The sequence below is a fragment of the Salvelinus namaycush genome, chromosome 1 (assembly GCF_016432855.1).
Source record: "Salvelinus namaycush isolate Seneca chromosome 1, SaNama_1.0, whole genome shotgun sequence".
In the NCBI taxonomy this organism is placed as follows: Eukaryota; Metazoa; Chordata; class Actinopteri; order Salmoniformes; family Salmonidae; genus Salvelinus; species Salvelinus namaycush.
In genome coordinates this window covers 14,608,758-14,840,262 of record NC_052307.1, presented here as the reverse complement: position 1 = coordinate 14,840,262, position 231,505 = coordinate 14,608,758, and the positions used below count along the sequence as shown (strand labels likewise).

The 231,505-nt window shown below is 42.8% G+C and overlaps 3 protein-coding genes across 3 annotated transcripts; all 3 read right to left on the bottom strand.

The window, feature by feature from the left end:
• Positions 1-32,993: 32,993 nt before the first annotated feature.
• LOC120048969 (PHD finger protein 19-like) lies at positions 32,994-47,690 on the bottom strand. Its single transcript, XM_038995265.1, has 15 exons — positions 47,561-47,690; positions 46,306-46,529; positions 45,714-45,795; positions 45,006-45,101; positions 44,093-44,187; positions 43,682-43,830; positions 43,446-43,541; positions 43,148-43,216; positions 42,540-42,660; positions 42,335-42,402; positions 41,817-41,963; positions 41,391-41,457; positions 40,702-40,787; positions 36,852-36,947; positions 32,994-34,669 (listed from the first exon to the last, which is right to left on the bottom strand). The coding sequence occupies exons 2-15, from the start codon at positions 46,492-46,494 to the stop codon at positions 34,327-34,329; spliced, it is 1,704 nt and encodes a 567-aa protein (XP_038851193.1). The 5' UTR covers positions 46,495-46,529; positions 47,561-47,690; the 3' UTR covers positions 32,994-34,326.
• Positions 47,691-49,177: 1,487 nt separating this feature from the next.
• On the bottom strand, positions 49,178-59,875 carry traf1 (TNF receptor-associated factor 1). The gene is made up of 10 exons (XM_038995194.1): positions 59,578-59,875; positions 59,263-59,347; positions 56,362-56,460; positions 54,313-54,474; positions 53,392-53,451; positions 53,149-53,217; positions 52,550-53,023; positions 50,435-50,618; positions 50,015-50,163; positions 49,178-49,756 (listed from the first exon to the last, which is right to left on the bottom strand). Exons 1-10 carry the CDS (start codon positions 59,787-59,789, stop codon positions 49,538-49,540), a joined length of 1,713 nt encoding a protein of 570 aa, XP_038851122.1. The 5' UTR covers positions 59,790-59,875; the 3' UTR covers positions 49,178-49,537.
• Positions 59,876-70,620: 10,745 nt separating this feature from the next.
• On the bottom strand, positions 70,621-189,314 carry fibcd1a (fibrinogen C domain containing 1a). Its single transcript, XM_039001270.1, has 7 exons — positions 189,243-189,314; positions 159,830-160,315; positions 148,394-148,553; positions 147,820-147,956; positions 108,582-108,678; positions 80,142-80,321; positions 70,621-70,883 (listed from the first exon to the last, which is right to left on the bottom strand). Exons 1-7 carry the CDS (start codon positions 189,312-189,314, stop codon positions 70,621-70,623), a joined length of 1,395 nt encoding a protein of 464 aa, XP_038857198.1.
• Positions 189,315-231,505: the final 42,191 nt, after the last annotated feature.

The window sequence follows — 231,505 nt, the reverse complement described above, 5'->3', positions numbered from 1 at the left end:
GCTGAGAGTTCGTCATTGAAGAGCAGTATAGAGGTACAGCCCTGGTGATAGGCTATATTATGATGCAATGTTATTTTTTAGACGTTGACAGCATGTGACCCTACACCCCCAAAGCCTTGACGGGGGAGCATGTGCCGTCAGCCCAGCAACAGTGCTGCTACTGTTACACTCCCAGTCACGTACCCCTCTGAGCCCCTCACATGTCACCCTTGGAACAACAGCCTGTCACACACCCCTCTGAGTTCTCACACGTCACCCTGGAAACAACAGCCAGTCGCACACCCGGGAGTTTGTCCTGGCAACCTGAACATACTAGGAAAAACAAAACCCTACTTATACTAGTCCGGGGATGTCAAACATACGGCCCGCCGGCCCAATCTGGCCCAAACTACTAAAATGACTCAGTGTCTTTCACAAAACATGCTAAGAGCAAGCTGGTAGAAGACCAGAGGCTGGGGAATGAGTTAGGGCTGTGTCAACACCAGTAGCACAATTTTGTGGCAAAAGATTTAAACATGAAGCGGACTAAACTCTTTGGTTCTTTGAAAACCTGCTGTATGTAAAATATTGTGTGCTATAGCTTGGAAAATAAATAAACGTGACTCTGGATGACAACATAAGGATGTTTGTTTAGAACATTAGGGCTGTTTTCCTAAAGAAGTTAAATCCACTTTCTGTTTTGTTTCCTTGCCATGATACTAACGAGTATCACGATAATGGTATCGTCCCAGCCCAAGCATGTGTCCCATCAGAATTCCCAGATGGAGATAAAAGTGTAGTCTTATGGTATGTTACAGTATGATCTACCTGAGACTGGTGCTTGATCAAGCCGAGTGGAACGGTCTGGAACAGACATGATAACATTACTGCAGGAATGCTAAGGTATGACTGCGTGGCGTTGTGGGGATCCCTCACTGCACAACTGTACATGGACTAGGTTCAAAAACAAGAACTCAAGTTGAATCACCCTTCGAGGAAGCAGTAGGATTAAAAGCAACAGAGGGAGTGCAGTCACTGCGGTGTGATTAAATAAGCCTACATCTATCATCGGGACAGAGGCTTTAGCATTATGTTACTGTTACAGCAGGAGATGGACAGACTCAGAGGAGTTGAGTGACTCTTCCTCATTTTTTGTCTCTCTCGCTTTCACTTTGTTTCTTGATCCCTCTCTTTAAAATGCCAAAAGTACAGTACAGATAGACTGCCGATCTCTCTTTGAACTAGAGGTCGACCGATTATGATTTTTCAACGCCGATACCGATTATTGGAGGACCAAAAAAGCAGATACTGATTAATCGGACAATATATATATATATATTTGTAATAATGACAATTACAACAATACTGAATGAACACTTATTTTAATATAATACATAAATAAAATCAATTTAGTCTCAAATAAATAATGAAACATGTTTAATTTGGTTTAAATAATGCAAAAACACAGTGTTGGAGAAGAAAGTAAAAGTGCAATATGTGCCATGTATAAAAGCTAACGTTTAAGTTCCTTGCTCAGATCATGAGAACATATGAAAGCTCGTGGTTCCTTTTAACATGAGTCTTATACTTCTTAACTGGGAATTTTGAAGGTTGTAGTTATTATAGGAATTATAGGACTATTTCTCTCTATACCACTTGTATTTCATATACCTTTGACTAAACAGCGCAATGCTCGAAGCACAGCGAAGAGCTGCTGGCAAACGCAATAAAGTGCTGTTTGAATGAATGCTTACGAGCCTGCTGCTGCCTACCACCGCTCATTCAGACTGTTCTATCAAATCATAGACTTAATTATAATATAATAAACACACAGCAATACGAGCCTTAGGTCATTAATAAGGTCAAATCCGGAAACTATAATTTCAAAAACATAACGTTTATTCTTTCAGTGAAAAACGGAACCGTTACGTATTTTATCTAACGGGTGGCATCCCTAAGTCTAAATATTGCTGTTACATTGCAGAATGTTCAATGTTATGTCATAATTATGTAAAATTCTGGCAAATGAATTAGTCTTTGTTAGGAAGAAATGGTCTTCACACAGTTCTAAACGAACCAGGCGGCTCAAACTGCTGCATATACCCTGACTATGCTTGGACAGAATGCAAGAGAAGTAACACAATTTCAATAGTTAAAATAAATTCATGTTAGCAGGCAATATTGACTAAATATGCAGGTTTAACAAAATATACTTGTGTATTGATATTAAGAAAGGCATTGATGTTTATGGTTAGGTACATTGGTGCAACGACAGGGCTTTTTTCGCGAATGCACTTGTTAAATCATCACCTGTTTGGCGAAGTAGGCTGTGATTTGATGATAAATTAACAGGCACCGCATTGATTATATGCAACGCAGGACAAGCTAGATAAACTAGTAATATCCTCAACCATGTGTAGTTAACTAGTGATTATGTTAAGATTTATTGTTTCTTATAAGTTTAATGCTAGCTAGCAACTTACCTTGGCTCCTTGCTGCACACGCGTAACAGTTGGTCAGCCTGCCACGCAGTCTCCTCGTGGAGTGCAATGTAATCGGCCATAATCGGTGTCCAAAAATGCCGATTACCGGTTGTTATGAAAACTTGAAATCGGCCCTAATTAATCGGCCATGCCGATTAATCGGTCGACCTCTACTTTGAACCATGCTCTGCCCAGGAGTAGCTAGACATTGTCTGCTCCCACACAGAGCTGGCTATCATCAACGACTGATGATACTATTACTGCCCCTGCAGCATTATGCTATGCCCTGGGCCCATATTCATAAAGCATCTCAGTAGGAGTGCTGATCTAGGATCAGTTCCCCCACAGTTCATATAATCCTATTCATTATGATCCAATCTGATCCTAGATAAGCACTGCTTCTCTGAGATGCTTTGTGAATACTGGCCATGATCTCCTCCCAGGGGCCCATCCACACAAGTAATCCTGTCCTGTCCAAAACAGCCCCAGAGCATTACTGTGTCGGTCTTATTGTCCACCATCTTTCCTTCCCCTGCCCGGGCCACATGGATTTGGTTAGATTTCATTCCATTACCCAAATTAAACTAAGCCTGTGTGTTGATGAACAAATATATGCTCCATCTTTGGCAGGGAGGCAATATGTTTGGAGAAGCCTTTTGGGGGGGTGTGTGTGTGTCTGTGTGTGTGTGTGTGTGTGGGGCTTAAAGATAGAGCTGGGACCCACTTCCTCCCCATAAAGGCATTATTTCGCCCACACAAAACTGTGCAGATTAAAAGCTCCCACATACCACTCCAGAATGAGGAATTTCGACAACTAAATAGGCTACACTCTTCATTCAGAAGATAAACTGATATAAATCATATAGTCTTCTTTGGACACAGTGATTACATAATGTATATAAGGAAAGAAACAGCTGATCAACATGTATAGTCTCTAGAAAAATGTCATTCATTTGTTAAAAGAGACAACTGGACAGAATCGACAGAAGAGAGAAAAAAAAAGCGACAGGATACCATACTGCAGGGATCAACTAGATCCAGCTGTGGGATGATTTGTTCTTGAGTGGATGGTCAGGGGCCCGGAACATAACTACAATTATAAACTGGGTGGTTCAATCCCTGAATTCTGATGGGCTGAAAGCCATGGTATATCACACCGTATACCACGGGTATGACAAAACATTTCGTTTTACTGCTCTAATTACAATGGTAACCAGTTTATAATAGCAATAAGGCCCTTCAGGGGTTTGTGATATATCACCAATATACCACGGCTAAGGGCTGTGTCCAGGCACACCACATTGCGCCTAAGAACTGCCCTTAGCTGTGGTATATTGGCCATATAACCACATCTCCTCGGGGCTTCATCAAAATTTGACCAAAACATAATTACAACTTGGGGGGGGGGGGGGGGGCAAATAAAAGTAGCAGTATCATATAATTTCAGTTATTCAAAGCAATATTCCCTGTGTTGGTTATGCAGTCTGGCTCCATCAATAGATACAAGACATTTCCTTTCCTCCTACTGCAAATGGCCCTGAGGGTCACACATTCTCATCCCCCACAACCGCTTTTCTACTGTGGTGAATATTCTATTAGTCCTATCGCAATAGGAGACAGTAAGCTAAGCATAGTAAAGGGATGGACACCATTTGTGTGGCTGTTAACCTGTATATCACCTCAGTATGTGTAAGCATTGAAAATGGATCCACAGGATTTTGGATGTCTCAGCAGGTTTCCAACCTTTTAATGCGAGTAAAGTACGTCAGATAAAATAATGTAATGACGGGCCTGATGGAAACAGCAAATTTGTCTGTAAACTTTCCAAACGTCTACAAAATAAATACGCTAGACAAGGTGGGATATTTTTGTGTCGGTAAAATGTATTAGACAGTGGTGGGTGATAGGAATCAAATTAAGCTGGTAATGTTTCGGTATATCTATTCTGTGGTGCCTCTAGTCATGGCCCCAAATGTTTCCATGCAGCGCCCTCCTTTGGAGAAGGGTAGAAGTGCTAGGGTGGATTATCAAAGGCTCATCCGGGCTCTGAAGTGTGCACTCCCTCAGTCTGCGCTTACTTACACCAATCCAATGTTATTCAATCCATGAGTGGAGTGTACAAGTATACACTTTGGGTAGGGATTTGGAACACAGCCCATGTATCTCTTTCCCTACTACTGATGAGGTAGTGTTTCATGATGTTATTAGTAAATTGCTTTCAATTTGCTAACAACTTCATTCACGGAAAACCGTCAAAAACATCCCTCAAGAGACTAGGCTATCACAGGAGGTTGGTGGCACCTTAATTGGGGAGGACAGGCTCGTGGTAATGGCTGGGGTGGAATAAGTGGAACGGTATCAAATACATGAAACACATGGGTTGATGCCATTCCATTTGCTCCGTTCCAGCCATTATTATGAACCGTCCTCCCCTCAGCAGCTTCCACTGTAGGCGATATAAGACAAAATGACTAAAAACATCTCTTTCCGTATTTTTCCATCAATGACAAAACACAAGGTTTCAATTAATTAAAAGGCTGTAACACAGCCTACAGTAGTATCTTTGAACAGTCGCAGTCTTCAGCACAGTGGTAACTACACAGGACATCAGCTTGCTTCATTACACATGCAGAGAACAGAGGAGAAACCGCCTGTGTGTTGAGAGCGGCAGAAGCTATTGTGTACATTTGACAGATCCTAATGAATTATAGGATGACGTTGAAGACACTGTCTGTTTTATCTCTGGACCACAGTGGCCTGGAGATGAATACATTTAGAGACAGGGGAGAAAATTGGCACCACCGTACAAGCATGTATGTGCCAGCCTAACAAAAACAGATTCATTATCTATGCATGAACTTGCATTTTGTGAATGTAAATAATGAGTTGATTTGTGATGTGAATCATAACGGCATTGTCATTGCTAATGTTCTCTGCATCTGCCTTTTAACATGATAAACCTACAAAAAGACCTTCATCAGCTCAGTTTGATTTGAATGGTTTCAATAGGCTTCATTAATCTGAGACAAGATGACAGAATTATCACACACACACCAAAAGCCATACATCTCCGTGTGAGCACAACAGGATTATAAACTCAGCAAAAAAAAAGAAACGTCCCTTTTTTAGGACCCTGTCTTTCAAAGATAATTCGTAAAAATCCAAATAACTTCACAGATCTTCATTGTAAAGGGTTTAAACACTGTTTCCCATGCTTGTTCAATGAACCATAAACAATTAATGAACATGCACCTCTGGAACGGTTGTTAAGACACTAACAGCTTACAGACGGTAGGCAATTAAGGTCACAGTTATGAAAACTTAGGACACTAAAAAGAGGCCTTTCTACTGACTCTGAAAAACACCAAAAGAAAGATGCCCAAGGTCCCTGCTCATCTGCGTAAACATGCCTTAGGCATGCTGCAAGGAGGCATGAGGACTGCAGATGTGGCCATGGCAATAAATTACAAGGTCCGTACTGTGAGACGTCTAAGACAGCGCTACAGGGAGACAGGACGGACAGCTGATCGTCCTCGCAGTGGCAGACCACGTGTAACAACACCTGCACAGGATCGGTACATCCGAACATCACACCTGCGGGACAGGTACAGGATGGCAACAACTGCCCGAGTTACACCAGGAACGCACAATCCCTCCATCAGTGCTCAGACTGACCGCAATAGGCTGAGAGAGGCTGTGCTGAGGGCTTGTAGGCCTGTTGTAAGGCAGGTCCTCACCAGACGTCACCGGCAACAACGTCGCCTATGGGCACAAACCCACCGTCGCTGGACCAGACAGGACTGGCAAAAAGTGCTCTTCACTGACGAGTCTCGGTTTTGTCTCACCAGGGGTGATGGTCGGATTCGCGTTTATTGTCGAAGGAATGAGCGTTACACCAAGGCCTGTACTCTGGAGCGGGATCGATTTGGAGGTGGAGGGTCCGTCATGGTCTGGGGCGGTGTGTCACAGCATCATTGGACTGAGCTTGTTGTCATTGCAGGCAATCTCAACGCTGTGCGTTAAAGGGAAGACAACCTCCTCCCTCATGTGGTACCCTTCCTGCAAGCTCATCCTGACATGACCCTCCAGCATGACAATACCACCAGCCATACTGCTCGTTCTGTGCGTGATGTCCTACAAGACAGGAATGTCAGTGTTCTGCCATGGCCAGCGAAGAGCCCGAATCTCAATCCCATTGAGCACGTCTGGGACCTGTTGGATCGGAGGGTGAGGGCTAGGGCCATTCCCCCCAGAAATGTCCGGGAACTTGCAGGTGCCTTGGTGGAAGAGTGGGGTAACATCTCACAGCAAGAACTGGCAAATCTGGTGCAGTCCATGAGGAGGAGATGCACTGCAGTGCTTAATGCAGCTGGTGGCCACACCAGATACTGACTGTTACTTTTGATTTTGACCCCACCTTTGTTCACAAACACATTATTCCATTTCTGTTAGTCACATGTCTGTGGAACTTGTTCAGTTTATGTCTCAGTTGTTGAATCTTATTATGTTCATACAAATATTTACACGTTAAGTTTGCTGAAAATAAACGCAGTTGACAGTGAGAGGACGTTTCTTTTTTTGCTGAGTTTACAAACCAAGGAATGTAGTCTAATTAAAAAATGACATTTAAAAAGTAGCTTATTATTGAAGTAAAACATAACAAATAGGATGACTGATTAATTCTTCACTCAACACTTATCCTAATGAATGTGAGGCTTCAAACTACTGCTAAGAGTATCATGACAGAAAAGGGTTCTAAAGAAATAATCTAAAAAGAGAAACCCCTCTTTCTCCAATCTGACAAAGTCATTCAACAACCCGCAGCAATGATACATTTGATCAAAAATAAACATACTTAGAACACACATGTAATACATTTAAGTGGTAACTGAAATATGCCAGCTATGCAGTCAGACATTACGTACAGCAATCCTTTCATTATTCGTCCAACAGTCCCACCAGCCAGCAAGCAGAGATCTCTGTGCAATATTCATGTACACTGACAGTTTAGTCCCTTGAGCCTGCAACCTCAGGGCACAGTGTGGATTGGGGATTAAGCTAAGCATAGTAAAGGGATGGACACCATTTGTGTGGCTGTTAACCTGTATATCACCTCAGTATGTGTAAGCATTGAAAATGGATCCACAGAATTGTGGATGTCTCTAAGCAGGTTTCCATCCAAACTTTTTATGCGAGTAAAGTACATGTCGGATAAAAGAATGTAACGACGGGCCTGATGGAAACAGCAAATTTGTCAGTAAACTTTCCAAACGTCTACAAGATAAATAAGATAGACAAGGTGGGATCTTTTTGTGTCGGGAAAATGTATTATGCAAGAAAGTGCGGTGGAAACGGCTTTATGCACAAATATTGATATAATAACCATCATATCAAAGTAAACTTGGAGTCACGTGATGACATGTTGTGTGGTCCTCCCACTAGACTCTTTGGTAAAACATGCACTTTATTAGGCTACAGATTAAATAAATGATGAACTTCACAGGGTGGTGAAAGTGCACGGTGATGAGCTTGATGCTCCTTTCCAATAAATATCGAGGGTCTTATTCTGGTGACATGATAATCAATGATTGGCTGCTGTTTGACAAATCAAAATAATCTCGCTCATTTTGTCCATAATAATCTCATCATGTAGGTAGTCTACTCGCACTTTATCTGTTGGCTAGAGGGCACGTTTCAAAACCAGAGTGAGCACATTCACTATATAAATGCACATTTCTTCCTGACAAAACCATCAGTAGAGTTGAAAATGCGATGGAAACCCATTTAACGTAACTTTAAAAAAAAAAATCCCATCTACTGAATTTAGTTAACCGCAAAAGTTATTTTGATGTTCACCATGTCAGCACGCACAGCCTTTTATCTGTAACAAGTCAATTTAATGGAAAGCGGTGGGAAAATGCACAATTGTTTTTAAGCAGATTTTAGAATATTCACATGAAAACCTGTCGCCAATTAGCTAATATGCTAGATTTAGAGATGAAGTCAATAATCTCAGTGGGTCACGGTATTGTGATTACCAGACGAGTGACGTGGCCGACTGATCCCGATTCAGGGCTTTCACACAACAGGAGGCCAACATACAAAGCCTTGCCAGCGGTATTCTAAAGGTTTTATGAACACCTCTGCACAGGATGTCTACTGAGTCATGCAAGGGCAGAGATTATTGTGATTATGAAGACTCCCTCAGGGCACAGTGTGCAATGGGGATTAAGCTAAACATAGTAAAGGGATGGACACAATTTGTGCGGCTGGTATCCTGTATATCACCTCAGTATGTGTAAGCATTGAAAATGTATCCACAGGATTTGAGGCCAACATACAATGCCCTGCCAGCGGTATTCTAAAAGGTGTTCTGTACAGTGCTTCACTTGTATTAATTATATCATGCAGATTTTATGAACACCTCTGCACAGGACATCTACTGAGTCATGCAAGGGCAGAGATCACTGTTATTATCTTCATGTCATGAGAGAGGAGAGCATGTATCTTGAACATCCTCTTAGGCCCTGTGACAATCACTAAGAGCAGGTCAGAACTTGCCCAAGAAAAAACACTTTAATTTCCTGTTTCCAGCATAATCTGATGATGAACACAACCCATGTTTCCAATCCACGGGACAAGCTATGTTCATGCAGCCTCCAATCAATACAGTCGTAAAATAGATTTAACTCTCTCTTATAGCAACATTGAGACAGACAGTGGTTTTCCGGATTGGAAACACTGAATAACCTCGAGACAATTTTCTCTGAATTAGTCCAACTGTCTCAAAGTAGAATTGCATTGTGCCAAGTATGTTGATGGTTTTGTTGTTGCTACAAAGTGCCTCATTCTAATTAGGCTGCAGACTTCATCAAAACAGAGGAGAAACAATAACAATCATGTCTGTGCATTTTCTTTACATCAATCAACGTTTAATAAAAACATAAATTTTTTAATCTGAACAAAATGTTTGAGTGCCTAAGAGTATTTCCCCCTCAATCCCTCCCCCTTAACAATGTCAGTTGCCAAAACAACTCATAGTAAAAACATAATTTCAATCAAGATAACTTGGTTTACTTTCCCCAAGTGATTTAAAACACATCCAATGTGTTTGTGTCTGCAAAAGAACAGGGTCCAGAAAACACACTGGTGTGCTGTTTTGTCAGCGCTCAAATCCACTTCCCACAACAGTCTGAGCGAACAGATCTTTAAAAAAAACATCTGGAGAAGTTTGGGCTGACCCAATTCCACCCCAGACACAACTTTGACTAAAAACTCTATAAAAAGTAATGCGTTCATATAGGCCTATATACACAAAAGTATGTGGACACCCACTCAAATTAGTGGATTCTGCTATTTCAGCCACATCCTTTGCTGACAGGTGTATAAAATCGAGCACACAGTCATGGAATTCCCATAGACAAAGATTGGCAGTCGAATGGCCTTACTGAAGAGCTCAGTGACTTTCAACATGGCACCGTCATAGGTCGTCACATTTCTGCCCTGCTAGTAGAGGTCGACCGATTATGATTTTTCCATGCCGATACCGATTATTGGAGGACCAAAAAAAGCAGATAACGATTAAATCAGCCACTTTTTATTTATTTATATATATTTGTAATAAATGACAATTACAACAATACTGAATGAACAATTATTTTAACTTAATATAATACATAAATAAAAATCTATTTGGAACGCCGACTGTGAGCCAGGCCTAATCGCCCAACATCAGTGCCCAACCTCACTAATGCTCATGGCTGAATGGAAGCAAGTCCCCACAGCAATGTTCCAAAATCTAGTGGAATGCCTCCCAGAAGAGTGGAGGCTATTATAGCAGCAAAAGGGGGGACCAACTCCATATTAATGCCCATGATTTTGGAATGAGATGTTCGACGAGCAGGTGCCCACATACTTTTGGTCATGTAGTGTATATGTGCAATTATGCATCTAGGTCTACTGTCTATACATAAGTGCTGCAAAAATACATGTTTATTTTTTGCATGCCTACAGCATTGCATAGATCATTGAGAGACAATTGCTGTCATCGTTCAAACCCGGGACTGCAAAGCGAGGCTCCAGTGATCACAGTCTAGGGTTTCTCTTTGCCTTAATTTTTATTTAATTTCTTAGACTAGTGCAACCCACATTCTGCAGCTTTGTAATCTCACAAATATGCATCGCTGAAAGAATGTTCCAACAACCTCCAGCCCCTGAAAAATCTCTGCCATGCTGCAAGCAGTTTAGAGGACACATGAAACCTTGACAGGGGCAGGTTTCAGTTAGTTGTTTTCCCCCCTTCATAAATGCAATTCATGCCTCTGGAGAGGGTGGTAATGCAGCTGTGATAGGATCTAACCCTTTTGGAATCCTAGCCCTCTTAGGCATGTCACATACGCTCAGTCACCCACCCCTCAGTCTGGTCTGCTCCTTCATACAGTACCTAGTGCTGCTCCCTCCCACCTGCGCCCACCCCCTGGGGGCTGTGAATTCTCCAATTCTCCACAGCTCTGCTCTTCCAAAAACAAGAGTAATCTCTGGAGCTCTCTCAAATCAGCAGTGTTCCAAAACCTGTCGTTGTTTAAAGCCAAGGCCAGGCCAGAAATACAGGCAGAGGTGTTTCACGCCAGGCTGCGGAAAATGTCTCATGAGCAGGAAACAGAGGTCTGGGTGACCTACTTGAGTCTGCATGCTGTTCCCATCTTTTTGTAGTCGTCCATATGACCAATGTGAGATATTGGGCTAAGTCATACAAAAATATATACACAGGCCAGTTTATTAGGTACACCCATCTAGTAGTGGGTCGGACCACCCTTTGCCTCCAGAACAGCGGTACATTCATGCTGCGAACAGCCTGTTCCATCTCATCCCACAGATGCTCTATTGGGTTGAGGTCTTGGGACTGTGCAGACTGTGCTTGCCACTCAAGTAAACTGAACTCGCGGTCATATTCCAGGCAATGTTTTTCCACTCCTCAATTGTCCTCAAATGTTGGTGATCGCGTGCCCACTGGAGCCGCTTCTTCTTGTTTTTAGCTGATAGGTGTGGAACCCGGTGTGGTCGTCTGATGCAATAACCCATCCGTGACAAGGATCAACGAGTTGTGCGTTCCAAGATGCCGTTCTGCACACAACTGTTGTACCGCCATTATTTGTTGGTTGGTTGCCCGCCTGTTAGCTTACACAATTCTTGCCATTGTCCTTTCGACCGCTCTCGTCAAAGAGCTGTTTTCACCCACAGGACTGCCGCTGACCGGATGTTTTTTGTTTGACACACCATTCTCGGTAAACCCTAGATACTGGTGCGTGAAAAGCCCAGGGGGGCATCCGTTTCTGAGATACTGGATCCGGCTCACTTGGCACCGACGATTATACCAAGCTCAAAGTCGCTTAGGTCACTTGTTTTGCCCATTCTAACGTTCAATCAAACAGTAACTGAATGCCTCACTGACTGTCTGCCGGCGTTATATAAAAAGCCATGGCCATGTGACTCTCTGTCTGTAGGAGCGATCAATTTCTGTGACCGGGGTGGTGTACCTAACTGTCCGATGAGTGTATATACATACACACAATACATGCAGTAGAAATTAACTCTTAGAACGCCAAACATAGCATTGGCCTACCCTCAAAACCTTCACTGTTAGCTTTCAAATCCCAGTTTTGGTTGTGGAGAAGGTTCTACTTGAGACTGGTCCTCACCACTACAGTGAAGGATATCTTTATACTCAAAGATAACTAGTGATACCAGATAAAGGATTGTTCTAAACACCCTAAATCAGCGTATTACTCCACCCAGCTCTGGCCAACAAAAACTTTGCCAAAACTTCAGTGCTAATTCCAGGTCTTGTGCTCTGCATTGGCTTTCATCTAGAGCTGGGCGATATAGGGAAAACATCCATATCACCATAAATGGACTCAATTATCACAATAACGATCAATCTAAGGATAAAAAAATTACATTAATGTGCACCAGTTACTTAAAAAAATATATACAGTACAAGTCAAAAGTTTGACTGGTACTTTATATATATGAAGCTGACTGAGAGAATGCCACGAGTGTGCAAAGCTGTCATCAAGGAAAAGGGTGGCTACTTTGAAGAATCTCAAATATAAAATATATTTTCTTGGTTACTAAATGATTCCATATGTGTTTCATAGTTTTGATGTCTTCACTATTATTCGACAAATGTAGAAAAACAGTAAAAATAAAGAAAAACCCTTGAATGTGTAGGTGGGTCCAAACTTTTGACTAGTACTTTTTTATTTTGTTTATATATATTTCACCTTTATTTAACCAGGTAGGCTAGTTGAGAACAAGTTCTCATTTACAATCGCGACCTGGCCAAGATAAAGCAAAGCAGTGCGACACAAACAACAACACAGTTACACATAGAATAAACAAACATACAGTCAATAACACAATATACTTGTTTTCTATGTACAGTGTGTGCAAATGAGGTATGATAAGGGAGGTGAGGCAATAAATAGGCCATAGTGGCGAAATAATTACAATTTAAACACTGGAGTGATAGATGTGCAGAAGATGAATGTGCAAGTAGAGATACTGGGGTGCAAAGGAGCAAAAAATAAAAATAACAGTATGGGGATGAGGTAGTTAGATGGGCTATTTACAGATGGGCTATGTACAGGTGCAGGGATCTGTGAGCTGCTCGGACAGCTGGTGCTTAAAGTTAGTGAGGGAGATATGAGTCTCCAGCTTCAGTGATTTTTGCAGTTCGTTCCAGTCATTGGCAGCAGAGAACTGGAAGGAAAGGCGGCCAAAGGAGGAATTGGCTATGGGGCTGACCAGTGAAATATTCCGTGCTGGAGCCCGTGCTACGGGTGGGTGCTGCTATGGTGACCAGTGAGCTGAGATAAGACGGGGCTTTACCTAGCAAAGAATTATAGATGACCTGGAGCCAGTGGGTTTGGCGACGAATATGAAGCGAGGGCCAACCAACGAGAGCATACAGGTCGCAGTGGTGGGTAGTATATGGGGCTTTGGTGACAAAACGGATGGCACTGTGATAGCAAATTGGATGCAGTCTGAGTAGAGTGTTGGAGGCTATTTTGTAAATGACATCGCCGAAGTCAAGGATCGGCAGGATAGTCAGTTTTACGAGGGTATGTTTGGCAGCATGAGTGAAGGATGCTTTGTTACAAAATAGGAAGCCGAGTCTAGATTTAATTTTGGATTGGAGATGCTTAATGTGAGTCTGGAAGGAGAGTTTACAGTCTAACCAGATACCTAGGTATTTGTAGTTGTCCACATATTCTAAGTCAGAACCGTCCAGAGTAGTGATGCTGGATGGGCGGGAAGGTGCGGGCAGCAATCGGTTGAAGAGCATGCATTTAATTTTACTTGCATTTAAGAGCAGTTGGATGCCACGGAAGGAGAGTTGTATGGCATTGAAGCTCGTCTGGAGGTTAGTTAACACAGTGTCCAAAGAAGGGCCAGAGGTATACAGAACGGTGTCGTCTGCGTAGAGGTGGATCAGAGAATCACCAGCCGCAAGAGCGACATCATTGATGTATACAGAGAAAAGAGTCGGCCCGAGAATTGAACATTGTGGCACCCCCATAGAGACTGCCAGAGGTCCGGACAACAGGCTCTCCGACTTGACACACTGAACTCTGTCTGAGAATTAGTTGGTGAATCAGGCGAGGCAGTCACTTGAGAAACCAAGGCTGTCGAATCTGCCGATAAGAATGTGGTGATTGAAAGAGTCGAAAGCCTTGGCCAGGTCGATGAATACAGCTGCACAGTACTGTCTCTTATCAATGGCGGTTATGATATCGTTTAGGACCATGAGAGTGGCTGAGGTGCACCCATGACCAGCTCGGAAACCAGATTGCATAGTGGAGAAGGTACGGTGGGTTTCGAAATGGTCGGTGATCTGTTTGTTAACTTGGCTTTCGAAGACCTTAGAAAGGCAGGGTAGGATGGATATAGGTCTGTAGCAGTTTGGCTCTAGAGTGTCTCCCCTTTGAAGAGGGGGATGACCGCGGCAGCTTTCCAATCTTTGGGGATCTCAGACGATACGAAAGAGAGGTTGAACAGGCTAGTAATAGGGGTTGCAACAATTTCGGGTGATAATTTTACAAAGAGAGGGTCCAGATTGTCTAGCCCTGCTGATTTGTAGGGGTCCAGATTTTGCAGCTCTTTCAGAACATCAGTTATCTGGATTTGGGTGAAGGAGAAATGGGGAAGGATTGGGCAAGTTGCTGTGGGGGGGGGGTGCAGGGTAGCCGTAGAAAAATGCTTATTGAAATTCTCAATTATTGTGGATTTATCGGTGGTGACAGTGTTTCCTAGCCTTAGTGGAGTGGGCAGCTGGGAGGAGGTGCTCTTATTCTCCATGGACTTTAGTGTCCCAGAACTTTTTGGAGGTTGTGCTGCAGGATGCAAATTTCTGTTTGAAAAAGCTAGCCTTTGCTTTCCTAACTGCCTGTGTATATTGGTTCCTAACTTCCCTGAAAAGTTGCATATCGCGGGGGCTATTCGATGCTAATGCCGTACGCCACAGGATGTTTTTGTGCTGGTCAAGGGCAGTCAGGTCTGGAGTGAACCACGGGCTATATCTGTTGCTGGTTCAACATTTTTTGAATGGGGCAAGCTTATTTATGATTGTGAGATAATCACTATTAAATGAATAACAAGGCATCTTCTACTGACGGAATGAGGTCAAAATCCTTCCAGGATACCTGGGCCAGGTCGATTAGAAAGGCCTGCTCGCTGAAGTGTTTTAGGGAGCGTTTGACAGTGATGAGTGGTGGTCGTTTGACCGCAGACCCATTACGGACGCAAGCAATGAGGCAGTGATCGCTGAGATCCTGGTTGAAGACAGCAGAGGTGTATTTGGAGGGCAGGTTGGTTAGGATGATATCTATGAGGGTGCCTGTGTTTACGGATTTGGGGTTGTACCTGGTAGGTTCATTGATCATTTGTGTGAGACTGAGGGCATCAAGCTTAGATTGTAGGATGGCCGGGGTGTTAAGCATGTACCAGTTTAGGTCACCTAACAGCACGAGCTCTGAAGATAGATGGGGGGCAATCAATTCACATATGGTGTCCAGGGCACAGCTGGGGGCAGAAGGTGGTCTATAGCAAGCAGCAACAGTAAGAGACTTGTTTCTGGAAAGGTGGATTTTTAAAAGTAGAAGCTCAAATTGTTTGGGCACAGACCTGGATAGTAAGACGGAACTCTGTAGGCTATCTCTGCAGTAGAGTGCAACTCCGCCCCCTTTGGCAGTTCTATCTTGTCGGAAAATGTTATAGTTAGGGGTGGAAATGTCAAGGTTTTTGGTGGCCTTCCTAAACCAGGATTAAGACACAGCTAGGACATCTGGGTTGGCAGAGTTTGCTAAAGCAGTGAATAAAACAAACTTTGGGCAGAGGCTTCTAATGTTAACATGCATGAAACCAAGGCTTTTACGGTTACTGTAGCCAAAGATTATGCTTCCTACCCTTGTCACAATAACTCCTCCCTGGCATTTTAATTCGTTGTCATGTCAAACACTGCATTAAAAGTGCCCACTATTTTATTATAACTATATTAGAATGATTATTCTATTTCCAAGATTCCAAAAGTTCATCCAAGTATTTTACTCTAAAATCACAAGTCAAATTGCAAAATTAGGTTAAAAATAAGGCTTAGATTGTTTGCCCATATCATGCAGCCCTACGTGGCAGTGTGGAAATGATCTCAAGAGTGCACAAAAGCAGAAATGGATGGAAATGCAGGAAATTATTTTAGGTTGAAATTGAATTGAACAGTATAAAACAATCAGAATGGAGAAAGACCCATTGAAATCACTTAGAATGTATGTGTTGCCACCCTAGGGTCATGCACTACTCATAAAGCACATTGTAAATTTGTATTATTCAAAAACATAAAAAGGCCGTCATACCGTCCATTTTTTAATGTAATATGACATTTTGCCCATATCGCCCAGCCCTAAGAATTAGGCTACAACATTTCAAACTTCACATTCCTTTAGTAAAGGCTACTTATCGTTATTATCCATATCAGTAGAATGTCCTCGATAAATGATTGGTTCGGTCAGTATCGATCATTTTCTGTTTATTGTCCCAGCTCTACTTTCATCAGGATTAGCAATCCTATCAATAGCATGCTGACTGTGTGTCTATATGTAAAGATTAGGATTGCAACGTTTCAGAAAGATCCAGAGAACTGGGAATTTTTTCCGGAATTTTACAACTCTAGTAAAGATTGAGATTGTCATAATTTATCATCCAAGCGACATTGTTTGAGCACATAGAGGAATCTAGGAGTGAGTGAACGTGGCAAATGAATGGAAAGATGGGTTTCCCTCTGGAGAACGGGGTGGGAAAAGGAGTGGATAATAAGCAGTGTTGTGTACGTTCTCTCTAGATGGACCTTCTCAATCCAGTTGGTGGTAAACTGGTAAGGAACTGTTGTTTCTGCAGGCAGTGTGACTCTGAGCCATTGTACATTGACGAGAGAAGTCTAGAGACACAAAATGCAATCACTAGACAAGGTGTACAGCATCCAACCAGGTCTGAAATACTTTTAAGCCAAACATTCTTCACAACACAGCACGATGCAAACAGTAAAAACACAACACAAAAACCATCCTCATGCTGCATGTTTTCACTCAAGTTTACGGGCTATTACAGCCCTGCCACATTTCTGTGTCTGTTTTAGTGTATTGGAATGTGACTCCTGATGGAGAATTATACAATTCAAATTCACACTGACTGCTTGCTGACTTAGACCTATACAGTACAACACATTCTGCCAAAAAGAACTTCACTTTGGTGACTTATGGGTGGTGAAGTCACAACTTGGCATGATTGAAGAGCTACCGGCTGGCATTTCTATATTGGCGTTACCATGGCAGCAAACTATATTTTTACATCTAGATTGAAAACATACAAATCAACTCAAAATGGTATTGGTCACATGCGCAAAATACAACAGGGTGTAGACTACAGTGAAATGCTTACTTACAAGCCCATTCCCAACAATGCAGAGTTAAAAAGACAAATATTTGCTAAATGAAAAATAAAATAGTAACACAAAAACAATAATGAGGCTATATACAAGGAGTACCAGTACCGAGTCAATGTGGAGGGCTACATTCAAAAGCATTGTTGACTCTCTGGAGTTTTGTGATTGGAATGTACAGTACCTGTGGATTGCACTGCAATGCGCGTCCGTCTTCCACAAAGAGCACAAAGCAATGAAGGGACTCCCTGGAGAGATACAGTCTTTTTTTCTCTCTCTCTCAGCAAAAGATCACAGCTGGGAAAGGTGTAAGGATAAGGGAAAACTTCAGACATACTTTTTCTCACTCCAAAGAAAGAGTGACTTTGATCCTTTCCTCTGAAAACTAAACAGTAAGTTAGAGACATCCACAATGGCCCGGCCGTTTCCCCCTTCTCTCAACTCAGAGAGGCCGTCACAAAGTCAAGATTGCCTCTCCGAGGTGTCTCTTCCAAGAGTAAAGAAAACAATAGAAATGAGGCATTCTTTTGTTCAGAAGCTTTTTGGGTACTGGGTTACAACAATACTCTCTCTCCCTTTTTCTCTCTGTGGCATTCAGGGGAACAAGCACTGCAGAGAGCTACATTGTTGGCTTAGAGTAGCCAATCAGAGGGCACGGTATATAGGGAGTGAGGCTACAGTAGGTAGCTGGAGTCAGAACTGAGAAGGCAGGCTTCACAAGCCTTGTGAAATGTGCTTCAAAAGAGGCATAGTGAAATGTATCATATTATCACTCACGTACGGGAAAAATAATATGGCTTTGAAAGTATGGCCTTGTTATGAGGTTGTTGTTTTTTTCATCTGTGATTTATCTCTGCCATAGCCGGCCGCTGTTTCTTGAACAACGGTGTCCTTGGCCTACAAAGAGGGGTAATACTGTTCTGAATTTATGCAAAATACTTTCTCTCTCTCTATGCTATATGCTGTTCCACTGTATGTTCTCAACTCATCGCTATGAGTCTATCATTGTGTGGTGCACTCCAGCCCATTGGCCTGACTAGCTGTGCAAGACAGAACTTCCTGAGTGGAGAGGACTATAGAAACAACAGTGAGGACTGGGCAGGGGATTAACGCAGCTGGTTTTTCACAGACAAAGACACTTGTGTGCAGCATGTGAGGTCAGCAAATTGCCCTGGCGTATGACAGCCAGCTGAGCCAAGTTCCTCTCCGAAGGAATTCGGACTTCAAATGTCACAAGCCCACACACTTTAACATGTTTATGTGTATATGTCAAAGATGGAGCACGAGATCTACAGTGAAGGGACATTTGCTTATTGTCTTCTCCTTGGCAGCTCAACATTTAACCACAGTGGCTCAACAGGTGGAGTTTAAAGAATAGAAAAAGAGAACTAGTGTGTCAAATACTTCACACCATTTAGTCAAACCATGTAGCCTAATTTAGTCAACATTTTATCTTTATTTTTATATATCTGACAACTAAATCAGTTACTCCGCTCTAATACAACTGAGCTGAATAAAAGGGACCCGTATCATTAAACCGCAAACATTTCATAGAAATGTAAAATCCCTCAAATCAGTACCTTGCTCTCAAGGTGAATTAAAGTGCAAAAGGCAACTGTCATCATGCCGATCAGTAAAACCACTGAAGCACATAGCAGGAGCATTGACAACTGAGCCTTGTTACTAGATTCAAAGACAATTTGATGAGTGACAGCCTCATGTTTCCACCTAAATGACATGGGAAGAGCTGGTGTCAGCTAGCCAACATACTTTCACCACTGTACAGGATAAAGTAGATTTAGAAACAAAAACTACCATTGCATAGACTAAAAAAGTTACAAATGAATCTTCAACATTTCTCAGTTTAAAGCTAGATTTAATGCACCTACGCAGTTCAACTCCGCAAAAAGTTGAGTCAAAAAGAAGTGCACCATTGTTCTGTCAATCCTCCCAATAAATTCAGAGGCAAGCACTTTGCCTTTCAAGAGGGCCAAAATGGACCCATTAAAATGTCATCCACAATCCTCAGCTTTAACTCAAAATGCATGAGCAAGCCGTACCACTTTTTTAAGGGGCACTGTAAATAATCCAATGCAAATAGACTTTCGAGATATTATTCTCTAACCTATATTAGAGTTCTTTGGTCACGGAAATAAGGCGGACACTTAATTGCCAAGATGGCACCGACAGACATGGCAGTTCTGCTTCTAGCTCCTAATTCCACTTATGTACACTGGAGGCATTTTTCAATCTGGAGGGGGTACTCATCCCAAGCAGACAAGTTCTCCCATGCTAGAGGGGATAAAAACAAAACTGTTTAGCCTACTTGGTAAAATTAAAATAAAAAAACATGGGAGATTTTTAGTAAGCCGCCTTACAACACATTTTACAGTTTATAATTGTTTCATTGACATTTCAAAATCAGGCAACAGTGGTTAGATTATTTGGTTTTAAAGACATACTGTATCTAAATGTTGGCAGTGAATAGGACCATTTTTGTAACTAGGGAGACATCTAAATTGATGAACAAAAGGATGGGACCCAAGTATAATGCCACTGTGGGATGTTGGGTCTTTCTCCCCAACAGTAGAGTTAAGATCATCCCTCAAACTGCAATAACATGTCCACTATAGGCTATTGCCAATCCATCATTGCAACACAGTAAGAAAATGTTGACTATTTTCATGCTAAAGGAGATTATGTCTAATTTAATAATTATGTCATCAAGATTATGCTAACACCTTGTGTTAGATTTAGGCCTACTGCAGGTTGTCTGGAGCATGTCATCCCTTACTGTCAGAAAAACGAATGGTTCTGGATACTTAAGAGAATGATGAGTAAACACTATGTAAAATTAACTGTTGATATTTCAGCTCATTATTGATGAATATTTGAGGAGGAATTTCTGATTGTGTTTTTCAGCTGTTAGAGTAGAGGTAAAAAAGGTCTCTTCCAGACCAGTATCTTTAGTACTGACAGTGAATCCTGCAAATGCTAATATCCTTCAATATCCTTTAATTATTCATCACACCAAAACATTGAATGCTCATAAAGCTAGAAATTCAAAAATATGTATTCAAATTAACCATAGGTCATGTTAAATAGAAAAATAGGCTGATGTCTTCATTCAAACTCTTACGAACTAAAGAATAGTATAAGTAAATGTGTTGATCATATCAGAGCACTGACATGAAGATACTGGCAGTTATGAACAAAGAAGTGTCTAGGTTACTGACTGGTGCATCAGGGGGAGTATAGGGCCAGCACAACCCAGACAAGAGGCTAGAGGAAGACTGTCTGAGCACCAACACCAGGATGGGTGACTACTCTAATCCATGCTCGACTGTGTAGATACTAGATATTGGTTCAGCTCATTGAAGTACACTTAGTTGTAGGATTTAATAAGAGAACAGACTATATTTCCAAGGAAATGAAAGTTAGTGTGGTATTCTCATGACAAATTTGAAAATGGCACAGAGCCCGGCTAATAAAACGGAATAAATCCAAGTCAGCCAAGTGTGGCTGTGGAAATATTCAAAGTATTCCAAGTGGATTGCCATTTGAAACAAAGGAGAATCTCTCATCAACAGTACACTGAAAAGTTGTTCTCCTGAAATGTTAAAATAATGTACAAGCTTTTAAGTGAAACAATCTCTGTTGTTTTCTCAAACATCTTAGTGATTCCTACACGTCCTCACACTTGAGCCGATGTGCTGCGCAGTTGTTATTCCTCAGAAGACCCAACACAGGATTTTTATGAGTCATTCAGCCCACAGATTACAGAGTGGAAATCCAGTTGCTGCACAGATTGTTCGAATTTATTCTGAGACAGAAAAATACCCCAGACATCACATTCTAAGCAAAAACAGTAAACAGTCCAATCACTTTTTCAACTAACGCAACTAACAATCTCTATGAACTAAAACATTCTTCCTAGTGGCTTTCAAATGGACTAAAAGTTCTTCCTAGTAAACAGTATTTTGAATACAGTATTAGAACCCCCAGGCTTCTGCTCTATCTACTCGAACAAAACATCTGATTCATAGGAATTCCACAAGCAATCTGTCTCCACAGCAAACAACCCCACTTCACCAGAACTCAAATCTGGAACTGAGTGAGAGAGAAGCACAAAGTGAACAACTACCAATCTTTCTAACCTTAAAGCTCCCTTTGCCACGGGGACAGAAGCAGGCTTCAACAGTTTGTCTGCTTTATTAAAACGTTCTCCTTACCATTGTAGGTCTCCGGTTTGGCCGCGTTGTCCAACTCCATAACTTCACAGCACCGAATGAGGCATAGTCCTTTCTGCCAGCCCTGTGCGTGTGTGTGCGTGAGGATGTAGAATCGAGTGAGGCACAGAAAGGTATCCTTGTCTCCCGCCTGCCCCAGTGAGTAGCGCTGCCTAGTTTTGCAGGGGCAGCTCTGCTGTGTTCTGGCTGCTGCTACGCTACATCTGGCAGCCATTCCAGGACTATGATTGGGTTGAGCTCAACTCAGGGCCTGGCTGCCAGCTCTCGCTACTCAGCTCTTAAAGACACAGCAGGTTTTTTCTTCTTCTCTCCCTTTTCATCATATGGTCACTAAACAAAACATAGCTCAGAATCCCTCTCACTTCAGTTCTCTGAGATCCTGACCAACGGCCGGCCACCTTCTCCTCTACACAACCAGGTTGCGATGCAGGGGCAACAGCAGCTAGGGGCACATCAGCTAAGGGGCACAGCAGCTAAGGGGCACAGCAGCTAAGGGGCACAGCAGCTAAGGGGCACAGCAGCTAAGGGGCACAGCAGCTAAGGAGCACAGCAGCTAAGGGCACAGCAGCTAAGGGGCACAGCAGCTAAGGGGCACAGCAGCTAGGGGGCACAGCAGCTATGGGGCACAGCAGCTATGGGGCACATCAGCTATGGGGGCACAGCAGCTAGGGGCTGGAGTCCTGCATCGGATCGGATACCCATGGTTCCTGGTGGAATGAAAACATTATTTAAATCCGTGGGTTGGCTCATGGTTCAGAACCATTACATTGCAGGTCGGAAACATTTTAAATCAAGATAATACACTTTTTAAAAACCCAGAAGCTTCATGTGTTGCATTGTGTTTTGCGAATTCCATTCTGTGAGCAGCGAGGCAGACTTAAGACATCAGCCGCGCTCGCATTGAGAGTGTTTGGAGCTGGGAACTACAGTATCCCTTATTTGTGTGATGCTAAAACATTATAATTTGTCCACGCGCAGAGCTTATGTTCCCTCTCCCCACATGAGTATATGACACATTGCCAAGCTTACTTTCCCTGGATACATTTTTTGTTGACATTTTACATTTTTGCTCTACCAACTAAGCTACACGGGACTAGCCTAGCTCACGCAAAAATGTCTAGCATAGGCCTAACCGGAGAAATAAAAAGAAAGGTTATGATAAGGGTATAGACTACAACATTATAGGGGAAACAGGTGCTGCACGAGTGAAATCGCCAGTTTGGAAGGACAATGACAAGGTAGATGGATACACAGCTTGCACAAAGTGCAAGCAGGTAGGCCTATTTGTTTTCGATAATTCAGTTAATTATCAATTAATTATTACATTAATTCAGACTTTTGTTCATTAGACTACACGTAGGCCATATAAAAAGTGTAAACCGGAGCAGCTGGTAAAAGTTTGAGGAACCTACTAAATAAATATAGTTCTTAATGCATGGCATGGTTTCCTTTTATCCAAATGGTGAATAGATATGTAGACAAATTAATTCATGCAGGGAAGGGGAATAGTAATAATAGCCTAATAATAATCATAATAAAGCCTACTACTCTGGAGTCATAAAAAAAATCACATAAATTAATGTTATATGACTGGTTTACGGATCAGCTCTTTGAACAATTCTATGCTAGTGGGTCGGGTTGCGGAGAAAAATCTGTCCTGATGGGGCTCTGAATTGATGTGGCCGGCGTGGCTCCAAAAAACTGACCTGTGAAGGACTCTACTTGGGGCACACCTAGGGGCACACCTAGGGACACTACTGGGCAAAAACAAGCAATAATAGGCAAATGTATGGATTATATTAGCTCACCAAGGAATTTCGATTTTGAGTCCTGTGGTCACAGTTTGCCATTATTGCAGAGTACTGGGAAAGGAATGACTAGAAAATGTTTGAGGATGTTCAGAGTCATTGACTGCTGAGACCTCCAGTGGTAAGGAAAGGAAATAGGCTAGGCTAGGTTCACCCGTGTCTCAGTAAGAGGTGCTGTCGGCTCAAAAAAGCACATGTTTGTTTTCATAAATGTTTAGAATATAGCCAAATTTGACTTTGCAGCTGGCCCATCTAGAGTAAATCACTCAGTTCTGTCTCCAGGACAAGACTAAACATAAACCTGATAATTTTGCAAAACATTAGTTTCAGTAATTTTTCATAATGTCTAAGAACACTCTTCCACCGTTAGGCCTAATCCACAAGAAGTTTATCCCCATTCTGAAAAAAATGCCTTGATTTCACCATCACAAGCAATTTTCTCATCAAAGTTTCATTTACCTACATCTAGGCTCAATTCATTTGTAGCATTATGACTCAAACAAAGCCGAAAATCAGTTACTCCAGACTCCATCCTTAGACAAATGTCTAAACCAATATTTACAACGAGTAGCCTAGTTTGCTCTGCTTCCGATTGTTGACTACTCTCGATTGTTGACCACTACAGACTACTCTGTCTTCAAAGACAGAGTGAACGAACAAGATCACATATTTTACTTGTACTCTACTGTGTTGATTGACAAGTAAGTGTTTCATCCCATAGTATATTGGAGTGATGTGTACTCAGTCTGGTAGGGTAGGAGTGGGTAGACTGTACTTACTGTTGTCTGTGGCCAGGGCTGTTTTGTCTCCAAGGGTGTGGCAGTCTCTGGGCACAGTGAGGGTATGACGTAGTAGCCACACCGTGCACGACTCGGCCCGGCGCTCCTGCAGCAGCAGCGGGTGGATCTGAGTAACAGCCAGGACAGCAGGCAATGACAACAACTTACGCTACAGTTGCTACTGGTAATAAACAATGGGACAGTTCACTCCAGGCTCCAGAAGGGTGGAATTCCACTCTCCTTAAAAAAAACCTAATACAAATGTAGGCCTACATGATTTCCCATCTCTTCAATCCTCACACCACATATTATTCATTATTTGGTAGGAGTTAAATACCTCTTGTTTGTCCAATAGGAGTAGCTGACAGTCGGTAACTATGCAGAACTTGGGCTTCCATATGGCAGGCTCAGTGAAAGGCTGGCCACAGGATATCCAGTTAGTTGATGAGCTCTTCATATCTGCAAAACACGCATATTAACAAGCTATGACAGACAATGCATGTGGATTCCTCTTAATAGTGTATTTTAGTGTATTTATTCCAATATTAATTACAGTACCTGTAAGTACATAGATGCAAGTCCCTTCTATTGGAATGGATGACAAACGTGCACACAAAAAAACATGCCAGCTTCCCAGATTGTACAGTGGAGATGGGACTCATGTAAGCTCTGATAAAGAGCAAACAATCAATGCATTTTTCAGATCCCTTCTTCCCCCACATCACACAGAGGGCATCAAGCCTTATCAAATCAAGGGAATCATTCAATAACCTTCACGGTAGTATGGTGGTCTCGTACAGGCAGCACAGATCATGTCATTGCAGGCGAACGCTGTGCTTTCAGTAATCCCCACTTTCTGGGAGATTAAGGTTACTACCAGGGGTCAAATGTCCCATGCGTGTTACGTCCTCTAATGTTCACAAGTTCAAGTAGTATACTGCTTGAGGAAGAAGGATTTTGTCTCATTTGATGTTAACCTTATGATAGGCTACATCAGCATTGTCAGTAAGTGTGTGCCCATATCAGATTGAAGACATAGCAAGGCTGAGTGATTGTTCCCTCTTCTGAAGAATGGATAAGTATCCCGTGTGTCCAGTTAAGCTTACAGCTTAGTCCTGCTTACTTTTTCTTTGTAATGGTTGCATCACTCCTGTCAACTGTGTTACTGTTTTTTACACAACCAAGCTTGTATCCTGCATTTTAATATTGGTATTATGGTTGCATAACTTGTCAACAAGAAAAGGAAAGACACATGAATTAGATTCTCACCTGTCATGACTCATGTGTAGCTAGCTAGCTAGAATTACTACAGCAGGAATTTTGATTTAGAGCTGGCCAAAACATTAAAAACACCTTCCTAATATTGAGTTGCACCCTCAGAACAGCTTCAATTCGTCGGGGCATGGGCTCTACAAGGTGCCGAAAGCGTTCGACAGGGATGCTGGCACATGTTGATTCCAGTGCTTCCCACAGTTGTATTAAGTTGGCTGTATGTCCTTTGGGTGGTGGACCATTATTGATACACACGGGAAACTGCTGAGCGTGAAAAACCCAGCAGCGTTGCAGTTCTTGACACAAACAGGTGCGCCTGGTACATACTACCATACCCCGTTCAAAGGCACTTTAGTCTTGCCCATTCACCCTCAATGTCACACACAATCCATGTCTCAATTATCCCAAGGCTTAAAAATCCTTCTTTAACATGTCTCAACCCCTTCATCTACACACTGATTGAAGTGGATTTAACAAGTGACATCAATAAGGGATCATAGCTTTCACCTGGATACACCTGGTAAGTCTGTCATGGAAACAGCAGGTGTTCGTAATGTTTTGTACACTGAGTGTTTACTTCACGTGCATGGAATAACATTTTCTCACGCATATCAACCTAGTTAGCTAGGAGCCCATTGCTTTGAGGCAAAGCGACTTCCTCCCCCTTTCATCCGTACTTGATGTTTCATTAGCTAGCTAGTTAGCTAAACACGTTTGCTGTGTTTAATTGCTACTTACCGATAACCCTCATCCAGCCTTGAAATTGACATCGTGAAAGATGGGTCACCAAATTCTGCATATTATTTCGAAGTAGAGCGCACTTTTCCCGGGGATAACGATTCAAAAATAAAGTGACGTCTCCCTCAGCTATTAATGATTGAGGCATGTAATCTACTTTAAGCATTTTTTCGCATATCACACCATGATGAATACAAATGGAAATTCATCGTAAGGGAATAATCCGTGCGAATGTTCACTCTCACTTTTCAGGACCATCCACATGTCTTCCACAACTTCTTGGCCTCGCGCTGTGCATTTCACACTTCAAAGACAAAATAAAACTTGCTGACAGAAAATAGGGCCGTGTTTTGACACAGCTACAACGTCCTTAAACACCTTAATTAAATTAAAGGATTAACTGTCTGGCATAGACCTAGGCTGTGATCAATTGTTTCGGGTTTGTTTCTCTTATTTACTTTTAAATACATTACTTTTTGGAAACGTTTATGGGACGTAGAAGCTAGGCGTATTTAGCCCAGCAGTAGATACACTACATGGTCAAAAGTATATGGACACGCCTTCAAAATGAGTGGATTCGGCTATTTCAGATACAATGGTTGCTGACAGGTGTATAACACCCACACTTCACATTGTTGCGAACGACATTATACCATAGAAGAAGACAAATGTATAAAATTGAGCACACAGCCATGCAATCTCCATAGAGATCGCAACTGTAAGTGCTGTTATTGTGAAGTGGAAATACCTAGGAGCAACAACGGCTCAGCCGCTAAGTGGTAGGCCACACAAGTTCAGAATGGGACCGCGGAGTGCTGAAGCGCATAATAATCGTGTACCCTCAGTTGCAACACTCACTACCGAGTTCCAAACTGCCTCTGGAAGCAAGGTCAGCACAAAAACTGTTTAGATGGGAGTGTCAAGAAATGGGTTTCCATGGCCGAGCAGCTGCACACAAGCCTAAGTTTACCATTCCCACAATGCCAAGCGTTGGCTGGAGTGGTGTAAAGCTCACCACAATTGGAAGGGGGGACCAACTCCATATTAATGCCCATGATTTTGGAATGAGATGTTCGACGAGCACATACTTTTGGCCGTGTAGTGTAAGTATTCATAGTGTATGTCTTCAGACCTCTAATTTGATTGTCATTGTGACTTACAATCAGGGGTGTAAAGTACTTAAGTAAACATTTTTTTATAAAAATGTTATTTCACCTTTATTTAACCAGGTAGGCCAGTTGAGAACAAGTTGGCATTTACAACTGCGACCTGGCCAAGATAAAGCAAAGCAGTGTGACAAAAAACAACAACACAGAGTTATATAAAATCTATATACAGTGTGTGCATATGGCATAAGGAGGTAAGGCAATAAATAGGCCATAGTAGCGAAGTAATTACAATTGAGCAAATTAACACTGGAGTGATAGATGTGCAGATGATGATGTGCAAGTAGAAATACTGATGTGCAAAAGGGCAAAACAAACTAAATAAAAACAATATGGGGATGAGGTAGGTAGTTGGATGGGCTATTTACAGATGGGACATTTACAGATGGGCTGTGTACAGCTGCAGCGATCGGTAAGCTGCTCAGATACCTGATGGTTAAAGTTAGTGAGGGAGATATAAGTCTCCAACTTCAGCGATTTTTGCAATTCGTTCCAGTCATTGGCAGCAGAGAACTGGAAGGAAAGGCGGCCAAAGTAGGTGTTGGCTTTGGGGATGACCAGTGAGATATACCTGCTGGAGCGCGTGCTACGGGTGGGTGTTGTTATGGTGACCAGTGAGCTGAGATAAGGCAGAGCTTAACCTAGCAAAGACTTAGAGATGACCTGGAGCCAGTGCTCTGGCGACGAATATGTAGCAAGGGCCAGCCGACGAGAGCATACAGGCCGCAGTGGTGGGTAGTATATGGTGCTTTGGTGACAAAACGGATGGCACTGTGATAGACTGCATCCAGTTTGCTGAGTAGAGTGTTGGAGGCTATTTTGTAAATGACATCACCAAAGTCGAGGATCGGTAGGATAGTCAGTTTTACAAGGGTATGTTTGGCAGCGTGAGTGAAGGATGCGTTGTTGCGAAATAGGAAACCGATTCTAGATTTAATTTTGGATTGAAGATGCTTAATATGAGTCTGGAAGGGGAGTTTACAGTCTAGCCAGACACCTAGGTATTTGTAGTTGTCCACATATTCAGAACCGTCCAGAGTAGTGATGCTAGTCGGGCGGACGGGTGCGGGCAGCGATCGGTTGAAGAACATGCATTTAGTTTTACTAGCGTTTAAGAGCATCTTGAGGCCACAGAAGGAGTGTTGCATGGCATTGAAGCTTGTTTGGAGGTTTGTTAACACAGTGGCCAAAGAAGGGCCAGATGTATGCAGAATGATGTCGTCTGCGTAGAGGTGGATCAAGGAATCACCTGCAGCAAGAGCGACATCGTTGATATACAGTGGGGAGAACAAGTATTTGATACACTGCCGATTTTGCAGGTTTTCCTACTTACAAAGCATGTAGAGGTCTGTAATTTTTTATCATAGGTACACTTCAACTGTGAGAGACGGAATCTGAAACAAAAATCCAGAAAATCACATTGTATGATTTTTAAGTAATTAATTTGCATTTTATTGCATGACATAAGTATTTGATACATCAGAAAAGCAGAACTTAATATTTGGTACAGAAACCTTTGTTTGCAATTACAGAGATCATACGTTTCCTGTATTTCTTGACCAGGTTTGCACACACTGCTACATGCTTTGTAAGTTGGAAAACCTGCAAAATCGGCAGTGTATCAAATACTTGTTCTCCCCACTGTATACAGAGAAAAGAGTCGGCCCGAGAATTGAACCCTGTGGTACCCCCATAGAGACTGCCAGAGGTTCGGACAACAGGCCCTCCGACTTGACACACTGAACTCTGTCTGAGAAGTAGTTGGTGAACCAGGCGAGGCAGTCATTTGAGAAACCAAGGCTGTTGAGTCTACCGATAAGAATACGGTGATTGACAGAGTCGAAAGCCTTGGCCAGGTCGATGAAGACGGCTACACAGTACTGTCTTTTATCGACAGCGGTTATGATATCGTTTAGTACCTTGAGAGTTGCTGAGGTGCACCCGTGACCAGCTCGGAAACCAGATTGCACAGCGGAGAAGGTATCAAATCAAATGTTATTGGTCACATACACATGGTTAGATGTTATTCGCGAGTGTATTGAAATGCTTGTGCTTCTAGTTCTGACAGCGCAGCAATATAACAAGTAATATCTAACAATTCCACAACAAATACCTAATACACACAAATCTAAGTAAAGGAATGGAATAAGAATATATGGATGAGCAATGTCAGAGCGGCATAGGCTAAGATGCAATAGATGGTATAGAATACAGTATATTCATATGAGATGAGTAATGAAAGATATGAAAACATTATTAAAGTGGCATTATTAAAGTGACAAGTGTTCTATTTATTAAAGTAGCCAATGATTTCAAGTCTGTATGTAGGCGGCCGCCTCTCTGTGTTAGTGATGGCTGTTTAACAGTCTGATGGCCTTGAGATAGAAACTGTTTTTCAGTCTCTCGGTCCCAGCTTTAACGCACCTGTACTGACCTCGCCTTCTGGATGGTAGCGGTGTGAACAGGCAGTGACTCGGGTGGTTGTTGTTCCTGATGATCTTTTTGGCCTTCCTGTGACATCGGAGGGTGTAGGTGTCCTGGAGGGCAGGTAGTTTGCCCCCGGTGATGCGTTGTGCAGACCGCACTACCCTCTGGAGAGCCCTGCGGTTGTGGGCGGTGCAGTTTCCGTACCAGGCGGTGATACAGCCAGACAGGATGCTTTCAATTGTGCATCTGTAAAAGCTTGAGGGTTTAAGGTGACAAGACAAATTTATTCAGCCTCCTGAGGTTGAAGAGGCGCTGTTGCGTCTTCTTTACCACACTGTCTGTGTGGATGGACCATTTCAGTTTATCAGTGATATGTACGCCGAGGAACTTAAAACTTTCCACCTTCTCCACTGCTGTCCCATCGATGTAGATAGGGGGTGCTTAAGTATATACTTAAGTATATTTAAAACCAAATACTTTTACTCAAGTAGTATTTTACTTGGTGACTTTCACCCTTTACTTGAGTAATTTTCTATTAAGGTATCTTTACTTTTACTCAAGAATGACAATTGGGTACTTTTTCCACCACTGCTTACAATCACGACAGAACTGATCATACAGTCACTGGATCTAATCAGGCGTCAAGTCTCCATCGGTTTCATGCTATTATGCTGCCCTCTAGTGCCAAGGCTAGAGGTTGAAAAATAATTGGCTGTTTCAAGAAAATGCACTAATAATTTTCACTAGTCACCAGTTTAATGTTTAAGGCAGTGGGGCAACTTTTACTGGGGACGGGGGGGATATGTCCCCCCCACATTCGGGAAATTGCATTTTTGTCCCCCCCAGTTTTATCATTGGAATGTGAAACAAAACAAGGCAACGATGTACTTTAGGACCTTGCGGACACCTCTGAGGGGTTGGGTAGGCTGTTTGGAGTGTTTATCAGACTGGATTAAAAAATAATAATTATGTCCCACCCCACTTCTAAAACCACAGTTGTGCCCCTGATTAGAGGTCACATGTTTTAGGTATACCAGAATGCATAAACAATTTACCAGAGATTTACACTACATAGTATAAACAGTAAGCTGATGGGAATGTTGATAAAAATTTCATAGCCTACTCTTCATGTAATATAAGCAGATAAACATCTAGTTATCTTTATAGCTGTGTCATTAATATGGTAAGGTGACACTGGTGAGGGTCATGCATGTTCCTCCAAGGTTGTTTGCTGTGTAATCGTGTGTAAAGTTGATAGTGTCAGTGTCATAACAGTTAATTGTATCTCTTTCTGTACATTCCTTACGGGCTCCTCTAACACTTCTCTACACATGCTGCTCTGGAAAACCACCAGGCTTGGTTTAAGTAATGCTAAAGACTTTTGTGAATACTGAACAGATGTGGATATGGTTTTAAGATGATGTACCATTTTACATTTGTATTTCTGTGTGAATTCGTTTTTTGGGCTCTTCTATTGCAATAAGGTAAACTGGTATGGCATCTATATCTAAGGAGGAGCAAAAGAACATGGGGTGGTGAAGACAGCCCAATACATCACCGGGACCGTGCTCCCACCCATCCAGGACATCTACTCGAAACGGTGCCTGAGGGTGTCCCGCAGCATCATCAAGGACACTACACACCCCAGCCAAGAGCCGTTCACTCCCTTCCCGTCTGGCAGACAGTTTTAATCTACAGCACAAGCCATCAGCGTGCTGAACACTTGAACTGGCCACCTAAACTGACTCCGCACCTTAACACACAGGCTGCATTTACACAGTCTGCCCAATTCTGATATTTTTTCCACGAATTGGTATTTTGACCAATCAGATCTTTTTCAGAGCTGATCTGATTAGTCAAAATACCAATTAGTGACATTTTTTTAAATCAGAATTGGGTTGCTTGTCTAAACACAATCTATACATTCATGCTTCACACATCACAACTGCTGCTACCAGACTCGTTTATTGCTAAATACTGGACAATGTAAACACTTGTCCCCCAATCCCTTTCCCCAAAATAATGGCCTTCCTATATCATACGTTGACGCTAAAATGTTTATTCTATTCTACTGAGCCATTTACTTGGTTGTATTATTTCTTATTATTGTTGCATTGTCAAAAAGGAACCTGCAAGTAAGCATTTTGTTGGATGTTGTATACCATGTATACATACAGTAAGACATCTCAAAATGATTTTTATTACAATTCGAAAGACCAAATAAAGTTTAATGAATGACAAATAAGGATGCATAATGCCTGCTGAGAGATGTAACAGTTAACATTTCTAACAAGCATAGGAAATAGGGGTAAATGTACAGTACACAGGAAGTTCTCTATATACACAGCTCTGGGCATGTAACATGGCAAAACAACTATAATACAGTCATTCATGTTTAAACATGCATTTTATTTGATTTAAAATACAACTAAAGTTAAACTTTTATGCTGCACACAGTTTACCATTGATGTGTCACTATTCAAGAATCATCCATGAAATATATTAAATGGAAACTCCATAGGATAGATATGAATCTACTCATAATATAAACTGTTTTAGAGTGAATACAGTCATACTGTAATTTGAAGGAAAGTAAGTGCATAAACGGTTGCAAAATGCTAAAAGGGGAAACATATTACAAGTAGCTTAAAACTTTGCTTATTAATAATATAACGCATATATAGCATGTGACTTCTGATCACAAATTTACATAATAATCAATTAAAACTATATTGTAAATAATATTTGGTTATTTAGTAACATCAATTAAAAAAACATACTTGCATAGTTTAAGATGTGTCAATAGTGCAATGACATAAAGGGGGTGATGTACATTAACAGAAATGTTAATAGGAAAGCGTCATTTATCTTTCATGATGTACTGACGTATTGATATCGAATCATATTTATCAAGGTCGAAAGATTCTGTATCCTGTTCATTAAGCACAATCAGAAGAAAACAAAATGAAACGGAGGGATTACCTGGACGTGTCGAATAAATAGGCCTAAATGCTCATTTTTGTTTTCCGCTAAATGATTTTATTTCCCCCCTTTCATTTTATTTCCCCCCCCCCCCCCCCCCCCCCCCCCAGAGTGCCCTAATGTACACAGCCCCAGGTTTCACTGTCAGCGAAAAGATATCTAACAGTCTGGCACAAAACAAATACATATCTTGAGGAAACATAGAGATATCTATAGGTGGGAGAGTAATATATAAAGTCATCTTTGGATATTGTAAGAGCATAGATCAAGACTCCCCCTTAAAGTCCATGACTAAAGGAATATTCTCATTCTAACTTTCTATATTTCAAATGTCAAAAAAGATCTTACAGTGTCTAAAAGTACTATGTTAAAATAAGTTCTCCATCTCCTACCTTGAATTTCCATTAAATACAACAGTTTTGCATCTACGTAAGCCAAATGACCTATGTCAGCATAAACCACTAGAGATATAAGGAAAACCAGGAACACTATCAGATATGCTTGTAGTATTTGCTTTGGTCTCTTGTTCCCCTAACCATCCGGTAAAACTGTCTCTAAACACATTTGAAAATGAAAGGACCAAGTATAAACCGACTGTTAAGTGATAACATTCATAAAAACATGTGTTTGTTACTCAGCTTTTAAACTTGGCATGACATTACTGCGTAGATAAAGCTGTTAAACTGCGGTTTCATTGATCAGTGGAGAGGCACAACAATGACAAAGATATAACTTGCTACAAGTTAAATGTTGCTTGGATATGGCATATTGCTGTTAAAAGAGAAACAATTCAAAACATAAGGTAAAAAAAAAAAACACTGAAAAACTATTAATAGAGCAGAATATTATTGGAAGTTGTCTGAATTGAATTTAGGGACACTGACAGTCCATTTTAGCAGTGCTCTTTCAACAGTTTTGCTGCCATCCTTTAGAACCAGTGGTATTGTTATTTCTTGGACCCCTGAGCCATATCTCACGTTACCTTTACAGTACCATCACAAATCTTCTACTCAAACTATCATCCGGTTAAGACCAAGGCAAACCCCAATAGGCACACATTGGTTGAATCAACGAAATAACTTGGAATAGCCATTGAATTTACATCTGTGCCCCATGGGACTATTTTTCAGGCTGTGTTACTGTTGAAAATGCTTGAGAGGACGCTACCAAACAGACAATGTATCTATATAAAAAAAACACTCAATCTTTACGTTTCTGTTCAATACATTCCGGTTGAACTACAAATTAAATAATAAAAACCTTAGCTATGGTGGAAGAGAACAACCATTTTTACTTGTCATATATACTGAAATAGTACTGTAGCGCAAGAGAAAGCAACATGAAACAATTAAATGAGTACAACTAGGTAGGCCTTGCTAGGCTGATCTTGCCTTTTACTCCCCCCTTCTCTGCAACACCTAACTGAAGACAGCCTGTCTGGTCGGCCAGGTCAGTAGGGCGTGGTGCCCTCCCACTCCACCAGATACTGCACCTTCCCCTCCAGAGTGACCCGGCGGGCCAGCACCTGGTACTTCTCTCCACAGGTGAGCCGCCCCGCCGCCCCAAAGTAGTTGGTGATGGAGGACTTGAGGTGGGAGAGGGATGAGTCGTCCTCGCTGATGCTGTCGAAGGTGTGGCTGTCGATGGCGTTGTCCAGCATCACGGAGGCTGTCTCCTCTCCCGGCAGGCTCTGCTCCATAGGGCTCAGCTCGTTCTCCACCACCTCCTTCTTAGTGGCCAGCACCGTGTAGTTTGAGGTGGGCAGCTTCCTCTTACGGCTGCCAACATTCTTCCTGCAACAGGTTAGAAAAACATTAATTAGGGCATGCAGCAAAGCATTTTTGGAAATGTTTTGCAAAATGAGCATTTCCTATTGGACAAGTCCAGTTAGTCCCTTCCTCTTTCAGTCTGTTTGGTGCCAAATGAACATGACCATAATATCAGCAACCTATTGAAACAAAAGCAACAACGGTTTCCTGAATTGACTGCTTTGCTGTGCCACCAGACATACCTTTGTGGAGTCAACAACAAAAAAATGGCAACTGGACATTGCACACCCAGTCCGATTACAAACATGACTTCGATCAGCCACCAGGGGTAGCTGTGGTCCACTATTTACCCTTTCCATCTGTCTGTGGTTTTCATGCCCTATGACTGTTGGTGCTGCTTTTATACTTCCACCTTAAAAACAGTCTGAAGAAGACTAAACAGATGGAAACTTTTCTAGGCTATTAAAAAATACACTAGGCTTAGAGAGGTGGATTCCCAAATCAGATGACGTCCTCTTTTCCGATACCAAGTTGACTGTCAGTTAACTCAACATCTCATTAAATTGACACATCCTAGCCAACGGGAGCCAGCAAGAGAGGGAGTGGAGGAGAGGCAGATACTAAACTGGCATGTTTGATCTGAACCACAGTGAGAGGAGGGCACAGCGGGGGCACAAGCTCTGTCGCCTCACGGAATCACTGTCTCCACAAACACACCACACGCCTCTTATTTCCCCCACATGGCCTCTCTAGAGTATCAGACAGGGATGTTAATGAGCAGAAGCCACATTTAAAAATAAACAGAGACTAAAGCAGAGTGATGAAATATCTGAGGTAGCTGGGAATAGGGACATGAAATGATGAGGCCCGTCTCTAGCCACACACACACACACACCTCTGGGCACTGCTCTCATCTCTTAGGACAGTGTGTGTGTGTGTGTCAGTCAAGGCAGAGCACCAGCGTGGAGACGGGCAGGGCAGTTACATCAGCGTAAACATCATCATAACAATCAATCCCCTCTCTCAGAGCCACAGGAGACGTCGGAAGCACCACGGTCACCCCATTAGTAGGAGTTTCAGCCATGGAACTAAAACACAGTAAAGGCAAAGAGCGGAAAAAAAAAAAAATCCAAAAGAAAACCACCATAAAATGTCAACAGACTCTGAATGTCAAACTTCAGAACCCCCCTTCTTGTGAGAGGAGGAGCCAGAACTGAGAATGTCGCAGAATAAAGCCAGTCAGTTAGAGAGCCCAGGGGTGTTCCCAAAAAGGGGGGGATTCACAATGTTCAAACAATGGTGGGTTTGTCAATGTGGCTATATTGAGTTGCTTAATTCCAAACAAGACGACTATAAGCAAATATTGGAAGATGTACAGGAGCCAACTGCATTAATTGTCCAAGACCTCACATCATACTTCTTGTGTGATGTCAAACATGCTTGTCTCTCCTCAACTTCTCACATAGGAACATGTTCAAGAGCTTGGAAAGGCAGAGAGAAAAGCTCATCTGACAGTCTGGGCTGCAGCGTTTAGAGTCAGGGGTCTTATCGATCGGTTTGCACCACACTACACACGGTGGAGCCCAAAAAACAAAAATAACAAATGAGTGAGAGACAGCTGGGGAAGAGGGAGGGAGACTGATCATCACATTGATCATGCAACCTGCTCGTTCACCTGGAAGTCCCCTTTGACGCCAACACCTGGGTCCGTATTCACTACAATCAGTTTTGCCTTTTAAATCAGAATCAATACGATTACGTACAGTAGACAGTGAGGACCTGATCCTAGATCAGCATTCCTATTCTGAGACACTTTGTGGATAAGGGCCCTGGACTAAGGTCAAGCAGGGTCTTGAATGGTGTTGAGGTCAGAGACCTCTTCCTCTAAAGAGCACCAAAGAGGATAAGGTGCACAGATAATGTATGTGAGAGAGTTACCTTTTCTAACAACAAAAGTCTTGGCGACCACAGTGCTGTACCCGAGGCCATGGCGACCACAGTGCTGTACCCGAGGCCAATGCGACCATAGTGCTGTACCTGAGGCCATGGCGACCACAGTGCTGTACCCGAGGCCAATGCGACCACAGTGCTGTACCCGAGGCCATGGCGACCACAGTGCTGTACCCGAGGCCATGGCGACCACAGTGCTGTACCCAATGCCATTGCGACCACAATGCTGTACCTGAGGTCATACACAATGCTGTACCTGAGGTCATAGGAGACACTGGTGGTGGCCGATCCTGTGGTACTAGCCGCGTCTGTGGAGTCCAGGTCCAGACTGAAGGTCCGTCCTGAGCTGGTGCTGAGGAGTAAACAACAACAGATCCATTCAAACGCTGGAATTACGGCGCTAATCAGAAAATTATGGGACCTCTAGATGGGGCAGAATAATCAGAGAATGATGGGGCCCCTGGATGGAACAGAATAATCAGAGAATGATGGGGCCCCTGGATGGAACAGAATAATCAGAGAATGATGGGGCCCCTGGATGGGGCAGAATAATCAGAGAATGATGGGGCCCCTGGATGGAACAGAATAATCAGAGAATGATGGGGCCCATGGATGGGGCAGAATAATCAGAGAATGATGGGGCCCCTGAATGGGGCAGAATAATCAGAGAATGATGGGGCCCCTGGATGGGGCAGAATAATCAGAGAATGATGGGGCCCCTGGATGGAACAGAATAATCAGAGAATGATGGGGCCCCTGAATGGGGCAGAATAATCAGAGAATGATGGGGCCCCTGGATGGGGCAGAATAATCAGAGAATGATGGGGCCCCTGGATGGAACAGAATAATCAGAGAATGAAGGGGCCCCTGGATGGGGCAGAATAATCAGAGAATGATGGGGCCCTGGATGGAACAGAATAGCTCAAGCATTGACAGTCCTATTTTCTTTGTTTTTATTCCAAACCTCACTAAGGAAAATCAACGATCACCATGGCTGCTCACCCTCACGATGTGACTGCAAATTCCAAGTACTACATCTAGCTAATGGAAGGATGTTAATGTAATGCTTTGAAGTCTACTCTCACAGAATCATCATTAGCTGTTTTCATCCTCCAGCTCAGTTCAGGTGCTACACAGCTATGAGCCTATTCCACTTCTCACATTCCAATAGAGTTAGTCCCCTTTTTGGAGTTGCACCAGCTAGTCCCCATCTATTGATTCTCCTCTAAGAAAGCTCTGTTGATTGTCAACATTCCCCAAAGTGTTTGCCTTTCTTTCTTGTATTGTTCAGCGCTGTTCGAGAGCTGATACCATGGCCGAATACAAACAGTGTAGTTATTCCCTCCGTAAGACAATCAAACAGGAGAACCGTCAGTATAGAGACAAAGTGGAGTCACAATTCAACTGCTCAGACACAAGACGTATGTGGCAGGATCTACAGACAATCACGGACTAAACAGGGGAAACCAGCCACCTCGCGGACACCGACGTCTTGCTCCCGGACAAGCGAAACACCTTCACCCGTTTTGGGGATAACACAGTGCCACCGACGCAGCCCTCTACCAAGAACTGTGGGCTCTCCATCTCCGTGGCTGACGTGAGTAAAACATTTAAAACGTGTTAACCCTCGCAAGGCTGCCGGCCCAGACGGCATCTCTAGCCGCGTCCTCAGAGCATGCGCAGACCATCTGGCTGGAGTGTTTACGGACATATTCTATCTCTCCCTATCCCAGTCTGCTGTCCCCACTTGCTTCAAGATGGCCATTATTGTTCCTGTACCCAAAGAAGCAAAGGTAACTGAACTAAATGACTATTGCCCCGCAGAACTCACTTCTGTCATCATGAAGTGCTTTGAGAGACTAGTCAAGGATCATGTCACCTCTACCTTACCTGACACCCTAGACCCACTTCAATTTGCTTACCGCCCCAATAGATCCACAGATGATGCAATCGCCGTCACACTGCGCTCTCTCATCTGGACAAGAGGAATACCTATGTAAGAATGCTGTTCATTGACTATAGCTCAGCATTCAACACCATAGTACCCTCCAAGCTCATCATTAAGCTCGGGGCCTTAGGTCTGAACGCCACCCTGTGCAGCTGGGTCCTGGACTTCCTGACGGGACACCCCAAGGTGGTGAAGGTAGGAAACAACACCTCCACTTCACTGATCCTCAACACAGGGGCCCCACAAGGGTGCGTGCTCAGCCCCCTCCTGTACTCGCTGTTCACCCATGACTGTGGGGTCACGCACGCCTCCAACTCAATCATCAAGTTTGCAGACGACACAACAATGACGAGACAACCTACAGAGAGGAGGTGAGGAAAATAACATCTCACTCAAAGTCAACAAAACAAAGGAGCTGATCGTGGACTTCAGGAAACATCAAAGGGAGTATGCCCCATCCACATCGATGGGACAGCAGTGGAAAAGATGGAAAGCTTCAAGTTCCTCGGCGTACACATCACTGACGATCTAAAATGGTCCACCCACACAGACAGTGTCGAGAAGAAGACGCAACAGCGCTTCCTCAACCTCAGGCTGAATAAATTTGGGTGGCCCCTAAAACCCTCACAAACTTTTACAGATGCACAATTGAGAGCATCCTGTCGGGCTGTATCACCGCCTGTTACGGCAACTGCACCGTCCGCAACCACAGGGCTCTCCAGACGGTGGTGCGGTCTGCCCAACGCATCACCAGGGGCAAACTACCTGCCCTCCAGAACACCTACAGCACCCGATGTCACAGGAAGGCCAAAAAGATCATCAAGGACATCAACCACCCGAGCCACGGCCTGTTCACCCTGCTATCATCCAGAAGTCAAGGTCGGTACAGGAGCATCAAAGCTGGGACTGAAAAACAGCCTCTATCTCAAGGCCATCAGACTTAAATAGCCATCACTAGCCGGCTTCCACCCGGTTACTCAACTCTGCACCTTAGAGGCTGCTGCCATATATTCATATACTTGGAATCATTGGTCACTTTAATAATGGAACCCTAGTCACTTTAATAATGTTTACATACTGCTTTACTTATCTCATATGTATATACTGTATTTTATTCTACTACATTTTTGTCAATGCTACTCCGACATTGCTCAATCTAATATTTATATATTTCTTAATTCCTTTCTTTTACATGTGTGTATTGTTGTGAATTGTTAGATACTACTGCACTGTTGGAACTAGGAACACAAGCATTTCACTACACCTGCAATAACATCTGCTAAATGTGTATGTGACCAATAAAATTTGATTTGATAATGTATTTATTTTTACCCCGTTTTCTCCCCAATTGGTAGTTAGTCTTGTCCCATCGCTGCAACTCCCGTACGGACCTCAGGAGAGGCGAAGGTCGAGAGCTGTGCGTCCCCTAAAGCACAACCCAACCAAGCCGCACTGCTTCTTGGCACAATGACCACTTAACCCGTAAGCCAGCACCAATGTGTCAGAGGAAACACAGTGCATCTGGCCATTGTGTCAGCATGCACTGCGCCCGGCCCGCCACAGGAGTCGCTAGCGCGCAATGGGACAAGGACATCCCTGCCGGCCAAACCCTCCCCTAACCCGGACAACGCTGGGCCAATTGTGAGCCACCTCATGGGTCTCCCTGTCGCGGCCAGCTGCAACACAGCCTGGACTCGAACCCAGAATCTCTAGTGGCACGGCTAGCACTGCGCCACTCGGGAGACCGAGATTTGATAACCTTTACAGGAAAATGTAATTAAATCACATCATTCGGCACATTGATGAAAATCACAGTGGTGACCAAAGACTGACAGAAAAAGTGTGTCTTTCAAAGGGAAATACATGTAAATGGGGGTAGATTGTTAGGGCCCAGAAAATAACTGCACTCAATCGATGGCAATGAAGTCAATGTCAAATGTTTGCAGGTTCATTGGAAATTAGCATCATCGTGTACTGTAGGTCAATGTCCAGACAAAAGTCTTCAAACTTACACTCTTAGAGCTGGTTTTCCAGACACAGACTAAACCTTGATTCAAAATACATTTTAATGGAGAGAAATGCCATTGAACATGCTTCTTAATCCAGGACTAGGCTTAATCTGTCTGGGAAACTGGCCCTTAAAATCCACAACATTTACCTTTTGAGACTTTGTAACTCGTCCAAGGTGAAGTCAAAGATGTTGGCCATGTGATGGTTGGTGCTCCAGGTGGAGGTCAGGTCATTCTACACAACACATCATCACACAACACACACCACAACACACAGTTGGTATTATAGTACTGAACCATTGTCATAAACAGTCATAACCAACATTGTTCCCATCATCATCATCATCATCCTTGTTCTCATCAGTTCTGTCTATACATGCTGTCTATATGCCATTGCTCTGTCTATATTTTCATCTGAGCACCTTCCTCCCTGGCAGCATTAGCTTTATTACTAGGAAATGTCAGAGGTTTGTTGTTAGAGCACATTGTGCCTGGGGACCAGACAGACACGGCACTGCTCAGAGGGATTTGTCAGTAAAATGCCTCAGAGGCCAAATTCCCTTTGAGTAGAACCGTGAAGAGAGAGGGATGAGGGCAATGACACACAGGGACTTCATGGTACATGGTGGACAGGAGATAGACTTTTAGAAGAGGAACAGTGGTCTGAGATGGAGGGGAAAAAAGAGAACAGAGAAATGGAGGAGGAAGAAGAGATAATCATCAGAGGTAGGAAAGAACAAAAGCAGCGCAGATTTATTCAAAGTTCAGGCTCAGTGAAACAGTAGAAAAGGTGGTTGGCACGACCGGAGTTAGATGTTGAGACAATCAGAGAACTCACATTGGGGATGGCGTCCTCCAGCAGCCATTTTGATCTTCTCTTCCTCCTCTTCTCTGCAGGGAGAGAGCTGAGGAAGAGACAACTTTCACTTTCTAATCACACAATTTGATTACCGGGTGAAAATTTGACAGCCTAATATCATTCAGTAATTCCCTGATAAAATGATAGTGTTTTCAGCACACAGTATTTAGTTCTTCGAGTAGAACTGTTACATAGCCATTACCACTAAATGAGAACTTTCATCTTGAAATGTTTGTTCTCTGTTAGGAGTAAATTAATGGTGGGAGGTCCTAGGAAACATTACAATTACATGATCACTTAACATTGATCAACACTTTCTGACTGAGCCAAGAGATGTCTTGTAGAAAGTTAGCAGAAACCTAATTGAAATACAGTGTATCCAGCTTTCACTACGGCGTGAAATACCTGTTCCTGCCTGCGCCTTTCTTTCGTCCTCTCCATCCCTCGTTCTGAGCCCTCTCAGGAAACAGTTTGGAGGGAGGGTTGGGGGGAACGCGGGTCCTCAGGCGGAAGATGCATTTCCTCTTCTTGATCTCCTTCCCACAGAGAAACCTGGAGAAATAACGAGGGCGGTGACACGGTCATGGTCTGGCAGAGGGGGTGTGATGTCAACAAATACACCTTCAGCCAAGTAACATGTTTGTTGTAACAAATACTCTATGACCAGAACAAACATTTAACAACTTACTGAATGTTGGGGGCCATACTATACTATTGTTAATAGCAAATGAAAAAGACATTGGCTGATACAGTATATAGTGTTGCAGTACATGTATGCAGTTGTAGTACATCTGTGGAGTTGTTAAACCGAACACTTACAGTTTTACACTTTATCTACTGTGTGTGTGTGTGTGTGTGTGTGTGTGTGTGTGTGTGTGTGTGTGTATGTATATATATATAAATAACAGAGAGAGATGTCTTACTTGCTCTTGTAGTTGTTCAGAGCATCAAGGAGATATTGGCCTCTTTCTGTTGGAGGAGTATTGGAGAGCTGTGGGGAATATTAAAATGTCAGTCCGATGCAATTAGCTTTAAAAATATCTGTTTTTCACGAGACAGCATTAATCTGAATTTCCTATCCGGATTCCTATTCAGAATTCAGACAGGATTTCATTTGGCGTTTCTAACCTTGCCCAACTGGAAATGGTCCCAGTTGTTGCTGACAAAGTTGAGGATCTCCTCCAGCTCAAAGTACTTCTTCTTACTCTGGACTCCCAGGTTGTAAAGTGCCAAGTGCACCACGTCCACCCTGGATAAGAAACCAGGGACAATCGATGGGAATCCCATGAAATTAGATGAGAACTGAATGTATCTAGAGTGAATGTATCTAGAGTGGTAGAGTGCAGAACCGATTTTCCTCACCAGCAGCATTCACATATCACATATCAGATGATAATGATGATCGATTTTATTGCCTTCATAAATACAATTCTCAATTATACATCCATATGAGTTAGCAGATAGGGAGTTGGGTTTAGCGAGATGTGTAAATGTAGTCCTCTTAATCAAATATTGTGCTGCCTAGCACCCCAGTGTGTATTAACAGCAATACAATGCTGTTAGGAGCAGTTTACACTAGCACATTGTCATAAGCACAAGAGCATAATAATGCCACACATCCTCTACCTACTGTACTATAGGACACCAATGCCCTTTGTATTCTTAATTAAAGTACCCCATCTGGAGTCTCAGAGTGAGCCTCAGAAGTAGATAGGAAGAGTATAGTAGTCATTTACCATCGGAGGGCCAGGCGCTTGATGTACTCCACTCCTTTATTACACATGGAACAGATGAACAAGTAAAACCTGAAAGAGAAAGGCAGAGAGGTCAGAGGAGGAGAAAGCACACATCACGTGCCTCTAGGGGAAATTAAAAATCCATAATGGTCCTCAGTCATATGGGTATACCATCGACTTCCATGACATGTCTATCACTTTCCAGACTATAAATATTTCCTCTGACATCCCAGGATTTGTCATAACCGTGGGAACCCCCAGAATAAAACCTCTTCTGTTTGATAACAATTCCACACACCTATCTCCAAACATCATGGACTCCTGTAGGCACTGGATACAGGCCTCATGGAACCACTGTTCACACCGAAAACACTGCAGCATCTTCAAGTACCACCTGGGAGGAGAGCAGACATTAGTGAAAAGTAAGTTACTAAATGAGCAACAGAGTGCTGTATCTGAATCAAATCCAGTTGCTTTCTAAAAGAGTGGATATGTAAAATGCTATGCTGCAGTGTGTCTAGCCAGCACACTCACTCTCCAGGTCCTCCACAGTAGCAATAACACTGTTGGTGATTTGTGTGGTGCTGGGAATCCCATTCCAGCTCTTCTGGGTTGTAGGTAAGCACCTGCTTCATGGCCTGCAGTGCTTTTGCTATGGGCCCCTTTTTGAGAGCTCCCCCTTTCTGTGATGAGGAGAAACAGCCACGTCAACATGGTTAGGCATTATTGGACAGCGTTCAAATCGGACACATCGTAGCAAAACGTTTGGTAACAGAAAACAAAAATCTGTGTTCTTATTGGACGTGTTCAGGTAGTGCCTCCCCATTTCAAAACGTGTTCTTCTGTTGAACACTACCCTAGACAAACAGTCATTAAATATTATATTACAGTTATTTTTGTTTCTTGCTCAATTGAAGAGCAGCTTGTTCTATCAATAATGCTCACCCGCACAGCTAAAACAAAGATGCACCTCCTGCAAAACCATGGTGACAAAACCATTGAGCTCTCCACCTGTGGCATGTGACACTGCTGGTGGTAACCTGGCGGAAACAGAGATAAGAGGACAATGAAAACATAATGCTTGCCCAATAAAAATAAACAAATGGTTAAATACATGAATAAATGGATGGATCCATGAAAAAGTGCTATTGCCGGCCATACTTTGAGCCACAGCAATGTGTTATGTTGATCTGAAGGGGGCATCCAACCAACTCTAGAAGCTTTTAATCCTGTCCAGCAAATGATGGGAAGCCAGAGGGAGTGGACTCCCAAAGCAATCAATGACTTTAATTAAGAGCCAAGTAGAAACAAAACCAACGAGACACTACAGCCTGGGGACAGGACCCTGCACAACTGTTACATGGCCACACCCTAATACATGTCCTTGTTATGGACAAAATTGTAGATGTCAGATGGGACCTGTCTCTTTAAGACAAACACCCATGGAAAGTACTTAGTTTAACGTACACCGGGTTTAAAAGATGTTATGAGTCACAGAGGCTTTCTGTGCACTTTGTCCAACTGAAAATGTTCACCGTTTCACTTTCAGAGATTCAATGACCTTTAGCAGATGACATGTAGTTATGCCACAGATGTACCCTTCTTCAGTTCTGTATGTTGTTCCAGTCAATTTAATACAGTTCAAAGATACAGTTTATGCTTTTAGAGATAGTGTCAAAGCATTAAAATACATAAAGTTGTGGAAGTAAATATAGAAGCAAATAGAGCCCTGTATACAATGAACAATGAGATCCCCTCCCACTTAATCACAATCTGTAAAGAACTCGCATCCACGTGCAAGAAAGAGGAGTGTAGCCACATCCTCCTTTAAGGGTCGTCAGACTCTACAGCGACTCACCTATTCCACATTTTCCACATATCAGGATCTCATTGTCGGATACCAGCACCATTTCGGAACAGACTGAGCATTTGGGCTCCTCCCCCGGAACTCCAGCTGCATGTTTTGGGAGAGAAGAATAGCATTAGTGTACATTCAATGATGATTATACTTCAGCTACATCCTACATGATGTCAGCATGTCAACAGCACATGCAAGATATTCAATTAAGAGCAATCTGCCAGGCATTACTGACATAAATTGGCCCTTTCAGAGAAAAGTGTCATTTAGACAGTTGAAGAGTTTAAAGGACAGTCAAGTCCATTAGGGAATAGGGAAGTGTCTAAATATACCTTTAAGTGGCCTACTGTATAGTACAAGTGTTGGCTAAGTAATGGGAAGCCAATTGAAAGTGTTAAGGAATATGTAGCCCAGAATAAAGGAGCTTCATCAGGGTCGAGGGAGCTACTGTAAGAAACTGTAATGATTTCCAGTTAGGATGTTGTGTAATTCTGTTCAAAGTGGATAACACATTAATCATGGCTTTTGGAGAGAGCTTTTGAGATGTTGAACCGGTCTGGTGTAGATCCATATTATCAGCAGACATAAATTCCTTGAGGATGTAAGTTTGACAGTTAAACCAATTCACATTTTTTTTTTTTTTTTTTTTTTTTTTTTTACACAGAGACAACAACAAAAACATGAATATCCCAGTTTCTCTTCACTCACCATGTTGGATGTCTTTCCAGAGAACCCAGAATTTTGAATTATCTTCAAAAGTGACAAAGCAGCTCTGCTTGGAGGTACTCACCTTGAATGAAGTGAAAACAGATAGTATGAGGTGGGAGGCAAATTGTGTATGACAGGTTTATTACAGTTCTATTCCAATAATAGTGTGTTACATTAGATTTGTCATAAAACACAAATTACTGCTGTAGAGCCTAAAATCTACAGAGGAACCACCATATTTGTGTGAATACTCCAGAGCAGTATTTGGACAGTACACTCTTAGGAAAAAAGGGTTCTAAAGGGGTTCTTTGGCTGTCCCCATAGGGAGAACCCTTTTGGGTTCCATGTAGAACCCTCTGTGGAAAGAGTTCTACATAGAATCCAAAAAGGTCCTCACTGGAACCAAAAGGGGTTCTTCAAAAGGTTCTCCTATAGGCACAGCCGAAGAACCCTTTTAGGTTCTAGATAGCACTTTTTTTTCTCCTAAGAGTGTACTTATTGTTATGTAAATAAAATTAGTCCAAACCATTGTGTGGAAGTATACTACAGTATTTAACTGATAAAACAATGTCCTGTTGTGCTGGACACTTACTCTCTGGATCTTCCCCAGGTAGTATAGGCCATCAGACCAGCGGCACAGTACATACTGGCCCACGGTCACGCTGCTTTCCATGTCTGTGAAGCTCCGCCCCCTCTCCCTCTTCTGGGGTAAATGCTTGGCCTCCAGCACCTCATCTGGCTCCACACTGCAGAAGTTATCTCTGTAGGCTGACTGCAACATGCTGCAGCTGGGCTGTCCACACACTACTACTCTTCCTAGGAGAATCAGGGCTTTACATTGTCATTGAGGTAGCAACTGTATGTCCTCATGATCACAACATTATGGAGGTAGTGGTTGAAAATTGTTGTGTCAGTGTTCTTTTTTTAAAATCAAATGTATTGACATGCACCTACTGTAGACAAAAACTATTGTTAAGGTGTCATAAAATGCATTTCCTGAAGAATAAAAAAATAAAAAATGACATGCCTATGTATGCATCATGAAATCCGGCCCTCAACACATTTGTTTTAACACCCCACCCCTGTTCTGATGTAGGCTGATGTCTGATGACTCAATCTGGATGTTCTACTGCGTGTAGTTCACAGCACAGCCTACAGGTCTGACCAAGGTATTTTATACCTCAGCGGACTGACTCATCAGCCAACTGCAGCCAGCCATCACATTTGAATTTGACTTATCAACGCTGTCGCAAATTGCAGCACTTGCGCGAGTCAAAACTGGTCGTGTACAAGTATTACAAAGTGGCATGGCACGTTTGTAACAGCTAGTAGTCTATCAAACTGTAACGACTGTCGAATGTAATTTATCAAACTGATTACAGACTAGTTGATTGGCTAAATTATGTCCCGTCAATAAGATGGGCATATCGCCAACCTAACTTCTAACTTAGTATTTTATTTTGCTAACCTGATCACACTTTTGCATCTCCTCGACTGCATGTCTTCTCACAGAACTCTTAATTGCTAACTAGTCTGCTGTCTAAACATGTTATAGTTGTTATATCAGCCATATATAGCTTGGTAGCTAGCTAGCTATAGCTGCTAGTTAGCCAGCTAAACTGCAACTGTCAAACCAATGAAACGAATGTTACTTGCCCCTGGGTAGTGTATCGCATATGCATTTATGCAAGGGACGTCTAGTTTAGCTTGCTAACTGTAATCTATGAATACCCGAATGATGAGATTGAGCACTTTATAACAATAGTTTGCGACATTAAAAGTAGGACGAGATGCAAAAATTAAATCCAATTCAGTGAGCTGTAATAATGTATATGGACTTCTCTTACCGCCTTGGTTAACTTCCAATCCAGGGTCAATGCTCGAAATAATGTCGCTGCTGTTGAGTAACGTTCCATTCGCTAGGAGTTGTCGATTCTTGCAATATGTGTACAGGCGCTAAAGTTCAAACTATACAAGTCGCCATTTTTCATTTTTTCCCGCGAATCAATTTACGTTTCCCTTATGTAATTAGCATAATCACATCATCATCTTCATACAGGAAGTTCAACATTTCGCTCTCTAGCTGCGTATGAACATTTATTTTTCTTCTTTTAGTGAGCCTTAAACGTTTTCCAAAAAAACAAAAATCGTTATTTAGCATTTTCAAGCACTTTTAGTTATTATGATAATATCCATATCATTGTCAATGATAGTAGTATCTTTGATAATACCGCCTACCACTACTGCTGATTATTACACAAAACTATATATATATATGTGTATATATGTATTACTAGCTATACTACCCTATTCACCATCATCATATGTCATAATCGTCTTCATCGTCGTCTTCATCATCATCATTATATGTCATCGTCATCATAAGACTCGTAATATATTTGTACATTTTTATAAAAAAAATAATTGTCAACAATATATACAAAATACTCTAATATCAAAGTGGAAGAAAAAAGCTTTTTTTACGTATAAAAATGCAATAATTAAAATAGTCTTTGCATAAGTATTCAGCCCCTTTGTTTAGGAAAGCCTAAATTAGTTCAGGAGAAAAATGAGGCTTAACAAATCACAAGAAGTAACATTCATGTAACATATGTAACATTCATGTTGCATGACTGAATGCATTAATGTTTTTGTATGTAATGAATAACACACACATTACATGAATATGTTCTAGTAATCTAATTCCTTGAGAATCTACGATTTGATATACTAGCACTGACGTCAGATTGCGGATTCTGCCATGTTTATTTGAGCTTACTCTTAAGCAAATAAAAAATAATGAAATCTATAGAGATCCATTTATGGGAAGGCTCTCTGTTTACTTCCACAGCGCTGCTGTCTGTTCATGAGGATTTTGCTTAAGGAACTATGCTGAGAGGAAATCTCTGGGATCAGCTGAGATGTCATTTAGCAGATGAGTTGAGGGGACAATTATTTGGTCAATTCTATTTTTAAAATCTTTTCTGCCATAATGTCACTGGTATATATTACTTGTAAGTACTGCTATACACTTTTACAGTTATCTTAAATGTTAAATGTTTGAGGCACTCTAAATGCAACTAATCAAACACATTGTGATGTTGTTATAATTAGCCTACATGCACCTGCATGGACAGTTTTGAGAATGGTAACCAAGTAGCTTATAGAGGCATCCAATTTTATTCAATGTGTAACATCAAAATCTCCAAAATGTCACCTGAGAGTGTTTGGTGCCATGGCTTACCGAACCAACATTTGTCAAAAACACTTTAAAGCATATATAACGTGGTGGTCCTTTGTAGCTCAGTTGGTAGAGCATGGCACGTGTAATGCTAGGGTAGTAGATTCAATTCCTAGCACCAGCCATACGTAAAATGTATGCATGCATGACTGTAAATTGGTTTGGATAAAAGCATCTGTTAAATGGCATATATTAACATAATTGGTGGTTGATGCAATTCAGTGTTTATATTTTATTTTTATTCATCTCATGAATTCACAGTTGTTGTTTTTTACAAAATAATAATATCTAATTAGCAATAACAAAACCCCATTGATTGTCTTTAAATTATTTCTGAAAATGATACACCCTCATAAATACAAGTACAACCATACAATGATGTTTCAGATTTTTCTCTTCTTCTAAAGAATAGATTAAATATATATTTATATGTAAAGCCAAAAAATATCTATCTCTCAGAACCCTTAAAGTGTCCTCAACATAACCTAATCCAAGGTTGGTGTGAAAACCAACCCATTCCCTAATCCTTATTCTAACCCCCCCCCCTCCCCCTCCTCCTTTGATAGATCATTTGAAGCATGGCTCAGGATGAAGTGTCAACAACACACTTGATGAAGATTGTGTCGTCTTTCAAGTAGGCATGCTTAGGCGAGTGAAGTTTACCAAGAGGGAAGAAAAGCGGGCAACCACTGGCCACATTCATATCCGAGACAGGCCTTTGGAAGGATGAGGACGTTAGATCGGGCCGGAAGGCGTCAATCACGTGTTCTCTGTGATTCTGATCAAGCAGGAAGAAGGTGACCTGGCGAGGAGATATGCTGATTAGACATTAACATGTCTGACAGACACTCACAAGATGGCTGATCATTCTTCATAATGTTAATGATGCAGAGGGAAAGAGATGAGAACTACATCCACAAAGAGGCATGCAGAGTTTTTGTTGGGTTTTATTTACTGTAGAGACACATCTCAAATAACATTTCAGTTGAAAACCTCAACCCTTTAAATAAACCATTTATGACGTATGTTACACAGATATAACACAGAGAGTCTTCCTTACCTTGTGCTTGAATGGCCATGAGAGGAGTAGGTCATACTCCCCCTTCATGATCACAAAGAAAAGAGAGATATGAGTGCCTTTTCCCACCCCGTCACCATTCAGGTACAGCCTCATGCACACCTTGAATCCATACCTGGCTGTGTAGAATGCTAGAAAAAGGAGAGAGGACACAAACACATTGATATAAACTTGTTTCAGTGGATACAAATAATATTGGAGGGAACTTGGTTCCTCTGACCCAGTGCTGTCTGTATAATGTTTCAACAAAGCATCTACATAAGAACAATTTAGTTCAAATGAAGCACTTTCTAATGAAGGCCTATTTAATGCTGTATGCATAGAAGACTGTCCCTCCGTGTAAATAGACTACCCTTCACCACTGGTTCCTCTGTTTTAGATAAAGTTGAAAGAGTACTGTACCTGGAGAGTACAGGTTTGGTCTATTCCCATGGCTAGAGACGGCCTCCTTCATTTTGGTGCTGAGGTCAGACAGCCTCCAGATGAATGTGCCGTCATAAGAGACCTCCTGGTGGGCGCTGAGACTTTGTTTCATGGAGCTGATGACCAGATCTTTCCTGGCCATTCTATGCTCCTGCTCTGTCACCTACAGGGCAATATTCAATTAAATTCAAAACAACTTTATTAATCTCCTCAGGGTCAATTAAGAAGGCATAGTCAGGTTACTGTATCAACATCCTCCACATACAAATGTAGTATGTTAATTTGATCACCATGTTGCAGGACACCTTTCCTGCAATGCAGAACATTTCAAACTAGTAGTGTATTTGACGTTTTAAAAGGCATCTGGAGTTTGTAATTTCCACTTTGAAAGTTATGTTTTTGATTTGAGAGAAATATTGGAGCGTATGGTTACAGTGAATACAACAGATACAAACTTCTTGACAATGTAAAATTACCTTATATTCTTCTGTTAATTAAGCTGACACATTTTAGTGTCCCGTGCAACAAGCACAGAGACCATTGTAATGTGTTCAACTGATAAACAGGGCCTGCTCCAGGCATAAGTGACATAATCAGTCGGTTAGGGCCCCCCGGCCGCTAGGGGGTCCTTGACCCAAAAAATTTAATAATAACTTTTTTAATGTTTTATTAGGAACTCAGTCAGGGTCTCAACTTACTGTTGAGGGTTACAATATTAGAATACACAAGGTACAAGTTCAACATTTGGTTGTGTCTCAATTAGCCATGTCAGTTTACAATATTTAGATTGGTAAATTAGTCTAACCAGTTATCTATACTTGTAGTAATCATGGCCGAATAGCAACCGGGCACAGAGGGCACGTGCTCAGGGGCCCTGACCTCCAGGGATCCCACATTAATTTTCTTAGTCACTCTCACTCAGATCATTAACATCTCATAAGTCATGGCAAAATGTGTAGTATTGCAGGAAATTTACTTCAAAACATACATTTCTCTCTCCAGGGGCGGGATTCTTAAGAACAGATTTATCAAATATTTACTCAGAGTTACAGTAGGAAATCCCCCAAAAGCTGAAATCCCCACAGCTGTCACTGAATAATGACATCTCTTTTCCCATTCATTATGAGTAAGGGGGTTGTTGAATTGTGATTTTCATCAACTGACTCCCATCAACAGTAGCTTGTGCATTCTTAAGCCATTTATGGCATGTTTATGGCACTTTTTACGGCTCCTGATTTTGTATTCCGCTTTTTTGTCTCGTACAGTGTGTCTTTTTTGTCTGCTGCTGTTTGACATTAAATGTCCCCTTGGGATAAATAAAGTACCTATTGTATTCTACAGATGTAGGATCTTCATTTGATCACTCTGTTGCAGGAGAACTTTCCTGTAATTCAGGAAATGTTTAACTCGTAGTGTATTTTCAGGTTTAAAAGGCTTCTAAAGTTGGTCATTTGCACTTTGAAATTTCAGACTTGATTTTTCCTTACGAAAAATGTATCAACCACTACAAAATGTCTGTTAAAACCCACATAATGATTCACATTTCCTGTTGCTGCAGGATTATTTTCCTGCTGTAGCAAACTGGCTCAAATCAAGATCCTACATCAGTATGTACTGCTACATGAGAAGAGGCTGTCTACTCTAAGAGTAAGGGAGGAATGCTTGCAGAAGCGGCATATAAATTGATATTTTTCAGGAAGGCCAAATTCATTCTTGACAACAGTCCATTTTTCCGACCAATATGTGATATTTGAGGATTTCCTTTCCCCGTCACTGTTCAGCCAGCCAGACCAGCATTTTATTATGCTATTTTACTTCAAGAATAGTGGGTGTATGCAGCAATACTTAGTCTACAATTCCACCGCTGCAAATTAGGAGCATCAGAAAAGTTACTTTCTTGAACGTATTAGCCTACTTTTCTACAATTTGGGAGGATAGTAGACGCATACACTTATTAATAGTTGTTTTAAGAAGTATAATTCAACTGAACTTATTGGAGTGTGATTCAACTTTTTGGAAGTTCACGGCATGCTCTGGAATGAATCAGCTGGTCCACAAAGATGAGTTTATGCTCTGACTCAAGATATACTGTACCTTTATTTCTAAGTGATAAATCATTTCCTGGTTGCTCTGGTTCTCCCTCTCCACAGCCTTCATGCTCAGCTGAGTCTTCTCCACCTCCCTGTTCAGGACGGAGATGATGTTCTCAGATATCTGGACCCTCTGCTGCAGTGTGTCTATCTGCCGCCCTAGGTCCAAGAGTATGGTCACCTGGTCATCATCTCGCAGGCTGTGAGCTGCCGAGCTATTCCTTCCGTCCCCTCCTTCCGTCTCCAGCTCCCCCTCCCCCTTTGATAGTCCCATGTCCCAATGGAGTCTCAGGCCAGACAGAGTGTCTCTGAGATGGGGCAGCTGCTCATCCATAGCCCTGTTCTCCTTGCCTTGGGCAGGGGCTGTTAGTGGGGTGGCCTGCAGGTCACTGCTGGTGGTGGTGGCGGCACGCAGCAGGAGCTGAAGGTGGCCAACATGGCTGCTGTTCTCATGCACTCTCAGCTTCTCTGTGGTCCCCTAAAATACATGGGATTAGAAGGCAAAAATGTCAATAACTGTACTGCAAAAGCTTTCTAATTTGCCACATTATTTGTATTTGATGCCCCATTTATTATAATGCAGTAATGGCATTAATAGAATACCTTAAATGTGCAACCAACTTCAGAGAAAACACAATACTCTTTCTCCTTGGAACCTGGAAGAGTATTACTCTGTAGAATCAAGACAATTTTGACAATTAACATGTGGCAACAAAAAAGTGTTTCACAACAACTATACAACAAATAACTATACACATCTATACACAACTATACACATCAGCTATACAACAAATAACATCATTGGATTTGAGACGCTACATTAAGAACAAACATATTTTCTCTTACCTTTCCTTTCCTTTGTTTTTTATCCGTTTTTTCCTCTCCAAGACTGTTACATGAGTGTGTCTGTAAAATAACACACAAAAATGCTGAAGATATTGAGAGAAACAGTCATCTGTAGGCCTACAGTTTCTTTTATAGAATCGATAGCTACACGAGATATCTAGAAATACCATTGATTAAGTACAGCCTTACTTAAGTAGTACAGTACAGTAGAACAGGAAAGTAGTACACTATTACTTAAGTAGTACAGTACAGTATTACTGTTTCAGTGTAGTGAGTAGTATGCACTTAAAGCTTTTGCAGTCGGTTCTTACAATCACTTGTATACATTTTATCCCGAATCATGATGCCCTACCCCCTAATGGTTAACCTAACTTTACTTGAGTCTAAAGTGTTCTGTGGCTTTCTGCTCCCCTTTGCTGCAGTCCAAAGCTCTCGGCAGCCTCCCGCCCTACTCAGATCACTGGCGAAAGGGAATATGGGGCAGCAGTAAACACTAGAGACCCTGCGGCTTCAGCTGCGCTGCAGGGACCCCTCCAATGTCACACTGACCCCATCTCCAAGACCCCAACCAAGGTTTTTTTACTAGAGACCAATTCCAACATATTTTTTTTTCAAATTCCCTACACTGTAACTCCTGCAGTTTAGAGCCACAGGAAACAGTACACTGGCTATTTATTTCCATAACTCCATTAGTCAGCAAGCACTACATTTCTATTGGGTGTGTTCCAAACTTTCAAAACTCATGGAACTCTTTACCTCTTATCTAACCATTTTGTAGGAGGAAAAACACTTCATACCAGGGCTGAACATCTCAGAATGTCAGCGAGACCTGTCAGTGTCAGTATTTGCAACTCAGGTGAGGTGGTTAGTTTGACAGCTACTGAATGCACGGCTGGAACTGGATTCTTTGGCCAGTCTCACCTGTAGCTCTATGGGGCGCATAGAGTGGCAGCATGCGGGGCACACTGACATGTTGTTTGGACAGGCCTTCTCCAGGTGACAGGCCAAGGCCTTTCGCAGCACCATGTGACCACAGCCTATGTTGCAGGGGATTAGGGCATACTCACACTGCCCCTGGTGCTCCTGAACAAGGATTCAAGACAATTCAGAAAGGACAACAAAGCAATCTATAACCAAACCGAGCTCAGCACAACATTTCAGTGAATCAATCAATTTCAACCTCAACATCTCGATCTCAGTGCAAAATCAATATCAGCCATCAGGGGCCATTTTTTCGGAACTAGATCATTCAAAATAGGCCTCTGTTCTTTCTATTAGATTCTGTTTCCCCTTATTTTTCAAATAAACTTTCAATGGCAACATTTCAACTAAACTTTATGAGATGATATACTTGTAATAAACAACCTAATTATCTTAGCAACATTGGATGATGTATAATCACTAAGCATTGTCCTTATTAGAATTGTAGCATTGTGATCGAAATAACTTAGCTCTAAAAATATTTGAATTATTTTGGTACCAATTTAAAATATCTGGTCTACAAGAGAACTTGGCATTTTAATTTAGTTTAGATGACAAATTGGTCCCTGATCCTGATCTAATTATGCAACTACTGTAAAGAACATTTACCTACAAATTACAGTGCATTTTTTTTAAATAAAAAATAAAGCTACAGCACCAGTCAAAGGCTTGGACACACCTACTCATTCAAGGGTCTTTCTTAATTTGTACTATTTTCTACATTGTAGAATAATAGTGAAGACATCAAAACTATGAAATAACACATAAGCAATCATGTGGTGTCCAAAAAAGTGTTAAACAAATCAAAATATATTTTATATTTGAGATTCTTTAAAGTCCCACCCTTTGCCTTGATGACAGTTTTGCACACTTCTGGCATTCTCTCAACCAGCTTCATGAGGTAGTCACCTGGAATGCATTTCAATTAACAGATATGCCTTGATAAAAGTTAATTTGTGGAATTTGTTTCCTTCTTAATGCATTTGAGCCAATCAGTTGTGTTGTGACAAGGTAGGGGTGGTATACAGAAGATAGCCCTATTTGGTAAATAAGCAAAGAGAAACGACAGTCCATCATTACTTTAAGAAATGAAGGTCAGTCAATCCGGAACATTCCAAGAACTTTTAAAGTTTCTTCAAGTGCAGTTGCAAAAACCATCAAGCGCTATGATGAAACTGGCTCTCATGAGGACCGGTACAGGAAAGGAACACCCAGAGTTACCTCTGCAGCAGAGGATAAATGCTTCACAGAGTTCAAGTAAGAGACACATCTCAACATCAATTGTTCAGAGGAGACTGCGTGAATCAGGCCTTCATGGTCGAATTGCTGCAAAGAAACCACTAGTAAAGGACACCAATAAGAAGAAGAGACTTGCTTGGGCAAAGAAACACGAGCAATGGACATTAGACTGGTGGAAATCTGTCCTTTGGTCTGATGACCTCCGTGTCTTTGTGAGATGTAGAGTAGGCAAACGGATGATCTCTGGATGTGTGGTTCCCACCGTGAAGCATGGAGGAGGAGGTGTGATGGTGTGGGGGTGCTTTGCTGGTGACACTGTCAGTGATTTATTTAGAATTCAAGGCACACTTAACCAGCATGGATACCACAGCATTCTGCAGCAATACACACTGCATATGTGAGACCTCCTTCAAGACAGTTGGAAAAGCATTCCTCATGAAGCTGGTTTTGAGAATGCCAAGAGTGTGCAAAGCTGTCATCAAGGCAAAGGGTGGCTACTTTGAAGAATCTCAAATATAAAATATATTTAGATTTGTTTAACACTTTTTTGGTTACTACATGACTACATATGTGTTATTTCATCATTTTGATGTCTTCACTATTATTCTACAATGTAGAAAATAGTGAAAGAAAGAAAAACCCTGAGTAGGTGTGTCCAAACTTTTGACTGATACTGTATATCAGTGTCACTGTCACACAAAAAACAAATTCTTAAATGTATCCTTCAAATGTATAAAAAAGTGTCAATACCTCAAAGTCCTTGAGAATACTCCTCCAGGAGCAACCCTGGTTAGCACAATGCACTTTCAACTCCAAGATCTCCTTATTAATGGCTGCATCACTGAATAACTGAAGTAACACATAGGAGAAAGATGATCAACTTTCAGTACTTCAATTACTAATTCAGTACTTCCACTTTAAATCACTTTATTCCTCAGAGGGAAAACGTTTATGCATAAAAAAGAATGGCCGGATTTCTATATATCACTCTGGCGATTTCTTCAGTGCTAAACTGGTTTGAATGACAACGTTTTCCAGCTGTCATTGTTCTGAGTTGATACAGTTTGAAGTGGATCTTTGAAGTGCTGCTGTCTGTGTCTCTACACTGTTGGATTTCAGAAGCAATAAACACACAAAGCCATTCTATCTCTTTAATCATCATCATAATAATCATTCAATATAACAGTAGCTACTGAAAACTGACGACCAACAATGCCCGCACTGTGGAAGGAACAGTTGGAGGCAGTCAAGCCTTTGCTTTGTCACCATAGAAAAGGGAAGATGAATGCTAAATGTAAGGTAAAAAATGTGAGTTAATGTTATAAGCTTCAGCAATTAGTTTCCATTCCACCGTGATGCTCACTAAGTATTCAATGTGGCTCATTAACCCGATTGAATCAAAATATAGGAGTCATCCGCCATGAAAATAGATTTTCCCAAATGTTCCGTCATATTGATATGAATATACTACGGGCCTATTATTTTAGCACGACAGACCAAAATCCTAATTAAACAAGTGAGCTGATTATGAGGCGTCTGCTGTTCTGCCTAGGATGATTGGAGGAGCTCATGCTGAAGCACATTCCTCTGGGCTTAGACTTGGATCAGAAGCATTCGGTTACAGCGATGACCAACATGGGCTCATTAATATGAGTAAAAAATAATACCTTTTAACCATTGTAGTTATATGTCACGCATGCTGAAGTATTAGTTTTATGTTACCTGCTGACTTAAAATATTACTTATCACTGTAATTTTTGGTGAGACATATGTCTCAGACATAGAAAAATAACACTGCATTTTGACATGAATGGGAATGTCCTTTTTAGTCATTATTTTTCTATGGACTCAGAACCTCAGCAGTGGACTAATTCACATCAGACACATTTCAACTTGTTCAACGCTGTGAACTCTACAGTCATTCTAATTACACCACTCCACTCCACTCCAGCAATCTCTTCACATTGATTGTCTTTCTCAATTCTTACATTCTTCTGAGAAGACTTAGACCAGAACAGTGAAATAGTTTAAGTCAATGCAATTCTCTGGTGAGAATTCAGCTAAAATCAGAATATAAACTCTGATTAGAGGGGGTAGATTATGTCACTGTCAATGTCAGACCTATGAGTCTCCTGTTTTGGGGAGCTGAAGAGTATAACTCAATTGTCAGTGTTTTAAACAATATCTAGGGCACTACTCAATCCGTAGCGCTGAAGAGCTGCGCTACAGTGCAGTAGAAATATAATTAAAGCTAATGTTCCCGCTTTAGCAGAGACTGCATTCATAGTAAACGTTGCATAATAATACAAGGGATTAAATGCCAGAGGTAGATGGAAGGTAGATGGATGGTAGATGGAATGTAGATGGAAGGTTTAGGAAGGTAGATGGAAGGTTGAGGAAGGTAGATGGATGGTAGATGGAAGGTAGATTAAAGGTAAATCCCAGAGAATATTTGAAAGGTAAGGGAAGGTAGATGGAAGGTAGACTGGATGGTAGATGGAAGGTTGAGGAAGGTAGATGGAAGGTTGAGGAGGTAGATGGATGGTAGACGGAAGGTACTGTAGATGGATGGTAGATGGAAGGCAGATGGATGGTAGATGGAAGGTAGATTAAAGGTAAATGCCAGAGATAGATGAAAGGTAAGGGAAGGTAGATGGAAGGTAGATTGGATGGTAAATGGAAGGTTGAGGAAGGTAGATGGATGGTACATGGAAGGTAGCTGGAAGGTTGAGGAAGGTAGATGGATGGTAGATGGAAGTATGAAGAAGGTAGATGGAAGGAGAGTGCTTGGGATAACACTAGAAGCACCAATATTATACTGTTGTAGAGCCTCTATTTTAATGTGTATTTAGGAATAAATGTAATCTTGCTTTCCTATATTAGAGCAGTATCCTACCCACATCAAGTCCATTCACACAGCACCTTGGCGTCTGTACCATGCATAATAGTCAAATAATGAAAAAGGGAAATGATCACCACACCTCTATGTAAAGATACAGGGACATGGGGGACTCTCCAACAACTGTTTCCCTTTGGATTCAACTCATCCCACCTAGTTTTTTTTACAGGAAAGTTCACTTGTTGAGGCTGTGGTGTTATAGTGAGTCTGAAAAGATAACTGTAGCCTACATTTAGAATGGTATTTTTAAAGGATATCCTAAAAAGGGGCAATCTGGGATTAGAAAAATAACAAAGTAGCCACCCTGCCACTTGTGTTGGTAAACAGCTGAGGGATGGGGCTGGAGAAAGGTAAACACTAGATGGAGCTATGGATACTAGGCTTGACCATCCATGAGATAAAAAAAACATGTTTTGAATCATACCTGAGTTTATTAACAATTACATTGTTTTATAAACAATGGAGTACAACAGGCTTTTAATTTGGGTTCTGATGGGTTACGACAGTTGAGCTAAGCTCATGAGGAATTTATAAGTTATATTCCCCAACAATCCATGGCTATATATCATAAATGTAAAAGTTAAAAAAGAATGTACCAATCCTAGACTGCCTCTTTAATGTGTTGTTAAAGCATTTTTTTTGCAAAGTTTTTGTTGCCCATACTCAAGGTCATATAGGCCTGCTGTATCATTCCATTCTATCCACTTGTGCTATGACAGCATTTAAACAAAGTTCAGTAATACTATACATACATTGTCTGATGTCAGTATGCTTGTTTCACTCTCTGAGCTCGGATCTTCTTCTTTGCACATCTTGCAAACAAGGTTGTTGTTATTACTAAATAACAACAATGAACATATGGGATTAGATTTACAATACAATATACAAAGATATGTTAACAGAATTGTAATATCTTAACTTAATTTAAGGGAATGGCAAAAAAGGGAACTTGTAGGCTGTGTTACATACTGGCAAGAGAGTGGATGATAAATGAGGAAATTGTTAACTTTGGTTATTGTTGAAGATGTTTCACAAAACTTTGAATATAAGTAATTTAAATGCCTTACCTCACTAACCAACTGACACAAGCGAGGCAGTAGCGGTGGCCGCACAAAGTCTGACGTGCCTCATTCAGTACGTTATTACAGTTGCTGCACAGGTACTTCTGCTGGGGTACATCATCGCAAATACTTTGAGGAAATCCAGAAGGATACTCATTTTCACCTGGTGCAGATGGATCATTGTGTAAGTTGCCAGCCGGTTTTAAACTAGAATCCATTTATAATTCACCAAGTTATGTTTAAGATGGTAATTGTCACTATTCTCTCCTACTATATGATGCGTCCATTAAATAGTGTCAACCTTTGTAACCTTTTTGAAGCGAGAAAACTACCGTGGATTTCCCCCCTGTGGTAACCTGGAAACGTGTTAAAACCCCATGTGTGGTGCCGAGCAATGTTGTACTTTACGGTGAGTAAGGCATCAACTCCAAGCACGGTGTGCAAATGAGGGGTAAATATTTCCAGGAGCCAGCTTACGTAATGCTATTACCCCCTACCCTACGCTTTCTCTCTCTCTCTCTCTCTCTCTCTCTCTCTCTCTCTCTCTCTCTCTCTCTCTCTCTCTCTCTCTCTCTCTCTCTCTCTCTCTCTCTCTCTCTCTCTCTCTCTCTCTCTCTCTCTCTCTCTCTCTCTCTCTCTCTCTCTCTCTCTCTCTCTCTCTCTCTCTCTCTCTCTCTCTCTCCCCCCTTCTCTCTCTCTCCCTCCCCCTCTTTCTCCCCCTCTCTCTCTCTCCCTCCCTCCCTCCCCCTCTCTCCCTCCCCCCTCTCTCTCCCTCCCCCTCTCTCTATCTCTCTCTCTCTCTCTCTCTCTCCCGCCCCCTCCTCTCTCTCTCCCTCCCCCTCTCTCTCCCTCAAACACACACACACAGTTATTGTAACCTATTTCTCAGAAATCGCGAGGGGGTTCAGTTGCCTCCACGACCGTCACATCCGCCAAGTAGGAAAGTCCCTGTTCTATCATTTCCACACATCCTGTCACTCAACTGAACACAACCTTGTGGTAGAGGCCCCTGAGAAGTTTGCCTATTGTTGCTGTTACTGTCAGTAAAAAAAAATGGTTTTGTCATTATACAGAATAACTCAGTTAGGTAACTGAAGATGATTACAGTAATGAGCACATTACTAAAACATGACGGTTGTAACAAAAAACACACACAACACATAATATGACATAAACATTGACTCCTCAAAAGGTCCCAGAAAAATTAACCATAACTATCTGCTTTGTTGTTGCATGGCAACAGGCTGTCATGGCAAAACTAACAGTGATGCAAGTGATATGCAAGGATGTTTTAAAAGTGCAGTTTACAGGAGCATTCACAATAGCCAATATCCATTTTTTTGGCAAAACAGCATATTTTCTATTCACATTGGTATTATTCTAAAATAATCAGTTCAAAGTTGAAGCACTGTACAGTACAACCAAAGATACTAGTAACTAACCTGAGATACACCACCGATGTTGTTACAAATGGGAGAAAATGAAACATAGTGGGCAGAACAAGTAAGGAAGTGGTCAGAGCCAAGCATAAGCTAGCGAGATCCTATTGGCGCTTTCTAGCATGTATTTGCATAATTCCATTAGGGAACGCCTACTCTGTGAAGTGTGTGTGTGTGTGTGCAATAACTCATTTTGCCTTTGCACTCCTAATGATGCAATTTTAAGTTTACAAAACTCATTGCACTCTGTTCGTAACAGACTCTAGTTTTGGGAACAAAAAACTGTATATTGGGATTTAATGTTTCATCGATGAGAACATCCGCAGAATGTCGGCCAAATTTCATCTAGCTCCATCTTCTCTCACTTTCTGCCACTGGACTTCCTCTCATCACCATATTTGGTGGTGAGTGGAAGTTCTAAACGGATGCTTCAGATTTATACATCTGGTGAGACAACGGGCTCCTTCTTCCATCTGTGCTACAACCACATGAGAACACAAATGATATAAAACCTATTGGACTGCTCTTGCTTAAACATTTGCTCCTTCAAATAAAGTTATAATAGCTCTAAAGCATATTCAAGTAAAATCCTAATAAAGAGAAAACAATACCTTAACAAATGCATAAATGTATAATTGTTGTGCAGTTTATATCTATAGGCTACATTTAGGTTTTCCTTTCATTATTTTTCGGCATTAGTGAGTAAGCCTAAGCTTTAGGGCCTAACTTTATGTGCGTCAAATAGGAACAGGCAGGTAAAGTTCTGGTGAAGTGGTAAAAGAGGATGATAGCATCCTCACACGTAACATAGCACTGCTATCACCCTCTTTTACCACTTCACCAAAACTTCACCAAACATTACTTTAATGTCCCTCCGTTGTCTTTATTTTCAACTCTCCATTTCACAGCTTTTCTCTTATTGAATTAAACTCAGGCATTGTCCTTTTTGCCTCTGTGGATCAAAGTTTTTCTGCCATTTGGCTTTTGGGGTGTAGGCTACTTGGCGCGCATATAGTTTGGCCCTAAAGCTTAGGCTTATGCACTAATGCCAAATAGCCTAAAATAATGACAAAAAAACTAAATGTAGCCTCTAGATATAAATTGCACAACAATTAAACATTTATGGATTTTTAAGGTATTGTTTTCTCTTTACTCAACACACCCGCTCTTCATCCAACCAATATATCATGACCCTAAATCCACCGGTATTGTAACGGCTTTCTTCCTGGGATGAAGGAGAGGACCAAAACGCAGCGCGGCTAGTGTTCAACATGTTTAATAAAGAATAATAACGTGAACACTACAAGCTACAAAACAATAAATGTGAAAACCGAAAACAGTCCTATCTGGTGCAGAACACAAAGACAGAAAACAATCACCCACAAACCAACAGTGCAAACAGGCTACCTTAATATGGTTCCCAATCAGAGACAACGTAAAACACCTGCCTCTGATTGAGAACCATATCAGGCCAATTAGACAAACCTAAACAACGAAACACATAACATAGACTACACCCACCCAGCTCACGTCCTGACCAACTAAACAAAGAATAAACAAAGGAAATAAGGTCAGGAACGTGACAGTACCCCCCCCCCCCCCCAAGGTGCGGACTCCGGCCGCAAAACCTGAACCTATAGGGGAGGGTCTGGGTGGGCATCTGTCCACGGTGGCGGCTCTGGCGCTGGACGTGGCCCCCACCCCACCATAGTTAATCCCCGCTTCCGTGGCCTCCTCAGAATGGCGACCCTCCAAAATAACCCCACTGTACTGATGGGCACCTCTGGACAGAGGGGCACCTCTGGACAGAGGGGCAGCTCTGGACTGAGGGGCAGCTCCGGACTGAGGGGAAGCTCCGGACTGAGGGGCAGCTCCGGACTGAGGGGCAGCTCCGGACTGAGGGGCAGCTCCGGACTGAGGAGCAATTCCGGCATCGCCGGCGTGACAGGCAGCTCTGGCAGCTCCTGGCTGACTGACGACTCTGGCAGGTCCTGGCTGACTGATGGCTCTGGCAGGTCCTGGCTGGCTGGCGACTCTGGCCGGTCCTGGCTGGCTGGCGACTCTGGCCGGTCCTGGCTGGCTGGCGGCTCTGGCAGGTCCTGGCTGGCTGGCGGCTCTGGCAGCTCCTGGCTGGCGGCTCTGGCAGCAACTGGCTGGCTGGCGGCTCTGGCAGCTCCTGGCTGGCTGGCGGCTCTGGCAGCTCCTGGCTAACTGACGGCTCTGGCAGGTCCTAGCTGACTGACGGCTCTGGCCGGTCCTGGCTGACTGACGGCTCTGGTCGGTCCTGGCTGGCGGGCGGCTCTGGCAGCTCCTGACTGGCGGACGGCTCTAGCGGCTCCTGACTGACGGACGGCTCTAGCAGCTCCTGACTGACGGACGGCTCTGAAGGATCAGGACAGACGGGCGGCTTTGAAGGCTCAGGACAGACGGGCGGCTTTGAAGGCTCAGGACAGACGGGCGGCTCAGACGGCGCTGGGCAGACGGGCAGCGCAGGCCGCGCTGGGCAGACGAGCGGCGCAGGCGGCGCTGGGCAGGCGGCGCTGGGCAGACGGGCACACCTGTAGGGAGGAGACGGAGAGACAGCCTGGTGCGTGGGGCTGCCACAGGACCCACCAGGCTGGGGAGACCTACAGGAGGCTTGGTGTTAGGAGGCACCTGAAGGACCGGGCTGTGGGGGAGCACTGGAGCTCTGGTGCGCAGTCTTGGCACCACTCCCCCAGGCTGGATAACTACTCTAGCCCGGACCCTCCAGAGTGCAGGCACAGGTTGAACCGGGCTGTGGGTGAGCACTGGAGATCTAGTGCCTACTACGCGCACCTCTCCCTTAGGCTCCACTCCCACATTTGCCCGGTACGAGCGGAGCGCAGGCATAGGACGCACTGCACCCTCCCAGCGCCCCGGAGACACAGTACGCAGAGCCGGCGCAGGATACCCTGGACCGAAACGGCGGTACCGGAGACCAGACACGCTGAGCAGGCACAATACGCCCTGGCTGGATGCCCACACTCGCATGACACTTTCGGTGGGCTGCCCTATAGCGCACCGGGCTATGGGCACGTACTGGCGACACCGTGCGCTTAACCGCATAACACGGTGCCTGACCAGTAACGCGCTGCTTATAATAAGCATGAGAAGTGAGCTCAGGTCTGCTACCTGGCTTAGCCACACCCCCCGTGTGCCCCCACCCAAATTTTTTGGGGGGCTGCCTCTCGTACCTGTCGCGCTGCCATGCTGCCTCCTCATATCGCTGGCTCCTCTCTCCGGCTGCCTCTGCTCTCCTAGCTGCCTCCACCTGTTCCCATGGGAGGCGATCCCTTCCAGCCAGGATCTCCTCCCATGTGTAGCAGCCCTTGCCTTCCAAAACGTCTTCCCATGTCCATTCCTCCCTCTTGCGCTGCTCTTGCTGCCGCTGCCTGTTACCACGCTGCTTGGTCCTTTTGTGGTGGGTGATTGTGTAACGGCTTTCTTCCTGGGATGAAGGAGAGGACCAAAACGCAGCGCGGCTAGTGTTCAACATGTTTAATAAAGAATAATAACGTGAACACTACAAGCTACAAAACAATAAATGTGAAAACCAAAAACAGTCCTATCTGGTGCAGAACACAAAGACAGAAAACAATCACTCACAAACCAACAGTGCAAACAGGCTACCTTAATATGGTTCCCAATCAGAGACAACGTAAAACACCTGCCTCTGATTGAGAACCATATCAGGCCAATTAGACAAACCTAAACAACGAAACACATAACATAGACTACACCCACCCAGCTCACGTCCTGACCAACTAAACAAAGACTAAACAAAGGAAATAAGGTCAGGAACGTGACAGGTATAACATGGGGACTGCGGTTATGAGTCAACCCATGCATCACTAACTCTCCACCCCTTTTGTTTTACACATTACTTGGACACCTCCCTAAATAGGATAGATTTTCTACAACTGACCATTTGTGTCAGTAACTTGTGGTGTTTGCGGTTCAGTCTGAACACAAAGAACTGAGAGTTGCTGTAAACATCAAACTGTACTGTCTGTGTACTTCACTGACTCTGATAGCCCTGGTAAGGAACAGACCTGGGTTCCAATCAAATACTATTATAAAATTATTTCAAAAACTTTATCTGGGTTTAATTTGAGTTTGCCTGGCACAATGGAACCAATAGAACAAGAGTGCAAACCCCTCCCATTTGGTACTCCAGGCAGAGTAGAGCAAACTAGAGCTAAAGTATTTTAAATATTTCCAATAGTATTTGAACCCACGTCTGCTGAGAAACAGAACAGCAGGAACACAGGCTTCTTATAGGGTGATGATGTCATGCCCTGGCCTTAGTATTCTTTGTTTCCTTTATTATTTTAGTTAGGTCAGTGTGTGACATGGGGAAGGTATGTGTTTTTGTATTGTCGAGGGTGGTTGTATGGTTTAGGGGGTTAAGTAGAGTAGATGGGTTTGTGTTTAGTGTAGGTGTCTAGCTGTGTCTATGGTTGCCTGAATGGTTCTCAATCAGAGACAGATGTCATTAATTGTCTCTGATTGGGAGCCATATTTAAGACAGCCATAGGCACTAGGTTAATGTGGGTAATTGTCTATGTTGTACGTTTGTAGCTTGTGTGTGCACTTACGTCTATAGCTTCACGATCGTTTGTTGTTTTGTTCGTTGCATGTTTTTTCCTTTCTCTAAAATAAAAGAGAATGTATTTTGCACACGCTGCGCCTTGGTCCACTCTCTCTCAGCAAGACGGTCGTGACAGATGATGACAGTGAATCAACACACCATATCGCTCCCCATTTTCTCTTGTACACCTCACACAACAGCCCTGTGCTGTCAGAATGTCATTTTCAAATACTTCACCCAATGAGTCTATTGCTGCAACATGGTGGGATAATTAGAATGTTTGGCTGGATGGGGCACACACAGTTTATGAATCAACTACTTGTTTCCTGGTGCCATAATGGCATGTTGTGAATTGCATAATGATGCTTGGATGTCGTAGGTTATTCCATCCATCCATTGAATTCTTAATGCTTAGCTTCCTCATTGACAAAGGTTTGTTGCGCCTCGAGCCATAATTAATGTGCTTGCTTCAAGACTACTCTAGACATTCAACATACTTCTTCTCCCTACTTTTCTTTAGACCACAATTTATCTTAAACCTTTTAAGCTAGACACCCCATTCCATTTCTAAAACGTGTAGACATACCACACATAGATCGCAGCTGTTTGATACCATTTGTAGTTTTTAAACTATAAAGTATTTTGAAGTATTTTGTCCTCTTAAAAATATTGCAGAACAGAAATAACTTCTACCAATCAGGAGATTAAACTATTTAAGTAACCGCATCACCTTCTCTCCTTCCTTGTTTCTAAACTAGGCTAACTTCCCACTGACATTTCTAAAGGCACCGTCTCACCATTCCTGGTCTGTAACACTTGATTGCAACATTTAAAGATGCCTTCAAGAGAGAGCTCATGTTATATCAAGTGGTCAAAGTGTCCAGAAAGTAGGCTTTGAGAGAGAGGGAGAGAGAGAGAAAGAAAGAGAGGGAAAGAGAAAGAGAGAGAGAAAGAGAGAGAGAAAGAGAGGGAGAGAGAGAAAAAGAGAGAAAGAGAGGGAGAGAGAGGGAGAGAGACACACACACACAAACACACGCACAATCTATTCTAGGCTCATCTTTTCAATTACCTGCTTATGAGCCCCCCTCCAGAAAGCCTTGTTCTAGCCTCCCTGACTTGTGAAGAGTAATTACCAGGCATAAATATGTCGACTGGAGGCAGATAATACAAAATAGGGATGACACAGAAATAGTTCCAATGCACCAAGCATACATACACCAAGAAAATGAATATTTCATAAATGCTGTTGAGAACATTCAAACACAGTAGAAGTATTCAAGAAAAAGCAATGGACATCACCATATCCAGGGAAATAGCCCGGTCAGGAGAGTTGGTTTAGATTGAAAACATCCTGAGCTAATAGTCATTGTAGTATATGATAGACTGTTTACAAATGTCTACCTGGTCTCATTCCGTTCCACTCAACAAACCATTTCTGCCTATTTTTTGGTTCATAAACAAAAAGAAAAATGAACCGAAAGGGAACGGTGATGGACATTGTGCATTTAGGGGAAATACGATGAGAACAGCAGAAGTCAGTCATCTTCATAAGGGGGAGTTATATTGAAGGACATGCACAATTTCACGCCTTAGTAACTTCCACGGATGGTGGGTTATGGCTATTAGGGTCTTGGATAAGGATGCAGTTCAACAGATCACCACTAGAGGTTCCAGAGGTCATTAAAGTCACAGACGTACTAATTTTCATGGAGGATATTGTATTTCTAATATATTATAGCAGCCTATTTATGTAGAAAAAACATATTTTTGTCCCTCCCCAAAATTACAAACTGACAGTAGTCTCTTATTGAGAATGTTTTGTTCACCGCGCAGCGGTCTAAGGCACTGCTTCTAAGTGCAAGAGGTGTCACTACAGTCCTGGTTTGAATCCAGGTTGTATCAGATCTGGATGTGATTGGGAGTCCCATAGGGTGTTGCACAATTGGCCCAGCGTCGTCCAGGTTTGGCCGGGGTAGGCCGTCATTGTAAATAAGAATTTGTTCTTAACTGACTTGCCTAGTTTAATAAAGGTAAAAAAAGGAATCATGGATTATCATCTAATTTAGTAGCCTTAATATAATGAGCTATACCATAAGGTTACAATCATAACAAAGAAAGAACTAAGCTTGTAAAATGATAAATGTTAGTACATGTAAGATACCTTTATTAAACTTCTAAACAGACATTACCACCCAGACCCTTCAAACCTTTATTTTCAAATGCTGTGAAGAGACAACTATACACATCTAAACAATGGTTTATTTTTTTATTCCTTTTGAGACAAAAACATACAAATTATACTGTGTGTCAATCGCAACGTATCTGCTTTTAAAGTGCTCATATTGGACTGAGGGATCTTTTATAACAACAGCAGACCATTATAAACAGATTCAAAATAATATCAACATTAAAATCTCACCTTCAAGCTGGAATCCTTATTGGTTAAACTGCCACGTTAGATTGCGATATTACAACAACAAAGAAGTTACTGTAAACAACAAACACTGTTTTTTTTCCCCACGGACATCTCTGCCCTGCTTCATGAACAAAACAATAACAACGGCCGTTGGGCAGACAGTTGCGCAGTTTCCCTTACTGCGGATTCCATCTTTTGAGCTTCAGCCAAACTTAGACAGATCTCTCTACCTATCACATATTGGTGAGGTTAATAAGATATGTTTTCACTCAACCTTTAAATGGAAACATTAGCCACATCATGACAAAACAAACAGAGGTTAAATAAGGAAATAAATAAATACATGATTACAGTAAATAAACAATGGCTGCAACATAATTCAGAATTCATAGAAGACCACCACATTCCCAGTAAACACATACTGTAACTACCACATAATGTCATCTCAAGACTCCAAGTTGTGAGCCTCAATGTGCCACTACAACTTTGTAACAACACATTTTTACATTTTAGTAATTTAGCAGACACTTTTATCCAGAGCAACTTACAGAAGCAATTAGGGTTAAGTGCCTTGCTCAAGATCACAACAACTTATCTTTCAACTAGGCTTCGGTTACCTTCGGTAACTTGCTCAACAGTCTTATAGGCTACCTACCTGCCGCTAGCCTACCTGACATGTTGTCATTCTGACTTTTACAGCTGAGGAGGCACCACACAGATGTACAATTGTCTGCTGCCACAAAGGCATCGAAAGCAATGTCAAGTCACTGTAAAGAAGGAGAAAGACACACTGTACAGTCCTACTGTACCAGTGACACAATGCCATTCAATGCCTGGCCAAATGGCTGCTTTTTGTGGGGAATGAGTTGCCAGAAGTCATTGTATTATGACACAAATAATGCGTTTTGGATATGTTTTTTTTCTACTGTGGGTGCCCGTAAGGGAATCTCAATATTTGGTACTGAGTAAAGAACACGGTTTGCCTTACTTATTAACCACCTCCTGTACAGACGCATCACTGAAGAGGACTGAGACTAGAAGGCTGTGTTTACACAGATAGCCACATTCTGATCTTTTTTTACACTCCTTGGTCTTTTGACCAATCACATCAGATCTTTTCACATCAAATCTTTTTCAGAGCTGATCTGATTAATGAATTGAGCTGCCTGTGTAAATGCAGCCAAAAACCAGTATACTGAAACAACTGATTTGAGTTGAGTCAAGACAGCATATCAGTGAACAGACTTGTCTCTCAGTGATTGTAAAGTAAGGGAGAGAAAGTGAGAGACAGGGAAGCCTCCACATGACAAGGAGCTGAACTTATAGGCTAGTAGCTACTGTCTGGGAAGGTTTCCACCACCAACTGGAAGTCTACACAGATACAGGCCTCTGATCATAATTGGCCCAGCCCGCTGGCCGAGCCCCCTCACCTATGTTCTTCATTCTCTCTACTACCTCTGTCACAGGTCACACACGCATGCCACTCAAAGCCAGTCTTGTGTGGTCAATGTCTTTTGAAAATGTTACATAAAAAACGAGGCTGCCATTTATGAAGTGATTGGCTTGAAAACCACTGTCTGACTGATATAATGTCTTTGTCATGAATGTGTCTTACTGGGCACAGGACTAACACATGATCACAAGGTATATCTAGGGTTTAACCGGGAGCTAGGGGTCAACCATTAGCTAGCGGTTAACCAGGAGCTAGGGGTCAACCATTAGCTAGAGGTTAACCAGGAGCTAGGGGTCAACCATTAGCTAGAGGTTAACCAGGAGCTAGGGGTCAATCAGAAGCTAGGGGTCAACCAGGAGCTAGGGGTTAACCAGGAGCTATGGGTCAACCTGGAGTTAGGGGTCAACCAGGAGCTAGGGGTCAACCAGGAGCTAGAGGTCAACCAGGAGCTAGTGGTCAACCAGGAGCTAGGGGTCAACCAGGAGCTAGGGGTCAACCAGGAGCTAGGGATTAACCAGGAGCTAGTGGTCAACCAGGAGCTAGGGGTCAACCAGGAGCTCGGGGTTAACCAGGAGCTAGGGGTCAACAAGGAGTTAGGGGTCAACCAGGAGCTCATGTAACTGACCGGGTTCAAACCCACGTTTCCTGTGCGCCACAATATGGTCATAGCCCACTGAGCTAAAGCCTAAGCATTACTCATCAAGCAAACTTGGTTCACCGAAACCAGTGCGTAACACTTAGGAGAACTCAGGATGCTGTCAGATGCAAAGATAACTGTATATACAAGTAACAGGGACAGCCAAAATAAACTGTAAGAAATTCTATTAATTTAAGGGAATGAGAGAAATCCTAACATTTCATATTTCAAAATTCCACAATGATACTGTAGTTCTGACATTACCTGCATTATTTTGACATAATTATTACAAACATGATCAGATCAGCGAGAGATTGCAAAAGGTTACAAAACCTTGGAGGCTTCAACACAACACCACAAGAGGGGATGAGAATGTTTTTGGACAGGGGTTACAGTACGAGCATAGTCCTCATTCTGATTCTCGGCAGGCTGAGTGTCTTTAAAAACACCTAAGTCCATTAGTCTATGGTTTCTCGTAGTATTGTTTCCATCTCATTTGTTCTCCTCTCTCGTGGCCCTAATCTTCATCTCTGCGAATTTGAGGGAGTACTGCCAACCCGTCCAGGAGGACCACTCGATGCCGTCGGCGTAGGAAGTGTGCTGCCCACGCAGGTACTGTCCGTTCAGGTTGGACGTGTGGCAGTTGCGGTACCACCAGGCGCCGTGGTAGAAGGAGGCACAGTTGTTCTCTGAGTGATCGTTATCTTGGTCCTTGGTGGTGAATTTCATCCCATTGTGTTTGAGCATTGAGTCACCTTACAAAGACAGACAGACAGACAGACAGACAGACAGACAGACAGACAGACAGACAGACAGACAGACAGACAGACAGAACAAAAAGAGGGGTGGGTGCAGCAGCAGGGAGTACAGAGAGACAGAGACAGAGAGGGAGGGTGGGTAATGAGAGAGGTACAGTGTTAGCTCTCACCTCCTTCACATCCAGCATGTTAGCACTTTGACATTTTGTCAGGATCATAATGACAGGTGTGGTGGTACTGTACTGTACTGTATATGTGTGAGATGTTTAACAACAAGGACCATTACAGCTGGGTGAAATATAATAGTAAACTGCTAATTAAATAAATGAACACCACAGGGACAGGGAAGTCAGTTACTTCCCTTTAGACAGGTTCTGTGTGTGTGTGTGTGTGTGTGTGTGTGTGTGTGTGTGTGTGTGTGTGTGTGTGTGTGTGTGTGTGTGTGTGTGTGTGTGTGTGTGTGTGTGTGTGTGTGAGAGAGAGAGAGAGAGATATGTGTGGGTTGAGTGTGTGTGTGTGAGCGTGCGCGCGCGCGTGCGTGCATGCATGCGTGTGTGCGTGAGAGAAAGAGAGAGATATGTGTGGGTTGAATGTGTGTATGTGTGCGTGTGCGTGTGCGTGTACGTGTGCGTGTGTGTGTGTGTGAGCAGATTAGAGGGAGGCATGTAGAGAGGCTGTAGGCTTTATGTACTGCTGTAGTGGTGGCCTTATCAAACCCTATGGTGTACTGTATGTCTCAGGGATGTAACGTAGCAGCCAGTGGCATGTTAATCTAATCCCCTCTCAGTGCAGCACCAAGCTACTCTGCAGGTGCTGATTCTGCTGTGACTGGACAGCTGCTTCTTTCCCACATAGCACCGTGGTTTCTTGTACTAATATCCTCTCAGATGCTTATTTTGCTTCCATACAGTATGTTATGTCTTCATTGTCTTGTAATTTTGGGCTGATGGTAACGAGGAAAATCTCTCCCCATCTATCCCACTATGCAGAGCACAGATCATGTTGTATATTTCAATTTTCCACCAGGAACCTCAGTATAGACTTATTTAACTCTTGTTCAACCAGGTGAGTTGGCTGAGAACAAGTTACACTGTAGTATGTGAGGTCAGATTGTGAATTTAGCCAGAACACCGTGGTTAACTCCCTTACTCCTACGACAATGCCATCGGATTCTTACAGACCGCATCATTTGTTATGTTCTTGAAGACTGTGAAGAGACATACACTCACACACACACCTCGTGGGGACCTAAAATGTATTTCCATTCAAAATCCTATTTTCCCTAACCCTTAACCTCTAATTCCTCCCAAACCCGGATCCGGGAGCACCCCCATCAGTAAAAAAGCTGACTAGCATAGCCTAGCATAGCGTCACAAGTAAATACTAGCATCTAAATATCATTAAATCACAAGTCCAAGACACCAGATGAAAGATACACATCTTGTGAATCCAGCCATCATTTCTGATTTTTAAAATGTTTTACAGGGAAGACACAATATGTAAATCTATTAGCTAACCACGTTAGCAAAAGACACCACTTTTTTACTCCACCATTTTTTTACTCCATCAGTAGCTATCACAAATTCGACCAAATAAAGATATAAATAGCCACTAACCAAGAAACAACTTCATCAGATGACAGTCTGATAACATATTTATTGTATAGCATATGTTTTGTTAGAAAAATGTGCATATTTCAGGTATAAATCATAGTTTACCATTGCAGCCACCATCACAACTCTCACCAAAGCGACTAGAATAACTACAGAGAGCAACGTGAATTACCTAAATACTCATCATAAAACATTTCTGAAAAATACACAGCGTACAGCAAATGAAAGACACAGATCTTGTGAATCCAGCCAATATTTCAGATCTTTTAAGTGTTTTACAGCGAAAACACAATATAGCATTATATTAGCTTACCACAATAGCCAGAAACACAACAGCATTGATTCAAGCCAAAAATAGCGATAACGTATAACCCAGCAAAAGATATTAATTTTTTCACTGACCTGCTCAGAATTCTTCAGATGACAGTCCTATAACATCATATTACACAATGCATATAGAGTTTGTTCGAAAATGTGCATATTTAGCGGCACAAATCCTGGTTATACAATGAGAAAAGTAGCCAAGCTGCAAAGAAAATGGCAGGAGAAATCTTGGGAAAGGCACCTATTCTAATCGATAAGTAATCATAAACTTGACTAAAAAATACAGATTGGACAGCAAATGAAAGATAAATTAGTTCTTAATGCAATCGCTGTGTTATATTTTTAAAATGAACGTTACTGCGCAATACAGCGTGCGCTAAAGCGAGACCGCACCGAAATTCATGGCGGAATTATTATTTGACATTTGTCAACATAAATACGAATTAACAGCATAAAGACTGCTTACTATTTGCTGAGCTTCCATCAGAATCTTGGGCAAGGTGTCCTTTCTCCAGAACAATCGTCTTTTGGTTGAAAGATGTCCTCTTCTCCTGTAGAAATAGCAGCTAACGATAGCCACCCACTGGAGAGGTGTCCAACTCGTGAAAGCGCGTCACAAAGAAATCCCAGAAAATCGCAATAAACTGATATAAACTGCTATAAGTCGGTTTAAATTAACTACCTTATGAAGTTTTTAAGACAAAAATCTAATTAAATCAGAGCCGGAGATACAGAACTGCTAAAACGAAAGCTTTTCAGGACGCCATTGTGATGTCCCTCTTGCGCCAGGCGCCCCGTTGAAAAGAACGGTACTTCCGTTCCATGAGCCTTTATAGTGTCCCAGATGGTGCAATCCACTCCATTCAAATTCTCACCGCTTACTGACATCTAGAGGAAGGCGTATGCAGTGCATGTAGCCCGATAGCTTACATGGGGACTTATAAACTGACCCTAGAACAGGGACCTCGATTTCAGAAATCTCACTTCCTGACAGGAAATGTGCTGCAGAATGAGTTCTGTTTCACTCAGAGAAATAATTCAAACGGTTTTAGAAACTAGAGAGTGTTTTCTATCCAATAGTAATAATAATATGCATATTGTACGAGCAAGAATTGAGTACGAGGCAGTTTAATTTGGGAACGAAATTATTACAAAGTGCAAATAGCACCCCCTATTGCCAAGAGGTTTTAACCCTAATCCTAACTCTAACGCCTAACCCTAACCCTAATTCTAACACTAACCCTAACCCCTCCTCATTGGGATTTGGGAAATGTCCCCATGAGGGAGAATTTCCCTTGTTTTACTATTCTGTGGGGACAATTGGGGATTTTAAGTCCCCATGAGGATAGAAGAAGAAGACCACACACACACACGAAAAACACACACACGCACACATTCCCACACATTATTCTTAGTATTATTAATTTTATTTATTTTCTCTTTCTTCTTATTATAATTTTTTAAATAGTAGTATTTTCCTTTAGTCATAGTGTTCTTAGTTTAAATGTGGGTTGCTGTTCCTGTCCATTACTGTTCTGTATTTTGTCATGCTATATGTTGTGTGTGGATCCCAGGAAGGATAGCTGCTACTGCTTCAACAGCTAATGAGGATCTGAATAAAAATCATGAAGATGAAAGAGAGTGGTGATGAGAATAGTAAAATCATGAAGATGAAAGAGAGTGGTGATGATAATAGTAAAATCATGAAGATGAAAGAGAGTGGTGATGAGAATAGTAAAATCATGAAGATGAAAGAGAGTGGTGATGCGAATAGTAAAATCATGAAGATGAAAGGGAGTGGTGATGAGAATAGTAAAATCATGAAGATGAAAGGGAGTGGTGATGAGAATAGTAAAATCATGAAGATGAAAGAGAATGGTGATGATAATAGTAAAATCATGCAATTGCACAAATCGCAGTGTCAGTTTATTAGGGAAAACTGTAGTCCTATGTCAGTCTGCCTCTCTTCCTATGGAAGAAGTACCCCGGAGCATTGTTGGCTTACCTACAGCACCTCTTATCAACAAGCTTGTGGATTACTGAGAAAAAGGTTGGCAACCTTTATAATATTGAATTACTGTAAACATAGTGGCAGGATATGATAATGAAACACTGTATTAATGATTAACATCTTAAATTCTGTAAGAAGCCTCCGAAAAAGGATGCCTACTGTACCATTATAAAAATGTAATGCAATGTAATGTAGGACACATTTGAATAAAAAATCATCAGAGAAACCTACAACGAGAGCAGCGAAAGTATTTAAACATGCAACAGAACTCATAATCATAATGAATACATTAAAACATCAGAGAGAACTTATGCGCTTCTCCACGAGCATTGTAGCAAAAATTATTCAACACTCCTGGGTAATCGTATTCCTTTTTGGCCCTCCTAATGAAACGGTTAAAACATTTCAGCTAGGTAACAAACTGTCATTAAAGCGTTTATTTTAAGTTCTGAGAGTAAGCACTCAAGGTGTTTACCAATTCTCTCTCTTTCTCTCTCTCTCTACTAGGGCTGTTGCGGTCTCTCTCGCTCTCTCTCAACTAGGGCTGTTGCGGTCTCTCTCTCTCTCTCTCTCTCAACTAGGGCTGTTGCGGTCTCTCTCTCTCTCTCTCTCTCAACTAGGGCTGTTGCGGTCTCTCTCTCTCTCTCTCAACTAGGGCTGTTGCGGTCTCTCTCTCGCTCTCTCTCAACTAGGGCTGTTGCGGTCTCTCTCTCTCTCTCTCAACTAGGGCTGTTGCGGTCTCTCTCTCTCTCTCTCTCAACTAGGGCTGTTGCGGTCTCTCTCTCTCTCTCTCTCTCAACTAGGGCTGTTGCGGTCTCTCTCTCTCTCTCTCAACTAGGGCTGTTGCGGTCTCTCTCTCTCTCTCTCAACTAGGGCTGTTGCGGTCTCTCTCTCTCTCTCTCAACTAGGGCTGTTGCGGTCTCTCTCTCTCTCTCAACTAGGGCTGTTGCGGTCTCTCTCTCTCTCTCAACTAGGGCTGTTGCGGTCTCTCTCTCTCTCTCAACTAGGGCTGTTGCGGTCTCTCTCTCTCTCTCTCTATCTCTCTCTCAACTAGGGCTGTTGTGGTCTCTCTCCCTCTCAACTAGGGCTGTTGCGGTCTCTCTCAACCAGGGCTGTTGTGGTGACCGTATTACCACTATTGTCCCTGATACTCAGGGCTCTATTGTCCCTCCATCAGGTCCTAATGGCTTGGTACTCAGGGCTCTATTGTCCCTCTAACCACTCTGACAATCCAAATACAATCGAAAATGACATCAAACACTTATCATATTCTAAACAGTATCTGCTTTTAAAACTCACCTCACTGTGATAACCAATTTGAAGAAAGAGGTTCAATAGCAGGTTGAAACTGAGTGTAAATCATGGTCATTGTGGATGTCGTTTCAAGGCCTAACACAATGAAATGGACAGAGCTTTCTAAGGTGATGATTCATTCAAAACACCCATACGCATATTACAGATTATGCATATGCATAGGCTTATGAGCCCAAGCCCGGGAAAAAAACACAATTAAAATGATGATTGTGCCGTTATACAATACATAGTCTACCGCATATTACAGATGGCAGAAAAACATAACACAAAACTGATGATTTAAGAAGTCTTTGGTACATAATTGGTCTAGTGGCTGCCTATACTCCAAAATTAAACAAATTTGAGTGATCGCCTTTGAGTGTGGACTGTATTATGATGCATACTGGATGGGCTCCAACATTTCTATCCATGAGTCTGGGAGCGAACATATAGCCCTGGGCAATGCAGTTGGTTCATTGATTGTGCAGGGCGATTTTGAATAGCCTAGTAATAGGGAATGTTTAATATTTTCATAATTAATTGAGTGACAGATTACCTTTAGCTATCCAGAATATCTCACCAGCGTACGTTTCCATTTCCTCCCCTCTCTCCTTCAGGAGAGAGGGGCTGTCAACAGTTTAGTGAAATATGTTTCGTTGTGAAAACATGTTACTATCGATGTTTCCAAACAGGTTTCCCAAGTGAAGCACTGAGTAGCTGCAGGAACAGGTTTGGAGAGCCCATGGCACACAGAGTTTGGGCAGAATATCACCTGTCGCGCAGTGAGAGCACGCTCCTCAAACAGTGGTTGATGTGTGGAGTGAAATAAGTGTTTTAATATTTACTTCTCAGCTGTTCATATTAAGCACAGCTCAGCTATAAAACCGAAGTAGCCTACCAGGCATCTTTGAAAAACGGACCGGCTGGAAAGCGTGCGGCCTCCATTCGCTTTTTCCCCCTGTCCCTGCCCATTTGATAATGGGCCATTCTAAACTCATTTTACATATTAGTAAAGACAAGATTAAATTGAGAATAGTATGATGGGTGAAAATATGATCACTTGATGAGAGAACAGCGTGTGCAGCCTGAGGCAAGGAACAGAGCAACAAGCTTTTTCTGCTTCTTTCTCAAATCATAAAAAGGCTATAGTCGCATCTGTCATGCTCGTGAAAATGGACGGACCAAGGCGCAGCGGGATTTGAGTTCCACATCCTTTTTATTAAGTGAAACTTCTCAACAAAACAATAAACAAGCAACGAAACGTGAAAGTAGTGGTGCTACATGCACATACACAAACAATATCCCACAACCCAGGTGGGAACAATGGAGAACTTAAGTATGATCCCCAATTAGAGACAACGACAATCAGCTGCCTCTAATTGGGAACCATACAACAAAACAAACATAGATATAGGAAAACTAGAACACCCCCCTAGTCACGCCCTGACCTACAACACCATAGAGAACCCCGAGGGCTCTCTATGTTCAGGGCGTGACAGCATCATGCAGTCCATTCTGTATATGTTTTGATTTCTAAGACATTCTAAGGTTTGTATCATTCACAACTAGAGTTGCCAAATAACTCTAAATCTGGCATATACGGCCTGTTTCAAATGATCACTTTTACACTCAACACAACCTCTTCATATGCACACTCGCTCCGAAATGGGGAAAATATCCTTTATATTTTAAGTTCAATTATATTTTTCTTTCTATAAAATCATATGTCATGAATCGCCACAGCCCTATGTACATCTTTGTAGGACAGAAGCATTATGTTTGTTGTTATTGATAATAGTTAAATAATCTATGCAGGGGTTGAAGATGAAGTATCAAAGAATAGAAGGGCAGAGACAGTTTTGTGGGTGAACGGATAGAGTGCAAACAGTGAAATAATGTACAAGCGCTGTCTTAGTCTGAGTCAATTTTTGAACAGATACTTTGTCATTAGTTTCAACAGTCAAATCTCAACCTGTTACTCCTAAATGTTATTCAATTGAAACCAAATATGAAGAACAAATCATGTAAATGCAGGTATTGAAAGAAAACTCGGGACTGTGCAAAAGCCAACACAGTGCCGCTGCAGTATCAACCTTAATTAAATAAACGTGTTATTTTTTTAATACTAGAGAATCAATTAATCTGATGAAAAAACAGCTTTAATTGATAAGATTGGGAATCAATGTTCCCTGAATCCCAAGCAGCAGCCCTTTAAAGACTACCTCACTAATTAAACACGAGTGGAAGCAGTATTCTCCTCCTGATTTATGATAATCCGAATGTTTGTTTATGTCGGGCCGTAATAACCTAACGACCTGCTTTATTGGCCGTGGCCACGGAGGCATCCTACAACTTCATTATTCCTGCCCTTTCCAGCAGCTCCAGAAGGTCAACAGTCTGTCTGGCTGGGCCCAACCATGAGTGAGGGGCTGAGGAGGGGAACCTGGGACTAACTGAGTAGAGGGATCCAATTAACATCCAAAAGAGCCCCCTGCGACAAAGCTGAATCGAGGAGAATCACACACACAAACACACACACTGCCTGGATGCTGCTACTCATGATCTACAGCTGAAAAGATCTCTCGTATTGGTTGACAGATGCCTGAATCCAATTTTCCAGATATTTGGATGTTTCAAAACTGTATATCTTCCCAGAGAGGGGTGAATTGACCAATAGGAAGATCAATAGGACCAATATGAAGATCAGCAGGACCAATAGGAAGATCAGTAGGACCAATAAGAAGATCAGTAGGACCAATATGAAGATCAGTAGGAAGATCAGTAGGACCAATATGAAGATCAGTAGGACCAATATGAAGATCAGTATGACCAATAAGAAGATCAGTAGGACCAATATGATGCTCAGTAGGACCAATAGGAAGATCAGTAGGACCAATATGAAGATCAGTAGGACCAATATGAAGATCAGTATGACCAATAGGAAGATCAGTAGGACCAATATGAAGATCAGTAGGACCAATATGAAGATCAGTAGTACCAATATGAAGATCAGTAGGACCAAAATGAAAATCAGTAGGACCAATATGAAGATCAGTAGGACCAATATGAAGATCAGTAGGACCAATATGAAGATCAGTAGGACCAATATGAAGATCAGTAGGACCAATATGATGCTCAGTAGGACCAATATGAAGATCAGTAGGACCAATATGAAGATCAGTAGGACCAATATGAAGATCAGTAGGACCAATATGAAAATCAGTAGGAACATCAGTAGGACCAATATGAAGATCAGTAGGACCAATATGAAATTCAATAGACCAATAGGAAGATCAGTAGGACCAATATGAAGATCAGTAGGACCAATATGAATATCAGTAGGACCAATATGAAATTCAATAGACCAATAGGAAGATCAGTAGGACCAATATGAAGATCAGTAGGACCAATAGGAAGATCAGTATGACCAATAGGAAGATCAGTAGGACCAATATGAAGATCAATAGGAAGATCAGTAGGACCAATATGAAGATCAGTAGGACCAATATGAAGATCAGTAGGACCAATATGAAGATCAGTAGGACCAATATGAAGATCAGTAGGATCAATATGAAGATCAGTAGGACCAATAGGAAGTTCAATAGACCAATATGAAGATCAGTAGGACCAATAGGATGACCAGTAGGATCAATATAAAGATCAGTAGTACCAATAGGAAGTTCAATGGACCAATAGGAAGATCAATAGGACCAATAGGATGACCAGTAGGATCAATATAACGATCAGTCGGACCAATATGAAAATCAGTAGGACCAATAGGATGCCCAGTAGGACCAATATGAAGATCAGTCGGACCAATATGAAGATCAGTCGGACCAATATGAAGATCAGTAGGACCAATAGAAAGATCAGTAGAACCAATATAAATTAAAAGTTTTAAAGAAGTTTAAACAAACTAGAATTTATAGGATTTATAGGGGATTTATAAAGTCTACTAAACCGACAGGTATGAGCCATAATAAATGGCTACAGTACAGTAGGGTATTGCAGTACCTGCAGTGCCTGAGTAGTCAGCAATAGTCAGCGGGTAGCCATCCTCATTCGGGTCAACAGAGAACAGTCCCACTCCAAAGGCTCCGTACTGGGCGAAAGCTGTGCTGTTCTCAAAGTCCTCCAGGTCAATTCGCAGCTCGTAGTTGGCTTGGATGGTCAAGGCATGCATCCTCTTCAAACCTGAGACGAAACAGAGGAGAGGCCCGTCATGATCTGACATGAACAGCTGTGATTAAAGATGGAGAAATAGGAATGGCACAATGGAGCACTTTCCATCACTGAACGATAACAGTATCCAAGGCACAGTAACTAACTTTTCAGGTCTTTCGGACCCAGTGGGGTGCACCTCTCTCTCTGCAAGTATATGGGTGCTTGGTAAGGAACTACTGTGCTCTCCCTCATATTAATTCTCTTTGTAGGTCGTAGACTGGTCTATGTGCTGTACCTCCAGGACAGAAAAAGAATAGGCCAGGAGATTTTGCCGGTACTAAGCCAATCATGCTGCGTCTCTACAGCTGTTGTCGACAGTTGTGGAACACCTCGTATGGTTCCTACAAGTGAACCCCCACTGGGCACAGACGTCAATTCAACATCTATTTCAAGTTGGTTCAACCAGTGTGTGCCCAGTGGGCCTCCATTGCAGGTGGCCACATTAGTTTTCACTAACTGCTTCTTGCTGTCTGAAATGCATTGTAGATGCTATAGGACAATTAAACAGATAGCCAGTGAGTATAAAATTAAGGAAAATGTCACAATGAACATTATTACCCATAATGCTCTGTATGCACATTGTATGTGCTGTGCTATGGTGCGGTGGTCTCAAATACCAGAAAGAGTTAATGTTCTCATATAGAAATCTTGGAACGCATCGCTAGCACGCTGATTGACCAATTCACTACATGGCTGCTGGAGGAGCGTCTAAATCAATTTTAGATTAAGTTTAACTCCAAAAGGTTCAGCACTCGAGAATGACCTTAAAATTACAGTGGAAAGCCACACCAAGTAGCCTAATCTCTCTCCCCCCTAATCCGTCCTCTGCCCAGTGCAGACACATTGTTCAAACAGCAGAATCCATTGGATAGGCTTCTCCCAGCAGCAGAGCACATCGCTAGAGTTCATCATCAGGCATAAACAGTGTTGTTTAATGGGTTCATTCCACAGCAAATACATAGATGGGCTATTTACACTGGAAGGTTATCATCAGTCTCCACAATTGCACCCACAGGTGCAACGGTGTGCCCACTCGTGCATCGGTGTCGATAGAATACACGGGGCACCATTCCTTTTTGTAAGGGTGTGTTAGGATCATATAAGAAATTCAACAATTATTATTTATGAGATACTATTATGACATCCACAGATCAGCTGGAACTCTGCGTGCACTTAGGTGTGTTCGCAAAACAAGCTATAAGATGGCATCATAGCATCATCCCTAATATGAAATAATATGTACTAGTTTTGCCCCTGAAGAAATAAGGACTACATAATTTGAGATTAAAGACACCCACAGATAACTCAGTAACTACAGTAAATAAACCACCACAGCCTTCAGTGTCTCAGGGTAAACTTGTGTGGTTGTCAGTGTTGTCGACACAAACCCCCTTTGATAACCATGCCTTTTCGGGCATTGATTTGACAGTGTCTCCTGACCCCTCCTGTCTCAGCCTCCAGTATTTATGCTGCAGTAGTTTATGTGTCGGGAGGCTAGGGTCAGTTTGTTATATCTGGAGTACTTCTCCTGTCTTATCCGGTGTCCTGTGTGAATTTAAGTATGCTCTCTCTAATTCTCTCTTTCTCTCTTTCTTTCTCTCCCTCGGAGGACCTGAGCCCTAGGACCATGCCTCAGGACTACCTGGCATGATGACTCCTTGCTGTCCCCAGTCCACCTGGCCGTGCTGCTGCTCCAGTTTCATCTGTTCTGCCTGCGGCTATGGAACCCTGACCTGTTCACCGGACGTGCTACCTGTCCCAGACCTGCTGTTTTCAACTCTCTAGAGACCGCAGGAGCGGTAGAGATGCTCTTAATGAGTCTATGAAAAGCCAACTGACATTTACTCCTGAGGTGCTGACTTGCTGCACCCTCGACAACTACTGTGATTATTATTATTTGACCATGCTGGTCATTTATGAACATTTGAACATCTTGGCCATGTTCTGTTATAATCTCCAGAAGATTATAACAGAGCCAGAAGAGCCAGAAGAGCCAGAAGAGGGCTGGCCACCCCTCATAGCCTGGTTCCTCTCTAGGTTTCTTCCTAGGTTTTGGCCTTTCTAGGGAGTTTTTCCTAGCCACCGTGCTTCTACACCTGCATTGCTTGCTGTTTGGGGTTTTAGGCTGGGTTTCTGTACAGCACTTTGAGATATCAGATAATGGAAGAAGAGCTATATAAATACATTTGATTTGATTGATCGCTGCTACTGCCTGCTAATCCCTCTGCAAGGAGCGGTCTACAGAGATTGTCTGACATTCTCCCCAGCCTGCAGATCACAGGAAACAGAGGGCAGGAGAATAACACTGAAGGCAAACAGCTTCATATTCTGGACTACGTTGTCTTAATATCGGGCAGCTACACTGTGTTTTGTGTGCCCTTCAACTTGTTCTGTATTCACTGTTTATTTCATCAGACACACACAAGGTTGGAATACTTATTGAATGAGCAGCTAAGGGCTAACTTAAGGGGGTGTTGTGGACTTGTGAAACTGTGGAGCTCAAGGATATCTTAGACGATGTGCATGATGCACAAATGCACTGAGTGACGTGGCACTGTCTGCATGCGTCTCCATAACAGTTCACCACCATCTAGACTAGAGCAACGTGTACCATTCAGATAGATCGGATAGTTATTTCATAATTTGGGAAAAAGTTTGAGACATTAATTGGTACACGCAGAGCCTCAGGCCATAGAGACTTCCAGTATGTCGAAACAGATAGATATGTACACTGAAAAAGCACAAATAAAAAAATGCATTTACTTGCCAGTTTGCATGTTCTCTTTTGAATTATTGATGAGATGAACAACTCTCCATGCTGGTTTCCAATTTGAACCTCTTTTTGTCTGACCTTCACTCATTCATCCCAGTTGAGCCGTCTGGCACATACTGGTAGGTCTGTCCTTATCAACGCAAAATGGTAAATCTATCAATTCTCATGCCTGTAAATGTGAGTTTTTCAGTGTTGTCTTAACCCTACATCCCTGTACTCACAGTATGTATATTTTTACCCCAGCTCCTTTTGGCTTTTAGACTGACAGTTTACATATCTCAAGCCAAATCATTTAACATTTTCCAGCATCAAAGCTTTGGAAATTTCTTTGGAAATTAAGCACACTACTTATATTTAAACTGCACTTTCCTGTGAATTTACATAATTGTGCTTAGGGTTTTAATTAGACCCCTTGAGAATCTCTCATCCAATAAAATAGCGCTCATTGCAGTGGAGACGTTTAACAGCATATTCATTATCTCAAATTAAATCTTAATAATCAGGTGTTGAAGTGATACTCCAGAACCTTTGTATAATTCCAACCAATAGTTTTGAAAGTGGTGCTGCAGTGCCAAAACGGATCCCTGTTTTTGGTGTACTACATTATCGAAGTGTGTACTATGTCGTCCATTTCGTATGATGTTACGTCCTGGATTATATTATTACACTTTATGTTACGAATCCGATTCGTACAATATGTTACGAATTTGTTGCGCTTAAGAACCCGGACTGCATCTTTAATCAGTAATTGGTAATGCCTTAAATAGTTTTTGTTAATGGCTTTGACACATACAGTTGAAGTCGGAAGTTTACATACACCTTGGCCAAATACATTTAAACTCAGTTTTTCACAATTCCTGACATTTAATCCTAGTAAAAATTCCCTGTCTTAGGTCAGTTAAGATCACCACTTTATTTTAAGAATGTGAAATTGCAGAATAATAGTAGAGAGAATGATTTATTTCAGCTTTTATTTCTTTCATCACATTCCCAGTGGTTCAGAAGTTTACATAAACTCAATTCGTATTTGGTAGCATTGCCTTTAAATTGTTTAATTTGGGTCAAACGTTTCGGGTGGCCTTCCACAAGCTTCCCACAATAAGTTGGGTGAATTTTGTCCAATTCCTCCTGACAGAGCTGGTGTAACTGAGTCAGGTTTGTAGGCCTCCTTGCTCGCACACGCTTTTTCAGTTCTGCCCATAAATTTTCTATAGGATTGAGGTCAGGGCTTTGTGATGGCCACTCCAATACCTTGACTTTGTTGTCCTTAAGCCATTTTGCCACAACTTTGGAAGTATGCTTGGGGTCGTTGTCCATTTGGAAGACCCATTTGCGACCAAGCTTTAACTTCCTAACTGATGTCTTGAGATGTTGCTTCAATATATCCACATAATTTTCCTGCCTCATGATGCCATCTATTTTCTGAAGTGCACCAGTCCGTCCTGCAGCAAAGCACCCCCACAACATGATGCTGCCACCCCCGTGTTTCACGGTTGGGATGGTGTTCTTCGGCTTGCGACTCCCCCTTTTTCCTCCAAACATAACGATGGTCATTTTGGCCAAACATTATGGTCTATTTTTGTTTCATCAGACCAGAGGACATTTCTCCAAAAAGTACGATCTTTGTCCCCATGTGCAGTTGCAAACCGTAGTCTGGCTTTTCACGGCGGTTTTGGAGCAGTGGCTTCTTCCTTGCTGAGCAGCCTTTCAGGTTATGTCGATATAGGACTCGTTTTACTGTGGATATAGATACTTTTGTACCTGTTCCCTCCAGCATCTTCACAAGGTCCTTTGCTGTTGTTCCGGGATTGATTTGCACTTTTCGCACCAAAGTACGTTCATCTCTAGGAGACAGAACGAGTCTCCTTCCTGAGCGGTATAATGGCTGCGTGGTCCTATGGTGTTTATACTTGCATACTATTGTTTGTACAGATGAACGTGGTACGTTCAGGCGTTTGGAAATTGCTCCCAAGGATGAACCAGACTTGTAGAGGTCTACAATTTCTTTCCTGAGGTCTTGGCTGATTTCTTTGGATTTTCCCATGATGTCAAGCAAAGAGGCACTGAGTTTGAAGGTAGGCCTTGAAATACGTCCACAGGTACACCTCCAATTGACTCAAAGGATGTCAATTATCAAGTATATAATCAAGTATATGTAAACTTCCGACTTCAACTGTAAATTAAGACTTTCATTAAAGATTATTAGTTACTCTTTGCACCCGTAAGATGCTGATGGGAATTATCACTTTAGTGACAGATACACCAAGTAAAGTTTATGAGGTAGTTGTTTACATTTCAAAGTAAGTTTAAATTGTGTTGCTTACATGTAACTATGTAGAAACTGTAAAATTGGTCTAATATTTTCAATACTTATTTATTCAAACATGTATTTTTTGGCAAAAAAAAAAAAATTTGCGTAACTATTTAAGGTGAGTAATTATTGTATGTATAGGAGATTGGCCACAGTTGATGCATTTATTAACCAGCTCTTTTTTTTATTGTGCCAGGAGGAAACATGAATCTCGCCACCTGGTCATGATCATGACTACACTACCTTTCCCTCAGGAAGCAACATTCCTGGCCACCAATTATTAAGAATACACTCTTCCATCTGTGCAGCAGCAGCAGAAGGATTTAACTTTTCAGTAGTGCTTGTTCTTGGTAACACATCTAGCTCGGGTGTTCTCCCTCCCCTGTCAGATAAAGGCATAGAGAGAGGTGAGAGGTAGAGAGGACTTCATAGAGTACATCACACAGCCTTATGCGCCGACCCTGAGAGTTGCAGGTCTAGGTTAGGGGTTCTTTGAACACCTGTCAGAAAGGGTGACATGGAGCCTCTTAGTTCTGCTCTAAATTAATCATCCCACCATGACACCTGGGGCCCTCCCTACGTCCCCCTACTTTAAATATCTGGTTTCGCCTGTGGCTTCGGCACCGTAGACAGGCACACCACTGCATCAGTATTGATTTCACTCATTTCCAGCACGTCTGCATTGAGGAGGCTCAGGCCTCTGTGCAGAGTTGATTTGGCAAAGCCGTTCTCCGCCTTTAGCGCAGTTCTATGCAAATAAGGGTGAAGATTTAATTAGGCTTGATGCAGCTTTTGTTTTGTATTTGACATTATTCTCCATGAGAAGCGTCCTTCTGGATTCTGCGATTCTGAGGGGAACACTCCCGGGGGAGACCGTCCAATATCCAGCTAACCTCTGTCATTGTTTAACCTACAGGCTTATAAAATAGCAATTATTCAATTAAAAATAAAATGTCGTTCTCTGCGAAAGCTGAGCTAATGAAGCTTGTACAATTACGATGGGGAGAGACTCTAAGGCTGTGTCTAGACTTGACAGTTAATGCAGTTTTTGTATTCTGATCATGGAGTTCCGATTTGGAATTCTGAACACATCATGCATCTATACTGACATTTAAATGTGTCCACCATGTCCACATTGTGTCCGGATTAATTTTCCCTGCACTATATTCAAATGCCAGTATGCACTCTGCAAACGGTGGAATAGGCTAAATATGATAACAACACAACAACAACTTGATGGCAGTAGTTAACTACTGTAGCTAACAGCCAGCTAGCTAGCATGCAAAGCGAAATGGACTGCTAACGGGTTAGCATAATTCTAGCCAAACAAAACATTGTTGAGTCTTGTGGGCGGAGTGCTGACCACATCTCCCACTGTATGCGCTTTCGGTAACCTGATTACGTACAGACTGAGGATAAATCTACACACAATGCGTCCCTGACCACCTCCTCACAATGCGACTTTTACGTGTCTAGACCTGTCTTTTCAATGCGATCTTCGTATTCTGATAGCAAAAGTCGCATGTAAGTGTCAAGTGTAGACACGGCCTAAGAGACAGTATAATTAATTCAAAGACGATAAGTTCTCCATCAGTATATTTACATGTCTCTAGATTAACACGATTGGATGCTCAAATCTGTTTGCTTTAACACACAGCTATAGGCTCTTCTGAACAATCAGAACATCTATTAGCTATGAAATCCTGGGGTCTTATTTATCAATATTGAGTAGAAACCATTCAAAAATAATACTTACGAACGGAATGTTCAGAAGTATATAAAAAGTGTGATTTATCAAACAATCCTACAAGCGTCATACACACACAGTTTGTTTTGCTGATGATTGCATCCAAAACATTGGCTCATCGAGGGCTGTGAGATGGCGATCGGCATGTTGTATGAATTCACAAAAATTATTGAATTATTACTCTCACAATTTCAGACATTTTCAACATATACACTGAATATACCAAAAATTAGGAACAGCTTCCTAATATTGAGTTGCACCCCTCTCCCCTTTTGCCCCCAGAACGACATGGACTGTATGAGGTGTTGAAAGCGTTCCACAGGGATGCTGGCCCATGTTGACTCCAGTGCTTCCCACAGTTGGGTCAAGTTGGCTGGATGTCCTTTGGGTGGGGGACCATTGTTGATACACACGGGAAACTGTTGAGCATGAAAAACCCAGTAGCTTTGCAGTTCTTGACACAAACTTCTACTGCAGTGGGCTAAATCAGGGTCACACAGATAGTGTCTCTTGGTAGTCTTAAACAAATCTACTTTGAAACAAAAGTATACACCTCACAAACATGGTTATGGTCTTAAAAAAAGAAGACACCTGTACCATGTCAGATATACAGTTGAAATGTATTACATTTTGCGTTTACATCCCAATAATACACTTTATATACATAACAGAAGGCTGGTGGTGGGGTTATGGTATGGGTAGGCATAAACTATGGAGAATGAACACAATTGCATTTTACTGATGGCAATTTGAATGCACAGAAATACCATAATGAGGTCCTGAGGCCCATTGTGAGGCCCATTTTTTTTATGTATCTGTGACCAACAGTATTCTGTTGTATCTGTATTCTTAGGGCCTAATGAATTTATTTAAATTAACTGATTTCCTCATATGAACTGTAACTCAGTAAAATCGTTGAAATTGTTGAATTTTGCGTTTTGTCACGAATCCCGCTTCCTGAGTCTGGGTTTGCCTGTGTGTCTGTCCTGGAGTGTGTTTCAGGTGTCCTGGAACGCACCCTGTCTGGTTGCCGGGCGAATTAGCTTGTTGGGAGATTGATGTTCACCCGCACCTGTGTCCCATCAGTAATCTGCACACCTGTCCTGATCATCATCTCTCCCCTTCAAAAACTCTGACCTGACTTCCATTCCCTGCCGGATCGTTAGCCATGAACAGTATGTTGTGCCATAGTATCAGACTCCAGTTGGATAGTATTTGTTTTGTTATTTTTGTTTACGTATTGCTTGCCTTGAACTTACCTCCGTTTGTTTTGCCTTCAGTTACTCACCCGGATCATTCACCCCATTCACGCCTGGTCGACGGAGGATTCCGCTACTCCATTGGATTCACCTATTTACTCCCATCAATTCACCACCGCTGCCCGCTACGCCACCTGGATATATCTACCCATTCACATTTACTTGTAAATAAATACTCACCTTCTTCCTACGCTCCTTGTCCTGGTCTGCTTCTGGGTTCAATTTTGAAAGAACGTGACAGAACGATCCGGCCAAGGATGAACCCAGCGGACCTGGACTCCGTTTGCCATGCCATTACCCAGCAGGGGAAGACATTGGGACAACACAATACGGCGCTACAGGAGATAGCGAGTTCAATCCAGAACTTATCTGCTAGCTTGACACAAATCCAGGATCAGCTCAGTTTGCCGGCGATTCATTCACCACCTGTTTCACCCATCTCACCTGCCGGGTCTGGAGCGGTTTCCTTCCGTGAACCCAAGGTACCGACGCCTGATAAATATGAAGGGGATTTGGGAAGATGCCGTTCGTTTCTTATGCAGTGTGGGTTAGTGTTTGATCTGCAGCCCCATTCTTACGCCACGGACAAGGCTAGGATAGCCTTTGTTATTGAACTGCTGCGTGGAAGAGCTCTGGAATGGGCTTCAGCCATTTGGGAACGACAGGGAACCTGCACGGCTTCATATCAGGAGTTCACGGGAGAGATGAGAAAGCTTTTTGATCATCCAGTCCGAGGTAAGGACGCAGCTAAACGTTTGTTCTCTCTTCGCCAAGGAGCTCGCAGTGTGGCAGATTTTATGATCGAGTTCAGGACATTGGCGGTGGAGAGTGGTTGGAATGAGGAGTCACTACAAGCGGTTTTTTACAAGGGGTTGTCGGAGGAACTTAAGGACGAGCTGATATCTTATCCAGAGCCTAGTGACCTAGACAGCTTGGTCACTTTATCTATTCGGGTAGATAATAGAGTCCGAGAGAGGAGGGAGAAGCAGTGGGGCCCATCCAATCAATCAGCCACTCGGTTACCATTCGGTTCAGGAAGTGAACCAGAAAGTATTGATCGTTATTCCCCACACGGTATTAGTGGAGGGGTCTTGCCACCAGATTCTGAACCAATGCAAGTGGGGCGACACGGGCTAACTAAGGAGGAGCGCCAACGTAGACGTAAGACCAACAGCTGTTTCTACTGTGGTAGCTCGGGACATTACATCTCCGCTTGTCCACAGCGCCCGTTAAACTGCCCGGCTCGCTAGTTTTGGGAGGAATTTTAGCGAGCCAGTTTCAATCTCTCAAGGATCCTGTCAGACCCCGTTTTCCTGCGACCCTTATGAATAAGGATCAGAGATTAGAGATGAACGCTCTTATCGATTCAGGTGCCGATGGCAGCTTTATTGATGCCGACTTGGTGGAACAGCTGGGGCTTTCCAAGGAGCAATTGCCGGAAGCCATTGAAGCAACCACTCTGAACGGGAGTAGTCTGGCACGGATCACTATGAGGACTGAACCGGTTAAGATGTTGGTGTCGGGGAATCATTCAGAGTTGATCTCCTTCCTCATTCTGTCCTCGCCCCATGTTCCTCTGGTTCTTGGTTACCCCTGGCTGAAGGAACACAATCCCTCGTTTGATTGGGTGACGGGTAAGGTAACTAGTTGGAGCATTGAGTGTCATGCTAACTGCCTTAGGACTGCCTGTTCTCCTGCTGTTTCCAGTCAGGTCAGTGACTCTGCTCCTCCTGATTTGTCTCTGGTTCCAGAAACATATCACGAGTTGGGTGAAGTATTCAGTAAACAGAAGGCTCTGTCCCTTCCTCCCCACCGACCTTATGACTGTGCGATTAATCTGTTTCCTGGAGCTGCCTTTCCCAAGGGACGGTTATACAGTATCTCTCGACCTGAACGTGAGGCCTTGGAGACCTACATCAAGGAGTCTCTAGCTGCAGGTCTCATTCGGCCCTCGTCATCACCTCTGGGAGCAGGATTTTTTTTTGTGAGCAAGAAGGATGGCTCTCTTCGACCGTGTATTGATTATCGGGGGTTGAATGATATTACGGTCAAGAACAAGTATCCCCTTCCCTTGATGAGCTCGGCTTTCGATTCCTTACAGGGTGCTACGGTTTTTACGAAGCTTGATTTACGTAATGCGTATCATTTGGTTCGGATCAAAGAGGGGGACGAGTGGTTGACTGGGTTCAATACTCCGATGGGACATTTTGAGTACCAAGTGATGCCGTTTGGACTGACCAACGCTCCGGCTGTGTTCCAAAGTATGGTAAATGACGTTCTGAGAGATATGATTGGAATTTTTGTGTTCGTTTACCTGGATGATATCCTCATCTTCTCGAAGGAGCTTTCTAGCCACGTTCTGCATGTCAAGCAGGTCCTGCAGCGGTTATTGGAGAACCGTCTGTTCGTGAAGGCTGAGAAGTGTGATTTTCACGCCCACACGACGTCATTTCTCGGGTACATCATATCCAGGGGAGAGATCAAGATGGACCAAGAGAAGGTTCGGGCGGTTCGGGATTGGGTCCAGCCCGGTACGAGATTGCAGCTCCAGAGATTTCTGGGGTTTGCGAACTTCTATCGGAGGTTTATCCGTGATTACAGCCGGGTGGCCGCCCCTTTAACTGCCCTGACGTCTTGCACCAGAAATTTCTGTTGGACTCCTGAGGCAGACCGAGCATTTCTGGACTTGAAGAGCCGATTCACCAACGCCCCGATTCTCTCTCAACCTGACACTTCCCGTCAGTTTGTTGTTGAAGTGGACGCGTCTGATGTGGGGGTGGGCGCCATCCTGTCCCAGCGTAGCTCCACTGACGGTAAACTCCATCCCTGCGCTTTCTACTCTTGTCGTCTTTCTCCAGCTGAAAGAAACTACGATGTGGGTAACCGGGAGCTTCTCGCTGTGAAGCTTGCCTTGGAGGAGTGGCGTCACTGGTTGGAGGGAGCGGAGCAACCGTTTGTGGTCTGGACTGACCACAAGAATCTGGCTTACGTGCAATCGGCTAAACGTCTCAACGCCCGTCAGGCCAGGTGGGCGTTGTTTTTTGGACGCTTCAATTTTTCCCTGACGTTCCGACCTGGGTCGAAGAACGGGAAGGCGGACGCCCTGTCCCGGATGTTCTCTAAGACGGAGGAGAGTGGGGCCAAGACTGAGACGATTCTTCCCCAGAATGTTGTCGTGGGAACCGTTACATGGAGGATTGAGGAGGATGTGATGGCGGCCCTTCGGACGCAGCCCGGCCCTGGTAACGGTCCACCCGGTCGGTTGTTCGTGCCTGAGTCGGTCCGTTCTGCTGTTCTTCAGTGGTCCCACGCCAGCAAGATAGCTTGTCACCCTGGCGTTGCTCGGACTATGTCGCTACTGCGCAGACGATTTTGGTGGCCTGCCATGGGAGAAGATACCCGGAGGTTTGTTGCCGCATGTCCTGTTTGTGCTCAGAACAAAAGTACCAATCGGCCCAGCTCTGGGCTTCTTCACCCCCTACCTATTCCTCGGCGACCTTGGTCGCATCTGGCCCTGGATTTTGTCACAGGATTGCCCCCTTCTGTTGGGAACACGGTCATTCTGACCATTGTGGACAGATTCAGCAAGTTTGCTCATTTTGTCCCTCTCTCCAAGCTTCCATCGGCTACGGAGACGTCTGAGATCTTGGTTAGGGAGGTTTTCAGGGTCCACGGATTGCCCAGTGACATTGTTTCTGACCGTGGTCCTCAGTTTACCTCTGCTGTCTGGAGATCTTTCTGTTTGGCCATTGGAGCTACAGTCAGTCTCACTTCTGGATTTCATCCACAATCTAATGGTCAGGCGGAGAGAGCCAACCAGAAGATGGAGTCCACGCTGCGTTGTCTTGTCTCCTCTGATCCTACCTCTTGGTCATCTCAATTACCCTGGGTCGAGTATGCCCATAATACCCTTCCGTCATCTGCCACTGGGATGTCCCCCTTCCAATGCCTGTACGGTTACCAACCTCCTTTGTTTCCTTCTCAGGAAAGGGATCTCTCGGTTCCCTCTGTCCAGACCCACATTCGTCGTTGCCACCGGACCTGGCATCGGGCCAGGAAGGCTCTCCTTAGAGTGTCTGACCGGTATCAGATCCAGGCGAATCGTCGCCGTATTCCTGCCCCAGCTTATACGGTCGGAGATAAGGTTTGGTTGGCTACACGGGATCTTCCTCTACGGACTGAGTCGAGAAAGTTGTCACCGAAGTTCATTGGTCCGTTTGTAGTGGAGAGAATCATTAATCCTGTTGTGGTTCGACTCAAGTTGCCTGCAACTCTTAGAGTACATCCCACCTTTCATGTCTCCTGCCTCAAGCCGGTTCACCTCAGTCCTCTGTTGCCCCCTCCTCCTCGTCCTCCTCCTCCTCGGATGATCGGAGGTGGTCCTGTCTACACGGTGCGCCGCATCATGGACTCCAGACGGCGGGGTCGAGGGTACCAGTATTTAGTGGATTGGGAAGGATATGGTCCAGAGGAGAGGAGTTGGATTCCTCGGCGTCAGATCCTGGATGACGACCTGCTTCGTGACTTCTACCGCCTCCACCCTGGCGCTCCAGGTAGTCCGCCCGGTGGCGTTCGTCGGAGGGGGGGTACTGTCACGAATCCCGCTTCCTGAGTCTGGGTTTGCCTGTGTGTCTGTCCTGGAGTGTGTTTCAGGTGTCCTGGAACGCACCCTGTCTGGTTGCCGGGCGAATTAGCTTGTTGGGAGATTGATGTTCACCCGCACCTGTGTCCCATCAGTAATCTGCACACCTGTCCTGATCATCATCTCTCCCCTTCAAAAACTCTGACCTGACTTCCATTCCCTGCCGGATCGTTAGCCATGAACAGTATGTTGTGCCATAGTATCAGACTCCAGTTGGATAGTATTTGTTTTGTTATTTTTGTTTACGTATTGCTTGCCTTGAACTTACCTCCGTTTGTTTTGCCTTCAGTTACTCACCCGGATCATTCACCCCATTCACGCCTGGTCGACGGAGGATTCCGCTACTCCATTGGATTCACCTATTTACTCCCATCAATTCACCACCGCTGCCCGCTACGCCACCTGGATATATCTACCCATTCACATTTACTTGTAAATAAATACTCACCTTCTTCCTACGCTCCTTGTCCTGGTCTGCTTCTGGGTTCAATTTTGAAAGAACGTGACACGTTTATATTTTTGTTCGGTGTAACACGTGACATCAATAAGGGATCATAGCTTTCACCTGGATTTACTTGGTCAGTCTATGTCATGGAAAGAGCAGGTGTTCTTCATGTTTTGTGTTTCCCCCATTCTACGCTGACAAGCTGTTCCCTTATTCCACCACTTGGCACTGTGTATACGCATGGTCATGGCTGTGGGTACATTTACACACTCTCAAGCAAACACTCATACAGTGGTGGAAAAAGTACCCAACTGTCATACTTGAGTAAAAGTAAAGATACCTTAATAGAAAATGACTCAAGTAAAAGTAAAAGTCACCCAGTAAAATTTTACTTGAGTAAAAGTTTAAAAGTAATTGGTTTAAAATATACTTAAGTATCAAAAGTAAAAGAATAAATCATTTCAAATTCCTTATATTAGGCAAACCAGATGGCACCATTTTCTTGTTTGTTATTTATTTACGGAAGGCCACGAGCACACTCCAACATTCAGACATCATTTACAAAAGAAGCATGTGTGTTAAATGAGTCCAACAGATCAGAGGCAGTAGAGATGACAAGGGATGTTCGGTTGATAAGTGCGTGAATTTGACTATTTTCCTGTCCTGCTAAGCATTCAAAATGTAACGAGTACTTTTGGGTGTCAAGGAAAATGTATGGAGTAAAAAGTACACATTTCTTAAGGAATGTAGTGAAGTAAAAGTAGTCAAAAATATAAATAGTAAAGTACAGATATCCCCCCCAAAAAACTTTAGTACTTTAAAATATATTTACTTAAGTACTTTACACCACTGCGCTCGTATTGATAAATCTCACACTTTAAATGGAAATGATCCCACGCATGGTTTACCCACATATCTATGCTTATGTGTGAAGGAAAAATGACGCACCTAAAATTCTGTACTGGCTATATGATACTGTAGCATCAAGAGAAATTCAGAAATACAATCAAGCTAAATTCACTCTCAGGAGCGTCAACATCTTATCTTCCAGGGCATTAGCTTGATTTTGCCTCCTCTATCACATTTGAAGGTAAGACCCAGGTGCAGACAATGTCGAAGAAACACGGGCAGGCAAAGGTACCGGACAGGCAGGCAGGCAGAAAGGACAAAACCGGGAAAACTAGAAAATAGACAAGGCAAGGGGAAACCCGCTGGTAGGTCTGAGAAACAAAACAAACTCGCACAGACAGACAGAAAACACAGGTATAAGTACCCAGGGGATAATGGGGAAGATGGGCAACACCTGGAGGGGGGTGAAGACAAGCACAAGGACATGTGAAACAGATCAGGGCGTGACATCCTCGGCTAGTCAGGCATCATCTCCCTCTTAGCGCTTCGCAAAGTACACAAGATTAGTCATTACACCTCTCAGATGAAAATAAAAGGAAAAATTAGTGTTGGCGAGTTCTCAACCGCATCAACAAGCTCACACAGACGGAGCGTCAAAAAAATCTACCTTTGAAAGTACAAAATGCATTTAATTCAAAACAATCCAAACAATGAATATTCAAGTTGAGATACAGAGGAAACATTGTATGGTATGTGATCAAGATTAGTCAAGGGAAAATAGTTAGGGTATCTGCTTGTATCTCTGTTCATCTCATTTCCCCGACTTGGAATTCACCTCGGTTGAACACAAGTTGGCTGCAAATTGCAGAAGCATGGATTGGATTGATAAAAAGGCTTAATGGTGTGATAGCATATACATTATATGCAAAATGGGATGGCCAAAATAACACTGGAGGTTCGAATTTATTTCAGTCCATTTCTGGACAGTGGAACAAGCAGAGAGTTACTCGCAGAGTAAGATAAGTAGTTAGTCTAAGACAACCACAAAAGCGATTAACGAAACACATTATTAACAATGCTGAGCCAAACAATGTTTTATTGAACATTGCGGGAGAACGGTCCACACGACTTTGTGATTATGTTGGCAAACGACACAACAGGGAATAGCTGATGTCATGGTGGCTCATCTCTATGAAATTCAGTACAATTTGAGGACTTATTCCATCCAACGTAGAAGACACTGGGAGTGGGTACTTGTACATTGTGGGGAAAAAGGCCAATTGGAACCGTATTAGAGACCATTCATCAATTCACAGGCCTTCTCTCTATGATGTTATTTGATAAGTAGTCAGAGATGAAGGAGCGCTACAGGAGAGGGATTTAGAGAGATCTATGATTAGAATAGTCTAGAGGCGAAGATCAAAACTAGTTGTGTGATCAGGAATCACACTAGTATTGTGCTGACAGATATACCAGTATGAGAATGTCTCAGAACATTTACACTATCTTTTGACATGGAGCTCAATACAATTTTTTATTTTATTTATTTCACCTTTATTTAACCAGGTCGGCCAGTTGAGAACAAGTTCTCATTTACAACTGCGACCTGGCCAAGATAAAGCAAAGCAGTGTGACAAAAACAACAACACAGAGTTACACATAAACAAACGTACCATCAATAACACAATAGAAAAATCAATGTACAGTGTGTGCAAATGTAGAAGAGTAGGGGGGTAAGGCAATAAATAGGCCATAGAGGTGAAATAATTACAATTTAGCATTAACACTGGAGTGATAGATGTGCAGATGATGATGTGCAAGTAGTGACACTGGGGTGCAAAAGAGCAAGAGGATAAATAACAATATGGGAATGAGGTAGTTGGGTGTGCTATTTACAGATTGGCTGTGTACAGGTACAGTGATCGGTAAGCTGCTCTGACAGCTGATGCTTAAAGTTAGAGAGATATAAGACTCCAGCTTCAGTGATTTTTCAATTCGTTCCAGTCATTGGCAGCAGAGAACTGGAAGGAAAGGCGGCCAAAGGAAGTGTTGGCTTTAGGGATGACCAGTGAAACATACCTGCTGGAGCACGTGCTACGGGTGGATGTTGCTATGGTGATCAGTGAGTTGAGATAAGGCGAGGCTTTACCTAGCAAAGACTTATAGATGACCTGGAGCCAGTGGGTTTGGCAATGAATATGTAGTGAGGGACAGCCAACGAGAGCATACAGGTCACAGTGGTGGGTTGTATATGAGGCTTTGGTGACAAAACGGATGGCACTGTGATAGACTACATCCAGTTTGCTGAGTAGAAGTCAAGGATCGCTGCCCTGCCGAAGTCAAGGATCGGTAGGATAGTCCGTTTTACGAGGGTATGTTTGGCAGCATGAGTGAAGGAGGCTTTGTTGCGAAATAGGAAGCTGATTCTAGATTTAATTTTGGATTGGAGATGCTTAATGTGAGTCTGGAAGGAGAGTTTACAGACACCTAGTTTAACAGACACCTAGGTATTTGTAGGCACATACATTATGGTCAAGATAATTTAGCAATTACAACAATACATTCACTGTTGGTGACCCCTGCTCTTAGCTTCTATGCTATTGTGAGATATTATTCTAGAACAATGTGTCACGTTCTGACCTTTATTTCCTTTGTTTAGTCTTTATTTAGTATGGTCAGGGCGTGAGTTGGGGTGGGCAGTCTATGTTTGTATTTCTATGTTTTGCTATTTCTGTGTTTGGCCTGATATGGTTCTCAATCAGAGGCAGCTGTCAATCGTTGTCCCTGATTGGGAACCATATTTAGGTAGCCTGTTTTGTGTTGGGTTTGGTGGGTGGTTGTCTTCAGTCTTCGTGTGTCTGCACCAGACAGAACTGTTTCGGTTTTTCACATTTGTTGTTTTTGTATTTTGAGTGTTCACTTTTATTAAACAAGATGAACAATTACCACGCTGCACATTGGTCCTCCGATCCTTCTAACTTCTCCTCCTCAGACGAGGAGGAAGACGAAAGCCGTTACACAATGAAATACAATGTGTTACATTCTCTTTATCTTTCTCCTTCTCCGCCATCCAGAGTTGTTTATAGCGATTTACTTTATGACTATATAAGATTAGGGACTCAGGGAGGGTCTGCAATACAGGGCATACACATATCAGACTTAAAACAGAACTGTAGCTTACATTATTCAATACATTGAGGATAACTTTGCAGTGGCTGTGAGCGCCTTATCATTTACCTGCAAGAGCTGTATGTACTTTGAAGGGACTAAATATCAATTTACAACGGACACATCAAGAGGAAAACTTCACCAGTGAATACCTGGCTGAATCTGGTTCCTGACCAATGGATACAACTCATCTGTCAGATCCAAAGGGAGCGGCGGTTTAGGCATTTGCCATGTCTGCACAAACAACGCTATAAAAACACAGGACATCAAACGTGATTGATCCAGCCCATCTCATCACTTTAAGTAAACAATAGTAATCCAACTACACACATACTGCATAACACTCAGACGCACTCACACACAGAATAAAACAGACATACTGTGACCATTAGTTTGTCAGCAGTATTTCAATTAACATCAACTGAATGGAAAGACTGTAACGGAAGGGCTGGTGTGTCAAATAAAACAATATCAAAATGTATTTGTCACATTCTTCGTAAAGATTAGGTGTAGACTAACAGTGAAATGTTTACTTACGGGTCCTTCACCAACAATGCAGAATTAAAGATTAAAAAAATATATATAAAAAATAAAATTGTGACAAAAGGAATAAATACACAGTGAATAAAAAATTACAATACCGAGTAAAAATAACATGGCTAAATACAGGAAATACCAGTACCGAGTCGATGTGCAGGGGTACAAAGTAATTAAGGTAGCTATGTACATATAGGTAGGGGTAAAGTGACTAGGCAACAGGATAGATAATCAGCAGTAGCAGCATATGTGGTGAGTGTGAAAGTGTGTGTGTGAGTCACAGGAGGTTGGTGGCTCCTTAATTGGGGAGAACGGGCTCGTGGTAATGTATTTGTCACATTCGTCGTAAAGATTAGGTGTAGACTAACAGTGAAATGTTTACTTACGGGTCCTTCACCAACAATGCAGAGTTAAAGCATATGTGGTGAGTGTGAAAGTGTGTGTGTGTGTGTGAGTCACAGGAGGTTGGTGGCTCCTTAATTGGGGAGAACGGGCTCATGGTAATGACTGGAGCAGAATCAGTGGATTGTTATCAAATACATCAAACACATGGTTTCCAGGTGTTTCATTCCATTCCATTAGCTTCGTTCCGGACATTATTATGAGCCGTTCTCCCCTCAGCAGCCTCCACTGGTGTGAGTGTGTGTGTGTAGTCAGTATACATGTGTGCGCATGTTATGGTTATGTGTGTGTGGGAGTATCTAGTGTGTGTGTGTGTGTGTGTGTGTGTGTGTGTGTGTGTGTGTGTGTGTGTGTGTGTGTGTGTGTGTGTGTGTGTGTGTGTGTGTGTGTGTGTGTTGGGGTGTCAGTGTAAGTATGTGTGAGTGTGTGGGTAGAGTCCAGTGTGCGTGCATAGAGTCAGTGCAGTGTGTATGTGTGTGTTTTGAGGGGTCAATGTGTTTAAACCCAGAGAGAGTAGGAAGAGTGGAGCTGTGAGAGAGATTATGCCTGCAGCTCGCTGAGCAATAGCACTCCATAATGACCACTGTGAGGCCTGGAGCGGGACAAGGCTACAGTATACACACTAACATAACAAATATCTCCACTAGTTTGGTAAATCTTCAACTGCAATTTAATTTTACAATACAATGTTCAATAAATATGTTGATAGTCTTGTCAATATACTGTAGATGTGTTTCTTATCTATTTGTATTTTCATTTATTATGGATCCCCATTAGTTCCTGCCAAGACAGCAGCTGCTCCTGGGGTTCAGCAAAATGATTGGTTTTAAAAACGTTACAATACCTTCACAACAGATTTCACAACACATTAAGTGTGTGCGTTCAGTTATTGTGTGTGTGTGTATGCATGTGTCTGTGCCTGTGTTTGTGTGTCATCACAGCCTCCGCTGTTCCATAAGGTGTATTTTTATCTGTTTTTAAAATCTAATTTTACTGCTTGCATGAGTTACTTGATGTGGAATAGAGTTCCATGTAGTCATGAGAGAGGAGAGATTGACTTCATGCCACCAGAGAACTCTTCACAGTCCCCTTCACAGCCCCCAAGTCAAGAACAGACTATGGGGGGCGTGCCTCCCATAGTCTGTTCTTGACTTGGGGACTGTGAAGAGACCTCTGGTGGCATGTATTGTGGGGTATGCATGGGTGTCTGAGCTGTGTGTCAGTAGTTCAAACAGACAGGTCGGTGCATTCAACATGTCAATACCTCTCGAAAATACAAGTAGTGATGAAGTCAATCTCTCCTCCACTTTGAGCCAGGAGAGATTGACATGCATATTATTAATGTTAGCTCTCCGTGTACATTTAAGGACCAGCCGTGCTGCCCTATTCTGAGTCAATTGCAATTTTCCTGAGTCCCTCTTTGTGGCACCTGACCACACGACTGAACAGTAGTCCAGGTGTGACAAAACTAGGGCCTGTAGGACCTGCCTTGTTGATAATGCTGTTAAGAAGGCAGAGCAGCGCTTTATTATGGACAGAATTCTCCCCATCTTAGCTACTGTTGTATCAATCTGACAGTTTACAATCCAGGGTTACTCCAAGCAGTTTAGTCACCTCAACTTGCTCAATTGCCACATTATTCATTACAAGATTTAGTTGAGGTTTAGGGAATGACTGGTCCCAAATACAATGTTTTTAGTTTTTGAAATATTTAGGAGTAACTTATGCCTTGCCAACCATTCTGAAACAAACTGCAGCTCTTTGTTAAGTGTTGCAGTCATAGTAGTTGTTGTGTATAGTGTTGAGTCATCCGCATACATAGACACACTGGCTTTACTCATGAAGATTGAAAAAAGTAAGGGGCCTAGACAGCTGCCCTGGGGAATTCCTGATTCTACCTGGATAATGTTGGAGAGGCTTTCATTAAAGAACACTCTCTGTGCAAAGAACTATAGATCATGCATAAAATAATGTTCCAAAGCTAATTCCTCCATTAACCTCTTGAGCCTATGGGGGGTGCTATTTCGATCTTGGAAAAATTGGTCTCCAAATTAAACTGCCTCGTACTCAATTCTTGCTCGTACAATATGCATATTATTATTACTATTGGATAGAAAACAATCTCTAGTTTCTAAAACCGTTTGAATTATGTCTGTGGGTGAACCAGAACTCTTTCTGCAGCGAAATCCATGACAGGAACTGCGAAGGTCTGAAAACGAGGCTCTGTTCTCAGATCAGTTTAAAGCTCTGTATGTATCCTATGGGTCGACATGAACTGCACCCGCCTTCCCCTGGATGTCAGTAACCAATGAGAAGTGGAATGGAGTTTCTACGTAGTTCTCAGAGCTTATAAAAGGCCAAGGAACGAGGGGAGCTCTCTTTTCGACGTTCATCATTGCGCAAAGCAGGACCTCAGGATGGCATTTTGAAACGCTCAGTTATCGACCTTAGATATATCCGTCTGTAATTTAATTCGATATAGGTGTTAGAAACATCATAACGAAGTTATTTTAAACCGAGTTATATCAGTTTATGCGAGTATATTGCTATTTTCGGAATTTCCTTAGTATTGCGTTTTGAGGATTTGGGCATGTTGTGGCCACATAGCTATTGTTAGCTGCTAATTCCGAAGTTGAAGACGACGTTTTACAACCAAGCAACGATTCTTTTGGACAAAGGACCACTTGCCCAAGATTCTGATGGAAGCTCGTCCAAAAGTAAGAGCTATTTATGATGTTATTCCGTATTTATGTGGAAAAATGTAAACGGATTTGTCCGCCATTATTGCGGCACTAGTCTGGCTGTAACGCACACTGTATGTCTAGTAACGTTAATTTTAAAAATCTGTGCATCTTTCATTTGCATCTTTCATTTGATGTCCAACCTGTATTTTTTAGTCAAGTTTACGATTATTTATTGATTAGATTAGGTGCCTTTCCAAGATGGCGCCGGCCAGAATGCATGACCTGTTGCCACTGATCACATTGTATAACCACGATTTGTGCTGCTAAATATGCACATTTTCGAACAAAACCTATATGCATTGTGTAATATGATGTTACAGGACTGTCATCTGAAGAATTCTGAGAAGGTTAGTGAAAAATTAATTTATTTTGGTGGTGAATACGTTATCGCTATGTTTGGCTGGAATCAATGCTGTTGTCTGGTTTGCTATTGTGGTAAGCTAATATAATGCTATATTGTGTTTTCGCTGTAAAACACTTAGAAAATCTGAAATATTGTCTGGATTCACAAGATCTGTGTCTTTCAATTGCTGTACGCTGTGTATTTTTAAGAAATGTTTTATGATGAGTAATTAGGTAATACACGTTGCTCTCTGTAGTTATTCTAGTCGCTTTGGGGAGATTTGTGATGGTGGCTGCAATGGTAAACTATGATTTATACCTGAAATATGCACATTTTTCTAACAAAACATATGCTATACAATAAATATGTTATCAGACTGTCATCTGATGAAGTTTTTTCTTGGTTAGTGGCTATTTATATCTTTATTTGGTCGAATTGGTGATAGCTACTGATGGAGTGAAAAAATGGTGGAGTAAGAAAAATTGTGTCTTTTGCTAACGTGGTTAGCTAATAGATTTACATATTGTGTCTTCCCTGTAAAACATTTTAAAAATCAGAAATGGTGGCTGGATTCACAAGAAGTGTATCTTTCATCTGGTGTCTTGGACTTGTGATTTAATGATATTTAGATGCTAGTATTTACTTGTGACGCTATGCTAGGCTATGCTAGTCAGCTTTTTTACTGGTGGGGGTGCTCCCGGATCCGGGTTTGGGAGGAACTAGAAGTTAACCCCACAGTCGATTGATACACCTGTGCGTCACATGTTGATGTAATTTTGAATATTGAATAGGTCCCTGTGTGTTTTTGCTAGTACTTGCCCTTTCTTGTAGTGGCTGCAGCTCAATACCCTCTTTCCGTCCAAATATAAAGTTTGTGAAAGCAGTCTTTTGCTACATATGAAAAGACGCAGACAAGAAAATAGTCACGAAATCGTCTGTAAAACCTGAACCATTTAAGCTACAAACCAATAAGTGTTGATTGTTTCGCTCTACGACATCCACAAGCTTTACGGCAGTCAACTGAACTTGCTGGCGCAGACGTCCTAATTTTGAAGAGGTCATCTCACAAAACCAACTATTCAGACCGAAACGTTTGAGCTACAAACTACTATGTTGCCAATATCGAATGGGGAGACTCATGAATACGAGTGTCGGTTGTTTTGTGCTACAAAGCACACAGTCATCTGAAGGTAACCCAATAGCGGGCTGTAAAAATGGCGCAACTGTCACGCCTGCTCCAGCTCCCGCTCTCTGGCGCTCAAGGGCGCCAGGCGGACCATCATTACGCACACCTGTCACCATCATTGCGCACATCTCTGCTTAATGGGACTCACCTGGACTCTATTACCTTATTGATTGCCTCCCCTATATCTGTCACTTCCTCAGTTTCTTCCCCGTGTCTGCATTAATGTCGTTTTGTTCCCCTTGTCCAGACACTGCCCTTGTTTTGTTTCATGTCGGTTATTTATTAAATATTCACTCCCTGTACTTGCTTCTCATCTCCCAGCGTCTGTCCTCACAACAACGTGCATAGGGGGTAAAAAGAGCCATGAATAACGTGACCAAACATGGGTCATTTTTTTTTAGATATATACAGTATCTCTTAGATATAGGACAGACACTTCAAAACCTTAGTCCTTAGGATTTATTTTTTGACTGTTTTGCCACAATTTTTATTCAATGTGTTTCTATGGGTTATAGCAGTAAAGACCAAATTCAATATTTCATCAAATCATTTTGTTATAAATTATTTTTAGACCAAACGGTTGCATGATAAATTGTATGACTATCTTAAAACAATTCCATATGTTCGCTTAGGAGATATTCCGATCTAAGGGCTTAGACCTACATGAATGGTAGAATGCTTAGCTGTGAAATAAAGTATATTTATACTATATGTGTTTTCATATTTAGAAAAGGCACTCTTTGAAATGTGCGTATTTAAGTTGGCAACAAATCATCTTGGCAATTTTAAAAACCTAGCTACAGTACAACAGCTAGCTTAAACAAAGAACAATCACTACCACAATAGCAGTTAGTCCGGAGAGAAAGGAATTATGTAAGTAATGATCAACAGCAGAAAGTCTTGTTACCACATCTCCCATCAGAGTTCAGTGGTTTATAATGGACCCATTAGTAAAAAAGTGGGCTGCATAGTGAGGTATGAGAAGAGCTATTTTGCAAAGACTCCATATCCTACTCTCTCTGCAGTTGTTCAAATTCTAATGGGCAGAGATGCAAGGTGACTGAATCATGCACCAAGGCTGAAATTGCTTATCTAAGCTTATTGAAATCAATGGAACTCTAAATTTGAATATGAAAACAAAGAGTACAAGTGAGCGAGGGAGAAAGAAACCAGGGAGTTTGCAGAAGGATTGGTAAGTTACAGAGTCAGCATTCCATTCAGTGAAACAGGGGCAACGGCCTGACAAGACAAAATGTCATGGCCACATCCCACTAGCCTGTTTTCCCTAGCCTGGGTCGTGTTCATTACGGCACGCAACGGAAAACGTTTTAAAACGTTTTGCAACAGAAAACGAAAATGAGTGTGTCTTACTGAACGTAAGTCCCTCCCTTTTTTGTTAGTTCCTCAGGCTATCAAAGCTTTCTTTTCACATTGTCCTTTCCAGCAACTGTGGTGGCTGTGCAGCCAGTTCCAGCAACTATGGTGGCTACCTGTCCAGCACAGCACAGCTCGGCTAGGCTTAGCTCAGTAGTGTGAAAACGTTATTTGAATTCCAGTCCAAAACAGACCTTATGCTCCACATCATGGCAATTCAAATTGGTGGAAGAAAACCCCAGGCAGATGTGAACACTTAACCGGCTATCCTTAACTCACCTCTTCTTAAGTTAATGCAAAAAGTATGCAGTCAAATGAATTATGCATTCATCTCATCGGTGCAAGGCACTTGTTAGACCAAAATCTCACCTCACAGTTTCTCATTTTAATCAGTTGCTGCAGCTGAAATAGAGTATTATGGCCAAAAAAACATATCCCCAAAAGACATTTGGGTCAAGAACAGTAGCCTACCCAGTTCATCGAAATATGTAACTTCATACATTAACAATAGAGGTGCTTAAAACACCTTCTAATGGACTGTTATTTTTCAGGATGAAGACATTCGCGGAAATTTGGTCCCTGCCTGTCCCTGGGATGTGTGTTCTTCTAAACGAGCAGAGTGATGAGATTGTATCACTAGCAGCACACTCTCTGGCCCTCATTCTCCAGCATGCAGTGCTTAATGAGCAATAAGGCATTACTATGCAGACTGTGATCAATACGCCAGGAGGCATTGGCAGGCATGGCCCATGTCATTAATTAATTACTGGGAGAGAAGAATGTAATATGTGCTGACAGGCCAGGCAGGTAAAATGATTGCAGTTATGCCAGGTGTCGTGTTGTTATGTTATGACTGTCATAATCACGTCATGGCAGTTGTGTCAGGTCCCCCCCACTTGATCTTCAATAATCCCTCCTACCCCTGCAGACCACTGGAGCTGGAGCTTAAAATTTGTGTCTACATGCTTGTGTCTCTATGTGTTGGCACTGGTCATATATTGGCATGCTGAGTAAAGGTTCTGAGTTTTATAGGAGAATATTGGTGTTAAGTTTTTGATCACCAATTTAAATTCATTATTTTAAATGACTGATAAAAGAGATTGCTTATCTGAAGTCCTCTGCTAGGTTGGTTTTGAATGAATATGCTAATGCTTTACAAAATAAAAAATATGGAATTGCAATTTCAAACATACCCTTTGATGACTTAAAAATACAAATATTCATATTCATATCTCCCCAATATCAAAATAACACATAGTTTCATATTTCAGGCAAATTCTTATGCTGCAAGACAAATTTGTACTTTCCTGAAATTAATCTGCAGGATCATATTGCTACGACCATAAACAGTTATTTGGATAACATCAGTAATAAGTCAGCTAACTTAAACATATAATATTTTTGATTTAGCAGCAGAATGTGTTAAGTGTGTGTGAGTGTGAGTGTGAGTGTGAGTGTGAGTGTGTGTGTGTGTGTGTGTGTGTGTGTGTGTGTGTGTAGTAGGTGGGATCATCTTCCAAGTGGAGGTGACAACAGTCTATTCTCAGGCATTTGGACAAGGGACAAGCTTTATCCAGGGGATGGGATCTATGTACAGCTTACTGACAGGTCCCATACTAAAACCCTGGATCAAAACAGATGGTACCCATAAAGTGAATGCTCTCAAAAGTTACGATAAAGTTTTACATTTGTCATGTCTATTGAACCCCTCCTCCTCGATGCTTCCCACAGTACATAAAGAGTGCTCTGCTGTGCCTGTAGGTAAAATAACTTTCAGAACATGTGGTGAGCAGCAGTTTTCCTCTTTCCTGCTCCTCTCTTGGAGACCTCAATCTTGACATGCTGATGCTTTGTGGCAGGCCTGTCATTTCCAATCCTCCAACCCTGAGTTAGGGCTCCGGTTCACTCACTGAGGGCAAACAAAAAACACGCAAGCACCCATGCAAGCACACACTACACTCCATCTACATAATCTTGTATTCACATACTTCAGGCCACAAAGAAGAGAGACAGTGAGGATGAGCTGGGGGCCAAATGGGGGGCCTCACCCTGTCCACTCCCCAAATGGCACCTTTATTCCCTATATGGTGCACTACTTTTGACCAGAGCCTGACAGGTGGAATGTACAAGAGGAAACAAACTCAATTATGCCCCTGAAGCGTCAGTGTCCCAAAGAGGCAACTTGAGAAATGAAACATACAGTGGGGCAAAAAAGTATTTAGTCAGCCACCAATTGTGCAAGTTCTCCCACTTAAAAAAATGAGAGAGGCCTGTAATTTTCATCATAGGTACACTTCAATTATGACAGGCAAAATGAGAAATAAAAATCCAGAAAATCACATTGTACGATTTTTAATGAATTTATTTGCAAATTATGGTGGAAAATAAGTATTTGGTCACCTACAAACAAGCAAGATTTCTGGCTCTCACAGACCTGAAACTTATTCTTTAAGAGGCTCCTCTGTCCTCCACTCGTTACCTGTATTAATGGCACCTGTTTGAACTTGTTATCAGTATAAAAGACACCTGTCCACAACCTCAAACAGTCACACTCCAAACTCCACTATGGCCAAGACCAAAGAGCTGTCAAAGGACACCAGAAACAAAATTGTAGACCTGCACCAGGCTGGGAAGACTGAATCTGCAATAGGTAAGCAGCTTGGTTTGAAGAAATCAACTGTGGGAGCAATTATTAGGAAATGGAAGACATACAAGACCACTGATAATCTCCCTCGATCTGGGGCTCCACGCAAGATCTCACCCCGTGGGGTCAAAATTATCACAAGAACGGTGAGCAAAAATCCCAGAACCACACGGGGGGACCTAGTGAATGACCTGCAGAGAGCTGGGACCAAAGTAACAAAGCCTACCATCAGTAACACACTACGCCGCCAGGGACTCAAATCCTGCAGTGCCAGACGTGTCCCCCTGCTTAAGCCAGTACATGTCCAGGCCCGTCTGAAGTTTGCTAGAGAGCATTTGGATGATCCAGAAGAAGATTGGGAGAATGTCATATGGTCAGATGAAACCAAAATAGAACTTTTTGGTAAAAACTCAACTCGTCGTGTTTGGGGGACAAAGAATGCTGAGTTGCATCCAAAGAACACCATACCTACTGTGAAGCATGGGGGTGGAAACATCATGCTTTGGGGCTGTTTTTCTGCAAAGGGACCAGGACGACTGATCCGTGTAAAGGAAAGAATGAATGGGGCCATGCATCGTGAGATTTTGAGTGAAAACCTCCTTCCATCAGCAAGGGCATTGAAGATGAAACGTGGCTGGGTCTTTCAGCATGACAATGATCCCAAACACACCACCCAGGCAACGAAGGAGTGGCTTCGTAAGAAGCATTTCAAGGTCCTGGAGTGGCCTAGCCAGTCTCCAGATCTCAACCCCATAGAAAATCTTTGGAGGGAGTTGAAAGTCCGTGTTGCCCAGCAACAGCCCCAAAACATCACTGCTCTAGAGGAGATCTGCATGGAGGAATGGGCCAAAATACCAGCAACAGTGTGTGAAAACCTTGTGAAGACTTACAGAAAACATTTGACCTCTGTCATTGCCAACAAAGGGTATATAACAAAGTATTGAGATAAACTTTTGTTATTGACCAAATACTTATTTTCCACCATAATTTGCAAATAAATTCATTAAAAATCCTACAATGTGATTTTCTGGATTTCTTTTATTCTCATTTTGTCTGTCATAGTTGAAGTGTACCTATGATGAAAATTACAGGCCTCTCTCATCTTTTTAAGTGGGAGAACTTGCACAATTGGTGGCTGACTAAATACTTTTTTGCCCCACTGTATAAACACTGTATGCAGATTTCTTCTTTTGATGAGGTAGCAACACCCAATATTAAATGCCATGAGGAAAAGAGCTATTCAACTTCTTTATATCTTCACACACGCACACGCACACACACACACACACACACACACACACACACACACACACACACACACACACACACACACACACACACACACACACACACACACACACACACAAACAAACATGCAATTGCTCTCAGCTGGTTCCTTTGGGCTTCCCTGTAGACCCTCAGCTAAAGCAAAAGACCAAGTTGTTTGCTACACCAGATGCGTAACTTTTACAGAGCGTGAGACACTCCTACTCATGAATGAAACCTGAGAGGATGGAGCTGCTTAGTGTAACTCTATGCTTCTACACTTCTGGTGTTGCAGGTAAAATACCTACTGTTTTCACAACAACCCAGTGTAGCTTCTGTGTAAGCGTTAATTTGATTCAGCTGTCTTGTCTGCTTGAAATTATTGTTCTAGTGTGTGGAACAAGTTTTGGTATTACACACCTAAATACAATGTTCTCCTTTCTTCATGGGCGGGCTTTGGAAATGTGACAAGAACATGAAGCATTATCGAACCAATGGAGGGAGGCATACATGGTACTGGTCCTGTTTATCAGTGCTCACCAAGCCAGTGCTCCCCTGTGATCTTGCCGAAGCCGTCGCGGTATGCGTCCCATGCTCGGAAGAAGTTCACTGCGCCGTCCTCTCTGCGCTGAATGACCTGGGAGGAAGAACACAAGAAACACCCCATATTATTACCATGGCAACAGTTCAGTATACTGTTGTGTGAACACGAATGCCCAAATGCAACCTAATCCAGGGCTGTATTAATTAGTGTACACCATATGAAAAAAAATTGCAACATAAAATGATCTTATTGGACGAGCTCAAGTAGTCCCTACCTGTTTCAGTCTGTTTTCTTCTGTTTGGTGCCTAGGGAATATGAACTTGAATGGTTGGTTTGCCAGACCCATTTAGTGAAAATACCATCGGAAATTCCATATCATGTCAACATATCTTTCTCCTAAATGTCTCAGACACTGTGCTCGATTGGCATTAGAAACAAGACCAAAACACCATCTGTCACAAGTTTCCGATCATCCTTTAATTCATTTTGCTTTCTTAAAAATGCTGAAAGCTACGAAAACCCATAGCTAACATAAAACAATGCTTTTTCCCCTGAGAGGTTGGTCTTTGTCTTTGGTATGCAACGGTCCTTTTGAAATCAAGAGAAAACAAACATTTTAACATTCAAACGGCACTATTGGGATGCCTGACAATGTGAATAGCTCCAGAAAGTCTGTGTAAACTGTGTGGTCCCTGGTAGGTTGCTAGGATGCTGATGCATGGCTGGAATTAGAAGTGAGCTTCAGACACTAATTGACTCCTGATCCCTTTATAGACGATTAATCAGTCAGGCACTGGATCAATGGCCGATGAAAATGCCAGCGGAGGCAAGGGTCGCCATCAATGTAAATGAGCCCCCCCCCCCCCCCTCTCTCTCTCTCACACACATGTTCCACACCACCAACCCAAGGAGCCACAGCCAGGAGAGAGGCCACACACACGTTGACTGAAAAACAAATACGTTGTGACAGAGGAACCGTCCATGTGAAATGTAATTATGATAGTGATACAGTCGGGGCGTTATTCCTCCGAGTGTTTTGCTAAAAATGCCTCATAGCATTCCCATCTCTAGCCCAGTCATCAGTGATCCATTGGAGAAGCTCAAGTAATCAATGTTACTAAAGGTAAGGCTCTTTTAAAGCATGTGGACCCTAATGACTAACTGTACTATCTATTCCTCTTAATATATATATATATATATATATATATTCATATGTTTTACTGTCACATATCGTACACAGGATAGGTGCAGTGAAATGTGTTGTTTTACAGGGTCAGCCATAGCAGTATGATAGGTGCAGTGAAATGTGTTGTTTTACAGGGTCAGCCATAGTAGTACAGTGCCCCTGGAGCAAATTAGGGTTAAGTGCCTTGCTCAAGGGCACATCGACAGGTTCTTCACCTTGTCGGCTCTTTGAACCAGCAACCTTTTCGCTAATGGCTAGGTCAATGTCATTTGATGTGTTTAGTCATGTAGCAGCATGCATACTTTGAAGAGCGCTGACCTTGGTCATGAGATCTGTGAAAACACCCTAATTCTCTCAATAAAGGATGCCAACATTCTGGGCAGGTGCTTCGGGCTACATTCAAAATGAATATGTAGAGGCCTCACTGAGAATAAATCTGTTCTCTCCTCCTACCCCCGCTCCAGCCCACCACGAAACCCAATACATTTTATTTATTCACTCTAATCTGTGGAAATGCTCAAATAGCCACCTCTCGACGCTTAATCTGCCCCAATCACCACAGCACCTTGTGTAAACCAGGTGATTAAAATAAAGGCAAATTCTCATGTTTTAATAAATATTTGATGAGCTGGGCTATGAATATTCCCATCAGAGGGCCTGATGCTGGCTTCAATTTAAGGGGTGTTCAGACGGCATAAAGAAACTGGGCTGGCATATCAGGCTGGCTGACACAGTCCTGGGCGTTGGGAGAGATAGAGAGATGGGAAATTGGGGGATGATTGATGGGTATAGCTACAGGGCACTTGTAATAACGTTGCTGAGAAAAGCGCTGACTCGAAAGCCCCATATGCTGGGTAAACACTAAAAAGAAATATGTTATTGTGTCATAAAATCCAAAGGGGCGGGTGTACTGCTCGCTCCCTCCCCTGTCTCTGATGTGTCTGTTTGTTGTGCCTCGCCGTAAAGAGTGAGTCCCGAAAGCAATTTCACCTGTTCCAATGAATCTCTTTGCCAGCCCCCAATACAGAGCAGTCATTCAGTCATTCACAGTGAAGCGCCATGCTAGATGACAGCATCTTGGAGAAAAAGAGATGACACACTTTGTCTGACAGGCACAGCATCGGAAGAGGCATGGTCTTCTTACACATTCCACAATATGGTATTAGTCCACATAATCACTTGAATAATGTGTCCTGTGTATGTGAGAAGAGCTTAACCTTTTACTGCAGAGGGCTGAATCAGGGTAACACGGAGTGTTTCTTTGTAGTCAAACAAATCTAATTTGAAACAAATGTATACACCTCACACACATTGTTATGGGCTTTAAAAAAGAAGACACCTGTACCATGTCAGATATTGTCACGCCCTGACCTTAGAGATCCTTTTTATGTCTCTATTTTGGTTTGGTCAGGGCGTGAGTTGGGGTGGGCATTCTATGTTTTGTGTTCTATGTTTTCTATTTCTGTGTGTTTGGCCAGGTGTGGTTCTCAATCAGAGGCAGCTGTCTATCGTTGTCTCTGATTGAGAACCATACTTAGGTAGCCTTTTCCCACCTGTGTTTTGTAGGTAGTTGTTTTCTGTCTTTGTGTCTGTACCAGACAGAACTGTTTCGTGTTGTTCTATTTTCGTTTATCTCTTTGTTATTTTTGTCATAGTGTTCACTTTTCTAATAAAGGCATGAACACTTACCACGCTGCGTTCTGCTCTCCTCCCTTAGACAATCGTTACAGATACAGTATAGAGTTGAAATGTATTACATTTTGAGTTGCATCCCAATATTACACTTGCTATACATTACGGAAGACTGAAATATGACTAAAACGTTTGCCATAGAAAGGGCTACTGATTCCATCGCCGGTCGTCGCTCTCAATCTGTCTGGTGTGTTTGTGTGGTCTGCTCTGCTCAGAATGTGTTGAGAACTCCAGACTCCCATAGTTTAGCTCTTCATTAACAGCATGTTGAGATGGTACAGCTGCCATGGACATGAGGCAGTGGTGGATAAACTTTCCTATGGCCTAGTAGGCCCATCATCCCAGCAAACAGAGAGCATTCCAACAAAGTTATACAGCATTGCATTGGGTGCTCAATTGGGTTTCCAGCTAATGACAACATCCCATTAATGTTTTTAAAATGAAAACTTAATTGAATAAACATTAGTAGAAGGACATGCGACAATGGTTTCTGGAATGTGTTATCCTAATGTTCATAGAGAAAACGTTATAGTCATGTCATGGGAACATCCATGGAAACCTCAAAAGTTCTGGGAAAGCTTGCCATTTTAACGTTCTCAAAACATCCCTACTAATGTTCTGGGTATACATAGGTAAATATAAATTATGTTGGGATGGCGCATGACAACGATGGAAGAGCTGGCTACAGTACATACAGTATAGGACTAGGCTACTCCTAATCACTTACAAAACGTTTGTATTTGGAAGAAGACGAGAGATACAGTATACTGTAGGAGAGATTAAAGGGGACCTGAGAATGATGGTGAATATTTAAGTCATGATGGAATGTCACTTTGTTGATTTTCATAACATAAGAAGTTCCAGATGAATCACTTTAGGAATATGTTTCATTCAACTCGGGGAAAATACTGCATAAATGTTTATAAAACAAAAAAATTACAATCGCATCTGATAGATATTGTTTTGTTCTGTCATCCTTTTATTATGTCTCAAAACATAACATTTCTCCTTGGCACAAATCGTATCTCGGCACTCAGAATGATTATCAAAAGCTAGTTTCATTTTACCCTAATGCACCAGCATGAGACATTAGAAAGTCTGTGGCTTGTGTTTCTGTGGTGTGTACTTGGTGTGTTGTAGGGCTCAGCTGGCTCAGCTGTTGAAAGCCTGCATTCATACTTCTCAAACAAAACCACACAAGAATCAAATCATGTCATTGGAATATTCCCAGGAAGACTCTTGGAGCAGCCAATACTGGCAGAGTAGAAAAGCATGCCAATCTTCTGGTTTGTAAAAGGAGAGGCCCTTCCAGTGCCAACAAACATGCCCTCTTCTTGTCAATCTGGCAGGGAATATTAGACGCCACATGGCGCCGTGGAGAGGATTTGATAAGGTACTGTACTCCCCCAGAGCTGCCAATCAACTGACACAGTGGACTTAGCCGTTCTCCTGAAGCTGCTGCACTGACCTAGAAGACTGCTAATACTACTACGACTGCTAATACTACAACTACTGTTACTAAGACTACTACTATTATCGTCGTAGTCGTAGTAGCCTTTTACTAATAAACTACTATTACTAAGACTACTGCTACTATCCCTACTACTAATACAACTACTGTTACTAAGACTACTGCTACGCTACTAATACAACTACTGTTACTAAGACTACTGCTACTATGTCTATTACTAACACAACTACTGTTACTAAGACTACTACTACAACGCCTACTACTAACACAACTACTGTTACTAAGACTACTGCTACTATGCCTATTACTAACACAACTACTGTTACTAAGACTACTACTACAACGCCTACTACTAACACAACTACTGTTACTAAGACTACTACTACTACTATTAATACAACTACTGTTACAAAGAATACTGCTACTATCCCTACTACTAATACAACTACTGTTACTAAGACTACTGCTACTACTACTAATACAACTACTGTTACTAAGACTACTGCTACTATGTCTATTACTAACACAACTACTGTTACTAAGACTACTGCTACTATGCCCATTACTAACACAACTACTGTTACTAAGACTACTACTACAACGCCTACTACTAACACAACTACTGTTACTAAGACTACTGCTACTATGCCTATTACTAACACAACTACTGTTACTAAGACTACTGCTACTATGCCCATTACTAACACAACTACTGTTACTAAGACTACTACTACAACGCCTACTACTAACACAACTACTGTTACTAAGACTACTGCTACTATGCCTATTACTAACACAACTACTGTTACTAAGACTACTACTACAACGCCTACTACTAACACAACTACTGTTACTAAGACTACTACTACTACTATTAATACAACTACTGTTACAAAGAATACTGCTACTATCCCTACTACTAATACAACTAATGTTACTAAGACTACTGCTACTACTACTAATACAACTACTGTTACTAAGACTACTGCTACTATGTCTATTACTAACACAACTACTGTTACTAAGGTTACTGCTACTACGACTACTACTACAACGCCTACTACTAACACAACTACTGTTACTAAGACTACTGCTACTATGCCCATTACTAACACAACTACTGTTACTAAGACTACTACTACTACTATTAATACAACTACTGTTACAAAGAATACTGCTACTATCCCTACTACTAATACAACTACTGTTACTAAGACTACTGCTACTACTACTAATACAACTACTGTTACTAAGACTACTGCTACTATGTCTATTACTAACACAACTACTGTTACTAAGATTACTGCTACTACGACTACTACTACAACGCTTACTACTAACACAACTACTGTTACTAAGACTACTGCTACTATGCCTATTACTAACACAACTACTGTTACTAAGACTACTGCTACTACAATTAATACAACTACTGTTACAAAGAATACTGCTACTCTGCCTATTACTAACACAACTACTGTTACTTAGACTACTGCTACTACTACTAATACAACTACTGTTACCAGTGGCAACCCGTCATTCAGGGCGGTTTTGAGCCCCACATGTTATTTTGGCATTAATACGTGTCACATATCAGTTTTAAACAACGTAAAAAACAATATATATCATTGAGTTAATAATGCCGCATACAAACCTGAGCTGTGTTCGAATACCCATACTAACATAGTGTAATGAAACAGGCAGGGAGCAGGTCTCGAACCCTCAACCTTCTAGCCCGAATTCCAGCACGCTATCGACTGTGCCGCAAAAGTATGCTCGAGTGGCAGAGTCGATATCCTTGCTTATAAACCCAGGGCCGTTACACTACTCCCTCCTTTCAAAGAGCGCGTCCTCGCGCTAGCTTGCGACTCTACATCTTACAGGAACGTTGCTCACCGGCCAAGCACACGCACTGCCGTGGATGCAAGGTCCGATCACTTCTGACACCAATGTAATGAAACAGCAGGGAGCAGGTCTCGAACCCTCGACCTTCTAGCCCGAGGTCCGGCGCACTATCGACTGTGCCGCAAAAGCATGCTCGTGTGGCAGAGTTGATATCCGCGCTTATAAACCCAGGGTTGTTACAATACTGTATACTACACACTTAATGAGTATATACTACATACAACAGTATATACTATTAGTTCATTTTAGTAAACTGTAAACGAACTGTATCGTTTCAGTTCAGCGTACTAGAGCTTCACCTGTCTCCCGGAAGTTGATGCTGTTGCTATGCAACCTCTTGCTAGCTTGTTAGCATAAAAAATGACTAGCTAAACATTTTACGATTTTGGTTGTGTTCGTAAATTCAATCTGGAGTGCCAGAGTGCGCTTTGGCCGTTCGTAAATCTAGAGCATTGTCAGATTGTCCGTTCATAAATTCGGAGCGTTCAGAGCTCACACTGGACGCTCTGGCCAAGGAGTAGAATGGCAGTCAAGCACCAAAGCTAACTGGCTAATGTTGGCTAGCTACTTCCAGACACAAATGAGACTGAGAGAACACCTCACTCTGACCATTTTACTCACCCTAGCAGAGCTGGTTAGGCTGTTTTCATGTTATCTAGAGTGTTGGTGACTGTAACTGCGCTGCTGGCAACAATTTAAGTAGGCTTTTATTCGCCAATGTTTACTGACACCGGCCATATTCAACAGGTGTTGAGCATTCGTAAATGAATCAGTTATTCTGTGCGAGTGTGCTCTGATATCGGAGTAGATAGCCAGAATGAACAATGTCGATTGAAACACACAATGAATATATCACTTAGCTAAGAATGATGTGAATAATCAGGTCAATAAACATTGGTTAGTTAGTTAGATAGCAGATAGTTTATAATACTGCCTGGCAAGTTTGATGTATTAGTAGCCAACTAACGTTAGGTAGCAACAGTGGCTAATCCACTAAAAGTTTTGCGATTAAGCTGTGGTACTTAGAGGTCATTTGTGGTTTAGTACGATATCCTGCGTCATATCTTTCATTGCTCCAGACCAGCGCAAGGGGGAGTAAGAGCACTGATTATGCTTTTGGGTCCTACTATGTCTCTAACTGACAATGAATGGGCGACATAAACCTAAATAGAAACTGATAATTGTGGACGACTTCAGTATTACTTACTAAAACTGTTACACTAAGATTTTAATTATTTTGTTTAGTTCAGATTATTTTGCTCTTTCTGTAGTAGTGTAGGCCACTCCTGACCGGTCATGTTGTACAGTGCCTGAGTGGCGCAATGGTCTAAGACACTGCATAGCAGTGCAAGCTGTGTTGCTACAGATGCTGGTTCAATACCTGTGCTGGCCTCAACTGGGAGACCCATGAGATGACTGTAGGTTACTGGTTTCTCTCCTTCTAAACAGAAATAAATAATTATAAATAACAGACTGGCTTTATTTACAAATTAGTAACAATGTCTCACCCCATGTTCAAGAATGTAAATTTTTTCGCTCATTTTAGGTTATATAATCTCCAAAATATTGTTATTTTTTTAAACAAAGCGATTATTATTATTATTACTATTGATTTAGAATTATATAAAAGCCCCTTGGATATTCTCACATATATATTATTAACCCTGTTAATAGCAGGACAATATATATTGGTCACGGCTCCCGAGTTGCACACAATGGTATTGCCTGGCAGTTCTCCAGCTGTATCCACAGAAAGTGCGCAAGGTTCAAGGCACGAGGGCAGGGGGCACGGGATGGGCCCGCAGTGCCGAGCACAGAAGACGGACCTAGCCCATGGGGAAGGGAGGAGGAGCTGCCACACTGGGTAGCACAGAGCAGCACTTTAAGGGGTATTGCACTAATAATGGCACTGACTAGGGAATCGTTCCAGCTGTTCTTAGTGCCAGTCTGCAAGTTTAAACTAAAACAATGTGTTATGCTTTCGTTAATAAAATAATGATAAAAATACTCTTTCAAAATGCAGATGTTTATTTAGTTCTGGATCCATAATGAATTACTTTGGGAATAAATATCAATGAATTACAAAAATATTGGAACAAAGTTGTCTAATGAAGGTAAACAAAATGTTGTTTACTGGAAAATACTATTTTAAACACACACGGTTACGTTGTACAGCACCATTACGGCTGTTAGCAGGTAGCTGGACAATAGACTTGTCTAGAAGGAGGGTAGGTGGAGAATTCTATCGTCAAATGTATTTCTTCAGTTAGGTTGGCTGTATCACAACCGGCCGTGATTGGTTGCAATTTCAGTTTAATCCACCAGAAAAGACAAAACAAATAATACAACAAAAAGTATCATTATAATTATTATGTATCACATCCGACCGTGATTGGGAGTCCCATAGGGCGGTGCACAATTGGTCCTGCGTTTCTCTCCCTCTAAAAACAGAAATAAATGTTTTGGCCTTTACAAATATTATTTTGGCCTTTATTCAGATTACAATCACTCACTTTCATTTTTTTTAAAACAAAATAACCTCCAAAATATCCCAATTGGTAGTAGTTACTGTCTTGTCTCATCACTGCAACTCCCGTACGGACTCGGGAGAGGTGAAGTTCGAGAGCCATGCGTCCTCCGAAACACAACCCAACCAAGCCGCACTGCTTCTTGACACAATACACATCCAACCCGGAAGCCAGCCACACCAAAGTGTCGCAGGAAACACCGTAAACCTAGCGACCTGGTCAGCGTGCACTGTGCCTGGCCCGCCACAGGAGTCGCTAGTGCGCGATGAGACAAGGATATCCATGCTGGCCAAACCCTCCCTAACCCGGACGACGCTGGGTCAATTGTGCGCCGCACCATGGGCCTCCCGGTCGCGGCCGGCTGCGGCAGAGCCTGGGCTCGAACCCAGAATCTCTGGTGGCCTTAGACCACTGCGCCACCCTGCAACTATTTCACGCTGCTCTGAGACAAGCATGGGGACTGGTCTTGATAAATCAGTTAGATTTTTATTTTCACTGAATCTCCATTTGGGTATTGGTTAGACTACAATTATGGTGTAGAACATGTTATGCTCTTAGTGTAACCTTTATTTAACTATGCAAGTTAGTTAAGAACAATTTCTTATTTACAAGGACAGCCTACTCCTTCCTCCCTGTCAAGGAATTGAACCCAGGTCTCCCGTGTGCCCGCACGACACCGAGATTCTTTAATTAAATAGCCCAGTACTGTAGCCTACTCCCGACCGTCACGTTGCACAGCACCACATGTTCTGTTCCATCCTTACGGAATCACAGAGGATTTTTTTCATTTTTCTTGGAATAGAAACACAATAATCTTAATCAAATTAATCCCAAACTCTAAAAGTAATTGGAAGGGTAGATACAAATTATTTGTGACGTTGTGGTTACAATAAAGAATGTAAACAAGATGTAAACAAGATGCTGTGTTTTTATTTACAGTAGTGATGGACAGCTGGTGGCATTTTGAAAACAGGTTTTCAAACACTTGTAGCCCGATTAGCAGGACAATAGACTTTTTATAGCCCGGCTACTGTAGGTGTGAACATCCCCCTACCTGCAATGTATTCGATGCTTAAGTACTCTGAAGTGTTACATTTGTAACTCAAAACAGCAATACAGTATTTCTTCATCAATATCTTTATACTTTCATTAATAAAATTATTACAAAAATACTCTTCCAAAATGCAGATGTTTATTTAGTCATGGATCCATAACGAATGACTATGGAAATAAATATCACTGAATTACAAAGATATTGGAACAAAGTTGCCTAATGAAGGTAAACAACATGTTGCTTACTGGAAAATACTCTTTCAAACACGCAAGGTCACGTTGTACAGCACCATTATGGCTATTAGCAGGTAGCTGGACAATAGACTTGCCTAGAAGGAGGGCAGGGGGAGAATTCTATCGTCAAATGTATTTCTTCAGTTAGGTTGGCTGTATCACAACCGGCCGTGATGTGTTGCAATTTCAGTTTAATCCACCAGAAAAAACAAAACAAATAATACAACAAAAAGTATTATTATGTATCACATCCGACCGTGATTGGGAGTCCCATAGGGCGGTGCACAATTGGTCCTGCGTTTCTCTCCCTCTAAAAACAGAAAGAAATGTTTTGGTCTTTACAAATATTATTTTGGCCTTTATTCAGATTACAATCGCTCACTTTCGTTTTTTAAAAACAAAATAACCTCCAAAATATCGTTATATATTATCAAGTTTATGGCACAGTCATATAGCCCGGCACGTACATAAAGCTGAGTGACTCACTAATTCATGGCTTTGGATCAAAATAAATAAGTACCAACATTCTTCCTGATAGTCTTTAATAAAGAAATGTTTTGGTTATCCTGGACCTGGACACCATATACAGTATTATAATAGCCCATATTATAATAGCCCATTAAGTGGTGTAGGTCTTATTTAGTTAAAGAGCATATTGAAGTTAGAAGCAATAGGATTTGAAGCAATAGCCTACAACTATTTTGGCACCGTTTTGTGCTGCTCTGAGACAAGCATGGGGACTGGTCTTCATAAATCAATTAGAATCTCTGTTTGGGTATTGGTTAGACTACAATTACACAATTAGGGTGTAGAAATGTTTTGCTCTTGGTGTAACCTTTATTTAACTAGGCAAGTCAGTTAAGAACAAATTCTTATTTACAAGGACAGCCTACTCCTTCCTCCCCATCAGGGAATTGAACCCAGGTCTCCCATGTGCCCGCATGACACGGGGATTCTTTAGCTAAATAGCCAAGTACTGTAGCCTACTCCCGACCGTCATGTTGTAAGGCACCATATTTTCTGTTCCATCCTAACGGAATCCCAGAGGGTTTTTAATTTTTCTTGGAATAGAAACATCATAATATTAAGCAGATTAATTAAGCAAAATTCCGTAAAATCAGTCCCATATACTATGTTCTTACAAAAAAGGTTTTAAATTCTGTAGTACAGCCACTATTGAAGGCTATCAAATGCTTCTCAAAGATGCCCCCAATGGTATCAGTGGTTGGCACTTATACAGTTGAAGTCGGAAGTTTACATACACATTACATACACATTAGCCAAATACATTTAAACTCAGTTTTTCACAATTCCTGACATTTAATCCTTGTAGAAATTCCCTGTTTTAGGATCACCACTTTATTTTTTTATTTTTTTATTGTTTATTGTTTAAATTGTTTAAATTGTTTAAATTGTTTAACTTGGGTCAAATGTTTCGGGTAGCCTTCCACAAGCTTCCCACAATAAGTTGGGTGAATTTTGGCCCATTCCTCCTGACAGAGCTGGTGTAACTGAGTCAGGTTTGTAGGCCTCCTTGCTCGCACATGCGTTTCAGTTCTGTCCACACATTTTCTATGGGATTGAGGTCAGGGCTTTGTGATGGCCACTCCAATATCTTGACTTTGTTGTCCTTAACCAATTTTGCCACAACTTTGGAAATATACTTGGGGTCGTTGTCCATTTGGAAGACCCATTTGCGACCAAGCTTTAACTTCCTGACTGATGTCTTGAGATGTTGCTTCAATATATCCACATCATTTTCCTGTCTCATGATGCCATCTATTTTGTGAAGTGCACCAGTCCGTCCTGCAGCAAAGCACCCCCACAACATGATGCTGCCACCCCTGTGCTTCACGGTTGGGATGGTCTTCTTTGGCTTGCAAGCCTCCCCCTTTTTCCTCCAAACATAACGATGGTCATAAACAGTTCTATTTCTGTTCATCAGACCAATATTGGACTGGTTTTACTGTGGATATAGATACTTTTGTACCTGTTTCCTCCAGCATCTTCACAAGGTCTTTTGTTGTTGTTCCTGGATTGATTTGCACTTTTCGCACCAAAGTACGTTCATCTATAGGAGACAGAACGCGTCTCCTTCCTGAGCGGTATGACGGCTGCGTGGTCCCATGGTGTTTATACTTGCGTACTATTGTTTGTTCAAATGGACGTGGTACCTTCAGGCATTTGGAAATTGCTCCCAAGGATGAACCAGACTTGTAGAGGTCTACAATTATTTCCCCATGATATCAAGTAAAGAGGCAGTGAGGCCTTGAAATACACCCACAGGTACACCTCCAATTGACTCAAAGGATGTCAATTAGCCTATCAGAAGCTTCTAAAGCCATGACATAATTTTCTGGAATATCCAAGCTGTTTAAAGGCACAGACAACTTAGTGTATGTAAACTTCTGACCCACTGGAATTGTGATACAGTGAATTATAAGTGAAATAATCTGTCTGTAAACAATTGTTGGGAAAATGACTTGTGTCATGCACAAAGTAGATGTCCTAACCGACTTGCCAAAACTATAGTTTGTTAATTAGGGCTAGGCGTCCCGCTAGCGGGACAACTTCCGGTGAAACTGGAGGGTGCGCAATTTAACTGTTTTGCTGCCAGACAAGACTCCGCTGATAGTCAAGTGTAGCAGTGATAAGATGTTGGGACTGCTGTTGAGACAGCTTTATGTAGGCGCTAACAGTTTGTGGGCACCATTTGTCACCATTATAGTGAAATTAATGTATTGTTTAGTGTTGTGTTGTGGCTGTGCTGGCATGCAATCCACTTTCTTTTTTTTTGACCCACCAATATTTACACGCTAAAATCGCCGCTGACTGTTACTAAGACTACTGCTACTATGTCTACTACTAATACAACTACTGTTACTAAGACTATTGCTACTACTACTAATACAACGACTCTTACTAAGACTACTGCTACTACGACTACTCCTTATAATTTGGTGGGTGCTTATATTTGTCCTATTTCACACTGCCAATGTCAGCCATTAACAAAGGTGACCCTAGAACAGTGGTTCCCAAACTTTTTATAGTCCTGTACCCCTTCAAACATTCAACTTCCAGCTGCATACCCCCTCTAGCACCAGGTTCAGCGCACTCTCAAATGTTGTTGTTTGCCATCATTGTAAGCCTGCCACACACAACACTATACGATACATTTATTAAACATAGGAATTAGTTTTTTGTCACAACCCGGCTCGTGGGAAGTGACAAAGAGCTCTTATAGGACCAGGATAATAATATAATAATAATCAATAATTTTGCTCTTTATTTAGTCATCTTACATATAAAACCTTATTTGTTCATCAAAAATTGTGAATAACTCACCACAGGTTAATGAGAAGGGTGTGCTTGAAAGGATGCACATAACTCTGCAATGTTGGGTTGTATTCGAGAGAGTTTCAGTCTTAAATCATTTTCCACACACAGTCTGTGCCTGTATTTAGTTTTCATGCTAGTGAGGGCTGAGAATCCACTCTCACATAGGTACGTGGTTGCAAAGGGCATCAGTGTCTTAACAGTGCGATTTGCCAAGGCAAGAAACTCTGAGCGCAGCCCTATCCAGAAATCTGGCAGTGGCTTCTGATTTAAATTCAACTTTCACAGAACAGCTTGTTGCAATTTTGATGAGGCTCTCTTGTTCAGATATCGGTAAGTGGGCTGGAGGCAGGGCATGAAAGGGATAACGAATCCAGTTGTTTGTGTCATCTGTTTCAGGAAAGTACCTGCGTAATTGCGCACCCAGCTCACTCAGGTGACTCGCTATATCACATTTGACATTGTCCGTAAGCTTGAGTACATTTGCACACAAAAAATCATACAATGATGGAAAGACCTGTGTGTTGTCCTTGTTAATGCAGACAGAGAAGAGCTCCAACTTTTGTAATCCTAGATTCAGATCATTCAGGCGAGAAAAAACATCACCCAGATAGGCCAGTCTTGTGAGAAACTCGTCATCATGCAAGCGATCAGACAAGTGAAAATGATGGTCAGTAAAGAAAACTTTAAGCTTGTCTCTCAATTTAAAAAAAATTGTAAATAATTTGCCCCTTGATAACCAGCTTACTGTATGTTGTAAAAGCGTTACATGGTCGCTGCCCATATCATTGCATAATGCAGAAAATACACAAGAGTTCAGAGGCCTTGCTTTAGCAAAGTTAACCAAATCAAATCAAATCAAATCAAAATGTAATTGTCACATACACATGGTTAGCAGATGTTAATGCCAGTGTAGTGAAATGCTTGTGCTTCTAGTTCCGACCATGCAGTAATATCTAACAAGTAATCTAACCAAACAATTTCACAACAACCACCTTATACACAGAAGTGTAAAGGAATGAATAAGAATATGTACATAAAAATATATGAATGAGTGATGGCTGAACCGCATAGGCAAGATGCAGTAGATGGTATAGAGTACAGTATATACATATGAAATTAGTAATGTAGGGTATGTAAACATTATATAAAGTGGCTAGTGATACATTTATTACATCAATTTTTCCATTATTAAAGTGGCTAGAGTTGAGTCAGTATGTTGGCAGCAGCCCCTCAAAGTTAGTGATGGCTGTTTAACAGTCTGATGGCCTTGAGATAGAAGCTGTTTTTCAGTCTCTCGGTCCCAGCTTTGATGCACCTGTACTGACCTCACCTTCTGGATGATAGCGGGGTGAACAGGCAGTGGCTCAGGTGGTTGTTGTCCTTGATGATCTTTTTGGCCTTCCTGTGACATCGGGTGGTGTAGGTGTCCTGGATGGCAGCTAGTTTGCCCCCGGTGATGCGTTGTGCAGACCTCACTACCCTCTGGAGAGCCTTGCGGTTGTGGGCGGAACAGTTGCCGTACCAGGCGGTGATACAGCCCAACAGGATGCTCTCGTTTGTGCATCTGTGTTTTTGGTGACAGGCAGAATTTCTTCAGCCTTCTGAGGTTGAAGAGGCGCTGCTGCACCTTCTTCACCACGCTGTCTGTGTGGGTGGACCATTTCAGTTGGTCTGTGATGTGTACGCCGAGGAACTTAAAACTTCCCACCTTCTCCACTACTGTCCCGTCAATGTGGATAGGGGGCTGCTCCCTCTGTTGTTTCCTGAAGTCCACGATCATCTCCTTTGTTTTGTTGACATTGAGTGTGAGGTTATTTTCCTGACATCACACTCCGAGGGCCCTCACCTCCTCCCTGTAGGCCGTCTCGTCGTTGTTGGTAATCAAGCCTACCACTGTAGTGTCGTCTGCAAACTTGATGATTGAGTTGGAAGCGTGCATGGCCACGCAGTCATGGGTGAACAGGGAGTACAGGAGAGGGCTGAGAACACACCCTTGTGGGGCCCCAGTGTTGAGGATCAGCGGGGTGGAGATGTTGTTACCTACCATCACCACCTGGGGGCGGCCCATCAGGAAGTCCAGGACCCAGTTGCACAGGGCGGGGTCGAGACCCAGGGTCTCGAGCTCAATGACAAGCTTGGAGGGTACTATGGTGTTAATGCTGAGCTGTAGTCGATGAACAGCATTCTTACATAGGTATTCCTCTTGTCCAGATGGGTTAGGGCAGTGTGCAGTGGGATTGCGATTGCGTTGTCTGTGGACCTATTGGGGCGGTAAGCAAATTGTATTGGGTCCAGGGTGTCAGGTAGGGTGGAGGTGATATGGTCCTTGACTATTCTCTCAAAGCACTTCATGATGACGGAAGTGAGTGCTACGGGGCGGTAGTCGTTTAGCTCAGTTCCCTTAGCTTTCTTGGGAACAGGAACAATGGTGGCCCTCTTGAAGCATGTGGGAACAGCAGACTGGGATAAGGATTGATTGAATATGTCCGTAAACACACCAGACAGCTGGTCTGCGCATGCTCTGAGGACGCGGCTGGGGATGCCGTCTGGGCCTGCAGCCTTGCGAGGGTTAACACGTTTAAATGTTTTACTCATTTTGGCTGCAGTGAAGAAGAGCCCGCAGGTTTTGGTAGCGGGCCGTGTCAGTGGCACTGTATTGTCCTCAAAGCGAGCAAAGAAGTTGTTTAATTTGTCTGGGAGCAAGAAATCGTGGTCCGCGACGGGGCTGGTTTTTCTTTTGTAGTCCTTGATTGACTGTAGACCCTGCCACATACCTCTCGTGTCTGAGCCGTTGAATTGCGACTCTACTTTGTCTCTATACTGACGCTTAGCTTGTTTGATTGCCTTGCGGAAGGAATAGCTACACTGTTTGTATTCGGTTATGTTTCCGGTCACCTTGCCCTGATTAAAAGCAGTGGTTCGCGCTTTCAGTTTTGCGCGAATGCTGCCATCAATCCACAGTTTCTGGTTGGGGAATGTTTTAATAGTTGGTTGGGGAATGTTTTAATAGATGTTGTACCCACGCTGTGGGTACAACATCACCGATGCACTTGCTAATAACCTTGCTCACCGAATCAGCGTATTCATCAATGTTGTGGTTCGACGCTATGCGGAACATATCCCAGTCCACGTGATCGAAGCAATCTTGAAGCGTGGAATCCGATTGGTCGGACCAGCGTTGAACAGACCTGAGCACAGGTGCTTCCTGTTTAGTTTCTGTCTATAGGCTGGGAGCAACAAAATGGAGTCGTGGTCAGCTTTTCCGAAAGGGGGGCGGGGGAGGGCTTTATATGCTACAATAAATGCAGCCTCAGGATATGTGGTTTCCAGTTTACATAGAGTCAAATAAAGTTATTTCAAGGCCGTCGATGTGTCTGCTTGGGGGGGAATATACACGACTGTGATTATGATCGAAGAGAATTCTTTTGGTAGATAATGCGGTCGGCATTTGATTGTAAGGAATTCTCGGGCAGGTGAACAAAAGGACTTGAGTTCCTGTATGTTGTTATGATCACACCACGTCTCGTTAATCATAAGGCATACACCCCCGCCCTTCTTCTTACCAGAGAGATGCTTGTTTCTGTCGGCGTGATGCATGAAGAAACCAGGTGGCTGTACCGACTCCGATAGCGTGTCTCGAGTGAGCCATGTTTCCGTGAAACAAAGAACGTTACAGTCTCTGATGTCTCTCTGGAAGGCAACCTTTACTCAGATTTCGTCTACCTTGTTGTCAAGAGACTGGACATTGGCAAGTAGTATGCTCGGGAGCGGTGCGCGATGTGCCCGTCTACGGAACCTGACCAGAAGACCGCTCCGTCTGCCCCTTCTGCGGCGCCGTTGTTTTGGATCGCCGGTTGGGATCCAATCCATTGTCCTGGGTGGTGGACCAAACAGAGGATCTGCTTCGAGAAAGTCGTATTCCTGATCATAATGTTGGTGAGTTGACGTTGCACTTATATACAATAGTTTCTCCCGACTGTATGCAATAAAACCTGAGATTTCCTGGGGTAACAATGTAAGAAATAACACATAAAAAAACAAAATACTGCATAGTTTCCTAGGAACGCGAAGCGAGGCGGCCATCTCTGTCGGCGCCGGAAGTGTTTTCACTGTAGTGTTCAAAACGTCTTTCAAGCTGTCAGGCATTCCTTTGGCAGCAAGAGCCTCTCGGTGGATGCTGCAGTGTACCCAAGTGGCGTCGGGAGCAACTGCTTGCACACGCGTTACCACTCCACTATGTCTCCCTGTCATGGCTTTTGCACCATCAGTACAGATACCAACACATCTTGACCACCAAAGTCCATTTGATGTCACAAAGCTGTCCAGTACTTAAAAAATATCCTCTCATGTTGTCCTGGTTTCCAGTAGTTTGCAGAAGAGGATGTCTTCCTTAATAACTTCTTGCCACTAGGGGGGTGCCATTTCGACATAGCACAAAAGCGTACCCAATTTAAACGGCCTCGTACTCAATTCTTGCTCGTACAATATGCATATTATTCTTACTATTGGATAGAAAACACTCTCTAGTTTCTAAAACCGTTCGAATTATGTCTGTGGGTGAAACAGAACTCTTTCTACAGCGAAATCCATGACAGGAACTGCGAAGGTCTGAAAACTAGGCTCTGCTCTCAGATCAGTTTAAAGCTCTGTTTGTATCCTATGGGTCGACATGAACTGCACCCGCCTTCCCCTGGATGTCAGTAACCAATGAGAAGTGCAATGGACTTTCTACGTAGTACTCAGAGGTTATAAAAGGCCAAGGAGCGAGGGGTCCTCTCTTTTCAACGCTCGCCATTACGCAAAGCAAGACCTCAGGATGGCGTTTTGAAACGCTCAGTTATCGACCTTAGATATATCCGTCTGTAATTTAATTCGTTATAGGTGTTAGAAACATCATAACGAAGTTATTTTAAACCGAGTTATATCAGTTTATGCGAGTATATTGCTATTTTCGGAATTTCCTTAGTATTGAGTTTGAAGATTTGGGCATGCTGTGGCCTCATAGCTACTTGTTAGCTGCTATTTCCGAAGTTGAACACAACGTTTTACAACCAAGCAACAATTCTTTTGGACAAAGGACCACTTCGCCAAGATTCTGATGGAAGCTCGTCCAAAAGTAAGAGCTATTTATGATGTTATTCCGTATTTATGTGGAAAAATGTAAACGTATTTGTCCGCCATTATTGCGGCACTAGTCTGGCTGTAACGCACACTGTATGTCTATTAACGTTAATTTTAAAAATCTAACTCAGCGATTGCATTAAGAACTAATTTGTCTTTCAATTGCTGTCCAACCTGTATTTTTTTAGTCAAGTTTATGAATAGCTTTCGATAAGAATAGGTGCCTTTCCAAGATGGCGCAGGACAGATTGCTTGATTTTTTGCCCACAAATCACGTTGTGTAACCACGAATTGTGCGGCTAAATATGCACATTTTCGAACCAACTCTATATGAATTGTGTAATATGATGTTACAGGACTGTCATCTGAAGAATTCTGAGAAGGTTAGTGAAAAAATTAATAGCGTTTGGTGGTTTATAACGTTATTGCTATTTTTGCCTTGAATCAATGCTGCTGTGTGACTGACTATTGTAGTAAGCTAAGATAACGCTATATTGTGTTTTCGCTGTAAAACACTTAGAAAATCTGAAATATTGGCTATATTCACAAGATCTGTGTCTTTCATCTGCTGTACGCTGTGTATTTTTAAGAAATGTTTTATGATGAGTAATTAGCTAATACACGATGGTCTCTGTAGTTATTCTAGTCGCTTTGGGGAGAGTTGTGATGGGGGCTGCAATTGTAAACTATGATTTATACCTGAAATATGCACATTTTTCTAACAAAACCTATGCTATACAATAAATATGTTATCAGACTGTCATCTGATGAGGTTGTTTCTTGGTTAGTGGCTATTTATATCTTTATTTGGTCGAATTTGTGATAGCTACTGATGCAGTAAGAAAATGGTGAAGTAAGAAAAGTGTTGTCTTTTGCTATCGTGGTTAGCTAATAGATTTACATATTGTGTCTTCCCTGTAAAACATTTTAAAAATCCGAGATGATGGCTTGAATCACAAGATCTGTATCTTTCATTTGGTGTCTTGGACTTGTGATTTCATGAACATTTTATTTTATGATATCCCTGTAACTTTAGGCTAGGCTATGCTAGTCAGCTTTTGTGATGGGGGGGATCCCGGATCCGGGTTTGGGAGGTGTTAGAGGTTAATTGACCTCCCACAAATGTAACGGACAAATACCAGGAGCTGTGCCAGGCCCGCCATGTCTGTTGACTCATCCAGATGTAACGCATATAATTCACTGGCTTGTATAAGAAGCAGTAATTGTTTCAAAACATCTCCTGCCATATCACTGATGCGTCGTGAAACAGTGATGTTTGATGAAGGCATTGTCGGCATAGTCTTTTTGGCCTTTTCCCCCAGCATTGTCCCAGCCATATCCGCGGCAGCAGGAATAATTAAGTCCTCCACAATAGTATGGGCCTTGCCTATCCTAGCCACTCGGTAGCTCACCATATAAGACGCTTCTAGCCCCTTCTTATTAACGGTATCTGTTGCTTTTATACATGTCTTACTACTCGAAAGTCATCTTTATTCTCGCTCAAAAAACTCCCATGGCTTATTTTTCAAATTGTCATGTTTCGTTTCTAAATGTCTGCGCAAGAGTGAAGGTTTTCCACGAGAGAGTAATGGTTAATGTGATTGGATGTTAATTATTTGACTAGGCTTCCTGTATTTGACATTGTGTTGTTATTTCGCTGAACATTCGATGGTTTATTTTATTTTTGGCAAGCACACATTGACAGATTTTTTCACCTTGTCAGCTCAGGTATTCAAACCAGCAACCTTTCAGTTATTGGCCCAGCTTTAACCGCTAGGCTACCACAACTACTACTACTACCAGCAACAATAGTCAACATTTTGACAGTTCCACAAGTGAACTATGCTGGCATATTTTCAGAGCTCCTGTTGTCGTTACAGAAGTAGGATATTAATTTTATCTTAATTTATTGCTGAGTGTCACACCCTGGCCTTAGTTATCTTTGTTTTCATTTATTATTTTAGTTAGGTCAGGGTGTGACATGGTGTATGTATGTGTTTTTGTAGTGTCTAGGGTGGTTGTAAGGTTAGGGGGTTTATTAGAGTAGTTGGGTTTATGTTTAGTATAGAAGTCTAGCTGTGTCTATGGTTGCCTGAAGGGTTCTCAATCAGAGACAGATGTCATTAATTGTCTCTGATTGGGAGCCATATTTAAGGCAGCCATAGGCACTAGGTTTTTGTGGGTAATTGTCTGTGTCTATGTGTAGTGTTTGTGTCAGCACTATCTAGATTTATAGCTTCACGGTCGTCTGTTTGTTGTTTTGTTTCATTTTTCTTCTTAAAATAAAGAGAAGATGTATTTTTCACGCGCTGCGCCTTGGTCCAATCTCTCTCCCTTCGACGATTCGTGACAGAATTACCCACCAATCCAGGATCAAGCAGCGTGATAAGCGGCAACAGGAGCAGCGCAAGGAGGAATGGCAATGGGAGCGTAATCTGGACTACACAACGTGGGAGGAGATCGACAGGTGGGCGATTGACCCAGGGCGAGTGCCGGAGCCATCATGGGATTCTCTGGCGCAGTGCGAGGAGGGATACCGGCGAATGGAGGCAGCACGACGACGCGGTAGGAAGCATGTGAGTCAGCCCAAAAAAATTTCTTGGGGGGGGGCTTAGAGGTAGTGGGCCGAGGGCAGGTAGGAGACCTGCGCCCACTTCACAGGCTAACCGTGGAGAGCGGGAGTACGGGCGAACACCGTGTTACGCAGTAGAGCGCACGGTGTCTCCTGTACGTGTTCATAGCCCGGTGCGGGTTATTCCACCTCCCCGCACTGGTAGGGCTAGATTGGGCATTGAGCCAGGTGCCATGATGCCGGCTCAACGCGTCTGGTCTCCAGTGCGTCTCCTCGGGCCGGCATACATGGCACCAGCCTTACGCATGGTGTCCCCGGTTCGCCTACATAGCCCGGTGCGGGTTATTCCACCTCCCCGCACTGGTCGGGCGACGGGGAGCATTCAACCAGGTAAGGTTGGGCAGGCTCGGTGTTCAAGGGAACCAGTACGCCTGCACGGTCCGGTATTTCCGGCGCCACCTCCCCGCCCCAGTCCAGTTCCACCAGTGCCTACACCACGTAACAGGCTTCCAGTGTGTCTCCAGAGCCCTGTTCCTCCTCCACGCACTCGTCCTATGGTGCGTGTCTCCAGCCCGGTACCACCAATTCCGGCACCACGCACTAAGCCTCCTGTGCGTCTCCAGAGTCCTGTGCATCCTGTTGCTGCTCCCCGCACTAGCCCTGAGATGCGTGTCCCCAGCCCGGTACCACCAGTTCCGGCACCACGCACTAGGCCTAATGTGCGTCCCCAGGGTCCAGTATGCCCTGTTCCTTCTCCCCGCACTAGCCTGAAGGTGCGTGTCCTTAGCCCGGTGCCTCCAGTTCCGGCACCACGCACCAGGCCTACAGTGCGCCTCATCCGGCCAGAGCCATCCGTCTGCCCAGCGCCATCTGAGCCATCCGTCTCCCCAGCGCCATCTGAGCCATCCGTCTCCCCAGCGCCATCTGAGCCATCCGTCTCCCCAGCGCCATCTGAGCCATCCGTCTCCCCAGCGCCATCTGAGCCATCCGTCTCCCCAGCGCCGTCTGAGCCATCCGTCTGCCCCGAGCCATTAGAGCCGCCCATCTGTCCCGAGCCGTCAGAGCCGTTAGTCAGTCAGGAGCCGCTAGAGCCATTCGTCAGTCAGGATCTGCCAGAGCCGCCAACCAGACAGGATCTGCCAGAGCCGCCAACCAGACAGGATCTGCCAGAGCCGCCAACCAGACAGGATCTGCCAGAGCCGCCAACCAGCTAGGATCTGCCAGAGCCGTTAGCCAGCCATGAGCAGCCAGATCCGTCAGCCAGCCATGAGCAGCCAGATCCGTCAGCCAGCCATGAGCAGCCAGATCCGTCAGCCAGCCATGAGCAGCCAGATCCGTCAGCCAGCCATGAGCAGCCAGATCCGTCAGCCAGCCATGAGCAGCCAGATCCGTCAGCCAGCCATGAGCAGCCAGATCCGTCAGCCAGCCATGAGCCGTACAGCCAGGATCCGCCAGAGCCGTCCAGCCAGGATCCGCCAGAGCCGTCATCCAGCCAGGATCCGTTCCTCAGTCCGGAGCTGCCGTCCCTCAGTCCGGAGCTGCCCCTTATCCTGGTGCTGTCCCTTATCCTGGTGCTGTCCCTTATCCTGGTGCTGCCCCTTATCCTGGTGCTGCCCCTTATCCTGGTGCTGCCCCTTATCCTGGTGCTGCCCCTTAGTCCGGTGCTGCCCCTTAGTCCGGTGCTGCCCCTTAGTCCGGTGCTGCCCCTTAGTCCGGTGCTGCCCCTTAGTCCGGTGCTGCCCCTTAGTCCGGTGCTGCCCCTTAATCCAGTGGGGTTAAGTTGGCGGGTGGTCAGTTGGAGGAGGCTACGAAAGCGGGTAGTGACTATGGTGGGGTGGGGACCACGACCAGTACCAGAGCCGCCACCGTGGACAGACGCCCACCCAGACCCTCCCCTAGACTTTATGCTGGTGCGCCCGGAGTTCGCACCTTAAGGGGGGGGTTATGTCACACCCTGGCCTTAGTTATCTTTGTTTTCATTTATTATTTTAGTTAGGTCAGGGTGTGACATGGTGTATGTATGTGTTTTTGTAGTGTCTAGGGTGGTTGTAAGGTTAGGGGGTTTATTAGAGTAGTTGGGTTTATGTTTAGTATAGAAGTCTAGCTGTGTCTATGGTTGCCTGAAGGGTTCTCAATCAGAGACAGATGTCATTAATTGTCTCTGATTGGGAGCCATATTTAAGGCAGCCATAGGCACTAGGTTTTTGTGGGTAATTGTCTGTGTCTATGTGTAGTGTTTGTGTCAGCACTATCTAGATTTATAGCTTCACGGTCGTCTGTTTGTTGTTTTGTTTCATTTTTCTTCTTAAAATAAAGAGAAGATGTATTTTTCACGCGCTGCGCCTTGGTCCAATCTCTCTCCCTTCGACGATCGTGACACTGAGAATTTTCCTGCACAGCAGGAAATGCAAACTTGTAGTGTATTCAAGGTTTAAAACAGTTTCTAAAGTTTGTAATTTCCACTTTAAAATGTCAGACTTGATTTGCCTTAGCGAAAAATATATCAACCCCTACAAAGAATGTCCATTAATTATAATCCACACAATAATACATTTCCTGTTGCCGCAGGATTATTTTCATGCTGTAGCAAATTGGTTCAAATTAATCTGTACATCACGTTGGCAGTACAAATTGCTCTTCCCTACAGTCCTCTGCTCAACAGAACTTAGATGGGCTACAGTGTCCCCGTAAACCACCTTCCAATAGCACAGCACCATTCTAGCCCAAAGTCATTCCCATTGACGTCATTCTGTTGTGCAAGATTGCTGCACCCCCTTGTGTGTCATGACCCCTACTTTTTCTCTGGCTGACCAACGCCAGCTTTCAAAGCCTCAGAGAGAAAGTGCATCACTCCACCACAACAAAGGCTTTTTATTCCAACTGTACATTTTCTCAAATAGATCACACAGCAAAAGCTACTTCATGATTCTCTATACAGATTTGATCAATAAAAGTATTAGGTTCATCTGATCGGTTATGACCACATATGAATGCACATCTTAGAGTACACAGTGTCCCAAACACCAGAAATACAATGGGGAACTAAGAATATCTGTGTCATAACTGCATAGGTAATTCCATGACCAAAAGCGACAGTATATGATGTCACTTGCTGTTTCTTTAAACATGAGAAAGGCAATCTACTATTGTCTGAAGATCCAAATAGCAGACTATTATCTGTCACTTTGATCTGCCTGTGGTCTCCCTGGGCCTCTCCAAAGCAATTTAAAGCAATTTAAAAAAAAACTTTTCCTGTTGAAAAACAACATCCCACGTATGAATAGAGTAATGCACACACATGTATGGGGTAGAAAAAATATGTTTTGAGCAAAATAGTGTTTTCTAGACACAAGTGAAAACTTCATTGAGTAGGCAATTCAAGGAGTTAGTCTGATGGTGCTCTCTGATGATCGGCCTCCCCACTCGGCCTCCCCACCACTTGTGCCATGTCATGAGGATGCCTGGATCACGTACTGAGTTGTGCCTTTTGTTAAGTAAATCAGGTGATAAATGAGCTGAAAAATAGACTGGAGTAGGACTTAAAGTAAGGTCTTTAATGTCTGGCACTGTTAACTGAACCTGTTTAGAATTATGGAGCCACACCGTAAATGCAGTGCTAACAAGCCAAATGCAATAAAGGCCACCTGTAAAGCACTGCTCTACTTACCTTTGCAAATGAAGCCCTTGTAATCCTTTTCTATTACTGATAAACTACTTAGCGAGCTCCAATAAGCTGTACGTTTTTCTATTTGGACACAGAGGGAGCAAGGCTGAGGTGCTGTCTCAAGCCGATTGGGGTAGACTTAGACCTTCAGCTTTTGATTTGCTGTTGGGTGGTACTGTAATCAACGGAGATCAAGTCTGACTTGTGTTGACAGAATCACAGATGTTCAAGAGCTTTGAACCTCAACTCAAATTATGTGACTTGCCAACATCCATTTGGAGAATGTATCAGACTTACTGTAGGTGGCAAAAGCTTTAGATGAAACATGGAATAAGTGGAGGAGAGACACTGAACGCGTGACAGTGAAACAGGCTAAAACAGGGAGGGATTATTTGAAATTTCCCAATAAGAAATGCTCATTTTCGTTTCAAAATGATTTAAAATGTTTTCCATTGTATGCTCTAATGAACATGACCCTATTCTGTCTTCCATTGTACCCAACAACATCATGGATATACTTATATACCAGTGGAGGCTGCTAAGGGGAGGATAGCTCATAATAGTAGCTGGAACGGAGCGAATGGAATGGCATTAAACACATGGAAACGATGTGTTTGATGTTGTTGATACCTTTCCACCTATTTCGCTCCAGCCATTACCACGTGCCTGTCCTCCCCAATTAAGGTGCCACCAACCTCCTGTGTTATATACACTGACCCAACAATATTCTCCAGACTATACTGTCACTTCAACGCATAGCCCGTCCAATATCTGCAAAGCCATTCACTCAGAATGAGAGAACATTATGTAGATTCAACTAATGTCACTCTTTAGAGAACATACTAGAGATAATACACTTTGAAGTGCAGAAGCACACTAGAAGAATTCACTCTTATCTGGATCACACTTGCACTTGAATTGACATTGTCTTGTGGAAACTGTGCGTAGATCCACTGCCACTCCATTTCCCCCAATGCTCTCCTACTCTTATCCTGCGTCTCTGTTTGTGGAGTAAACAGAGTTTTCCCCCCCTGTGCTTGCACATGTGACGTGCTGGTAGATATGAGGTAATGCAGGCAAACTTAAATCTGTTATACCTCATTTCTGCCAGCATATCACATGTGCAAGCAGAGGAAAAAAACTCGAGAACACCTTTACTCCACACACAGAGAAGCATACAAAGCTCTCCCTCTCTCTTCATTTGACAAATCTGACCATAATTCTATCCTCCTGATTCCTGCTTAAGAGCAAAAACTATAGCAGGAAGTACCAGTGACACGCTCAATACAGAAATGGTCAGATGGTGCAGATGCTACGCTACAGGATTGTTTTGGTAGCACAGACTGGAATATGTTCCGGGATTCATCCAATCGCATTGAGGAGTATACCACCTCAGTCACCGGCTTCATCAATAAGTGCATCGACGACATCGTCCCCACAGTAATCGTACGTACATTTCTGAACTAGAAGCCATGGATTACAGGCAACATCCGCACCGAGCTAAAAGCTAGAGCTGCCGCTTTCAAGGAGCAGGACACTAATACGGACACTTCAAAGATATCCCGCTATGCCCTCAGATGAACAATCAAACAGGCAAAGCGTCAGGACTAAGATTGAATCCTATTATACCGGATCTGTGAGAATGCTGTTCATTGACTACAGCTCAGTGTTCACCACTAAGCTAAGGACCCTGGGACTAAACACCTCCCTCTGCAAATGGATCCTGAACTTCCTGATGGGTTACCCCTGGGTGGTAAAGGTAGGCAACAACACATCTGCCACGCTGATCCTCAACACTGGGGCCCCTCAGGGGTGCTGGCTTAGTCCCCTCCTGTACTCCCTGTTCACCCATGACTGCGTGGCCAAGCACGACTCCATCACCATCATTAAGTTTGCTGATGACACAACAGTGGTAGGCCTGATCACCGACAACATACACATAAACAAACGTACAGTAAATACAGTTGAAGTTGGAAGTTTACATACACTTAGGTTGGAGTCATTAAAACTCGTTTTTCAACCACTCCACAAATTTCTTGTTAATAAACTATAGTTTTGGCAAGTCGGTTAGGACATCTACTTTGTGCATGACACAAGTCATTTTTCCAACAATTAATTACAGACAGATTATTTCACTTATAATTCACTGTATCACAATTCCAGTGGGTCAGAAGTTTACATACACTAAGTTGACTGTGCCTTTAAACAGCTTGGAAAAATCCAGAAAATGATGTCATGGCTTTAGAAGCTTCTGATAGGCTAATTGACATAATTTGAGTCAATTGGAGGTGTACCTGTGGATGTATTTCAAGGCCTACCTTCAAACTCACTGCCTCTTTGCTTGACATCATGGGAAAATCAAAAGAAATCAGCCAAGACCTCAGGAAAACAATTTTAGACCTCCACAAGTCTGGTTCATCCTTGGGAGCAATTTCCAAATGCCTGAAGGTACAACGTTCATCTGTATAGACAATAGTACGCAAGTATAAACACCGTGGGACCACGCAGCCGTCATACCACTCAGGAAGGAGATGCGTTCTGTCTCCTAGAGATGAATGTACTTTGGTGCGAAATGTACAAATCAATCCCAGAACATCAGCAAAGGACCTTGTGAAGACGCTGGAGGAAACAGTTACAAAAGTATCTATATCCACAGTAAAACCAGTCCTATATTGACATAACAGGAAAGGCTGCTCAGCAAGTAAGAAGCCACTGCTCCAAAACCGCCATATAAAAGCCAGACTATGGTTTGCAACTGCACATGGGGACAAAGATTGTACTTTTTGGAGAAATGTCCTCTCTTCTGATCAAACAAAAATTGAGCTGTTTGGCCAAAATGACCATCGTTATGTTTGGAGGAAAAAGGGGGAGGCTTGCAAGCCGAAGAACACCATCCCAACCGTGAAGCACGGGGGTGGCAGCATCATGTTGTGGGGGTGCTTTGCTGCAGGACGGACTGGTGCACTTCACAAAATAGATGGCATCATGAGACAGGAAAATGATGTGGATATATTGAAGCAACATCTCAAGACATCAGTCAGGAAGTTAAAGCTTGGTCGCAAATGGTTCTTCCAAATGGACAACGACCCCAAGCATACTTCCAAAGTTGTGGCAAAATGGCTTAAGGACAACAAAGTCAAGGTATTGGAGTGGCCATCACAAAGCCTTGACCTCAATCCCATAGAAAATGTGTGGACAGAACTGAAACGCATGTGCGAGCAAGGAGGCCTACAAACCTGACTCAGTTACACCAGCTCTGTCAGGAGGAAAGGGCCAAAATTCACCCAACTTATTGTGGGAAGCTTGTGGAAGGCTACCCGAAACATTTGACCCAAGTTAAACAATTTAAAGGCAATGCTACCAAATACGAATTGAGTGTATGTAAACTTCTGACTCACTGGGAATGTGATGAAAAAAGGCATTGTGAAAAACTGAGTTTAAATGTATTTGGCTAAGGTGTATGCAAACTTCCGACTTCAACTGTATATACTCGGGGGTGTCAGAGGAAGGCCTAAAAAATTGTCAAAGACTCCAGCGTTACCTGAGCACCAAGTCTAGGACCAAAAGGCTCCTTAACAGCTTCTACCCCCAAGCCATAAGACTGCTGAACACTTCATCAAACGCCCACCCGGACTATTTGCATTGAACCCCCCCCTTGTTTTTTACAATGCTGCTACTCGCTGTTTATTATCTATGCATAGTCACTTTACAAATGACCAAGACTAACCTGTACCCCTGCACATTGACTCAGCACCGGTACCCCCTGTATATAGCCTCGTTATTGTTATGTAATCTTCTTGTGTTACTTTTAGATAAATATATTTTTTTATTTAGTAAATATTTTCTTAACTCTATTTCTTGAACTGCAATGTTGGTTAAGGGCTTGTAAGTAAGGATTTCACGGTAAGGTAACCTACACCTGTTGTATTTGTCCAATGTGACAAATACATTTTGATTTGATGTCAGCAACGGAAGTTCAATCGCCTGCCAAGATCATATTTAACCAATTCAGACAGGAACTGTGGAAAATCTACTGCTGAAATATTGTGGATGAAAATTACATTGGATTTCCAATTCCAGGCATGCCTAATGATGAATTCAAACCCATTAAGAATGAAAAATCTACAGTATATGAAGGAGGCATCATAATATTTTTTACCCATTTGATATTTCAAACCATAGGAAAGTAGACACGTTGATAGACGAGATATTTACAAGGACAAACTAGACATTCTCTGTGACTTCTGTACTGCTGCTGAATCCATACAGAACATACTGTACGTTTGAATGTCAAGATACAGTATCACCACAAATGACCTGCTTCTTCACAATGGAATTATTGCATAGAATCTGAGAGTAGGATTTGAGGTTTTATACAGAAATACTGGTCAAACCTTATCCAACAGAGAAAACATACAGTGCACAATGTTGAAATAATTTTTTTTAAAGACACTTCAGGAACTAATGAATTACAGATTACTGTAAAAAGTGGTATACACATCAAAAATACATTGAACATAGTTGTTTTTTACAAAACACCTGCAATAGTACATCCAACTGAAAATGTTTAACATTTGCTGTGCTGTATATCAAAGATAAATATTTCAGGAAACCTTCTTGAGCCATAATGAATAAAGCATTAATTTTAACTCTCTTCCTTTTAGCAAATAAAATAAAATGCAAAGAATTGTGCATTCAGTCTGATTGCATGTCTAGTTCTGCTAGTAACAGGGACATTTGAGTCCTATATGGATTAAATGTGCTTTTTATTAATAACTCTCCGCACTGAGAACTGCATTACAATTCCAACCCATCTGTAACGATAGTAAATCATGACTCTTTGCAGGATCAATGGTCGAGCCACTTCCTTTAAGTTTGTAGGGTTCAGTGGTTTTAAAACAACCTTTGGACAGCATCATCTTTCAGAGTATAAAAAGAGTCAGTCCAAGAATCTTCAGAGCTTCTGTAACGAGTGCGGTGAGAGTCGGGAAGCAAGTTCAGGGAGTGAGTGTTTTACTAAATAAACACAACTAAATACAAGACAAGTAACACGAACAACGCACAGACATGACACGGAAACAGAAACAATAACGCCTGGGGAAGGAACCAAAGGGAGTGACACATATAGGGAATGTAGTCAGGGAAGTGATGGAGTCCAGGTGAGTCTGACGACACGCAGGTGCGCGTAACAATGGTGACAGGTGTGTGCCATAATGAGCAGCCTGGTGACCTAGAGGCCGGAGAGGGAGCACACGTGACAGCTTCTCTAGACCTTCAGTGGTAATGTAAAATTCAAACTGCCGCAATGGAAAAGGGGAAGATATGCCTATCTGGTATTTATGTCACTTTTATCTTTCTTTACTTTTTAAGGTTTGCCATCAGAAATAAGCCTGCAAGCTGACTTCGGTCATCAGTCGAACTGTGTTTCCGCCGACACATTGGTGCGGCTGACTTCTGGGTTAAGCACGCAGTGTGTTAAGAAGTAAGAGGCTAGGGGGGGTCATGTTTCGGAGGATGCATGTCTTGACCTTCGCCCCTCCTGAGCCCTTTGAGGAGTTGCAGCGATGAGACAAGGTCATAACCAGCTATTTGGGAGAAAATGGGGTAAAAACTACAAATAATAAAAAATAATAATAAAAAATAAGCCCACATTCACTCCAATGTCGTTTCTCAAGTTATGAGAGGCAGAAAAATAAAGCAACTACTGAAAAAACAGAATGAGCGGAGAGGACTGCCGAGCTACGGGTGCTTCGCTTGGAGCGAAGCTTTAAGAGAAAAGGACGTGTCAAACTTTACAGGCTCAAATTGAAACTGGATTGCTATATTTTATCGACCCACTGTTCACCCGTCTTGGAGTATCTGATGGTCAAATGCCGACCCTTCTACCTCCTGAGGGAGTTTTCAGCTGTTATTGTGACTGCTGTATACATTCCACCTCAGGATAGCAAGGTGCCGCTTAACAAACTGTACAAGACTATAAACAAGCAGGAAGACCTACACCCAAAGGCTGCCTTTCTGGTTGCTGCCGATTTTAATTCGGCGTCACTAAGACACGTGATGCCCAACTTCCATTAACCCGTCTCTAACGCCACTAGGGGCGATAAAGTCTTAGACCACTTCTACTTTACACACAATCAAGCGTACAATGCCCTCCCTCGTCCGCCATTCGGGAAATCAGATAATGACTCTGTACTCCTGCTTCCTGTTTACAAGCAGAAGTTGAAACAGGAAATACCCGCGATTCGCTCCGTTGAGAAATTGTAACCAGAATCAGAGGCTATGCTACAGGACTGCTTTGCTAGCGCTGATTGAAATATGTTTCGAGACTCAGCCGATAACATTGACGAGCTAACCACCTCCGTCACCGGCTTCATTATAAAATACATCAGCGATGTTGAACCCAAGTGAGGGTTCGCTGCTTCCCAATCAAAAGCCCTGGATTAACAACGAGTTTAGCGCTAAACTAAAGAACAGGGCTACCACACACAGAGCTATCGTAGACAACACTGATGCTGCGGCCGAAGACAAGAATAAGTACAAGAAGGCCCGTTATGACCTCCGCAGAGTCATCAAACAAGCAAAAGGACTATATAGGAATAAGGTACAATCATATTACATAGGCTCCGCCGCCCGCCGTATGTGGCAGGGGCATCAGTCCATTTTGGATTACAAAGGAAGAACCAACCGTGAGCTGCCCAATGATGCCTCTCTTCCAGACGAACTCAATGCACGCTTTGACAACAACATCGAGACGGGTGTGAGGGCCATCACCAACCCAGAGGATTGGGTGATCTCGCTCTCTGAGGCCGACGTGAGAAGGGTCTTTAATTAGGTCAACACCCGCAAGGCCACAGGGCCTGACAGTATTCCAGGGCGCGCACTCAGAGCATGCGCAGAACAGCTGGCAGGCATATTCACAGTCATTTTCAACCTCTCCTTGTCCCAGTCTGTTATCCCCACATGTTTTAATATTACCACAATCATTCCTGTTCCTAAAGACTCTAAGGCTTCATGCTACAATGACTACGGCCCTGTAGCACTCACTTCTGTAATCATTGGGTGCTTTGAGAGGCTGGTTATGGCACACATTAACTCCACCATCCCAGACACCCTAGACCCACTCCAATTTGCATACCGCCCTAACAGATCCATAGACGACGCAATATCAATTGCTCTCCACACTGCCCTCACCCACCTAGATAAGAGGAATACCTACAGTATGTGAGAATTGCTGTTCATTGACTACAGCTCAGAGTTCAACACCATTGTCCCCTCCAAGCTCATCACTCGTCACCAAGCTTAGGACTCTGGGTCTGAACACCTCCCTCTGCAACTGGATCCTGGACTTCCTGAAGGCCGAACCCAGGTGGTGAGGGAAGGCAACATCACCTCCGCCATGCTGACCCTTAACACAGGGGCCCCACATGGGTGTGTGCTTAGTCCCCTCCTGTACCCCCTGTTCACCCACGACTGTGTGGTCACTCACGACTCCAGCACCATTATCAAGTTCACTGACGACACGACGGTGGTAGGCCGTCTCCCTCAAAGTCAGCAAGACCAAGGAGCTGATCGTGGACTACAGGAAATTGGGGGGCGAGCATGCCCCCATCCACATCAACGGGGCGGCAATGGAGCAGGTAGACAGCTTCTAGTTCCTCAGTTTCCAAATCACTAAAGACTTAAAACACACACGCACAGTCGTGAAGAAGGTGTGAGTGTGCCTCTTCCCTCTCAGGATATTTAAAAAGTTTGGCATGGGTCCTCAAATCCTCAAAAGGTTCTACAGCTGTACCATTGAGAGCATATTGACTGGCTGCATCACTGCTTGGAATGGAAATAGCACCGCTCTCAATCGCATGGCGCTACAGAGAGTTGTGTGGACAGCCCAGTACATCACTGGGGCCGAGCTCCATGCCATCCTGTCATGGTTCCACCTGTCACCAGAGGGCGGCAGAGACCGTCCTAGAGACATTAACGACACTCAGGTGTGTCCAATTTAACTCATTATGATTTCCCTGTTAAAAGAGGTGTGTTTTCTGTTGTCCTTTGCGGAAGCTTGAATTGTTTACAGTGTGCGTTCGTTTCCTGAGCAAGTTTTCAAGACTTAGTGTTTGTTGTTTTTCAAGTGTACTGTGATCCTGTGGCTACCGTTTCTCAGAAAAGTATTACGTTTGTCCTTAACCACTGATTCCTCATCTGGTCTCTTCTCTGCACCTGGGTCCAACCTCACCACGTCCCACATCCAGGAACTCTATATCAGGCAGTGTGAAAAGAATCTTCAAAGACTCCAACCACCCAAGCCATGGACTATTTTCTCTGCCGGTGCATCAAGTCTGACACCAACATGCTCTTGAACAGCTTCTATCCCCAAGCAATACGACTGATAAATAGCTAACAAAATAGGTTCATGGACTATCTGAGTTAAACTTGTATCTTTATTGAGCTTTTATTTAAATCTTTGCACTGTCTCTATGCACACTCACAGTCACAGGGCCCTACACACTCACACACACTGTTACTCTCATACACACACACACACACACACACACAAACACTCACTCCATCATTAAGTCACTCACACATAATATGCACATACTGTACATTTACACACCAGCACACCCACTCACATAAAAGCTGCTGCTACTCTGTTTATCTTATATCCTGTTGCATTGTCCCCTCACCCCTATACATAAACTATCTACCTCCATCCCTTCAGTATCCCTGCACATGTAAAAACACTTTTTAAATATTTCCTGTATATAGTATGCTTACTTACTTACTTAATTGTGTATTTCATATATCCTATTATTTTTCTCATGTTTTTTTCTACTAATACATTGATATTGCATTGTTGGTTTTTGAGTTTGCAAGAAAGGCATTTCACTGTACTTGTGCATGTGACATTAAAACTTGAAACTTATTCCCATGCTCTGTCATGCCAGACACAGTGAGGACCTGTGTGCTGGAGCAATCCCACCAGTTGGTTAGACAGAGAATGATTTCTGGATGACTGGTTCCCAGTAAGATCATCTCCCTGAGAGGCTGTTTTACTGTCTGGTTTATTTTACTTTCTCTTTAAAACAAGACAAAATAAATAAAACATATCAACAGCATTTTTGGAAGTTAAAGTACTGGCAATACTACAACTCTGCCATAACTATAGATAGGCATTTCTGAAATGTTATAAAAGCAGAGGGCATACTGTCATTATCGTCGATCACTACAGTAACTAGTTGTCACTAGTTACCACAGCTACAAAGTCAAAATTGGCCATATCGTAAAAATATTTTTGTAGAAATAGGCAGGGTTTAGCCATAATTATGACTTTGTGGCTGTGGTAGCTAGTGACGACCCCTTCAGATGATGGTTATAATGTGATCATAATGTATGGATGCTGGGCCTCCGAGGTCTTGATCTTTGACCACTCTCCTGTAGAGCATGACGTGTCCTGATGGAGACACTCCCTCTTAGGCATATTTGCACACCAGAGTGTCATAACCAACCTGCTGGGGGCCAGTTGGGAGAGGCAACACCCTACACATTGAGGCTGACCCAAGAGTGAAATGGTTGTCAAAACACACTAACTACATTCCCGGTGTAAACAGGGCAGACCTGGGATGGTTAACCTCTCTCCTGCCTCTGGACTTCAAGCAACCTTCAAAGACAAGATGCTACAGTATCCTGACCTGACATCATAGTGGGAGTGGCCAAACATGGCCAAACTGAGTTGCCTAGATATTTAACTAGGCAAGTCAGTTAAGACCAAATTCTTATATACAATCATGGCCTACCCTGGCCAGACCCTAACCCGGACGACGCTGGGCCAATTGTGCGCCGCCTCATGGGTCTCCTGGTCGCAGCCGGTTGTGATACAGCCTGGAATCGAACCAGGGTCTGTAGTGACTCCTCTAGCACTGAGATGCAGTGCCTTAGATCGCTGCGCCACTCGGGAGCTCATCTAGAAGAAGGCCTGGTTATGGGGCTTCCACCAGGGGGTCGGTTAACTGTCAAAAAGTTTATTAGCAGGGGGCCTCCCGAGCGGCGCAGTGGTCTAAGGCACTGCATCGCAGACCTGGGTTCGATCCCAGGCTGTGTCACAGACGGCAGTGACCGAGATACCCATGAGGCGGCGCACAATTGGCCCAGCATCGTCCGGGTTAGGGGAGGGTTTGGCCGGCCAGGATTTCCTTGTCCCATTGCGCTCTAGCGACTCCTTGTGGCGGGCCAGGCGCCTGCAAGCTGACCTCGGTCGCCAGCTGGACGGTGTTTCCACCGACACATTGGTGCGGCTGGCTTAAGCGAGCAGTGTGTCAAGAAGCAGTGCGGCTTGGCAGGGTCATGTTTCGGAGAATGCATGGCACTCAATCTTCGCCTCTCCCGAGTCCGTAGGGGAGTTGCAGCGATGGGACAACATTGTAACTACCAATTGGTGAGAAAATGGGGTAAAAGTACAAAAATATATATATATTGAATGTTTATTAGCAGGTAACCCTTTCTTTCACCACCACAGCTGATGCTAAGCCACAACATGTAACTGAAATCAGAGTGATCTGAGTGACATCTGCCAACTCACTCTGGCTTGTAATAATAATAATATATGCCATTTAGCAGAAGCTTTTATCCAAAGCCACTTACAGTTATGTGTGCATACATTTTACGGATGGGTGGTCCCGGGAATCTAACTCACTATCTTGGTGTTACAAGCACCATTTTCTACCAATTATACTACAAAGAACCACTAAGTGCTGGTTCTGTTCACTCTGTCATTTTGTCAACATCAGGGGTGCCTCAGAGAAAATACACTATATGGCCAAAAGTATGTGGATAACCCTTCAAATTAGTGGATTCTGCTATTTCAGCCACACCCGTTGCTGACAGGTGTATAAAATTGAGCACACAGCCAAGCAATCGCCATAGACAAACATTGGCAGTAGAATGGCCCGTACTGAAGAGCTCAGTGACTTTCAATGTGGCACTGTCATAGGATGCCACCTTTCCAACAAGTCAGTTCGTCAAATGTCTGCCCTGCTAGAGCTGCCCCAGTCAACTAAGTGCTGTTATTGTGGAAATGTCTAGGAGCAACAACAGCTCAGCCGTGAAGTGGTAGGCCACACAAGCTCACAGAACTGGACCGCCGAGTGCTGAAGCGTGTAGCGCTTAAAAAATTGTCTGTCCTCGGTTGCAACAATCACTACCGAGTTCCAAACTGCCTCTGGAAGCAACGTCAGCACAAGAACTGTTCGTCGGGAGCTTCGTGAAATGGGTTTCCATGGTCGAGCAGCCGCACATACTGTAAGCCTAAGATTACCATGCGCAATGCCATGCTGGAGTGGTGAATCACGCTTCACCATCTGGCAGTCCAACGGACTAATCTGTGTTTGGCAGATGCCAAGAGAACGCTACCTGCCCGAATGCATAGTGCCAACTGTAAACTTTGGTGGAGGAGGATTAATGTTCTGTGGCTGTTTTTCATGGTTTGGGCTAGTACCCTTAGTTCCAGTGAAGGGAAATCTTAACGTTACAGCATAGAATGACATTCTAGACGATTCTGTGCTTCCAACTTTGTGGCAACAGTTTAGGGAAGGACATTTTCTGTTTCAGCATGACAATGCCCCCGTGCAGAAAGCGAGGTCCATACAGAAATGGTTTGTTGAGATCGGTGTTGAAGAACTTGACTGGCCTGCACAGAGCCCTGACCTCAATCCCATCGAACACCTTTGGGATGAATTGGAATGCCGACTGCGAGCCAGGCCTAATTGCCCAACATCAGTGCCCAAACTCACTAATGCTCTTGTGGCTGAATGGAAGCAAGTGCCAACAGCAATGTTCCAACATCTAGTGGAAAGCCTCCCAGAAGAGTGGAGGCTGTTATAGCAGCAAAGGGGGGACGAATTCCATATTAATGCCCATGATTTTGGAATGAGATGTTCGATGAGCAGGTGTCCACATATGTTTGGCCATGTTGTGTACCTTTATCCATGCTTTCCATTAGGATTGTATGATATGATCTGGCTTTCTCACGAGGCTAACACTACGGTAATACTGGATTCCAACACTATGACCTTGGAGGAAGCACTTGGCTAAGGCTCGTACCACACATCATAAATTGGCTTCCTCATTCATATTCTATTCATGTGTTTATATGGCAAACAAATGGAGGAAAAAGAAGAGAGAGAGAGAGCGGAGAGAGAGAGAGCAGGAGAGAGAGGGGAGGGTGGGGTGGGGTATGTCTGAGAGTGTACCAGCAGCCCTCCTGTACCTCAGGAAAGCAGAGCTCCCAGCTCTTCAGCGGTGCAGAGAGAGATGAGACTGCATCCTCATCAGGAAACTGCTGGAAGCCAGCGATGATGAATAGGGTCGCTGTGACTATTAATTCCCTGTAAATGCGCCATTCTTCGCCTTCCATCTCCCACTGCTGAGATGTGCTCAGAAGGAAGAAAATATATCTGAAATATAGGAAATTAACGCTCTCGTCGGTGGGAAGCAGCTTGGTCTGTAATATTCTCCTTATGAATTGCCTTACTATGGCTAATTAGTTTATCAGAGCCATTGGTCCTAATGAGCGGTGGTTGCCCACAGTTGGTTTAATGGAGAGCTAACAAAGGGCTCTCCTTGAATGATTCATTGGACTCTTTGGTCTGGGAATGTGTCTCCTGGTACTACTCTGCTAAACCAACCTGAGCCAGTCTCTTGACATCAAGCTAAGGGGAGATGACTCTAGAGCCCTGGAGACCTCAACAAGTCATAGAGGCAATGCTGCAAGGTCACTATTTCAGCTATTGCCATCCCGCAGGGGGGAATGTATGAATATCACACTCTTTTCAGTTTAAAAGGCCATTTCACCACAGCTCCTCTCAGCACAAGCCATCTGGGGGTTTCTGCAGACCTTGACTGTGACTGTAGTCGGGGAAATAAATGGAACTTATTCAAACTGCACCAGCGGGATAGGGCGTCCACTTGCTGACATATGGGTGACCAACGACAAATAAAGCAAACCCCATGCAGGATTTTTGTTGACCTCATGTCATGTTGTCATATGTAAAGTTTGATGCTCTGTACTACACTACAGTCTAGAACAACATAAAATGCAAGAGAGGTAGGAAAGCCAAGGAGCCCCTGGATATTATCTTCAAGACACTTGAACAGTTAATTGGGCATTGTATTTGAAACACATTGTGATGCATTTGAAAATTGAGAAAGAGGCACTTTTAAGTGATCCCTCATAGAACCAGAATTCAGAATAATTGGCTTTTGAGCAATAAAGTGATAGAGGTCACTTTAATAATACTGATGAGAAAAGTAACACTAATTAATTTGTCCAAACATACCCTGAAAGTTAGACTTAATTAGAACTTTTCTAATAGTTTGTGGACCACTATTAAAGCTCCTATGTGTTTGATGAATTAGTGAGTAATACTTTTAGAAAAGGCCATACTTTTAACTGCTCTGTGACGCAATTAAAAAGAAACAAATACAGTTGGTTTGGTGCTTGCATCTCTCTGCCTGCCTGTCTGTCTGTCTGTTTGTCTGTTTCTTTTAAATGTGTGTTGTGCGCTACTGTAACGGAATTCCTCCTCCTCTTCATCCGAAGAGGAGGAGCAGGGATTCGACCAAAATGCAGCGTTGTCATAGGACATAATGAATTTATTGAACAAGACAAAAACGAACTATACTTGAATAACTAACAAAATAACAAACGACGTAGACAGATCTGGACATGCGAACTTACATACAACGAAGAACTCACGAACAGGAAAATGACTACACAAAAGAACGAACGTACAAACAAACCGAGACAGTCCCGTGTGGCGCGACAAACACAGACACAGGAGACAACCACCCACAACAATCAATGTGAAAACACCTACCTTAATATGGCTCTCAATCAGAGGAAATGAAAACCACCTGCCTCTAATTGAGAACCATATCAGGTCACCCTTTAACAAACATAGAAACACATAACATAGACTACCCACCCAAACTCACGCCCTGACCGTCAAACACATACAAAATAACAGAAAACCGGTCAGGAACGTGACAGCTACTTTTATAAAAATTGTATTATTATCCTTTTTAGATTAAACTATACTAAATATATTCACGTCACCAAATAGTTGATTAAAACACACTGTTTTGCAATGAAGGTCTATAGTAGCCTCAACAGCACTCTGTAGGGTAGCACCATGGTGTACCCAGAAGACAGCTAGCTTCCATTCTCCTCTAGGAACATTAACTTCAAAACAACACTATAATTTCTTGTTTTGTCACATAAACTGAAAACAGTGGAACTATTAGAATTTTAGCAACCAGGAAATGGCAGAGCCATTTTTGCATCGTGCGTCTTTATGGGGAATCTTAGCTAATGTTCTGGGAATGTTCCCGGTTTGTTGGGACCATACATAAACATCGTCGTTTCTCCTATGCAACAGCTGGGCGTGACACAGGTTGATACAGGGATCAGACACTCACCGTCCATCCTCCTCCGTCCGTTGTCATGTCACAGAAGACCTGGAAGCCAGCAGGGTAGTGCATGGGAAAGACAGAGTAGATCCCATCCTCCCGCTGACCACTTGCGTAGATATCGCTGCAGTCCCGAGGTCTGGAGCCTAGCGAGATCAGATAGACACTAGATTAACGTTTAAATCCTGGATTTTATCATAGAAATTATTAAATGAAACCAGTGAGCTCCAACATTTTCTTCTCTTAATAGTCAGCCGTCTGAATCTGTCCAGACAGCTTCACTTCATCATGTCCAAATCCTGTACTTAATAGAAATGCAATTTTTTTACAAAAATCATTTGGGGTATCAGAGGTGTAGTATGCGAACATATTTCAGTATGAAGCTGTGCTTTTTTCCTTCTAGTGAAATTGTGAACAATAGCCTTGTCAGGCATATACATCTAGTTGGCCAAACATATGGTTTACTTCAGCTCAAAGGATAAACCATTTCTACAGCTGACATGGTGTAGTTAGGAGATGTCCATGCACTCATTGCCTTTTTCTCCTTCCACCAGCCACCACTGGTGTCCATCCATAGGCCTACCATTGGAGCAGCCTTTGGGCCGGGCACTGCGAACAGGTGCTCTCTGGAGGTCTGCCTTGAACTTGCTCTTCAGGTTCCCTGTCTCCTTCTGCATGGAGTTGAGAGCATCGTTCACTGAGTTCATCACCTTCACCATGTTGATCTGGCTCTCAGACAGCAGCTGGAAACAAACACACAAACATCCCATTGAACACCCACTCGGTAGTTGGAAAAACAACTTAACAACACACACACACACACACACACACACACACACACACACACACACACACACACACACACACACACACACACACACACACACACACACACACACACACACACACACACACAAATTAGATTACATTTCCCTTGACAGACATAGGACTAACAGCAAACCCCACACAATTGGGAGTAAATGTAATTAGAAAAGGGATCTCCCTGAGTGTGAGTGTTCATTCATCAGAATGAGGATGTTTTAGGAAGTCCACAGTAGCCTCGAAATTACTAGACTGGAATCTGAGTAGCGAAACAGAATGTAGGCTTGCAAGACATTCCGGATGGTTGTATGAGGTTAAGTCTACAGTAAGGAGAGGTGACATAGGAACTCTTTGGAGACCCACAATGCCCCGGGGTTGACATTGATGACAGCCGACGGGAGCGCACTTCCTGTGCACATGGTGAAAACATGATCACTCTCTGCACATATTCCCTCCCACATGTCCGTCCCCCCCGTCCCCTCCCTAACACGCTTCTGTAGCAACGACACTTGCCTGTCAATCACGAGTTGGCCTCAAACGACAATGCTGGTATGAAAAATGCATGCTAACCACAAGAGGTGTACACTCCACTCCTCTCTTCTCTGATCTGCTAAAGCCCTCTCTCTTCTCACACAGTAGCAACTCCTACAGCAGTTTGATACTGTACTTTGATACACTGTACTTTGTGAATATAAAACTATGAGCAGAGGTTCCACAGTATGTGTACTTCCGGCAATATGCTGTCTTGTAAAATTGTGGCATGATATATTTTGCTCTAGGATATAATTTGCTCGAACTCTCGGCTTGGAAAACGTGATGTAGGCCTACAATCATCATTTTAAATCATGTGTGCCCTACAACAAAAATAACTATAAATATGACAAGGGGGTGCCAAATATAAAAATTACACTGTGCTTTGAGATTCAGTTATTACCCCTTAATAACTGAAAACACATCCAGAGGTCTCTCCATTGAAATCAATAACTAAATTCCCCCACCTCTCTCTCCTTTCCTCCAAAACGTGTTTCTTATCTCCCTCTGGCTACTATTCTCAACACTGTCAAATGGCTTCCCAGAAAGCGCTGCCTGGAAAGCACAACGACACTCCTCGCATTTACCTGCTACCTTGTATGAGGGAGAAGGCCTCGGCTCTACTCTTTAAATGTCAATTTCGTCTGAGAGTGTTTCTACAGCTTAGGCTTTGGGTCTCCGATACTCGGTGTGTGAATGTAAATGTGACTGTGCAGCAGAGTCGGGCTGGCTGTCAGTGAGCGGATGCCACTTGAAAAGAGGGCAGGGACAAGGGAGGGGGAGAAGTGCCAGCCAGTATTAATTTAACGGCTCGGGTGACAGATGAATCGAGGTGAGTCATGCCTCCTTGATTCCTATGACTTTGCGAGGGTAGAGACGGCAAAGGGCAGAGACGGTTGTTTCTGTAACAGAGGCTATAATCACCCCGGCCCTGATGGAATGTAGCACTGTAGCGACGGACTGGGTATCTATCGCCTGTAGTGGTCGTTCTAATGAGGTTACTTTGATAATAAAGTGACGATATGCAGCAGAGCTCTTGCAGGGCTGTGAATTCCCAGCAGGTAGTCAACTACTACAGCACCACCTCTAGTCCTTTTTTTAAGGAGATCGAAATTCCAATTCCCTTTGGTATTCCATTATTTAGGACAGCGTGGTAGAAAGGAGATAAGGAGACAGATGCAGAGGGGGTAGTTAGATAGGAAGGGCTCAAATAGGTTTATAATTCCTGGGGGATATGGTCTAAAGTCAGCAGCACTACTGTACCACTAGACCAGACTCTGGAACCATCCACTTCTACCACAACTGTTTACAAATGATGCCCTGCTAATAATATATGCGACTTTTATTGAAAAGCGACTTAAAGTCATGCGTGCATACATTTTACATATGGATGGAATCAAACCCACTACCCTGGTGTTATAAGTGCCATGCTCTATCAACTGAGCTAGAAAGGACCGCAAAGCTAGTTTCACAGCCCCTATACCTCACACTCCTTATGATACCATTTTTGCTTGCCATAGCAACCTACAAAGTTCGACTAAGCTAACATATGGAATTGTTTTGAGATGTTCATACCAAGGAACATTTAGATATTTGATTTGGAATTTTAGGACCCCTTTAGTTATAATATATATATATATAACATTTATTTGATGAAACATAGAATTTGTCCTTAGTGCTAATAGCCCATAGAAACACATTGAATAACAGATTCATACATGGAGAAACAGATAAAACAGTCATAAAATAAATCAAAAGGTAGTTTGTTTTGAAGTGTTTGTCCTATATCTGAAGATCAGGAAATTATATATATATTTTTAAATGTAACCCCTTTTTTTAGGCACTAAACTATAGTACTTCCATAAACAAAATACTTCCCTTAATTTTTTTTTACTGGTACTTGGCTACCTTCAGACGTGTCTTGTGAGGCTAGTGGGCGTCTTAGAACAAAACAACCAACATGTAAGAGTCTCATATTTCCATAGACGGGTCATAATAGATTGGTTTAATCTCATGGTTATGACCACGTCACAGCCATGATAAAAATGTCTCAACACATGGTCTCTAACATATTATTGCTTAATTATGACCTACGTAGCTGTTTTGATTCCCCCTGATAAAGGGTAGAAAAGACAGTAGGTTAGAAAAGTCTCTTTTTCCATTTTGTAGTTGTATCCAATATTACAGAAGTAGAGTGAGTAGAGAGGTATGAGGTATGAGAGGAGATACAGACAAAGACTTTCCAAAAATATTTGTTCTCTCTGGCAGACCTTAAAGGCCCAATGCAGCCGTTTTATATCATTAACCATGTTTCCAAAAAATCACAACAGCTATGATGGAAACAAGTAGTTTTGGTACAATTTTGTAAATGCCCACAGATAATTTGTTCGTTTGACATGGTGGGATCTTTTTGTGTCTGTAAAGTTAATTATGTGAGAACTGGTGGTGGAAACGCCTTTATGCGCAAAAATTGATATAATAACCATCATATCGAAGTAAACTTGGAGTCACATGATAATATGGTGTGTGGTTCTCCCACTATGACTTGGGAAACCATGCAGTTTATTAGGCTACAGATTAAATAAGTTATGACGAACTTCACATGGTGGTGAGTGTGCCCGGTGATGAGCTTGATGCTCCTTTCCAATACATTTTGAGGATCTTCTTCTGGTGACATTATGATTGAAGCTTGACTGCCGTTCGACAAATAAAAATTCTCGATCTTACCCATTATAATCTCATAATGTACAGTAGCCTACCTGCACTGTATCTGTGAGCTGTTGGCTAGAGTGCAAGTGCCAAGACCAGTGTAGGCACATTTGCTATTTAATGCAACCGTTTTTGTGACAAAACTATCGGCAGAGCTGAAAATGCGATGGAAACACATTGAACTTTAGATTTTTATTCTGGAAATGAAAACATAAGCGAAAAAGTTTATTTTGTGTGTAATACATTATCACGCACAGACTTTTATCCACAACAAGTCCGTTTGGTGGAAACACACCACTGCTGTGAAAATGGCATATTTTCTTTATGCGAATTCTAGAATATTCACATGAAAATCTGTCACCGATTGAATGGTAACCAATCGGTTACTACTGTAATAGATTTCCATTCAAAATGGCTCTTTTTTTTGGGGGGGGGGGCCTTTTAGCCAACAAATATTTCTCAAGCAAGAATTTTGCTAGGACTGCGTGTGGTCTGAGTGGGGAGGGAACATTTGAAAACAGCTGTTTGGAACTCGCTTTGTTATTGGTCTATTAACCATGGAAAAGCCCAAACTCCTGCCCATGAAAACCTGCTGATTAGAAGGTCCTGTGTAGATTGTATTTTCAACCAGCAACTATCAGGAAATAACACTGATCAAATGTTTTCACACTTCTACAGTGTTGGTTTCATCAGCTGTCGTACAATATGATATTAAACACAGGAACAACATCATTTTGACCACAATAGGCCTTTAAAAGGTTTGACAACTGGGCTATGGAAGACTGTTATTGTCTGCATCCCGACATACAGTACTCTGGTGCAATTTAGGCTCTAGTTACTGTTGAATGGATCTTGACGATTTGTTGCTTTGTATTTTGCATTTCTCCTTCTGCTACTACAGTATCATATGAACAGTATCCTACAATATGTAGCCTATAGTATAAAGCATTTTGTATTTTCCACGCAGGTGGTGTGTGTATTGAGATAATGAGGGGGCTATAGGGTGTCTTCAGGCCTCATTAGTGACAGGGCTCCTGTGCAGAGTCAGGCTCCCAGGGTTACATTGCCATCCGGGTTTCAAAGGCACTCAGAGGACACATACTTAGCATATCACCATTACCATTCAGTAGGAGATGAAAGCTCCTCTATTGATTAGAGAGGGAAACAACAGCATTGAAAATGCATGATAAATGCCAATAGTGCAGCAGCTTCACCTGACTCATTCACCATGAATAATCCCCTTTTTGATAGGTGTGTGAGGGATCATTGATATCCTGTTCTGTATACGTGTTGGGTCCTCAGTTAAGATTCTTCCAAATCACTCTCGAATCAATAGTGACAAAAACAAAATATGTAGTGTGTGAGACTCACTCAACCAATGAAAAGACAATTTGGTAATCGCAAGTGAAAATGTCCCTGTGCTATGAATACAATTTATGGTGTGTTTATTCTTTACCCCATGAAAAGAACCACTATGAAACACGTTTATGACAAGATAAAAGTACCTAACCTTGAGCCTTCTTCAGCAAATAAATATTCACATTCTATACCGTGAGTGTATGTATCCGTCCCCTGGTCGATCTAAAGCCTGCTGGAGGCAGAGCAGCCCCTGGGATGTGACTATAGCTTCTTCTCTAGGTTATCACCTCCCTAATGGGACTCAAGTGTAATTTTTTTTCTTGTGAGAAAATATAATAAAAATTGACTGATCTGAACGGTGCTAAGAAAAGTCCACTGCGCATTAACTCATACAGTAGGTCGTGTTCATTAGAGGAAAATGGACTGTGTTGTAAAGAGTTTTGAAACGTTTTCAATTGAATGCCCTAATAAACACACCCACGTTGATGCAGAGTTTAAAATGACACTGGTTACACCTCTATCCACAGAGTTGACAAGCAAGTCTTACAATGGCCGAGCAACAGCAGTCGGACTTAACAACAGGCCACAAAAAAACGATATACACTATGTTACGGTAAATGTGTACAGACAGTGTTATTGTCTTCCTGATCCAGGACAAATCGGATTACAATGGTGTATTTTGTATTAGTGAGAAACTCACAGTGATAATGGTGTGTGTGTGTGTTTAAATGTGTGTGTGTGCTTTCAACAAATGTTAACACGGGTACTTGAGAATGAACTCCTCCTGCTGTCAGGCTGCCAGTGGGATATTGCAGATTTCATTTAAAACAAATGTCATTCTTATCACGCTGAGGATTGATCAAATGCGTGAGTTTGAAATAAGTGCTGATGGGAATAAACTATCTGTTCATATCAAAATAGCAGAACGGACAAGTTGTCCTCTATTACTAACAGTATACAGTACTAGTCAAAAGCTTGGACACACCTACTCATTCAAGTTTTTTTTATTTTTTTTATACTATTTTCTACACTGTAGAATAATAGTGAAGACATCAAAACTATGAACGAAAAAAGTGTTAAACAAATCAAAATATATTTTAAGTAGTTAACCTTTTGCCTTGATGACAGCTTTGTACACTCTTGGCATTCTCTGAACCAGATTCATCTGGAATGCTTTCCCAAAAGTCTTGAAGGAATTCCCACATATACTGAGCACTTGTTGGCTGCTTTTCCTTCACTCTGCGGTCCAACTCATCCCAAACCATCTCAATTGGGTTGAGGTAGGGTGATTGTGGAGGCCAGGTCATCTGATGCAGCACTCCATCACTCTCCTTCTTGGTCAAAAAGCCTTTACACAGCCTGGAGGTGTGTTGGGTCATTGTCCTGTTGAAAAACAAATGATAGTCCCACTAAGCGCAAACCAGATGGGATGGCGTATCGCTGCAGAATGCTGTGGTAGCCATGCTGGGGGCAGGTGGGACGGTTGTGTCCCACCTGGCCAACATCCGGTGAAATTGCAGAGCGCGAAATTCAAACTACAGAATTATAAATATTTAACTTTCATAAAATCACAAGTGTAATACATCAAAATATAGCTTAACTTCTTGTTAATCTAGCCGCTGTGTCAGATTTCAAAAAGGCTTTACGGCGAAAGCACACCATGCGATTATCTGAGGACAGCGCCCCTCATACAAAACCATGAAAAACATATTTCAACCAGGCAGGTGCGACACGAAAGTCAGAAATAGCGATATAATAAATGCCTTACCTTTGACGATCTTCTTCTGTTGGCACTCCAAAAGGTCCCAGTTACATCAACAATGGTCCTTTTGTTCGATAATGTCCTTCTTTATATCCATAAAAACTCTGTTTCGCTGACGCGCTTCAGTCAATAATCCACCCAGTTTCCCTCCATCAAAATGCATACAAAATGAATCCCAAACGTTACTAATAAACTTTTCCAAACAATTCAAACAACGTTTATAATCAAACCTTAGGTACCCTAATACGTAAATAAACGATAAAATTTAAGACGGAGAATCGTTATTGTCTTTACCGGAGAAAAATACCAAAGAACAAGCTCTCATTCACGCGCGTGGAAACACTACAGCCAAAATGGGAGCCACCTCGAAAAACTACAATTTCTGGCTCATTATTCCAAAAACCAGCCTGAAACTCTTTCTAAAGACTGTTGACATCTAGTGGAAGCCCTAGGAACTGCAATCCGGGAGGACTTCTCCTTTATAATAAAAGTGACAGCCATTGAAAATAGTGGTAGGCTGAAGAACAAAAGAAAATTGGGATGGTTTGTCCTCAGGGTTTTACCTGCCATATCAGTTCTGTTATACTCACATACATTATTTTAACAGTTTTAGAAACGTTAGAGTGTTTTCTATCCAAATCTGCTAATCATATGCATATCCTAGCTTCTGGGCCTGAGTAACAGGCAGTTTACTTTGGGCACACTTTTCATTTGGATGTGAAAATACTGCGCCCTACCCAAGAGAGATTAAGTGTGCCTTGAATTTGAAATACATCACTGACAGTGTCACCAGCTTAGCACCCCCACACCATCACACCTCCTCCTCCATGCTTCACGGTGGGAACCACACATGCAGAGATCATCCGTTCAACTACTCTGCGTCTCACAAAGACAAGGCGGTTGAAACCAAAAATCTCAAATTTGGACTCATCAGACCAAAGGACATATTTCCACCCGTCTAATGTCCACTGCTCGTGTTTATTAGCCCAAGCAAAGCAAATCTCTTCTTATTGGTGTCCTTTAGTAGTGGTTTCTTTGCAGCAATTCAACCATGAAGGTCTGATTCAAGCAGTCTCCTCTGAACAGTTGATGCTGAGATGTGTCTGTTACTTGAACTCTGTTAAGCATTTATTTGGGCTACAATTTATGAGTCTGGTAATGCTAATGAACTTAACCTCTGCAGCAGAGGTAACTCTGGGTCTTCCTTTCCTGTGGCAATCCTCATGAGAGCCAGTTTCATCATAGCGCTTGATGGTTTTTGTGACTGCACTTGAAGAAACTTTCAAAGTTCTTGATGTTTCCCTATTGACTGACCTTCATGTCTTAAAGTAATGGTGGACTGTCGTTTCTCTTTGCTTATTTGAGCTGTTCTTGACATAATATGGACTTGGTATTTTACCAAATAGGGCTATCTTCTGTATACCACCCTTACCTTGTCACAACACAACTGACTGGCTCAAATGCATTCAGAAGGAAAGAAATTCCACAAATTAACTTCTAACAAGGCACGCCTGCTAATTGAAATGCATTCCAGGTGAATACCTCATGAAGCTGGTTGAGAGAATACCAAGAGTGTGCAAAGCTTTCATCAAGGCAAAGGGTGGCTACTTTGAAGAATCACAAATATAAAATATATGTTTAACACCTTTTTGGTTACTACAAGTGTTATTTCATAGTTATTTCATAGTTTTGATGTCTTCACTATTATTTTACAATGTAGAAAACAGTAAAAATAAAGAAAACCCTTGAATAAGTAGGTGTCCAAACTTTTGACTAGTACTGTATATACAAAAGTATGTGGACACCCCTTCGAATGAGTTGATTCGGCTATTTCAGCCACACCCATTGCTGACAGGTGTATGAAATCGAGCACACAGCCATGCAATCTCCATAGACAAACAATGGCAGTAGAATGACCTTACTGAAGAGCTCAGTGACTTTCAATTTGGCACCATCATAGGATGCCACCTTTCCAACAAGTCAGTTCGTCAAATTTCTGCCCTGCTAGAGCTGCCCCGATCAACTGTAAGTGCTTTTATTCTGAAGAGGAAATGTCTGGGAGCAACAACGGCTCAGCCGTAAAGTGGTATGAATCATGTTTCATCATCTGGCAGTCAACGGACAAATCTGGGTTTGGCGGATGCCAGTAGAACGCTACCTGCCCCAATGCATAGTGCCAACTGTAAAGTTTGGTGGAGGAAGAATAATGGTCTGGGGCTGTTTTTCATGGTTTTTAAACTTTTAGGCTATTATTCAAACCAAAAACCTGTAAAGAGTAAATACAGTGCATTCGGAAAGTATTCAGAACTCTTGACTTTTTCCACATTTTGTTATGTTACAGCTGTAACGTCTGCTTCCAACTCACACTCTCAAACACGTAGATCCCCTGAACACAGCTCACTTTCCAGCCCACTTTCCAACTCACACTCTCAAACACATAGATCCCCTGAATGCAGCTCACTCTCCAGATCCCAATCACCTGATTTCTGATCACCTGTTCACACACCTGTATGTCATTATCACACACTATTTAGTTCACTTTGCACCCCATCATTGTGAGGTATTGTTTGTATTGTGACACACTTCTATTCGGAGCGCTGTTTTTCACGTGATTTAAATCCTCCCGTGTATGATAGTTTTTGCCTGCCTTACTAACGACGCCTTTTGCCTATTCCCTGCCTGTACTTTAGCCTATCGGATTTCCTGTTACCTACCTATTGCCTGATCTCCCGGACTACGTTACTAGCCTTTTCCCTACGTGTACTGTTGCCTTTTTGGACCCCCTGTGTATGACCTTTTGCCTGCCCCTGGAACCAGCTACCTGCCTACTCCAGTGGTCCTTTACAAATGCGCCCTGCGCTTGAAACCAGCTCTCTGTCTCCCATCGTGTTCATTACAACAGCCTTATTCTAAAATGGATTTTAAAAATAAATGTGTCATCAATCTACACACAATACCCCACAATGACAAAGCAAAAACTGAAATATCACATTTACATAAGTATTCAGACCCTTTACTCAGTACTTTGTTGAAGCACCTTTGGCAGCGATCACAGCCTAAAGTCTTCTTGGGTATGACGCTACAAGCTTGGCAGACCTGTGTTTGCGGAGTTTCTCCCATTCTTCTCTGCAGATCCTCGATCGGGTTCAAGTCCGGGCTCTGGCTGGGCCGCTGAAGGCCATTCAGAGACTTGTCCCGAAGCCACTCCTGCATTGTCTTGGCTGTGTGCTTTGGGTTGTTGTCCTGTTGGAAGGTGAAGCTTCGCCCCAGTCTGAGGTTCTGAGCGCTTTGGAGCAGGTTTTCATCAAGAATATCTCTGTTCTTTGCTCCATTCATCTTTTCCTTGATCCTGACTAATCTCCCAGTCCCTGCCGCTGAAAAACATCCCCACAGCATGATGCTGCCACCACCATGCTTCACCGTAGGGATGGTATTGACCAAGTGATGCTTGGGATTCAGGCCAAAGAGTTCAATCTTAGTTTCATCAGACCAGAGAATCTTGTTTATCGTGGTCAGAGTCCTTCAGGTGCCTTTTGGCAAACTCCAAGCAGACTGTCATGTGCCTTTTACTGAGGAGTGGCTTCTGTCTGGCCACTCTACTATAAAGGCCTGATTGGTGAAGTGCTGCACAGATGGTTGTCCTTCTGGAAGGTTCCCCCATCTCCACAGAGGAACTCTGGAGCTCTGTCAGAGTGACCGTCAGGTTCTTGGTCACCTCCCTGACCAAGGCCTTTCTCAGTTTAGCTGGGCGGCCAGCTCTAAGAAGAGTCTTGGTGGTTCCAAACTTCTTCCATTTATGAATGATGGAGGCCACTGTGTTCTTGGGAACCTTCAATGCTGCAGACATTTTTTGGTACTTTTCCCCAGATTTGTGCCTCGACACAATCCTGTCTCGGAGCTCTACGGACAATTCCTTTGACCTTATATAGACAGGTGTGTGCCTTTCCAAATAATATTCATCCAATTGAATTTACCACAGGTGGACTCCAATCAAGTTCTGGAAACATCTCAAGGATAATCAATGGAAACAAGATGCACCTGAGCTCAATGTCTAGTCTCAGCAAAGGATCTGGATGCTTATGTAAATAAGGTATTTATGTTTTTTATTGGTAATACATTTGCAAAAGTTTCTACTGTAAAAAACTGTTTTTGCTCTGTCATTATGGAGTTTTGTGTGTAGATTGATGAGGAATTGTTTTCATTCAATACATTTTAAAATAAGGCTGTAACCTAACAAAATGTGGCAAAAGTGAAGAGGTCCGAATGCACTGTATCTATCTAGAACCTAAATGGTTCTTCGGCTGTCCCCATAGGAGAACCCTTTGAAAACCCTTTTTTTGGTTGCAGGAAGAACCCTTTTGGTTCCAGGAAGAGCCCTTTTGGGTTCCATGTAGGACGCTTTCTACAGAGGGATCTACATGGAACCCAAAAGGGTTGTACAAAAGGGTGCTCCCTGGAACCAAAAAGCATTCTCCTATGAGGACAGAGGAAGAACCCTTTTGGAACCCTTTTTTCCAAGAGTGTATGAGTTTCATGAGCATATGCAGCAGTAGAGAAAAGCAGTGAATGGTAACTAGCAGAAGGTTGACCAGAAGGTTGGTGGCCTAAATGTCAGGTGGAGAATAGTGCAGTTATGCCTTTGAGCACAATACTTAACCTGGATTACTTGAGTACAGAACATACTCTGCTAGAAAAATCTAAAATGGGACAGTTGTGGAAGTGACTTTGGATGAAAGACACCACTAAGCAAAGTAACCATTAAACTCCCACTTTCCCGGGGTCAGATGAGGAATGGGGCTTTGGGGCCTATGGGGCGTTGAGGGAAGGTGGGAGTACCTGGATAAGTCGACCTTGCTCCGTTTGCAGAGTGTTGAGCTCTTGTCCCAGGTTCCCCTGGCCTCGCCTCAGAGATTCGTACTCCAACCTGAGCTGGCTGGCGTGGGCCGAGAGCTTGGCCACCTCCTCAGCCAACTTCACCAGCAAGGCTCGGTCCTGGCCCTTCACTGACTTTAGGCTTGTGTCATGGTCGGTCAGCGAGTGGAGCAGCGAAGTCTGCACACCCTCCAGCCGCAGGAAGTTGTTGTTGTAGTCGGGGCAGTTGGGGTCGATGAAAATGTTGATGCGTGAGCCGTCGCCCCGCTCGACCGTCACCAGGGCGTTGCCCTCATCCTGGTTGGTGGAGATGAGTGGGGGGCCGTTGTTAGTGCCGGGGGGCGGGGCTTGGTAGTGGTTCATGAAGAGGATGGTACCCGTTGCCGTGACGGCCAGGAGGACGGCCACGAAGAGCATGATGGTGCACAGGAAGTAGCTACAGCCCATCCTCTGGGGAGAAAGGAGAGAGACCCAGAGAGGAGAGAATAGCATTAGATTAGGTCCCACTTTAAATAAACAATTTATACTGGCTTTATAGAGCATTCATCAAGGCTTCATAAGAACTACATAGATTCTTCACAAATAATTTATACATTTATAAGTACGATTTTTTAAATAAAAATGTAATTGTCTGACTTATTTTTATTTTGCATAGCACAGCTCTTAAATTAGAATAAATTGGTGTGGCAGCATATGTATTGGTCATGTGTAAATGTTGCTGTTTATATGTTTCTTTATCTTATTCTACTTGCCACAACACAAGTTCATTCTGGAAAAATAAAGTAATTCTATTCTATTAACCTTTTGTAGTTGGTTGGCTAAATACTGATATCTATACACGCCTTATAAAGGGTTTATATGAGCATCCAGAATAGAACACACCAGTGAAGGAACAGTACCTAGATAGATTCTTAGGCTGAATATTAGTATGAGATAAGTGTGTGTAACATACTCAAACTTTCGTGCATACACTACATAGACATCAATATGTGATTTATAAATTACAAATAACATATCTCAGGTATGGCCTTCAAAAAGTGAGAAATAGTAAAACCACTGCTTATAGAATGCACATATTGTGCATATTGCGTAGGTTGTGACAAAATGTGCTGTATAATGTCATTTTGATAGATTGTCTGAAATACTGTACATGATTTCCCTTTCGACTTGTGAATAAATGTTGATTGAGATGTGCAAACATTCTTTAGGATCCAACCTTGTCTCAACGAATCAGATTGTTACCCACATACTCATAGAAAAGCACTCTAACCACTAGACACATAACAATCCTTACACACAGACAATTCTGACATTTTTAAATTTACTAAACATACCATTGACATCCATTGTCATAGAATATGAAAATAAATAAGAACTACAATAGGGTTTCCGTGATCATGACATAAGTGAAATTAAAAATGAAGATATACGAGGGGCAAAGACTACAGCTCAGGAACCCCTGTCACTGCCATGTTGAATGCCTTGTTTTATAGTTTATTTTTCAAGGAAAAAGCGTTCCCCTCCTGCTGTTTTTCAAATCCCATTTAAATTTGCTTCTACTTGATAGGAGAGACTGCTCCCTCATGTGATCCCAGAGCGATGTTTTCATGCGTTTTCCTTGTGCATTCTCTTACAAACACTACATACTGACAGCTACAGCACTACTGCAGTGAGTGGACATACAGTAGCATTGTATTTGTGAGTGGGGCCTACAGATGTAGGATCTTAATTTGAGCAATTTTTTTACAGCAGGAAAATAATCTTGCAGCAAAAGGAAATATGAATGAATATGTGGATTATAATTAATGGACATTTTAATAGGGGTTGATACCTTTTTATAAGGGCAGATCAAGCCTGAAATGCCAAAATAGAAATTAGAAACTTGACAAGCCTTTTTAAAACTCAACTACACCACAAGTTTGCATTTCCTGTAGTGCAGGAAAATTCTCATCAACAAAAAGGTGATCAAATTAAGATCCTACATCTGTACATGCTCTGTCACTACTGCATTACCAAGAGCATGGCATTAATGTCTGCTCCCTCCTACAGTATATACTGCCTCCTAGTAATGCATGTACTATATAAAGTTACCCAGCTCACAACATTTGGCATGGGATGTCATAATGACGTCATTTTGTGGTTGTAAATTGGTTTTCTGGTTGCAGAGCCGTAAAATGACGGGATTAAAACCAGGTAACGATGTCAATCATGAAAAAAATAAGACGATCTGGGAAGGATGTCGGTTGTTATCTGATAACCAGATTGCTACCAGTTAAGAATGTGTTTTTCATTTCATCAGTTTACATTCAACCTGACCATGACGTCATAAAAGACGTCAGAATTACATCATTGCTGCCGGTTTTGCCCGCTGGGCACGGCATCAGAGAGGAAATGGGAAATACAGCCAGTCATTGAATTAGTGCCACTGCTGCAGTGGAGCAACAAGGCCTGGCCCCTCCACAGAGTGTGGAGCTACTTACTATCCTCCACAGCATCCTCTGCAGGCATTGTCATATTTATTTTAAAGACAATTAATGTTCACAAAGGATCCCAGCTTACTGCGCCATGCTGCACAAGAGGAAGAGTCCCCGATCAATTTGTTACACCAAAGCAACAATGCCGCCTGTCTGCAAGAATTATCAGCCTTTCACACAACACCAAAGCAGCCACATAAGAGGTGTGTGAGTGTGTGTGTGTGTCTCATCAATCTCTTTGTGTGCACTCTTCTCCACAGGCATTTGAAAGCGAGGCAAGTAGTCACCTCTCATATCCGATTCTGCCGTGGTGCCCTTGAATCGTCAAAGCAAGACAAGTCTGCCCAGCATTCAGAGAGAGTGAGAGGGTCCTGATGCTGTACCACTGCTAGTCTCCACGGCACACGACAACGTCAAAGCTGCCGCTCATATCTTGGCATCTCTGCCACCTCTGGCCCTGTTTGGCACCGAGGTTGGGATTGAAAAAGCACACTCTGCCGAGCACAGACAATATTTGAGAACAGCTTTTATATGTCCATGCAGCAGAGAGAAAAGCTCACTGGGAGAACAGGCATGGGCTGCACCAGCAGTGAGCTGTCGAACACAATGAGCCCCCCTTATTCCTCTCCTCCATCCCTCCACCTACCCTTTCTTCTATCTCTACTCTGCCTCACCTCTCCTTTTCATTCCTCTCCTCTCTCCTGTTTCACCTAGTGTAGCCAGACAGGGCCCAGACAGGCAGTGACACTGAACACCTCAGGACTAGGGGAGGTCACTGCTACTGACTCACACAGGAGACAGGGGGTGACAGCACTACTGATCACTTCTTTGGACTGTGAAAGGCGAAGCGTCAGGTACTCACAATGGAATTGAGCCTAACCTCAAAGGAAGGGACATTTTGAGGAGGACCTGTGTTTTTTGTGTGTAAATATTGTGGTGGGTTTTACTGTCATTTTTTTACACCTCAAATAAGTCTTAGAATTAAGGACAGATGAGAAAACAGAGACTGGCAAAAATATTAGAACTCTGTCATGTCATAAGATTATTGTCATATACAGTACCAGTCAAAAGTTTGGACACACCTACTCATTCAAGGGTTTTTCTTTATTTTTACTATTTTCTATATTGTAGAATAATTAGTGAACACATCACAACTATGACATAACACACATGGAATCATGTAGTAACCAAAAAAGTGTTAAACAAATCTAAATATATTTTACATTTGAGATTCTTCAAAGTAGCCACCCTTTGTCTTGATGACAGCTTTGCACACTCTTGGGAATCTCTCAACCAGCTTTACCTGGAATGATTTTCCAACAGTCTTGAAGGAGTTCCCACATATGCTAAGCATTTGTTGGCTGCTTTTCCTTCACTCTGCAGTCCAACTCATCCCAAACCATCTCAATTGGGTTGAGGTAAAATGACTGTGGAGGCCAGGTCATCTGATGCAGCATTCCATCCCTCTCCTTTTTGGTCAAATATCCCTTACACAGCCTGCAATCCAGATGGGATGGCATGTCGCTGCAAAATACAGCAGCATAGCACCTTGCATCCCACTGCTGGCTTGCTTCTGAAGCTAAGCGGGTTGGTCCTGGTCAGTCCCTGGATGGGAGACCAGATGCTGCTGGAAGTGGTGTTGCAACAGCGGTTGGAACCAAAAATTGGTTCTTTGCAGCAATTTGATCATGAAGGCCTGATTCACACAGTTGCCTCTGAACAGTTCATGTTGAGATGTGTCTGTTCCTTGAACACTGTGATGCATTTATTTGGGCTGCAATTTCTGATGCTGGTAACGCTAATGAACTTATCCTCTGCAGCAGAGGTAACTCTGGGTCATGGTGGTCATCATAAGAGCCAGTTTCATCATAGCGCTTGATGGTTTTTGCAACTGTACTTGAAGAAACTTTCAAAGTTATTGAAATTTTCCAGATTGACTGACCTTCATGTCTTAAAGTAATGATGGACTGTAGTTTTTCTTTGTTTATTTGAGCTGTTCTTGACATAATATGGACTTGGTCTTTTACCAAATAGGGCTGTCTTCTGTTTACCACCCCTACCTTGTCACAACACAACTGATTAGCTCAAACGCATTAAGAAGGAAAGAAATTCCACAAATGAACTTTTAACAAGGTACACCTGTTAATTTAAACGATGTCCAGGTGACTACCTCATGAAGCTGGTTGAGAGAATGCCAAGAGTGTACAAAACTGTTATCAAGTCAAAGGTTGGCTACTTTGAAGAATCTAAAATCTAGATTTGTTTAACACTTTTTTGGTTATTACATGATTCCATATGTGTTATTTCATAGTTTTGATGTCTTCACTTTTATTCTACAATGTAGAAAAACCCTGAAATGAGTAGGTGTTTCCAAACGTTTGACTGGTACTGTATGTATGGTATCAATACTATGGGAGATGATATCGTCCACCTTCCCAAGTGGTAGTGCTGAGCGATTAAACTACATTTAGTTTTTTGGTGGGTTGTTAAACAACTAATTGACCGATGTCGATTCAATTACTAAAATTCCATTTAGTAATTTTTTGGGATGAGCTCAACATGCCGTTTCTCTGGAAATTAAGTCAAAAACTATGTGGCACGCTTGGCTGAGTGGAAGTTGTAATTTTCATTAGGCATATATTCAACCTAGTTCAGTGCATAAATGTGGTAATTAACTACAATGACCATAATACATTGCACCTGTTCTTTCGGGCCACGGGCAGAGACGGATAAACACACAGACCATATGAGACCGTAATAATAATAATAATAATCAAATAATACCGTAATAATAAATTAATAATCAAACCAAAACTGAACCGACCTCTAATATCCCATTCGCTAGAGATGATCATTAAGAATGAAGTCAGATGCTTTTGGTAGCTGCAGTGTAAAGTGCATTCAGAAAGTTTTCACACCCCTTGACTTATTCCACATTTTGGTGTGTTACAGTCTGAATTTCAAATGGATTAAATTGAGATTCTGTGTCACTGGCCTAAACACAACACCAGATAATGTCAAAGTGGAATTATGTTTTTAGAATTTTTTACAAATTCATAAAAAATGAAAAGCTGAAATGTCTTGAGTCAATAAGTATTCAACCCCTTTGTTATGGCAAGCCTAAATAAGTGCTGGAGGAAAATGTTCTGAACAAGTCACATAATAAGTTGCATGGACTTACTCTGTGTGCAATAATAGTGTTTAAGATGACTTTTTAACGACTACTTCATCTCTGTACCCCACACATACAATTATCTGTAAGGTCCCTCAGTCGAGCAGTGAATTTCAAACACAGATTCAACCACAAAGAGCAACTATTGGTAGATGGGAAAAAATAAAAGCAGATATTGAATATCCCTTTGAGCATGAAGTTAGTAATTGCACCTTCCTAACTCAGTTTCCGGAGAGGAAAGAAGCCGTTCAGGGATTTCACCAAGAGGCCAATGGTGACTTTAAAACAGTTACAGAGTCTAATGCCCGTGACAGGAGAAAACTGAGGATGGATCAACAACATTGTAGTTACTCCACAATACTAACCTACAGTTGAAGTCGGAAGTTTACATACACCTTAGCCAAATACATTTAAACTCAGTTTTTCACAATTCCTGACATTTAATCAGAGTAAAAATTCCCTGTCTTAGGTCAGTTAAGATCACCACTTTATTTTAATAATATGAAATGTCAGAATAATAGAGAGAATTATTTATGTCAGCTTTTATTTCTTTCATCACATTTCCAGTGGGTCAGAAGTTTACATACACTCAATTCGTATTTGGTAGCATTGCCTTGAAATTGTTTAACTTGGGTCAAACGTTACGGGTAGCCTTCCACAAGCTTCCCACAATAAGTTGGGTGAATTTTGGCCCCTTCCTCCTGACAGAGCTGGTGTAACTGAATCAGGTTTGTAGGCCTCCTTGCTCGCACACGCTTTTTCAGTTCTGCCCACAAATGTTCTATAGGATTGAGATCAGGGCTTTGTGATGGCCACTCCAATACCTTGACTTTGTTGTCCTTATTAAGCCATTTTGCCACAACTTTGGAAGTATGCTTGGGGTCATTGTCAATTTGGAAGATCCATTTGCGACCAAGCTTTCGCTTCCTGACTGATGTCTTGAGATGTTGCTTCAATATATCCACATAATTTTCCTCCCTCATGATGTCATCTATTTTGTGAAGTGCACCAGTCCCTCTTGCAGCAAAGCACCCCGACAACATGATGCTGCCACTCCTGTGCTTCATGGTTTGGATGGTGTTCTTCGGCTTGCAAGCCTCCCCCTTTTTCCTCCAAAAATAACAATGATCATTATGGCCAAACAGTTCTATTTTTGTTTGATCAGACCAGAGGACATTTCTCCAAAAAGTACGATCTTTGTCCCCATGTGCAGTTGCAAATCGTAGTCTGGCTTTCTTTATGGCGGGTTTGGAGCAGTGGCTTCTTCCTTGCTGAGCGGCCTTTCAGATTGTGTCGATATAGGACTCGTTTTACTGTGGATATAGATACTTTTGTATCTGTTTCCTCCAGCATCTTCACAAGGTCCTGTTATTCTGGGATTGATTTGCACTTTTCGCACCAAAGTACGTTTATCTCTAGGAGACAAAACGCGTCTCCTTCCTGAGCGGTATGATGGCTGCGTGGTCCCATGGTGTTTATACTTGCGTACTATTGTTTGCACAGATGAACGTGGTACCTTCAGGCGTTTGGAAATTGCTCCCAAGGATGAACCAGACTTGTGGAGGTCTACAATAATTTTCTGAGGTCTTGGCTGATTTCTTTTTGATTTTCCCATGATGTCAAGCAAAGAGGCACTGAGTTTGAAGGTAGGCCTTGAAATACATCCGTTCATCTCCGTACACCTTATATTGACACAAATGATGTCAATTAGCCTATCAGAAAAAAAGCCCTTACATCATTTTCTGGAATTTTTCAAGCTGTTTAAAGGCACAGTCAACTTAGTGCATGCAAACTTCTGACCCACTGGAATTGTGATACAGTGAATTATAAGTGAAATAATCTGTCTTTAAACAATTGTTGGAAAAATTACTTGTGTCATGCACAAAGTAGATGTCCTAACCGACTTGCCAAAACTATAGTGTGTTAACAAGAAATTTGTGGAGTGTATGTAAACTTCCGACTTCAACTGTAAATGACAGAGTGAAAAGTAGGAAGCCTGTACTGAACATTTTTTCCAAAACATGCATCCTGTTTTCACTAAAGTAAAACTGCAAACAATTGGCAAAGAACTTAACTTTATGTCCTGAATACAAAGCGTTATGCTTAGGGCAAATCCAACACAACACATCACTGAGTACAACTCTTTATATTTTCAAGCTTAACGGTGGCTACATCATGTTATGGGTATGCTTGTCATCGGCAAGGACTTGGGAGGTTTTTTTTTGAATAAAAAGAAACAGAATAGAGCTAAGCACAGGCAAAATCCTATGAGGAAAACCTGGTTCAGGCTGCTTTTCACCAGACACTGTGTCACGTTCGTCATATGCATTGGACCAAGGTGTAGCGTGGTATGCGTACATTCTTCTTAAATAAAGAAAGAACACTGAACAAACTAACAAAACAACAAAACGAACGAAACGTGAAACTATATGACATAGTGCAGACAGGCAACTAAACATAGAATAAGAACCCACAAACACCAAAGGGGAAATGGCTACCTAAATATGATCCCCAATCAGAGACAACAATAAACAGCTGCCTCTGATTGGGAACCATATCAGGCCACCATAAACATACAAATACCTAGACCTACAAAACTCCAGACATACAAAAACCCTAGACAATACAAAAACTAGCGTAATCCACCCTAGTCACACCCTGACCTAACCAAAATATAAAGAAAACAGAGATATCTCAGGTCAGGGCGTGACACACTGGAAGACAATTTCACCTTCTGTAGGAAAATAACCTAAAACAAACAGACAAATATACACTGGAGTTACTTACCAAGATGACATTAATGTCCATGATTGGCCTTTTTAACATTTTGACTTAAATTGGATTTAAAAAATCAATGACAAGACTTTAAAATGGCTGTCCAGCAATGATCAACAACCAACTTGACAGAGCTTAAAGATTTTTTTAAAGAATAATGCAAATATTGTACAATCCAGGTGTGCAAAGCTCTTAAAGACTTTCCCAGAAAGACACATAGCTGTAATCGTTGCCAAATGTGATTCTAACATGTATTGACTCAGGGTGTGACTACTTATGTAAATTAGATATCTATGTATTTCATTTTCAATTAATTTGCACACATTTCTAAAAACATGTTTTCTGTTTTTCATAATTAAATCCATTTTGAATTTAGGCTGTATCACAACAAAATGTGGAATAAGTAAAGGGGTATGAACACTTTCTGAAGGCACTGTATTCGCCTGCACAAGGCCAGTATATATGCTTGTACTACATAATGCTGATCCATGCTATTTGGGAGGCTATCAGGCTATTCATTGTCAAGCGATGGTTTAATAGCTCCCAGATCACAACTCAGCCTGAAACACTACACACAATAATCCACTTGAGCAGATAACCTTGGATCTGAGCAATTCTGAGCTGTGGCCCTCACTTAAACAGAAAATGCTTGTACTCAGGATGTCTTCAAGTGCATTACGGTTTTCTATGTGGAGGGTGTCAGAGCGGAAGCTAGGGTACGTATACTGTGAATAGAGTGGCATTTCAGACACAGCCTATGTGGAGGGAGGCAGAGGGGAAGCTAGCTCAGATCTCTGCACCATTAAAAAGAGGCAGGGAAAATAAAGGTCATGACCCTCTGGTGTGACATGAGCAGGGGTGCTGGCCTTAATGGTGTACCCATGCTATGGGTACAGGGAGGGCGCACAGGGTCCAGGATACGTGTCTCATGCTAAAAGCCTGGCACCAAATCAAAAACCTTGCCGGCTGGGAATTACGAGGCTGAAGCAGCAGCAATTTAATTTCAGTACTGTACATGCCAAAAAGGCCTGGTTCGAGCACACACACACACACACACACACACACACACACACACACACACACACACACACACACACACACACACACACACACACACACACACACACACACACACACACACACACACACACACACACACACACTCGCAGGTTGATATTTATTGGGAGACCTCGTACTGGAGGCAGCTCTAAAGGCTATCATTAGCTGGCACAGCCACAAGGTCGTACAATCTGATTTTAAACCTAACCCTAACCCTAACCTTAACCTTAATCATACTGCTAACCTTATGCCTAACCCTAACCTTAAATTAAGACCAAAAATCTATTATTTTCATGCATTTTTATGATATATAGTACATTTTTGACTTTGCAGCTGGGCCATCTAGTGGAAGTTTCCCAACTTTGCCTCCAGGACAAGATTCATCCCAATAAATGTCAACCTGGCCACACACCAACACAAAGAGATGCAGTTAGTTTCAGAATGTGTGGCAAGGAATAAGTTAGTCCAAAATATTTCAAAACTACAAACACTGTTTTTGGGTCAAATCATTCACTAAACCCTAAACCTCAACTAAATCTTGTAATGAGTAACATGGAAATTGAGCAAGTTGAGGTGACTAAACTGCTTGGAGTAGCCCTGGATTTTAAACTGTCATGGTCAAAACATGTTGATACAACAGTAGCTAAGATGGGGAGAAGTCTGTCCAAAATAAAGTGCTGCTCTGCCTTCTTAACAACAATGTCAACAAGGAAGGTCCTACAGGCCTTCGTTTTGTCGCAACTGTTCAGTTGTGTGGTCAGCTGCCACAAAGAGAAACCTTGGAAAATTACAATTGGCTCGGAACTGGGCAGCACGACTGGCCCATAAATGTACACATAGAGCTAACATTAATAAAATGTACAAATTTCTCATGGCTCAAAGTGGAGGATGGATTGACTTCGTCACTACTTGTTTTTATAAGAAGTGTTGACATGCTGAATGCACCGAGGTGTCTGTTTAAACTACTAGCACACAGCTCAGACACCCATGCATACCCCACAAGACATGCCACCAGAGGTCTCTTCACAGTCCCCAAGTCCAGAACAGACTATGGGAGGCACACAGTACTACATAGAGCCATGGCTACATGGAACTCAATTCCACATCATGTAACTGAAGCAAGCAGTAGAATTAGATTTAAAAACCAGATAAAAGTACACCTTATGGAACAGCGGGGACTGTGAAGACACACACACACACACACACACACACACACACACACACACACACACACACACACACACACACACACACACACACACAGGAACAGAAAAACACATACGCACACACGAGCTAGCACACGCACTCTACACACAGACAGTACATTATAATATTGTTGTATGGTGGTATAATACATTTTGTATTGTAGATACCGTGCATTAGGAAAGTATTCATACCCCTTCAATTTTGCCACATTTTGTTACATTACAGCCTTATTATAAAACGGATTACATATGTTTTTTTCCTCATCAATCTACACACAATAACCCATAATAACACAGCGAAAAACAGGTTGTCACGCCCTGACCATAGATTGCTTTGTATGTTTCTATGTTTTGTTTGGTCAGGGTGTGATGTGGGTGGGCATTCTATGTTGTTTTGTCTAGGTTGTCTATTTCTGTGTTTGGCCTAGTATGGTTCCCAATCAGAGGCAGGTGTCAGTCGTTGTCTCTGATTGGGAGCCATATTTAGGTAGCCTGTTTTCCTTTGTGTTTTGTGGGTGGTTGTATCCTGTGTTAGTGTTTTCACCATACGGGACTGTTTCGGGTTGTTTGTACTTTTGTTATTTTCGTTCAGTGTTCGTTTTTGATTTATTAAATATATCATTATGGACACTTACCACGCTGCGTATTGGTCCTCCTCTTCTTCCAACCACGACGAGCATTACACAGGTTTAGAAATTTCTGCAACTGTATAAAAAAAACTGAAATACCTTCCTTACATAAGTATTCAGACCCTTTGCTTTGAGACTCCAAATTGAGCTCAGTGTAACGATGTGCGCTGAGAGTCGGGAAGCAAGTTCAGGGAGTGAGTGTTTTAATAAATAAACACAACATAATACAAAATAAGAAACACGAACAACGCACAGACATGACACGAAAACAGAAACAATAACGCCTGGGGAAGGAACCAAAGGGAATGACATATATCAGGGAAGTGATGGAGTCCAGGTGAGTCTGATGACGCGCAGGTGCGTAACGATGGTGACAGATGTAAGCCATAACGAGCAGCCTGGTGACCTAGAGGCCGGAGAGGGAGCACACATGACACTCAGGTTCATCCTGTTTCCATTGATCATCCTTGAGATGTTTCTACAACTTGATTGGAGTCCACCTGTGGTAAAATGTATTGATTGGAAAATGACTTGGAAAGGCACACACATGTCTATATAAGGCCCCCCAGTTGACAGTGCATGTCAGAGCAAAAACCAAGCCATGAGGTCAGAGGATATGTCCGTAGAGCTCCGAGACAGGATTGTGTCGAGGCACAGATCTGGGGAACGGTACCAAAAAATGTCTGCAGCATTGAAGGTCCCCAAGAACACATTGGCCTCCATCATTCTTAAATGGAAGAAGTTTGGGACCACCAAGACTCTTCATAGAGCTGGCCGCCGGGCCAAACTGAGCAATCGGATGAGAAGGGTCTTGGTCAGGGAGGTGACCAAGAACCCAATAGTCACTCTGACAGAGCTCCAGAGCTCCTCTATGAAGATGGGAGAACCTTCCAGAAGGAGAACCATCTCTGCAGCACTCCACCAATCAGGCCTTTATGGTAGATTCTCTGGTCTGATGAAACCAAGATTGAACTCTTTGGCCTGAATGCCAAGCGTCACGTCTGGAGGAAACCTGGCACCATCCCTACAGTGAAGACAAGTACAGAGAGATCCTTGATGAAAACCTGCTCCAGAGCGCTCAGGACCTCAGACTGGGGTAAAGGTTAATCTTCTAACAGGACAATGACCCTAAGCACACAGCCAAGGCAAAGCAGGAGTGGCTTCGGGACAAGTCTCTGAATGTCCTTGAGTGGCCCAGCCAGAGCCCGGACTTGAAACCGATCAAACATCTCTGGAGAAACTTGAAAATAGCTGTGCAGCGACGCTCCGCATCCAACCTGACAGAGGTTGAGAGGATCTGCAGAGAAGAATGGGAGAAACTCCCCAAATACAGGTGTGCCAAGCTTGTAGTGTCATACCCAAGAAGACGCTGTAATCGCTGCCAAAGGTGCTTCACCAAAGTACTAAGTAAAGGGTCTGAATACTTATGTAAATGTGATAGTTCAGTTTTTTTAATATATATATACTGTATTTGCAAATTTAAAAAAAAGAAAACGTTTTTGCTTTGTCATTATGGGGTATTGTGTGTAGATTGATGAGGGGGGAAAAAACGATTTAATACATTTTAAAATAAGGCTGTAATGTGGAAAAAGTCAAGGGGTCTGAATACTGTCCGAGTGCACTGTATGTAGTGGTGTAATAATGATATATGATGTACTGTTTATCTTTGATTTATGTGAGATGTAAGTGCCTTAACTTCTTCTGGCTGCAAGCCCGAGGCCGGCCACAATATGACAACAGCCACTTCAAGTGCAGGGCGCGAAAGTGGCTGTTGTTCACACATTAACAAGTCCAATACAGCAAATGAAAGGTACACATCTTGTGAATCCAGCCAACATGTCCGATTTTTAAAATGTTTTACAGCGAAAACAGCACGTATATTTATGTTAGCTCACCACCAAATACAAAAAAGGACAGACATTTTTCACAGCACAGGTAGCATGCACAAAGCCAACCTAACTAACCAAGAACCAACCAAACTAACCAACAAACAACTTCATCAGATGACAGTCTTAGAACATGTTATTCAATAAATCTATGTTTTGTTCGAAAAATGTGCATATTTCAGGTATAAATCATAGTTTACATTGCAGCTACAATCAGAAATTGCACCGATAATTACAGACACCAACGTCAAATACCTAAATACTCATCATAAAACATTTCTGAAAAATACATAGTGTACAGCAAATGAAAGACAGGCATCTTGTGATTCCAGCCAATATTTCCGATTTCTTAAGTGTTTTACAGCGAAAACACAATATAGCGTTATATTAGCTTACCACAATAGCCAGAAACACAAGCCATTCCCCAGTAGCAAAAGTTAGCGATCGTAACAAACCAGCAAAAGATATATAATTTTTGACTAACCTTGATAAGCTTCATCAGATGACAGTCCTATAACATCAGGTTATACATACACTTATGTTTTGTTCGAAAATGTGCATATTTAGAGCTGAAATCAGTGGTTATACATTGTGCTAACGTAGCATCTTTTTCCCACAACGTCCGGATATTTTTCTGACACTTTTTCTGACACACATATTCTGACCAAATAGCTATTCATAAACATAACTAAAAAATACATGTTGTATAGGAAATGATAGATACACTAGTTCTTAATGCAATCGCCGTGTTAGAATTCTAAAAATAACTTCATTACGACATCCAGCTTAGGTATAGCAAGAGAGTACCCAAAAGCTGGGCGCAAACGACTAGCACAACATGTTCGACAGATATATGAAATAGCATCATAAAATGGGTCCTACTTTTGCTGATCTTTCATCAGAATGTTGTACAAGGGGTCCTTTGTCGGGAACAATCGTTGTTTGGATTTAGAACGGCCTTTTTCCCTCTCGATTTAGCAAGCACACTTGCCAAGTGGTGCGAATCTCTCCATGTCAACAAACGGAAGAGAACGGAACACGGCAAAACTCCCGAAAAAAATTCAATAATCTGATTAAACTATATTGAAAAAACATACTTTACGATGATATTGTCACATGTATCAAATAAAATCAAAGCCGGAGATATTAGTCGTCCATAACGACAGCTTATCAGAAGGCAAATCCAGGTCCCTTGACGCGCTCTCCAGAAAAAGAGGAAACTGGTGACACGTCATACAAAGAGCTATTATACGAGCCCAGATCAAGTTACACACTCCATTTCTTCTCTCACTCCTTGTCGACATCTAATGGAAGACGTATGAAGTGCATCTAAACGAATAAATATCAAGGACTTTAATAGACAGGCCCTAGAAGAGAGCATCGATTTCAGATTTTCCACTTCCTGTCAGGAAGTTTGCTGCAAAAGGAGTTCTGTTTTACTCACAGATATAATTCAAATGGTTTTAGAAACTAGAGAGTGTTTTCTATCCAATAGTAATAATAATATGCATATTGTACGAGCAAGAATTGAGTACGAGGCCGTTTGAAATGGGCACCTTTTATCCGGCTACTCAATACTGCCCCTGCAGCCCAAACAGGTTAATGTGTTTGGACCCCTGCCTTGGCAGCAGCTAATGGGAATTTCTAATAAATACAAATAAAATTACCAGAAGAGCTGCATTTATTATAATTTTTTATGGGAAGCATTTACCAAATATTTAAAAAAATCATACAGGAAATGTAACTGCCTCTCCTGAAACAGTTACAACCCTTAACTGACCTGCTGTCGTGAGGTTTGACTGCTCTCAGTGTTCTAGAATGTCAGTGCAGATGTCGAGGGTGGTTTGTCTTCCACTTGGGAATGGGGAAAGACCATGGGGTCTAGATCAGTCTTTGGGCACATGCAGACACAGTCAATGTCACAGAATGTGTACCACTACCTGTGTACAGTAGGGTGCAAAAAAGCAACCAGGACAGCAGCCAAACATATGTTGTTGTTTTTGCCTCAGATTTTGATATCCTGTGTTCTGTTTGGGACGGTAATTCATGTTAAAGCACACTTCCTGTCAGTCTTGGTGAGCCGTTCTAATGTTCTTACCACACATACAGTGGACTCAATCTGACAGTAATCTATCTGGAAACAGCAGCTGGCAGAAAGTGCCAGAGATAAGAGGGGTGAATTAGCTCACCTTCAAGACAAACACTGAACATCCTCAAGCATACTCAAGAGGGAGCTGGTTGCCTCCCTGTGACCGTGCTGGCACTGACATGCTATGATTCTCATCCATGCATACACAGTGAACGGTTCACTCGACGGCACAGTTCATGTTTGTCTGTTTAACATCTAACAAATGGTAAATATTGCCCCCGGAATGGTCTATTCTGGTTGCTTTGCCTGCCAGAGTACACTGCTGAGGGCCCATTTAGCGCATGGTCATCCGAACCCCTAAGCCAGACTTATTAAGTCAATATAAAACTTTCATAGTAGGGGAGGGCTGCAGGACACGGGGGAAAAATTAAGAAAACAGTTTGATCTTTGGACACCAGAGCCATGGGAGAATAATCCCAGAAAGCTATCAGAGTTTGCCCGAATCAAGAGGAGGATGTCTCATACTGTATCCTAACATATAATTCTTTGGAAGAGCACCAATCCCTACAAATAGGTCTGTAATATAAGGAGACCAGATGCTGAGGCTTACCCTTGATCTTTAAAATGGCTTTAGGCATATTTCCTACTGGGTTTACTTCGAAGTGACAAAGCTGCAGAGATAAAGTGAAAAGCTGGGCTATACTGATGTAGGATTGTAATTTGAGCCAGTTTGCGACAGCAGAAAAAAGAATCCTGCAGCAATAGTAAATGTTAACTATAATTAATGGACATTTTTGTATGGGTTGATACATTTTTCGTAACTTCAGAAGCCTTTTTAAACCTCAATACACTACAATTTTAAATATCCTATATCCTATATATATCCTATATATATAAAGTTCTCAAGCAACAGGGTGATCAAATTAAGATCCTACATCTGCACTGTATATTGATAGCTGGCTACCAAGCTTTCTTCATTCTCATGTTGACTAGTTTCACCAGTAACCAACAAACTCTCAAACCTAATGAAGATATCGTACAAAAATACCCAATATGTCGTGGAGCTGTGACATGGTCTCCTTTGTCTTTTTAAACGGTCTAGCACAGCTAATGAAATGGCCAGAGGGGACTCTTTGTGCTCCGGGCTCAGTAGTCGACGTATTCCTCCGCAGCTGGGTGATTAAGACTCCCTCTTGCGTGTGTGTTAGTCTGATCCTCTAGCCAAGAGGGGAAAACACACAAGCCACACCGCTGTTCTGTTTCAGCATTCATTGGATTTCATCACTGATATTTGCACCTTGTCATCACACCACAGCGAGAGCTTATTTAGGACAATACTGAGCGATACATCCAAGTGGTAGTGGTAGGGAGATTGTGTCTAATCGAGAAACTGATAGTGAGTGCAACGGGAATGGCTGTATATCAGCAATTATTAGGAAAGAGCCTGATTCCAATTGTGGTTAAGCTAAACTGTACTGCTATTGTATAATGTTAAAGGAATGGATTGCTGGATGAATATTTATCAGGTGAGTAGAGGAACTAGGGGGTAATATACAGTAAGCAGTAAGTATGATGCATCGCCATTCAAATGCAAATATGAAGATGTCACGATCGTCAAAGGGACTGAGAGAGGACCAAGGCGCAGCGCGTGGAAAGTACATCTTCTTTTTATTTAAAGAAGGAAAAAACAAAACAAACCAACAAAACAGACGACCGTGAAGCTATACAAACATAAGTGCTGACACAAAACACTTCGACATAGACAATTCCCCACAAACAGCTAAAGCCTATGGTTGCCTTAAATATGGCTCCCAATCAGAGACAACAATAACCAGCTGTCTCTAATTGAGACCCAATTCAGGCAACCATAGACTTTCCTAGATACCTACACTCAACCATAGACACAGCTAGACTTCTATACTAAACATAAACCCAACTACTCTAATAAACCCCCTAAACCTTACAACCACCCTAGACACTACAAAAACACATACATTCCCCATGTCACACCCTGACCTAACTAAAATAATAAAGAAAACAAAGAATACTAAGGCCAGGGCGTGACATAACCCCCCCCTTAAGGTGCGAACTCCGGGCGCACCAGCACACAGTCTAGGGGAGGGTCTGGGTGGGCGTCCGTCCACGGCGGCGGCTCCGGCACTGGTCGTGGTCCCCACCCCACCACAGTCACTACCCGCCTCCGTAGCCTCCTCCAAATGGCCACCCTCCACATTAACCCCACTGGATTAAGGGGCAGCACCGGACTAAGGGGCAGCACCGGACTAAGGGGCAGCACCGGACTAAGGGGCAGCACCGGACTAAGGGGCAGCACCGGACTAAGGGGCAGCACCGGACTAAGGGGCAGCACCGGACTAAGGGGCAGCACCGGACTAAGGGGCAGCACCGGGATAAGGGGCAGCACCGGGATAAGGGGCAGCACCGGGATAAGGGGCAGCACCAGGATAAGGGGCAGCTCCGGACTGAGGGACGGCAGCTCCGGACTGAGGGACGGATCCTGGCTGGATGGCGGATCCTGGCTGGCTGGCTCTGGCGGATCCTGGCTGGCTGGCGGATCCTGGCTGGATGACTCATGGCTGGCTGACGGATCTGGCTGCTCATGGCTGGCTGACGGATCTGGCTGCTCATGGCTGGCTGACGGATCTGGCTGCTCATGGCTGGCTGACGGATCTGGCTGCTCATGGCTGGCTGACGGATCTGGCTGCTCATGGCTGGCTGACGGATCTGGCTGCTCATGGCTGGCTGACGGATCTGGCTGCTCATGGCTGGCTGACGGATCTGGCTGCTCATGGCTGGCTGACGGATCTGGCTGCTCATGGCTGGCTGACGGATCTGGCTGCTCATGGCTGGCTGACGGATCTGGCTGCTCATGGCTGGCTGACGGATCTGGCTGCTCATGGCTGGCTGGCGGCTCTGGCTGCTCATGGCTGGCTGGCGGCTCTGGCTGCTCATGGCTGGCTGGCGGCTCTGGCTGATCCTGTCTGGTTGGCGGCTCTGGCAGATCCTGTCTGGTTGGCGGCTCTGGCAGATCCTGTCTGGTTGGCGGCTCTGGCCGATCCTGTCTGGTTGGCGGCTCTGGCCGATCCTGTCTGGTTGGCGGCTCTGGCAGATCCTGTCTGGTTGGCGGCTCTGGCAGATCCTGTCTGGTTGGCGGCTCTGGCAGATCCTGTCTGGTTGGCGGCTCTGGCAGATCCTGACTGACGAATGGCTCTAGCGGCTCCTGACTGACGAACGGCTCTGACGGCTCGGGACAGACGGGCGGCTCTAATGGCTCGGGGCAGACGGATGGCTCAGATGGCGCTGGGTAGACGGATGGCTCAGATGGCGCTGGGCAGACGGATGGCTCAGATGGCGCTGGGCAGACGGATGGCTCAGATGGCGCTGGGCAGACTGATGGCTCAGATGGCGCTTGGCAGACGGGCAGTTCAGGCACCGCTGTGCAGACGGCAGACTCTGGCCGGCTGAGGCGCACTGTAGGCCTGGTGCGTGGTGCCGGAACTGGTGTTACCGGGCTGGGGACACGCACCTTCAGGCTAGTGCGGGGAGAAGGAACAGGGCATACTGGACCCTGGAGACGCACCTTAGGCCTAGTGCGTGGTGCCGGAACTGGTGGTACCAGGCTGGGGACACGCATCTCAGGGCTAGTGCGGGGAGCAGCAACAGGACGCACAGGACTCTGGGGACACACAGGAGGCTTGGTGCGTGGTGTAGGCACTGGTGGTAATGGGCTGGAGACACGCACCACAGGGTTAGTGCGTGGAGGAGGAACAGGGCTCTGTTGACACACAGGAAGCTTGGTGCGTGGTACCGGACTGGAGACACGCACCATAGGGCTAGTACGTGGAGGAGGAACAGGGCACACTGGACTCTCGAGGCGCACTATAGGCCTGGTGCGTGGTACCGGTACTGGTGGTACCGGGCTGAGGGCACGCACCTCAGGATGAGTGCGGGGAGAAGGAACAGTGCGTACAGGGCTCAGGAGACGCACAGGAGGCTTCCCAACCTTACCTGGTTGTATGCTCCCCCATATCAACATCTCTCTCTCTTCACTCTCCTCCAATAACACCAACAACTCCTCAAATGTCTCATAATCTCCCATCCTTTCACTTTCCTCCAATCTGTCCAATAACTCCTCCACATTCTCCGACTCATACCTTAGTTTAGCCAACTGCTCCTGATGGTAAGCACGGGGAACTGGCTCAATTCTCCCACTTGACCCAGCCACACTCCCCGTGTGCCCTCCCCCAAGAAATTTTTGGGGGAGCCTCTCGGGCTTCCAGCCACTCTGCCTTGATTTACGCTGCTTGGTCCGATGTTGGTGGGGAATTCTGTCACGATCGTCAAAGGGACTGAGAGAGGACCAAGGCGCAGCGCGTGGAAAGTACATCTTCTTTTTATTTAAAGAAGGAAAAAACAAAACAAACCAACAAAACAGACGACCGTGACGCTATACAAACATAAGTGCTGACACAAAACACTTCGACATAGACAATTCCCCACAAACAGCTAAAGCCTCTGGTTGCCTTAAATATGGCTCCCAATCAGAGACAACAATAACCAGCTGTCTCTAATTGAGACCCAATTCAGGCAACCATAGACTTTCCTAGATACCTACACTCAACCATAGACACAGCTAGACTTCTATACTAAACATAAACCCAACTACTCTAATAAACCCCCTAAACCTTACAACCACCCTAGACACTACAAAAACACATACATTCCCCATGTCACACCCTGACCTAACTAAAATAATAAAGAAAACAAAGAATACTAAGGCCAGGGCGTGACAGAAGAGGGTACCTCAAAATGTTCACCTCATTAAAGGAAGAATATGAGCCACTATGGGAATAACTTATTTTATTTTAACAAAAGTGCAATTCCTCTAGAGCCTGACCGATATATCATTTCACAATATTATCGGACGATATTGGCCTTTTAACGCTACATCGGTATCGGACAATAATTCCACCGATAACCTTTATTCAGTCATTAGGATGAAAAAAGGGAATCTCATGCTTATCGAAAAACTTGTGGCCATCCTCATGATGTGTCATTAATTTCACAATATAAGAAATCAATTGAAGCATATTTTTTTAACAATTGCTGTTTTTGATGGCAATTTTTGAGAATTCAGTGTGGAAAAATTACACCTTTTCATTTCCCCAGCGTAAAACAGTATATCGGCCCAAAAAAATGGTCGGGCTCTAAATTCCACTACTCTGCAACCACTCACTGTTCTGTTCATCAATTTAGCAGAGCATTCTGGTATAAACATCATGACTCTGTTCTTTAAGGACATACTGCATTTTTACAATGGGAAAAAAATATTTTTGTGATAGTCCAAAAGGACAATATAGTACACACCCCTCACCCATCTGATGCAGAAAAACAGACATATCTCATATTAACCAGAGACCGCAACTGCTAAAATCTTTAGATCCCAACAGCTGGAAGCATTCGTTACACTTTACTTTACATTGTGCTATTTTTTAAAGTAGTATTAACAGAAAATGCTAAATGATAAACATACTTAAGAATTATGGTTTTGTTTATTTGTGGTAGCAACATGTGCAAATCGTTGTGAAAATCTGTCGAAGTCGACTCCAAAACCAAAAATGCAATGCTCCTTTTCTTGGCTGGCTGGCTAGCTAGCAAACGTAGCTACACACAATAATACCAAAGTCAATATCAGCATGTGAAGTACTTAGCTAGCTGTAAAATCGCCTAAACAAACTTCACTATCAATTTAGGTGTCTATCTCACTGAGTTCAACTTGCAGTTCCTCTCTGACCAGGATGAGTGCGGAGTACGTTGTTATGGCAACAACAGCCCATTCCCATGTTTCCCACAGACACACAGGGTGCATTGCGAGTTGGTACTTGAAGGGTAACTGAGTTTAATAATTTTGTACACTGTTTAGATTGAGCACATCTAAGCGAAATATATACTTTGTCATGAGGACACCACCACGCAGACGACACCATTCTGTATACTTCTGGCCCTTCTTCAGGTTAACTAACCTCCAGATGAGCTTCAATGCCAGTAAAACTAAATGCATGCTCTTCAACCGATCGCTGCCCGCACCTGCCCGCCCGTCCAGCATCACTACTCTGGACGGTTCTGACCTAAAATATGTGGACAACTACAAATACCTAGGTGTCTGGTTAGATTGTAAACTCCCCTTCCAGACTCACATTAAGCATCTCCAATCCAAAAATAAATATATAATCGACTTCCTATTTCACAACAAACATCCTTCACTCATGTTGCCAAACATACCCTTGTAAAACTGACCATCCTACCGATCCTTGACTTCGGCGATGTAATTTACAAAATAGCCTCCCAACACTCTACTCAGCAAATTGGATGCAGTCTATCACAGTGCCATCCGTTTTGTCACCAAAGCCACCACTGCGACCTGTATGCTCTCGTTGGCTGGCCCTCACTTCATATTCGTCGCCCACTGGCTCCAGGTCATCTATAAGTCTTTGCAAGGTACATCTAGCACATCTATCACTCCAGTGTTAAATTGCTAAATTGTAATTATTTCACCACTATGGCCTATTTATTGCCTTACCTCCCTTATCTTATTTCATTTGCACATGTAACAGTATAGCTTCCGTCCCTCTCCTCGCACCTACCTGGGCTCGAACCAGGGTCCCTCTGCACACAGACAACAGTCTCCCACGAAGCATCATTACACATCGTGCCACAAAAGCCACGGCCATTGGAGAGCAAGGGGAACTACTTCAGGTCTCAGAGCGAGTGACATCACCCGATTGAAACGCTATTAGCGCGCACCACCGCTAACTAGCTAGCCATGTCACATCAGTTACACTCACCCCCCTTTTGACCTCCTCCTCTTCCGCAGCAACCAGTGATCTGGGTCAACAGCATCAATGTAACAGTATAGCTTCCGTCCCTCTCCTCGCACCTACCTGGGCTCGAACCAGGGACCCTCTGCACACAGACAACAGTCACCCACGAAGCATCGTTACCCATCGCGCCACAAAAGCCAAGGCCCTTGTAGAGCAAGGGGAACAACTACTTCAGGTCTCAGAGCGAGTGACGTCACCGACTGAAACGCTATTAGCGCGTACCACCACTAACTAGCTAGCCATTTCACATCGGTTACACACACACTGTATATAGACTTTTCTATTGTGTTATTGACTGTATGTTTGTTTATTCCATGTGTAACTCTGTGTTGGTGTTTGTGTCGCACTGATTTGCTTTATCTTGGCCAGGTCGCAGTTGTAAATGAGAACTTGTTCTCAACTGGCCTACCTGGTTAAATAAAGGTGAAATAACATATATATTTTGAAATGATGATATAAAGGGATGGATGTGTTCTAGACAAGTATGCCCATACTATCTATGGGCTGATTTGGCGATCTGGAGTGCAGGTCATGTTTTTAAGCGTTATGAAATGTGATGGTGTGTTACCCCTATCTCCAGTGACGAGAACCATGTAGCTATGATGCGTTCCTAGTTGGAACTCCTACACGGTTTCGTGATTTCACAGACGGACCACTTAGAAGTTAAATCATGGGGAACATTTATATTTTACCCACTGATAGAAAATAGGCTCTCACCAAATTGACAGGAGTTTCATGATTTTTATTTCTGGGGATGGATTAGACCTTCAATGAATACCAGGTAAACACCTGCAGAAATAGGACTGTATCAGTACTTTGTATACAAGTCTGTGTGTTTTTGGCTGTCTGTGTGTGTGTGTGTGTGTGTGTGTGTGTGTGTGTGTGTGTGTGTGTGTGTGTGTGTGTGTGTGTGTGTGTGTGTGTGTGTGTGTGTGTGTGTGTGTGTGTGTGTGTGTGTAGTGTTTCCCCTATATGCATTTACAGGACACACTGGTGTGTATGTGTGCAATGTGCCTAAATGTAGGTGTTCCTACTCTGCAATGTAGTTATGTTTTTGCCTCTGTTCCTTTGCCCTCCTCTGCGTGTAGCCTAAAGACAGTTCCTGTTCAGACAGACCGGGTCTCCAGCTCCAGTAGCCCCCAGTGTGCAGGCAGGTTCCTCTGTCAGAGGACTCCAAGGACAGGCAGCCAAGTGTGGAGAAAGCGATTTGTCTTGCAGGCTGGAGCCGGGCTCCCGAGACCACTTCCACAGGTCTGATACTCAACATATCCTCCCTGTGCTTTAGAGAGCTCTTATAGGGGAAGGTTTGCTGCTCAACCCTGCCTTGTACTACCACACTCCAACGCATCCGAGGTACAAGTCTGACATCAAACACCCTCCCTCCCACTTCAACTGCTTTGTGATGAGCTACATCCACCCCGGCTGTTACTCAGGAGTGTTGTGGCAGCAGGTATACTTTCACAGCCTCCACGGTGTTGAAGATAACAAGAGGATGTGGAGAATTGTACACTGGCGTGCATGAAGGAGTGAAACACTAATAATAGTCACTGAGTGGGGGGTGGGTGTGCGCTTTTCAAAGTTATTACATTAAGCAGAATGAAAGTTGCTATTAATCGGTTTCTTTCACATACTGGGTGGCTTGGGGGAGAATTTTGTTCTAAATCCTTGGAGTTTTAGATGGATGAATGGTCTAAACCGTTGTTCATTACATTTCACTGTCTACAACATGCTTAACACATAACCTCCTACTGTAATATAGAATTATGCTGCGGTTAGATGGCACGAGGCAGACGCTAGATGCCAAACGTGATGTCATTGTTTTCAATGAGAGAACGATGGTAAATACCGTTGAGTCTGGCGGTGAATGCCTTCAGCCACTACGGTAGACGGGACTTGCCGCCAGAGTTCAAATATTTCAACTTTTGTCTTCTGCTGTAGTGTTGTTTTCTACCGGATGTTGATTTGCACGGTTTGTTTCCTGAAATCACCATAGGAACACATCCCGTCATGCTGGCTTGCTTTTGTCATCACCGTCTTTCTTGCTTTCTTGTCCCGCTATGCCGATTGGTATGGCGGTTTTTGCGTCCCTCATCTAAATGCAGCATTAGGTCTTTCCGTTAAAATAGAATATTCATTAATACATCGGCAGGAGGTAATAGAGTTTGTAATAGTTATATTCTAGTTCAAAGGTCACATTGAAATCAGTGGTGGAGAGCAGACAGGAGAGGACTATTCATTAGGAGCCATGAATAGTAGATCAAATGAATACCAACCACTCTGTAAAAAATATATATCTTCTTATCCCTCGCCTTGACCCAGCGCTGCCTGCAACTACAAAGATAAATGAACAGTAAGCGCTCATTTAAGTAGAAAGCAAATGGAAACATTTTATCATTGGAAGGGAGGAAAGGAAGGCAGTTTCAGCCACTGGAGGTAATCACAGTAATCCATTCTTTTCAGTTAGTGGCTCACAGCATGTTTATAGGTCGGCATTAATCAGAGCAGAATGCATTAGCCGGGCATCACAGAGACATTGCATAGCAATGTGTTGTTTAGAAATGTATATGATGTCGGCCATACCAATGCAGAGGAGTGAAGTCTAGAATCCAGAGACCGCTGGAAATAAATATTTGGAGTTTTCAGATACACATTATCGACTACAGTCTGTTGGAATGTACTGTATCTTTGGTGTTAGAGGCAACAACAAGTGATTTCTCTATCATATTCATCATCTTTAATCAATGTATATTGAAGCCAAAAATCTCTGCTCTGCTTAGATGTCAGGTTGGCACATTGAAACTGTGATGACTTGAAGCCGGTCTGACAGACTGACATGGCTAGTAAGAGTTTTAGAATGTACTGTAAAGCCTGATTCGATTGTCCATAATAGATTATGGGGCTTGGCAGTCTATCAGTCTATGATCTGATAGGACAGATGCCAAGTCCACTCAAAAGTCATCAACAGAATTAATGTTTCTCTACTACACCGTAATTTCTTCTTATTTTAACAGCTTGTGTGTGTGTGTTTGTGTGTGTGTGGGCATGTGTCTGTGTGCGTGTGTGTATGTGTTGATGCTCCTTTCACTGATTGCTGACCGGCTAGTGGAGTAGGTCAAAGCCATTTGCACCTCCTCTGGGTGGCTTCACACCAGGGTGATCCCTGGCGTCTGTGATAACAGCGCTTTAAGAGCCCTCAGGGTTCCCTTAGGCTTGGTAGAAACAGCAGGTTGTTACTAAAGCAGTATATAAAAAAAGGTCAAATTGAATATGAAAAAAACAAAAACACATTGAACAAAGAATGGTTGGACATCAGAATGAGGGAAGAAGACAGAAAAGGGTGGAAAATGTGTGCATTGGCAGTAGAGGTAGCTCAAATTATAACCCTCTTGACATTTTAGCCTGAGTATTTTTCGCTTTCATTGGTTGAAGATGCGATTGTCTGCGGCTTCGACGACTAAATGTTAAATTGCTTTTCACTGCTCTAGAAAATAACCCCATAACTTGTACCAATTTAGTCAAGGAGGCCTGAGCCTGTAGATGTATATTCTAGCGACAATTTACTCTAAAAATGGATTCCTCATGGTAAATGGTGAATGACTGATCCTATATCCACATCTAATCAATTGATCCTATATCCACATTATGGATCAATTGGCTTATACAATAAGAAGCTAATGCAACAGACGCAAACACAACAACCCAGCATTTCCATAATGTCATGTGCAGACTGACGACAGTAACGTGGGCGTACTGGGACATCTTAATAGGTCCGACCGTGCAGCAAATGGGAGCTGGCAGATTGTGGGCTAGTCAGTGGATGGGCCAGTGGCAGGACAGGATGCTCTAATGAGCCATCTCCCAGAGATAACTGTCTAAGAGACATTAGGAGAGGAGGGGGCCCTATTAATATCTCCGCTTCATGTTTCCCTGGAAGCAGACTTCCTCAGCGTCTGCTTTCACAGTCCAGTCCCCAGCTGAAACACATACACACGAGTGCGCGCACACACACGCCGAAGCCATCGTCATCTGCCATCAAGTTACATTAGTTTGGTGTAAAAGTAACCCCGTGGCGTTCTTATTGAAGCAGAGAAATAAAAACATCCCTTTAAGGTGGAAATAAAAGTTCCCATTTCCAGGTACTGTTACTACTCATTAACCTTGAGCTGTCTGACTTCATTGAAGTGCAATTATTATTATTATTCAACATTTTTTAGGGGTGTGTAATTATGTTTTCTGCAGATATCAAACTTCGTCAACATTGTGCTGCTCACTGAAGTTTGCTGTGTTCACTCATGTCATTATCGTGTCATTAAAAACCACAGGCTAAATGCTACATATAAAATTCTAAATTCTGAAACACTGTTATACATTTTCTTAGCAGAAGGTCATGTGATGATGAACAAATTCAATACAGGTCAAATGGCTGCTGTCATGAAACATAATATATTGGTCAAGGTAGACTCAGTAATATGACATTATAAACAACCGGGCAACTTCCTGCTTACAGCCGCTGTTCGATCTCCCCAAAGTGGGCATGCCCCAAGGGAGGGAGCAAATTGGAAGAGCAAATGCTGTCTTGGTAGATTTGAAGTCTGTTGTTATTGATGTCTGTAAGCAGGAAACCACCCTGTTGTGTGTATGATGATGTTATATGGCTGAGTATACCTTTAAGACATATCAAACTAGGAAAGGAGACAATAGCTAGGATTGACTGACATGTGACAGAGAGCACATGAGAACAATATGTAGGCTACCTGTGAAACTACAGCATATAATACAGTACTAATTCATGTGGAGTACTTATTATAGGCCTAACTACTGCACTCAGAGAGAGAGAGCGAGAGAGAGCGAGAGAGAGCGAGAGAGAGCGAGAGAGAGCGAGAGAGAGAGAGCGAGAGAGAGCGAGAGAGATGGATGGATTGATTCCCTTTCTTCTCTCATTACGCCAAAGGAAGGACAGGCAGTTATCAGGTGTATGTGTGTGTGTGGAGTGTCTGTCTGTCCGTCTGTCTGTCTGTGTGAGTCCGTGCTCCTTGGTCTGCGGTCAGTGTGTTACCGTACCATCAAGGCCACTTATGGTGTTAAATTCAATCTTACTGGGCCTCATAAGGCTGATAACTTCCATCCAAGAATCTACTCTCATGTCTGCCTCTCGACTGCTATACTTAATTTAGTCCAACGCAGTGATGTAATGGAGGGTAAATGCAAGTAAACACAGTTTACCCACAATTATTTTTGCTTGACAGTTTACCAACTTTTGCAGAAAGTGTAGGGAGTGTTACTTTTTTCACTGCGACCGGCAATAAGAGTTTACCCATCTATTTTGTTTTATCACTACATCACTGGTCCAACGTACAGACAGTCCACGTGGAACTATCCACAGCCATAAGTCCAAAAGCTTCACTAACCTTCCCCATCAACTCAGCATGCCCTAAATGCATGGTCATTAACTTTACTGATTCATTTTCTGTATCACTCACAGAATATACTGTAAAGGTGTTGAAGAAGATCTGTCCACAAAATAAATAAATTGCTGGCTAACAATATGTGCCAACTGCTGCAGCATTCCAGAAATGCTCATATTGTAGATAGGCTTACAACACTTGGTCACAGCAAACAGTGAGGAATGGAGGCAGACTCTATAAGACAGACCGGTAATCTTATCTCCTTTGTCTCAACCAAAGCCAGAGTTTCCAGTCAGTTGTAGACGAGCATTCTTTACAACGATTTCAGTTTTACATAAAGCCTTGTAGCAGTCAACCACACAGTGATAATAAACATAGTTATAAAATGGGTGGTTCAAACCCTGAATGCTGATTGGCTGACATATCAGACTATATACCATGAATATGACAAAACATGTATTTTAACTGCTCTAATTACTGGTAACCAGTTAATAATAGCTTATAATAGCAATAATAGTTTATAATAGCAATTAGGCACCTCGGGGGTTAGTGGTATATGGCCAATATACCACAGCTAAGGGCTGTATTCAGGCACTCCGCGTTGCGTTGTGCATAATAACAGCCCTTAGCCGTGGTATATTGGCCATATACAACACCCCGTGCCTTATTGCGTAATTATAATTAGGCTTAATTATAACATAATTATGGGCTCTATTTGTACTGCCAGAAGAGAAGAGAGTATCATGCCAACATGTATCATCTCAGACACTAAACTACATTTAAATAATACTACTTGACAACCCTAGCCCAACCTATGCACGCCATTCCACAATGCCAAATACTCCACTGAGATGGTTAACTAACAGAAAGAAGTGCTTTCACTCATTCACAGTGACTTTTATAAATCAATTTAAATACAATTGTATTTGTCACATCATTCGTAAACGTCAGGTGTAGACTTACAGTGAAATGCTTACTTCCCAACAATGCAGATAGATAAAATGATAAATAATAGAAAACTAGAAAAATAATAACACGAGGAATAGATCCACAATGAGTAACGGTAACTTGGCTATATACAGTACCAGTACCGAGTATACAGCTAATAGGTGACATAAGGAACTGTTCAATGAGGATCACATCACACAGGCATTTATAAAAATATAAAAATATGCAGATTTGCAGCTGGCTCATGTTACAATAGATGCACAAATCGTAGAGTAAGTGGACCGACAATGAATGGTCAACATATTTTAATTTCTAAATATGACAAGCTAAGGGGGGAAAAAAGCCCAATGGTAGAGAGGGCTTCAATTTCTGTTTCTCCATGGATCATTTGGACATCTTGCCATTTGTCAATTAGAAATCATCATCAATTCAAGCGCTCCAATAACAATTGATGAATAGACTACAATAAATGAATGTAGGCAATTAAATAAATAGGCCTACACCATTATGGATCTACCAGCAAATCATATATTATTGGAATTTAACACTCAATTCACATCATATTACCATAACTTTAAAGTCGGACCATTAGATATACCGTATGTGATAGGTAGGCTATGGCTTTCCCTAAAAAGGCACATTTAGTTCCCACGAAATAAATGGTCATTCGTTTTCTATGTGTAACTATGTGCAATAGTTATGCAATACTATGAGCCACTATAATATTAATGCTATTTTATGAAATACTTTCTGGTACCTGCAGGCTTTTCACCTGCTTTTTTGTTTTTGTTTTTGAGCAGAGCAATGAATGAATACTTGCAGCATGCAATGCCTACCTGAGATTTATGCTGATGTCCATCTTCGAGTTCTGAAACACTGTTCATGATTTTCCATCGATCATTTACCATTCTCTGAAATTCTTAAAATCCGAGATTTGACATCATTGGTAAAGGGAAAGTGTCAACCAGAGGGTCTATGTTGTTTGAACTATTCCAATAAGAAGGGGAAAAGGTTTACACATAAAAACTACTTCAATCACTGCACAGATCTCTACAATTCTAAAGGAGGTCCAGATGGGAATCTAGTAGTACAAACATGTTGATATCATACATACTTGTAGAACCCCTTGCAAAGAATAGTTGCTTTGAATTTTCGCAGTTAGGAAATGCTATAACGTTCCTTCTTGTTACTAAAAAACACACATGCACTTTGACAGTAAGCGTTCGATGCGTTGCAGATTCTAATGAATCAAAACTTCACCCGCGTTATTCAGAACCTAGAAGAAAACCTGCTTCTATTTCCTCCGTTCTGACTCAAAATTACACGTGTCCTGTCGAGGTTTTACGCGTGGGCTATGTACGTCCTTGTTAAAAAGTGAGAGAGCTCGGGCAAGAGATAAAACCGCCTCTGGTTTCCCTGGTTGACGTTGATAAACATGAAGCGGCTCTCTGATATGATTCAACGCGCAGTCAGATTAGCAACATATTGCATTGGGCAAGAGCGTCTCGACGTGAAATCCAAGCTTCAGTGATTCCCCTTCGCAGTGCGAGTCCGCGCGCGTGTATGCGTGTATTTTTTATATTTTTTATTTAACCTTTATTTAACTACGCAACTGTGAGAGAGGCTGTGTGTGTGTGTGTGTGTGAGCGCGCGCGAGTGTGCATGCGTGCATGTGTATGTGTGCATGTGTATGTGTGTGTGTGTTACATTAATGCCTGTCTATAGTCTACCTGCATGGGCTTTATGCACCGTTACCCCTCCCTCTGAGATGATGCAGGTAATTAATTGCATCTCAACATTTCCACAGGAGAATAAGGAGGACGATAGCTTGGAAATGCCGTTCACTAGTAAAGGTCTTTGCATCAATATAGAAGACAAGGAGGCAGGAAAATAGATAAGAGACAAACTATTACTCTTGGATATTTATTTGATATGATGAATAATATTCATAAATATAATATTTATTGTCTGATTCCTTCTTAGGACCTGCTTAGAGTGCTGGAGGTGTGTGTGTGTTAAGAGTTCTTATCAGGCCTGAAAAATAGAGCCGGTATTACCCAAGGCCTATGAGCTGAAGCCCGAGCCCTGGTCCGACACATCACAGAAATGTAAGCCAAACCCAAATAAAAGCCAGATTTCCAGAAAACTGCCTTTCCTGCAGTCAAATGTCCATACCTTTCCTGCAGTCAAATGACCATACGTTTCCTGCAGTCAAATGTCCATACCTTTCCTGCAGTCAAATGACCATATGTTTCCTGCAGTCAAATGTCCATACCTTTCCTGCAGTCAAATGACCATACGTTTCCTGCAGTCAAATGTCCATACCTTTCCTGCAGTCAAATGACCATATGTTTCCTGCAGTCAAATGTCCATACGTTTCCTGCAGTCAAATGTCCATACCTTTCCTGCAGTCAAATGACCATATGTTTCCTGCAGTCAAATGTCCATACGTTTCCTGCAGTCAAATGTCCATACCTTTCCTGCAGTCAAATGACCATACCTTTCCTGCAGTCAAATGACCATACGTTTCCTCCAGTCAAATGACCATACGTTTCCTCCAGTCAAATGACCATACGTTTCCTCCAGTCAAATGACCATACCTTTCCTCCAGTCAAATGTCCATACGTTTCCTGCAGTCAAATGTCCATACCTTTCCTCCAGTCAAATGTCCATACCTTTCCTCCAGTCAAATGACAAAATCGCCCTCTAGAGGCCTCCTGGGTGGCATGTTATTAATAGTTTTCATAATTTCATAATTAATAAACATTATTTCACAAAACCTGCTGAAATTCCGGTGTTTCTAGGTCAAATGTTATTGTTATATTATAAAAGTTTGGACACACCTACTCATTCAAGGGTTTTTCTTTATTTTTACTGTTTTCTAGTGAAGACATCAGAACTACAGTGGGGCAAAAAAGTATTTAGTCAGCCACCAATTGTGCAAGTTCTCCCACTTAAAAAGATGAGAGAGGCCTGTAATTTTCATCATAGGTACACTTCAACTATGACAGACAAAATGAGGAAAAAAATCCAGAAAATCACATTGTAGGATTTTATATGAATTTATTTGCAAATTATGGTGGAAAATAAGTATTTGGTCAATAACAAAAGTTTATCTCAATACTTTGTTATATACCCTTTGTTGCCAATGACAGAGGTCAAACGTTTTCTGTAAGTCTTCACAAGGTTCACACACACTGTTGCTGCTATTTTGGCCCATTACTCCATGCAGATCTCCTCTAGAGCAGTGATGTTTTGGGGCTGTTGCTGGGCAACACGGACTTTCAACTCCCTCCAAAGATTTTCTATGGGGTTGAGATCTGGAGACTGGCTAGGCCACTCCAGGACCTTGAAATGCTTCTTACGAAGCCACTCCTTCGTTGCCCGGGCGGTGTGTTTGGGATCATTGTCATGCTGAAAGACCCAGCCACGTTTCATCTTCAATGCCCTTGCTGATGGAAGGAGGTTTTCACTCAAAATCTCACGATACATGGCCCCACAGTTGATTTCTTCAAACCAAGCTGCTTACCTATTGCAGATTCAGTCTTCCCAGCCTGGTGCAGGTCTACAATTTTGTTTCTGGTGTCCTTTGACAGCTCTTTGGTCTTGGCCATAGTGGAGTTTGGAGTGTGACTGTTTGAGGTTGTGGACAGGTGTCTTTTATACTGATAACAAGTTCAAACAGGTGCCATTAATACAGGTAACGAGTGGAGGACAGAGGAGCCTCTTAAAGAATAAGTTTCAGGTCTGTGAGAGCCAGAAATCTTGCTTGTTTGTAGGTGACCAAATACTTATTTTCCACCATAATTTGCAAATAAATTCATTAAAAATCCTACAATGTGATTTTCTGGATTTTTTTTCTCATTTTGTCTGTCATATTTGAAGTGTACCTATGATGAAAATTACAGGCCTCTCTCATCTTTTTAAGTGGGAGAACTTGCACAATTGGTGGCTGACTAAATACTTTTTTGCCCCACTGGATATGCAGAAAAATAAACATATTTTTTACATAGATTTTAATCATTATAATTATGGCTCTAGATTGCAGGTAAAAGCTGTTTCACGTGTTCGAAAAATGCAAAATTCTCCAACTCCTCAGATTTTTGGTCCTGCTCACTCCAGCAGAGGATTACTGTAGGTGTATACCAGTTATTCAGTTAAATGTTATATAAAGGTTTTGTCGCAAGTCTGAAACAGAAACTTTCACGAACATGTGATGTAAGACCTCGCACAGTCTCACAAACACCATAACTCCATCATGCATTTTTTTTTCAAGTCCTCCTCAACACAACCAATCAATTGATCATTCTATGTGAGGAGCCTTCATGCTCGGAGAGGCAGAGGCCTGTAATCATCTGGCAGAATGAGCAGGGCTGTCAATGAAGCAGTCGTCTGATTTTTAAAGTGGCCCTTAAAATGGAGGGAAAAGACTCTCTAAAGTTAAAGCACCATTAAAAAACTGCATGGAGAATAAGAGAATATGATACACATCCCCGAAAGGAGAATTTGTCGATAGAATTTTCTTTTAAATTGTTCTATTGTTTGAACTAGATGCTAAAGGAATAGTTTTCAGATTCTTAAATGGAAAGTAACTACTTATTTGGTACCCCATTTCTTTGTGTAGTGTGAAGGAATTAAGTTCTAAAGTCTGAAAAATGTAAAGAAAATTAATTGAATTGGTCAACTAATCAAGAATATATATTTTTGTACCTGCTGTAGGCTGGGCCTATTATTTACATGGATGGTGAAACAATAGGTGTTTTATTCTTGTTCTTGTGATAGGATGCCACTGCATTGAACTAAGACATTGGTAGTATCTATTATTGATGTCCCTTGTCTTTACTCACACATCAACTGAAAACTTTTATAAGATTATCCGAGGCTGTGCGACCGGATCGGCAAGAACCTCTATACAACACCGGTGACCGGCTTGTTGTTGTGCTTCCCGAGGGCAGTAGCTTTAGTTAATTGCCATGTCACTGTGACATCCAGATGGTGACAAATATTACAGGTTATTTCTCCCTCACCCATCGAAATAAACAAAATGTATTTTTACAGTTTCAACTAGCGGCCTGCTGTTGTTTTCAGCACTTTGACATTAGCTACATCCCTTCTAGCCAAGGGAGCAGCAGCTATGTAAAGAAATTGTCTATAAAGTAGCACTTTGTTTTGTGGAGCCAGGTTCTTTATGGGGGTGTTGGTCTGGAGATTAACGAGACAGACTAATAAGTGGAGGGTAGGTGCCACCTACTGCCGTTGTGTCCTTGAGCAAGGCTCTTCAACCTCTCAAATTTCAGTGATGATGGACAATAAAGTTGTATTCTAGATAAAGTATTACAAACTATCTCTGGATATCCTTATAGCATTGTTATACTGTAGCATTGTAAAGTAGCTTCATTTTGCTCAAACCCTCTTGGAGTGTGGTGCTTGATCTATCGACAAGATATTCCTATTTCATGACTTGGAAGGACTTTGCTGCTCCAACTTAAAGCATATTCAGAAACCCCACAGAGATAACACTGAAACACCAAGGCACTCTTACCAGACTTGACTAAATTGGCATATCTACATTAGAAAGCAGTCAAAAAGAGTGAAGATGAGAGAGATGGACACTTTCAACATGAACTGCACTGATCGATTGCCAAAGTGTACTTATGTCAGAGGTAATAAGACGTCCTTGCATCACGGAGATAAGACAGGGGATCATGGTCCTCTTAGAGTTCTCTCAGATAGCAACTGGTAGACTAAACGATGTATCAGCAATCGTTAGCGGCCCATCATCCATTCAGCAGACAAGATATCCTCTCTATACTCTATTCTCTTTGATCAGATCAGAGTGATTCGATCAATCCGCAGTATATTGCTGATAAGGGGCACAATTAACGGATGAAAGAGCAGAAATGAAAATAGGGCGAGCCTTTGTTTTGCACAATGTATAATGAGAGCCCACAGGAGGTCCTTGATATGAACGACCAAACAAAAGAGCAACCTGCCAGTGCATTGGGTTGAAGTGGTGGTAAAAAATAAATTCTGATACTATTCTAAGAAACTAATGGATAGATTTACACAAGTTAGGAAAATGGCCACGTGGTGAGTTGTATGTAATACCCCCAACATATCAACTATTTTCCCATACAATACCTTGAATGACTGCCTAAGAGGGATATATTCCTTTTTTTTTCTCTCGTTAATAATATAATTATGAATTCCTCCGTGCATTTTTTTATCATATGACCAAATATCACCCCAGCATTTACAGAGGCAGTTAAGAAGGAGGGTCTACAGTGAGTAGAAAGACAGAACTATAGAGAGGGCAGATACTGTAGGTAAGGGGAACACCAGGAGGCACTCTTCAGCCTTGACAGCACCGAGGCAGCCTCATTGAGCCGCATTTCATCCTCTACACCTCAGTGGCTCCGTAAATAGGCAATTATTTCAGAAGCAGATACTGCCAAGGATTTGCCTTGACAGCTGCATTGCGTTTAGCCGGCGTACTAATAACAAAATAGTGTCCATCTCCAAAATCAGTGGGATAATTTGATAAATTGGAATGACCCGAGACTCACAACCGCCTCCTCACTATAAAGGCTTCTGTCTGGGGTTTTAATAAGACACAAAATGCATTGAGAACATAAAGGCAGTTTCACATCCATTTTTCATTAATCCACCATCACACACCACCATCAGATGAACACGAAGAGAAAAGAGGACAAGAACAGTTAAATTCTGACTAAGTAAAAGGGACGCTCCCAAACTTTTGTATAATTTCAGTCAGTAGTTTTGAAAGTGATGCTGACAGGCCCAAACGGGTCACAGTTTTTTGTATACTACGTCATCCCATTGTGTACTGTATTATCCATTTCATATGATATGTTACGTCTTGTGATTCATTTTTTTTGGGGTGGGGGTGCTTAAAGTGAACTGACAGCATTTTAGCAATATGAAATATGATTTAAAAAATCGGTTCATATACAGTACAGTCGTGGCCACAAGTTGAGAATGACACAAATATTAATTTCCACAAAGTCTGCTGCTTCAGTGTCTTTAGATATTTTTGTCAGATGTTACTATGGAATACTGAAGTATAATTACCAGCATTTCATAAGTGTCAAAGGCTTTTATTGACAATTACATGAAGTTGATGCAAAGAGTCAATATTTGCAGTGTTGACCCTTCTTTTTCAAGACCTCTGAAATCCGTCCTGGCATGCTGTCAATTAACTTCTGGGCCACATCCTGACTGATGGCAGCCCATTCTTGCATAATCAATGCTTGGAGTTTGTCAGATTTTTTTTTTTTTTTTTGTCCACCCGCCTCCTGAGGATTGACCACATGTTCTCAGTGGGATTAAGATCTGGGGAGTTTCCTGGCCATGGAGCCAAAATATCAATGTTTTGTTCCCCGAGCCACTTAGTTATCACTTTTGCCTTATGGCAAGGTGCTCCATCATGCTGTAAAAGGCATTGTTCGTCACCAAACTGTTCCTGGATGGGCGGGAGAAGTTGCTCTCGGAGGATGTGTTGGTACCATTCTTTATTCATGTTTGTCGGACAGATCCCCTGGCAAAGGGGCAGACCACTTTACCCCAGTCCTCAGCAGTCCAATACCTGTACCTTTTGCAGAATATCAGTCTGTCCCTGATGTTTTTCCTGGAGAGAAGTGGCTTCTTTGCTACCCTTCTTCACACCAGGCCATCCTCCAAAAGTCTTCGCCTCACTGTGCGTGCAGATGCACTCACACTTGCCTGCTGCCATTCCTGAGCAAGCTCTGTATTGGTCGTGCCCCGATCCCGCAGCTGAATCAACTTTAGGAGACGGTCCTGGCGCTTGCTGGACTTTCTTGGGCGCCCTGTAGCCTTCTTCACAACAATTGAACCGCTCTCCTTGAAGTTCTTGATGATCCGATAAATGGTTGATTTAGGTGCAATCTTACTGGCAGCAATATCCTTGCCTGTGAAGCCCTTTTTGTGCAAAGCAATGATGACGTCACGCATTTCCTTGCAGGTAACCATGTTTGACAGAGGAAAAACAATGATTCCAAGAACCACCCTCCTTTTGAAGCTTCCAGTCTGTTATTTGAACTCAATCAGCATGACAGAGTGATCTCCAGCCTTGTCCTCGTCAACACTCACACCTGTGTTAACGAGAGAATCACTGACATGATGTCAGCTGGTCCTTTTGTGGCAGGGCTGAAATGCAGTGGAAATGTTTTGGGGGGATTCAGTTCATTTCCATGGCAAAGAGGGACTTTGCAATTCATTGCAATTCATCTGATCACTCTTCATAACATTTGGAGTATATGCAAATTGCCATCATACAAACTGAGGCAGCAGACTTTGTGAAAATGTATATTTGTGTCATTCTCAATACTTTTGGCCACGACTGTACACCCCCAGGAAGAACATGCCACTTTTTAAAAAACATTTTCGGACAAGTGAGCACTTACTGTAGATATGATCGTTTTCATGTTTTCATAAAATCTTAAATGTTTGGGAATTAAGTATACTAAGGCATTTGTGAAAATTCTAAGATCAGTAACTAATACTAGCCAGAGCAAGATGAGCTAAAATCTAACGAACGAACATTAGATAAAAATTCTCTAACTTTTTCAGCTAGTTGGCCGTAAAAATTGCACTGATAAACGATGGGGAAAATCCTGCTTGTCCTTCTGCAGCTTGCCTGCCAATGCATGTGTTGTCCCAACCAAGCATAAAAGCTAACTGGCTAAAGTTAGCTAGCTTGCTAGCTAGTTACTTCCATACACAAATGAGAGAACACCTCACGGACCATTTTACTCACCCTAGCAGAGCTGGTTAGGCTGTTTACATGTTATATTGAGCACTAGTGACTAACTATTACTTTTTTTGACTACGTTTTCTGACACCGGTCATATTCAGCGTGTCTTGGACGTTCGTAAATGTATCAGTTATTCTGTGCTCTTGCACAGTCAAGCTCTGAAATTGGAGTAGATAGCTAGCCATAGTGAATCTGCGACCGCAAGAGATATGCTAACTGGATAACAGTTGTTCAGCATAGCTAGCTAGCTAGCAAAGCAATTCACATGTCTTGCTGGCTAACCAAATGACAAGTGCATCTCTAGCTGTGTAGCCAACGAAAAACAATAGGAGGGGAAAAAGTCAGTCACTCACCCACTCCTCCAATGACATGACGTCCTCCATACGCAAGCAATTTAGCCATGTTATGACTGACTTGTGATCATTGCCCTTGCTAGTTTGTTTGTATTGACATTCCCAGCCTTAGTTACATTTGTTCATTTTTGTCCAAAATATTGAGTCATTGAAACTGAAACAGTGCATCCCAAATGGAGGCAGCAAATAATGTACCAGGCCAGCTGGGATTTACAACCTGATAGCAATATTTTTTGGACTACCAAGAATGTATTGGTGAATTATATTAATCATGCATTGAACTGTATCCATTTATTCTTCCAACAATGCCTTACTTTACATCATGAAATGTTGAGTCAAATATAACCTATTTTTAAAACCTCTTATAAAGTTGGTTTTGTAGCATAAACTGGACATTTTATATTTTTCACTGATAGTTTGATTGTCTTTGTTTCATACCTGCAAAATAGTTAAAACGCTGTCAGTTCCACTTTAAGATCCTGGGCTGCATCTTTAGTACAGACTGTGTGTCCTGGTTGCCTTCTAGCCCTGTCTTCATAATGTCAGCAAACCAATCACACTGTCCAGTAAAATGGTTTTATCAGAGAGAGAGGATGTCACTGTTACTTTTGGAGGTAAGTGTAGACTACAATTCAGACAACAGTATTATTGGTGTGTAGGATCATTAGGTGTGTGTCTTGTGCTGAGGACTAGGTCAAATCAAATCAAAGTTTATTTGTCACATGCGCTGAATACAGCAGGTGTAGACCTTACAGTGAAATGCTTACTTACAGGCTCTAACCAATAGTGCAAAAAAGGTATTTGGTGAACAATAGGTAAGTAAAGAAATAAAAACAGTAAAAAGACAACGAAAAACAGTAGCGAGGCTATATTAAGTAGCAAGGCTACATACAGACACCGGTTAGTCAGGCTGATTGAGGTAGTATGTACATGTAGATATGGTTAAAGTGACTGTGCATATATGATGAACAAAGAGTAGCAGTAGCGTAAAGAGGGGTTGGTGGTTGGTGGGTGGCGGGACACAATGCAGATAGCCCGGTTAGCCAATGTGCGGGAGCACTGGTTGGTCGTGCCAATTGAGTTAGTATGTACATATGTACATGAATATATAGTTAAAGTGAGTATGCATATATGATAAACAGAGAGTAGCAGGTGCAATGAACATTTGGTGAAGAGGAAAAACCGAGCAAAAATGCTTCCAGTTGCAAAAACACCGCTGGAAATGTGGTCACGGGAATGCACATTAAAACAGTTATATTTTATGCTTTAAAGCTTTGAATGTGGTTTATAACATTTGACATGTTTTAATAATGTGTCAAGATTTATAGCCTTGTGTTGATCACACAAGCTACATAATATGTGCAATGTACTGTATGTGGAATGTGAACAATAAACTTGGATTGGAATTGGTTTGACCCACCCACAACTTTCACATAAAAGACAGAGCAAGTAACTACAGTACAACCAAGACGATTAAGGAGATGCATTTGCTAACAGGTCTCTTGATGATTATTTTTAGTTTCATTGCTGATATTATGTTCTATTTCCATCTGCGGTGAGTGGACACAGAAGTCTCAGCTTGGCATAAATTTATGAACTCGCATCAGGCTCATTATATGGTGAATAAGGCCTTTCATGTCCGTTCCAGTTTCATTCATTGGAACAGGGACATTTTACTACTCCATGTGGGTCATCTCACTGCTAAACACTCACAAATGCTCATGTATGAATAACAACAGCCTGAGAAACGCTCTCATTTTCCAAATCTCAAAACGACCGACATTTATGTCATACATTATTGGCAGGTTAGGTTTAGGCATGCTAGTGAGTGATTAGGGTTAAAGAGATGCTCCAGAGATTTTGTATAATTTCAGCCAGTAGTTTTGAAAGTAGTACTCACGAGCCAAAATCAGTCCCCCAAAATTGTGCACAATTGTGTGGTACGTCATCCATACTTTAGAAATTCAAATTCTTAATGTGTACGTGTTAAGATCCCGGACTGCATCTTTAACTAAACTCTATAGTATCTACAGTGATTTGGCAGTAGATTGGGGGGGGGGGGGTTGACAGGTTTGTGAAATGAGGAATATGAATGTTTGTTTCTGAGGAGACTGTACAGTACCAGTCTCTTCGGTATCATCATAGACATGTACCTTTCCTTATGCATACATTTTAGCTCATAATAGAAGGAAGATGAGTGTTTGTCTTTTTTTGATAATTATTAACATACAGATGGGGTTAGCACATGATCTATCTCCCGCAGATGGAGATGAAGACAATGTATTAAAAGAAAAAGAGTGACAATCAGACAAAGAAGGTAGAGAGAAGAAAACAAACAGAAGGGGCTGCTTCGGAGCCAGTGAATGTTGATAGAGGATTAATAGTAGAAATGTAGTGATTTTGATTTTGTTTCGATTGCTTTGGTGATTTCGTATTGTTTACATTGCTTTGTGGAGGCCCAAAAACGGCAGTAGCATCTATTGCATTGTCACTGTGTTGATACATGAAAATGAGAAAAGGCCCAAGACAGTGGATGTTCAGTCAAGTAGAACACCATTACGGCTGAACGTTTCCTCGAAGCCTCATTATACGATATGGAATGCATAAACAGCACTGATTATGATTGGCAACGGTGAACAGTAGCGTTGCGTGGGAAGCCAAGACAGTAAAAAGCCATATTACAACCTATGTGTTGTGATAATTGTGTTGTTTGCTCTATAACCTGTTAGTTCATATGAATTGCCACAGTGATATATAGTCCTAAGGCCGATATATAGTCCTAAGCAATAAGAAGACACAGTGGCAGAATAAATTAAACCACACCTTTGTTTCATCACAAAATCGGAGATAAACCTCTGTCCAGTGAAGTCCACAAAGCATATTGCATGTAACAAACAGTTACATGACCTACAGCATGGTCAAGCAAGTTAATGTTACCGCAAGTCCCAAAGAAAACAGGAGCTGCCTCTACTATTCCAGCACCATTTCAACTTCAACATTTCAACATCATCAAATCACCTCTGCTTAGTCTAATACAGTGACAACTAAAAGATACCAAAAACAATTTAGTCCAATCAACGTAAGCTAAATATGATGTGGCTGTCCATGGTTCTGATTTCTGTGTGTATGAGTGTTCGTGCAAGTAGAAAAGACATGTTGACTCACCCTACTTATAGAGAAATGTCAATGCCAGCCTACTCTTCTTCATGTTGATGAAAAGGTATATGACTCTGTCATACAGTACAAGCTTTCATTTTTTGTTGTCCTAGGCTACCTGGCTAAAATGCTTTCACGCTAGCCTAACTTCCATTCATGGGCAAAGTTAGCTAGTTAACATTAGCCTTCTACATCTAGCTACATATTGAACTTCCATCCTCTCAGGCCAGGGGTACAACAATGTATGAATTTATGTTTGGGTCAGAATCGCTGTTATAATCATTGTCCAGTACGAAGAATGTTTATTGGCTATTCTTTTATATTTGTATCACATACAGAGACAGAGGGGTGCTGTTTCTCTCGCTCGGATGCTTATGAAACACAGAGAGACAAAAGATTTATTATTTTATATGTTTTTTTCATTTTTTGTTGGTACATTTTTGGGGGAATCCTGGCTTCTCTTGGCATCCATGAATACACACCACTGATGGTGAATGAAACCAATCATAACCTCAGAGGGGCTTACAACTTTGACCCAAGAAGGACAAACATTTATACAAAAAAAAATGTAAGCAAGGGCTTGGCAGATACTGTTTGGAGTGTGTGTACTTGAATCTGCTGCACATTGACAAAATACCATTCCAGTTGACTAGTTGGCTCAGGACCCACTGGGCACACACTGGTTGAATCAACATTGTTTCCACATCATTTCAATAAAATGACATTGAACCAACATGGAATAGAATTTGAGTTAATGTCTGTGCCCAGTGGGGAGACTGCTGCCAATGAGAGAGTGGGAGTGTTCCAAATGCACACATACTGCAAACGCTGGCAAAGCATGACCATATTTTCAGTTACATTGAGTGAATAAAGAGCAATCTTGGACTGGAAAAGGCATAAAATGAAATGCATGTCTTATGTTTCCCGAATATACATTTTGTCACTGTCTGATAAATACCTTGTTACTAAATTTCTGCCGATGTATTATTCTTTTTTTTACATTTGTTGAAAGCAGTAACTCCCCTCAATGTACTCTGAACATTTCATGACTCTAGGAACAAGAAAATACAGTGAGTCCCGAAATTATTGACACTCTTGATAAAGATTAGCAATAATGCCTGTATAAAATAATACATATAAATACTGAGCTATATTGTATGCTCCCAAAAAATGGTGGAATTACATAATTTTATACCAATACAATTGCTCACACTTTTACATTGATGTGGATGCTACCATGCTTATGGAATAAATTGTGAAAAATTATGAGTGAAAAAGTTTCAGGTGGTCAAAGATCATACCCCCAAGACATGCTAACCTCTCACCATTAACAATAACAGGGGAGGTTATGTCTTGGGGGTATGATTTTTGAACCTCTGTAACTTTCTCACTAATCATTTTTCACGATTCATTCAAAATGATCCATTATCATGGTAGCATCCACATTAATGTAGAAGTGTTTAGAAACAAATTATATTATTATTCACAATAAAAGTGACTCCAAAATGCATCCAACAAGTTTGTAGAGTTACAATCTTGATGTTGTCATTGCGTGCTAGGAATATTGGACTAAATGCTAAACTTTTGTCTACTTTATTTATAAGTATCTTTCGGGGTGTTAATCAATTTGACCCTAAGTTTTTGAGACAAAAATTATTACTTGTAAAACTAAATCTCTTTCTCTGAGCAATTGTATTAATATAAAATAAGTGTGCCAATATTTTAGACCCAGTATATTCAAAATAGCTTCTGAAGTTTCATAATTGTATGCTCGTTAATGGGAAAATATGTTAAAAAAAATCAATTTCCCGAAAAGTTTCTGTTTTGGAGATTAAAGGTTTTCATCAGACACCAACGATATGTTAATGAAAATAGCCAAGTAAAAAAACAATGGGGATGGATTTCCATTGGTTGGTCTCGACTAGAGCACCTGGCTGGAGTCCACAGGGAGTGGTCTAGTGGAATGGACTGAGTCACTGAGAGACAGATGGAGGCCCCAGATGGAATCCTTGTATTGACTGGACATTCAGCGGGAGGGTCAACTATTGGTAATACTGCTGAACCTGATGGTGATCACTTGCGGTGATGCCAGAGGAGAGAGAGAATCAGAGAGTATCACAACAGTGGAAGCAGCAGCTCAATAATGTGAAAGGTTTTGTCATCTCAAAATAACCCACAGACGTTACCTTAATGGATTCCCAGGCTGACTATACCTCTCCAAAAGCTATGGGGTGCAGACAGAAAAGGTTCATGCCTTCAGGAGCTGGATCAGAAAAATAGACACTTGCTGCTTTGCTAATTTGAGTTGACATTTGCTCCCTCGCCTCTCTTATACAGTAGTGTGAAGTCAACCATCCCTATCAGTTGTGAAGACATGTCAAAGAATCAAATCCAATTGTATTTGTCACATGCACCGAATACAACCTTACATTGAAATGCTTACTTACAAGCCCTTAACCAACAATGCAGTTTTAAGAAAATAGAGTTTAGAAAATATTTACTAAACTAAAGTTGAAATAAAATAAATAAAAAAAACAGTAAAATAACAGTAATGAGGCTATATTCAGGGGGTACCGGTACTGAATCAATGTTAGTCGAGGTAATTTGTACATGTAGGTAGAGGTAAAGTGACTATGCATAGATAATAAACAGATAGCAGCAGCAGTGTTAAAAGAAAGGGGGTTGTCAATGCAAATAGTCAAATCAAATCAAAGTTTATTTGTCACGTGCGCCGAATACAACAGGTGTAGACCTTACAGTGAAATGCTTACTTACAGGCTCTAACCAATAGTGCAAAAAAGGTGTTAGGTGAACAATAGGTAAGTAAATCAATAAAACAACAGTAAAAAGACAGGCTATATACAGTAGCGAGGCTATAAAAGTAGCGAAGCTACATACAGACAACGGTTAGTCAGGCTGATTGAGGTAGTATGTACATGTAGATATGGTTAAAGTGACTATGAATATATGATGAACAGAGAGTAGCAGTAGCGTAAAAGAAGGGTTGGTGGGTGGCGGGACACAATGCAGATAGCCCGGTTAGCCAATGTGCGGGAGCACTGGTTGTTCGGCCCAATTGAGGTAGTATGTACATGAATGTATAGTTAAAGTGACTATGCATATAGTCCGGGTGGCCATTTGATTAATTGTTCAGCAGTCTTATGGCTTGGGGGTAGAAGCTGTTAAGGAGACTTTTGGACCTAGACTTGGCACTCCGGTACCGTTTGCCGTGCGTTAACAAAGAGAACAGTCTATGACTTGGGTGAATAGAGTCTTTGACAATTTTTGGGGACTTCCTCTGACACCCCCTATGTCCTGGAAGGCAGGAAGCTTGGCCCCAGTGATGTACTGGGCCGTACGTACTACCGTCTGTATTGCCTGACGGTCGGATGCCGAGCAGTTTCCATACCAGGCGGTGATGAACCGGTCAGGATGCTCTCGATGGTGCAGCTGTATAACTTTTTGAGGATCTGAGGACCCATGCCAAATATTTTCAGTCTCCTGAGGGGGAATAGGTGTTGTCGTGCCCTCTTCATGACTTGCTTGGTGTGTTTGGACCATGATAGTTTGTTGGTGATGTGGACACCAAGGAACTTGAAACTCTCGACCCGCTCCACTAAAGCCCCGTCGATGTGAATGGGGGCATGTTCGGCCCTCCTTTTCCTGTAGTCCACGATTATCTTCTTTGTCTTGCTCACGTTGTTGTCCTTGCACCACACTGCCAGGTCTTAAACCTCTTCCCTCATCATTGTCGGTGATCAGGCCTACCACCGTTGTGTCGTCAGCAAACTTAATGATTGTGTCCTTTGAATAAAAGGTAATCATACAATGAACTCGAAATAGGAAGCGAGAGCATGGACATTAACATGCAAAATGCAGATTTGGTTAAGAGGGGAATACTTGAAAGTAAATAAGCGGCTAAATTGAGTGGGAGTTGATTAATCCACAAGAGATGGCATGCCACTCAATCACACAGGCTCACTGTGTTGCTCCTGCTGCTCTTGTTCGTGGAGCAAGGCAATTTCCATGGTGAGATTTCAGTGGGCACAGAGCCCTGTGTAATGGCATGTTAATGATAAAGGCTGGGAGGTGACACGTTTGGTCCCACCATTTATGTACAATGTATGAAGCAATTGATTTCTCCCTCAAAATAACTGGTTTCATGAAATGCTATATTTTATGTATATATATTTTACAGTGCATTTGGAAAGTATTCCTGCGTTGTCTTGGCTGTGTGCTTAGGGTCGTTGTCCTGTTGGAAGGTGAACCTTCGCCCCAGTCAGAGGTCCTGAGTGCTCTCGAGCAGATTTTCGTCAGGGATCTCTCTGTACTTTGCTCCATTCATCTTCCCCTCGGTCCTGACTAGTCTCCCAGTCCCTGCCACTGAAAAACATCCCCACAGCATGATGCTGCCACCACCATGCTTCACCGTAGGGTGGCAGGCCGTGGCTCCGTTGGCTGAGGTCCTTGATGATACGTTGGCCTTTCTGTGACACCGGGTGCTGTAGATGTCCTGAAGGGCAGGCAGTGTGCTCACAGTGATGTGTTGGGCTGACCGCACCACCCTCTGGAGAGCCCTGCAGTTGTGGATGGTGCAGTTGCCGTACCAGGCGGTGATACAGCCCGACAGGATGCTCTCAATGATGCACCTGTAAAAGTTTGTCTTAGGGGTCAAGCCGAATTTCTTCAGCCTCCTGAGTTGGAGGTGTGCGTGGCCACGCAGTCATGGGTGAACAGGGAGTACAGGAGGGGGCTGAGCACACACCCTTGTGTAGGCCCCTGTGTTGAGGATCAGCGTAGTGGAGGTGTTGTTGCCTACCTTCACCACCTGGGGACTGCCCATCAGGAAGTCCAGGACCCAGTTGCACAGGGCGGGGTTTAGACCCAGGGCCCCGAGATTAATGATGGTACTAGTGTTGAAGGCTGAGCTGTAGTCAATGAACAGCATTCTTACATAGGTATTCCTCTTGTCAAATGGGATAGAGTATTGTGCAGTGCGATGGCGATAGCATCATCTGTCAATCTATTGGGGAGGTATGCAAATTGCAGTGGCTCTAGGGTGTCGGGTAAGGTGGAGGTGATATGATCCTTAACTAGCCTCTCAAAGCACTTCATGATGACAGAAGTGAGTGCTACGGGGCAATAGTAATTTAGTTCAGTTACCTTCGCTTTCTTGGGTACAGGAACAATGGTGGACATCTTGAAGCAAGTGGGGACAGCAGACTGGGATAGGGAGAGATTGAATATGTCCTTAAACACTCTAGCCAGCTGGTCTGCGCATGCTCTGAGGATGCGTCTAGGGATGCCATCTGGGCCAGCAGCCTTGCGACGGTTAACACACTTAAATGTCTAACTCAGGTCGGCCACGGAGAATGAAAGCTCACAGTCCTCAAGAGCGGCCCATGTTGGCAGCACTGTGTTATCCTCAAAATGGGCAGAGAAGGTGTTTAGCTTGTCAGGCAGCAAGACGACGTGCCTGGTTTTCCCTTTATAATCTGTGATTGTCTGTAGTCCCTGCTACATACGTCTTTTGTCTGAGCTGTTGAATTGCGCCTGTTTGATTGCCTTATGGAGGGCATAACTGGACTGTTTGTATTCAATCATTATCCCTGTCATCTTGCCCTGATTAAATGCGGTGGTTCGCGCTTTCCGTTTTGCACAAATGCTGTCACCTATCCACGTTTTTTTGTTTGGATAGGTTTTAATCATCACAGTGGGAACAACATCCCTATACACTTCCTGATAAACTCAGTCACTGTGTCAGTGTATACGTCAATGTTATTCTCAGAAGCAACCCCGGAACATGTCCCAGTCCGGGTGATCAAAACAGTCTTGAAGCATGGATTCCGATTGGTCAGACCAGCGTTGAATAGTCCTTAGCATGGGTACTTCCTATTTGAGTTTCTGCCATAGGAAGGGAGGAGCAAAATGGAGTTGTGATCAGATTTGCCAAATGGAGGGCCTTGTAGGCATTTCGAAAAGTTGAGTAGAAGTGGTCCAATGTTTTCCTACAGTCTACAGTCCTACACATACTACAGTCAATGTGTTGGTAGAACTTCGGTAGCGTTTTCCACAGATTTGCTTTATTAAAGTCCCCAGCTATAATAAATGCGGCCTCGGTATTTGCAGTTTCCAGTTTGCACAAGGTCCAGTGTAGTTCCTTGAGAGCTGTCGGGGTATTGGCTTGAGGGGGGATATACACGGCTGTGATGATAACCAAAGAAAATGATCTAGGGAGGTAATGCGGTCGTCATTTGATTGTGAGGTATTCTAGGTCGGGTGAACAAAAGAACTTAAGTTCCTGTACATTACCACAATCACATGAGTAGTTAATCATGAAACATACACCTCCGCCTTTTGTCTTCCTGAAGAGTTGTTTATTTCTATCCTCACGATGTATTGAAAACACAGTTGGCTGTATGGACGGGGACAGTATATCTGGAGAGAGCCATGATTCCGTGAAACAGAGTATGTTACATTCCCTAATGTCTCTCTGGAAGGAGATCTTCACCCTGAGTTTGTATCCTTTATTGTCCAGGGACTGAACATTAGCAAGAAAAATACTCCGAAGCGGTGGATGGTCTGCACGCCTCCTGAGTCGGACTAAAAGTCCATTCCGAAGAACTCTTTTCCGCAAGCGACGTCTTGTAGCAGCCTCTCGGATAAGTTCAATTGCCTTGGAAGGTACGAACAAAGGATCATAGAAAGTGAATGTCATTCTAGTTCTGTGAGAGATACAGGTGCGATTCTCTCTCTCACCAAAGAAAATAAAATACTGAGCAGCATGATTCTGGTCAGCACAATAGTGTGAAAAATGTTTCATGGTAATCTCAATTACAAAGGTATACTGTAGTAGCTGTCAAGTGTGATGAACAAATGTGTTCCAAAAACATCAATATAATACAATAAGTATAGCTGTATGAAGAGGAGATGGTGGGTACCGAACTTGATTAAACTCGTCTTCTGGTAGTAAAACCACCTTGTGTAGGTCGAAGCCCTTAGATCGCATTATCTTCTAAGCTAACATATGGATGTTTTAATTTAATTTAAAACCCTAAATCTATTTTGCATAAGGAAACAACCTGTCATTCATCACAAACTTTGTGAATATCTGGGTTTTTCACAATGCAGAAAGACTGCATTTAATCAGTGGACACCACTCGTTTTTATTACAACACATCTGTCATAATTGTTTTCTTTACTAAAGTAGAGGTTTATTATTTATATTGCTAAAGGTACTGCATAGGTGTAAACATATTTTTTTTTAGCAAGAGATAGCACTTGTATAGCCTAAGAAAGTAGCAGAAATGCGCAGAAAGTAAATTTCAATGCATTTTATTGAAGGGAAACAATAACAATCTTGAACTTTTTTGGCAACATAGTGATATATTCGTATATACTGTACAATGAGGAATTCAACTACAAAATACTAGTCTTCTCCCATTTTTTAACAATTGCCATCACCCACGAGGTGTATAAACAACAACAATAAATAAGAATAAAATAAGATAATAGATACAATACAAAAACATGAAGAACATAAATCAATCAACTCTAGTTAACACATGTAGGACATTATGCAAGTGTCTGTGCATGGACTTTGCAGATGTATTTCTCACATGTGCAGCACATAGTATTTGTTTTACAGTCCTTCTTTGGGGGGGGAATTGGCATCTGCTCCTCTTGCAGCTTCAGCCTCAGGTGGATCAGGACAAGATTCAGCCTCCTGAACAGCTTTCACAAGCGCTGCAGAGGCTGTGTGGGGTTACAATTGCCTTTCCCAGCTGCTCCAGGAACACCCTCCTCTTGTTCCGCTTATCAGGCATCCAGGTAGGGTTGATCTTGTTCCATATTACGAAGACATTGTATGACACATCAATGATGTTATGAAAGATGACCAGGGGCCAGCAGGCAGTCACCCTCCTGCAGCTGTAAGTTCCAATCACCTTGTCCAGGTTGTCCACACCTCCTTTGTTGTGGTTTTTAGTCCAGAATGATGGCTGGCTTCCTGTCCTCCCGATCACTGATCTCAGCCGTTTTGTGCGGTGTGCTCAGGAGGACCACATTCTTGTTCCTCTTTGGGAGGTAAGAAACTAGAGTGGTGGTGGGGGAGAATGCAAACTTTACGAGAAGGCCTCTCTCCCCCTTGTTGCGAGGAGTGCAGGGGGGAGCCAGGCTTGTTCTTTCTAACTGTGCCAACCATGGTGATCTTCCTCTTCAGGAGCTGCTGGCTGAGTTCATAAGAGGTGAAGGAATTGTCACACGTTACATTGTGCCCCCTCAATCCATCTGTCACATCAAGCACAACCCCTATCCCCTGGTTCTTCTCCGGGCCTCCACTGGTCGGCTTCCCTGTGTAGACTTGCATCTTCCAAGCATAGCTGGATTGTGCGTCACAGGCCACCCATATCTTGATGCCATACTTTGCTGGCTTGCTGGGCATATACTGCCGGAAAAGACAGCGACCTTTTGACAAAAGAGAATTACTATCAGTAATTAGTATCAGTGTCACAGAAAACAATCACATAAATCAATGACATTACAGCAATACATAATACAATTAACAGTGAAAATCACTGACATTACAGATATGAAAATCTCTGAATTTATCTCTTGCTCATCCACTGTTACTTCAGGCCCAGGGTTGTAGAGGTATGGCAGACGATCCACCCACTTCTCCCAGACTTCTCTTATATCCGCCAGTTTGTCTCTCACACGTCTTGCAGGTCTTGACGGTTATCAAATCGTAGCATTCATGAGAAAGTGTGAAAGACTTTCAGTTGTTTCGTGGCATGGAAAATCGCCCTTCCACTCTCTGCATCCCAGAGACTACATGTAGCCTTGCCTCGGGACCTATACACACCCGCTAAGATTAGCAGCCCTATGTAGGCACGTAGGTCAATCTCATCCATCCTTTTCCAGTTGTCTCCATATTTACGGAAACCCTCCAAATTTGTCATCTCCAGGATGATTTTTTCTATGGCTGGTGTGATGAACATGTAGAATGTTGAGGCGATGTCCTGGGCATGGGCAACTGCATGTCTTGTGGGCCCTGGGGTCATCCTTATGACATTTTGTGCTGCCATCCTGCCCTGGTTGCCATATGGTGACAAGGACCATGTTATTTTGCTGTTCTTTGACAAAAATGTCTCTCTTTCAGCTTGGGGGATCTCTTCTTCATCTGAAGAGGATGCATCATGCTCTGAATTGTATTCTTCCCCATCTTCTTCTTCAGATACCTCCTCCTCTTCTAAATCATTGTCCTCTTGTTAGTCCTGGACATCTGAAAAAAATCAGATCTACGACCTGTTGGGCACTGAAACGTGCACTTATGGCTTCAGCAAAGAGATAACTGGGGGGACTGTCATCTGCAACACCTTTATACCCTCTGACTGCATTCCCCATTAGTCAACAATGCTTTCAATTTATTTATTTTTGTCAGAAATGTTGTTTATTTTGTCTGTGAACTTGAGTCATGTGTGGGGTCGTGGAGAGGAGATGCTGCACATGCACAAGAAAGTTTTAGTTTTGTCTGAGTTCAATCAGTAGCACGCAATCTAAACTTCTCATTGTGTGTGTGTCTTTGTGGTTTTTGTGGTGTGTAAATTATTTTATAACTGCCGGGTCAAAAATGACCCTAAGACAATCTTTGTACCCTGGTGGTGTACAACTTTCATGGAAATATGAACAAAGGCGATGTTTCACTTTTTCTAATGTTGGGGTCACTCTAGGAGAAGTCATAAAATTTCAAGTTGAAAAAATATAATTTAGGGGGTTTTCTCTGCTGTTAATCATAGTGGCAGGTCATTTTTTACCCTTAGGACTAGGGGAGTATACAGAATGTTAAGACTACACAAGGGTTAAGATGGTCATAAATCTGAGAGATATAAGAAAACCTTTGTATAGACCCATATTTGGTCATGTTATTTTTGGCACATTTTACAGTTCGGTTTTTACAGACGATTTCGTGATGATTTTCTTGTCTGGATCCTCTCATGTGTAGCAAAAAGGCCACTTTCACAAGCCCCATGTAATGGAATAGGTGCACACTTTATATCAGCGGAAAGAGGGGATTGCACTGCAGCCCCGACAATGAAGGGTAAGTCTCTAGCATAAACACACAGGGAAATCTGTTCATGTACAGTATTTGTGCCAGTCATGCATAGAGCAGTGGAGGGTTGCTACTAGACCTGTTCTATTACTGCCAAGGAGAAGTGGAACAATGCAACGGCAAATTACATTTATATTGTTCCTGGGGGATCTCTGGCAGCAATGCCTATCTCAGAATAATCAGGCCGATTGGAGCAGCTTCAGGACTCCTGAATGTGGTGGCATCTGATAATCAACTGCATGGAGTCCCCTGCAGTCAGTCAGCCAAGAGTGTGTGTGTGTGTGTATGTTTGTGTGTGTGACAGGAACCTCTCCCTGTCAACGTAGCCCTGGGGCCAAGAGGTACAGTACCAGTCAAAAGTTGGGACACACCTACTCATTAAAGGGTTTTTCTTTATTTTGACTATTTTCTACATTGTAGAATATTAGAGAAGACATCAAAACTATGTCAGTCTATTCATGTCTATTCATATTCTGAGAAATGAAGGCTATTTAATGCGAGAAATTGCAGAGACACTGAAGAGCTCGCACAAAGCTGTGTACTACTAGTTTGAGAAACAAATAGTACCCACAAAACACCAGTCTCAATGTCAACAGTGACATTGAGGCGACTCCAGGAGGCTGGCCTTCTAGGCAGAGCTCCTCTGTCCTTTTGCCCATCTTGGCCAGTCTGAGATATGGCTTTTTCTTTGCAGCTCTGCCAGCATCCCGGTGTCGCCTCTTCACTGTTGACGTTGAGACTGGTGTTTTGCAGGTACAATTTAATGAAGCTGCCAGTTGAGGACTTGTGAGGCGTCTGTTTCTCAAACTAGACACTCTAATGTACTTGTCCTCTTGCTCAGTTGTGCACCGGGGTCTCCCACTCCTCTTTCTATTCTGGTTAGAGCCAGTTTGCGCTGTTCTGTGAAGTGAGTAGTACACAGCGTTGTACGAGATCGTCAGTTTCTTGGCAATTTCTCGCATGGGAATGGCCTTCAAATCTCAGAACAAGAATAGACTGACGAGTTTCAGAAGAAAGTACTTTGTTTTGAGCCTGTACTCAAACACACACATGCTGATGCTCCAGATACTCAATTAGTGTAAAGAAGGCCAGTTGTATTGCTTTTTTAATCAACACAACAGTTTTCAGATGTGCTAACATAATTGCCAAATGTTTTTTTAATGATCAATTAGCCTTTTAAAATGATAAACCTGGACTAGCTAACACAATGTGCCATTGGAACACAGGAGTGATGGTTGCTGATAATAAGCCTCTTGTCACGTTCCTGACCGGTTTTCTGTTATTTTGTATGTGTTTGACGGTCAGGGCGTGAGTTTGGGTGGGTAGTCTATGTTATGTGTTTCTATGTTTGTTAAAGGGTGACCTGATATGGTTCTCAATTAGAGGCAGGTGGTTTTCATTTCCTCTGATTGAGAGCCATATTAAGGTAGGTGTTTTCACATTGTTTGTTGTGGGTGGTTGTTTCCTGTATCTGTGTTTGTTGCACCATACGGGACTGTATCGTTCGTTCGTTTGTTTGTAGTCAGTACTGGTTCGTTCGTTCTTCGTTACGTGTAAGTTCGTAGTCCAGGTCTGTCTACTTCGTTTGTTGTTTTGTATTGTTGTTCAAGAGTTTTTCCGTCTTCGTCTGTTCCTTGTAATAAATAATATGTATAACTCCAACGCTGCATTTTGGTCTAATCCTTGCTACTCCTCTTCGGATGAAGAGAAGGAGGAAGCCCGTTACAGAACCACCCACCAAACCCGGATCAAGCAGCGGGACCACGAACAGTGGTCCACGAAACAAGGATTGCAGGATTTCTGGAGTTGGGAGGAAATCATAGAAGGAAAAGGACCATGGGCTAAGGTGGGAGTGAATCGCCGCTCTGGGGAGGAGAAGGAGGCAGCCACAGCCCAGGAGCGGAGATATGAAGGTACGCGGCTAGCACGGAAGCCCAGGAAGAAACCCCAAAAATTTCTTGGGGGGGGGGGGGGCTAAGAGGTAGTGGGCCGAGGGCAGGTAGGAGACCTGCGCCCACTTCCCAGGCTAACCGTGGAGAGCGGGAGTACGGGCAGACACCGTGTTACGCAGTAGAGCGCACGGTGTCTCCTGTACGTGTTCATAGCCCGGTGCGGGTTATTCCACCTCCCCGCACTGGTAGGGCTAGATTGGGCATTGAGCCAAGTGCCATGAAGCCGGCTCTTCATATATGGCCTCCAGTACGTCTCCTTGGGCCGGCTTACATGGCACCAGCTTTACGCATGGTGTCCCCGGTTCGCCTACATAGCCCGGTGCGGGTTATTCCACCTCCCCGCACTGGTCGGGCTACGGGGAGCATTCAGCCAGGTAAGGTTGGGCAGGCTCAATGCTCAAGGGAGCCAGTACGCCTGCACGGTCCGGTATTTCCGGCGCCACCTCCCCGCCCCAGCCCAGTACCACCAGTGCCTACTCCACGCACCAGGCTTCCAGTGCGTTTCCAGAGCCCTGTTCCTCCTCCACGCACTCTCCCTATGGTGCGTGTCTCCAGCCCAGTGCCTCCAGTTCCGGCACCACGCACTAAGCCACATGTGCGTCTCCAGAGCCCTGTACACACTGTTCCTTCTCCCCGTACTCGTCCTGATGTGCGTGCCCTCAGCCCGGTGCCACCAGTGCCGGTACCACGCACCAGGCCTACAGTGCGCCTCATCCGGCCAGAGCCATCCGTCTGCCCAGTGCCATCTGAGCCATCCGTCTCCCCAGTGCCATCTGAGCCATCCGTCTCCCCAGCGCCATCTGAGCCATCCGTCTCCCCAGCGCCATCTGAGCCATCCGTCTCCCCAGCACCATCTGAGCCATCCGTCTCCCCAGCGCCATCTGAGCCATCCGTCTGCCCAGTGCCGTCTGAGCCATCCGTCTGTCCCGAGCCATTAGAGCCGCCCGTCTGTCCCGAGCCGTCAGAGCCGTTAGTCAGTCAGGAGCCGCTAGAGCCATTCGGCAGTCAGGATCTGCCAGAGCCGCCAACCAGACAGGATCTGCCAGAGCCGCCAACCAGACAGGATCTGCCAGAGTCGCCAACCAGACAGGATCTGCCAGAGCCGCCAACCAGACAGGATCTGCCAGAGCCGCCAACCAGACAGGATCTGCCAGAGCCGCCAACCAGACAGGATCTGCCAGAGCCGCCAACCAGACAGGATCTGCCAGAGCCGCCAGCGAGCCATGAGCGTCCAGAGCCGTCAGCCAGCCATGAGCGTCCAGAGCCGTCAGCCAGCCATGAGCGTCCAGAGCCGTCAGCTAGCCATGAGCGTCCAGAGCCGTCAGCCAGCCATGAGCGTCCAGAGCCGTCAGCCAGCCATGAGCGTCCAGAGCCGTCAGCCAGCCATGAGCGTCCAGAGCCGTCAGCCAGCCATGAGCGTCCAGAGCCGTCAGCCAGCCATGAGCGTCCAGAGCCGTCAGCCAGCCATGAGCGTCCAGAGCCGTCAGCGAGCCATGAGCGTCCAGAGCCGTCAGCGAGCCATGAGCGTCCAGAGCCGTCAGCCAGCCATGAGCGTCCAGAGCCGTCAGCCAGCCATGAGCGTCCAGAGCCGTCAGCCAGCCATGAGCGTCCAGAGCCGTCAGCCAGCCATGAGCGTCCAGAGCCGTCAGCCAGCCATGAGCGTCCAGAGCCGTCAGCCAGCCATGAGCTGCCCCTCAGCCCAGAGCTGCTATTTATCCAGAACTGCCCCTCAGTCCAGAGCTGTCTCTCTGTCCGGAGCTGCCCTTCAGTCCGGAGTTGCCCCTCTATCCTGAGCTACCTCTCTATCCTGACCTACCTCTCTGTCCTGAGCTATCTCTCTGTCCTGAGCTACCTTATCCCGGTGCTGCCCCTTGTCCCGGTGCTGCCCCTTATCTTAAGGTTACCCTTTAAATTAAGTGGGTGTAATATGAGGGTGGTCATTCTAAGGGGGAGACGTAAGCTGGGATTGACTATGGTGGGGTGGGGACCTCGCCCAGAGCCTGAGCCACCACCGTGGTCAGACGCCCACCCAGACCCTCCCCTAGACTTTTGGTGGTGCGTTCGGAGTACGCACCTTGAGGGGGGGGTTATGTCACGTTCCTGACCGGTTTTCTGTTATTTTGTATGTGTTTGACGGTCAGGGCGTGAGTTTGGGTGGGTAGTCTATGTTATGTGTTTCTATGTTTGTTAAAGGGTGACCTGATATGGTTCTCAATTAGAGGCAGGTGGTTTTCATTTCCTCTGATTGAGAGCCATATTAAGGTAGGTGTTTTCACATTGTTTGTTGTGGGTGGTTGTTTCCTGTATCTGTGTTTGTTGCACCATACGGGACTGTATCGTTCGTTCGTTTGTTTGTAGTCAGTACTGGTTCGTTCGTTCTTCGTTACGTGTAAGTTCGTAGTCCAGGTCTGTCTACTTCGTTTGTTGTTTTGTATTGTTGTTCAAGAGTTTTTCCGTCTTCGTCTGTTCCTTGTAATAAATAATATGTATAACTCCAACGCTGCATTTTGGTCTAATCCTTGCTACTCCTCTTCGGATGAAGAGAAGGAGGAAGCCCTTTACACCTCTGTACACCTACTGTATGTAGATGTTACATAAAAAATAAAAAATATTCTAAAATAGTCATTTACAACATTAACAATGTCTACACTGTATTTCTGATCAATTTGATGTTACTTTCAAAAACAAGAACATTTCTAAGTGACTCCAAACTTTTGAATGGTAGCATATACTGACCACTTGTTGGCTGCTTTTCCTTCACTCTGTGGTCCAACTCATCCCAAACCATCTCAATTGGGTTGAGGTCGGGTGATTGTGGAGGCCAGGTTATCTGATGCATCACACCATTACTCTCCTTCTTAGTCAAATAGCCCTTACACAGCCTGGAGGTCATTGTCCTGTCGAAAAACAAAAGAGTCCTACTAAGCACAAACCAGATGGGATGGCGTATCACTGCAGAATGCTGTGGTAGCCATGCTGGTTAAGTGTGCCTTGAATTCTAAATAAATCACTGACTGTCACCAGCAAAGCACCCACACACCATCACACCTCCTCCTCCATGCTTCACGGTGGGAACCACACATGCAGAGATCATCATCGCGTCTCAGAAAGACATGACTGTTGGAATCAAAAATCTCAAATTTGGACTCATCAGACCAAAGGACAGATTTCCACCGGTCTAATGTCCATTGGTCGTGTTTCTCTTCTTCTCTTCTTGTTATTGGTGTCCTTTAGTAGTGGTTTCTTTGCAGCAATTCGATCATGAAGGCATGAAGGCCTGATTCACGCAGTCTCCTCTGAACAGTTGATGTTGATATGTGTCTGTTACTTGAACTCCGTGAAGCATTTATTTGTTTTTACGACTGCACTTTTAAGAAACTTTCAAAGTTCTTGAAATTTTCCAGATTGACTGACCTTCATGTCTTAAAAAGTAATGGACTGTTAGCTCAGCCGGCTAACACCCGCCATAGGCTTGTAGTGTGGAGAAGCCTTTGGTTTGAATGCCGCTCGCTCACATGGGCCTTTACATTTCCTCCACTCTGACTCTCAACGGTTCATTGCAGGAATGAAAGTGAAGATGTATGGGGAAAGTATACAGACGACTCGACATCTGACACAGAAACAAAAAAAGAAAAAACGATACGACATTTCTTCATCTTTGCACTCAAGATTAATTGTTTCTTTCTGGTTGAAGTGGAATTACTGCAAACATACCGTAGTGCATTTTTGCAAAACATATCAATACTTAATAACAGAAAATACAATCTCTTTTAGTGGAAAAATATAGAATTTAATTTATTTGTTCACTAGAGTGCTGACTCAACAACCGCTAGGTTTGTTCTAGAAGCCACTTTACCTTCGGTTTGGAGCTTTGCAGAGGGGAGGGGCACTTTGGTCTCTCTCAGGGGGAAGCAGTAATATGGTCTCTCTCAAAAGGGAGCAGGACTGTGGTCTCTGTGTTCTTTCTCAGAGGGGAGCAGCACTGTGGTATCTCTCAGAGAGGAAGCAGCACTGTGGTATCTCTCAGAGAGGAAGCAGCACTGTGGTCTCTCTCATAGCCTTGATGGGTACAGTGATGTTCTAAGAGTGTTGTGGGAAATGAGGAGGAAGCAGTGCCAGTGGTCTGGAAGATGGAGTATGGATGAGAGTACTTTTTATTGGTAGTAGGCATTCATCAAAAGCTTCATGCAACGCTCTACCCTGTCTCCCCTGTTACAAGTGTGTACAAAAAGGTTGGCATTTTAATTGATCCTCTTACATTACATACAGAATAATCAAAATGATGCCAATTATTGGGCAAATCTACTTTTAATACAGCGATTTATAAGAATGGCGGGTTATTAGGAACTGTAATGGCAATGGATTTCCTGTTGCAAGATGACCAGTGTGTTCTTATTGCTGGTTTAAAATTTGCTTTCTGCTCCAATGTGTAATGATTGTGATAAGAGAGATGAATAAAATGCATAAACAATTCTAGCAGACCCAGGTTTTAGTCAGAATATTGCAGGGGAGCTGTCATCCTATCACTATGCTATTAATTATGAGAGATAACGGTATCCATAACATACAGCTCACGACCATGCAGGCCATGAGTGAAGGATGGGCTCAGATGCAAACACTTCGCCATAGAGTTGTTTTCCCTCCTTGATCTATTAGTTATACAATTATAAGTGGCATGCATGATGTTATTAATTAACCCTGGCTGTCATAACGGCCCCCAAATAATTTCTCAGGACAACAAGGCCATCAGAACACCACCAACACCCTACATGAAGTTGAACAATTATAGTTTTAATGAAAGTTGAAAATATAGTTTTGTTGATCAAACCCACGTTTTAAAAACACACAATTATAATAAAGCATCACAAAAAAAGTACATGTTGGTACCACATATTTCCTTAATAAATACCAGATAAATACAACTTGAAACAGATCTATAAAGAAATGGGTTCCAGCAACAACCATATATGAATCCTGCTCTTTTCTCACTGGCTCCTACACATACACTCATCTTACGTTGAAGTCCTGTGCATGAAGTGAGTGACATCATACGAAGCAGAGAGCGAGCCAGAGACTGAGAGGGGGAGAGGGACAGAGATGGAGAGGGGGAGAGGGACAGAGACTGAGAGGGGGAGAGGGACAGAGACTGAGAGGGGGAGAGGGACAGAGACTGAGAGGGGGAGAGGGACAGAGACTGAGAGGGGGAGAGGGACAGAGATGGAGAGGGGGAGAGGGACAGAGACTGAGAGGGGGAGAGGGACAGAGACTGAGAGGGGGAGAGGGACAGAGACTGAGAGGGGGAGAGGGACAGAGACTGAGAGGGGGAGAGGGTCAGAGATGGAGAGGGGGAGAGGGACAGAGACTGAGAGGGGGAGAGGGACAGAGATGGAGAGGGGGAGAGGGACAGAGACTGAGAGGGGGAGAGGGACAGAGATGGAGAGGGGGAGAGGGACAGAGACTGAGAGGGGGAGAGGGACAGAGATGGAGAGAGAAAAACGGTACCACAGTACAGTGACATGGGGGAATGTAAGGGTTTCTGGCAGAGGGTACTTTTTTGGGGGGGTAGTAGATCAGCTTTAATATTGCAGATAGATAGATTGTGGCTTCTATCAATGTAATTGACTGCACATTTTCAATCCTCCATATATTTTGGGGTAAATATATATTTATTATATACAGTACCAGTCAAAAGTTTGGACTCACCTACTCTTTGGAGCTCCCGAGTGGCACAGCGGTCCAAGGCACTGCATCTCAGTGCTAGAGGCGTCACTACAGACACCCTGGTTCGAATCCAGGCTGTGATTGGGAGTCCCATAAGGCGGCACACAATTGGCCCAGCATCATCTGGGTTTGGCCGGTGTAGGCCGTCATTGTAAATAAGAATTTGTTCTTAACTGACTTGCCTAGTTAAATAAAGGTTAAATATTTGTTTATTTTTACTATTTTCTACTTTGTAGAATAATAGTGAAAATATCAAAACTATGAAATAACACATATGTAATCATGTAGTAACCAAAAAAGTGTTAAACGAATCAAAATATATTTTATATTTGAGATTCTTCAAAGTAGCCACCCTTTGCCGTGATGACGGCCTTGCACACTCTTGGCATTCTCTAAACCAGCCTCACCTGGAATGCTTTTCCAACAGTTCCCACATACATGTATACAAGACAAAAGGGTGTGGATAATTACAGTAACAGGCAGCCACAGTGGACACCTGCTGTTCCTTCCCAGAGGCCCCTTTTGTTACACAGTTTCCACTTTGATCCCACTGCAGTTCCAGTAAACATGACCGCCAAACGACACATAAAACAGGTGGTGGGGGTGCATATAACCAGGAGGCCCAAAGGATAGGACGAGGGACGTGCTCACCCCAGGCTCCAGGAACAGGGAAAAAACAACAGGCCTGGCTGAAACCACACAGTCGGCACTATTTCATCACATTATGTCATCGCTTTACTAAATAATTAAGGGGACCTTGAAATAGTAAGCTAGAATAGAGTTGAAAGACTGCAGTCTCCTTTTTTTCTGTAGGAACTTGGTTTTCAGTATACTGGTATGTATGAACACTGGTGAAACTGAGTGCTATCCTTCCCAAGCTGATGAAATGAAGCTTTGCCACAGGACTAAGCCACGGCTTCCTCCCAGCAGCACAGTCTATTACAGTTTGCAAACAGTTATAAGCTGTACTCATTTCACCGCCTTCTGTGAGGGATTTGAGTTCAGACACGATGCAATCTGGGTTCTAAATCAAAACATTGTGTTTAGGGGATAATCTCACAGTGATTTGTGTAGGAGTTGGTGGAATCAAGGCAGCAGTACACTGAAGACAGGTAGGGGTCTATTGGGGCTGGCTTATAGCAGGAATCATACATATAGCAAACAAGGGAGAAAGCAAGCTCTCGAGGTGGAGTTCAGCCGTTCCTAAATCGGGAAATGAAGTCAACCGTGACCCTTCCATGACCAGATGACCCCACAGCCACACATTCATAAAGGAAGTGACAGAGAGCCTTGTGAAGTGTTAAGTGACCGTTCTGGCTGTGTGATTAGAAAGGCCTGTCCTGTTCAACATTAATCATGGAGATGGCTGCAGATGAATTAACTTGGAGACATGGGGTTTTATTAGGAGGAGGCAAATCCCGGCGTAAACTCACATCTTTGATTACATCTCGTCGCCTGAAACTTAAACTGACAGTCCTGATCTGATCTTATCCTCGCTGGCCCAATTTAGCTAAGTCCTCCAGAGAGTCCGTTGACCCTGTGCTTCCAGACCTGTTGTCCGTGTGAAGTTGTTGGACCTGGGGCTCTGGCCAGGCCAGCTGGACAGGTCAGACTGGATAGGACACTTCAGGACAAGTCGTTAGATTGTTTATGACTTGGACTGTGTGTTGGAGGTGAGCTTGTTGTGTTGTGCAGCTGCCATGGTAATTCTCTGGAGCTGGGAGGCCAGCCTGGCAACAGAGAAGAAGCTTTAACTTCTTCTTAGAAAGAACTACTGATTAAGACAAGGTAATCTGCAAGTGAGGAATAACCAGTGACAGAGGTCTTTCCAGGCTAAACTGCAGCAGAGTGTGAGGATAGTTGGGATACCCTGCCAGTGGTCACGAAGAACCCGAGGATATGGAAGTGATCTGGTTAGCTGAAATAGAGGATATAGACTATTCCTGTTTTGTTCCTTCTGAAAGCCCTGCCAAAATATTGCAGAATACTAGTGCTATGTCAAAGACTTCATTCAGGTCTTTGACAAGTTATTTTTCCAAATTGAAAACAACAATGTGTAGGAGTGTGCAAAACATTTATCTGGCAACATGCAGCAGTAGCCTACCTTTTGTTTTGTGTTGTTAGATAATTCAATACAAGACATTTAGATAAGAGCTGGTCGCTAACAGAGTGCCAATTGATTTCTCATTCATAGATAAAGAATTATTGCGCTCTTTCATAGTGTTATTAGCCATCTGAATATGAGTACAAATTGTAATTGCGTTTTGTTTGAGTGTATGGATGTGTATCGTTTTAGCACATTTCTAGGCTCCCAGGGTCAGATGGTTGTTAAGTCATGTTGCCAGGCGGGATAGCTAGCTGAGAGGATTACAGAGCTACGTGAAATCAAAGAGAGCATTAACACCAATGACAGACGCCATCGGCCAACAGCTTTTAACTTGAAGGATTTAAGTAAAGGATAAATACTCAAAAGTGTTGTGGAAATAATCCTAAGTAGAACATGCGCGTGTACAGTGTGTATCACAGGAGGCTGGTGGCACCTTAATTGGGGAGGACGGGGTCATGATAATGGCTGGAGTGGAATTACTGGAATGGTATCAAATACATCAAACACATGGTTTCCTCACCATGGGTATGTGGCATGTGGTATCTGTATCAAGTGATGTGTGTGGTTTGTGTATCTAGTTGTACATTCTAATGGTGCATTTGACACAAACTTCAATAGCATTGAAACAACACAAGGTGCCACAGGTAACCAGGTCAAAGTTAAACATTAAACATTCATTTAAAGGTGTCCAAGTCCCTTAGGGATGCTCAGGTGGTAGATTGATTGGGATTGCATCCGTTCATTTAATTATTGTACATCAACATCAACTTGATATATAGTTTACCAACTGAGCTATTCAAATGTCAACAAGAGGCCACACATGTTGTATTAAGGTTTGGCAAGTATACAAAACATACAAAAAGAATTGCAAAAGTCGGAAAATAATGGCCTGAGGGCTTTTCAAGAACCATAGTTGAAGCTCTCACCCTTGGCCCCAAACATCCTCCCACACTGCTTCATTAACCCCAGCTGCCCTTGGCTCATCCCAACACAGCTGGAAGCTATGTAGCTCCAAACTGGGCATAAGCAATTCAGCCCTTTCCTCCTCACTGTCCTGTGAGCTCAGAGCCACAGGATATGTCTCAGCCTCACCCAGCCGCTTGTTAGGGACGATGTGACAGAACTCTATAATCTCAATAACAGGTTGTGAGGAGGCCCCCCTGATCTCTGTCTGATGGTCACCTTCTAAGCGTGCCTGTTGACCAGATCTTGAACTGCTTTGTAGTCTAAAGTACATTTATTTGACAGGTAACAAGGACAATTGCAGTGGGGATACATACTGTAGATAAAACATGCATATAAATCATTATCTCCCAACCTGCAAAATGTATGTATTCTAATGTAAACCTGAGTATGCTTTTTGCAACGCAATGGTGAACCCTCTCAACTCTTGAAGAGGGAAGCCATGGGGAATTACATTGACCTAGCAAGTGCTGTCCCCTTTTAACACCATTAGAAGGCATTTGATGCCATTATGTACATCATATCCATCACTTTCAGAGGTGATTTCCTACTTTACACATGCCAAGTATAGCCAAACAGTGGTCATTTTCTAATTAAAAAACTAAGAAGAGAAAACCCCGTGTACAGCAGTGCGTCTAGAATCGGCTTCTGGTTTTGGGAGGAATTACTTTCGATCAACTTGACCATATCTACAGCTACTTGAAGCCATTACTTCTAAAGTGAATGGTCCCATGGTGCTACTATAGACTTAATTATGCACTCTGAATTCTGCCTCCAAGCAAATTGTATATATATTGTCTGGCTAGTCTGATACTCTACATTTCCTTGCTGTGCTGTAAACCCATGTAGAAATGCACTGTATATGAATGCACTCTAATGTAATATACCACCGAGCAGGTCTGGCACCAGAACAAGTCAGTTAGACGGGCCTTTGATTTCCATAGGTAGGTATGTTTTTTTGGGTTGTGAATAGTAAAGACCATAGGCAGCTTGTGAGTATTAAGTTTGGGGAAGCTTACAATTTATGCTACCATTTTTACAAATCTGTGTGCCAGATATGATTGTTTTATATGCACATTTTCGTGAAACAGTTTCATTTCAGCATTTTCCCTTGGAAAAGTTTTGTTTCAGCATTTTCATTGAACAGTTTCATTTCAATAATAACCTTTTCGTTTCTCAAAATCATTGTCAACTAAGCAAAATTCATGGGCCTAAAGCAACAAATATAAACTGTGGAAAATATTGTGAGGAAAATTATGGTTCTTTCAATCACATTCATCTCTTTTCTACGTGTGTCTGCCTCCCTATCTATCTGTCTTGACTTGAGCTATTGCTAGTGAAGTACAACATTGTATCAAATCATCACTGGGTCTGGCCTAGAGTATGTGAGCGGAGTTGAGCGGTTGGAAATGCTTATCTCTCACGGAGCGGTGTGCCTTGAGTGGTGCTTGCATACTGCTCCAGCACTCCATGACCTTTCAACCCTCCGCTTAAAACCACTCTTTGCTCATAGGAAAAGAAACTGGCACTCCAAATTCGCTCCATTCATTAAAATCCCCATTTAACCAGCAGCCATCTATTTCTGTGACCTACCATTTGGTTTTGAAGTAACGCAACGGTGAAGCCTCTAAATTTGTAATCTTGAAGAGGGAAGCCATATGGAATTACATTGACCTAGCAAGTGCTGTCCCCTTTTAAAACCATTAGAAGGCATTTGATACCATTATGTACATCATATCCATCACTTTCAGAGAGGTCGTTTCCTACTTTACACATACCAAGTATAGCCAAACAGTGGTCATTTTCTCATTAAAAAAAGAAGAGAAAACCCTGTGTACAGTCGTGGCCAAAAGTTTTGAGAATGACACAAATATACATTTTCAAAGTTTGCTGCTTCAGTGTCTTTAGATAGTTTTGTCAGATGTTACTATGGAATACTGAAATATAATTACAAGCATTTTATAAGTGTCAAAGGCTTTTATTGACAATTACATGAAGTTGATGCAAAGAGTCAATATTTGCAGTGTTGACCCTTCTTTTTCAAGACCTCTGCAATCCGCCCTGGCATGCTGTCAATTAACTTCTGGGCCACATCCTGACTGATGGCAGCCCATTCTTGCATAATCAATGCTTGGAGTTTGTCAGAAATTGTGGGTTTTTGTTTGTCCACCCGCCTCTTGAGGATTGACCACACGTTCTCAATGGGATTAAGGTCTGGGGAGTTTCCTGGCCATGGACTCAAAATATCAATGTTTTGTTCCCCGAGCCACTTAGTTATCACCTTTTCCCTTATGGCAAGGTGCTCCATCATGCTGGAAAAGGCATTGTTCGTCACCAAGCTGTACTTGGATGATTGGGAGAAGTTGCTCTCGGAGGATGTGTTGGTACCATTCTTTATTCATGGCTGTGTTCTTAGGCAAAATTGAGTGAGCCCACTCCCTTGGCTGAGAAGCAACCCCACACATGAATGGTCTCAGGATGCTTTGGCATGATGTTGGCATGATTGGCATGATACAGTACTGATTGTAGCGCTCACCTTGTCTTCTCTGGACAAGCTTTTTTCCGGATGCCCCAAACAATCGGAAAGGGGATTCATCAGAGAAAATGACTTTACCCCAGTTCTCAGCAGTCCAATCCCTGTACCTTTTGCAGAATATCAGTCTGTCCCTGATGTTTTTCCTGGAGCGAAGTGGCTTCTTTGCTGCCCTTCTTGACACCAGGCCATCCTCCAAAAGTCTTTGCCTCACTGTGCGTGCAGATGCACTCACACCTGCCTGCTGCCATTCCTGAGCAAGCTCTGTACTGGTGGTGCCCCGATCCCGCAGCTGATTCAACTTTAGGAGACGGTCCTGGCGCTTGCTGGACTTTCTTGGGCGCCCTGAAGCCTTCTTCACAACAATTGAACCGCTCTCCTTGAAGTTCTTGATGATCCGATAAATGATTGATTTAGGTGCAATCTTACTGGCAGCAATATCCTTGCCTGTGAAGCCCTTTTTGTGCAAAGCAATGATGACGTCACGTGTTTCCTTGGAGGTAACCATGTTTGACAGAAGAAGAACAATGATTCCAAGAACCACCCTCCTTTTGAAGCTTCCAGTCTGTTATTTGAACTCAATCAGCATGACAGAGTGATCTCCAGCCTTGTCCTCGTCAACACTCACAACTTTGTTAACGAGAGAATCACTGACATGATGTCAGCTGGTCCATTTGTGGCAGGGCTGAAATGCACTGAAAATGCTTTTGGGGGATTCAGTTCATTTGCATGGCAAAGAGGGACTTTTCAATTAATTGCAATTCATCTGATCACTCTTCATAACATTTGGAGTATATGCAATTTGCCATCATACAAACTGAGGCAGCAGATTTTGTGAAAATGAATATTTGTGTCATTCTCAAGACTTTTGGCCACGACTGTACAGCTGTGAATCGTCTTCTTTTTTGGGAGGAATTACTTTCGAACAACTTGACCATTTCTACAGCTACTTGAAGCCATTACTTCTAAAGTGAATGGGCCCATGGTGCTACTATAGACTTAATTATGCACTCTGAATTCTGTCTACAAGCAAATTGTATATATATTGTCTGGCTAGTCTGATGCTCTACATTTCCTTGCTGTGCTGTAAACCCATGTAGAAATACACTGCATATGAATGCATGTAATATAATGTAATATACCACCGAGCAGCTCTGGCACCAGAACAAATCAGTTAGACGAGCCTTTGATTTCCATAGGCAGGCATGATTCTTTTGGTTGTGAATAGTAAAGACCATAGGCAGCTTGTGAGTTTTAAGTTTGGGGAAGCTTACAATTTATGCTACCATTTCTACCAATCTGTGTGCCAGGTATGATTATTTTGTATTCACATTTTCGTGGAACAATTTAATTTCATAATTTTCCTTGGAACAGTTTCGTTTCAGTATTTTCATGGAACAGTTTCATTTCAATAATAATGTTTTAGTTTCTCAAAATCATTGCCAATTAAGCAAAATTCATGGGCCTAAAGCAACAAATAAAAACTGTGGAAAATATTGTGATGAAAATTCTTGTTCGTTCAATCACATTCTTCTCTCTACTCTGTGTGTCTGCTTCCCTATCTATCTGTCTTGACTTGATCTATTGCTAGTGAAGTACAACATTGTATCAAATCATCACTGGGTCTGGCCTAGAGTATGTGAGCGGAGTTGAGCGGTTGGAAATGCTTATCTCTCACGGAGCGGTGTGCCTTGAGTGGTGCTTGCATACTGCTCCAGCACTCCATGACATTTCAACCCTCCCCTTAAAACCACTCTTTGTTCACTGGGGAAAAAAACTGCCACTCCTAATTCCCTTCATTCATTCACCAGCAGCCATCTATTTCTGTGACCTACCATTTGGTTTTGAAGTATTGAAACCAAACGATTGGAATGAAAAGTATTTTAATAAACAACATGAAAAGGTGACTATAAAAAGCGCTCATCATTTGAAATGTCCTATTAAACAGCATTGTCACACCCTGATCTGTTTCACCTGTCTTTGTGCTTGTCTCCACCCCCCTCCAGGTGTTGCCTATTTTCCCCATTATCCCCAGTGTATTTATACCTGTATTCTCTGTTTGTTGCCAGTTCGTTTTGTTTGTCAAGCATACCAGCGTTTACCTCCTGTCTTGTTCTAGTTCCTGCCCTGACCCTGAGCCTGCCTGCTGTTCTGCACCTTGTCACACCACCCTCGATTATTGACCTCTGCCTGCCCTGACCCCGAGACTGCTTGCTGTTCTGTACCTTTTGGACTCTGATCTGGATTACTGACCTCTGCCTGCCCTTGACCTGTCGTTTTGCCTGCCTCCTGTTCTAGTAATAAACTTTTGTTACTTTGACACTGTCTGCATCTGGGTCTTCTCCTGAAACGTGATAAGCATATAAATGCTCTAAATAGGTTAGGAGCCAGACATGTAGCCTAAGAAGGAATGAACATTAATTATTTAGACTATATTATTAGCCTATTATTTCAATTATTTCAAACCTATAGCCTACAAAAAAATACATTGTGAAGCATTTGCAAGTGCGACATAAGCTGGCAGGGACATTAAGCACTCATATATTTATTTTTTATTTTTTATTTCACCTTTATTTAACCAGATAGGCAAGTTGAGAACAAGTTCTCATTTACAACTGCGACCTGGCCAAGATAAAGCAAAGCAGTTCGACACATATAACACAGAGTTACACATGGAATAAACAAACATACAGTCAATAATAGAGTAGAAAAACAAGTCTATATACAATATGTGCAAATGAGGTGAGATAAGAGAGGTAAGGCAATAAATAGGCCATGGTGGTGAATTAAATACAATATAGCAATTAAACACTGGAATGGTAGATGTGCAGTAGATGAATGTGCAAAGTAGAAATACTGGGGTGCAAAGGAGCACGATAAATATATAAATAGTAGGGGATGAGGTAGTTGTTTTGGCTATTTACAGATGGGCTTTGTACAGGTGCAGTGATATGTGAGCTGCTCTGACAGCTGGTGCTTAAAGCTAGTGAGGGAGATGTGTCTCCAGTTTCAGTGATTTTTGTAGTTCGTTCCAGTCATTGGCAGCAGAGAACTGGAAGGAGAGGCGGCCAAAGGAGGAATTGGCTTTGGTGGTGACCAGTGAGATATGCCTGCTGGAGCGCGTGCTACAGGTGGGTGCTGCTATGGTGACCAGCGAGCTGAGATAAGGCGGGGCTTTACCTAGCAGGGTCTTGTAGATGACCTGGAGCCAGTGGGTTTGGCGACGAGTATGAAGCGAGGGCCAGCCAACGAGAGTGTACAGGTCACAGTGGTGGGTAGTATATGGGGCTTTGGTGACAAAACGGATGGCACTGTGATAGACATCCAATTTGTTGAGTAGAGTGTTGGAGGCTATTTTGTAAATTACATCGCTGAATTCGAGGATCGGTAGGATGGTCAGTTTTACTAGGGTATGTTTGACAGCACGAGTGAAGGATGCTGTGTTGCGAAATAGGAAGCCATTTCTAGATTTAATTTTGGATTGGAGATGTTTGATGTGAGTCTGGAAGGAGAGTTTACAGTCTAACCAGACACCTAGGTATTTGTAGTTGTCCACATATTCTAAGTCAGAACCGTCCAGAGTAGTGATGCTGGACGGGCGGGCAGGTGCGGGCAGCGATCGGTTGAAGAGCATGCATTTAGTTTTACTTGTATTTAAGAGCAGTTGGAGGCCACGGAAGGAGAGTTGTATGGTATTGAAGCTCGTCAGGAGGGTAGTTAACACAGTGTCCAATGAAGGGCCAGAAGTATACAGAATGGTTTCCTGTTGTATTAAATCATTATAGCCAATACATTGCACATATAGGCTGTGACTTACTTAGAATAAATACAAATATAACAAAAAAATCCCTTATTAGGCTCAGTTTACAGTGCCTTTGAATTCCTTTTTAGAAATACGAGTTTGGCCATAGCCTGGCATCAGGCTCATGCAATGCTGCCTGGAGAGCAGGCCAGCAGCGGAGAATACCCTGTCTGCTTGCAGAACACCCTTCAGGCCACTCAGTTTTTTTTTCTATAGGTAGGCCTAAAGGTTTTTAGGCAAAATAACCCTATCAAAACAGAAAGCTCCTTGAAAGGGGTAACATGTCAGGCCTACTGGGCCACAATCGTATACTATAGATAATACAACTGTCAAGATGTTGGCCTGTGGGTAAGGTTTATGACCCCCCATAAATACCTTTCTTCCTTTCCTCTCTTGACTCTACTGAAGGACTCTTGAAAAGCCTTTGTTAAACATAGAGAGTCGGGGAACATCAAAAGTTAGGGGGAAAGGAACCATATTTCGGTAATCCAACCAGTTGAAAATATGCGTTGGTACTTAATGAATATGATGTCAGTTCGGTTGTCATCTGAGACATTCTTATTAATGATAGGATGACATAAACTGTATCGTGGAAAGTCTACACATTATAGTTATCAGATTCACATGGAATTGTTGTGCAATTTAAATGTTTAAATATGAAACTATTTGTGAAAAGATCAAATGGAATTTTAGCTTCCAAATGAGAGAATTGGGTTTTCATAAGGTTAGAGCTCTGCTCAGTGGCCCGCCCATGTGAAGAGACATTGGTTATACGAACCGCCCTTGCTGTCTCTGCCTGGCCGGTTTCCCTCTCTCCACTGGGATCCTCTGCCTCTAACCCTATTACAGGGGCTGAGTCACTGGCTTACTGGTGCTCTTTCATGCCGTCCCTAGGAGGGGTGCGTCACTTGAGTGGGTTGAGTTACTGACGTGATCTTCCTGTCTGGGTTGGCGCCCCCTCTTGGTTTGTGCTGTGGTGGAGATCTTTGTGGGCTATACTCAGCCTTGTCTCAGGATTGTATGTTGGTGGTTGAAGATATCCCTCTAGTGGTGCGGGGGCTGTGCTTTGGCAAAGTGGGTGGGGTTATATCCTTCCTGTTTGGCCCTGTCCGGGGGTATCATCGGATGGGGCCACAGTGTCTCCTGACCCCTCCTGTCTCAGCCTCCAGTATTTATGCTGCAGTAGTTTATGTGTCGGGGGGCTAGGGTCAGTTGGTTATATCTGGAGTACTTCTCCTGTCTTATCCGGTGTCCTGTGTGAATTTAAGTATGCTCTCTCTAATTCTCTCCTTCTCTCTCTCTTTCTTTCTTTCTTTCTCTCTCTCGGAGGACCTGAGCCCTAGGACCATGCGTCAGGACTACCGGGCATGATGACTCCTTGCTGTCCCCAGTCCACCTGGCCTTGCTGCTGTTCCAGTTTCAACTGTTCTGCCTGCGGCTATGGAACCCTGACCTGTCCACCGGACGTGCTACCTGTCCCAGACCTGCTGTTTTCAACTCTCTAGAGACCGCAGGAGCGGTAGAGATACTCTTAATGATCGGCTATGAAAAGCCAACTGACATTTACTCCTGAGGTGCTGACTTGCTACACCCTCGATAACTACTGTGATTATTGTTATTTGACCATGTTGGTTATTTCATGTTATAATCTCCACCCGGCACAGCCAGAAGAGGACTGGCCACCTCTCATAGCCTGGTTCCTCTCTAGGTTTCTTCCTAGGTTTTGGCCTTTCTAGAGAGTTTTTCCTAGCCACCGTGCTTCTACACCTGCATTGCTTGCTGTTTGGGGTTTTAGGCTGGGTTTCTGTACAGCACTTCGAGATATTAGCTGATGTACGAAGGGCTATATAAAATAAACTTGATTTGATTTGATTTATAAACTATGAAACACACCCTTCTCTCCCTCCACTATATAAGTCCTTTACGGAAATATAACTTCCTGTTCCGAGTACGCGAGGCCTGCAGCCTCTGCGTTAAAAGGGCGAATAACTTGCTGTTCCGGGTACATTAGGGTGACAGTCCGATGTCAGAAGGATTCAGATAATAAGCTGTTCCGGGTACATTAGGGCGACGGTCCGATGTCAGAAGGATTCAGATAATAACTACAGAACTAAGCCAACCTCAGCGTGAGCTTTGGTTGCGAATGGTATGAACTTTGAACTCTTATTGCCTACAGAAGTGATACCTCCTAGCCGTTGAGTTAGCAGCGGCCGCAGTAAACGTGGGCTAGGAAAGAACGGACAAAGGATCTCTTCTAACAAACATGACACTGCCAAGTACCCAGTTTACCACAAGATACACTCTTAAAGGGACAAGGAAGATCTCTGTTGGGCAACACGGCCAGCTACGACCAACCTACCGAAGCGCAGCTCAGAGTAAATATTTAGTAATCAATGTATGATCCATTCTGTGTATATGTAATTCTGTGTGACTAGTTAGGTATTTAGTAAATAAATAATTAAACCCAATTTTGTATTGCTGATTCAACTTGTTAGCCAGGGTTCGTGAAGATAACCAAGAATTTACAACTTTCAGATGAGACTGAAATAAGGTGATGATTAATATTGACTGCTATTGATGTAAAATATTACTATGTCTTTAAGAGTTTTTTCGGAAGATAACAACTCTATAAACACTCTTTCGTGATGCCCCGACTTTCTAGTTAATTACATTTACATGGTTAGCTTAATCAGGTAATATTAATTACAGAGAAAGGATTTTATAGAATAGCATGTCATATCACTTAATCCGGCATAGCCAAAGAAACGACATAACTTTTAAGAGATCTGATAATTACTTTATAAATACTTTTCTACAATGACATACTTAGCTAGCTACCAACCTCGTTCTTTCTGTTAGCATGTGCACATTGTAAGTACACCATCATGCTTTTGGGATACCTTTCTTTTCAGATTCCACAATGATTCTTTAGTTGTGGACATCATACTCCCTCTCTTGCTCTTGTTCCTCCTTATCTTTGTAAGTCACCTTGACTTTGCACCTGTGTGTTTTATCAGTTTCTTTATTAAAATATTTAGTGAACTCCATGACAGTAGCTAAAGCAAGGGGCTATAGCAGCACACAAGTAGACAACAAATGCCTGCTGGGCCGGGCATGCCCTGAGCTCGTGAAGTGAGCTGTACTGGAGCGAAATTGGAGCGGGTGAGAAGGCTGACGCTCCAGCCTTTGGGAAGCTCGCTCACCGCTCCAGTCAAATTGGGCACACTTCTCCTCGCTCCTCTCCAGCTCTGCTCCTCTCATATACTTTGGTCAGGCCCGAAGCTGTTGCTAGTGATCTTGCAACATTGTATCAACTAGCCTATTCAGGGTGCTCAGAGTTTCCTGCGCCAGTGAGGTCGGGGAAGACGTTTCCACTGGATAAACGGGATCATCAGATCATGATATTTTGCTCTTTCCCACCTAGGCTTGGTGATTATCGAGGCCCGGAGTGTTAGAAATATGTGTCAAATACTGAGGAACTATCATTCGAAATGGAAGTTAAAAAAACTTAATTTGTTGACTTACTGTGTGAGGTGAAGAAACAATGACTGAGAAGCTCAGCTTATTCGTGGTGTAAGTGGTGAGTTAAGACAATCAGAAATCAGAC

What these genes read in the sequence shown, in the direction of transcription:
- LOC120048969 (XM_038995265.1), bottom strand. Translation starts at nt 46,494, where the DNA reads ATGTTGCAGTCAGCCTACAGAGATAACTTCTGCAGTGTGGAGCCAGAT. An exon ending in AAGCGCCTGGCCCTCCGATG is followed by an intron (nt 42,661 to 43,147) that starts GTAAATGACTAC and finishes TTTCTTATCCAG; the next exon opens with GGTGGACGTGGTGCACTTGG. An exon ending in ACCATTTCCAGTTGGGCAAG is followed by an intron (nt 42,403 to 42,539) that starts GTTAGAAACGCC and finishes TATTCCCCACAG; the next exon opens with CTCTCCAATACTCCTCCAAC.
- traf1 (XM_038995194.1), bottom strand. Translation starts at nt 59,789, where the DNA reads ATGGATTCTAGTTTAAAACCGGCTGGCAACTTACACAATGATCCATCT. An exon ending in GCATACTGACATCAGACAAT is followed by an intron (nt 56,461 to 59,262) that starts GTATGTATAGTA and finishes GTGTTACTTCAG; the next exon opens with TTATTCAGTGATGCAGCCAT. An exon ending in TGCGCCCCATAGAGCTACAG is followed by an intron (nt 53,452 to 54,312) that starts GTGAGACTGGCC and finishes GTTATTTTACAG; the next exon opens with ACACACTCATGTAACAGTCT.
- fibcd1a (XM_039001270.1), bottom strand. Translation starts at nt 189,314, where the DNA reads ATGGTAAATGATCGATGGAAAATCATGAACAGTGTTTCAGAACTCGAA. An exon ending in GACATCAGCATAAATCTCAG is followed by an intron (nt 160,316 to 189,242) that starts GTAGGCATTGCA and finishes CTTTCTCCCCAG; the next exon opens with AGGATGGGCTGTAGCTACTT. An exon ending in CACAGGGGAGCACTGGCTTG is followed by an intron (nt 80,322 to 108,581) that starts GTGAGCACTGAT and finishes GTTTCGTCTCAG; the next exon opens with GTTTGAAGAGGATGCATGCC.